The 264,307-nt window shown below is 45.4% G+C and overlaps 34 protein-coding genes across 40 annotated transcripts; 18 read left to right on the top strand and 16 right to left on the bottom strand.

Annotated features, from left to right (window-relative positions):
* The first annotated feature begins 19,577 nt into the window (after nt 1–19,577).
* Nucleotides 19,578–21,777, top strand: LOC131286129 (uncharacterized). Its single transcript, XM_058315019.1, has 4 exons — nt 19,578–19,927; nt 20,005–20,431; nt 20,504–20,978; nt 21,047–21,777. Exons 1-4 carry the CDS (start codon nt 19,698–19,700, stop codon nt 21,460–21,462), a joined length of 1,548 nt encoding a protein of 515 aa, XP_058171002.1. The 5' UTR covers nt 19,578–19,697; the 3' UTR covers nt 21,463–21,777.
* Nucleotides 21,778–25,368: 3,591 nt separating this feature from the next.
* LOC131288713 (dynein light chain 1, cytoplasmic) lies at nt 25,369–43,911 on the bottom strand. 2 transcript variants are annotated; one of them, XM_058317885.1, is made up of 3 exons: nt 43,856–43,911; nt 39,706–39,874; nt 25,369–25,845 (listed from the first exon to the last, which is right to left on the bottom strand). In XM_058317885.1, exons 1-3 carry the CDS (start codon nt 43,909–43,911, stop codon nt 25,684–25,686), a joined length of 387 nt encoding a protein of 128 aa, XP_058173868.1. In that variant the 3' UTR covers nt 25,369–25,683. The 2 variants fall into 2 exon arrangements, with proteins under 2 accessions (XP_058173868.1, XP_058173869.1); XM_058317886.1 differs by lacking the exon at nt 43,856–43,911 and adding an exon at nt 43,012–43,155.
* A 1,678-nt stretch (nt 43,912–45,589) lies between these two features.
* Nucleotides 45,590–46,682, bottom strand: LOC131283961 (large ribosomal subunit protein uL22). Its single transcript, XM_058312808.1, has 3 exons — nt 46,659–46,682; nt 46,231–46,324; nt 45,590–46,161 (listed from the first exon to the last, which is right to left on the bottom strand). The coding sequence occupies exons 2-3, from the start codon at nt 46,309–46,311 to the stop codon at nt 45,679–45,681; spliced, it is 564 nt and encodes a 187-aa protein (XP_058168791.1). The 5' UTR covers nt 46,312–46,324; nt 46,659–46,682; the 3' UTR covers nt 45,590–45,678.
* A 208-nt stretch (nt 46,683–46,890) lies between these two features.
* LOC131289415 (NAD-dependent protein deacetylase Sirt6) lies at nt 46,891–48,117 on the bottom strand. The gene is made up of 3 exons (XM_058318664.1): nt 48,008–48,117; nt 47,275–47,943; nt 46,891–47,208 (listed from the first exon to the last, which is right to left on the bottom strand). The coding sequence occupies exons 1-3, from the start codon at nt 48,071–48,073 to the stop codon at nt 46,891–46,893; spliced, it is 1,053 nt and encodes a 350-aa protein (XP_058174647.1). The 5' UTR covers nt 48,074–48,117.
* Nucleotides 48,118–49,657: 1,540 nt separating this feature from the next.
* LOC131289411 (mucin-19) lies at nt 49,658–60,744 on the top strand. Its single transcript, XM_058318659.1, has 8 exons — nt 49,658–49,845; nt 49,920–49,996; nt 50,080–50,256; nt 50,332–50,682; nt 50,750–55,729; nt 59,104–59,241; nt 59,322–59,465; nt 59,532–60,744. The coding sequence occupies exons 1-8, from the start codon at nt 49,688–49,690 to the stop codon at nt 60,596–60,598; spliced, it is 7,092 nt and encodes a 2,363-aa protein (XP_058174642.1). The 5' UTR covers nt 49,658–49,687; the 3' UTR covers nt 60,599–60,744.
* A 1,490-nt stretch (nt 60,745–62,234) lies between these two features.
* LOC131287929 (mitochondrial import inner membrane translocase subunit Tim29) lies at nt 62,235–62,956 on the bottom strand. The gene has a single exon (XM_058317024.1). The coding sequence runs from the start codon at nt 62,867–62,869 to the stop codon at nt 62,237–62,239; it is 633 nt and encodes a 210-aa protein (XP_058173007.1). The 5' UTR covers nt 62,870–62,956; the 3' UTR covers nt 62,235–62,236.
* A 300-nt stretch (nt 62,957–63,256) lies between these two features.
* Nucleotides 63,257–66,506, top strand: LOC131289406 (uncharacterized). Its single transcript, XM_058318655.1, has 2 exons — nt 63,257–63,292; nt 63,807–66,506. Exons 1-2 carry the CDS (start codon nt 63,257–63,259, stop codon nt 66,504–66,506), a joined length of 2,736 nt encoding a protein of 911 aa, XP_058174638.1.
* Nucleotides 66,507–69,569: 3,063 nt separating this feature from the next.
* Nucleotides 69,570–73,617, bottom strand: LOC131289897 (ubiquitin-conjugating enzyme E2 Q2). Of its 2 annotated transcripts, none has more exons than XM_058319237.1 (7): nt 72,923–73,617; nt 71,618–71,734; nt 71,186–71,527; nt 70,584–70,658; nt 70,225–70,516; nt 70,006–70,154; nt 69,570–69,886 (listed from the first exon to the last, which is right to left on the bottom strand). In XM_058319237.1, the coding sequence occupies exons 1-7, from the start codon at nt 73,082–73,084 to the stop codon at nt 69,776–69,778; spliced, it is 1,248 nt and encodes a 415-aa protein (XP_058175220.1). In that variant the 5' UTR covers nt 73,085–73,617; the 3' UTR covers nt 69,570–69,775. The 2 variants fall into 2 exon arrangements, with proteins under 2 accessions (XP_058175220.1, XP_058175221.1); XM_058319238.1 differs by having other exon boundaries at nt 69,570–69,874.
* Nucleotides 73,618–77,010: 3,393 nt separating this feature from the next.
* Nucleotides 77,011–80,183, top strand: LOC131289019 (cryptochrome-1). Its single transcript, XM_058318211.1, has 5 exons — nt 77,011–77,355; nt 77,435–77,769; nt 77,848–78,509; nt 79,141–79,389; nt 79,457–80,183. Exons 1-5 carry the CDS (start codon nt 77,205–77,207, stop codon nt 79,698–79,700), a joined length of 1,641 nt encoding a protein of 546 aa, XP_058174194.1. The 5' UTR covers nt 77,011–77,204; the 3' UTR covers nt 79,701–80,183.
* A 3,496-nt stretch (nt 80,184–83,679) lies between these two features.
* On the bottom strand, nt 83,680–100,846 carry LOC131286056 (phosphatidylinositol transfer protein alpha isoform). Of its 2 annotated transcripts, none has more exons than XM_058314919.1 (9): nt 100,750–100,846; nt 99,394–99,654; nt 93,403–93,433; nt 88,170–88,281; nt 87,849–88,000; nt 85,223–85,300; nt 84,228–84,337; nt 83,984–84,163; nt 83,680–83,907 (listed from the first exon to the last, which is right to left on the bottom strand). In XM_058314919.1, exons 2-9 carry the CDS (start codon nt 99,408–99,410, stop codon nt 83,769–83,771), a joined length of 819 nt encoding a protein of 272 aa, XP_058170902.1. In that variant the 5' UTR covers nt 99,411–99,654; nt 100,750–100,846; the 3' UTR covers nt 83,680–83,768. The 2 variants fall into 2 exon arrangements, with proteins under 2 accessions (XP_058170902.1, XP_058170903.1); XM_058314920.1 differs by having other exon boundaries at nt 99,394–99,629.
* Nucleotides 100,847–103,004: 2,158 nt separating this feature from the next.
* LOC131288151 (N-acetylglucosaminyl-phosphatidylinositol de-N-acetylase) lies at nt 103,005–108,242 on the bottom strand. The gene is made up of 3 exons (XM_058317263.1): nt 107,281–108,242; nt 107,112–107,205; nt 103,005–103,573 (listed from the first exon to the last, which is right to left on the bottom strand). The coding sequence occupies exons 1-3, from the start codon at nt 108,020–108,022 to the stop codon at nt 103,402–103,404; spliced, it is 1,008 nt and encodes a 335-aa protein (XP_058173246.1). The 5' UTR covers nt 108,023–108,242; the 3' UTR covers nt 103,005–103,401.
* LOC131288153 (mite group 2 allergen-like Ixo r 2) lies at nt 104,183–104,713 on the top strand. The gene is made up of 2 exons (XM_058317266.1): nt 104,183–104,252; nt 104,331–104,713. The coding sequence occupies exons 1-2, from the start codon at nt 104,183–104,185 to the stop codon at nt 104,711–104,713; spliced, it is 453 nt and encodes a 150-aa protein (XP_058173249.1).
* Nucleotides 106,384–106,909, top strand: LOC131288152 (uncharacterized). Its single transcript, XM_058317264.1, has 2 exons — nt 106,384–106,453; nt 106,521–106,909. Exons 1-2 carry the CDS (start codon nt 106,384–106,386, stop codon nt 106,907–106,909), a joined length of 459 nt encoding a protein of 152 aa, XP_058173247.1.
* A 509-nt stretch (nt 108,243–108,751) lies between the features above and the next one.
* On the top strand, nt 108,752–113,344 carry LOC131288150 (phagocyte signaling-impaired protein). The gene is made up of 8 exons (XM_058317262.1): nt 108,752–108,974; nt 109,359–110,076; nt 110,140–110,260; nt 110,334–110,609; nt 110,671–110,866; nt 110,952–112,189; nt 112,263–112,524; nt 112,620–113,344. The coding sequence occupies exons 1-8, from the start codon at nt 108,926–108,928 to the stop codon at nt 112,796–112,798; spliced, it is 3,039 nt and encodes a 1,012-aa protein (XP_058173245.1). The 5' UTR covers nt 108,752–108,925; the 3' UTR covers nt 112,799–113,344.
* A 1,413-nt stretch (nt 113,345–114,757) lies between these two features.
* LOC131286542 (TBC1 domain family member whacked) lies at nt 114,758–123,595 on the bottom strand. 3 transcript variants are annotated; one of them, XM_058315506.1, is made up of 4 exons: nt 123,537–123,595; nt 116,138–116,526; nt 115,697–116,061; nt 114,758–115,623 (listed from the first exon to the last, which is right to left on the bottom strand). In XM_058315506.1, exons 2-4 carry the CDS (start codon nt 116,417–116,419, stop codon nt 115,101–115,103), a joined length of 1,170 nt encoding a protein of 389 aa, XP_058171489.1. In that variant the 5' UTR covers nt 116,420–116,526; nt 123,537–123,595; the 3' UTR covers nt 114,758–115,100. The 3 variants fall into 3 exon arrangements, with proteins under 3 accessions (XP_058171489.1, XP_058171490.1, XP_058171488.1); XM_058315507.1 differs by lacking the exon at nt 123,537–123,595 and adding an exon at nt 123,409–123,489; XM_058315505.1 differs by lacking the exon at nt 123,537–123,595 and adding an exon at nt 122,624–122,799.
* A 469-nt stretch (nt 123,596–124,064) lies between these two features.
* LOC131289402 (cytosol aminopeptidase-like) lies at nt 124,065–125,776 on the top strand. Its single transcript, XM_058318651.1, has 2 exons — nt 124,065–124,271; nt 124,340–125,776. Exons 1-2 carry the CDS (start codon nt 124,065–124,067, stop codon nt 125,774–125,776), a joined length of 1,644 nt encoding a protein of 547 aa, XP_058174634.1.
* Nucleotides 125,777–125,992: 216 nt separating this feature from the next.
* Nucleotides 125,993–127,516, top strand: LOC131288785 (short-chain specific acyl-CoA dehydrogenase, mitochondrial). The gene is made up of 2 exons (XM_058317961.1): nt 125,993–126,114; nt 126,257–127,516. Exons 1-2 carry the CDS (start codon nt 126,084–126,086, stop codon nt 127,447–127,449), a joined length of 1,224 nt encoding a protein of 407 aa, XP_058173944.1. The 5' UTR covers nt 125,993–126,083; the 3' UTR covers nt 127,450–127,516.
* Nucleotides 127,517–128,487: 971 nt separating this feature from the next.
* On the bottom strand, nt 128,488–130,922 carry LOC131288784 (membrane-associated tyrosine- and threonine-specific cdc2-inhibitory kinase). Its single transcript, XM_058317960.1, has 3 exons — nt 130,592–130,922; nt 128,969–130,527; nt 128,488–128,875 (listed from the first exon to the last, which is right to left on the bottom strand). Exons 1-3 carry the CDS (start codon nt 130,646–130,648, stop codon nt 128,536–128,538), a joined length of 1,956 nt encoding a protein of 651 aa, XP_058173943.1. The 5' UTR covers nt 130,649–130,922; the 3' UTR covers nt 128,488–128,535.
* An 893-nt stretch (nt 130,923–131,815) lies between these two features.
* On the top strand, nt 131,816–137,320 carry LOC131289398 (uncharacterized). Its single transcript, XM_058318646.1, has 3 exons — nt 131,816–135,081; nt 135,145–135,357; nt 135,425–137,320. The coding sequence occupies exons 1-3, from the start codon at nt 131,821–131,823 to the stop codon at nt 137,318–137,320; spliced, it is 5,370 nt and encodes a 1,789-aa protein (XP_058174629.1). The 5' UTR covers nt 131,816–131,820.
* Nucleotides 137,321–137,519: 199 nt separating this feature from the next.
* On the bottom strand, nt 137,520–139,097 carry LOC131287489 (suppressor of fused homolog). Its single transcript, XM_058316541.1, has 2 exons — nt 138,955–139,097; nt 137,520–138,890 (listed from the first exon to the last, which is right to left on the bottom strand). The coding sequence occupies exons 1-2, from the start codon at nt 139,095–139,097 to the stop codon at nt 137,630–137,632; spliced, it is 1,404 nt and encodes a 467-aa protein (XP_058172524.1). The 3' UTR covers nt 137,520–137,629.
* A 16,845-nt stretch (nt 139,098–155,942) lies between these two features.
* Nucleotides 155,943–158,055, top strand: LOC131289393 (homeobox protein Hox-A13-like). The gene is made up of 3 exons (XM_058318630.1): nt 155,943–157,458; nt 157,530–157,708; nt 157,786–158,055. Exons 1-3 carry the CDS (start codon nt 155,943–155,945, stop codon nt 158,053–158,055), a joined length of 1,965 nt encoding a protein of 654 aa, XP_058174613.1.
* Nucleotides 158,056–161,069: 3,014 nt separating this feature from the next.
* Nucleotides 161,070–172,133, top strand: LOC131289292 (poly [ADP-ribose] polymerase tankyrase). Its single transcript, XM_058318518.1, has 11 exons — nt 161,070–161,402; nt 168,031–168,813; nt 168,889–169,748; nt 169,814–170,033; nt 170,112–170,344; nt 170,419–170,691; nt 170,839–171,130; nt 171,201–171,358; nt 171,426–171,718; nt 171,791–171,947; nt 172,037–172,133. Exons 1-11 carry the CDS (start codon nt 161,207–161,209, stop codon nt 172,112–172,114), a joined length of 3,543 nt encoding a protein of 1,180 aa, XP_058174501.1. The 5' UTR covers nt 161,070–161,206; the 3' UTR covers nt 172,115–172,133.
* On the top strand, nt 172,114–173,296 carry LOC131289390 (loricrin-like). The gene is made up of 2 exons (XM_058318627.1): nt 172,114–172,133; nt 172,180–173,296. Exons 1-2 carry the CDS (start codon nt 172,114–172,116, stop codon nt 173,294–173,296), a joined length of 1,137 nt encoding a protein of 378 aa, XP_058174610.1.
* A 2,713-nt stretch (nt 173,297–176,009) lies between these two features.
* On the top strand, nt 176,010–177,994 carry LOC131289385 (protein spartin). The gene has a single exon (XM_058318621.1). The coding sequence runs from the start codon at nt 176,010–176,012 to the stop codon at nt 177,870–177,872; it is 1,863 nt and encodes a 620-aa protein (XP_058174604.1). The 3' UTR covers nt 177,873–177,994.
* Nucleotides 177,995–180,299: 2,305 nt separating this feature from the next.
* LOC131289042 (beta-TrCP) lies at nt 180,300–199,474 on the bottom strand. The gene is made up of 9 exons (XM_058318237.1): nt 199,345–199,474; nt 186,739–186,961; nt 183,099–183,285; nt 182,766–183,030; nt 182,495–182,686; nt 181,722–181,984; nt 181,454–181,643; nt 181,230–181,373; nt 180,300–181,121 (listed from the first exon to the last, which is right to left on the bottom strand). The coding sequence occupies exons 1-9, from the start codon at nt 199,396–199,398 to the stop codon at nt 180,906–180,908; spliced, it is 1,734 nt and encodes a 577-aa protein (XP_058174220.1). The 5' UTR covers nt 199,399–199,474; the 3' UTR covers nt 180,300–180,905.
* Nucleotides 199,475–202,950: 3,476 nt separating this feature from the next.
* On the top strand, nt 202,951–206,725 carry LOC131286190 (uncharacterized). The gene is made up of 7 exons (XM_058315112.1): nt 202,951–203,452; nt 204,111–205,006; nt 205,090–205,223; nt 205,317–205,392; nt 205,475–205,569; nt 205,640–205,970; nt 206,045–206,725. The coding sequence occupies exons 1-7, from the start codon at nt 202,953–202,955 to the stop codon at nt 206,632–206,634; spliced, it is 2,622 nt and encodes an 873-aa protein (XP_058171095.1). The 5' UTR covers nt 202,951–202,952; the 3' UTR covers nt 206,635–206,725.
* Nucleotides 206,726–207,743: 1,018 nt separating this feature from the next.
* LOC131290014 (uncharacterized) lies at nt 207,744–209,241 on the top strand. Its single transcript, XM_058319392.1, has 2 exons — nt 207,744–207,805; nt 208,535–209,241. Exons 1-2 carry the CDS (start codon nt 207,744–207,746, stop codon nt 209,151–209,153), a joined length of 681 nt encoding a protein of 226 aa, XP_058175375.1. The 3' UTR covers nt 209,154–209,241.
* On the bottom strand, nt 208,413–210,767 carry LOC131290013 (phospholipid phosphatase 4). Its single transcript, XM_058319391.1, has 3 exons — nt 210,330–210,767; nt 209,858–210,243; nt 208,413–209,788 (listed from the first exon to the last, which is right to left on the bottom strand). Exons 1-3 carry the CDS (start codon nt 210,470–210,472, stop codon nt 209,274–209,276), a joined length of 1,044 nt encoding a protein of 347 aa, XP_058175374.1. The 5' UTR covers nt 210,473–210,767; the 3' UTR covers nt 208,413–209,273.
* Nucleotides 210,768–210,884: 117 nt separating this feature from the next.
* On the bottom strand, nt 210,885–211,428 carry LOC131288195 (uncharacterized). The gene has a single exon (XM_058317307.1). The coding sequence runs from the start codon at nt 211,376–211,378 to the stop codon at nt 210,899–210,901; it is 480 nt and encodes a 159-aa protein (XP_058173290.1). The 5' UTR covers nt 211,379–211,428; the 3' UTR covers nt 210,885–210,898.
* Nucleotides 211,429–211,547: 119 nt separating this feature from the next.
* LOC131286167 (signal recognition particle subunit SRP72) lies at nt 211,548–213,961 on the top strand. Its single transcript, XM_058315063.1, has 3 exons — nt 211,548–211,775; nt 211,838–213,650; nt 213,715–213,961. The coding sequence occupies exons 1-3, from the start codon at nt 211,667–211,669 to the stop codon at nt 213,866–213,868; spliced, it is 2,076 nt and encodes a 691-aa protein (XP_058171046.1). The 5' UTR covers nt 211,548–211,666; the 3' UTR covers nt 213,869–213,961.
* Nucleotides 213,962–214,148: 187 nt separating this feature from the next.
* Nucleotides 214,149–216,895, bottom strand: LOC131289384 (uncharacterized). Its single transcript, XM_058318620.1, has 2 exons — nt 216,003–216,895; nt 214,149–215,934 (listed from the first exon to the last, which is right to left on the bottom strand). Exons 1-2 carry the CDS (start codon nt 216,838–216,840, stop codon nt 214,169–214,171), a joined length of 2,604 nt encoding a protein of 867 aa, XP_058174603.1. The 5' UTR covers nt 216,841–216,895; the 3' UTR covers nt 214,149–214,168.
* A 566-nt stretch (nt 216,896–217,461) lies between these two features.
* Nucleotides 217,462–219,438, bottom strand: LOC131288431 (bifunctional lysine-specific demethylase and histidyl-hydroxylase NO66). Its single transcript, XM_058317563.1, has one exon. It carries the CDS (start codon nt 219,393–219,395, stop codon nt 217,560–217,562), a length of 1,836 nt encoding a protein of 611 aa, XP_058173546.1. The 5' UTR covers nt 219,396–219,438; the 3' UTR covers nt 217,462–217,559.
* Nucleotides 219,439–220,197: 759 nt separating this feature from the next.
* On the top strand, nt 220,198–220,750 carry LOC131288432 (large ribosomal subunit protein bL33m). Its single transcript, XM_058317565.1, has 3 exons — nt 220,198–220,327; nt 220,431–220,534; nt 220,607–220,750. The coding sequence occupies exons 1-3, from the start codon at nt 220,287–220,289 to the stop codon at nt 220,657–220,659; spliced, it is 198 nt and encodes a 65-aa protein (XP_058173548.1). The 5' UTR covers nt 220,198–220,286; the 3' UTR covers nt 220,660–220,750.
* Nucleotides 220,751–223,523: 2,773 nt separating this feature from the next.
* LOC131288430 (1-phosphatidylinositol 4,5-bisphosphate phosphodiesterase) lies at nt 223,524–238,415 on the bottom strand. Of its 2 annotated transcripts, none has more exons than XM_058317561.1 (10): nt 238,178–238,415; nt 237,930–237,989; nt 235,626–235,763; nt 233,503–233,582; nt 228,826–228,902; nt 228,595–228,754; nt 228,350–228,516; nt 226,000–228,269; nt 225,827–225,916; nt 223,524–223,986 (listed from the first exon to the last, which is right to left on the bottom strand). In XM_058317561.1, exons 1-10 carry the CDS (start codon nt 238,346–238,348, stop codon nt 223,918–223,920), a joined length of 3,282 nt encoding a protein of 1,093 aa, XP_058173544.1. In that variant the 5' UTR covers nt 238,349–238,415; the 3' UTR covers nt 223,524–223,917. The 2 variants fall into 2 exon arrangements, with proteins under 2 accessions (XP_058173544.1, XP_058173545.1); XM_058317562.1 differs by lacking the exon at nt 233,503–233,582 and adding an exon at nt 231,370–231,449.
* Nucleotides 238,416–264,307: the final 25,892 nt, after the last annotated feature.

The following is a 264,307-nucleotide window of genomic DNA, read 5'->3' as shown; positions in this document are numbered from 1 at the left end:
CCTCGCAACGGAGGAACCGACAACTCAGTACAACATAATTGAATTGATCGTATACCCAGAAATAGAGCAAATTTCCCTGGACTTCTCCACACTCTACGTCTAGAAATGGCATTAATAGGCTTCCTACGGTTCGGTTGCATCCTAAAATGGATGGAGATTGTCTTTCATGTATAGGGAAAACCTTATACCAGCGTAGAGGTACGGGCTTCCGGCGAGTTGAGTTCTATTAACGCAAGGTGCCACGCGTCAGATTTTACCACCATTTTGACGTTTATAACCAAACTCCGTTATGCTATCCGTTTTGTCTCAGACAGGAAGACTCCTGACGGAGCCACATTTCCGGCAGCTGGTTGCAATCGAGGTGGCATTTGCTATCCTTTTAAACTTGCTCCATGCTAACTCGATTCGAGTCGTTTTATGGAAGCTGAAGCTGAAAATGTGTCTTTTTTTCGTTTTTGCTTCACAAACTAAAAACCATGAGACCTCGCGTCCGGGGAGCTCCATTGCATGTTTTGCAATGAAAGCGGGAGGATACGACAAGCCTTGACGGTGCACCAGTCGCTGGAAACGTCGTTCGCAGCTAAAGTTTTATGAAAGCGAACGACGAAGGTCTTCCGGCACCTGTACCGACACGATTGCAGCACGATTTAGAACGAGATACGACAGAACGTGAAATGGTTTATTCAACCCTTAAAAGAAAATTATTCATTAACCAAATGTTTGTGGTATAATAAAAACAAGTATTCTAATGTTTGTATCGACTCTCAAACATAGAATACTTTAAGAAGGAAATGAATTCATCAACTTTTTATTTTGATGTCTTTTTTAAGTGATTTGAAGTACATTTAAAGTATTAAATAAACAAAGTGAAAGTACAAATGTTAATGCTTCAAAAGTAGATGATTGAAAGGCAAAAACTATGGTCAATATTCTGACTCCTATTTCATTTTAAAAAACATTATATCTTCGAAAGTATCAGGCCAATATGTTGCTTGGAAGCAATAACACACCTCCAAGGGTTTAGCATCCGGATCGTTCCTTGAAACTCGCGCACGCCACACCGGAAACAGCCGACCGGAGACAACCACATCAAGTGGTAGGAAAGTGTCGGTTTCAAATCGCTCCCGTTATTCCCCACATCCTTGTGTTCTTCTCGCTTCAACGTTTCCATCAATCGCTCGAAGAGCAGCCCTGCTTCCCTTTGGGCAACATTTTTTATGTTCCGAAAAAACTTCTGCAACTCCCCCGAAAATCAGGACAATCTCATATATTCGTGCAACTTTCGTTAGGGTATTGATCTTTTTTTTTCCTTCTACTTATTGTTTCACTGCCAAGTTTCGTCCCCTCTTGCGTTGGTTTTGCATTATCAATGAGATTAAAGAAAAGCTTTAGCAAAACCCGAGCTCTTCCTCTATTTTAATAATCCCATCCAGAAACTCACGTGTATCCAACTGGTGGCGACGCCACTGGAAGCTTTAGAATCTCCCCATGGCGAGTGGGAGGATGGTATTGACAACAAAAGGGACGAAACGCAATCAAACACCCCCTCGGGAAACAATGGCCCACCCGTTCCCATGGTTGGGTTTGAAACAGGCACCAGTTTGCATCCGGGTGAAACTAAAATCCATCATTTTCAGTCGCATATTCTGCTGCGGTTGGGCGGTAAAATATGAATCCCACCACACTCCAAACTTCTTCGAAGGACTGTTAGCTTTTTTTACTAAACCAACCTGAAACCTTTTGTTGGCTGCCCGCCACGCCACGAGGAAGCCAACGGCATTCATCTAAATCACCAGTGGCCACAGAAGGAACAAATCACAAAGCCGGCCCACGTGTCCCTGTGTTCCGGTGACAAAAGCAGCCACACGGAGATCCACGGAACGTTTCGTGTCGTTTTCCTGCTCGTTCATGCGTGCAATTTACTTGCAAATTTAAACCGTCCCACCCCCCCCCAAACCCTTTCGACTTTGGCCCACCCGCGGGAAACAATGCACTAACGTGGGTTGCTGCCGGAAGCTACCGTCGGAGATTAGGTCCTCAATTTTATGTGTGTGTGTGTGTGTGTTTTTTTCTCGTTTTTACTGTTGTGCCATTACGTTTGGCACGGGGAAAAAATTGCGGAGCAAAAAAACCCCATATATTTTCTCGCCCATACCCGCCTTTTCATTCACAACCGATTACGTCGTACGGTCACGTTTTCCCTTTCCATCACATCATGCTCTGGTGTGGAAAGTGTGTGTGTGTGTGTCGGCACTCGGCACTTTTCCGATCTTCCTGCCCTTGGGTAACGAGAAGGTAACACCAGATATTTGCCCGCAATGGACCATTTCATTGCGATAATCTGGCGTGATTTGCGAACCCCGAGCGCAGAAATGCGTTTGGCGAGGGCGACGATGGGGGCGCACGGTGTTTTACTCGGCCGGTGGAGCCACCCGGTGATCCGTGCAATCGAAACACACGGACGTCCCACAGGCCCAACCGCAACTTTGTAGCAGAAGATTGCAAAGAGAAGCTCCTCGGATTGAATGCTTCAGCAGTGCGATTCGTTAGCCTCGCCATTTCTTGGGTCAAAAGTCGTAGCGCCGGGAATGGAGGGAAGAAGCGAGCAGGGAATCCATCCACGCACTCTAGAGAGCGTGTCATTAGTTTGCATAAAGGGCAAGAAACGCCGTCGGTCGTTGGCGGGATCGAGATCCCACTCCTCATAGTCTGTCATTACCCTCCAACGCAAGATAAGCAGCATCGTTCCCTCGCTGAGGTGAACTAAAGTGAAAGAAGTGAAAACATCGTACAATGACATTTTTAGTTGTGCATAGCAGCATACCAGATTTTGCCTACATTTCAAGAGTTACCTAAGCTCTATATGTTACTCCACAGATGGGATAAAGTTTATGTTTGGGTCATGGATGGCTGGCGTTTTGGCTCTTTTCGTATTTCGTTTGTTTGTTTTGTGACAACTCTCCGAAGCCTCCGAAGAATTATGAGAAAATAAATCGATGAAATTGAAAATACTTGAGACTTACTTTCAAAAATGTATTTAATTATACTCTTCAAAATTTAAATATGCATAGTTTCATAACATTGTATTGCATAACTAAAAGCTTTGAAAACAAGTAGACTTTTCCGCAAAATAAAACCTCTCGCAAAGAGATGCCGCAGACAAAAAGTAATTCAGTATATTAGTTTCCATTCCAACATTTAATCCTCCCACCATCCTCCCATCGAGCATTATCTCGTACATTGGCGTTTCCTGCAGGAGAGTATTATGCGAAAATTGCCATAGAAATAATTTCCGGAAACAACAAACCGTTATTGGCGCTCCGCTCTCAAGGACAAGAAGACATGCAAAGCTACTTAACTTTGACGATTTCTTCCACCACTCAGAAGAACGCATCCTTCATACAAGGTTTCGCTGAATTTCGATGAAGACATGCCTTCAGCGCTCGAGGTATCATCTTCGCAAGTGGTTTGGGCGTACGGTTTGGCGGGATAGGCCATACCCTCTGGTGGTGATGGCTTCACCAAGAAACGTTACAAGCTCAAGTCAAGTAGCGCCGGAAAGTGAAATTGATAACTGGCACACTCAATTGGCGTAAAGTGGAGCATCTTCGCATCGCTGTACTGCTCTGAGCATCAAATTGGAACATAAAAGCTCATAAAAATTATGTAAAATAATCTAATTATAAATGTTTTACACCGGAAGGCTCGAGATAAATCAAGGGACATTGGAAATGGTATAATTTTGAATGAAAGATAGAAGTCACAATCCGTTGGTTTCATATTGACAACTTATTTTTTTGTTTCATTTGGTAAGAACTTGGTTATTGCTGGTTAGAGTTGATAAAGGCAGATGACACTAGACGAAGGCTAATCATGCTAGTGGAACATGAAGATATGTTTTCTTTTCAACCATTGAAGGGAAAATAATCTTTTCTCAGAACAGCATGCAAAACGCCCATGCCGTTCAAATAGTAAATGCCACCGCCTTCACTTGGGGCGCATAAAATATTTAACCCAAATGAGAAATGAAGCGAGGAATTCATCGTCGAACGAAGGTTTCTGCTAGCGAACGCCAACTCTTTTGCCATTTTACGAACCACTAAATTGTGCCAACAGCAAAATGTGCAAACATTTTCGGTGCAATTATCTAAATTACTGAAAGTGCGCGTGGGTTTTCGGTAACACTCGGTTACCCATTTCCCTGGGGAGGTTTCTTAAGGCAGTCGTCTTTTTGTTTCTTCTCTTCGAAGAAATGATGGGGTCGGTGCTGCATTCACATCCTGCAGCGCTGCAAAGTTTCTTCAATGTTGTTTAATATTAATCTTTTATGCTTATACAACTCCGAGCACGTAGTAAACTCCAAGCATGCACAACAAAATAATGAAACTTCGGAACAAATATATACTTATTTCACAACTTTCCCGGCAACCCACCATCTCGAAGCTAATGAGAAGGTGGGTAATTTTTCCGAAAACTATACCCCAGTATCAAACGCCTTCCAAGGAAGAAAAAAGTATCGCTTCAACATCAGAAGCAGCAGCTAGAAAAGAAGCTAAAAAAAGAATCTTCAAATGAAACATGGAATAAGGCAAATTGGATGCTTCTCCCGCCTAGACAGTATCATTATTTTCCAGTTTGTAGTACATGTTGCTAGCTCGCTGGGCAGAGAAAAGAAAGCTTTATTGCTGGGCAGGAGCAACACCTACCAGACATGAATAATCAATTTACTGGCCGCCAACCCGCGAGGTAGGCAACCTCCAATTTCGCTTCGCATTTTCCGACTTTTACCAACACGAACCTTCGGTTTGGCAGAAACGAACAAAGTAGCAAATTTAAGAAGAGCCAAATTGGGTGTAAATCGAGAGAACCACGTGAATTGATAAATAAAATACACGGGTTCCACGGTGACGGGCATCGGACGCTTTCCCACCTAGAGAGCCTTCGTGCGATATCTTAAGATCAACCGATGGTTATTCTTCCCATGAAAAGAAGCATCTATTATTAACCGTCTCATTCCGGCTTCCGAATCGGAGACGATACATCAACTTTACGATGCAATGGAGCATCTAAACTGAGGTCCCAGCAAGAGCTTTTGGCAGTAAAAATAAATATTAAATAAATGAGATCCTAATGGTGCTACAAAATCGATCGATTTATTTAGTCCGAACGAAATTTCTTCCAAAACCTGAAGTTCCAATAATGTTGTTCGTATAGCCTTGATTTCCTATAGCATTTGTACGACAATCGTGTTCTCAATCGGTTGGTTGAAATCATCACCTGAAACCTCCCATTTTTCTATTGCCTTAAATATCCTTTATTCATCTCTCTCTGCTTCAAGGACACACACTCTTGGTATTTACTCGCAAAAGATTACACATCTTACCTTTTTTTATGTTAACACGGTCCACTGATCCTAGTACTATGCCGCACCACCACCGTACCCGTACGTCTTCTGGCCACTACTTGTCCTTTATTCCAAATCCTTTATGTTTACACAGACGTGTTTGTAAGCGAGTGCCGAGTGCTGCCCGGTGCAGTCGCAGTATCCTTGAAAATGCGACACCCGGAGGGTTTTCCCAGTGCTGGCCAATTGCACGGAAGGCCACTCAACCCACCGCACACCTGAATGACAACAAGCTTTCCCCCTTTCCTCGTACAGCGTTTTTGGTGTGGACTTTAGATTCCTTTCTTCAGTGGATTGCGTTTGTTTGTTGGGTTTTCACGGTGGTCTTTTTCGAGCTGCTCATAAAAACACACGTTTACGTTCATATTTTCGTCGACACACACACACACACACACACACTCACACACACAAGTGGTGGGGCTTACTGCTGTTTGCGGATGACAAGGAGTTTTCCTTTTTATCACATTCTAGCAATAGCTGCTCCAAGAGGTAGTTTTCATCCTTTTTCCAATGTATTCCAGTGGTTGGAATGATAATTGGCACACTTTACTGCGTATTTGGAACCGTAGAATATGGGTTTCCCTTGACGCGTGACGACGGTATGCACTGAAAAAGGACACTAGCTCGGACACGACGCAAATCTGTGCCAGTCGAAGGATGTTTCAGCACTGAGAAACTTTTCATGAACACATGCACTAATATCAAACCAAACCATCCTCTTTCACCTGTGGGTGTTGGGAACTACCTCTACGCTGGGACTGACCAATGGATCGCATCAATCTGCCAGCGTACCGAACGCGGGACAACGCTTTTTTTGCCTCGGAAAGGTCCTGTGACACCATCGACTGTCGCACGCATACTGCGATGGAACATGCTCGATCCCTGCGTCCAACCCATGGCCGAGCAGATGGCGTATCGATGTATTCCCTCCGGTACTCGGATTGCAACATTTTTGACAGCCACGTAAGGACATGCGCCATGGACCATCGGGGGCCGATGGAGCTTTGCCTGGTACGGACGAAGCTTTCGTCGACCGGAAGTATGCTATTCAAAATTTTACTCTCCACGATTTTGATACCATAATTCAAAAGAATATACTTGTTAATTTTATAAATAGAATGATCCGGTCGAATCAAAATTAATAATATTGGCATAAGTAGAAGGAAAAAAAAATTGTACGAAACATGATAAACCTCTCTTTCGAAAAACAACTAATGCCCGCTTCTAGGTAACTTTCCCGTTCGATTGAAAAGTGTAAGCCAACGTTCAAAGCTACCATCAGTTAACATTTTCGCGTTAAATTAATTTACAAAGATCTCCGACAAGTGCCTAATCTAGTTAATGATAATGATGGCCAGTTGATTGTGCTTCTAGACGGAATTAAAAATAGGGTAATGACGTCACATTTTTTATGATACGTTTATTTACAAATATATAATGTTTTTAAAGTGTTTATAAATCCCAAACAGAGCTGATTTTGACAAGAAATGTTGTTGAATTTATTTCCAAGTCCAAGTAAAAATTCTTTATGGTACAATCATCTTTTTTATTAGATAGCGAAAAAACAATTGTTGAGCTACGAACGCAACTTCCGGTAGCTCATTCCGAATTCGAATAATTCAGTCGAGTTCGAATTAATAAGCCTGTCCATTTTACCCTACCTTCCCTTAAATATCAATTCAGCTAAACATTGAACCAGTATCGCCACCTTCCTTTCTACCAGTAACAATTGAATATCAGAACATCAAAGCAGATGCCTATCATGGAGCTCAAAATTGAGCTCAAAAGAAGGCATTTAAGTCGAAGCCATCCTCAAATCAGGTCAAGAAAACTGATAAAAAAAAACAGCATCGCCTCAAGGGAACTCTGCTGTGTTTTCTCCTCGGACGCATTAACGCGTTCAAAACGTTCTGCGAAAGCAAGCTCCCCCTCGTTTAACCGTTTATCTCGAAGATGATTGCTGGAACAATTTCCATAATTAAAAATTAGCCCATACCAGACCGTCAAAGGTTTGGGCGTGAAAATGCTCTCCGCTTCGATTTATATTTCAATTTTTGATCTTAACGACCTCTTCTGCAAAGTAAGTGTGCTCTATCGATGCCTAAACGGCGCAGCCACACCTTCGTACATTATCAAACCGATCTAGAATGTTGAACAAACTGTCTGCACTTTAAATTCGCGTCTTCATAACGCCATGCCTGATCGCAAACGCTGGTCGCAAAAATAAGCCCATAAATAAATTTATTGATTTTTGCGCCAAACTTCTTTTCAGCTGATTTGTCACGCGTTAGGTTCCGTCGTTCTGCTGTGTTGATGCTGCGGCTGAGCCGTGAAGTGGAAAATTGTAACACCCCTGCACCGCAGCCACCACCGTTTCCCGTCGTCCTTCGGTTTTTGGCTTCTTGGTAGGAGACAGCAATTTGAGCCACGGAAGAAACACTTTTCGGTTGAGTTTATTCTTTCGGTAAATAGAAAATGTTACGGTTGTTTGTTGTGCTTGAGGAATAACAAGACTTTTGGCATTGGTACAAAGCGAATAAATTTTATATCCATTAACAACATCTCTTTTAGGAATCTATCATAGCGAAGCGCTTTTGAGTATAAGAGGAAAAGTGGATAATGTAATGAAACAAATAAGTCTCTTATTAATTTATTGCTAAAATTCCAACGAAGTTAAGTTTTGTGAACGAATTGCCATGAAAGCGAAGGTGATCAACAAGAACATCTATGAAACTAGTTACACTTGTACACACAAGTGTTGTCCTCATTAATCCAGCATCCATCCATTTAATTGATGGAATACCCCCTTTGAAGTATAACAAAAAAAAGCAACATCAACGAAACAGTCAGCATCTGCAGCGTGTGGATTAAAACATCTGATCATATTACTCATACTTACGTTGGCATGCAGGCCCCTTAGTCCGCCCCCTCTCACGGAAACACTTTTTTTTTCATTACCACCCAGTTTATTGGGTTCCAATTTTGCTGCCTCATTATCGTTCGACCTCACCGGCTTATGTTAATATCAAGCTGTTCGTCGAAAGCCGCCTTATTGCTTTTACCTTCAAGCATCGAACCCAACGCTTTTCGTAAGGAATTCTTCTCGCAGTTACTTCGACACACCTAAGAACAGGTTCTTGCAAAAAGGGGGCGTTCGAAAAATGAAAACAAATCTCTGCATCGACGTACATGCGTCCGATCGTAAGGAAGATGAAGGATGTCTGAAGAGACTCAAAGGAGGAAAATAAAAACCAAAACCGCAAGTAAAGTGACGCGCCCTTCCTGCACATTGACGGCGCGTTCCAAAACGAACACAGTTTAAACACAAACACACACATACCGCTCCCAAAAGACATCGATCAACGACCATCCCCTACCCCGTCTTGCTTGCAGACGGATCACCCGATATGGCGAATCCGATTCGCCATCGTAAAACCACGGTCCAACCGGTTAATGCTAGTCCGAAGCTAAAAAGCCACTGGGTTTATTGGCGTAAAACGGATATTGACGTAAATAAAGATCGTGGGTTGCCTCCAGCATCCTAAGCCTAAGGTACTAAGTTCTGGGTGGTGGTGGCGTTGGCTTGGAATCAAATGGATACCGTATCTAATAAGCATTAGTTCCACTTTAGCACAGTTTGTACGTCCATGGACGAGAAAGAATTATTTGCTAACAAACGATCAGTTGGTTTTCACTTCAAAGGTGTGTGTCTTTAACGCACACGTGATTCAATCACGTGCAATGTTACACATAAAGATAATTTTCCGAATTATTGTACTAGGAAACAACTACACTTATGAGTTCATTTGAGTCCTTTAGAAATTGATTAGATATGTCTTTTATACTTCGGTTACGTAAACGATCGTGATCCTTTCTAAAACTGTCCCAAGCAGCATCAATCGATGACCGATGACGTAACGCTAATCGTGTTGATAAATGCCTTTCGTGGTTACATAACCCATAGACTACTTTAATCTGTAATCTTCGCCATATCTTTTTGTTTTAGGACCCTTGTTTCTAACAGCAACAGAACCTTCAATACTCAACCAGTCGGGAACGGTCTTGGCGGGAACAATTGTAATTCGCTCCCGCGCTACGATTGCACTCTTGGAATTTATGAAAATGAGAATAAAGCAGACACTTGCAGTATTCCGTATCCAAGCAAAGATTAACAGGTCACTACCTGGCTACCTTCATCAGTGCTCAAGTGAATATATAATAGCACCAATCGCCACCAACGTGTGCCGGTAAAAGATTCAGATAATCGGACGATGAAACCACTCACGATCGCACTGTAGATCATCAAATATGCGCATACGGTAGGCCGCACTGGACAGGTGTGGGATATGCCAAAGCGATGGATCTAGGCAATTCTAGCTTGCAATGGAATGCTATAATAAGTGCGAGTAATTAGAATACATGGGTAACATGGAATTATTCCACTATGATTTTAAGTGTACAAGGTTCAACCGTTCTCAGACAATAAAAAAATCCGAACATCTTCAACGAGGCACGGAATTTTCGTAGTTTATTTAAAACTACTGTAAACGTACTGTCTAGTATCCAATAGTATATTTTTGAAAGCACCTACATCACATTGACACTTTTATTTGTGTTCAGCTAACCAGAGTCCTTCATATCGGACACGTGTAAATCAAGTTCGCACATACTGTGACTTCCTGCTGCCTTGCAATCACTTTCGCACGCGCCACAACCTTAGCTCGATCGTTCAACCAGTGCAACCCGGCAAACACTACCTTCCGACAAAAACCTACCAGACAGCCACGATCCAATCCCTAAGATATGGCCGACAAAATCAGCAAAAAAACAAACCCTACTCTGTTGACCCTTTGGACGCGAGTCACAAGTCTATGGCGTGCGATGGAGCAGACTTGATCGGGTGGAAATAGCCCATGCAGTGGTGCACCGGAACGTGAGACATATGAGATCCCCGAGTGCCACAGCCTTGCCCTTCCCTACAAGCCGAGCAAGAACAGAAGGCTACCCAACCCACCACTTACATTCACTACCACTTTGGGGGCGATTCTGGATCCAGAACACCGCATCCTATTCCACAGTCTCCCGCGATTGGATCCAGAACCTTCGAAAGGTCATAAGGAACGCGAGTTTAGCGTGCGAACTTTCAAGGGAAAATGGACCAACCTGCATGTTATCGCATCGTAACAGTCCCTCGGTATGAACCACGATCGTGTTAGACCGGCCTGCAACCTTCATTGGCCACGGACAAATTGGTGAACCTTGCGAAGCAATAAAACTCGTGAAATCTTTCCCTCCACCGCGGTTTCATTTCTCTCCAACGCCAAACGGTGACACCTGCACACAGGCACGAGGGAATTTTATTGGTTCTATTTATAATCGGACCGAACGACTGCCGCACTCGCATGGTTTTGATGAACGCACCTCCGCAGAGTGCCGGAGAGATACACAACGGACCTGCTGCACATGCAAAATAGTTGCAAAACAGTATTGCCAGCGGTCGATTTGCCAAGCCGGTCCACTTAACGCAGCCGCACAGGTGGACCATTAATTTACGGTTTACTGACGCTTTGGGACCAAGGTTGGCACGCGCATTCGAATGTCGGGGGCTGTTGTATGATTCGGATTTCCAATCACTTTAGCCAGGTCCACCTGAGCATCAAGAATTCTTAATGTCCCTCTCCTTGATACTTTTTTATTTGATTTGCGACAACGGATCAAATATCTATCGTGGAACAAGCATTGTCAAGATCAGGAAACGGTAAAAGGTATTATACTATATTTTTTGCGAAATACTATTGTGATATTTTTACGTGTTTTTATGCTTCATTTCAGTCAAAGTCTCCACTGCCGGGTACAAACAGGTGATGAAATTTTGATTTATTGAGATTATCTACATCCTGGACAGTAGTTCAGCGTTAAACACTTGGTCACCGATTTAAAACAATCTTTCATCCCAAATGTAAACAAGGAAATCAGACGCATTCTGCATGACTCACCAACGCAAGGGGAAACAAAAGAAACAACATTTTTTGGAAATCCCTCCCATTTCGGAAGCACACGAGAGAGGTGTCTCCAAATAGCGGTCATCTGGCTTCCGCCATCCCCGCCCGCCAATTCGAACGAACCACGGTTCAGATACTTGTACAGGAAAATTGGAGGAAACCCCACCATAAATATAGTTCCCTTCCACCCGTCGCTCCGTTGGAACCGGTTCCGTGTTGGTACGCGGTTGGAACATGCTGGTCTTGCTGACTGCTAGCGAAAGTTGCGGTCTATTAAGAGAAGCACAAGAAAAACCCCCAACACACAGTCCAACGCCACTCCCGGAGCTGAAAGCTGGTTTCAACTGGCTTCAACTGCCTGTCTCTCGCATTGAACTTGACCGTGCATCTTGCCGGAGGACGGAAGGCTCTCGCACCCGCCGGTCGAAATGATGCGGATCAGCGACGCTTCATTGAACTTGACGTTACGACCGTGGCTGCTGCGGCGGGTCTGACGTCTTGTTTGGCACTTGTTTGGGTAATCCCAAAGATGTACAGTTGATGGGCTTTTAAATCTCACACTGCGACATGATGTCGATGAGCAAAAGCTTCAGTTTTTAAATTTACATTAGTGCACCTGTTCGACAACAATGTAAATTTAATAGCTTCTATTGCTTGAAATTATTTAAAATAAAACAATATTTCCACAATAACAATTAAAATTGACATAACTATTAATAAATGACAAGCGAAATAAGTTAACAAAATATGACCCCATCAATACATTTCTCATTAACTTTATAATTCATCAAATAAAATTTTCAACAATATGATTCTTCCAATGAATAGTGACGACTGTGAAATCTAATTCAACCAAAAAGGCGAGCTATTTCCACCGGAAATACCAACAAAGAAAATAGATAATTAAACTCATTATTTGTGGCTTTTCGGCGTACTTGAACCCAGCATAAGTTTGCACGTTATTTGGTGTTTATCACCTGAAACTTGTTTCCTGCTTAACTTTCTCAACTAGACCGATCAGTTGTGTTATAAGCCACATACCATGCTTTCTTCTGAAGTATTGGTGTGCGGTTTAATGAGATTCTCAGCGGCGGTAGCGATTGTAAATTGTTTTTGTACCTAAGCGTACATTCGTCCCCTCGACCGCCGCCGGGTGAATAAATGTACTGCTTGAACTCTCATTTAATCTCATCAAACACGTTCCACCTACACACGCCCGCCGGTTGATCCCTTCAGGTGGTCGACAAGACGTTTGATCCCAATGGCCACTGGTGATACATTTCCATCCAGGTACGCGCACAGCGAACGTCCGACATAACATTTCTTAATTGTACCAAAAACAAACGCTACCGTTTGTGCGATGGTGAGAGTTGGCCGGCTGCGACGAGACAGTTAATTGACTTTCCGCTGAAAACTATCAACAAACAAATCGGTCGTCAGCATGGCGGCACGCGATACACCCTTCGACTCTGAGCTATCGGTTGTTATGGAGACGGTGGTGCGAAGAAACCCTGGCGAAGGAGAGTTATGGCCGCTGGTATGATGGCTTGCTTGGTTTCCTTTCCCATTCGGTTTTGTTGCTACCAGTTGTTGTGTATGTCGATTTCAATTTCCCCTAGAATGGAACCCACCTACGACCAATTTTGCTTCTAGTAAACTTCTCCTCCCCCTCCTCACAAGGATGATTTGGCAGGGGTTGCTATGATCCCGGTTGCCTTTTGTTTACTTCAAAGACGTTGTTTTACCTCGAATGGAGGAAAGAGACTGATGGATCAGATCATTGCTCTCTAGTTATCCTCATCCACGCCAGTCCATTCCCGCTATTTCTTGTTCTTAGTTTTCGTCTTCCAGAAAAAACCCCAAGATATTCGCTATAATCCACGACCAAGAGTCCAAGTACCAGCGACTAAAAATACATCCCATAAATGCCCGTCATGTTCTCCCGTAGAACCAGAATCGTTCTGCTCCAAGAATCTAGATCCAGGGTCAACTGGTACAAAGGCAACAGTCCCTCCAAGCCAACGTCGCTACAACATTAAAATCATGATCTTGGCAGCAACTATCGTAGAACTTTTCTGGACTTCCCGGTGGACCATTCTTCGTCTTCGGAAGTCCGATGGAGGGCACCGGACTAGAATTCAAAACCCTGCCCTCTCCCCTTGGAGACAGGGCCTGACTTCTGCCCGTATTTCCACAGTGGCAGCAAGCAACGAACTCATACCTCCCCATATGAAACTGGTTACCTTTACCGCCCCTTGGCGCGTGTTTTCTCTCCTTCTCGCAACCGACGGTGATGGTGGTGGTGGTGGTTGTGGTGGTAGCCACTTGCACGGTTTGTAAACCTTTTCGCATTTTCTTGTGCTTATATTGGCGCGTTCTGAGCCACCGGCAGCTTAGTCAGTGTCCGAATCACGCCGGCGACGGTTGTCCAGCAGCGGACACAGTCTTGTGAACGAACGAACTAGAATCGGGGGTTCGAAACCGATCAGCACACAGAGCAGAACCTGCGAGAAGAAACCGAGAAACGCATCGCTTGAGAAGAGGCGCGCACCGTCTTGTTCTCTGCGGCGCTGTGTGATCGTGTCCGTGTTGATCGAGTGCCAATCAACCAACAAGAAACAAGTGAACCTATATCATATTACAAGGGTGGAGTGCAAATCCAGTGCTTAGAATTCCTCACCAAAAGGCTTTTTGGGGACGAAGCTTAGCATCGAAGTGTGATACAGCAGGGATCCGAGGCATTCTAGCATCTAGCTCCGGACCTGATTCTTGTTCAGCGCAGGCTCAACAACACTGCCAAAGGTGAATGTCAGCAATTGTCTGTAATTATTACGGACTCAATCATCCCTCCATTTCATCCTCCCTCCTCCATTATCGTTTGTCGTAAAGACACTTGGGATTCTAGGAGAGTGCCCTCGAGTCACGTTTCTGGTAGTATCGCTTTGTGCCTCGTTCTTTCAATTTTGTGCCCTTCGTGTGGTTTTTATCTCATCTTCTGCACCCATCATTAGCCGCCCCACGGATGATTGGAGACGCGTCTTTCCAACCTTTTTTCTTGTTTTCTTGCAAAATCATGCTTTTCTTCTGATGACGCCATGTGAGGCCACACGAAATTCAAAAGAACCGTTTTTTCTCTGTTCTCAAGACTTGCCAAGCTAACGTTCATTGAGTTTCCGCTTCAAGCGGAGAAGATCTAACAATACCAAACAGTGAAACCAAACCAGTAAAGGTAGCAAGTTCGGCAAGAGAAGTGTTTTCTTAAGAAATAAAGTCACAAAAACATGTTTAGGATGGTCGAAGTAATGAAACGCAAAAAAACATTAATACTCTCATTATACACTTCTCCTTCATGCAAGCAAACAAAGTTACAACCTTCCTGAGAGGTTCATAAATTGCTCCTTCCGTGTCACCCCGAAATAATATTTTCAACGCCGAAATCGAGGCCTTCAAACAGTTCAAGTTCCGGCAGCTTTAATGCGTAACGGTCTCGTTAAATCTCCCACACTTGACACCTTTTTTTAATCCCGTTGGTGGTTTATGGTTCTTTTTCCGTAATTCAAACAATGTCCGTATCCGAAGCTGACATCAGCATGCGAAATCTGTCAGTTTTTATGCAATGTTTCGATTATAAGGTTCAATAGTGAGCTCAAGTCAAGGTTAAATAATATTTCACGGGTTTGAATTGATGATATCATTAATTCATCGTTGCATTGGAATGTTATGAACAGCCTACAGCTTTGATTATAACCTTTAAAACCACAATCGTCCATAATTACAGTCCCTGATCGCCGAAAAATTTACATTTCATTTACAAAGTGCGAGCTGCAAAGGGCTAATTAAACCGGTTGTGACTTGGTTGGTTGGAATTAAAACGTATCACCAACGACTGCACTTCCGAGGTGCGATCGTCCCAAACCCGCCATTTTCTTTAAGGCCATCGAGATTAAAATATTCATGACAAACTTCCGCCCTCCGTCGGTAACCTACATTTCTTATGCTCGACACCAGCGACAATCGTTATGGTCGACCGATTCCGACCGACCCAGGAATGGTGCTGATCGCCGTTGATCCAAACCGAATGATCAAGGGCCAGAACCGCCTGCACCGGAACCATTTATCATCGCGGTTTTACAGTGTTTGGCAGCGAGCGGATTTTGCTTCGGAGATTCGAGCTGTAGGTGGACGCTTTATTGTTTCACTGTTTCGTTTCGTTCGAACCGACAACAATCACCGCCAGTGTTTCTCATCTTTAATCTGGCTGCCTCTAAACTGGCACGTCGACCTAAAACCTTGGATGAGGAATTTATGAACACGGTACAGATTCCGATCATGCCCGGACATGCAGCGTGTCATAAAACATCATGCGAGTCTTACAGCGACCGTTGTCTAGGGTTTAACTAGAGCCTGGAATCATTTTTACGACGTAAACCTGACGCCAGCGAGGTCTTTTTGCAAAATTCGGATGACGAGAGCCGAATCCGCTCCGAAAATTTAACAAGAATCCCACATTTTGTCTATGTCTAGGATTTCCGATCGTTTTCTTCACCACAGCACGATAATGCGGAAATCAGATGGAAATAGTTTATGTCTCCTGTATCATAGCATTGGTTTTTATTAAACCCCCCCCAAACCACCAACATCCCTTCCGCGAAAGCAAACGGCCATTGCCACGATTTATCATCGGTTTTACCTTGAACTTCCTCCGTTTGAAGAAGGAACCTAACACGCCGCGTTGGTACTGTGTGGGAACCGTCAACCGTCTGCGGCCATCGTTAATGAACCATCGCTAAGACAAAACGTGAGCCAAAAAAAAAAGGCGTAAAACGTTACGTTACTTAACTACCTCGACGCGATTACGAAGCGATGCGTGCTGCCAACACTTTCAATTTCACCATCTTGCGATCGTTCCGTCGCAGTAAGGGGAGAGTTAAGAGACTTAAGCTCTGCGTGAGACGGATCATTATAAAGGTATGTCCATTCCTGCGCTAGCCTGTCTATAATCGCATTCGGACACGGAAGGATGGATGTTTTGTTGCCTTCATATATGCGAGCTAATTGATTTTGGACGCCTCAAGCGATTTGGCGATCTAAAGAAGTGTATTTATGTGACAACATGTTTAGATTATAGAATAGTTAATAGATTAATGTCTAGAAAAACAATAACATCTGTCATTATCTTTTGATTAACTAATATAATCATATGATTTAGTTCTTCAAATCTGCAGTTCGTGTAATAACATATACTTTAAACAAACAAATTATTTACAAAAATGAATAATGGATTTGAACTTATTAAATATTACCGTGAAATTCCACTGCCTTAAACCCCTTTGATGTGCTCGTTGTCGCTCACATTATATCCATGAATAATTTCAATACCTGATGTAATACATGTCTGTCAAAGCAGTATGTTATGGATAAATAACCAATTCCATATGCTTGGGAAAAACAGAAATATGCAGAACTACCTGAATGTACGAAATGAAACATGAACAGAAAAAAGTTAAAGCTCAACCCACCGGGTAACGAACAACCTACGCAAGTCTCTAATTTACATAATAAAAATGTGACATAGAAATGCACATGATAGCCTCGAGCTATTTGTGCATTTTACACTCCATTCGATTTACATTCGTGTATTCTAGGTCCCCGCGAGCCGTGGTGCCCATTTTCCTACCCGGTAGTGGGTACCCGGCTACTCCAAGAACCTTTCAATCCGGTCCACAGCTTGACTGCAGCCATAAATATGCAGCAGGAAAGTGCATCACGCTACCGGACTTGATTGAGCGGCGGTGTTGATTGATAATTAAATCCGCCGTTCGCAAACACCTGCTGGACACCAACCGCCGCAGCGTGAGTGGCGGTCGAACTTGAACTTGAGCGTCCCTTTTTCCGTGCGTGTGTCAACGAACAGGTGGTGATCGTGACGGACGCCGTCGGAGAGTTGGGGGATGTCTGTTTTCCGCCCGGCAATAATGACATATCCGTGTCAGACTCCCCCTCGGGGCTACATATTTATCGTGTTAGAGAGCTGATTTGCTGTTGGTTTTCTAGCTCCTCAAACAACCGGCCGGTTTTAAGCTCGGCTACGTGTGTAGGACTCCTCGCCTCCGTGTGAAAAGGAATGCGCCAGAGAATGGTCGAACTAATCAACCTCGTGGGGATCAAGCAATTAACACTAAACGTTCGAGACACTGTGCACTTTAATGATTCTTACAGTACAAGTGGGTAGTGTGAAGGTATCGGTTATGTAGAATATTTAATCACATTTGAAGCAAGGAATAAAACGCAGTCTTGGGACCCTTTTAATCAAACCCTCTGCTGCCTCCTTCGTCAAAGAGATAATTCCAAGACCGTGTTAAACACGCTGCATGATTTTTGCTTGACAACAGCATCTAGGAAAAGAACTGCAACATCGATCCGGGGTTCCTCATATCAGGATTCGAATCAAACAGGATTCGATTGCTAAATGCGCTCCACACGAGCGACATTCCATTTTTGCTCCACTTCAACGGGTGGCCAAGGAACAGTTTGTTCAATTTGCTTTTGTTTCCTGTATCGATTCATAGGCACACCGGCGGTTTGCCGATTCCGAAAGTGAAAGGATCTGCTGTGTGTAGGCATTATATGTTCGTTTATGTTTCATACACTTAAAATTCCAACTGTCAACTTATTTGTCGCGAAAATAGCGGGCAAACGATAAAGAATTAAAAAATAACAGCCCCACACGACGGCGGCTACCTTGAGGAAAGGCTGGGCTTGAAATTGAACCCAAACATGGAATCATGTGCGTCCACGAGTAAACCGAGGTGGGTGTAATATATTTTTACCGTCGCATGATGGAGGCCGTGTTTCCGGGTTGGAACAAACGATTGCGAATCGAAAACAAACATGCAACAACGAATAAATCCTTCAAGCTGTTTTTTATATGAGCTTCTGTTATAGATGGAATAATCTGTTATGCGTTAAATTTTTTTGCAAAACATGTAAAATGTGATAAATTGAATAAATTATGTTGATACAATAATATTAAAAAAACGGAAAAAAACAAAACAAAAAAATATGAAAAGCATGGAAAATTTGTTAAAAGTATGCAAATAACCGCAAATAAAAAATCGACCAATTAACTTCAATCGAAACATACAATACTGTCAACGCGTTAACCAGCATCCGGCAACAAATAAATCAACCATCCGGACGCGTTCCGTACGCGGTAATCTAATTAACACAATTGACATTCATAGCGTGTAATGTAGATTTCACGTAATAACAGACAATAAAAACTTCCTTCCTCCGACCACGTGCGCCCACTTAACCACTAAGTCGCGTTTGACACTGTGGAATCATCGCAAAACAATCGAACCCTGCACATAGCATCCATAAATCATCAATGACGAACTCCACATCTAGTAATCGCGTGGCGTGGCGTGATTTTGTCATCTTCTTCTGTTTTGTAACAGTTCCCGCCACCAGGTTTTATTGGTTACGCTTCGGAGAGAGACGTGTCGAGTTGATCTCTAGACCTATTACTACTAAAACCGGTTCCAGTGCGACATTGAACTGATCATCTTCGGATAGACCGGCAATTGTACTGCCGGTTCAATTACATCATTTGTTTATATGGTACATAAGTCACGTTGTTTGCATGTCAGTTCTTTTTTCCATATGAGCTGTATGAACAAGGTTCGATTAACGTTATTGACAAAAACCAAACCGGCCGTTCAGGACATGACTGGCGTGTTTGCATATCCACTCGTATTTTAATTGAGAAATAACGATCAATTAGTATCAAACTCACCCGTCCTCACGTATAAACAGCCTAATACAGTAGAGCACATGTCAATTATAGTTGATCAACGATGATTGAGGGCTAATCATCCGGCAAACACACGCACACCCACGGATGGGAGAATCGAACCAATAAATCTGAAAAATATAAGATGACTAATAATCGATTCGAATGGCAAAACGTTTGACAATTTAGCGAGAAAGAATTCAGTTATTCTTACCTTACAAAAATGCGCGGGCAAGCCAAAAAACACACAAAATGCTTTCCATACTCCAAACAGATGAAAACACTAACACAGGTCCCTTTGAAAGGATCATCCATCTTTATCTTCGACCATCTACAATTGAAGCTTATCAGCTTAGTTGGCCTGTTGGATCGGGAACGAGTGTACACGGCAAATTCGTCTATGTAATAGAAGTTTTTATTGTTTCTTCCGTATTTAATCTGCCGGCAGGAACGGTGTATTTATTTGAGAGTGTGAAAAAAACCCCTCCAAACCATCATGCAGTCATCGGTGATGGAAAAGCTGGGCTTTCTGTACAAACCGTACGTGCTGGCCGTGCTGACGATCGGCTACATTGCGGGCGAGCTGGGCCACTACCTCATCGGCGTCACCTCGAAAGCGACCGCCATTGAGCTGATCTACGGTGACCAGGCGTGCCAGCAGAACCACACCGATTACCTACGCCACGAGCTACCGGCCCAGTGTGCCGATTTTGTAATCGAGCATGAGTAAGTACCGAAAAGGTTGCACTTTGCAGACGCACCAATCGTAACGTGTTGGTTTTCCCTTTCTTTTGCGCTCCCAGATGTCATCAGCAGCACATCAACGGCACAGTGTACTGCGAGTGGAACTACAATGGACTCGGTCTGGAGTATCAGCTGCTGGCCGGTCCGAGTTTCATCGCCGTGTTTACGGTGATGGGAGTGGTGCTCGGTGTGGCCGCCGACCGGTACAACCGAGTCCGGATGCTGTTCGTGTGTACGCTCGTGTTCGCCATCGCTATTCTGTTCCAGGGAACGGTCAAAGAGTACTGGCATCTGATCCTGCTGCGTATGGTGATGGCAGCCGGAGAGGCTGGTTGTAATCCACTCGCTACCGGCATTATGTCTGACATCTTCCCCGAGAGCAAACGGGCCCTCGTTATGGCCATCTTCAACTGGGGCATCTACGGAGGGTACGGTATCGCGTTCCCGGTCGGTCGCTACATCACCAAGCTGGACATCGGTGGACTGGTAAGAACGAACGCGAAAGGCTGAACAACAAAACACTCCCTATCAACGCCTGCTTTTGTTCCTTTCCTTTAGGGCTGGCGTGTGTGCTACTACGGAACCGGAGTGCTGGCCCTGATCATGGCGGTCCTCACCGGAACGACCCTGCGCGAACCGGAGCGCAAAAGTATCGGCGAAGATGCGAACGCCAAAGCGAAAATTTCCCTTGTCAAGGTACTGACGCAACCGCGCGTCCTTCTGCTCATGTTTGCCGCCTCCATCCGTCACTCGGGTGGCATGACGTTCGCGTACAATGCCGACCTGTACTACAACATCTACTTCCCGGACGTTGACCTGGGCTGGTGGCTGTTCGCCGTCACCATCGGAATCGGCAGTATCGGCGTGGTCGTCGGTGGCATCGTGTCGGACAAATTTGTCGCTAAGATGGGCATCAAGTCCCGTGTGGCCTGCCTCGCCATTAGCCAGCTCTTTGCCACACCGTTCGCGTTCGGTTCCGTGTACTTCGAACCACTCTGGGCGATGATCACTCTCGGAATTAGCTACTTCTTCGGTGAGTTTCTGGGTTGTTCCGTTACAGAGTAACAAACGATCTTAACTCGTCCTTTCTTCATGTTATAGCCGAAATGTGGTTCGGAATCGTGTTCGCCGTGCTGGTGGAGATTGTCCCGCTGCAGGTCCGTTCGACCACGATCGGAGTGTTCCTGTTCGTGATGAACAACATTGGTGGAAACCTGCCCATCCTCGTCGACCCGCTGGCCAAGGCGATCGGCTACCGCGGCTCGGTGATGTTCTTCTATGCCGGCTTCTACGGTATCAGCACGGTGCTGTTCTTCATCACGATGTTCTTCATGGACGGTCCGAAGCCGGACGCCCCCGCGATCGATCCGACCAGCCACACCAACCACGTCGAGATGGGCCACGAAAACAACACCTTCCAGCCAGACGACTATCTGCCGCCACCGCACACCAACGGCGCAAACGGACACCATCGTAATATCGTCAGCGTACGACCGTCGGAAAGCAGTCGACTTTAAGAAAAACAAGCCGTAGCCAGCCAAGCTCGGGCAAAGCAAACCCCACGCCAACTACGATTGTGGCACTTTGGGGGATGCCTGTCCGACAACCACTCGCAAAGTACCTCTGTGCCTAGACTGTACATGTTTTTTATAATGATTATTAATATTTTTAACACTAACGTTGGTGTAACGTGCAAACGATGCTCCACGGGGGACCCGCGGAAGATCCAACCTAGGATACACAGCCAAAATAGTGGTCTCCCACAGAATCTCTGCGCGCACGGACTATCTATTGATTAAGATGTAAGATATTTATACCCATCGATATCGATGAAGGTCACACACGCTCGACCTAATTACGAATCCCAAGTTCAGACAGACAATGCCACAAGAGAACACTGAACGCTCGAAATGCTTTTGAAGCACATCTCAAGTCACGTGACTCATGAGATATGCTATATCCTGATGTGACGTTCTGCTACGAGAGTAATGACATACAGTAATTGTACATTTTACAGACCGTGTCTTATCGGCACCTATTTATGTAGATACTCTTCTGTTGCGAACAAACAATAAACGAAACCACCCTTTCCGAGATGAATACCATTTTGGAAACATTTTAAAATTCGTCGGTAAGTTTGTTTTTATCAAAAGAAATTACACAAAACGAAACAATTTGAAAGAACAAGACATAAAATTTGGTCAATTTTCGAATCATTTTAAAAACAAATAGACTCAAACAATACTTTGTTGGATTTGATCATGTTTTCGATTTTTTTTTATATTACTTATTTATTTAGTTCTTGTTTTGCGTTACGATCTCCTTCCGACACACATTCTATAATTTTGCTCGAACATTACATTCAATGTTGTTACTGGTTTGTGTTGAGTGTGTAATTTGCTGTGCAATTCTGCCGACGACTTATTCCCCACAACAGTACCCCTTTCTGCCTGAAGAGTGGAGGAGCCTGCATTTGTCTAAGAAGTAGTAGAGTGACCCGAAAAAAGTGTGTGTACACCGTTGTCTACGGAATGAAAGCATTGTAAGGTGACACAATTCTTCATCCTTCCGGCAATTGTTCTAGTTTAAATTCTTCACCTTCTTGGCTACATAACTATCAAGAAACAGCTTTTTTTTCACAGATTTTAGTATAACCTAACCAGCGATCGATAAAATTGTAAAATCTGCTCAAACAAATAGAAAGAACGAACTGATGTATGCCATATCCTTGCGACTAATATATGGAGGAAGTAATTGAATGACATACAGCAAGACACAGCAACATGCACGGATAGGAACACACCAAAAAATACATTCCACTCGCATAATTACACACCCATAAAATCCGATTTCAACCGATGTTGCGACGAATGATGAAGTTCATATGTTCCGATGTACGGGAATCGTTTCGGAAGATTTGAGTTTGTACAGAATACAACCCAAAGAAAAGGGCTTCCAAAAAGACGTTAATTTACACCAATTTTACGACGCACATCTATGACATGGAGAGGGTATGGGGGGGGTAGTGCGGGGAGGGGGTTGATAGTTTTCCTAACGAAGATTTTTAATATTGTGATAAAACAACAACACATACGGAACATTACCAGAACATTGGATCTCTCTGGGAAGACAGTGACGATGCTGGCAACAGGATGAAAAGGAATCGAAACGAGATACAACATTTTCCTGTATTATAAAACATTATCGTATTTGACAATCATTTATGACTGGACATTTTGTCGTCGCCGGGAGAGAATTTGGACGGCTTTTCCATGCAAAACACCGACCAGAACTACCAGAGAAACCATGCAAAAAAATCGACAAACATTACAAAGATAATGTTGCCGGATATGAAAAAGAAACGATGATAAAGAAAAAAGGAAACCCTTTCCGATTTTCGATTTCCTTAAAGAAGAGCAACGAAATAGTCCTCCCACATGTTAAATTCTTTTCGTATATCTTAACAACTATTAGACTCAAGTGCACTAGAAACACCGTTTCCACGTCCTTTTGCTCCACACCACATTGCTATCGCATTGTTTTGTCATACACACTTGCACGCGCGCACACACACACACACACACACATGACATCACATCCATCAACATTTAATTTCAATTTGGTTCGATGATCAGGGGAAGATATGAACACTGAGATATAATAATGGCGTGAACTTTAGTGCTGGTGGATGGATGGTGATGTGGTGAACGTGAGAATTGAATATCAACATACGATGATGGTCACACGTCGGCACCAACCTCAACATTGGGCCATCATCCCTCCCTCTATCTGCATGCGTGCGTGCCTGCCCGTACCTGCCTCGCAACTAGCTCACATAATCACATCCATAGCAACCCAATCCTGACGGAAAGTTCGGAAACTAACTGATTTTGCCTGGGCGTACTGCCGTTTCGTGATTGACTTCTTCTATATACTTTCCGATCCCCACTCCGATGTTCTTCAGGATTATGTGCAGAAGGAGGCATAAGCATGCGCCAATGGCTTCTTCCAAAATTACGATTTTTAGCTTCGCACATGGAGGATTCATGAGTTCGAGTGTAATTCTTTATTCATAATGCTTCATCCATACATACTATAAGTAGTGAACAGAATGGGTTGCAATCAATAAACATAACTTAACCGATGGTTCGAAGGACATCCCGCCCCTTCGAGGTAAATAAGCTTGGTCCTAGGACTATAAAGATTTTTTAGTGCTGTCTCCCAATAATCCCTACTACTCGCAGCCTCCAGTGAAGCTGATCAGCTCGCATATCGACGATGATGATCGTTGGCTACGTGCACAGGACACTTCCTATCGACATTGAGCGGAAAACGGAAAAAATAATGCGCAATATAGAAGGACTTCGGCGTTGATGGTCTATCCATCATTACTTTCTACGTGTGGCGTGTTTCATCGAAATGGAACGATACCAGATGTTCAATCAAAAACTGCATCTTCAGGGATCACTCCTTGCCAGAGCTTTTCCAAAAGGAGCTACTAAGTGTCTCTCTCTGTCTGTTAGTAAGTTTTGACGGTGTTTGGGGCATACTTGTCTCTGTTGTCACATCTAGCTTCTCGTAGGTACACTTAGAAATGACATCGAATCGTACGCGTCCTCTTGTTGTGCGCGTCCTGTGGTACAGTAATGAAAAGGCTTCACATAAGTACTTTGAGAACTACTTTTCGATCTATGGCGTTCAATCTGGACAATCGTGAGCGTTTGAGATCCAACACTATTTTCTTCCGGCAACCTATACTGACCCTTTGTTGATTCTGTTCGTATGAAAGTGTTTCTAAACAAACTTGTAAAAGTTTGCGGCTACTATGATGCAGCCTTCCCTACTCCATACTCCATGTAAAGCAATGTACCGTAGAATCTAGCAGAAGCTGTGCCTCTATTTCAGAATGTCTACCGTTCACTGATGAAGACGCTGGGCGTCATCCTTATGTAAACACCTTCGACCGCGATATGAAATAATAGAAGAAAAATCCGGACACGAAATGATTGTTTAACCAGTTTATCTGTAATTATTGTATACTTAAAGATTTTCTTGGCATAGAAACGAATGTTATTTTGTATCGGTCCATCTCAGCTTATTAGTTCGATCCTTTGTAGTTTTTGTTGTGTTTTTTAACTGGATTCAATGGTATCTCGGGTATAGCTGCCGGTTTTAAAATCAATCGGAATTACGTGAAGTTACTAGTTCATTGTAGTGTGTTTGACTATCTTTCACCACAACCTGCTATACGCCATAGAGCGAGTTGGATCAAGCTCTCACATCCCAAGTTGAACTAATAGCCGGTACTGTTTTGTATGTTACTAATCATAACGAATGGAGAAAAAATATGATAAACCCATATTAATTTCCTCAAGAGACCGCCCTGTTCCGCATTGTACCATCCCATCGAAGATCTTTTCTCGCTCTCTCTCTCTCTTTCTCCAGAAGCTGGTCGTTCCGCCGGGGATCCGCATCATCTAATAGAGGCATCAGATTCGTTCCTCAAAATTTCAAACACACGATTTCTAGTTGTACTTCGGGTACCGCGTTCATCCACTTATTCTACTCATCACCACCACACCAAGCAACTGGTTTCAAACGGCATTGTGTTTGTTGTTTGTCCTTTCCGCGCGACCATCCACTCGTCCAGTCCTGTTGTTCCGAAGTGTTTTTTTCCAATACAGCTCCACCATCCGCACAAACGATGAAGCCCGGAGATACTTAGCTAATTTTGTGATCTAACCGCTCTTAAATAATAGGATAGCGACCTGGCCGAGATAGAAGTAAATAAAGTGGCGCGTTTCGTGCGTCACGTACGATCCGAAGTTTCGGCCGACGATGCAGTGCCAGGTGGGGTTGTACTTCTTATCAAACTCTTTCTTTATGTAGGCAGCAATGTCCTAAAATTATATAAGCATAGCGAGGAGGAAGAAAAAGCAAAACGTTAGCAGACATTCGAAACACCGTGACTTATAAGAAATAGAGAGAAGAACTCTTAAAAAGGATGAAACGATGGAAAGCATAAACTTGTTATAAAATAATAATCCTGAAAATCATTTAATCGCAATCGAGAGAAACATGGAGTTCAGTTACCCTCTTCATGTGTGTTTCTTTTTCTTCGATACACAAACACTCCGAAGTGGGCAATAAAAATCCATAAAGGAAATCTGTTGCCTGCGTTGTAAAACACGTTTTTCAAGGATCGTACAGTTTTACGAGCTTTTATTCAGGGTAAGCATCCATCGATCAAACGATTCTGACCGACGTTCCTAGGAAATACAGTCAAGTTGCTTTTTAAAAAACATCTGCATTTCATTAATGTATTCCAAAAAAAAAAAAAAAAACGCAGCATTGGTAAAAACATATACGGAACCCTGTTAGTAATTGAAACATGTGTTTCCCACGTTGAACAGTCTACAATAGTTGGAATTCTCTTCGCTTCCTCCGGTAGAATATTTATAGAACACACCATACCCTCTCGACACATTTATCGGGGAAGAGACAGTTTCTTCGTTGTTTGTTCTTAATTTTTCAACAGTTCCAGCAATCGCCGTAATGGTTGGACAGTAACATAACATAAACCGACGGAATCAGGAGTCGGTGGTGGGTATTCACTTTAATTAAGCGACCCGACCCCCATAGCCGCACCATAAGCGGTTTCATGTATCAATTAGGCTTATGTGAGGTGTGGCGCAGGGTCCTCCACAGTAACCGTTTTAATCAATTCCCGAGCATATCCAACCTGCGGGGAAGGTGTTCAATGAATAGCTTTATTGCTTCATTAAAATTTGAATATCTGCATGCATTGGTATGCAATTTGCATTCTCCCAGAATACAATAAAAGATTTATAAAGTTTACGCTGCGGGACGGAGAAGTTGAACTTTTCAAATCTCAATAACAATTGTTGTCCGACCGAAAGTTCGCGCCATTGCTTTCTGACACAGAGCTGACTTCGTTTGAATCGTTAAAAGAAGTTGTAAAGTGCAGCCGAGATGATACCACTCTTACCATAAAAATTCCAACGTAAAACAAGAAAATAAAGCCCTCAGTCAATGATATTCTGCAGATCGTTAACGAAAAAACACATCTAAGTTGACTTAAGTGAGAACGAAGTTAATAAAGTTTAAGGTGTAGGAAAAACTTAAATTAAAAAATGTCAACTAATCCACCAGTAATTACGTTTGCGATTGAATGTTGCAAACAATACGAAAACAGAAATGTCTGGAATTTAAGGCTTATACTAGTTATTCGTCAGAAATGGAAATGCAATTTCCCCCAACGTAATTAAAAAGGACAAGTAAAACAGAACTATTTTCCTTTTGTTCCAAACAATGACCACTAAGAATCCAGAGGCATAAGGCATATATTTCTTAAATTTATGGAAACCATCATTTTTTGCTGCATTGACTATGTCGGATCTAACACACCTAGCGCTTCCTCTCATCATCAACAGGCATGCAGAGTCTATTGAAGAAAACGGGTCGCATCGGTAAAACTTTTTCTTCCTGAACTCAGTATAAACTCCCACTGGAATCCAACTTTTCCCTGCCCAACCGGCAGGCAACTCCAGACACATATTTATCGCACCCATTTTTATGGAATGTCAGCGTCTGTGTGTGTGTGAGTGTTTGTGGCAACGAAGTGTTGTTTTTGTATGCAACGAGATCCGGTTGCCAGCAACAGCCGCAACCTGCCGAGAAGAGTTCAACACCGCACACTACCGGAAATCGTTTTTCTTGCGCTCAAAAGGGATGCTAACAAAGGACTTCACCATTCCTCTACGATAACGATGGAGCCTGACTATAGAAGGAGGAGGGTTATGCTGGATGCTGCATCACCGGAGAGCGTGAATGCATCTCTCCTTTGTGCAACGATGCATCAGCTCGGTTGCGTTGGAGGGGTCTGTCCATGGTGAACGCGTGTATGACAGTACAGAGTACGAGAAAACGCTTGAGCAGTGGCCGAGCACCAAACGAACAGTTCACATACGACGGCGAGCCTTAGCGAGCCCCCTTGTGTGTACATGAAAGGTAAACATAATCACAACCTTGCCTCCATGGCCAGAGTTGGGCCCCTCAGCAAAAGCACAGCAGACTCAGGACATTCGATCGGTCGCAGCATTCCACGAGCAAGGATATTCCACCGTCTCTCGTTTCACAGATTCAGCTTCGTTGGGGTCATGTTTGTCTAGCAAATAGTGGAGATGAGCGACATAATCAGCAGCACTCGTCTGCAGAAAGTTTTAGGTCACTTTTGGTCTGTTCATCATCAGTGGACGAGAACTAAGGTTATGATAATAATGATGATGATGATGCACCCTCGCCCTTGTTCGTATCTAATTCCGCCTGCATCGCACCAAGAAGAATGTTGTTCCAATGCACAACCAATAGCAATATATGTAAAAAAAAACTCAATAGACGTCACTTGCACGTCGATCATTAATGCCATTTATCATACTTTATGTTCAGAATATGTTTTATCAAAAGAGCTCTATCATATGCATAATTCACTTTGCCCCGTAGAAAGTCATCCTGTCTGCGTTGAGTTGGCTTAACATTGAGAGTGATGCTGTTATGCAAACATGATTAAGAAAAAATCAATTAATGGAATATAAAAAAAATCCCTATACCAATGCAGATAAACGAAGGCAGATACCGGCAGAAAGATGAATAAAAAATCCCCTGTGCAACACAGCCCACTCTACCAAATGCGCTGCTCTTTGGACGAAAAATCCGCTGGACATGTACACGTTGGACACGTCAATGACTAACAAATGAAAAAATCTATTTATAAATTTAATTTTAAATTTGGTGTGCTGGGCATTACCGGGAGTTTCCCATTGTTAAACGTCAGTAATTTAATAAAGCCATTAAAACCATGAAATTCGAGACTATCTACTCCTCTTTGGTATATGGAAGAGAAATACATGAATTTAACTAAGCTTCATGCACTACATATTATCGTGTTCCCAACAGCAGTTGCCGTTGAACAGCAGTATTAGACCAAGAACTCAATCTACTTCCCAAACTCCGTAATCGATTACGCGACTAAAGATACTAGAACATTCAAATCCAAGTAGCACACGCCGAAGAAGTATTACCAGCCTACTTTGATGTTTTTTTTTTTTTCGGAAGGACCACCAAAACCCACACAATTGCATCAACCTTTTTCTTGCCAGGACACGGACACTCTTTGAAAATGTTAAGGTTGGCTGCTTCGTAACATTCTAGTAATAAACCTACCTCTCTTAGTATACGAAGTCGTAGGCGTCGGGTGCTCCTGTTCCCAATTATAGTGAACTTGGGTTTGTTTATTGGGCTCTTTCTGGCTCGTTCTCTTTCTCTCATGTACCTCACCCCAACTCTCTTTGACCTCCGGAAGCACAACCAGGTCATCGACTAAATCCCGGTCACCTCGAAAGTTTGAGGTGAAAACAACGCATACCAGAGAACCATTTCGTGGAAACGCGTGAAAAGGCTAGTCCGAGTGGTGTGGTGGTGGTGGTGGTGGTGCAAAAGGATAATGGTAAGAAAACGCGCAATGGTGGTAGACATTTACGAATTTGCTGCTGGATGCATTTTCTCCTAGTTTTTGCTTCTTCAGCGTAATAGCCAAATAAAAATGAAACCTCGCTAAACAAAGCAGTGGAAAATTAGAAACTTTTACTTGTCGCATATCTGAGCGCGTTGTTTCATTCTTGTCAATCCCTACCTTACGTACAACTTTCCGCGCTGTCCCCAAATGAGTAGTGAAGCTCATAATTCACCCTAAATGCTTCCAAAAAGACTCGTCCCCATCGCCCTACGCCTTCGTCTTGGAAGGCACCGGGCATCTATTTTTCTTTCAACTCTTACTTCTGCGTTGATAGGTTCTTAAAGCGAAATTTATTTGTTTACCGCACACAAACAGCAGCAACCGGAACAACCGGAACGGCTCCCTCGATGAGTAACGAGGAAAACGGAAAACACCCGATGGTGGAGACGATGCTTTATAATGCGCATACCACATTTCCACCAACCCCGGGGAGGACACACCGGGACATAGTTAAAACTATTTTATATATCGATCCGTTCCGCTCACGCTTCTCACATTTAGGTAGGAATATTGTGGAGAACTTCTTTCCTAAAGGATTTTTTCCGCAATGGGGTTCATCGTCAACCCTAGGTAAATGGTACCTCTAATGTCGTTGGGGAATTGCTTGCTAGTATACGCGCAACTTCCTTCAAACGACTAATAATTTTTAGAACCAAAAGAGCACGCAACACAATTTCCCCAGTGTTTAACGCATCCTGCACACACCTGTTCCGTGCGTAATCCATTTCATTGAATTAAAGTTATATCAATTATTACCTCATTGAATCTATATCTCAAATTGCTTCCATCTAGTTTAACTTACATTTTTTTCAAAACAGTACAATATTTACGATGCCATTGTGGCAAAGAAAATGACATCATCGCACTTGGGTTGCCAGAGACAACCATATCAACAGTGTACAATTTGCTCATTAAACACTTTCCTAATAGTATTTTCTCCCATCCACAGCGTGTTACCTGCACCCATCGTACTACCATATTCGCGCAAAAGATCGGAGCAAAACCTTATTCCAAGGAAAATTTGTTTTTCCCCGAGGCAGTAAATACAACTTTTCAAACAGTCATTTTCTTACACCCTCCTATTTCTTGGAAAACCAAACGCGAGTTCACACACCTAACCCAGCGATAGGCAAAACGAGAGAAAATGGCAAAGACTTTCCATCAACGTCATCTCACAGCCGCCACCGCGCCTTTTACCCGACGCCCATCCAATACCTCGTGTCTCGGGGTTCGGAGGATAATCGCGATGGCAGCCTCCTCTAATCTTGACATTAAATGGATTTATTATTTCACTTTTCCTCCATCGATGCTCTTGACGGTGGTGCAGGCAACAAGAGCGTGTCGTGTGGAAGAACAGTAAGCGGCGATAATGGGGGTGGCGGAGGAAAAGAAGTGTGCAACAAAAAGCTTGTCGCATAGAAGAAGGTGGCCGACGGTCGGCTGCCTCCGTCGTAGAGTTGAAAGCAAATAAAAGTTAATTCCAAAATTGAATCAGAGATGCCGAAGGAGCAGGACAAGAGAAATGGTACACCATTCAAATACCACCACACCCAAACCTCTGCTGGCAGGGATGTCCATCCGGTCTTCCTGCTCCGGTCGTCCAGCATGGTTGACCGGGAACCAAAAAAAAAAAAAGGAAAAAGGAGTGCACGCAAAACAGGACCTCCTTTTCCGGTCGGTCATACAAGAAAAAAGGGAAAACCAGGTGATGAGCACTCTTACAGGTATCATTTCTACAGAGGCGAAAAGAAAAACCACCCGGGAAGAAAATCAGTCGCTTGTTGAATTGGCCATCATATTCGTGTTATTTTTGTTTTGTAGGTTATGGCTGCCAGCGTTTAGTGCTCCTTTATCCATTAAATGTTTCGCCAGTAGTAAAAAGCAACAAGATGGTTTGTCTCTCTATCGCTTCTTTCTCTCTTGCTGCTGGAACCTACCAATACCTCACATCGCAGTCTAGCTCTGCGAGTTGATCTGACTCTCTTTTGACTACCCGCTCAGTTTCCCACAACCGGATGAAAGCCACCCACACACTAAAACCCAACGGATGGTACGCAAAAGCGTAGCATCACCGTTTGGTGATGCTGGCGGCGTAGGGTTGGTGGTGACCTGCTATAATTACCACTTCCTCTTGTGTAGAGCGCAGCAGTGGCCAGCTACCACATCTGGCTTTTCCGCCGGTGCTCGCATTCCTGGGTGGAAATCCGTTCGCCATGATGCTGTGTCTTTTTTGACGCTAAATTTAGCAACGACGCGTCCGTCGATCATAAAATGGAAAATTCCAGTCCACTCTACCCCGGCCCCGAAGGGTGCGTGCGGGGGTTGTGAAGAGAAAACGGGGGCGATAAATAAAAAAAGCGATGGGAATTAAATTTAAAAGGATTCTCTCTCCGGTTGCGTATTTTTCCAATTCGTCCTCCCCACCGTTGGTCTACTCCGATGATGGGGACATCAGTTTCGAAAAACTGTTCAACTATTTATATACCCCGCCAACACACCGATGATGCCAGAAAAGTGGACGAATGGCCAGCATTAGATCTTAATACCAACTTTTCCGGCCGTCACCTTTGGAGCGGTATCCATATTTCAATCATCTAACGTCTTTATAACGACGGGAAACTCTCTCTCTCTTTCTCTCTATCTCAACACTCACCCTTTTTTTCATAAAGGTTTCATAAATATGTATTTCGAGGGAACCACCAACTTTTCATCTGTTGCTCTCGATTCTCGATCGATCTAAAACACTTATTGCCAATCTTCCTTTTTTCCGGGGTGAAAGAAGAGGAGGAAAGCTTTCCGCCGGTCCCTTTCCGGTCCCATTCAATAACTCGACGCTCTCTCAAAATCTTCACTTATGGTGTCCCTCGTGGCGGGAGTTTAATTCCATTAGGAGAAAATAAATCAATCAATTTATGAATTAGTTAGCCCTGCCTTGTAGGCGGCTAACGATTTGTGTTTGGCGTGATACAAAACAAAGCTAAAGCCGTTTGCTTTCCTCGGAAGGAAAACGGAACGCTCAAACGAGGGGAGGGAAATAATAGACGTGCGGAAATTTCAACTTCCGCATCCGGAAAAGGATCTCAAGTGGCGGTAGCCGAGACTCGTTCGTCTTCGTAAAGCAAGAAATATTCATGACAATACGACATCCGTGGCAGTTTCCACAAAATGTGACATCAAGAGAGTGACTTCCCACGACATACAACAAACACACTGAAATGTGGTTTGTACTTCTTGAAAAGCTTGCAAAAAGGGTGGGTATCGAGGTGTACCATTAAAATAAAGCATATTTTAGCATCAACTGATGGCTGCTGCTTGTGAAACTGTCAATTCAATTAAGGAAAGGAGGAGTATTGTGGGGGGGGTAATTAGTTGGAAAATTTGATAGCAGAATTTTCATCTCCCTCATTTGTCTCAACCAGACCGGCTGTAGGCTGTAAGTTATTCGCTCTACAGGTAAGCGAACTTCTGACCCATATTCTGACGAGTGCTGCTGCGCTGTTTATCTAAGCGCTCAAGTGACTTTCCGAAACACCTTGAATCGCCTAGAAATTCATCTCGCGTAGGAAACTTACAGTTACTACCCAATAACATCGAGCACGGAGTGGACCGTAGTGAAATATGATTCGAGATATGACAACATGGCCTTCCATTTCTTCTTGGGGATCTGGCTAAATACCGTTTTATCTACCTCTTTCAACGTGCCTGTTAGCCAACGCCGTGCAAGCTAGCTTTGAGAAGGTGAGATATCATACGCAGCAAACCATCCATCCCACCTGACAGAACGGACCATAAATCAGCACCGTTTTGTAAACTGTGTTTTTGTATTGTGTTCTGTATCGAGATAAAATGCTCTGAATGTCAACATACGCACCACCAGGACCATGTACAACCGTGTTCAAACCCATTGGAGATGGGGGGGTGAACCCTTACTAATGAAAGGGAAATTAAACGATAATGTAGTTCAAACGGATAAGTGTCATCAAAAGCGATCAAAAGCTTCATTAATGGCGTTACATTTACCCTTTCCCTTTCTCGCAATGAAACGGGATAAATAGAGGTGGAGTTAATAACTGCTCATCGCAAGTACGTTTAACCAAGCACTCGAAATCTCTCCAGCTCTTCTGGGCTACTTGCCTACCCCACTTTAAATGAGCCCTTACCTTCTTAGTACGGTGATAATACACACCATTTCCCTTTTAAGTTTTACATCCTGTCGATTATAGGTCTCTCAACCGTAGAGAAGTGATCACTTATAAAAAAAAAACCTGTGTAGAATCTTCACGAAGACATTTCGATACACAGCAAAGTATACCTGGCTCGGGAGGTGCTGTTTTAAATTCTAGGCCTCTAACATCAGAGTTCCCCATTTCAACGGTCTACCATAGTGTACCTTAAACCTTCTTTTTCTGCAAAAGTGTTGATAATTATACAGTGGCTTTTACACTGAAGTTGTCTCTCATTTCACAAAGCTTTGGCAGTGAACTGTTCCGAGCAAAGGCGCATCGCGTAGAACGCAAAAAGCCAAAATGTGTCGTGTGTCTCTGGAATGAAGGTTCAAATGTACTTGCCATCTGTTTTTTAGGTCAAGCAATCCGCTTTTGACGCCGTTCCATTCGGGATGAGAGGCATTTCGCTTCGTTCGTATTCCCTCACTATAGCGCAGTTTGCGTTGAGGGAATACGTACCAAACATCAAAGAATTTTGGAGTGGAATAAAACTTACGAGCAAAACTAGGGCACAGGCAGTATGATATGGCATGGCGACGTTTATTTCCATCGGATGAATTCAGAAGGTCAATCAAACGGAAAGTATACCATTCGATAGCGATTGGAGGACAAGAGAAAACTCAACTTTATTGCAGTTGTTAACTAATCCGTTGCAGTTCGTGGTTTAGTTTTTTTTATCTATATCTTGCCTCTGGACATATCTTATACTGGACATAACAAGAACAGTCAAGTTATAACAACGCCTTCTGCTAGAAACGTCTGCCGAAAATAAACCAAACCTAAGTAAATAGCCAGTCAGAAGCGACTAGTTAATATGTGTGCCCTACAAATATGGATATTTTGAAATCATTAATCCTACCACGTGCAACTGTGAAGTTTGAACTACAATATTTCACATTCTTTAACAATGTATCGATATTTTGATATTGAAGGATCCTATCAAGTAGAGCAGTCAGGTCAAGTAGAAAAACCGATACTCAAATGAACGATAAACTCGGATGCAGGACTACAGAGAATATGCTATGGTGCACCAGCAGGAACCAATTTTCCCGAACCTGTTGTTGATGGTTGCTTCCAGCAAATTGCTGGACCATCGATTTGCAATACACTTTACTCCGACGACGCCGAATGGCGAGAAAGATGATGCATGGCAGGCGGGAAGCGGTCGCCGGTTGGTTGGCTGGCTAGCTGGCTGGCCTCAGTCGGTCACCATCATTAGTGTGTGTTGCCCTGCATAGGTGAAATAGTTCTACCCCTCACGGTGACGGTCACAGGTCGGTCGTCAGGGAGCTCTAACACAACAAATGCAAGCCCTTGGCCGTCGTGCCGATATGCCGTGGTCTGGTGGCGCGAGCAAAAACTCATTAAACGTTGGCCGTCCCTTTTCGGAATTAGATCGATATGGTGGTGGTTTTGTGCTGGTGTGAAGCGCGGCGGCGATTTGGCTCGGGGTGAATTTTAGTCCTAATGGGGCCTTTGTCTGCTTTGTTGCTCGATTGCATACCCTTGACGAATGTATTCCAAAGGTTCTTCTGCGGCTTTATAAAGCCATTGAGGACTTTGGAAAACGTAACTGCATTGAGTACTGTTTTGCACAACGAGTAGGACGCCACGCGTATTTTACGGGATTATATCATGATGTGATTTAACCACCACCTACCAAAACTGCAATATGGAAACGAACAACATGCTAAACAAACTACCATTTTCACTTTCCGTATATAGCTTTCCCCGGTTCAAATAACCCACCCACCGCACAAACACTGATCTAACAATACGCCACCTGTTTTATGCCCCCGTCAACCAATTCATTATGTCGTGACCTAACCTAGAACACATCAGGTGACTAAGAAACCCCTACTGACTCGTATCAGCACACTAAACTAGGGTAAGTTTAATTATCCCAAGACAAATCTAGTCCACCAGCCAGCGCATTGGAAGGGTGAATTTAAGTGGATGAGTCAAAAATTCGGTCAATTCCGGCAAAAGTAGATGACTGCGCGTAAGCTAGCAAAAAAGCTATCCTTACCCCGTCACACTACGCGATTCGGTTGCCCCAATCGAAATCGACAGACAATTCGAAGAACCACGCGATAGGTTGTCAAAGTCAGTGGTAGTGTTCTCATTCTATCTAAACGATAGCAATGAATATAGATTAGTTACCCCGATGCTATCGCCTGATAGGAAAAGGATTCGGCATAGCCTGAACCTTTTTGTTTCTAAAAATATGCACGATTGAAGTGATTCAAATAAAAACTAAACTAACTTGTATATACGATGAACGATCCAAATTCTAAAAAACTTTACAAACTTGTATTACATAATTTGCCGAAGTAAACACCCTAAACAGGATCATCTTATCATTAGGGAAATATGTGGGAACTTAACCGCACTCTACTGATACAAGAAGGTCAACAAGGATTTCAAGCAACACAACACCTATTTTTTAGTTATTTTTCTTCCACACCATTGTAAAGGTGGAATAGGTCCTTGAAATATCTAAACCTAGTAATGACCTCACAAAGTTTCATTGAAGGGTTAAGAAACTCAACTGACATCAAGTGAAAAGCCAGTCCTTAGCCTTCGGAAAAATAGCTATTCAAAGGCTCCAAATGGTTTTGGCACCATCAAGGATTCCGCAATCCCGGAAACAGTTCTCCTCAATTGGATGCCGGGCTGGTATTCGTGTCGCCCGGCTGCTTTGGAGAAATTCAAAGACCACTCTATGAGGACAGAGTATTGCTTGGCCGCTTATGGTACTAATCCAAATGACCCCCGAATCAACATCTCGATAGGATTTTACACCCAAAGGAACGCTTCAACTGAAGGTGATTTTATACAAGGACATAGGTGTTGTTTTGGTATTCTCATACCAGCCATTGCTATCGAAAAACAGATCAGAAGTTCTATATTTATTGGCCGTAACCAACATGAAGAAAACAATAAACAAACTTCCTTCTATCTTCAATTTTTCCATTTCAAAACCATGAAAATAAACTCATCGTACTGAAACGCACAGGATTGAAAGACAATAAAAAACTAAAGATGTAAAAAGAGAAACTAGCATCTGCATATAAAATGGGAGTATTATTGCGAAAATTTATAGACTTCTCCCCGCCGGCCTTTACTTTTGCTATCAAATCGATACCAAATTCGCACGACCTCTCGCATCGAATGGCCAGGGAGATTAGCTACCTAAACCTCGAGTTGTGATGTTATGCCAATTTTTATGGGACAATCGGCTCCAATGGTAGGCGGCGCTACAATACGGTTACTTCGATCGACTTGTGGGTAGAATTGCGAACTATGTTTTGCTTTTCCTGCCAAAGGATACACGATATCGTTGCTGCTTCCCAACCCAAGCAGGCACCGCAAGTACAGTAGAACAAGACTACCGTGCCGCCTGGTGAGGCGGAAGCATCCGTAGGGGAAAAAATGATAATTTGGTTCTACCAATGCCAGGAAGGGAAGGCATTGCCTTTGCACTTGACATAAATCAGTACCACTTGAGTGGCCCCGCTACTCTCACCCGCATCGAAACGACTCCGCTTTCATCGGCTTCGTACGTTGTTCCTGTGAAGTTTCCTTTCCACTTCCGGCGACCGGCCATTTATAAGAACGCGAATGTGCCCACGAATCCAAAATGTGTGCGCTGAGGCTAACACTTCGAGAACATCGACCACTTGTGATCAAGTGCCGAACTCTGAAAGCGGAACTTACCAGCTTCCTGTCTTCTCTTTCCGTACACCTTGTTGTCTGTCTCCTCCTTCTTCCTTACTATAACGTGACACACACGCGAATTTATTCTGCGATTGTGCGACCGTTGTTTCATGTATGGCGTTTCCGCTTTTATCGTTTGACCATCGATTTTTGTTTCCCCATTTACTACTAACATTGCAACTCACGAAGAAAGTTTTCCCAGTACCTTTCAATGTGCATTTTGCCCACGGCCATTAGTGGTTCTTCCTGTGGAAATCCCATTCCTGTGGAATGGGATTACTGTATACCGTTTCAATTCATCGGCATCCATTGCTCGATGATGATAACACGCTCTCGATGATGCTCAATTTCCGCAGCGCATGTGAAAACGGTAAGGAAAACGAAAACTTCCATTACCAAAAAGTACACTTAACATGTCCCTCCTTCTACAGCAAACTCAAATGCGTTGTATTGTGCACGCATTTCTCTTTTTCCGCAATCGATTGCATTTAAAATTGGGGTTTAAGGGCGGGGAAATCCTGCTCTATGTTTTTCCTCTATACGGGTTTGAATCGTTCAACGCGATTCGTTCAGCACACTCCGGCAAGGACCATACAGGAAACAAGCCAGCATTTTGGGCAAACTTTCGTCAGCGATGAAATTGGTACTGGAGCATTGGAAGGCAGTACGTACTTTGGGGGGCCTTATATATACGAAACGTGGCCAAGCGCACATTATACCGCGATACCCTCTCCTTGATGCAGGAAAAAATTCAGCAAATGTTCTCGAGAGTGGAACGCCTCTCTTTCGCCAATCCCCAACTTTACCCCATGTTGCCTACCTCCAGCTCTTCGCTGCAGCATATTGATTTTCCGTGTTTATTTTAGGGGGATTGATATGCGTGTCCGTTCCTTAACGACTATTTTTCCATCGGCCGATTCCTTCGTCCGTAGAAAAAAGAACATTTCTAAGCACCCATAAACTTCTACAGCGAAAGCATGAAGAATTGCTTTTCAAAAAGGTTGCAAGAATAAGTCCATGTTATGTTTTCATCCGATACTACGGATGTTTATCTACAAATGATTCGTAGAATGAATCAAACTTTCAAGTTCAACACAGCGTAAACGATTCCACAACTATTCAAAGGTAAAGGAAACAGATCTGCGAACACAATTTCAATTATGTTGTTTCATGAACATCCTTGTAGACGTCCCTACTGTTCCTGCCAACATTAATCGTTTTTGCTGCACAGCTACAACACTGCAAGTAAAACTTGGGCCAAAGCTAAAAATAATACAAATTTATTACAGACGCATCTTGTCGGACTTTTCTAGCGCGACCCAAGCGATACTGCCTCGCAAGAAAAACAGCTGTTTCACACTCCACTCAACGACCACCGCCGTGCGCACTCCGCCGGAAAATCATTTACCATTGGTGACATCATCATAACTCACCAACCCCCGGCTACTACTGATGCTTTTAGTCACCATTCATTCGCTGCACCAAAAGCAAATGCGGTCATGGTCGGGTCGTGTGTGGATGAAACGGAAAAAATAGGGTGGGAGAAGGGCGCAGTTTGCAAGAGTTCACACAATGATCCCTTGGTTACTGTGGACCAGTAAGAGTTAAATGTCTTTCAACCCGTCTCTTGCGGGTAGGTTGAAGTAGATAAACTTGAAGCTGTTCCTTCCGACAAATGAGAACACTTCCTGCTGACGTAAGACAATCGTCAAGGGAAACGTAAGAAGAATGTAAAAGCGACGATAAATGTGTCGTAACGGCTGAAGGCAACAGGGCAGGGAAGGAGAAAATTAACTTAAACCCATGTTCACACGTGATCTAACACGGTGCAGCATCGTCACTATTCAGACGCCATGCTGTCTATGAACTTCAGCCGGGTTGAGGTTGGTTCTGTCTATTAAGAACCAACACCCAACGGTACGGAACTCTCGCCCCACACACGTCTGGTACAATTAACATCGACATCAAGGCACGAGAAGGTCGTTCGTGAATAAAGTTTACCAAGCGATATGGGCTTATTACATTATCCTTTCGATAGTTGGAGGCACGAGCAGCCACTTATTGCGAGCGATACCGCGCACCGAACGTCCTTGACTGACAAGGCCTTGCTCTGTCCGCGCCCGTGTATCCTTGTAAGCTCGTGCATTTTCCCGGGATGTTTTTCCGACGCGAGAAAGAGAGCACACCCTTAGCCGTTGGAGGTTCCCTTTACCACATACCTTTTCTATGTTATATTTTTCCAGCGCTTGTGTTGCACAATCCACCGCATCCTGCTGCATTTCCTCGCCCATGTCGGCATTCTTGATCACGGCTTTGCGGTCACCCATTTTTTTAGAGCTATTGGTTCTGTTTGTTCTGGATGGCGACGAAGGTGAAGAAGACGAAGACCTGTGTGGTGAGAGGGAGAAAACAATGTGAAAACTTGATTAGATTCCGTGTCCATAAAACTCCCGATGAACCCATTTCCACCAGCAACCGCATCATTTCCCAATTACAATGCCTTTGTGATCGCAAACTGAGCATCTTTTGAGCAAAATGATACAGTGTAATTAAAGCTTTTCACAGAAATAATGGGTTGTGGGATCTATGATCAGATTTTTTTAAAGCACGCTATAATTTCTTTTTTTCTGGATTATTAGATGGATCACCACTATTTATTGGGGAGGGAAAACCCTTTTACTATCCCACCCGTCAATAAGATCCCTAGCGAAAAACCTTCGATGCGGATGTGATTTTTTTAGGAATTCTAGTGTTTGACGAACCCTTTCTACGATGTAAAACTTCTGTCGACTCTTAACCGATCTTTCCAAAATGATATGCTTGGCTTCGCAATGGTTGCTTCGGTTTGAGCAGTTATTGTTCGCACAACTCAAAATCATTTGGTATATGCCTCCTGAGATGGTGAAAAACATAACAACGAAAGTCTGATCGAAACATTATTCAATTTAGTCTTTAGTAAATTGTTTTGGAAAATGAAATCACCCTAACTTTCCCTTAGCACTGCATCAAAAGCAGCGTTGTTCGCTCTTACTTTTTTCTCTCACTTTTACTTTAATGTCCCAGTCAACAAAACGAATAGGGCGCAAAGAAATGGTTGTGGAAAATCGCATCGTGGCGAGCGCTGTTTCGCATGTTCATGTACAATTATGAGAGTGTCGGAATCAACCGCCGTCCATAATTTATATCCAGGTCATAGACGTTCATAGCGGCAGCAGGGTGAAATAGCAAAGTATTCCTCCATGGGCGCTTCTTCTTTCGCATTACCAAAAAGTAAGTCAATGATTAGGTTTAGCTTCGTGATGTTGAACGTGTCAACTCATGTGATCATCGTGTTGCTGAAAATCGCAATAGAAGATTTTGAGGTGAAAAATTAAATTTCCAATACACAAGCACCATCGCGTGTAAAAATCCTTTAGCGGCGAATAACGGGACAGCGTTTTTAACAGCAGCACCTTCCGAAATCGACAAAAACACGAACAACGGGGCGGGATGGATGCTTGCCTTGCTAAGTAGGAAGGTGTCACGATGCATAAATAGCGGCAACACATAATTCATTATAAGTGGCTTTTTTGCGTTTACCCAGCCAAGCGATCAGTTCGTTTGCTGCCATTACGTACCGCACGGGAAACATGAATAAAAGAGTCCAAGGCCAGTTGAGGCCACAACAGAAAAGGTACGGCGGCGCACATCCACTACACCCGGAGATGGCATAAATAGCGACCTTGAACAATGCCTATCCAAGACGAGCGAGGCGGGCTTGGTAAGTCAACCCATATCACCCGTTGTCATCACGCTCCTACCGCCCCGCCCTTCCTTCTCTTACAGCTTTATTTTGATTCGTTGAAGCATGCTTAGAGGCTAAAATTTCTTTTATCCTTCGTACTCGTCAAAGTCCTGGAAGGATACTCTACTAATACTTTAACGATACACTGCGAAACCAACATCTACAGTGCCTGGATCCTAGTAAGCTGGGGAACCATGTTCGACACGAGCTCCGAAGAAACGAACAGAAAATTCAGCTCCACCTTTCGCCTTCTCGGAAAAACAGGACACCCCAAATAGGTATAGCGCCCAGCAAAGGAGGCCATAGGGTAAAAATGGAAAAAGGACTGTAAGCATCTACCTACCTAGCGAACAGAAATGGTTTAAGGGTTAGTGCATACTTTTTTTTCGCATCCCAGAGATTTGCAACAGTTCCATAATTTGCAGTCAACAACGTGGAGCCTGCTCTCTCGGGCCATGCACGTGCAACAACATACGAACATTCCACAGCCAGGACGACGCGCATGTATGGACGATGTTTCCCGACTGAGCAAGAGGAACGTCATAAAACGACATCGTATGCTCGACGATACTTTACAAGACCATACCCTTGGCGCTCCGATTATGCGCTGGGTGATAAAAACGGTGAAAAAAGAAACTGCAAGTTTGTTCCCTTCCTTTGAGCGGGGCAGCAGTACACCATCCGTATATTGCAGTATAAAGTCAGAGAAAAGTTATGGCATGAAACAAGGCCCAAAAATGCACCGTTCCTCCAGATAAACGCGCGCGTTGTTGTGGTAGCGTGGACGGTTTTGTGCGCCACGACGAAGCTTCTAGTAGGTTCGATGACAACTTCCACCACGTTGGCGGGTAGGGGGCTAGGTCCAACGGATTCCCATACAACCAGACCAATGCGGTCCGTCCGGGGCGTCCGGGGCATCCGGGATCCGGGGATCCTTGGGCTGCAGAATGATGTGTCAACTGTCACGCGAACGCTTGCGTACTTTTCCTGTCGCTTTCTTTCTCCCGCTAGAAGACGAGCGTTTGCGCTCCCACGAGTCCGAAACTCAATATCCGTTGGCTCGCCCGTCCCGAGGCTTCCGGCATCGGCGGCCAATTGGAGGAAGAAGAGAGTAGATGCACAGGAAATTTCATCAGCTACGTCACAAGCCGTCGCTTACTTCTTCAAGCCCTCGCCTTGCTCCAACAAGCAACGATTTGACGGCAGTTAACCATTTACAGACAGATCACGTCCTACGGTAGAGAAAATTTTGGTGGTATACGAATAAACCGGCTTCTCGGCAGCAAACGAAATACGCAACCAGGAGCGAGTTAGAGGCATTGGGATGGACGAAATAGGATCGACGAAGTCGAAAAACGTATACCCACACACGTTATTTGAGTAGCAGTGTCCCTGCACCCGCCAGCCGATTGTCCTACACCGTTGTGTACCGAAAAAAAAAGCCGCTCAACACTTTTGCCCTTTTCTAGCCACGGTGATGGGGCGACGAGCGCACGCACATGCACTACACGAACAAATTCCAATGAAGACACCCTTCCTCTCAAGAAGAACCTTTCTTTTGTAGAACACACTTTTGAAAACGCCGCACCAGGTCCCGCGAACCGATAAAATGTGGTTCTTGTTTGATTGCGCTTGCTTTTTTGCAGCCGCCCTTTTCGTTCGCAAATTCCCACACGTCGTTCTGCAACCTGGCGTTCTTTTGCAAACTGCTTCGTTCTAACACACCAGAAAAGATGCTCACCGTCTAGTATTTGTACTCCGTTTCGACTACTTTAAATGATTATCACCAATGTTTCGTGGAAACACGAGATCACACTTCGTACGCAGGTTACGTTCTCGCTACTCGCGCTGCTGCTTTCCGTACTCTGACTGCTTGCGGAACGCGACGTACTTCGCACAAAACCGCCAGTTAAAATCGTGGAGGTTTCTACCAGGCGGTTTCTAGCAGCCGAAAGCATGCAAAACCGTTTGTAACCGGTTGACGTGACGTTTCGAAAACAGTATCGTATGCTACGGGGAAGAAAGAGAAGGCCTCGCGCTGTAGAGATGCGAAGTCGGAGCTGGAGCGAATGGTTTCACCAAATCCCTACTGGGAGCTTGTGAAATGAATCTTCTTTGCATGATTTACAAGCAAGAAATAGCGTTGGTAGATAAATTAGTCGATCTACCGAGCCCAGATCTAATGAATTGTTGGTCACTCCTTTGCCGCATTGGAGTTAAAAGATTTGATCCCTTGCGTTAATTACCATCACTAGCTCGTTAGATTTGTATTACCGGTAAAAGGGCTTCACGTAGAACAGCTCACTAAAATGCTCGAAGAGTCATTTATATGACTCGCAAGCAGATCGATTTATACACCACAAAATTACACTCTCAAACTTGAACCGGTTGGCGGTTTTTTCCCAGCCAATGTGCTCTAAACTAATGAAACGCATCTAATTTAAAAAAGCCTCGTGAAATGTTTTTGCAACCGTTGCGTACCAATAATAAATCTACTATGTTGCTAAAATAATAAATTAACTCATAGGTATATTTTACAGCAAACAAGCTTTCACATTGAATATATCAAAGTATTGAACATTTACCAACGTATCTTGATTTTGATGTGTTCCGAAAAGGTTGCTTTAACTGATTTGCTCATGTAGTCATAGTTTACCGGCAGTGAAACCAGATCGATTATTTAGCCTTCGGTATCGAATGGGATGCAGAGTACAAATGCCAGCATTCTTTATTGCTCCTTTCACCGAGAAATGAATGGAAAGGCTTGCATGCCAAAACCTGTGGAAGAGAGAGTTTGAAGAAAATGTTCTTTTAACGAGCGAGTGTTTAATGGACTGGAGGTGCTTGAGAAACGAATACATTGGTTCTATCAGGAATAAGAAATTCAAAATTAAATCAAATTGAAGCTAAACATGTTTCAATGCTAGTAACAATGTTCATTATTAAATTAAACTATTGCTATTTCAACTCAATACAATATGATTCAGTTTAAAGATTGGAAACCCCATGTCACCGTTTCGTGCACGAATTCTGGAACCAGCGAACCAAAGTGACAAGGACATCAGGGCGCAAAAAACAAACACCACACAATTTGGTTTTAAATTGGTATCAACAATCACAGTTTTCTATACGCTGTGATTTAGATGGGGCCGACAATTTTTATCGACTATCGATAAAATCGCAATAAAATGTGGTGGTCTACTTGCCGAAGGACGAAAGAAAGTTGCTGCAAAACCATATACTTAATCATGCACGCACACCACCGCATACACCAAGGAACATGTTTTCGCAAAATTTTCTCTCGCAATTTTCCTCTCGACGTACGTTGTTTTGAAGCCTTTCTGAACTCGGTCGAACAGCATTGAGGCACGAATACGGTATCGCAGGTAATATTTATCATTTTTGTCTAAAACTGAATAATTTTCGTATGGGGACCTTAGTGAAGTGAAGCGAAATGATAGTGCGGCGAGACAATTGAAAGGCATGTTTTTAATTTTACTATTAATAGTTGCCCGAAAAATGTAGTAAAAGGCAGCAATTGAACTGTTTTCTACAGCACAATATACGATACCACTTCACTTTTGAAACAATTCAACTTTACCAAAATCGGCTTTCTTCTTGTTACCTGCTCAAAATACCTTCGAAGAAACACTCGCTCCACACTTTGAGATGACCTTTTTCCTCCACTTAACCGCAAACGCTAACGTATCCTTGCGGTCGATCGTTCCGGTAAATGGCAAAATATTTCTGACCTTATCAGCGCTCACAACCCGTGTCAGCTGGCGACAATGTTTCTCATTGAACCATCCCCCAGCCATGTGAAGTAGTGAAGCTCGAATTTCGATTGCCTCAGGTTTGTCCATGTGATCGGCAAGTAGAGTGAGAGAATCCTTTCAAACGACGAGAGTCCTTGTGGAAGTGACAATGCTCTCAATTGCTCTGGTGGTGTGTGATAAGTTCAACTACGTCTTGTAAAAAGAAGATAAAAATGCTTGCTTTTCGCACCGCACTTGGAGATAGAAGAGATGTAAACTCTCCGACCACGAGAATGCATATGATTTGTTGTTGCTGGGTCGATCCTTTGAGGAGAACAATTTGTCCATGAACTTTAACCGAGGTCTATCTCCTTTAAAGACTGTGTAATTCCAATGTCGAGTTGTATATACTCACCAGGTCAGCATACTGTTTAAATTCCTATAATCAGAACAACTAACCCTTTCTGACAGGGTCCAAATCTACACCTTAAATAAAAATGAACTGATTCGTTGGATATCTTCTCTATGTTCGCAAAAAGTGAAAATAAACTAAACGGGTTTTTTCTCACCAATCTTTGCACTTTCCATGGAGGTTTTTGTTTGTGTGACGGTTTTATTCACCACCTTAAATGAACAATTAGCACAACGAAAAATTACTCGTTGCGCATCATTTTCTCCTTCTGCCTCTGCATCTTCTTCTTGGACAGCTTCTTCTTCGCTGGCTCTCCGTTGTCGGTGGCCTTGGTCACGACATCCTCCTTCTCCGTGAGGGACAGTTCGATGTGACACGGCGACGACATGTACGGGTTGATACGACCGTGGGCACGATACGTACGGCGGCGCAAGCAGGGAGCGCGGTTCACCTGGATGTGATCGATCACTAGGCGGTCCACGTCAAGACCCTTGTAGTCCGCGTTAGCTTCAGCGTTCTTCAACAACTGTAGCAAGAACTCGGCGGACTTCTTCGGCCAGCGACCGACCGACGTATTCCAGTGCTTAGCCTGAGCGCAACGTCCAACGCCACCGTTGAATCGACGGAATGGAACGCACTCCTTCTTGTCGATGACATTCTTCAAGAAACGCTGAGCACGACGGAGCGGCATGCGCTTGATGGCTAGTGCCGTTTCGCGGGTGTTCTGTAAGTGAATAAACGATTGATGTCAATTTTCGCGTTCGCTAGATGCTCCTCCACAGGCCATGCTTACCTTGAAATGTACCCGAAGGTTCGACCCGCGAGATTTGCAGGATTTGGAAGGATTATCAGGTTCCTTAGCGTAACGACCCATCTTGATCCGAAGTCTATGAAATGGAAAACCCTTGATTAATGATCAACCCACAATTCGCAACACAAAACTGCTTTAACTAATGTATCGGAAAAGTATCACTCGATATGCTACACTCCGTGACAGCACCACACTTCGATGGTCAGGAAGCCAATGTTGATGTTACTTCAACGTAGTGAACTGTTCGATTTCACGGTAATATCTTGGACATTTCTTCAATATTCCACCACAGCACCGAATTGAACACTTTTCCGATACAAGTTCTACACATTTCATTGGGTTTTTGGTCAAAATCCATCTAATATTGACCATTTTTGCCGACAACAATTTCAATGCGCTCCGTCACTAACCTTGCAAGATGCCGGAAAGAGAGACTTTCGGCCCTTTGACAGCTAAGCTGTTGAGGAGTTTCCGCTTTGCTGGTTGTCAAACATAGCAGTCTAATGCATAAAATACAACAATTTTTCAAGCAAATGTCATGCACTTTTAATTCAGCTTGTTGTATTACAGTAATGGTCATATTTATAAAAACAGTCAAAATTATTTTAGACACTACTCGGATGTTGGATTTACATAAAAATATTAACAGATCTTATTATCTTTATTATCAATCTCTTGGGTTTGTGCTTCTGATTTAAGCTTCTTTGCGTTATACTTCACTTCCGCTTTGTCGTCATTTTGCATGCGCTTTAGTTTTCCTTTTTCCTTAATCATTTTATCGTAAAGTTTATCCATGGTTTTTACTACACTGTCTGGGATATTCCACCTCACGCTATACGGTATGCTTTTCGTAGGATCTTCAGCTGCTTGATAGTCCGGTATTTCGATTCCCAAACGTTTGACAACTTTTTCCATTACTAGATCAACATATGAGGAAATTTTCATGTCTGCTTTTTTGTCCTGCATCAAGAAAACAACCTGTTAGTGAAACTTAATAGACTAACTAATCAAATGTTAATTACTTACATGTTTGGTCGGTTGAAGATTGCATATAACTAGCCGTCCATCATACTTTTTATTTTTCAATGGTAGATCCCCGCTTGGGACAATTTGTAGAGTCGTTCCAAGGCATATGTTAAGTTCTGCCATGGCAGAGTGCATAAAGGCTAGTTGAAGATCGTTCTCTGGAAGATCGTGTTCCCAGTCCAAGATGTTATCGATAAGGTTGCCTCCTCGACAACCAAGCTGCTTTCCAGACCCCCGACAAATATTACCGGTCAGCTTTTTACCAACCGTTGGTGCTGGAGTACTTCTAACATATTGTTTCCGACATTTGAGGCACACTTCCACAAACATGTTGCCGTGTAGCTCGGACAGATATTCCCTGGCAAGTCCTGAGCGGAGGTGCAACCCGTCGATGTTTTGGCTCACAATATACTGAACATGCCCAGCGGCAACCAGAGCCTTCAAAGCCATATGCGTTTTCGTTGGAATGGCTTCATCGAACGAAATATTCACCGAAGGCTTCTCTCCCTTTTCCTCAAGTGTCCAAACTCCTTTCGGGCCACGGAAGTCTGGTATACCCGCACTTGTACTGATGCCAGCTCCGGTGTGGACGACGGTGTGCTTGGACGCTAGAATCATTTTTGCCAGTTGGTCACACTTTGATTCTATCAACTCGGGAGGGTCGAATATCTAAGGAACATGCATATGATTAATAGACTGTTAGAGGAAGTTGCTAAATTTCGATAAGCAATACTTCTGGGACACCGAGAACTCCTTTGTTTTCATATTTAGATAAACCTTCAGCGTAATTACAAGACATCAAGTGAATACGATTTCGGCGTTCAGCGAGTGACTTTATTTGTGCACAGCGATTACAAATATTTGTATTTTTTTTTTTGCGATGTTGTTTACGCATGTCGATGCAGCCGCCAAACATGTTTATGATAGGGAGTTCATCTCTCTCTCAAATTGTTGATATTGATAAACTTTTACATCTTTTCTAGATCCAGTGTAATTAAGGGTGCAAGAAGTATCTTTGGCAATTACATTTGAACACCAAGAATTATGGAAATAAATGCCCAAACATGCTGAAAATGTTTCTCTTTCGTTCTACCATTTCAATCACCGCAGCGAAACCTGCGCTGTCGATGCAAGGATCGGCGTAATTATGAGGTTCTTAGGTAGGGTAGGCGTAACATGACAATACCCACTAGTGATGGCAAAATCGAGTTTATCGATTCAAATCCATTCTCAGCTCCGGAACTCCAAATCCGAATCTTTGTCCGTCAAACAATCGCGAGACTAATACCATTTATTCCGAACGAAGTCGTCCAAACTAACCGATCGTTATCAAACAAATGACTAAAAAAGCATCACGAACAAATTTCATGAAAGATCGTTAATTTGCTATACGATCGATAACACATCAAGCACTAGCAGTTTGAATTCCCCTCAATTCTCACACATTAATTTTTGCAACTACCCGGTTGACAAAAGTTCAAATTTTTGTCAACCGGGAAGGTCATTACGTGACTAATTTGGTGTCTGAATCGAGTTCCAAATCTGATCCGAATATGTCAAATGGGATCCAATCCTTTAGAATCCTCCAAGGGATCGACTCTAAGAGTCTTTCCGATCCCGATTCTGCCAACACTAATACCCACCCGCCGTCAAAATGGCGAAGACAGAAAATTAAGAGTGCTGGAGTTTGATCAACAAAAGTGCTGTGCAAAAGGCTAAGAGAAAAGGTAAGTTTCAACTAAAGCGCAGTTATAACCTTCATAATTATAATTACCAGAAGTATGGATGAATTCTCGGGACTCACAATGGTACAATTTGATGCTCAGTATTGCAGAGAGTCACCTTTAGCGACATAAACCGCGTCCCTTGCGCGGGTCACACAACGGTATACCTTAACGACAACGATAGAAACGTAAGCTTCATCAGCATTGGACAATGATGAAATCTATTGAGAACGTTGTTGAAAAAAGGATAACGAAAACCATTCTCAAAAGGGATTGTTTTTCTATTCCAGAGCCGTTTGGCCGCCAAGAAGCGTAACTTTTTTGCAATTGGTAGGAAAAGATAGAAGTTTTCTCAACACTAGTTTAGGAAATGTTTGCAAAGCGACACTGTTGCAGTAAGAATATGATTGCCTTTCGTCTAGCGATATGTACGCAGATATGAAGCTATGTTTCCATACCGCACATCGCGTGCTATTTGATAAACGACATCGAAAAAGGTATCCTCAAAGATACCAACATTTCTTTAATTCTTGTTCTTCATGTTTATTCTAGCGAAGTACAACTGCCAACAGTACGCAACAAAGACACCATTGGACGGAAGTAGAGCAAGATCGAGACATCCGTCGTTTAGGCTAACCTAGCAAGCTAAACATACAAATCGCTGCTCTTGCGAAGCAAACGGATCCGTAATGGAGGAGCTGAGCGACGGAGAAATAGTATGGGTGAAGGTCAGCAACAGCTGGTGGCCGGGCGAAGTAATGGGCGAGGAACGGTTAACGGAAGATTTTCTATCCTCGCTCCGGAAGAAGCCACTGGCGGTGGTGAAATTTTTTCAAGAGGATACCTAGTAAGTAATTCTGGTGGGCAAATTATGTCCAAAACGAGAGTGAAATAGGTACTAATTTCTCTCTTCTGCTCTAGCGAATACGTAAAAAATCCAAGTTTCATTTTCAAATACAACTGTCCAAGAAAAGGAGAATTCTTGCGCAAAGGTTTGGGTAAGTGCACTGCAATAATGGTTACTAAGGAACAGCAACTCGATATTTTTTTTTTAATATGTCTTTAAATACTTCCTTTGTAGAACAATGTCGGGCCAAAAAGAAACATATGGAAACGTTTCCGGCGGATGTAATGCACGCCGAACGCATGACGGGTGGCGACCCGAACATAGTAAACTCAACCGATTTTCTGCCACAGAAAAAGGAACGTTACTCGGGTTTGTTCCAGGATGCTGCGAAAGGGAAAGGTAATCAGAAAGGTGCGTGTCGAGAGCCGTTTTGTTAAAACCAAATTCTATATAACTGCCCAATTCATTTTATTTTGCCGACTGCAGGAAAGCCCGTGAACTTGACCACACCAACCACACCAGTCCCTGTTCGAAAACCAACACACGCTGTCCGCATCCTACCACAGACATCGGGGGGTACTGGGAATACAGCACTGTACGAAAGCGAGGCTGGTACATCATCCAACACTTCCCTTTCGGAAAGTGTTTCTTCGGTCGTCGGTTTACCGTCACCGATGGCTTCTTCGGCGCAATTGTATCACTGTTACAAGTGTAACTACAGCGCCAACCGGCAGAATTTGATCGTTTTACATATGAAACATTGTCGAGCTACAGGAGTTGCTGTAGGGGCAACACCAACATCTAGTGCAACAGTAACACCGTCGCCTAGACCAAAAGGTATGTTGTATTTCTGTTGCAATTAAGGAGTAAAGTCCACATGATAAATTTGTATCTTTCTTCGCAGTTGTACCCGCAGTTGAAATACGGCAACCATTGGACGATACTACCGATGATGAAGAATCCGGACAGCAGGAAGTTGGCACAACGAGCGTAGGTCGCATGAAGCGTTCGTTAATTCTATCCAAGGAACAGAAAGAGCAGCCCATTATTGCTAAACAGACGGGTAGAACGCGATCCGGTGAAACAGTGGCACGGAACCGTGCCGGTCGGACACCGAAGCAAACAGGATCGGTTGGCCAACGAAAGAACAGGCGTACTCAACTGGTGAAAAAAGATGACGAAGAAGATTTACTTGTGGATGATGGGCCATCAGCAGAAATTTCCGATCCATCGGAGGTACATGCTACTGACCAGCATCGTGTAAAAGAGGAAAAGGAGGAACCTTCGGGCAAGCTCGAACAGAAACCTTTAGACGAAGGTGTGGGAAAGAAAGCTAAAACAGACGTGAAGCTCAAGAACGAACTGCTGGCGGATTGGAGTGAAGATGACCAGGAAGATGTTCCCGATGGCGGTGACAAGGGTGAGGTAGAGAAGAAAGCAGAATCGATCGTGTCGCTAGAGACAAGTGTTCCTGCAAAGAACGTTTCCGAATCAGTGCAGCAAGAACTGAGCAGCAAAAGCAAAACTTCCAGGAATGAAAGAGAAGAATCAATCAAAGCCGCCGCCCCGTTGGCTCAAAACCACGTATCAAAAAAGGATACTGCAGCGAGCGAGGAGCTTGGTAAGGATAACAAAAGGAATTCTGTAGAGGGCAAGGAAAAGGCAACTGAACATGGTTCCTGCTCATCGGTGGTCGTTGCTTCGGCTGCACTGCCCTTTGCCAGTGTTGCCGTAACTACACTCATCACCGCACCTCCAGTGATTTCGCCGTGTACTACCATCAAGTATCGGAATATTCCGAAGAAGCAGAAGCGTGAATATATCGAAGTCACAAACGACGATGCGTCTTCCGCACCATCGCGAGAAGGTAGCACGGCAAGCAGCACCTCGTCGACGGCCGGATCGAGTGAAATGCTTGGTGGCGGAGGAACGGCGGTACCGTCAGCAACGACCGTTCCCACGTCCTCGGCTTCAGAGCGTCCGATCAGTGCCAAGCAGTTAATTTTGAATCGTGCGACACGAGAATCGAGTGGGGAAGGAGGAATAGAGGAGCCAGTTGTGCCCAAGGCAGAAGAGACCAGCGCAGTAACAGTTTCCCAGCAGGAACCGAATAACGAAGCGACAAAATCCCCAGCGGAAGAAGCTGTATCCTGCTTCGATTTCGAGGAAGATGAGGAAGGCAAACAGGGAACGAAGAAGTTCAGCTCTATCTCACCACCATCGCGCCGGTCCGGATCGCTGCTTGATCGGAAACGACATGACAGTGAACGGAAAAAGTCCGCCAACAACGAGGACGTGTTGATGGCACCTGCAAAGCCTACCGACGAGAATGAAGTTGAAACGGTGGCAAAGCCAACCGATGACGAAGATCTAAGACTCCGCCAAGAAATTGATTCACTACTGATGGAGACAAACGTACCGAAGCTATCGGATGATTTAAACGAAGTTGTGGCCTCAGGCCCCGTAACCTCCGACAAGGTTGACTGCAATCGTACCCTTCCGCCTAAAGAAAGAGGCAAGCGAATTTTTAAAACTCGCAACAAAACCAACACCACTTTATTAACAACCTCTTCATCGGTTGCCCCAGTTGATGACAGTGGAGTAGGCGACGAAACACATCCGACGGTTGACGCTTCCCCTTCATCAGAAGAGAGCAGTAAAATGCCGGACGTCGAGCAACCCGAAATGGTGTCTCCCGAGCCGAAGCACATCGAAGAATTCGATGACAGCGTTGCTATGCCGACGAGTGCGTCGAAAGATAAAAAGAAACCGATGGCCCAGAAAGAAGAGGACTCTGCTGCTGGTACGCGTGGAAGACGGTTCGAGAATTCCGACTTCGCAACGATCAAATCGAAGCGCACCAAGTACTCCAAGAAAGAGCAGCAGCAGCACGAAGAAGAAAATCAAATTCCGTCAGTAACTTCGTCGGAAGCGGCAGCTGCTGATGTGAACGAAATGAAGGAAGCGGATGATAAAAAACGGAAAGATGAGTGCACCCCAGTAGTAACAACGACAGATGCCACATCGTCGTCGCTTGCAAAAAATAGTGGTGCGAAGGGACGTCGGGGAAAACAGAAGAAAACTATCCCCACCTTGGCAAACCAGCCTGAGCAGCCTGCACCAGCCGAACCGAAAGTAGCCGTCATGGAAGAAAAGGCAAACGTCGGCGGAAATCATCATGATGTTGGTGTTGATGAGAAACAGCCACGTAAAGTCGTTGCGGATGCTGTCGGAATGTCGTCTGCGAAGAAAAAACGGAAATCGAGCGAACCACATCTTCCGGACAGTAGTGATGGTGCGATGGACGCCACCGCTCCACAGGCAGTACCTACGTCGGAACGTAAGAAAGGAAAAAAACGAAAGGAAGCTTCCTCGTCCGATGAGGTGGCCTCTGAAAGTAATGCAAGCGGCAAAACAGATGCGCCAGCGAAAACACCGAACGAGAGCGAGAATGACGTGGGGGAGCAGGTGACTGACCGTAGTGTCGAGAAAATGATCGTAAAAGAAGAAAAAAATGTTTCCGTGGATCCGGTATCAACACAACCATCACCTGCAGAAGCAGCAGATGATATCGGAAAGGTCGCTAACACCAAACCCGCGAGTATAACCTCAAAGAGTATTAATCCGCGGAAGCGACATCTTCACTCGATGCTTCAGTCGTCCGAAGCCGTCAGCACACAACAGAAGCGCAACGATGCTAAAGTGTTGATCAACCCGGTTGACACTTCTACCGATGTGGTTCCGGCGGTTTCAACGGTTCCCGGTTCGGTGGAAGCCGTCGTCGAGTCCGAAACTCCATCCATTCCAGAGAAGCGGAAGCGTGAATTGAAATCAGAACCGTCGGTGTCCGAACCTTCAACAACCGAAGAGCCACAGGTGCAACCGGTGGTCGCTCCGGCGGCGGTGGAAGATAAATTCGATATTGATAACATGCCAATCGTTATTGGCGACAACGGGGTTCTGGTAAATGAGGTTGTGATGGTAGAGCCACCGAAATCGTTGGCCACCGATGGTGCCTCCTCTATCCTTCCAAACGCCATCGCCGTCGTAAAGAGTATCAATGGTGGTGGAGGTGGAGACAACGCAACGTCATCATCGTCGACCAAGATGGCGGAAGGACTGCTACCGAAGGCACCGACGATGAAAGAAAAGCGACCAACGATTGTGACTACTGTAAAGGGTGGCACGGCGGGGCAGGAACAGATTATTATCACGAGCAAAGGAACGGTGCTAACCACTTCCACCTCGTCCTCGGTCAGCTCGAAAATGGCTGCAAAATCTACGGTAACTGTCACTAGTGCTTTTAGCATCGTTAGCGGAGGCCGTAACACTGCCTGTATGACAAGTGCGACCACCACCGCCTCTACACCAATGGCTCATCGTCGAAGCAACAATCTCTTGGAGCAGCCCGAATCGTCAACTTCCTCGTCGTCGTCGTCATCGTCGTCATCGTCATCGTCAACATCGTCATCGGCCAATGGGCAACAAGCGACAAGGCTACCCTTAGAAGATGGGAACTTATCGGCCACAACAAAAGCAGTCTCCGTTGCCAAGCCATCCTCCTCGTCCTCCACTGCGTTGTCTTCGTCCAGTGCTGCACCAAAGAAAGTCATTACTAAAAAAGCCCTGCACCCGGGTGATACCACGAGCTCCGCAAGCAGCAGTAAGCAGCATACAACCGAACCCGTAAGCGATGGCGCGTCGTCTTCCGTGTCGTCTTCGTCCTCGTCCGTCGGCGGTGGGGTCAGCAACGTCGGTGAAGGTGGCAAGAAGATTCTCCGAGTATCCCCACAGAAGCTGAAGGAGTTCAGCCGCCTGGGATACATCGAGGACCGTGGCAATGGTAAAGTGCTCACACCGAGCGGAATGCGTAAGTTCAAGCAAGAACTTCAACAGCAGCAACAACAGCAACAACAGCAACAGCATGAGGAGGCTCAGGGAAAAAAGAAAGCCAAGCCTACTGCTCCAGCAGTCACAAAAACGCTTCCGTCGACCAACGTAGCAATTGCATCGAGCAGCAGCAGCAGCAGCAGCAGCAGTGCCGCGCGACAATCGGTGACGGAGGTGGCCTCATCGGGTAACGTGGTGGTTGCGGCAGCAGCTGACTCATCCGTGCAGGAAGGATTCACCGGCGCCAGCGAAGAACTGCCACAAGAAGCGGCTCACGGTGAGCCGGCAGCGGGTGGTGCAGTGATCATTGCGAATGCTGGAGAAATTCCCGTGGTATCGCCGGTAGAACCATCGGCTTCCGGAACAACGACTGCGGTGTTGATCGAAAATTCACCGACCAGTAGCGCCACCGAGGTGATACTTGGTACCGCCGATCAGACGGTGGAAGCGAGTAGTAGCAATGGCAACGGCGGTAGCGCAGGTGGATCGACGTCCGGCGTACAAGAGTCCTCGCAGCTGATCGCCGTGCCGGCCGAGAACTTTGGTGGTCCTCCGAATCTATTCTACCTGTGCTCGGTTCGTGATGAAAGTCTTGTGCCCGTCAATAACGAGCTGCTATATTTGGACCCTTCGAACCAGCTCGTTGCCCTTCCCGAGCAACAGCAGCAAGGGCAGATGCAACCAGGCCAGGTGGGGGGAGCTAGTGCAGAAGACATCATCAATCAGGCGGAAGTGATCATTCCGGCCGGAAGCCATGGGGCCGAAGTGGTGGGTGTAGGAAGTACCGTAGCTGTGGCGGCTGCGGTCGGAGGTAGCGAAGCGGGTAGTATCGTTGATGCCGGTGCCGTTGGTGATGGTACGCAACAGAGCTTCCTGCTCAACACTCAGGACGGCCAGCAGATCATTCTCGACCAGCAGAGCCTAATGGCGCTGGCAGCCGGTGGCGAAGCACCACACCTTCTAACGGCTGATGGACAGCAGATACTGCTTCAAGGTACGTAAACGATTGCCTTTCCTTATTTGCTCCATGTTTTCAAATTTATATGCGCTTCGAAGATCGATCAGATGAGTGATGAAAATATGCTCAGTGTCAGCCGAATGTGTTTAGCGGCGATTCATAAACTTTTTTAACTTTAAACTTATCCATAACTCATGGTTAATTACCTCTGCTTAATTGCAATGTTAGTTTGGTATACGATGTAATTTTAACCACTAAAATAGATTAATGATTCAGGTGTAACAACAGGGCATAAGACAAATTATCTTCGGCTAAAGCTAGGAGAAACTTGGGAAACATTATTTTATGCTTAAGAATGTAGGTAAAATCACACTCTTCTGAAACCTTTTACAAGATAGAATCAACATTTATTTAAGCGTGTATATGGTTTTTTGCCTTTTATTATTTGGTTAGTATATGTTGGCATGGATAGACGATAAAATGGTGAGGCATGGAATGCTAGGCTTTTCTTATAATTTTAATTCGCTTTCAATTCGCGCAACACCTATGTGTAGAATAGTAGAAACAATTTACTACCTCCTCAATGTCACACGATTAAATGGCAAATTAAAGCACATTATAGGAAATGCATCGATCATAACACTAGCACCCATTCATTCATATATTATTTGACTGTCCATGTAATGCTTAATGGCCAATAAAGTATTCACTCCATTTTTTTTTTTCAACCCAGAAAACAGAATTTCAATAAATGGAAGTCCTACTTGAGGTCCTCGCGGTAGCAATATGCGTAGATTATAAATTAATCAGCATCCCTTTTAATTTTTCTTTTTTTGTGAAGTAAACATTCGGTTTACTAGTATTAGATGAGGGTTGTTTATTTATTATTTTCCCTTTGGTTCTTCTCGGAGGTTAGTTTGTTTGTCCCCTCAGAGGGAGTTGACTCCCGTAATGCAACACAATAGGAATATTTTTAACGTTTCGTAGTCCAAGATAAAACGGCCATATGGGCCTATATGCCCAAACGTATATATTAGATGGTCCTACGTGTGCATCTTTGCCACGTTTTATGCCGTTTGTATGTTACGTTCGCACGGTATAGTTTTCCGACTCTGTTTTCTCATTTCTTTCTATTTTCTATTCGAAAATTTCGCAATCAAAAAAAACAGACAAAATTTCCACCCACTTCTTTCACGTTTCTGTTTTTTCCTGTAGGTAGCCTTTTCACCAGTTCCGTATCGGTCGATGATCCCGAGTATGTTTGAATCCCGAGTCCGAACTGCGCGAGTGCAAACTACAGCGAAAGAAAGAATGCGCGAGAAAAGCGAGTGAAACGAAGCAGGCGGGAAATGAAAGGAAATATGCAAATAATGCGAAAATTAGAAAGGAAAAGAAAGGAAACAATCTTATGACTATGGTTGCGCCCTGCACATTTATAGGAGCGAGGTGTTGCAAACTGCAACGGTTATACAATTCTATGCAATATCTATTTCAAAAATCACTTACACATACACACACACACACACACTCTGTATCAATTTCCGCCATCTGATCTACATCTAGTAGACCTGCAACTACGATGACCTGTATGCACGGGAATGGCTGGCAAACGAGGATTCTTCTGACTGCACCACGCCTGCTCATTTCGTCACTTCTTCTGGAGTCAGTAGATCATCGCTATAGTTACTTGATAAAAATTCGTACTATCTGTGCCCAACACACTCGAACACAACTACACTACACACTTTCTATCACATTCCTATGGCTACTGAGCTTTTTCGATGGGCTAGTGTTACTTGTACTAAGGTGTAGCTTTTATTAAATTGACTGCTTGTGTGGAACGTCCTCTCTTCATCCACTACAATACTGTCCTATTCCAACAGCTTTATTTACCCCCATTTGTGCAGAAATGTATTGTACTAGCTTTTAGTTTTACCTCTATTACCCGTGTTTAATTTCTCAAAAGCGTAGAATTGCTCCGGGCGTGTTGTAGGTTGGCCCCGCAAAGTTAGGGCAGTTTGAATAATACACTTTTCCTGTATATTTATTGTTTATCATTTTGGAGGTAAACGTTTTAGGAACTAAACGAAACTTGCTGTAAACACACAGATGCATGTGTTGAATAACGGCTTTGGATGATAAGGTATGCCAATCGAATAATGCAAGAAGCTGCGCGCCCTTAGAAATGGTTATGCACTTACAAGATTATCAATCTATTTATAGCACGCGGACTCAGATTGCGGATATACGCAATTTAGAATCGGTTGTCCGCAGTTGGATCTGCGACGGCCGAGCGGTAGCGCCGGTTATAAAATCGGCCCATGAGCGCCAGGGCTTTTCAGTACGACGGCGTGGGTTCGAATCCCCGACCGGACCGTCTACCCTGTACGAGAGGACTGACTATCCACGTACTCAAAGGGAAAAAAGTCTTGTTAGGCCCTCCATGGCCGCCAAACAAGGTTGTTACGCCAAGAAGAAGAAGAAGAAGAAGAAGAATCGCTTGTGCATAAACTTTCTTTTAGCAAAACGGAACTTGCATTCTCGAAAAACCAGGACACTCAAAGGAATAGCAGAACACAAATAGAGTAAATTAGGATTTTCTTTGTTACAAGAGAAAATAAGATACACGAGACCACGTTGGTGAACATTTGGTAAAAGATTTTGTCAAGAAGAAACAAAATTAGTTATGCGCACGTTGTCGTCGTGTAAGCGAAAGTAATTTTATTAGATGTTAAAGCCCGCAAATATTTTAAACTGTTTGTCTTAGACAGACTTTGAAAAAAAAATACATATATACATATAGATATATCTATAATAACCGCTTTATATGCATGATGTGTGTGGGTGAATGACGCTAATTGTGCTGTTGAGATCTTTTTTTCAATCTGACTTTGGACTTGTAAAATCAGACAAACTATTGTAACGTGTACGTTCATGAATCTTTCGATTTGGATATAAACGAAACAATAAAACTGTAACGGTAAAATATGTCGATGGCGTAAAATGGCGTCTGCAAAATAAATCATGCACGTAAACGATATTGTTTGGCTGTTCAGTTTAAGAAGATACATTTAGAAAAAAAGAAAAATAATTAGGCTTCACGAGAGGGGATTTTATGTACAGATAATGGTGAAAAATATTGTTTTTCAAACGATAGTTATTAAAAATGTAACAAACATATTGCCAACACAATATTTAACAAACGATGATGATAATGCAAAAGAAGAGGTTTGTGTTTAATTTATTCAGGTTGGTGTGTTGCATGAATGTTGGATCCAGCTCTAATGATTCTTTCAGCTGGCTTTAGTGGGCCCCATCGAGCGGGCCATTATCATTGAGGAGAAATTGTGTGAAAATGTTATACGTTATCTTTCTCTGTCGTGGTTCCTTTTTCAAATGCCGTGTTGCAGAATCTGCACAAGAGTGGTTGGCAGCTCTCTCCGCCAGTCAACAGGGGGGTCAGCAGTCAACGCTCGGTACTCTAGTGACACCCGAAGGCACGCAGATCATCGTGGCACACGAACACGCTGGTTTGATCGAGCTGCAAGGTAGGTTGTTGGCTTTGAGGTTCCAAATGAGGTTCATTCAAATGATGCAAACGGTTTCTGCTGTACTATTCGATTTTTAGAGCATCCAGTCCTTTTGCCGACAGATACCATTCAAGTCAATCCAAACACGACGGTGGAAACGAATGCCGTGTTGACAAAGCCGCCCATCATGTCGACGGTTGAAGTGCCAACCAAAAATGGCATCGAGATTCCGTCCGCGGTCGGTGCTGGGCGCATGGAACGAAAAGGGTACTCCATTTCATCCACCTCCAGAGTGACGGGGGCGGAAGGGCCGCCCGGTGCGCCATCGGTTGCGATCCTGGGAGGAGGAGGAGTAGGAGCAACCAGCAATCTCGACGAATCGCTGGCGGCCGTCATCGGGCACGTTCCGAGCAATCCGCACGTACCGACCTCACTCGAACTGCCGATCACCGTGACGAATCCGGCGATCGCAAAGACAACCACCACGAGCAGCAGGTTGAATCCTCCGCTGTTTCCCGTAACGACCATCGCGACGACGGTTCCCTCGCCCTCCGACATGTTATCGTCCTCTGCCCCGACGGTTGTGTTGATAGCAGCAGACCAGGCGACGATAGCCGTAGCAGGTACGATCGATCGTGTTCCCTCTCCTTCGAATCCTTCTCCTCTTCCTCCTTCTTCTCCCCCGTCTCTCGTCAACCCACTTTCAGCAGCGAAAAGGAAGCAATCGTACGATGATACCGAGCCGAACGAGGGAATCATATTAACAGCGACTCTCGAGAAACCACGCAAATGTTCGTCTCAACTGCAAGAACCGATAGTAGCGGATGAAGACGTGGACGATATACAAATTCCCAACACTCCCGAGTCGCAACAGAACAGTGAACGGCAGATGGAGTACAGCTTCAGTGACAACGACTGCGTAGACGATCCGGAAGATAGAAATCGTCCCGAGAGGGAGCTAGACCACGGAGACTTTCCGACCCCAGAAGATCCGGACATGGAGAATAGCAACTCGAACTGTAGCGAAGTGATTCCGTTGCAACCGAATGTAGTCATTCTGGGCGCCGAGGATGACGGTATTGATGAGGAAATTGACAACGAAAATGACACCGACGAGGACAGTAGTGCAGAGGTGCAGGTGCACAATAGTCAACGTCGTGCTAACAGCAACAGTTCTGGTCCACCGAATCGAAATGCGAATGGATCGGCCACTGCTGGGTCGAGTGATGGCAACATTACTGAACGCCATCAAGGAGGTAGTAGCAATAATGACAGTGGGATCGACGCTAGTACACACACCCCACAGGTGCACGATGAACAGGCAGGAGGATACGCAACAGAGCGGATCGCCCGTAGGACGATCGTTGAAAGATAAATGATCCAAATGTTGGAGATTGTGTCTATTGCACTCCATCACGCAGATTGCAGGGATTCGAGTCAAAGGTGGAGAGAAACGGAAAACTGAAGCAGGAGACAATTAATATAACGGCCACGAGCTATGATTAACAAGAACACATAATGAAACGAATATATAGGTATCTATACTTTCCATGTAACTTGGTATTTGTTATTGACCTGTGACGAAACAAATCTAGCCTTACACGTGTACATAATTACTTCTAACTGTGTAGAGCTTTTCTTGCTATTTTCTGCTCAGTAAAATCCAACTTTTTGTTTACAAACGATTAAAATTAGCTACCTGATCCTTTAGTAGATTGTTATATTTATTTTCCTGCTTCTTTTGTTGCAATAGTAGAGGATGGAAAGCAACCGTTACGATTTTAATGTAATGATCTAAATCACTTTAATGATGCGGTTTCTATGATACCTTACATTTGAATGACACCTCGTATATGCTCGTTTTTCCTTGGGATGTATTTTTTTCCTATCAACTTCTTTTTACCTCTTCTTATTTATTGCTTTAGATTAATGTATGTTCATATTTTTTTCAAATTTCTTACTACGTGGATTTTTTTTAATGCTTCACATTTTTCTCTCTCACTCTTTTCTCTTTTAGATTCTCTCTTCTGCTAACAAACCATTTATTTGGAAGCATCCACTACGGAAGATTGTGGGGCACATAGTGCTCGTCTTCTTTAATTGACACTGTAACGGCATTCAACCTAATCATACCAGTGGCCTCAGAGTATCTGGAAGCGTGTACACTGTGTAAAATAGAGCTACCATGCAAAAGTAACTAATTTAATGTGGAATGACACATTCAGCTGACCTTCCTACCTTTCTTGGTAAACCAGTAAATGCAGACGAGGAAGTTTAGAAGAGTTATGATAGTAAACTGAATAGAAACACTTTTAATCACAGTACACTTCGCAAGGCTTAGAAACTCCACCGGAAATGATGATATTTCGTGCTGCGAATCCTAAGCATACACGTGGTCAGTACTGAAGCAAAGATTTCATATTTCCCGCTATCCGTTGCAATGTTCAGTATGATAATTAGAAAAGATAAATATCGATTGATTGGTACATTTATCAAGTGAAAAATCAAACGATGCTCAAATTGTTTGAAAATTTGTGCACACAGTGTTACCAAAAGAAACCGATTGCTAGATGGTATGGAGCCGAGTGGGTTACAATTAACATTTTTAAAAGTGTCTCATACCCGTCTGAACTCTTAAAGATACGATGATCTTATTCAAGGGCTACTAATAGGGCTTCGCAAAAAAAAACAATTCGGATAACATAGTGCGAAGAAATACCTATTTTACAGGTCAAACTAGAAGCAGCGTTAAGGTTGATTGAATAAACGATTAAAATTAAGTAGTGGGGGTAGTTTGGCAATGTAAGCAACTAAGTAGCATGCAGCTACAACTGAGTAGTAGGCTTTGTAAAATATAGCGCAAACAGTACAATTAAGATTTTTTCCAAGTCGAATAAATTGGCATATATTGCAGAAACATGCAAATAACATGTCGTGTGTCATTATGCACGAAAGAATAGAAACACGTGCAGCATTGAACAACAAAAGTGGTTTTATATTTGTCCTACTAATTTTATAAGTTTTCTTCATTGATGTCGTAGTCAACCATTTTCCGCTCGAGTGTCCAAAATTTGCCATTGAAGCCAACGTCGACAATGCGTTGGTGGAAGGTTAGATAGCGTGGTTGGAGGTATGGACATACTGCTTTATAGATTGCTAGTCCTCGGTCGTAGTTATCCAGCCACATGAACGACACCACACCCAACGATAGCCGCCTTATGATGCCTTCGTTGTGGCAACGCTCCAGAAAGGTGATGTGTTGGGATGCAACTGGATTCTGGCAAGTTGGATGTACGAGGGAAAGCTCATTGTACGCCCGCCGGTATTGGTCGTAGAAGTCGGTCTCAGAGGGATTTTTCGCACCGGCGTAGGTGGCCGATGCTAGTAGTGAAAGGTACACGCCACTCCGTACCGGGCGATCGCGCATCGTTCGCCCTGTGTCGATGACCATCTCCTTGTAGTCTATTACGAGGTTCTTCCAATAAGTGGCCCATTTTTCCAGTATCGTCCCTTTGTACCGCTCGGGGATAGTGATCGAATCGATGCGAGACTGAAAACCGGCGTACCGGGTCTTGATCTGATCGAAGCTGTTTCGAATTAACGATGGTGCTCTGCGGAATCCTCGGGCGCCTGAGTTGATCGACATTGCTTCGTGTAATCGATGTTAAACTTAAACTATACTTATCGGCAGCAAACGTGAGCAATAGTGTACGAGAACGTATTTTTATGTAACTTCAACAGACAGTTGTTTGTTTACATTGGATACGTTCCGAAAATTTAGCAGTGTTGCCATTGGAATTATTATGCAAATTATTTTAAGTTACGCATTTTCAGCTCTTATGCTCTATGAAATAACATTTTCATTATTCTTTTTAAAAGAATCTACATTCTCTGAGAATTTATTGGGACTGTTGTAAGAAACTATAAACAAAAAACAACTAAACACATTTTCCAACTTCTTCGTACTTTGGCAGCACTGCATTAAGCCAGTCCTCTCAACATGTGTAATTGTGTTTGTTTCTTCACCCCAATGATGGGGTGGTACACAGTGGTGATGAAAAGTTTCAAGGTAACTCGCTCCGATTGATTCGTTGTTTTGAATCCGACCTAGAGTTCAATAATTATAATACAACAGTGGAGATCACAACTTTAAAGGATGGTAAATAAAAAGAACCATCGAGCAACATTCTGCCTGCATTAACATGTTCAGACATTTGATAAAAACATTGGCGCCGTTGGCAAAGACTTCCTCTCCGGAATCCGATCCGAAATTAAACTGCCAACACTTCAAAACACAACACGTGCGCGTTTTTGGTTTGTTTATGAATTTCGATGAAGTATAACGATGGAAAAACGCGAATCCAATGAACTGCTTCGTTTTTTAACGAAAATTGTCAACGATTACGGAATAAGTGACTCAAAAGGGGAAGCAGAAGGAAGCAGGAAATCAACGGAATCCCGAAAGAGAAAAAATACCACCGACGAGAACCAAGCCGATGGTAAAAGGTTCCGCCCGGTAGAGGTAAGCTCAGAATTTTTGTGCCTTAATCAATCACACATAATGAATGGCTTTCTTTTTACAGTGGGTTAATCCTGTACTTAGACCACTGGTGCAAAGCCTGATCAGTAATCCGAACAAAACCTACCAGCAGTTCCACCTACATCACAATGTGCTCCAGGTTCCACTGCAGCCGAACGTACTTCGAAATGAAACTCTTTTTAGCCATTTTGAAATCAAAACACCGTGGACGGTAGGCCTGCCGGTGCCACTGTACTGCACACCTGGTCCAGGTCCGACGTCACCCGATCTTATGGTGCGGCAAGTTCTCGCAAAGTACAACTATAAGCGCGAGCTGACCAGCGTACATCGGTCATACAAGCTCATCGAGACGCACCGGACGCGGCCGGACCTGGATCTACGGGAGGTTGAGGAAGACCCTACCGTCAAGAATAGCGCCGCTGTCATTTATGCAGGCCTTCTCGATCGAGACCCCGATCCGTACCTTTTGCTCGAATCCGGCTATGACTATCACTTTACTGGTGGTTCCATGGCCACCATCGTTGCACCGGAAGGCAGCAGGACGCTCGCCACCGTATTCGCAGCGTGTGGAGGAAATCTCGAAGAGGTGAACATCATTCAGCTCGACCACCTCGGCTCGGAAGTGCCAAACAAAATTGAGGCCAAAAAGTCAGCCAACTACCTATCGGAAGATGCTGGTCCGGTACTGGAGATAACTGCCGACCCCGGAGGGCGTTGTGTTCTCATCCGGAAGCGTCATACTATTGTTGTTCTTCGTAACGTACCCAGTGGTAGACAGGAAAACGATGAAGAACTGAGCACTATGTCGTCCGACGATACGGAATGGCGTGCAACTCAACGTATCCGTTCGAAGGTGCCCTTCGCTAGCGTTTGCATGGTCAATTTCGGTTTCCTAGTTAGACGTACGATCAGCATTTGTACGGTAGACTACAGGAGACATATACGGTTATGGCAAATCGATCGTAAAGCAGATCCTGTCGAAAAATGTACCAAGAAACTGCCAAGGAATGAAGGCCGCTTGGAAAAGAAGACGGAAGAAATTCGAAAGGAAGACAACTGGGCGGCGGTGAGGTGTGTAGACGGACGTTCTTTGGTTGCCTGCTTGAACCGTCATCAGATTCACCTTTACTCAATCCGAGAGGAAACCGACAGTTGCGTTGATTGTAGCGATTCGGATGAGGAAGTGGAAAGCCCTAACGCCACGTTCGTGTTACGGGGAAGTTCCAGCATATCTCAATGGACTATGGCATGTGAAAGAGCGAGCGCCCTCGAAGTAGCGCCGTCTGAGAGACTTATCTTTATAGCCACGTGCCATAAGATTATTGTTGCAAACGTGGAAAGTCTCGAATGCGACAAAGCGAGTAGCTCATCATCCAGCTCGATCAACGATGAAAGCATGTTACGAGTCAACGTTTTGATAGTGTTTGCACACAACCTTCAACAGCGGCCAGCGTTCATGAGTCACGTTGCATACGCTGGGAGCGATGAAACGGATGAGGAGAGTGGACATCAACATTTCCTTTTGGTCGGTAGCCATTTGCCGATGAGTTACGGTGTGTGTTCGTTCACGAAATCATGCATCAAGGGTTCGGCCTCCGAAAAACCACAATACTACACCCGGCACCTTCCACTGCATCCACCGACGTTCCATGACGCTTACAGGAAAGCTCAGGCGAGTGGCCACTGCCTCAGTACCCACGAGCCACTGAAGCGGCGTTTCTATGCCTGCCAGTCCGGAATGGTGCTGCTTCCGGCGAATGGAAATGGCGGCGAAGAAGAAGATGGCTACCCTCATATTATTTTACTAACATCGGGTGGAGATTTATTGCATCAAAAAATAGTCACAAAGCGACCGGAGCAAGACTCATCATCGGCGAGCGATCTTACACGATCCCGGATAGGACATTCGAACGTTACGGAAGAGCTGCACCATTGGCACGAGAAGCTGCTGCTGGATGAATCGATAAAACCCAAACCGTACAAGGCAACCGATTTTAGAACGTTAAAAAGGTTTCGCGACATCTTTAACTGCACGCACGACCCAAACGAGCTAAAGGACATCGTATTTCGCCCTCCAACCAAAAAATGGTCTAGAGGGCAGCGCGAAAAGCAGGCCGATTTGAGTGCGCAAATGTGCAGGGAGCCAAGTCCCACGAGGTCCATTTCATCCGTCTCCGATACATCCTTGTCGGCTTCAGCTGCGGGTGATTATGTCTCTGCCCGGGCGACAGTTTCCAACGGTCCTCGGCAACGACCAGAGCCTCTAGCCTGGCGTCAAACAATCGAGGAACTGCAGGAATACAAGGATGTCCTAGCGCCCGGAATGCTAGCCGTTTGGGGCTACGGTGGACCAGTTGGTGGAACGTTTGCCCAAGGCTTCCCGGAGCAAATTCCTACCAAGCTGCCACCCTACCAGAACGTGAACGAGCGAGTTGGTAGCTGGGTTGCGAAGACGACTTCTGCCGAACAGTTTGGATTGGGTAGGGCCGATGAACACATGAGTGAGATTCAGGACGAAATACCGTACGACGAATTTGGGCTACAACCGTGGCAAGAACCGAAAAACGCCAATAAGGTTGAACTACCAAACCAATTCCAACGGTTGCGCGATGAACAACTGATGGAAGTAATCTCGCAGAATGACACGGCATCACTTTCTCGAGCAGTTTTCGAAGTCCAAGCGGAACCGAAACCTTCCACCACTACCCGTCCGGCGAAGAAAAAGTATGTGAAAGGTTTCTGATCACAAACTCTGGCGGCCATCGATGGACCGTCAAGTGCATGGTGACGCATTTATGTGTGTATGAAAAAAGTTTTTAAAATATAAAATATATTTTAACCTTTAAACGAATCAGTAATTATTTGGAAAACTCCATTTCATAATATTTATAACTCGCAATAAACCGTCTGTTTCGTTTCTGTTCTGAAAGGGTTTGAATTTATTACTTCATTATTTATTAATATATATATATATGTGTGTAATATATATATATTTTATATATATGTATTTATTTATAATTTTATATAAACTATTGTTTTCTTGTTCTTAATCTTAATATTTTCCCCTTACTTTAATATACGCCCATCCGTGTTCTCTCACAAGTGCAACATTGCTTGCAAGTTGCTTCTTTCTCTGTTTTTTGTTTGAATTCGCCTCCCGATCTGCAGTTTTTCGCTCCTTTTGGATTTCGTATTATTTCGTTAATCCTTTTTTTTCATCCTTCGTAAATTTTATCCTCGCCTGCTCTAGTAATCGATCTATTTTACATATTTCACAGTCTGATGCAATTAAACATAAAAATACAAAGAAAGACGAACGTTTTTATTTTCATCTCATTTCCCATGTAAAAGTTCTAACGCCTACTGTTTTTGTTTTTGCTGGGTGGAACACAATCCACCACAAGAGCGCGCGATCGCAGCGCGAACTTCGCTTCCCCTTGTTCCATCGTCTAATTCCTATCATACATTTATTACGCATTTTCGTTATGATATATCGTGTCATCTTACTTAACTCTTTTGCTGTGCGCTTCTACCACGCTAATTCAGCATTAATAAGTGTGACAAAAAGCGCAAACTACATACACGCATCATCATCATCATCATGCACACACCAATTTCCGTGTTCTTCACTTTTCTTTTTTTTTTTTCCCCACACGCTCCATAGTCCGAGTCACAAAAATGTGCAATTTCGAATGTTGGCAATCTTCCCATGGAAACACAGTCCACTGTGAGGATGGATTTCTCCTGCTGGTAGTACTTAGGTCCTATCGACTCCAGTTTTTCCCGATGTTCTTTCAGTAAGGTGAACGTAAAAAGCATTAAAACATTTGGTTATTTTAATGAACCGTCCCGCAGCGATGGCCAGCCGAGGGATCTAGTAGTCATTGTTTTAATACCTGTTGTTTTAAACATATAACGCAGTAGAACCTGGATAGCGTAGAACAGAAGAAACCGGGACTTTATTCTAGCTCTTCGAGTTTACTTTTAACAGGTTTGGTAAAACCCCAGGCCTTCGCACTAATGAGGTTCTTCTCACGTCCAAAGACGTCGTACGTTGTGAAGACTGCAAAAATGGTGTTCCGATATTCATATGAAAGCAAACACTTGTGCTTATATCTACATCTGGTTCATATCTTCGTTTCGACAATATTCAGGTTTTACTGTTTTTGTGGTTTGAAAAGGTAGTTTCAAATAATCAAACTTTTACGGTTACCAGTTCTAGTTTGGTATAAACAGAAAAGACCAGAAACAGATTTCTATCCTTCTGTTGTCCTCTTTCATCTATCCTTGGAAGAATCGTCGGTTGCGATGGAAATTATTGCAACAATTATACATTGTCCAAAACACCACTTTCTCCTTTGCCGTTAAACGTAGAAAGCTGTTTTCTTCCTCGATTCACCCATTGCTACCGCAAATCCATTGGTTTACTCCGACTTCCAAATTCTTGCTTCGAAGGACAAATCTTTGCGGGACCAGGTTGTATGCGTGTTTGGGGTGGAAAAAAGCTCAATATTCTTCTATATTACCTATCAGTCTAATGATGACAGTGAAAGGACAGGTCAGAATCTAAACGTAGGGATTAGATTATACCACACAAAAGATTGCCACACGAAGCTGCCAGCCACTGCCCTCTTCCCACACACACCACCCTCGAACAAACCCTTATCGCCTTCTCTCCTTTCGATCTTCCTCTGCACTCCTGATTTTGTTTTTTGTTTGTTTTTGTGTTACTTCTTTATTGCCTACCCTACAACATATATCACTTGCACATTTGCCTTGTGCTACGGGGTTCGGATTCCGCTCGATCGTAATTTGGAAGTGGCCGCATCGTCGGCAGGGCAGAAAGCGAGGGCTGGTTTAAGAAATAACCGGTATGGGGGTGTGGTATGGTGTGGTGGCAGAACCACATCCCAAACGGGAAGGAGGACTGAAATGGTGGGAATTTAAACTAATGTTAATCAATTAATTGCTAAACCTCTTACGTTGCCCAACACAAACCCCCCAACTCTATGTACTCCTCTGGGTGGTTTCCTTTTTGTCGATCGTTTATATTTTAAGCAAATCATTAAAGAGGATGAATGTAATACAACGACCAGCTACAGGAGAATGTAAAATGTTTATAGATTGCGTCCATCGTTAGCGGCTTACTATTAATTAATGATGTTTACTTTTCCATTAAGCCAACTGACCTCCTAGTTTTCCGCTGGAACTGTCCTTCAATAGTGGATTGAACATAACTTTAAGACCCACGAAATTAGCACAGACATGATGGACCACGAGTTTCGGTGCCCGTTAGAACGTTTCCACCCTCGCAGAACCCGAATCGGCGCGTATGCGTTCTCTGGACACACAGGAAATTCGGGACCGATAATAGTGGGTAGTGGTTTCAATAGTGGGTGTATGTGTGCTAAACGTTTTCCACGGGTTTGTGTGTATGTGTGAATCTGTAATTCTATGTTTCCTACTACCTATCGTCACTTGTCGCTGACGGTTTCCATTCATTGCTCTTTGCTTATTCTTTTTCACTTGTCTCTACATTTTATGCCGGTACTTTGTCCATTTCGAGAAACTCCTAATCGTTCATACTTCGGTCAACCCGATAATTCACAAACAAACACACTACATACGTTCCCTCCCATGGGAGGAGGAGGGTCTGGGATTTTTCCTAGCCTCCTCGCCGGAGGGAGGCTATTTGCCATTCGTTCGCTTTCACACACTCGCACACACGCAAAGACACATCTTATTTCTACCAACATAAGCACGATTAAAAGAACTTATGTTATAAGGAGTAGTTTTTTCTCGTTTGTTTGTTTTTGTTTGTTTACTGTTTGATCGTCATCGGATCTTGATGATGCTGCTTCGTCTTCGTTCGCCGTTACACTCACTCCACCGCCATCGTCTCAACGTCGGGAGATCACACCGAGTGGAGCGCAGCAGCTGCCGTTATGCCTGAAAACTTGCCGCTGCAGCATCGCCACGGACGCACGGTACCTCCACAACCCGCCACCGTCCTTAACCGTCCTCTTTCGGCGGCGTAAACCAGCCATTCTTTTCGTGGATTTGCACGAGCGATTTGAAACTCTGCTGCGCTCTAGCTAAGCTGTACTGACCCTGCGAAACAGACTGAACCTCGATTAGAGTTTGTGTCGGCAAACGGGGACATCAAGTTTTTCAGCTTCACATTCGTTAATCAAAGGGCATAGTTTCAAGTTGATTGAGGATTCGTGTATAAAATGTCTCACCTTTGTCGGACCGAACTGTATCCTCGCCTTGCCCTTGACTAGTGTTGCCGCTATTTGCATGATAACGGCCTCCACCGTGTAGGCCGAGCTCCAGCCCTGCTTGGTGAGAAGTTCCATGCATATTGCACCACCCACCAGTACGTAGCCACCTGCAGTGGAAGGTAAAAATTAGTCTACGCAAATGCCACGCAAATCTATGGATGGCCATCGGATACGCACCGGATATGATCGGATGTACGACGCGTACGAACGGTGGCTCGAAGGGGTACGATTCTTTGAACATAATGTTGAGCAGTATGCTGTCCTTGCCCTCGCGCTCCTTCAGCAGGATCAGATCGTTGTGCAGTGGGCTGTCCGGGTCAACTGACATCAGTCGAATATTCCACTCGTAGATCGAATCGTTCACCAGCTCGATAGAGTACATGTTATTCTTGAACGAGTCTGACCGATAAATGTCTCGCAGTTCCTTCATCAGTCGATCCGTCGCTTGCACCGAGCCGGAAACTGACCCCTGAAGGGCGTAGAAAAACGAAATTTATACTTTTTCTTAGAGGCGAAGGGAAAAATCGTATACTTACCTTCAAATAGTCTTGCCGTTGTGTTTGTCTTAATCTTTCTAGTGTGGCTAAATGTTCCACTTCCATTTCGTCTTTCTGCAATGAAATAAGGATCAACACTTTAATTACAAGGAAAAATCATTTTTATAAGCTTAAAAGAGAATAGTTAACTTGGAATCGAAACAGGCCTCACGATCAAAGACTCTACCGGAACCGGGTGAGATCACCCTGCACCGGATTGTGTATATGGGTCATCTTGATAAGCAACATTAAGTGTGTGTTCCACAAAAGGAATGTAATGCGAATTGGCAAGAATAACACAACACACCAAAGAAATACTTCTTTCTCAAATGAAATGGGGAAATTAAAAATTGTGACGAGAAAAGATCCTGTTGTGAACATTGGTTCTTATTAGAAATTATTCACACCTAGTTTAATAGCGCGTTGTACGGTCAATTGTATGTTTTGCAGTACACCTTTCTTCCTTTCTGAGACTCAGAAGATCGATCATAGCAGGCATCACACACTCTTTTGCACATGGCACCAGCCTACTATGATAAACAATTCATTGGGCTGACTTGTTATAGCCTACTACAACACGCAACCCATTTCGCCCACCATACCTTAGCTGTACTGCGACCATCGTCCATTTCGAGGGGAAGATCCTCTTCGCCTTCGCTCTCCTGATCACTCTCGCCCACGACATCCTCTATATCATCACAGTCGGAGTCGATCTCTTCGATCGGCTGTTGTTGCTGCATCTGCAGCTCCTGGTGTTGTTGCTGCTGGAGCGCCGGAAGGAGCTGCTGAGGTGACATGCCGTGCTGCTGCTGGTGGTGGGCGGCCGGATGTTGGAGCTGGCCGGCGGCACCACCATTAGGTTGGAAGGCCTTTTTGAGCGTCTCCAGATCGGGAGGTAGTGGAACCGTATGCTGCCGGCAGAGCTCCCGTAGCAGTATATGAACCTATGATGGGATGGAGAAGAAAAAACAGCATGTTTTGTCATTTCATGCGTAGAGCTCTAACCGTGGAAATGCGAATTGTACGCTACTCACCTGATTTATAACATGATTATCTAGTCCGTTCGTATTCGTAAGTATTTGCACGGCGTTACTGATGCTCGTGTCCTCACTCTCGGCGAACCATACTGGTGGTGTGGATGGGTATGTTTCCTGTAAAGAATAATGAAAAATGTTGTTAAATGGACATGTTTAAGGCTGGTAATTCCAGAAAAAAAAATCGTTAAATCAAAACCGTAGTGCGGACAAGCTTTTTGACGAATTATTTCCATTTTGTTGTTTCGCATCAAAGAAAAAAATGTTCATTTTATGTTTGTAAATGTTTTTCATTTGTATTCAATTTATAAAACAAATCGGAAAGTCAATAACCTCTTCTGTTATGTTTCGGCCTTGATGACGGTCAATGGTCAATGGATAAAGTTAAAATTTATCTTGCGCAAGAAAAACAAGACAGGAATATTCTCTTGCAAACCAAATGCAGTTGCGCATTACTTTTGCTACTGAAATAATAGCATCAAATAACATTGAGCAACGAATCAATCGAAGGATTGTCAACAAGAACTAGAACGAGGATGACGAAAACCTAGGAATGCAACTGCTAAACAGCTGGTGCATTCGGTGACAGTGCAGTGCAGGTGTATCGGAATAATTTTATGTCGTCAACAATGGCGCGTCTGAAACAAGAGCCAACCCCTTTAACTCAATATAATAAATTAAATTGCGTTTTTTAAATATGAATGGTGTGAACAAAATTACAATAGATACACTTTTAGATGACATTAAATCATTAATATTTGTTATTAAATGCTACGTTATCAGAAATCTATAATGATGCTAAGAAACCAAAATTGACCTGTCGTTTGTAGAACTTTGCACATAATGCAATGTCTTTGTTATCTAGGATGAATCAAGCAAAATAACTTTCTTGAAGGTTTTTGAGAAGGCTAACAAAAATGTTTATGGGATTCCTGCACCGATTGCACTTTGATATGTGCCATATGCAAAACAAAAACATATGCATGTACGTGTCGGAAATACATTATGTAGACTACGACAGAAACTATAGCAAGTTCTTCGACCAAAGCAATTCAATACTCTACAACGTCATATCTATGATTTTCCCAGGCTTGATCGGCTTCGTAAGTGTCCTGATTCCATAAGGATGTCTGATAGCTATCGGAGGGCATTTTTTAATCAATGGATCCGTTTTAATTAACCTTTAGAGGATTTCCGCTAGCATCTCCAAAAGGACCTGTCTCCATATTTGCTTATCCCAAGAAGGTAAGACGTAAAACAAAACAAAAAAGGGCATAAAGCACGGAGCATGAAACCGTTACGTACCGTAATGTTGGCATGGATTACGTATTGTTTGCCGTTGCGGCCGATGAAGCGGCAGCTCAGTTCGTCCACCGTGGCGCTAAGGATCTGGAACCGTTCATGGTTCTTCGGGAAGACCTGCTCGAGCGTTTTGATTTCCAGCTTCAGCGTATTCAGGCACGCCATCACGCCGAATGTTGGTGCAGTGCCTCCTCACCACACCTGCGGAGGGCTGGGGAGGGGCACACAACGCCGCGGGAATGGATGAGGGAGGGTAGGCTGGGGAAAGGCAACTAATAATAATTCCGGTTCCTGTTTGGATCCGACGTCTGCGATGATGGAGATGATGGTTCCTTGGTGTTGGCTGCTGCTGCTGCTGCTTGTTTGTTGTGGCGCTGATGGCTTGCGGGATACCCTAAAAACGCACTGGGAGGAGATGGAGTGTGTTTGCACTCGTACAAACGACTTTCAAATCAACTTTCACAACACTTTGCACTTAGTTTTATGTTTAGAATCGGCAATCACAAGCTAAAATCACTAGAGAATTTTTTCGCTTGAAACAGAGGTAATCGTCGAGCTTTGACAGATCCGTCCGTCACACTTCTACCTGGTATACTAACACATTCACACCAGGACGAATGACGTTTGGCTTCGTGCGCACAACAGCCTTCTTCGCTACTGCTATCGAGTGGAATTATGTTTATGTTTATGCCTCCAATACGTAGAACCAGCTAAAACAGAGAAATTGTAAATCCAGGGCAGGACACGGAAAAGAAAAAAAATTGTTTTATAATACCACGATTTTATCAGAACAGCAGTTACATGTATTTTGTGTTTTCTATGAATTTTAAAAAGAGGAATTCTCATTTAAAGTTATGCAGCCTCTTCTTGACCCGAACATTTTTTGTCCTAAATTATTGTGTCCTGCTGCTGGTACAGTTCTCAAAATACATTTACCCAGTGGAGCTATGTTTATTAGGACTTTGCACGAAGAAGGACCCTATTACACACGCTTCTTTCCTGACGACAGATCAATGAAACTCCGTGGCCTAAGTATAGACACTGTAGCTTGTTCCTTAACCCCTAACTCGTATATCCTGGAGGAAAGGCAGGCAGGGACTGCAGGGATGTAATGAAGTCCTTTGTCGATGATTTCCACACAAATACGTTGTTGGCCCTTTCTCCGTAGCAAAAGTTTGCATTCCACTAAACATGAACTTCATCAATTTATGAGAAACATATACACACACGTATAATTACACGCACAGGGCACACAACATATCGAAAATCGCTTGGCTACACACATCACAAACTGAATGTACTGAAAAACATCGGAAACTTCAACATTACGTCCCGACCGTACACACTTCCGGGTTTTGCGCAGCTCGGCTGTTTTCCACTCTTGTTGTTTAGTTTATATCACTTCGCTGTACGTTTCCATTCGAAAGATTCTCACCAGATCAGTGCCAGTGCAATAATACAGTCCATTCGGACGTAACGCACAAACATGTCCGCGGTTTAACTGTTCTGCTGAATTTTCATTTTGAGCTTTACCCAACCAGTTCTCGCCCCATGCTAACCCTCTACCACACCACCACACCACGCCCACCCCACGCACACATCGGGTGACAAGAAAAGTAAGAAAGTTATTTTGTAGTGCCAAAGATTGCTACCGACTGAAATCATTGAAGTCAAACAAATGTGCAATATACGCTTGAGTTTAGCATGCACGGGAACTTTCCGAAAAGGAATGCTTTTTCAAAACGGTACTGCCGATCATGATTGAAAAACATCCGACGATGCGTATTAGGGGAAGGGTTAATAATTTATCTTAATGTTGGATTTTCACTTCATCACTCGTTTTCACTCACATTATTGTTTGCCAATAGCAAAAGCTAAAAACGGGGGAATGAAGGAAGTTTAAAACAAAAAGGAGGACTACTTGATGGGAATTCGCAGGCTGTCTTCCGTAATGCCAGTAAGCCCCAATGCCACACAGTTCATGGTATAATCTACGGGCATTTCAAGAACACCGCGGCCAATACGGCGATATATTACATTAGCACATAATTAGGAAGAATATTTCAGGTATCCTAAATACAAAAGCGTTTGGCTTTACGATGTTCATACTGCTGGTGTTTTCCTGAACATGCCATTCAACAATAACTGCACAATCTTCGCAAGGTAGCCATGTATAAAATAATCCAAATATAATTGCAGTGACGCAGTGCAATTGTGAAAGGAAAGTCTTTTACTTTGATCAATCAGCTCACTGTGACTCACTCGAAAACATACATTCGACAAAGAATTTTGTCTCACGGATTCACACGAGTGGAAATTGGTCTGGATTCGCGATCGCAGACTAAATTATACACGCGGAATGAAATAGGACTTCACGATGAAGATTTGCCATCGATATTGAAGCACGTAGGGAAAAGCTAGGGTGTCCCAGAGGGCTGCAGAGGTGATACACTAAAAAGTTTACTTGATTGAAATGGCGGCTGTTTTGACAATTGCATTTCGTTTTCGCAGAGTTTAATGATCTTGATTGTGTTTTTACCAATTTTGAAATATCAATAAAAATCCACGTAAATCAATCCTTTTTTCAAAAATAGAATGCTATCTTAAAACATATGAGAAATTTTAAAAATGCCTAAATAAAATCAAATTACAACTCGTAACACCTTGCAAAGACATGAACCCTTGGTCAACATTTCTGTCAAATTACATTTTGGAACGCGACTACGATATTCCTCCAAAATGAGATTTCAAATTCACAAAATGCTCCAAAATACCTACAGAGATAGACGTTAAGATTTTTTTTCTGGAAGATCACCACAATTTCACCAACCATTTGCATAGCGATCGCTGTGCATCGATGCACCAAAAGAACATCAGATAACCTTTTTTCTGCAAAATAGAATACAATTATCTAAAATACCAAATTTGTTGATCCTAAAACGTCTATAGTAGATTTCAAATTGTAAGATTAGGAATTCCTAATGCGCATGTGCTTTCTATCAACAAGGATTCGGGTTTTGTCGGAATTTGTGCTTGGGAAGTTCTGGCCGTATTGGTCTCTTGTGGGGGATGTTTGGAAACAGTTATGTTTCTGATTTTCAAGCTGCAAAACGTAAGTACGTAGACGTCGCTTAGGTACTGGAGAGAGTCCGTACAAGTGCTGTAACCGGAAGAAAAAATGGTTCCTCAGTAAAAGGTTGGCAACCGAGGAATAGATAATGGATCGAATTATGTTTCTTGTGTTCACAGTTTGTGCATACTATATAGCGTTTTTTCTCTAGTAGAAATTGGAACTGGCTGAACTTATTTCTGTGTTCGTTGTCTAACAATTCTTAACATTAACATTCGTCTTATCCCGTGTATGGTGGGTTCAAATTCTGGTAGCCCAATCCAGACAACACATCTTTAATATCAAAGCATTAACGATTGTCTGAACTTCTTATAGCTAACAGCTAATTTAATATCGTTGATATACGGATAGCACATGCCGCAAACAATCCTTTACTTTTGTCGTCCACCAACAATTGCAGCTATTCCTGGTTGGTAATTATGCTCGAAGAAAGCTCAGCATAAAACCACTCCGTGGTTGTACTCCTTGTAAAGTCGATAACCCTTTTTCCGAGAAAATCAGGGTGGCATTACGAACGTCATGATGCGTCTGCCAACAAGTTACCAAGTGCTTACCTAACCACTATACCATCTTTTAAAGTATAATTGACCTCAATGATTGAAATTGGTATACTTACTAACTAGTTCTTTCGATAGTTAAATATCTGGGAGATCCGTGGGGTGATTTTCACGTGTCGTCGAGCTCCCCCAACGGCTATGCTAGAGCAACAGGTGCTAAGATGTTGTCCTCCACTGTACCCCCTTGTTTTGTTCATTATCAGCTGTCAGTAGCAGGCTGACAGAAGTACAACATCGTTTGCTGCGCGGTTGCTAGCAACACAAACAGCAACAACACCACGAACACATAAGTTTTCGGCGATAAAACCAGTTCGCGGGGAACACTACCCGCAAATTGTGACGCACGGTTTGTTCCTTTAGCTAATCCGCTTCAAAACGAAAATTTTTCCCATAACACACGGAAGCGCAGGTAACACCTAAACGCGTTCGCTAGAAACGAGTTCTACCAGTGCCAACAGGAGGAGTGCGAGGTTTGCGGTTGGTCGGGAAAGTTGTGTCCTATCACGCAATAGGAAACATCGTACGTACTCTTGAGCGAGGTCGTCTTTGACAGCTGCAAAGAGTACGGTGAGCGCATCTTGCGCACTTCCTCGTAAAAATGACGATCAATAATATACTCTGGTTCCGCCACGGACTCCGATTGCACGATAATCCGAGCCTCCTGGAAGCGCTGAAAAATGACTGCGCAAATCATTCGAGCGAAACGGTGAAGCTGTTCCCAGTGTTTATATTCGATGGGGAAAGTGCAGGTATGTTTCAACAATAATTGCCCAGATCCAGATGATCAGCAAGTGACCCGGTTGCTACGTTTCTTCCCCCCCGCAAAAGGTACCAAAATCGTCGGTTACAATCGGATGAAGTTTTTGCTGGAATCGCTGACTGACCTTGACCGCCAATTCCGTGAGCTCGGCGGGCAACTGCTCGTATTCCGTGGGGATAGTGTGACCGTGCTGCGACGCTTGTTCGAGGAGCTGAACGTTAAAAAAGTATGCTTCGAGCAGGATTGTGAACCGATTTGGAAGGAGCGCGATGATCGGGTGGCGAAACTGTGCCAGTCCATGGATGTCCGTTGCGTCGAGCATGTCTCACATACGCTTTGGAATCCGCTGGAGGTGATCCAGACGAATGGAGATATTCCACCGCTGACATATCAGATGTTTTTGGTAGGTCAAATGCTTGACGATGCTCGATCGGTCCCAGGCCATATAAAAGGATTTATTTGTTTTCTCTCCCCTCTATAGCATACGGTGAATATTATAGGAGAACCACCGCGTCCCGTTGGAGCCCCCAACTTTGAGTATATCGAATTTGGCCGCATTCCGGCCATTCTGTCCTCGGAGCTGAAGTTATTCACGAAGATTCCAACGCCCGAAGATTTTGGGATACGCTACGATGGACAGGCGGACATCGCGTACCAAAAATGGATCGGTGGTGAGACGCGAGCCCTTTCCGCTCTTGGCTCACGGCTCAAGCAGGAGGAGGAAGCATTCCGTGAAGGATACTACCTTCCAACGCAGGCCAACCCGGAGATACTGGGCCCTGCGACGTCGATGAGTGCCGCCCTTCGCTTCGGATGCCTGTCCGTGCGCCTGTTCTACTGGTGCGTTCACGATCTGTTCGCCAAGGTGCAGTCGGACAGCCAGTTCAAGTACCCGGGTGGGCAGCACATCACCGGACAGCTGGTATGGCGCGAGTACTTCTACACCATGTCGGTGCAGAATCCTTACTACGGCGAAATGGAGCGCAATCCGATCTGTCTGAACATCCCTTGGTACGAGCCGATGGACGATTCGCTCGCCCGTTGGAAGGAGGGTCGGACGGGTTTCCCGATGATCGATGCGGCCATGCGTCAACTGCTGGCCGAAGGCTGGCTGCATCACATTCTGCGCAACATTACCGCGACGTAAGTAGCTAGTATTCTCGCAAATTGTTTAATAATTTGGGCGCCTTATCAGATTATTCAAATCGTTTGCAAAAACAGATAGAGGCGTGTATCGAAATCAAAAAGTTGTTAGCACAAGTAATCTTGTTGTCAAATTGCAGTCATGTGTCCTACAGCTGTTATCTCTGTGCTTGAGAAGCATAATCAGCCTTTTTTTTGGCTAAATATAGGAAAAAAAAACATTGGGTCCACTACATTCATTCCTGCTGTAAAATTGTATTAATACGTGCTAAATAGCCGTTACATTGATTCCTGCTATAGCATTGTTATGGATTAACATATTTAGAGCGAATGTTAAATTTGCAAATGTTCCCCATGTATCCAGTCCCTTCGTTCTGTTATGCAAATGATGCCATGAAGATGATGATACGAAGGTGAAGGTGAAAAGAAAACGCAATAAGATGAAACGATCCTCGTGCGATCTTCGCCCGGTTGCTGGTAATGTATTCGTCTTTCTTTCCCTTTATGCCCTCTAGTTCGCATTTGTTGCGTGATGAACGGGTTTGCTTCTGGGTAATCCCAGAGCAACGGGACTGTTCGTTAAAGAATCATATCCGTGTGACAAAATAAATCGTTTAACATCGTCTTCCAGCTTTCTCACTCGAGGCGGCCTGTGGATCAGCTGGGAGGCGGGCCTGCAGCACTTCCTGAAGTATCTACTCGATGCGGATTGGTCCGTTTGCGCTGGCAACTGGATGTGGGTGTCCTCATCCGCGTTTGAGCGGCTACTCGACTCGTCCAAGTGCACCGACCCGATCTCTCTCGGACGGCGCCTCGACCCCAAGGGAAGCTACGTGAAGCGCTATGTGCCCGAGTTGGCCAACTATCCACCGGAGCTTATGTAGGTTCTCGCCAGCGATCATTATAAGCAACATATTTTTTATCCTTTTTCTTTTCGTTCCCACTAGCCATGAGCCGTGGAAAGCGAACCGGGAGCAGCAAACCGAGTACGGGTGCGTCATCGGTGAACACTATCCAGCTCCGATGGTCGATCTTGCCGTAGTCGGTAAGCGCAACGCGCAGACAATGGCCTCATTACGAGAGAACCTGGTAGCTGACGGCAGCTCGACGCCGCCCCATTGTCGTCCGTCCGACATTGACGAGATCCGGCAGTTCTTCTGGCTGTCGGATGATGTCGTCCCGGAAGCCTAAAAGGCCACATCCGCCCCACACGATATACAGGGATACAAGTGTACACTACCAGGCTGCAACAGCACTAAAGCTAAAGGGTAAAGTTACCGATGGTTCCAATCTCGCCCTGTAAGGGTGAAGAGTTTATTTTTGTTATTTCTTATTTTCTTCTACGCGGGATTTTGCTAGGTCTGTGCAATGTATCTACACATTTTCTGTTGTTGGTGGCAATCTATAAGTTGGGGTTGCCGCTTATCGTCGTTATAATCACGTTTGAGAAGATTTACTTCTAGTTTTTAGTGGTATACGTTTTGATATGCATTTTATAATGAGAACAAGACGCGCGAAAATACGTTCCACAGATGCAAGAACGTGAACACAGTTAACGAAGGGTCAATGGATGAAGGGTGGACAAGATTGGTCTCAGAAATGTATAATCCTAGATGTATACTAATTGTATAATCAATGTGCAACACAAAAAAAATGTCAATAAACTTACCATAAAATCAGAGAGTATCTACTTGTTATCAATTTGTTCTCACTCCACAAGAAGTTGTGCACAGAAACAATGATTGGTTTGGAATTTAATGTTTTCTTTTGTCGCTTAGTTTTGTTTTCATTTGCTGTTGTTTTCTTTTTAAATATTTTACACACATACTGAACAAGAACATCAGTGTTTGTTGTATTAGTATTGTTTTTTCTGCACTGTTTTTTTTATTCTACTACACTTTTTCTTCCTATTCGTTTCGATCGTTTTCGCTGCATTCTGCCGTTTTTCCAAGTGTTCTCTTCTGCTCTGTACTAATGCAATTCATATTAGAATCAACAATGTGAGTTTCCTCACTGCTACCAGGATGCTTTTATATATGAGCTTAGGTTCGCTTTTCTCGATAATTTTGTATTTTACTGTAAGTGTTAAATATTCTTCGCTTCGAGTGTTTGCTTTCTAATTTGTATAGGATTTTATCCCAGTTCCCTACATCTTCAGGACGTTCTTCATCGCTTCGTCTTTTTGCAACGAATGGGTGCACAATGGTTTTGCATTTACGATGGTTCGTACTTCGTTACCATGTTCCCAAGGAGCAGTTTTGCCCAGCCAGCTTTGATTAGGAGTAATTATTTGAAGAGAGATTCGATGTTGGCCAATACACATGTACAATGTTTCAAACAACATTTAGACATTAGAAAATCCATCCTCAATTAGTCCTTCCAGGTGTGCGTATCACATGGTGATGGAAGTAGAATTGATAATAACAACAGTTTGCATCGCTCCCATCGACAACTTTTTAACCGGCGTAAGTAGTGGTTGGATTATGTTCCGGAGTTCATCCCATCATAATCGCAAATTTCATCCAGAAAACCCCTCTTCCTAACCGATATCATCACAAACGCAAGGTGGTTTTTCTGATTTTTTTTCATGTACTAATCACTTCATCATTGTTGAACTACGTGTATGGCGTACAGGCTAAAGGGTTCTCGTGGTGTGTTAGATAAGAGCTCTTGTGTTCGTACAATTTTTCCATTTGGTTCCCCAATTTATACGGTTGTTGTCTAGTTTGAAAGTACGAGTAAATATATTTGTTAAATATATGTTTATAGGGTGTGTTGGCATGTGCTACATGCTTTCTCACATGTGGCCATTCTCTACTACTCGGTACTGGTTACTTTTTTGAGTCTGCCATAGAAAGGTTCTTTTGGTGCCGCTGTGTGTTCTTAGATATTTGTGTTCCCTTTTCTTCTACTATTACTTGCACCACCAAGTTTAAACAGTAATGTTTATGTTTTTCGGGTTTTTTTCAATTTCTTCAAACATTTGAAACCCATTCTCGGTAAGATTCTACAGCGCCGATTGATGGAAAGAAAGAAGACTCAAATGACCGATCGGTTGAAGTAAAAACCTGTGTATATAGCGCTACTAAGGACGGCTTCGGCATCGGGATAATGGAGCAGAAATAAAACTTTGTCGGAAAGTATTCCCCAAAATGGCATGGGACAAAGCTTGTTCTAATCATAAAAATGAGTGGCAACCGTTGGTTTTAAATATTGCAGAGCGCTTAAAACTTATTGCTTCTACTGTTCTGTTTTTTATGTTTGGCTTGTAGGTAAAGTTGTTTATTTTGCGTTCTATTTTTCCACGTTTTGTCAGCTTCGTTTGTAAATATTGTCAATTACTTTTGCGCCAACTACGATTTACGATCTTCTGTTTTGACTTACAATATATTTCTTTGCTTTTTTGTTGGCATTGCATGCACGAGGGTCGAATGTTTGCATAATTGCCATTTTAAATGGTACAATTTTGTATTTGGTTTGATAGGTTGCATCGAGCAACAAGTTCTGATGTTCTTTACATTGAACACATGTATGAGCTTGAAACGTTTGCATTTGACTTAGGTGATCATATTTAGGATGCCAACCAAGTTGATTTTTCATCACCCTGCTTGTGTAATTAACTAAAAATGTGTCAAGAAATAAAATCTACCATTGAAAATAAAACATATTAAACTTAAATTATTTCAATACTCACCTTTAAAAAACAAACAGTTGAAAGTGGGAAACCTGAATTTGTGGTCTTCCTAAAACGCTGATAGAAAAAAATAAAAATGGATAATGCAAAAGAATAACGTGATAAATGTGCTGCTGTGTTGGAAATAAAAACGTGATCGTTCATGAACGAGCTAAACCGCCACAACAATAAAATGTGGTAAATGCACTTGTGCAAATACTTGTTTTCCAGAGAGTCTTCTATTCACTGCTGAACCAGATACTGTCCGGTGGATTGGAAGATTGGCTATAACGGGTATGTAAGCTTCCTGCTTAACATTAACGTGTTTCTACCCCTCATCTGAAGAGGGCTTTCTGACTTTTCTTTCAAACATTTTGCAGCATCTAACCGTAACGCAAGAGAAAAGTTCTTCCGGTATGCTTTCCCAATCAGGCTTATGTGAATGAAAAGCAACTGGTGTTTTATTGAACTAATAATCCTTTCTCGCGTTTTTCTTTCTCACTGGCTCCTCATCCCCTTTCCTCCATACTTGTGTGTTTTAAAAACCAATGGCATTGTCAGGCAAAAATCGACACGAAACAAATAATAGGCCCTAAGCAAAAGATAAGCAAATTGCTAGCTGTTTGTCGGCAGGTAACCTTCTTCCACCCGTCGTCCTTTAAACCTTTCCTTGATTAGCGTTTTGCGTTTGGATTTTGTTTACTCTGTATCACTAAAGTACCGGGTGCCATGCATACCGCGTTTCTGTTCGCGAATAAGATCCTACCAGTTTTAATGCTGTTCGGTTTCACGTTGGAACGTTGCGTTTGTGTTACACGTTTGTCCTGCTCATTTCGGTTTACGGTGTGTGCGAGTGATCCCGAGCAGTGCACTCCCGCCCGACCGTATTGTGGGGTTTTCTATTAGAAGAATTGGAATTGTGTCCCTATTTAATGCTTCGCCTATGATTTTACCCTTTTTCCGCGCTCCCGCACATTCAAACATCACATTTTATCGTTTGTTTGCTCTCCATCATACTTGGACAATGTTTTCCCGCTTTTTTTTATTGGTTATTGCAAATGTTTTTTCCTTTTATTTCCTTCGTTAGTATTACCATTGCTATTGCGAATGTTAGTTCTTCCCTTCCTTTTTCTGCACACACATTTAATGTTCTCGCTACATTTCACCTTACATGTTAATACACTTTGCGCCTCGTCCTTTGACTGCCGCCCGGTTGTCTTGCGATCGTCATCTTGCTCTTGTTTGTCCCACTATTAGTTCTGTTTTGTTTTGTTTTGCCTCTTACACCACACCACACACATAACCTTTCCAGTTGTCGCTTGCGGTTAAATCACCTTAGATGAAAAAAAAAAATAAAGTAACTTACGAGGAAAACCAAGAAAAAAAACATATAAACAAACGACCGCCTCCTTCACGCAAAACACCTCCTCCCATATTTTTCCATTTATTCCGGAGACGAAATGAGAACGGTTGGTCGGGTTGTTGAACCACCCATCCGTCTCACTTGCAGCCCCAAACAACTCATCCCTGGCGCTCGTTGCTTTCTCACAGCTGTCTACTTGATACAGGGTGGCCGGCTGGTAAGCTTAGTCGGTTTCAGCCCGCATTCCGCGCACTTCACCGAGGTGGCGCTGCTTGTCCAGCTCCTCTTTGGTTTTGTCTTCCAGCTCACGGATGTCCTGCATTGTTAGCCCGTGCCAGCTATCCATCCAACAGAAGACTTGTCTGCAAAGTCACCAAATAAACAACAGGGGTGCGTTTAGGGCGACAAACTACTGACCAGACAAACCCTTCCCCTTACCGGTGGAATATGGTGAACAGCCTCCGTTCCGACTTCTGGATGAAGCTTTCTATTCTCGACTGTAGCCCGAACCATTTGAACTCACACGTGACCAGCTTGTAGCAGGTCATGACCGGCGATACCTTCTTCTTCCATTCTGGGCCGACCAGCGGACCGCGACCAGTTTTCTTCGACTTGAACCTGAAGAAGGTCGGGAAACTTTTAGTATTGTTGCACAGTTGTTGCGGATGGGGTTGGAACTTACTTCGTAGGATCCTCCGTTTCTTTGTAGTCCGCCTGCGTGACGGGATCGTTGGCGATGTCGATGTGGACCACATCACGCTGCTTCAGCTTCTCCGGGGTCAGCTCGTGGGCCTTTCGTATTCGCATATTCGAAGCAACAAAAAAGGTGTACACGAATGGCAGATTTACAGCAATATTACGGGGGTGTTTTTGTTTGTTTCGGTTGATAGCGACACCAACGGAGAACAGCATAGTGTACAAGAAGAAGTAAAACAGAAAACTGTTAATAATTGAAACCACGTGGAGGAGAGGTTCCGGTTCTATTTCGTAAATGGGTTTAAATGTTGTTTTATTAATTTTGCTAACGACGATATGTTGTTATGACGATAAAGCAACCGGATGGGAATGCACCGCATCAAAGCAAGCAATAAACTATGAGTTGGAGAGGCTCGAGTAAGTGTGAACAATAAAATGGTCAAAGCAGATACGGGGGATAAAAAAAAAAAAGATATATAAAATGACGTCACAACGTTGAAGGAGCAATTTAAGTATTAGCAAGGGAATGACGCATGTTTGCTAGGTGAGATTTTTTGTTGATCTCTAGAATTGTTAAGATTAAAATTTAAAAGATTTGATTGTCTCGTACAATTACACCAAGAAGATTATTTTAAAGAATAACAGATTTTCTGAGTCCCAGGACCTGATTTCAGTTCTTAAAATAATATATGCAAGCATAAGGTGAAATATAAACATCTCATATAGACAAAAAGTTCTAAAGAAATACCCACATTACCGAATGTCTTACATAAGGATTTAATAAAACTGTTCATCTCGAATGCTAGTGTTTCTAGTGCTAGGTGAGGCAGTTTCGTGAAATATATAGCAAAAGCGTTTCCCCCGATTAGAATTACACTTAGAATATTCCCCACTTAAAACTATACTCCTGACTGGGTTTTCTCGGGATGGTTTCGATTTTTGGTGCGAAAACACCATATGCGGGGCCGAAAATACACTCACATTAGGCTGATCGCCGGCATCGGCGACGTGTAATGATTCGATGCAGATGATGAAATTATCCTTCATGTAGCCGGGATTCTGCAGCCATTGGGAAGTGGTAAGCGCGCGCGCGGTAGTGATGTTGGCAGTGTTGGCGACCCCAGTGTTGGGGCATGTTGTGGAGTGGAGTGAGCGAAGGGAAAAAGGAAGTGGTTGGCATGTACAGAAGGAGTTTGCGGTGGCGTGATATACCCGTGGTTTGATATTCCACAGCAAGGATGAACGAAAGCGGCCACGCAAACGTAGGTTGACGATGGGTTGTCGTTTGTGGTTGCAATATTCGAAGCGAATCCATCAGTGTGCCAGCGATGGACGGTTGGTGGCGGGTTGCGTGGAAGGTGGGTGTGTATGTTGGAGGACCGGTTGGAGGCATGCCGGTAATTCGATTGGCATCGAAGAACCACCAAGTGCCATTGTGAGAGGTTGTGTGAGCCGTTTAATGATCAACGTTTAGGGATCGATTTGAAAGGATTCCGTGTGCCAGCGGGAAGGGGGGTGCAGGCAAATCCAGCAGCGAGAGCAGGTTCCGGTGTCGATTCACAGGGCATATACAACAGGACATATACACACAAGTAGGTTTGTTTTGTTTTACATGTAACCATTAACCGCCGAAGGAGTGTCGAAGAACATTACGTTGTGTTCGTTGGACATTTTCCGGGATGTGTTGTTTTTTGTTCGTTCGTTCGTGGATTGGTTTAAAAGTTAGGATTAATTTTTCAGCGCAGTGTGTTTCCAGCAATTAGAGCAAGGTTCCGCCAGGTAGCAGCATGGAAAGAGATTGTTTAACGGGAGCGGAACGGAAACAAAATCCCAGAAATGGGAATATGGAGAGGAATGTGGAATTGGGAGGGTAACACAAAATGAAAAAAAAACGAACCAAACAAGCAAACCAAATAACAACAATCCAAAAATCATATCCAAAATCGTCCAACGGGACAGGGAGTGAACGTGGGGGGGGGGGGGGGGGGGGGAAGAAAGTGGAATAGGGGATACATTTTGGTAGGCATACATAGAAAAAAAGAGCAGAGAAAAAAAACGAAACAAACATACATTAGTTCCACACCACATCCTTTGCCACTTACGTTCTCGAGATCGTCGTCACCATCGATACTGTACGTCTCGATCATGATGGTCATCTTTTCCTTCATCCAATTCGGGTTCTACGGGGAGGCGATGGTTTAATTATTCACTATTCAATATAAGGATCGTTGACTGACGACGACGCTGGAAAACCCTCCCATGGGTTGTCGCAATGGGTCATGCAAAGTTACGATGGAGTCAAGTTGGATCTATTTTCTGCACGGACACACAAACACAGTTCATTCGCCCTTTCGACGTGTGTTGCACGGGTTACGAATTAAAAATAGCCCAAACGTAAAGGACGGGGCATGATAACGGAGGTAGTCCTTGGAGAAGGAACGTCCATTGGTGGTAATAATAGGCCCGAAAGGTGTTCCATCCAAAGCGAAATCGTAACCGACACACAAAGGCACACAATCATTTTATCAATTTCCGGAACATCCGGAACCTGCTAAAAAAAAGGTACTAATCCAGGACGAGGACAACGTTGATCGGAATTACCATCATCATCGTCGTCATCATCATCATCTCTATTGCTGCACGCGCATTTGGGTTGAAGATGGTATCAAAAATTAATTTCGGTGATTCGTTAGGAATCGGAACGCTTCCACTTGACCGTTATTAAAGTGTCCTGGTGGTGTGGAAAGATCAATAAAAATGTCCACATATGGCATTCATATGTTTGTGTTTGTGTGTTTACCAATGTTATATCTCGCATGACAAAATAAACAAAATGCTGCTCCTTTGAAATTAGCTGTTATGGCCTTATCACACTGGTCACCAATGGTGGCATGGAAAAAGCACTGGATTGTCAAACGACCATCGGAAACGAATGACATTGGAGTGGCTGGGGGTCCGTTGGTGAATGAGCTTGCCCGTATCACCGAGCTGTCATTGTGTGGAGTTTGGTGTATCTGGCATGTTAAGCTTGATTTGAAAGTGATTCATGTTTTTTAATTTTGTTAATAATCAATTATAAGCATAATAAGATTATAAAATTTCGGTATTTTGATCTTAAACTGCCGAAAACCGCATGAACCGAAAGTGAATTATATAAACTCCCACTCCCAGGTGGCCTGCCTTATCACACTACCAAGAGGCACCATTGTGTCAAACTGGATGCCAAAACTAAATTTTGATAGTTAGGTGGCTTTGCAAAGCCACCATTGGTGACCAGTGTGATAAGGCCATTACAGTTTGAATTTCGGTAGTTTTGACAAGCTCCCGCCTGCTTTGTTAAATTATCTTTTTAGTTGTCAAAAAAAGTTTCCCTAAAAATGGTTTAAAAAGGTCAACCCAGTAAAGTTTGTGCCTGAATGTATGTTTCCCATGAGTTTCGCTCTTCACGCATGTGTCCACGCAATGAAGACACGTGTTGGGAATTCGTTGGAATTTGGAAATGAGACGCTCACGAACCGTGCACGATCGACGGCACAACAACTTCGTTTTCAGTTTGTCGCTAGGCCGGGACATCGGGCGGCACCGAACGATCGAACGAATGACTTACGGTGATGACTGTCCGGCAGTACGGATATGCGTTCCAGGCTTCCTCGTGCACCTCCAGCGATCCCTTTGGGGCGAGCAGCCGGATGAAGGCCGGTACCTTCGAGGCCAGATGGTAAATTTTGTACGTATACTGGCCAGAGTTGTACTTTCCTCCTGCGGATGTTTGTGGCGATGGTCAGTTGTCGCGGAGGGTTGTGAAGATTTCATGATGAACGGAAGCCACGAACGGAACCGCCGGATTTGTGCGATGGAACGAGAGAAAAACATCATAATTATATTGCACACGGTTCGTGCGTCAGGTTGGGCCTCGCCGGGTTCTTACCCAGCAGTGGGTAGTTGTCGAAAGGTTCATTTTTCAGCACCTCGATGCCTTCACCGCCTCCGGTTTCATTTTTGGAAACTTCCGCCACGCAGTACAACTGTGCAACTTGGTACTACGGTAGAGAAAAGTGAGAAAGAAACAAAGAATTTTGTTAGAAAACTTACTAAATACACTCCTCCCGATACCGCTGTTTTGAAACCAGCACACATCAAACACAAAAAAAAACCTCTCCAACGCGCAAAACATCTCCTCTTGAAAGTCTTCTCGCCCGGAAGGCCTACAATTGCAATTCAGACACTTCTTCCGGCGCGCCTTAGTTTTTCGAGGGGTAGGACAAAAAAAGAACCCACCATAAATCACCCACCGCATGATCCTTCCATTCCATCCCTATAACAACGCCCACCGACACCCTCATCTATCACGAAACACTTGATTTACGAAAAATTATCAAATGAAGTGTGAATATCGTCCGCCAACCTCCGGTCGGATTCCTATTAAAAAGGAAAACTTTCCTGCGGCCGTGGGTTGGTCGAACGGGAAGGGAAACGCAACGAAAAAACGAGGACGAGGATCCACCTAACTAAGTGCAAACCGAAAGGGGGACACGACACGTCTATGAAAGAGAATACTTTATACTCGTACCTTGGGTTGTTGTTTCATACTTTTTCCAAAGGTCAACGTTAAGTTTTTCTTTTGCAACAGTGGACTTGCTTTTTAAGTGTTTCTTGTTTGCTTTATTGGAAGGACATTTGGCAAACAGAACACTTGCGGCCCGTTCTTTGGGGAAAGACGAAAGGGCCAATCGAGCTGTTTTATTTTAGCGTTTAAAAAGGGTTTTAAAAGAGATCATTTTATCCTTCACGTCCTTTTTTGTGTTTAGAAAATTGTTCTAAAATTCCTGACGGAGATACTGAGATAAAAACAAGCTTAAAATTAACATCCGCATAGCTTTAGCGGAAGTGCACAATCTCACAGGAAAAATGAAATATTATGAATGCTACCCGTATGATTTTTCCTACGAACATTGCCATCTTCAACCATCCATGGGTTGCTGTGTGTGACATCCTCCTCCGAGATTGATTTCAATGGAGCCAAAGTTCAGCATTAGTTACGTCTCTCCAACCTATGGTGCTTTGGGAAAAGCGCAACGATCAACTTTACATTCATTATTTGCATGCACGGGTTCGACCAACGTGAAAGGGAAAGGATAGTTGAGGAATGTGCTTTTTCCGGAACGAAACGTTAGTTAAAAACCCCAACTCCCAGCTCTTCCAGCTCAACCAGCTGTTTATAGTTTTTCCTTTTCAATTTCACCCTATCAACTGCAGGCCAGCGGGAAGCGAATAGATTGCCCAGCAGGTGGAACAAAGTTTGATTTGTTTTTTAAGATGGAAAAAACAACTTGTGAATTCTGCTGTTGCGAGTTTGCGTACATCCAAAGGGCGCCACTTCCGTTACAACTTGTTTCATTTTTCTCTCCCTTCGGGAAAACTCACTCACCACCCGCCAGGGCAGAACGGTAGTCCCATGCAAGATCGAATGTGAAACGTGACAAGCGCAAAGGTGGTCTCAAGCAGAGCAAAAGGTAAAGGTCGGATTTCAAATTTAAATTAAACAGATTTAACTTCCTTCCATCGCAGGGCATGGTGAGATGAAGAATAATACACCATAGTCTTCGTGCTGACGTGACGAAAAACTTTCCGAGTGCACTTATTTTGGGGAAAGATTACGTAGGAGTGCGAAAGAAATATAGCCCATCGAGCGACTTCAGGAACGTACAGCTTATAATCTTTTTGGACTCGATAAAACGAGCCTTTAAAATCAATCCCCAACCACCGGGTAGTTCTGCACGAGGAGCGAAGATAAAAACACTGTCCATTAAATTTTGCACAATATTGGCAAACGTCAATTTCATCCAATTGGAATTGGAAATTGGAGAACGGTGTCGCCGTCACGGTGGCCGCGTTATTGGCAACCGCTTCTGCGTGTCCTCGTGTCGGTGCAAGGTAATGGGATCTTTTTCTCCACCCAATTTCCGGCCCCCGCCGATGGATGCTTCCCTTCGGTAGCAATTGGTTTTTCGACGCGGTTAGTCGGCTGGGGGGGACTGGGAAAAGGCCCGAATTCGGGGTTGGAAAAGAAATTATAGGTGTGCGTAGTTTTGTTTTTTTCATAGAAACAAACCCAATCTTCTTTCTATTTAGATTTTTGTTCGGTAAACAGCACATGATAACTGCCTTCAAGGTGTTAGTTAAGTCGTACAGTTAATACGCTTTCTAAAAATAAAACTATGCGCCAAAGGTTGAGGTGAAATAATCGATACAGCCATCATCATCATCATCATAGTTGTATGACGAACGGAGGAACAGATTATGCTTCCTTGCTCAACAATCGCGATCTCGGAATCATTTACTTCATCTTCACCCACGAGACTCGATTACGATGCGGTTCCCATGAATGTTAGGCAGCGGAAAAGTCCACGACGTACGGTGTTTACTTTTTATTATTTCTGGCCATTCCTCGAGCCTTTCGTTCCGTTTCAGTGACGTAAGAGAGAACACGATCGGGCGAGCGGGCGATGGTTCATTTCCAACACGTTTTCCATACCTACACCAACGTCAAGTGCCGCATCGTGGTTGGTTTGGGGTTCGATGGCGACACACGGCCAACAAACTGACCACCAACATCAACAACCACGAAACCAAGCAGAGCATAAAAGACCCCCCCGACCATGATTTACACCCATCCTGAAGCCATCCTGGAAACGTGGTATTTATAGACAAATCACAACTACAACTAACCGGGTCGGGTCGGGTCGGCTGAGCAGTCGTCTCACACGCGACAACATTTCCACGACTGGAAGGAGAGGTTATCCTGTGTGTGGGTTTTTTAAATTTGCCACACCGTTTTGCTTTAGCCGTGAGAAGGCCATCGGGACCCAAACATGCATTGGGCGGACGAGCAAACGTGATTCCTAAAGGACTTTATTATTGGAAATCCAAAATGTACGTTCCAGGGCGAATTAGTGTTGTGGTCAATTACAGATGGCAAAAGGTTGGCCAGGTAGAGTACGAATGATTTTATTCAACTGGCAAAAAATACACAAGCACAGTCACACTACTTATTTCAATAAGCTAATCGCAATTTCTTGCGAAAATGGGGAGAATTTGGCGAGTGTTATTGATTTTTCTATGCAAATGATGATGACCATTCAAACCAAATGGAAATCGTTATATACCGGCGTTCTTTTTACTTCCAAGGATTCGTGCTTTCCAAACCGACCTTTATCGGCGTTGGAGTGTCCTTTAGCGAACCGCTTCTTGAGAGGTTGGCAATAAAAAGAAAATCTGTGTTTCTATATCAACACAGACTCAAGCGAAGAGCAATTATTCATCATTCTATTTGAAGAGAATATCGCTTTCAACCTCGCCTCCCCCCTCCAGCAAAGGATTTACGACTTACCGAGCCTTACGGTAGCTCACCCCATTTTTCCTCATGGCTCCAATGCTGCGAAAGAGATTTCCAGCAAACGAATGATGCTACCGTAACCGTGGAATCCACGTGAATCTCCTGCGTCACCGATCCCCGGCATTCATTCATGGTTTTGCACGGGTTACCGTGGTTCAGTTTGTTGCCCGTTGTAGGTGCGAGATTGCTTTCTGGTTTTTGCTTTCGCCTTGCCCGCCCTTCTTGTTCATTGCATGTAACAAATTTCTCGATGTTGAATATTTAATGTTTATCGTGCAACGAAGGAAAGTGATCTGCGACGAGAAGTCCTTCGTATTCTTGCTAAACCAACTTCCAGATAAGCACCGAACCGAGAAGTTTTCCCGGCTTGCAAAAAACCACCACAGTGTGGGTGTGTGTGAATGATCCGATTTGAATCCTGTTAATATTGGTAGCTCCCACCCAGTACCGATATCAGTTACCCCGAAGTTACGTTTTTTTATTCTTTGCAGCTCTCCAAGATCGTCACAGACGTATGGAAACAGTAGTTTCATTGTTTTTTTTTCTTCGTTTTTCTATACTTTTCCCCCCATTTTCATCCATAAACAGAATGGTTGCCCCCACGCAGAGGGAGAAAACGACAATGAATGATGGTGAGTAATAAAGTTTCCGAAATGAGAGGAACCTTGAGCCCGATCAGAAACAGTGCTGACGGAGCGGTTGATTAAAAAAACATGCACACAAACACACGGTTTCTTTTATCGAATACTTTCACTACAAGTGTGCCAAAATGGGTATGGCTTTTGGAAGAAACATTATTTTGCATATTCATTCTTCCCCCGTAAGGGTGATTTTCATTTCCACCTAAAGGCATCTTTTCTAAACTGTCAAAAAGCGTGATTACATAAGTATCATTTTTCCTATTTCTACCCACACCAAATGTGTGCCTGCCAAAGAGAAGAGCTAGGACTAACTTCTAGGATTAAGTGCTCACGAGGTGTGTGGAGGGTTTCCCGATGAATATTTGCGCCTTTACCATGAATTCTAAAAGGTGAATTTATGGAAAATGTTCGATCCGATGGTCTTTCGCCGCAACACGTTGGCATTTTCTTCTTCATTACATGAGACAATATAATAATTACCGACCGGAGGCGTTCGAATAAAAACGATCCTAACGATCGCCCAGTTCTCTGGAGGTGGTGGTTGAAGGCAATCCTTTTTTGAAGAATTTGTTTCATTGCAACGCAATTTGGACTAGCATCAAACCAAACGAAGATATTCGTTCGTATTCAAGAACTTTGCAGCAGTTAAACTTGGTCACGTTGTTACCATAAACCCCTGGCGCGTAACTGGTTTACGTATGTATCTTCAATTCCATTGAACTTTTAACCATAAACCCTTAATTGGGTTGCAACAAAAAGCTCCAACATGTCATCGGCATGCTACGAAAACAAATCCCTCCCTTCAGGCTTTTTTTTTGGACGTGGGACAAACAGTGTGGCGACGTCTTCTGTGGCTCCACCGCTGGAGCTCCACCAAGGAGCTAACGAACCAGCGTGTAAGGATACTCTTTTTCGGCATGGGGTCCCTTCCTAAACCGGAACGTGTTACAACGATCCGGTGATCCGAGCTGGTGCGTGGGTTGGAAGAATGCGTGCTTCTGTGCGAAGTGCCCCCCTACTCTTGCGGTTGGCAGATGTGGCCCGGGGATTCGTGAGGATTTTTGTGTTTAAATCGGGCGCTTTCATGTCTATCGGCTGGAAAAACGATGTTAAGTGACGCTTACCTCCTCGACCGTCAGTGGCAGGGTAACTCGACTGTAACGAGAAGGGAAAAGATAACACAAATCGGTAATTAGTGTCGGTGTCGGCTGGGCGGTAGGTAGCAGCAAGCAGCGGGGCAAACGTTTCGCCGTGGACAAGTTCTTGGTTTGCTTGTTTAAATAATTAGGTTGGAGGGAAGCAAACCAAATGTCTGTCATACAAAATCAAATCAAAAAGAGTTGATTTGCATGATGGAGGAATATGGGTGTTGAAGAAATGGAATGAATTATCGCAAGGCATGCTTTGAGATATTTTTAAATCCTTTTTTTCCCATAAGTAACCTTCCCAACATCGAACGAAAATGGTTTATTTATTTGTTTGGATCTCCATTAAAAGCTGCGATAAAATGCATAAATGACGACAGTGTTTGATGATGAGAGGGCAGGGAAGAATAAGAAAGCAAAAGCGTAGCAAAGTTTGAAGCATTACATAACACAACACACAGCGGCGGTTCTCCAGAACCATTCTGAGCGCGGTAAGAATTTTATGCTGGAACGCTTAAACACGTGGAGCGAGACGAAAGAGAGAGAGAGAGAGAGAGAGAGAGAGAGAGAGCTACTAAAGTTACACTACTAACAGTCAGAGAAGAGTGTGAACAATTCCGCCGGCCCTCGCATCCTTTTTGACACTGGCGTTGGCATCCTTTCTGGCACTATCCTGTGACTGTGAGAATTGTTGCTCACTGGCTAGGAGTGAACATTTGCCACGAAGTGAGCGAGTGAGCGGTGAACTGCTTGAACGAGACGATTATCTCACAAAGCCGGCAGTCTCGAGCCTTCCTTGCGAAGAGGAAGAATAAACATCAGCCCAGCACGTGCTTGTGACGCGATGATGATGCTGAAGGAAGAGCTTGTAAGGACGATGGAAAGGAATGAAAAATCAAGAGACAGCATCAGACGGTTTGGTAATACCTCTCCCCTTCTCACCAAACGACCAACTAGTAGTTGGTTTTAATTGTATTAGCTGTCGATTTTCTGCTACTAAATGTTCCCACTTCCTCTTCCGGGTACCGATCGCTTGGCACTCATGTTTTAAGGGCGGTGGAAAGTAGGTTAAGTATCAGAATCGAATTAAGGACATGATTGGGGCGAACCCTTTTCGCGTTCGCTGCGAAATCAATAAAGAGCTTCATTGAAAAGAGGGAGCAGCAGGAGGTATAGCTTGCAGCGGTTTACAACACGCCATTATTTACGCAGATGTGATAACAACAGCGGACAATTACCTCGACTTCAAGGGCGCCGGTTCAACCGATACGACTGTGCAACGTGTCGGAGTGTCAATAATGAGTTGCGATTATTGGTGGTTCGAAAAGTTGGCCCGAAGAAGCCATTTTCGTTTCCGAACGCCAACTATCCGCCAACTGTGAAACCGAAAGTCATCGAGGCCGGGCGCGCGTTCGGCCAAGCATAAAGATAACATTCTTTCGCTGAGCGCGCTGATAAGGTTTCGGTGCCGAGAAACGAGAGCTACAAGGGATTCACTACTTTATGGTGCGATATGTTCGCGTTATCGCATTTTATCGTTTCTATCTGATAGCTTTACGGAAGGGCTGCTCGTTGCGCAACACTACATCGTCCAGAGCTTCCGGGGCAAGTATGTTGAAAACTTGTGACTGACTTGTGTAAACAGCAATGCTTCGATTTAGGAAAAATTGTGAATAACCAAAAGATAATATAAATAAAATGATAAAACCTAACTTATTGCGCGCAAACAACCAAATCATGTAAAACCTATCGAAATGCCCATAGCTAGACACAAGAGGAACATGTTTCGAAAAACTACTCAACGGTCCATGGGAACTAAACTAAGAGGGTTTGTAATTAGTTGATTGTGTTTTGGTTTTCCTGTGCGTTTGATCATATCGTCCGGATAGTAATTGCATTCACACGCTGGCCCCTACAGCCACAAAAGCTTAATATAGGGATTTCCTATGTAGAACTACTTGCGGGTGTTCGACTCATTACTTTGTTTTTTCTTTTCATTCAACCTTCGTAAACCACTTTGCGTTGCTGTATTTCGCCATCGCAAGTCTCAAAAAGAAACTAATGCTTCCAAATGCAGCAATTTCATCTAAGGCAGTAAAGTAAGTCCACACTAATAGTTAAAAATAAAAGACTGGCGGAGAGTTTTTGCACCTTTCTCTCTCGCCACTCGTGACGTCCTTCGCACTTTATTGCCGACCGTTTTCCATCATGGAAATGTTGATGTTATTCGCACTTTGAATGTATGCCAAAGCCAAACGGCCGAATGGTTGGTTCATCTTATTCGCCGAGAATGATTGCCCGTTGCTCGTCTAAAGAAGTGTTTCACATACGCAGGTTGTTGTTGTCAGGGCCTTTTGGTCTATTCAACTACCATAGGATACGTAGGCCTGCGAATGTATCATTGCACTATACGGGGAAACGTTAAATGTAATTAAAGACATGTGGACACACGACTTACAAGGTCATTTTAAACCAGTCAACCTTCAATGATGGCGGTTCAAATGTTAAACGAGATGAATAGGTTCTCAGTTTGGTTTAATTTCTATTAGAAAATGCCAACAAAGAGGGACATAACAGTACTAAATCATAAAATTTAAATTTTGGCAAAAGCACCTACAAAAATGAAACATTGTTTTGTTTTCTTTAGTTGTCAAAATATATTCATCATTTGGAAAACTTAAAAAAATGGTCAAACTGCCATTTGCTTCACTTTTGGCACGGTTCACCAACACTGTTATAAAACGATGATTAATCGGTGCCACGACCAAGTATCTGGCCGGCATAGATCCATCATTCGCTCAGCAGTTCAAAGACGTAACGTCTATCATTGAATAAGTGATATCCGGTCATGGAACGATCGTCTTGGAGGGAGTCTCGCACGCCAATGATTAGTAGTAGGTAGGTTCTATATGCAAATAAGGGGCCTCGGAGGCAACCGAACCCATTAACCTTCTCAGAACCAGCCAGCCACGGTTCGAGTATCCGATCTCGCACGCTGACTCTGGTTAGCGATTCTTAACTCATGCATGATTAAACAGAACACGGATACTGTTTGCAGTTCACCCTCTCTTTCTTCTGACTAAGAGTGGAGGAACAAAATGGACCAAAAATGATTAGTGGTAGAATGATAAGATCTCGATCATGGAGGGGTATAATAATGTTATTTGAAATATTGATGATATTAAAAACCGCGTGCAGGCATTCATCAATACAAACCACCATCGATGAGACCATTCGCATCCAGTATCCCGGCGAGTTATGAAGTGATATTCCCAGCCCATGATTAATGTCTAATGAGGGTCATTTAGTTCTATTCCACCAGCGGGCGCCAATTACATTCCCGACCGTCAACAGGGAAAGGGAATTTTCGATTCTTGAATCTCCCGCCCCGAAACGAAACTCGACCGCTTATTTTTGTCAGCTGACGGAAGCGTGAAAGACGGATCCGGCTTATCAACCACCGACCGACGATTCCATTTTCTTCTTCCTTCTAATCAGGCGACAAATGAGCATGTGGGCGCGTCTGAACAACCACTCCTCTATCCAACGAATCTAAATCGAAAATCGAACTGCCGCCTTCAGTTGGCCAGTTTATTGTTTGATATTTACTTGCGAAGCATTCGATGGCGGTGCCTTACATACGATTACATTGTTTAATTAAGATCTGTACACGTGGAACATAAGCCCAACCGCATTGAACAGCGTCGGCAACAGCTAGAGAAAATCGCTTTCAAACGACATTTTAGTAACACATTCAATTTTAATATTTGTTATAGTGTTATGAGTCGAAAACGTTTAACGTTGCTCGTTTCACTCTTTCGGAACTAGCTTTCCTTACGTTTTAGTTCAAATCAAGCACTTATCAACGATGGATTCCCTAAGGAAGATAAGCCCTTCCATCGTTGAGCCACGCAACCGGAACGAACTGAGCTCCTCCGATCGATTTGGTTCAAGAGTTATCGCGAATGACGGTAAAAATTTGCTGGTCTGTTGAACCTGTTTGATAAGAAGCACCTATGATTGCCCCTTTTCCTTAAATAGTAACATAAATTCGTACTGGACTATTCGTGTTGTGTTATTGATCACAAAAATCATATGCCGCAGGTTCATAGTTGTTTAATAAAATTTATAAAATTCTTAAACACATAATCGAGGCTATTTGGAGAAAACGCAAAGTAGGACTTGGAATTGGTGTCTGCTGAGTCATTTTATGCTTTTCTTATGTCTGTTTCGCTTTCACACATGTGCTACACGTTGGCAAACGTACTAACGACCATATTTGGACGAAAGATAACAGAAGCTCACATCACTCAATAATCTACTGGGGTCGATAACGTTTCGCAAGAGATTGTAAGTACCAAAATGAAACCTGTAATCTAACCTGTTTGCTTCATACGAGTCGGAAAGCTTTTTTAAACTATTCTTGTAAAAATGGCAAAAATGTACAAAAAAATTTTGTTAGAGGTCAATTTGAACAAAACAGATAGAAAGGGACAATGCACTTGCAACTACATACAATTACGATAAAAAATCAATCAAATTAATTGGTGCCATAGTTCGTGCATAAAATTGAACGGAGAAAAATTGTCTCCTTGCCAAAAAATGCTCCAACACGGGATAAACAATCCCACAGTCTCGTTCTTCACCATCATCCGTCCTTGCGATGGTATACCCTTCTGAGGCCGGCGTGTTGCAAAATTGCATTTGCTTGTGAATCAATGATAACGTCAACCTTGACACCGATACCGTGCAAGTGTGTGCGGGATTATTGGTTCGATTACTCGTGTCACCAATTAATGTCTATTATGCGCCTTCCAACGGGATCAGTCATCAAAACCCCGTGAGCAATCAGAAACTTTTTATGTTTCTTTATAATTGTCGAAACTATGGCATTGTTAAAACTATGCCACCCACTCCAGTGCAAAAATTGCAAAAAAGTTCCCCTCTTCAGGACATGAATAAGAAATGAAAGTAAATCACAACTGCCAAGACTTTCGATCAGGAATTAACCATTCATTCACCCACTGTGCAATCGACCATGCCAATCAATGGGCACCGTAAAAAGAGGCCACAATAATGTGCGGTCGAACGGATGATTAGCGTGAGAAGGGGCCGTTTTCTTGTGACCGGTTTAACATTGAAGGCATACGCGGAATGTGCGCAAAAACATGATACAGATCTTAAGGTTCGATACATTTCATAGAAAAGCCCCAAACTTAGCCTTGGAGCACTTTTTGGGACAACTCCTCATGGAAACAGGAAAAAAAGAGAACAAAACAAAAATTAAAGTAATGTCTCCTCTGCTAGTAAATATTAATTTAATACAACAATAGAAAATCAACCAATTTCCACCAAAACCAATCAACAAAACAGATTGAATTTTTAAAACCTCTAGCAAACTGCAAAAATCAACAAAACAATTAACAATATCTCATTCTCACTTATAGTGAGAAAATTTGAGGAGGTTGCGGCGTGTCGCTCTCGCCCGAGAAGACTCTCTCTCTCTTTCACTCACCAGCTCCAAGCTGATCTGTCAAGTTACAATTGCAAGAATTGTACGTCACCAATTCTTTCGTAGGATAATTTTCGTTCTTGACAATGGGGAGTTTTCCAGGATTCCTTTCCCGTCCTGTCCATTAAACCCAATGTTTCGCTTCACCAAACACTTTACCGCTTTAGCTCCTGTAAACTCTCTGCTGTTCTCCCAGCAGTCATGTGTCAAACTATTGGCGGTGAAAAATCAATTTTTGTTTTGTTGCCTAAGGAACTTCCAACTAGTAAGAACGGCTAGGAGTTTAAGCGAACAGTGGAAATAAGGGAGTATTTTTTCAGCCTTAGTTGAAATAATACATGGGAACAACACGCTTGGTATTTTTAAATGGCTCCACATTGATCATTAACTGTGAATATTATGAGTTGCAAGGGTGTATTTTAACTGGCTATTATATATATAAAAAATTAAATACTTACAATTCTTTGATCAACATTATGCACTTCACTCGCAGTCAAAGCGTTGTCACTGTTGTTGTTTTGCTACTTTTTGTTTAACACTGAACCCAAAAATCAGCTATCCTTCCGGCCGATACTGATACAAGGTGTTGGGTATCCTTGCAGAAATGCTGTTCACTTATTCTTTTGACACTTTCGTTCACTATCGAATGGAGCAGATTGGTGGAAGCAGCACGATGCGACGCAACGGAAGCTCACTGATCGTGAAAAGGAATGCAGATGCTATAAATCAATATTTGCAATTAAGGTACGTAAAAATGTGAAGCCAGGGCCGCATAAGCTGAGACTACAATCTTGAATCACACACTAGATTCTGTTGTATTAAAAAGATAATTCTAAGCAATTGAACCAATCTATAATGAAACTAAACAAAGAATCAACAATGTTATGGCATGGTAGAACGCCAAAGCGTTTTATCAGGATGCTTCATGAACGGAGGCCACGGTGCGGCCCCCCCCCCCCACGGCAGGTGGGGAAACTAAATCCTTGAAACATATCCCTACGTTATCCCTTGGTGTTCACATGCACACTTTCTCTTTTCGCGCTGCATGAGTGTGCTGCTCTTACGAGATTAACCGGATGTCTCGTTGCCCCGCGGTGCACCATTTGGGCATCCATTTCAAGGTCCATTTGGCCTACTAAGAACGGCGACTCCGTGAAAATCTGCACGACGAGTGGGTGGGAGATGTTGGATTACACAAGCTTTCGGCAAACTCGTTTACAGAACAGATGGCCTTCTTTCTTTGACTGTTTTTGATGATGCTGCTGCCTGACTCATCTCTTCAACCCCGCTACATACCACTCGGAATCTCTCTTTTCTATCTATCTTGACTTTGCGAAACGTGCGAAGAGGTTAGCGCACACAGTGTACTTGAGAATGCCGTCGTTTCTGTGTGCTTTTATTGCTAAAATTGATGTTGGCAAGGCATGCTGCTGTCGTCAGCAGTTAGTACACGTCGCCTTGATGTTGACGCTCCGTGCACCCGCGGAGACACTTCCGATGGATAGTGGAACAGGAGACGCACCCGGAACAGTGATAAACATCCGAACCAAGCTGCCGGAAAGGTACTTCACATAAGCCTCGTGGACACTAATGCGTGACTCACGCTCTACACACGGGATTTCGAAGGATATTCGGTTGTGTCGGCTAGTGTTGGAGTGGGTGGTTCCTTTTACAAGAAGTAACCCTTCTTTTCGCTATGACAATGTGAATCCGCCCTAGGCGGGGGGCGAGCGCCAATGCGACCAAGACACGCGTTCAACTGCGAGACAGAGGAAAGAACGGGGCGAAGAAATGTCCAATACCGCATAAATCACCTTCTCTATCGACAAAATGTCCGAACAATTCACACCAAATTGTGCGGAACCGACGACCGAGCTGCACGCCACCGAAATCGAACCGACCAGAATCGTTGAACCAATAGAACTGATTGTGTCAGATTTTCAGAGATGTCAAAAACTCGCGGAGTCTCAAAATTCCATCTTGTGACTCACATACCGTTCTACTGCGAGCGTCAGATATAACGCAATTCTCTGAATTCGCAAACAAAATGGATCAAATCGGATGGTGCTATTTAATGTCGTTATACATAACAAGAACATTTAAATTAGGCAAAAATAAAAATTACAGAAAACGAAAGATACAGGCATATCCAGCACCATTTTAGAGAACTTCAATAGTGTCCCACCTGCAACGCTGAACCACTTTGGGCTGTCATTTGTGCGATATACGTTTACACTCGCTAGTTCCGTACGCCGCTCAAGCTGCTATACCGGCTTTACAGGGTTTCTTTCACCTTTCTTGAAACTTGTAAGAAGCTGTGAGATACAGCCCACTAGGCAAAAACTTGCATGCTAACTCCTAATTTTGTGTCACCTCGATTTTGCCCATACAAAATTGAGGAGTTTTGAGCAGTTTTGAGGAGTTTGAGCCCCGGGCTTATGAGCGTGTGTGAGTGAGAACGTGCAGTCCAGATCTATGCATGTGTTGGTGAGGACCATGGGATTTATGTATGTAGTAGTGATAGATATTTTCTTTCGGTTGGCGCCACAAAACACGAATGTCAAAATTAAAATTCCATCGAATTTTTATTTATTTATAACGCAATCGCAATTTGCTTACGTTCAGTTTTAGCTCCTACTGAAGAAAGGTAAGATTTCCTCACTTTGCATAAGTTAACCATTAAAAATAATACAATGTAATGTTTACAATTATACATACCCAAACTTCAGATGGCTTCACCAAAAAAAGAGATCATTCCGAATAATCCGGTGCCAGACTTTGCAAAAGAATTTCTTTCGATACGCAGGAGCATGGCGCAGCTAAAACTACAATCGGACATTGTTACTACGAAGGTTGAAGAGCTACATGAAAAAATGGATAAGCTTACCGAAATGATGGATAAACTCATGGTAATCCATAACGCCAGTGCATCCGTAACTGCTAGTGATTCAATGCCAGAGGTTACCTTATTTTCAACGTTGGAGAGCTTCGAGGCGATGAATTGCCTGGGAGTGCGGTTGGAGGACGAGACAGTCCATATTAGTTTTAAAAAATGGGTGAACCGCAATATTCGCGGAGGCAGTGCGAAACAGCGAGCCTGCGACGCACTAACTTTAATAAACTGCCTGCGACTGCGGATTCTCGAACTTGTCATTTGCTCACTGGCTTTTTTTCCACGCACGGTTCCACTAACACAGACAAATTTTTGAATCGCTGTGTCCAGACACGGGAAGTTATGTTTATACCACCCGTGTTGGATCCGACAGAACGTTGATTTATACAGATGAGCGGGACAGACGATGACGAGCTACACGCTAAAAAGAGATAGCATACTCGACAACTTGTGTGCAAAGACCGAAGTATGGGCCAAGAGGGATCGGGGGTGGGAAAACTTGTATGGTAACGGCTAAATTGACTAGTGGGAGGATGATTTGTTTGGTCAGTTAGAACGAGATGTTAAGTGTTAATACATTCTAAGGCGTTTCGCAAGACGTCTAATACCGATGATCTAGAAGTCACCAAATGTAGTCTGGACGATGGTGTGGAAGAATATCCACTTCTCGAAATTATCATCGGAGCCCCGGTTCGTTGCGAATGGCAAGGTGCCGCACGGCGTGCTGCGGATGGGACGCACGCCTTCGGTTTCCTGCATGTTCTGTGTTAAGTGTGACACCCTGGAACACATGTTCACCTCCTGCACTCGCTTTATTGCCGCCTTGGACCTGCTGCAGCAGTGCATCAAAAATGAAGCTCCAGGGGTCAGTCGTCATTCCAGTGTCTCCGATTTCCAGTGCTTGGAGACATAAGCATACATAACACATGTCCTTAAGTGTGAACTGTATATGTGATGCTAGAGTATAAGAGAGTTTATGGTTTAACTTTCACCATTTTATAATTTATAAAAAAATACATACAAAATGATCATGTTTATTTTTTCTTTGAAAAAGAATTTCATTTGCCATTTATTTGCCGAACGAAAGTAAAAAGGAAAAGTAAATGCTATGCAAATTGTTCGTGAAGTATTTTCGAACGAAGTTTCGTACCGGAATTTACGCGGATGGCGGCTTAATATGCATCTTTGCATCTTTAATACTTTTTAGTTTTAAGCATCGAAGCATTGCTCACGTATTTCAACAACTAATTGGAGTAATTTAACTAATCATTACAAATTCACCGTCATACAGCCCTCTCATCAATACAACTACCTGGCACTGAATCGCATTTCAAATTTCAACTACTTAATGGATAACGAGCAGACTAGCGAAAGCGCATTACAATTTTTGTATTTTTTGTTCGACGCTATTGTCGATCGTTCGTTCGCTTGTACGTCGCCAAACCTCCCTGGAGATATCACGTACGCTGTGCCTCAATGGATGGTCCCGCGGTCCGATGAACGAAGCATGGTAGCATTTACAATCTAATTTGGTGGTTGGCTATCGAAATAAGATGCTGCCTGTGTGCCATCATTAGGTGTCTAGTATCTCGAATTCAACGTCCGATTTGTTGATCTCGCGCAATGAATTGATCACCATGTAGCGGGAGAATACTATATACAGCTTCCGGAACCATACCATCTGGGAGTTGTGCAGGCGCATTGCATTTTGCACAGCGCGGCGCGCCCGCCAGCTGAGAATGACCCTGGGAATAGAAAAATATAAAGTGCATCAGACTTTCATATTTAAGGAAATATTAAATGCGCATTCACATATTATTTTTCACATTATGCAACAAATGAATATATTTATTGCATACCGATTGCATCCAATCGGTATGCGATACCCTTCCAGAATGTCATAGCAGCTGCCCCTGCATCTTATCGACTAATCCTTGACCGATAGGAGATCGAACCCGAAAGCCAGTGTGCGTTTGTTCGACGTCATTGCAATTTCATCGGATGGTCGATTAGCAGGCATCATTAAACGATAATTCCGTTATCGTTATTTTCACCAGACCCCGTTGGGAAGCAAGGTAGACCTGGGCTCACACTATGCCTAAATCGGACGATAAGGATTTAACTATGTTTTTGGACAGCTGCGAAGATAATGCCTAAAAAGTGCGTATATACTACTATTTTAGTAACACCTAGACTAATAAATCACGCGTTTGTCAAGCGGATTTATTTTGAACCGATAAGAAATATCAGCAAAACCTCCAGACACGCACTAGTTAAGGTTTGGTAAAAAGACTATTTAAGGGTTCTCGACTAACGGAGCTCACCACAGTAGCTCAGCGCCTCCCGAATCCAAAATGATCAAGTTCCTGCTGATTGCCGCGATCCTGCCGGCTGTTGTCTTCGGACAAACACCCTTCCGTCCATGTAAGTTTATTCGCTTGCTGACTAATAAAATTGATCTATACTAAGCACTCGTACAAACTACTCCTTCTCTTGGCACAGGCTCCGGTCGGCCCGCTCCTGTCTCAGTTAACATCGAAGGCTGCACTGCGCTTCCCTGTGACATCGTCTCAGGTGTTCCACTAAGAGCTCATGCTACAATCACCACACCAGTGGCCACTCCCACCGTAACCGCATACCTACGCGCTACTCTGTTCGGTCTAGACCTTGGATTTAACATCCCTGAAGATCTCCAGGATGCTTGTGCCGTGGGCATCACAGGAGCATCGTGTCCTCTCACTGCCGGACAGACTTTTGACTACACGCTAGAGTATGCCATGGTACTTCCGATTGTCGGTATTACCGCGCAAGTGGAAGTCGGTCTGAGAGCAGCGGACGGTACATATATTACCTGTATCGACATTGATGCCCGTATTAGCGGATAAATGATATGTAACTTACAAATAAAATTGTTTAAAAATAGCTACATGAATTGAACCCTTCTTCCGATGAAAAATGAAGTAATGAACTGCGCCCTTGGGTTCCCCTTTGATTCTCGAAATTTAGACGATAAGTAACTTTATAGGATTTCTTATCGATAAAACTTATATCGTACACAAACGAATGCTGGGAGTGTCTTCTAGCAATATTTTTCGTTTGCGATAAACTGCGTAAGGCTCTCGTTGATAACAAAATATAACCATGGATCGTTCAAACAAAATATAACCATGGATGGAGGTAAATGGTAAATTGCAACATTACGCTCAAATGAAGTCAGTCTCGAAGGAGACAATCTGTTAAACATGAATTCATATAAACTTACAATAGAAATAAAGGAACAATGGATAAAAATGACCTTCTCTGGTATAGTAACTTCTCACTGCTCACAAGAATCTTCTTCTTCTTCTTCTTCTTGGTGTCACGACCTCTTGGTCATGCCTGCCCGTTAAGGGCTTACGAGACTTGTTTCCCTGTTGTACGTGGATAGTCAGTCCTCTCGTACAGGAGGGAGGGTCCGGTCTCGGTTGGGATTCGAACCCACGCCGTCGAGGTGGTGAGCCCCGGCGATCATGGGCCTATTTTCTAACCAGTGCTAACGCTCGGCTGTCGCGGACCCCCACAAGAATCATTTTGCTTATTATTAAAACATCTACCGCTCCACCTGAGTATGTAACTTCAAGCCGGTCTTCACGTATTAAAAACTGATCCTTAGCGTAAGATCTGGTTATTACGCAATAAAACATCGATAAGAAATCCTCACAGGTGAAAAGATAGAAATGCTGTACCCTTGATGCCTTGACGTAACAAAGTTCCCCACAGTAAGGTGTTATTTTTCTGCCAAATTTTTCTATCTTATCGTGCGCTTTTTGTTTTAATTGTTCACCCAACCGATGGAACAAACAATTTACCCCCCACAGTGGGTGAATTATTCACACACAAGAAGAAGAAAAAAGGAACAATAAGTATCCTTAGAGGTAAAGTGCAGCTAATCCTTCTTTCCGTTCCGATTATCGGCTACGAGTATTCAATCGATAATACCTCAATACGTTTTACCGATTGATTGCATATACTGTACAATGCAGTTTAAACATTAAATGAAAACGATCAAATAATTTAATTAATTTTACAAACTCCTCGAGGACTAAAGATGAATAAACAAGAAACTTAGTAAAAAAGAAACTTACAATAAAAAGGAATTGATTCCAATTATTTAGTAAAAACGATAAATGTATCGGATACCAATCGATCTTGGGACTCAACGATACAGGAAATAAACTTTGTAAGTAGAACCAAGGCGATCCAATAATCAGGAAAAATAAATATTATGCTGCTTTTTTTACATCGTATTTTTTCCAATCGTGGGTTTTTTAGGTAATGCAAAGATAAAGTCGAAACAAACACATACGCGACAATTAATGGCTCCCTTTTGTGGCTACCATTATTTTGGCGATCGATAAGAAACAACGATAGAAGAATTTGGCTAATCTGCTTGATTGCAAAGCGTCCGCAGATTCGAACCCCCAGCAGCAAACATCGTGCTTCCAGTATTTAAGCGGTGTCTATAAGCAACATCAGTCAGTTCCACTGGAAAGCACACAAACCACAGCCAAGCGAAATGTACAAGTTCCTGCTGATCGCGGCCCTGCTGCCGGCCATCGTCTTCGGACAGACCCCGTTCCGAGCATGTAAGTACAGCACCGTCGTTGACTAGGACTAAAATGGTAATCTAAAAATGATTCCTACACGGTCTAGGCGGCGGTGGAAGGCCAACCCCGGCAAGCCTCAGCATTGAGGGATGCACTGCTCTGCCGTGCACCATCACTTCTGGTGCACCACTGATTGCCCGTGGCTTTGGCATCGTGTCTCCTGTTGCCACGCCCACCCTGACTGCCTACCTCAACGCCTTCCTGCTCGGACTGGATGTTGGCTTTGAAATTCCGGCGGATCTTGAAGACGCCTGCGCTGTCGGCATTGTTGGCGCTTCCTGCCCGATTGCTGCCGGACAGTCGTTCGACTACGAGCTCAACTACTCCATGGAACTCCCGCTTACCGGTATCACTGTGCAGGTTCAGGTTGGCCTGACCGCCGCCGATGGAACTCCAGTCACCTGCGTGGAGATTGATGCTACCATCCTCGCCTAAAAACCGCCCTCATCCTGCCCTAATAAACTGAATACCCACTAATCAAAAAACCGTTTTTAACTCGTGTTTGCAAGATTCGTTGGAATTGATTCGCATCGTAACGTTTCAAATGTCTCTTATGAAAAAGTATTCAGCTTTACGTTTCTTACTATTGCTTCAAACGGTTATGGAATCATATTTGCTACTTGTGTTAAGAACTTACCAATTAGTAGAAAGCAGCAGTGTTATCGGCAGATCAAATATTGATAGATATTTTCTGCAAAGGTTTACCGTTTCTAACGTTAATACTTTACAATCTGCAATTGATGAATATAAAAAAGGATTCTGGTTAGGTCAAATGTGCTCGCCAACTAATCTAGGACGGAACATACTGCTAGGGATCATTCCGGAAAGGCATAGCGATGCGGTGGCATAGTAAATTGCACAATGATTCGGATGGCCGCTTACACCATCCTTGTCGAACGTAATGACCAGATCCACATCGAGCGATTCGACTTGGCGCAGTAACTGGTTCGCAATCGTCACCGTCTTCCACTCGATCGTCGGATCATCCTGCAGGTGGGTGGCGTTAAACAGCGTAATGTCCTCCGGCCGGACACCGAGACTTTCGCAAGCGTCCCACAGCTCCTGTCGGCGGATGGGCCCCTTGCGGTCGTGATTTCCTTCCGAGAGACAAAGCACAAACACGCGACACTGGCGTCGGCGTAGTTCCAGTATCGTGGGCCCGAAGAACATGACTTCGTCATCGGGGTGGGCGGTCACGAGAAGTGCTCGCGTGCATGGCGGCAGATGACTTTTGCGTACCAGCCATCGGCGATATCCGGGACCGAGCCGACGAAAGAGTAGTTTGTATAAAATTATGCATAGTATGCTGTAGGCCAACAGCACCAGAATAATATGATCCAGTGTTTCGTTTAGGTAATGTATCACGATACTGTAAAATGCGTTTAAGTAGTTTTCCTGACTTCGCCCCTCCTGTTGCTGATTCTCTGTATCCTCCTTGTGGTATACCGCTGGTTCTGTTAGCAACACCGGATCGTAAAACTCTTCTGAAGAGACTGTGGGAATATTCACTACACTTCCGTTCGCGTCGACCGGTGATGAATGAAACATTGCCTCATCACATCACATGGACCAAGGTGTCACAAATCGCTCTAACAAATGAGAGAAATAAATACGCGGGCAAATGGTCCATCTAAGTGTGCGCTGCTTCTGCTCAGTTACAGCTAAAATTAGTTTCTTCAAAATATGGTGCGTTGCCGATTTTGGTAGAATCCAATTTTTGGTTTTTCCAATCGAAAGGGGTCCGGCTGCAGTGCACTCCCAAGTCAAGTCTTGCAACGATCTGGGAGGAAATTAAAACGAATTAAATGGCAAAAATAGCATGCCAGGATGTTCTTAATATAGGATCTCTTTTTTTAGAGCTTCACTTTTCTTTTCTTACCGATATGATACGTTTTGTTTACCTTTTTGCAAATCTTTCTGAGGTCCGACATGCCAATTTACGAAGTGACACATCAAACGGCTGTTTTCTGTTTTCTTCTTCTTCGTGAACATAAAAAGGAGAATTTCGAATCAGCCCTGATCTAGAATTCGAATAATTGTTTACTGGTCTTTTACTTAAAACCTACATATATTAGTAGTTTAATGGATTTCGGAGAAGTAATATTCGTTCTTATAACTGCATCATAGTAATTTATTGAAAATTCTTTTCAAAGAAAAGGAAAACACGTTTCTGACATATCTCTCCGCGGTGACAAGTGCAAGTTTGACAGTTCGCAAACGAAGGAAAGGAAAATGTCGAAAGACAAGTGTGTTCTGCCCATCACTCTTGACGGATGCTGATCCACACGGAATTGGCCTCAAAAAGCCGTGGAGATCGTTCTACTATCGTGCGGTGGTCAGCATAGCAGTACAATTGGTTGGACAGTGAATTAAAACAGCACGCAACGAAAACTACAATCATCGACGGTCGACGACGACGACGAGCTGCTGAATTCGCAGATCGCCAGCACGATGCAGAACGACGACTTTGTGTACGAGCGCAAACTGCGGCCAATATGGGGTAAGTCGTGGGGAGCCCACACTGTAGCATGCTTTTCTTTTTGCACATTGGTACACAATCGTGAATGGAAAGTGTTACTTTGGTGGGATAGTCGTGCTCGATTCTTCACAATATTTTACATATGGTATCCTATTTGAAGACGTGTTCTAATCTACGTCACCTTTCTGCTGTTTACTTAGCGGAAGGTTGGTGGAAGTAAAGGATTCGTGTGGGAGAAGAACTGCCTTGTAGATGGAGGTATTGAGTTTTTCGATGAAACCGGTTCCAACAGCCGGCCGGCCGGCCGGCATCGTTCGCTTCTTCTATAGGACCTTTCGCTGCTTTGCTTTGCTCATCCCGTCGTTTTCTTCCGAGCGATTGAACGTATTGTTTCCCTATTTTTAGAATCGATCGAAATTGGCAACTACAAAAAGGCCCTGCAGGATGCCGAGAAAATGCTGAAGAAAAAACCCACCATGCAGTGCGCACGGGCACTGAAAGCCTGGGCATTTTTGCGGCTCGGACGGGAAGAGGAAAGTAACGCTATCATCGCTACCCTCGAGAAGGAGGAACCAGTGGAGGCGCCAACCCTGCATGCCCTCACGCTGTGCTATAAGGAAACGCACCGGCTGGACAAAATCTGTACGCTATTCAGCAACGCCGTACGGCAGGTGCCGGGAAGCGAGGAACTGCTATCGCAGCTCTTCATCGCCTACATGCGCGTGGACGACTTTAAGGCCCAGCAGTCGGTCGCGTTGCAGCTTTACAAATTGCGGCCGCGCAATTCGTACTACTTCTGGGCCGTCATGAGCATAGTGTTGCAGGCATTGCGTGGCCCCGATGCGGACAACGCGCAGAAAGTGCAACTACTGTTGGCCCTTTCCCAGCGCATGGTTGATAAGTTCATTGCGGAGAACAAGCTGGAGGGGGCACAGGAAGCCCAGCTCTATCTTCAGATCCTGCAGGAGCAGCACAAGTACGGCGAGGCGTACGATTTTCTCCACGGTGCCTTATGTCAGAAGCTGTACCCGGGTGCGCCGGTATACGGTAAGATAGATCTTCTCAAGAAGCTCAACAAATGGGGCGAACTGAATCGGTTGCTGAAGGAACTGCTGCTTCAAGAGTAAGTAGTTGTAATTGCACCTCACGCAGGAATACAAAACCGATGTCCATTTTCCACCCACAGTCAGGACCGTTGGGATTACTATCAGGATTACATTAACTCGACATTCGAACTGATAAAGGTCGGAGAAACCCCAGACGGAACGGATCACACGGTTGAGATGTGTCACGAATTTTTATGCGACGTAAGTTTGTCGGGAACATAAAGGCCAAATTTGTCTAAGGTAGTAAGTTTGGCTCATGTCTTGTGAATTGCAGATAATCGAAGCCCAAGCGAAAAAGTGTCGTGGACCGTATTTGGCTCGATTGGAACTGAATAGACGCATGTTGGAACAGCGGTACGATGAAGAGCAACTGTTTGGCAAAATGTCCGACATGCTAGCGGAGTATTTTGAATTGTTTGGCGATAAGCCTTGTTGTGCGCTAGACATGAAGCTCTTCCTCGAGTACGTCCGGCCAGCATCGGAGCGGCGTGTGCTTGCTGCGAAGTTATTGAATGGCCTTGGGCTTAGTTCTGCCACTCTACCAGCGAGTGTAAGTACAGGACACGAAGATTAGGGATATGGGAATATGACAGTTCTTTCCGGTTTCACAGAAAGCGCAAATGCAACGACACATCTGTACGCTACAGCTTGCGCGATACAGTGGGGCACATGCGGTCGTGAGCGAGGAACTGCTGCATGCCATCTACACCTCATTGAGTCTACACTATGAGCACGGTTTCAATGCACACGGCCAGGGCCTTCTCGTTACCGATATGGGACCATCGGATCCGTATGCAATCCTAGCAGGTATGTACGGTGGGAAATGGCTGGGAATGCCATGTTTTGTGGCCACATTGCGTTGACCATGTTATTGTTATTCAATTCAACACAGCTCAAATCATGTATGAACGCGCATGGCGCATTCAACGTTCCGAGCCGGCCATCGAAGCGCTCTGCCTGCTGGCCCACCTGCTGTCGAACAGTGTGAACAATTTCCACGCCAAATTGCTTGTATTGCAGCTGTACCACCGATTAGGGCTGACCCTGGCAGCCCAGGAAGCCTACGAGGCGCTCGACATCAAGCACATTCAGCTCGACTCGCTCGGGTATCTGCACTGCGCACACCTGGCGAACGGCGGATTCCCTGCCTTCGCCAAAACTATCTACGAACGTACGTTAAACTTTTTCGAGAACGACAACGAAGCGGCAGCCGAGTTTCCGAAGGCATCGTACAACTTTGGCACCTATTCGAAGCTGGTGGAAATTATCGACTTCCGGAATCGGCTCACGAATAGCTTTCACTTTACGCTCGTCTCGGTGGAAGCGCAGCTGCTGATGGTGGTCGGTTTCGTCGGTACCTTACCGCAGCTGCTATCGCTGTATAGACAGACGCGCCCCAAGCCTGGCGACGATCGCATTCGGTGGAACAAGCTGGCGGACAATCGTGATCTAACGATATTCGTTTGCTGGGATCCGACGAGCAATGACGAGGAGGGTGACGCAACGAAGACATCCCATCCCATGGCCAATGGTAACGAACGTGAGCAACCGTTTGCTCCGGCCAACTCCAAACCGGTCGGAGCTTTGCTGGAAGAGCGCCGGGAGGCACTGCAGAAGGTCAGCTATGAGCAGGATTACGATCTTCTTCGGTTGCGATCCGGTCTGCAACGGATAGTCTTCTCGCTGGTCGAGCTAAGTCTCGTGCGTCCATCGGGTCAAGAAGAAACCAGCGGTGCTACATCCGAATATGCCGTGTCGCTTAAGTTGCGCGATCATTGGGTCACGCTGATGGAAGAAATTCGACGCAAGCAGCACGTCCCAATCAGTGGGCGGTATCTAGTCAACCTGTTGCCCTCGCGGTTGCATCTGTACCTGCGCCTACCGTACGAGGCCGTGTTCACTCACTTGGCCGACTTTGTGCTTTCCCTGTGGCGAGGTTATAGCAGCGAACACAAGCAGAACCCCAACACTACCAGCCTCGAAGCGCTTTCTCAGCAGGCGGAACGGTGCGCAAACGATGTAACGAACCTGTCCGAAACGTTGAAACGTGCTATCGATACGTACCACGAGTCGGTTGATCTACTCTGGCACTGGAAAGCCACGCACGAGCTCGTCAATGGTTGCATCGAGGTAAGCAACGCTTTGCAAGCCTACTCTGATTTAGTACTAATTGATTATCGTTCTTTCTCTCCTATTCCGGTAGATGATCTCACTTATGGTCTTCGTGCTAGCGGTATGCTACGATAAGTATGTGCACGCTTCCGCCACACCAACGGTTACACCAGCGTCGGGGAAACGGTCCAAAAAGCAGACGACAAATGATGCCGCCGCTAACAGCGACACTGCCACCAACGGTGCCTCCGGACCTACACCCGCTTGTGTGCCCGAGAAGGATCGACTTGCACTGGTAACGAAAGTCCTGCGAGAGCTGAAGCAACGAATCAACGAGGTGGACCTGGCGTTAGGTACGAACCTCTTACCCAATGACATCCAAGTACAAACTTATAAGGCAAACTTTATGAGGCGGTTGCTTTAATGTTATTCACAAACCTTTTTGCAGCCTCCTGGAAGGCGCCCGTCGTCGAGGATACCCTGTCCGCTGCCGTCGAGCGAATGTCGCTAAACCCCAAGTGTGCGACGAACGTGGAGGCGGCGATTGTTGTAAACACCCAGTCCGAGGTGAAGGAACTTCGCAAACTAGTAAAGGATAAGCTGAAGCTGATGAGCAAAGCCATTTAATTGTTCGCGCCAGAGACATTTTTCGCATCTAGTGTATGACGTTCCATTTCAACACCACGTGCCCAGTGTCTCGACTCCACCGCCAACCGCCACGTCACGTCAGTAGTACCTTTTTTTCCTCTCCCGCTGATCGGTGAGAAATGCGCCCTGTAGGGATTCGCATTGGTCAAGTCTTGTTAGTAGGCGATTTAAAGTTTAAGTACGACCATGCCGATGTTTCCGATTTCTAGTTTCTGCGACTATAATAATGCTTTGGCAACCGAATGTTCTAGTTTCCCCTTTTGTTGCAATAAAAATTCGTCTGTTCTCATCTCAAGCGCGGATGCACAGCATTCGATCGCAAAAACGTCGTGTTTGGATTGTTCCTTCATGTTTGCGCTGAAAAAAGAATCTGCCTAGAATAGACATTGGAGGGAATGTTCAATAAATATTCATTTCAAATACTAAAGAACATGAACGACTGATTGCGACGAGTTTTGGTGCATTTCTTGGTGCATCTGTGTTACAAGCGGAAAACAATACTAACTGTTGAATCAAAATGGCATAAAGACTTCTCTCCGAAGGAGCTGACCGGGAACTGAAATAAACAGATTGAGTAAATGATTATTGTAACTAGAATAAAAAAACGCATCAGTTATCCGAAAAATCCAATTCTTGTGACGACAAAGTTATTGAATAATTTGACTTTATTATCTCTTTGAAACGCATTTTTATAAGAATTTTTTTAAACATGTGCGCATTAGAGGCTTTCGCTGCGTTCTACATGTGCATGCAGTTACTTCTGCTCCTTTTCCGCTAGGTTGTTACAGTTATTTGTAATAAATAATAATAAGACGGGTACGGATGGAACACTAAATTAAACTACCTAGCTTTCCTATGACATTTTTCTTGCGTTTATAACTCGCCAGACCATTGCACATCAATCCAATAATTGTGTTTTTGTATATAATGCTTCATTGATTTCATTTAACATATATGATTAAATAGATGTTTCATGCACCCGCAACACAATTTTGATCTTGCACGAAGGTGAAAGAAAACAGGAAATTAACGTACATATTAAATACTAGAGACGAGCGCAGACCGTTAGCCACAGCACAATCTCGTGGGGAGAAGGATGATTATTCTAAGGAAAGAAAGGCACCAGTGAAATTGTTCTCTTGTTCTCGATTTCTTCCTCCTTTTCAACTGCCCTTTTTGCCAAGGGAGTACTACTTCGTGCCACGTCGTTTTATCGATGACTTAAACATCTAAAAAAATTACATCGAAAAACAGCTACAAGCAAAAATGAACGCTTTTTTCTCTGATTTATACGTAGCTTTTCAAATAAAACTACAGATAATGTGGGTTTCAAAACAGAGATATCATACGTTATGTACTAAATATGCGAATGGGTACACATACAGTTTTCTCTGTGTCATCTATGCCGTAAATTTCATTCAAAATTAAACGACAGGATTTTGTAATAACATTAATTCTCTGTTCGAAAATTTACGATAAAAATGATTTTACATTTTTTGCTGACGTGGTGTTTGAGACGATGGAATGAAAGGTAAGGAAATAACTGTTCTATGGATCAAAGATTATTCATGCAACATTGCTTCCCTTTACTTCACATGCATTTTAGTTTAAGTTTCAAAAAGTGTATATTTCCTACATCTATCACACGAAACTCATCGAAAAGATTCGATCGAAAAAGGATGTAATGCAAGAAAAGAATATCGAGATCGGAATAATGTTTTCGAATGAAATCGCCTTCCTAATAACGATCTCCCTAAGTTCAATGATGGATGGGATCTGATTGATGTTCCTCGTAGAATAGACGCAATATTGTACTATAAACCATTCGCACCAAAACAATGGCAAATGGAACGGACGTAGCGCTGTGGTTCGTTTTGTCTGATATTGTTAACCGTTGCAGTGTCTCCATCCTTATAGCTACTAATTTTGCTAAAGAAGTTCTTCCAGTGACTTCTTATGGTGCTTAAACTACCAACGTTCCACTCTCTACACTTGTTGTCGAATTTCATGCGTACATTGTCAAACCAATTTATATATCTTAACACTATTTATCCCAACAAGAGAAAATATTGAAAGAAGTTTGGGGAAAGCAAAAGCTTATCTTTTCGATTATTTTTGCTTGGAAAGAAAAAGGTTGCTGATATTTTTAAACTTGAACAACGAGCAGTGGTGTTTGTAATTCACTTCTTAGTCAGCTTCCGGTTAATGTAGCGCACTTGAACGTATTTCCCCCCGGACTAGTTCTCCCGTCAACTCCCTGCTTCTAGGGCGTGTCTTCGGGCTACGTACTCCTACCTGGTAACGCGGCACCACCGGTCCCGTTGGTAGACCCATTTTTCTGCTGCTCTAGCTTTGCCTTCCGGTGCAGCATTTCGATCTTTTTGTGCTCCCGGTGGAAATCGTCGATAGTGATATTCAATCGGAAGATATGGTGCATGATAAAGTCCTCCTCGAGGAACTTTTTCGGTGGCGATCGGAGCACTGCCAGCGTCTCGCACAGGCCGTTGCACTGTGAACGAACCTTCTGCGGGCCAAGCGTCGCTCCGATGATGACGAGCGCGACTTTGAAGAATATCCGAACACCCTCGCACAGGAAACAGTCCCACACGCGCAATAAAGTGTCCCAGGGAAGAGTACGCGTCATGGCGCACAGAAACCAGTCGGTCATGTACAGCAGTGGGTCGACGTTGTGCTTTTGCAGATGCCGGTACGCTGAGGGAGATGTTTTCTTGAGTAGCCGGTTCAGCATGCCCGCGTCCCGCTGTAGCATTTCGAGCCCGGGTGTGAAGTAGTTTTCCAGGTATCTGTAATGAGACGAATCGAAAGCATGATAAAGCATGTCTCTACGGAAGCGCCACGGCAAGCTTATCATCTTACTTATCGCAGATTGCGACGAAACACCAGAACGCCTGTTCGGCAGGGAGCTGCATGAGCAGAAAGGCCGCGATCGGAGCTTGCGCCTGACAATAGCCCACGGTCGGATTGTACACCGAATACGCCTTCAAGACGTTGAACAGCTCCTTCTGGCCCGGCTTATCATCGTCGATGAACATCTCGTGATGTGGAAACTGTCGATGTTGGTCCTTGCGTATCTCGTCGATAATCTGTGGATTGCCCGGCTGCTCCAACAGCTGCTCGTACCAGTTGGGAAATTTCTCCATCAGATGGTTCTCTCCGGTCAGCAGAAACCAAGCCTTCTGTCGAAGTGCATCGGGGATACCTTTGCGACAACGTTCCCTAACCTAATGAAGACAAAAGCGTAGCGACATTAACATAATCCCCGATCACCAGGTTTGAAGTTGGACGTAGGTTAGGTACCTTTTTGTAGTTCGTGTTCATATACTCCGACCAGTGCGTCGTCATGTGGATCCATTTCTTCTCACGAGCGAGGATCTGTTCGCGTGTCAGAGTTTCCTTTTTTGGCTTCTCCGAGAACTGGTGCCCACCGTAGAATCCGTGCCGGTCCGGACAGTGCGAGAAGGTGCTGGCCGTCGAGCTGAGGGAAACGGTGTCGGCGTTCTTGCTCGACTGTCGATGCAGCGACACGGACGTCGCCGACGCGCTGCTCGTGGACGTTGGTGACGTTGCCATGGCGATCATACTATCCTACGATCCCTGGTTTTGTTCGACATCCGCTGTATTCTTCGCCAAAAAATTCACTAACAAGAAGTCACTGATATGTTGTGATGTGATAAACTGACCTCAAACTGCAAATGACAAAATAAAACAAAACAAGTATCGTAACTGTAATCTAGGTTCAGTTCATCTTACTTTCTTTTACTTCCAAAAACATCCGACCAACAGCCATTGGCTCAAGATTTAAAATCACATAAATTATCGCTTAGTTTTTGCTTTCGACGTTCGTTGTCTATTTGTTCATCGTCCTACTGTTGCTAGCGCTATGGTTAACACGAAAAATACTACCCAGAGACGACAGCTTCAACCACAGCAATACGGCATTCTCATGATTGGTATGCATTTATTCTTTTGAGCAAAAGTGAAAGTAAAACACTGCGTTGGCTCCATCGGACACTTTTGAAACAGCTAGCGATGAACAGAATAGAGCTAACGCATATTTTTCCACAAATCAGTCAACTATTTCCGCTCCATCCGATACAAAACTTTTTACTAACCGATGGAGAAGGAAGATTGCCCCACAAACAATTTATAATCCCGACAGTTGCTAGTTGGACAATGTGTACGTTTTGCTTTTACGATTCAGAAGAAAGCATAAGTGTTCAACCAAAATCAAAGAACGACACGATGTAGTAGTTCGATCGTTCGTTCTAGAAGGAATGAGATCTGTTATCCCCCGTTGGCTGCAGCGTATCACTTACTTCCGTATAATTCAGCGCAAACGGACGATTTATTTTTGTCCGAAAGTCCCTTCCGTTGTGGTAGGTTATGGTTTTAAGTACGGACTGCCAGCGATCGAGTTGGAGCGGTGTTAGGATGCTGCTATATCCGGATCACCGGTTGATTGGATGTTAGCTCCAATGGTTGGGCGTTGGAAGTTTCACACACTTTCCTACAGGAATGTAACACCGTAACGGCGTACTCCCGATGGCTAGGGGTTGGCAAAATCTAATTCGTGAAGGGAGAGGGATCGACACTAGCGATCGGGGATGCATTCGGCGGAGGCTAAATTTAAACCCCAACCTTATTGCTGTCGCGGCAACTACCACAGCATTCGACTGAGGGATTCCAAGTAGGGAGCATGTAATGTTCCATGCGGTTCGACGAGGTATTGATTGATGACTCGCTTTCGGTGAGGCGAGGGGAGAAACATATAGCCCTAAAATAACACGATCGTATGCAATTGATTTTCCGATGGGTTTTCGTCTCGGGTATCTTGGGTGTTGAAATTGTTAATACAACACAAACGACGAGAAGAACCACTTCTTTTAAGATAAGCTGAAATGCATACTACTTGCATTCAATAGACACACGAAATCGATTTTTGTAGCTCACCAGTAGAATAAAAACCGATCCCGATATGTTGTATATGAGGAGGCCGGCCTTCCGTCCTGTACCACACTGCAGAAGATTCATTTATTTCAATTGAACCTAACCGGTTGCACACCATTAAGATTGATCTTCCGCAGAGGAGACGGGAGGGAACTAAAACAACGCAAACTTGGCCCGGAAAAGAAGAGCACCTAGCGTAGACGTTTGCTTTGCTAAAACCGTTGATTGGTTTAGTGGCCACTCGGGATGTGTGTGCATAGCGAATGGCTTCATATGTGAAGAAAACGGGATCTTGGGTTGGAGCCAGTAGAAACAGAAGAAGATACTTCGGCTTACAAGGGTTCAAAGACTAGCGGAGTCGGATCAATGTTGATAAATTATGTTCCATAGTATTGCATCCGTCGTTTTAGCAGATCAAAAGCCGGAATATTTTAACAAGGTTCTGAAATCAGATAGTAGGTATTTCATAAGTTCAAAAGACATCTGGAAGATTCGTTTGAAAAACAAAAAAGCGATTCTGTATGGCTAACTACGTTGCCAACAGGCTGGCACACACTGTAGTATGATACTCGCTCAATCGATTTAACACACCGCTGAGTTCACGCTGTGCCCTAATTGTTCGCGCAAAATAACGGATGGCTTCTTCAGCACCTCCATCGCACGCTCTCTTCCCCATAAAGCGAATCGGAACCACTCCAATCCCTCCGCCGGGCACCACATTGTTGACTGCGCCGTATACTCCCGTTCGGTACTCCCGGCCAGTGAAGCGCAAATGTCTAAGTGGGTGAGCGCATTTCGGTTGAATCTGGGCGAATTTGGCCAGCGAAGAGAAACGATGTACCATGTAGATGGACAGGAAAAGTCGATGGTTTTGTAAAACCAACCTGGAAATTTAAGAGCGTTATGCGAAGGCTTTCAAATATACATTCAATACAGATTGAAGGTGTAACCCTTTAACCTCAAATTGTGTGACTGCTAACGAGCTCGGTCTTTCAAATAAGCATGCCAATCCGCTGCACGTGTTAATGCGAGATCTACGATGGCGCGCGCGCGCGGACAGACACTTTCCAACTTGCACTTGTTGAAGTAGAAGACTAGGGAGCCACAGGGTTCCGCGGCAGGGTGCCAATCGTGTAAAATTAGCATAACCTACCTCCCTCCAATATTTGTCGCAATAAACAAGACCCCTCCGAGGAAGGAAGACGGCCGCTACGATGGCCACCATCGCCAACTAACTTTGCGTAAGCAGCAACAAGTAGACAAGTGAACCCTCCCCGTCTAATGTGTCTCGCGCGTCCGGTTAGAAATTGAGGAGTAACGCGAAGCAAAACTGGCGAATAAAAAACGAACTCATAAAAATAAAACAATCGCGCACGGGCGATCACGATCATCCATCGACGGTTTGGTTTCGCCTTCTGTTTACCGAGTGTTGGTACCTTAATTAACAAAATGAAAGCCAATCGCAACCGCCCACCCCCAACGGACGTTAGAAGGGAATGGTCCGAATTGCGTTTCTAATTGGAGGATCAGAAGTGTAACGTATACGAAGGTTATTTCAATTGCTGTCAAAGCGGAAAAATTGCTATCAAATTCAACTGTTATTCTGGATTTTTTTCATGCTATCGGTCCATGCTTCCCAACTGAATTGGGTTTGTAATGTGCGTAATGTTTTGGGTACATTACTAAAACTTGTAAATTCATTTGTTCAAGTCCAACAGTTATCATTAACACCAAATTGGGTTCGAAAGTTTAGTAATTGTTGATTTCCTTAAATAGAATAGTTCTTATCGCGAAAAAACTATACAAATTAGCCACAAGCTACCTTTATCAAAAACTGTTACTGAAGTGAATGGAAAAATTGGTTCTAGAACTGGACAATGTTCCGACAAGGTTCCACACCTTTTTTGTGATTTTAGAATACATACACCCTACACGACGAACTCCTTAAGTTTTATCATTCATTCATTATCATGCTAGAAAAACGGGGTTAGCCTCAATAGTGTGCATGACTCTTATCTTTCCCGTGATAAACACTATACATGGCGATGGTAGGCATGGGCAAATTGAATCAGAACTGTATGATTCACTCTGATCTTTCTACTGAGCGAACGAGTACCGCACATTCAAATCAACCAAAATGATTCTTCCGCACGCCGATGGTCCCGACTATGCATACATAGGAAAAATCACGACTCGCCAGCTGTGTGACGATGCCCTAGTGGCAAAATCAGCATGCTTTCTCGTTCTGCCCAATTGACAATTGATACCGACAGAACGAGAAAGCATGATCATTTTGCCACCGGGTTCCTTACCGTCTATAGCCGTACGCCAGCGGTGCGATATTGATTCGTTCTACGGTTGATCATGAATGTGTAAGACAATACGTCACCCGCTGGCGGTGTGGTATAGGTTCTACGTACGATCGTTCACTGTGCTCCCTAGCCCTGCTCAACCGCACGCCAGACGTGCGGTATTGATTCCTCGTGCGGTCACCTACCGTGCCGGCTATAGCCGCACGCCAGCGGTGCGATATTGATTCGTTCTACGGTTGATCAAGAATGGATAAGACAATACGCTACCCGCTGGCGGAGTGGTATTGGTTCTACCCACGACGATCGTTCTCCGTGCTCCTTAGCCCTGCTCAATCGCACGCCAGACGTGCGGTATTGATTCCTCGTGCGGTCACCTACCGTGCAGGCTATAGCCGCACGCCAGCGGTGCGATATTGATTCGTTCTACGGTTGATCATGAATGGATAAGACAATACGCTACCCGCTGGCGGAGTGGTATTGGTTTTACCCACGACGATCGTTCTCCGTGCTCCTTAGCCCTGCTCAATCGCACGCCAGACGTGCGGTATTGATTCTTCGTGCGGTCACCTACCGTGCAGGCTATAGCCGCACGCCAGCGGTGCGATATTGATTCGTTCTACGGTTGATCATGAATGTGTACGACAACACTCCACCAACCGGCGGTGTGGTATTGGTTTATTCATTGATCAACGAGCTGGCTAGCCCTGCTCAATCGCACGCCAGAGGTGCGGTTATGATTCTTCGTATGGTTGATCAACTTTCCTACTATGTAAGTGTGGGGCAAATCTTTACACCATTCTTTCTTTCGTTCGTACATAAACGATAGCAAAAAAAAGCGGTTATTGTATCAACCGCTATAATTTTGAATGAATTACTGTTTTAGGTGGGCAACGATATTAATTATGGTTGTTAAAATCACATCCAGAAATATCATGAATAAATATTCTAATATCGAATATTTATGTAAAAAATATTCTGAATGTATGTGATATCTTACAATATATCCCATTTTTCACGGTGTTATAATGACCAGGCCAATATTTGTCGTTTAATCTATAACCCATTCGACGAAAAATCGCTCTTGGGACGTGCGGAAGAATCACCGCACGCGTTCAGTTCATCTCACTGAGCGAACTGCACCGCACCTGATCTTTTTAAAGAATCATCTTTCCCATCTCTAGGCGATGGACGTGATTCACGGGATGTTGCTCTTCATGTCGGCTGGTCAACGGCGCACCTCGGCAACTCCTGATATTGCAAAATTCATCGGGGTGTGAGATGTTCGTTTAGAATGAGGTAGTAAAGACTGTGGTTCTTCACACCAGCCAGACGAATATAGAACAAGAGTGTCTCTTCAAGTATACAATCCTAGTCTTTATAAGCGAGAAATAGCACACTAAATCCCATCAGCCCTTTGAGTATCATACATATGGATTTCTACCTACAGTCAAGAGTTACAACTTTAGTTAAAATGACAACATCAAATTTATTTTACCAATACACGAATTATTTAAAGTGGCAGGCAGTCGAAACGAACAGAACGGGAGAGAAAAGCAGAACCGTGGCAATTGATCCCAACAACTCCACCAGATGTCCACAGTCGTGGATCACGTAAACGCATTGTTTTAGGAGCTCTATGCTAATTTTCGGTTCATCAAATTGTGCTCGATGCGAAGTAGGCAATGTTTCAGTCTGCTGTCCATTTCGGCCATGGTATATGGTAAGCCAAACCGAAAAGTAAACATGTTTGGCCACGGACATTGGCATCGCATATCGTCATCATCTCAGGTTGAACTCAGGGGTCGTAAATCTCCGTTTGCCGGATCGGACTAGGGGGAGCCGCAGGGTATTTACATTTGATGTCCCTGGAACCGCAGAAAGTTAGACCGTGTCACTCATACTCATTGTTTGCACACAACAATTTCACGCATACACGAATCGCTCCCTGGGCGGTCGGAGTCACGTTTCGTGTCGCCGCCACAACACCACGAACGACGGTGATGTTTGAGCTAGCTGAGGCTTCTTCTGCGATTTCACGCTTCCATGTTGCTCAACACATTCTACGGGCAATAGTGGCGTGGTCGCTTTTAAAGAAATGTTTAAACTAAAAGACCTTGGCCGAAGGAAATAATGTCTGGTAATGCACGGCCTGCAGGTGCGAGTTTCGATCGAAGCGCTAACCCCTGCTCACGTTCGTAATTTGTTTCCGTTTTTATTTTAATCACGCGCGACATAAACGAGAACAAATTCCGACCGAGAGATTTCGATCAAGACTGATGTCATCGAAGTGAAATTAATCACTGCGGTTGTCTTTTTTGTTGTTGTACGATTAGAACTGAGGCGGAAAGTTTTGAACAATTTCTCCGTTCACCGTCATTTCAAAAGCATACATCAGCGTTATCAGAAGAATGCAACCCTCTTTTACAAGCATGTGGAAAAGGAAAGGAGAATCGAAGGGTATTCGCGGTGTTGTGTAAACTGGCAATATTTCCAGTTGCATTTCTGTACCTTTTTTCTTACTTACATTATCATACACAAACAGTGTTATCAGCTCATCTCGTTCCAGGGGAGTATTAGCTGCTACGGCTTGGACAAATGGATACTAAGCATCACCACCGAACGCGAATATTAAACTCTACACCACCAGGGTATCGACACAGGGGATAATAAATGATAACAATGCTACTTGACTCGGTTGCCTTTTCTTCACGTACAGGAACAAAACTTCCGCAGTATGACGAACTTTATCAGTGCAGATATCAAATTAGCAATATAGAAACTGGAATTTCCGAAGTACGTGCTTGCCCTTTTGATAGTAAGATTCATGCACTATTTTCAAACATTCCCCATAACAGGAGGGAAAAAAAACACTATGTATTACATACGCGTTTTGGATACTTGCGGGCGGAATGTGCGCTCGTGGTGACGAACGTATTTTCTTCTTTGCCTTTGCACGACAAAGCTTTATTCAAGGCTCCACGGTATCCAGCGGAATGTGAATGTTGCTCCGAGCCGATTTCACTGCACCTGGTTATGATTTCACCGACAGCTCGTCGTACTGCTGCACTGTCGATAGATTATAAATTTTATTGCCTTCCACCGTACTCGTCCGTCAATTTCGTCACTAGTCAACAGCGAACGGAACCATTTACGGGAAATGGTATTTTCGCTCGAGATTGGTTGTTTCGCTGAACATTTGAGCAGCACACAGAGCGCCCTACATCGTACCACTGCTGCGGGGGAGGTCTACATTATTTTTGTCAACACGTACGCCTGCACATCCGTTTGTTGCTGATATTGTGTATTTACAAATAAGTTTATCGATTTTGTAATGGTTTCTCTAGCGCATCACTGAGCATGATCACGAAAACATTTCGCGGCAATGACCACAATATCACCCGAAGGCTCGCTGGGCCAGCAAATGGTTCTACGCGTACACGAATAATGTCAATCTGCTAAGTACGCCGTTTTACTACCAGTGCTGCTGGGTTTTCGTAAGCGAAGCAGTGTGCTGTGGGAGGAGGCTAGCAATACTGACATGCTAGTTCGTGCCATGCGAACGTGGGAGGTAAAAACTCGAATAAATGACAGTTCAAGTGACAGAACTGGCCTGCAAGCTGTCAAGTACTAACTTTGTGTGTACCGTTGGTTGGAAATCGTTTCTCCAAATTAAAATGTTTTCTTTTTAATGACTTCTAGAGAAATTTATTTGTCTTTCTAAACGGAAGGTGAGTGGGTAAATACAAAATCGCAGTTGTGCAAAAGCTATCGGGCACGATAAAATAGACACAATTTATTTAACAATTTATCCATTGTTAAACTCATCGAAGTAGACTTGCCTTCGTACAAACGTATTCTATTTTAGTCATTCGGTTAGAGCCTATGAGCAAGATCAGATAGGATTTTTCGAACTTTTTTCCGAAGACATTTTGGCCAGATCCAGATCAAACGAATCAAATAGAAAAATGTCGTTTAGAGCATTGCAGAAAATTGTTCGATCGTCTTTAAAATCTTTTCATTATTTGCCCATCCGAAACATTCAACACAATGTGAAAATAAAAGAACAGTGCTCGAATCCAGCGTCTCGAGGGTTAGTGCTCGGAGTATACGCGGACGAAAGTGATCGACTGGATATCGGGGTACTTACTCCGACGGCAGCTAAGTATAATGAGGTATTTTTTCACATCATTAAAATTGTTAATCCACGTAAACTAGACCCTTTTGCATGGCATTTTTCTAGGCGTATACCAGTGGACGACTGCTTGAGCTTCTTCGACTGGCCGGACCGATGCCGAAACGTGGTGAGGTGAGAATTTTATACAATCTCGAACCAACCTATTCCGCCGTGGCAGTTTGTGGTCTTGGTAGCGAATGTCTCGGTTACGATGATGTAGAAAAGATGGACGTATCGAAGGAAGCAATCCGTATCGCAGCAGCACGCGGTTGTCAGGAGTTGCAGAATTTGGAAGCCAGCCGCATCTACGTGGAAGACTTTGGTCATGCGGAATCCGCCGCGGAAGGAGCCCACATGGGGCTTTGGGTCAATCAGGAGCTACGCAGCGTGGATCAGCGGAAGTTTGTTCCCCAGCTTCAGTTGTACTACGAACCGGAACTACCCTGTGATTCCAATGGATGGCGCATTGGACTGGCGAAGGCCGAAGCCCAGAACCTTGCTCGGCAACTACAAGAGACACCATCGAATCTGATGACACCTACAACATTCGCCCAAAACGTCGTTCAAATTCTCTGCAACTCGGGCGTCAATGTGGAGGTGAAGGTACGCGGTTGGGCTGAGAATCAAGGAATGACATCCTTCCTGACGGTAGCTAAGGGTTCCTGTGAACCTCCGATCTTTCTCGAGCTAAGCTATTACGGTGCAAAAAGTAACGAACGACCGATTGTACTTATCGGCCAGGGTAATACCTTCGACAGCGGCGGCCTTTGCCTAAAACCACTCGAAGCATTAACGGACATGCGAGCAGATATGACGGGAGCAGCATGCGTTGTAGCAACCTGCAGGGCGATTGCCGCCCTCAAGCTGCCCGTAAACATTCGCGCACTAATTCCACTTTGCGAGAACATGATCGGATGTAATGCAATGAAACCGGGCGATGTGATTACGGTCAAGAATGGCAAGAGTATCGAGATTGTGAAAACCAGCAATGAAGGACCTCTGACACTGGTGGATGCATTGCTGTATGCGGAACACTTTGGCCCCAAGTACATCGTGGACGTTTCGACTATCTCGAAATCCGTGCTGGAAAGCTTCGGAAAAGTTTGTAGCGCCGTCTTCACCAACTCCGAGGACCTTTGGCAACGAATGCAAAATGCCAGCATTCACACGGGCGATCGAGTATGGCGGTTGCCATTGTGGGATTATTATACGCAGCAAATTTGTTCTGCAGACCACGTGGATGTGCAGAATATTGGTTTGGGTGAGGGGGCGAACAGCTGCAAGTCTGCTGCGCTTCTTCGCGAGTTTCTCCCTTGTGGGCCGTGGCTCCACATTGACGCGTTGAATGTAATGAAGACCAAGGGAACCGACTTTCCGTACATTCGCCGTGGAATGGCTGGTCGACCAACGCGCACACTGATCGAATTTATTGCTCAAAGCGTTGTCCAACGCCCGGACTGTGGCAAAGGGAGTTCTACCAAAGAGGTTCAACCATACCGATAGAAAATTACGTAAGGGCTAAGCAAATAAATCCATAACCGTCTAAATTTGAATGGTGAGCGTTCATGTTATTTTTCTGACATGTCGGAGCAACAGGCAGTTTTACTGTAGTTTTGTAAGAAACACAAACAACAGAAAGAGGGAGTAAGAGAGATAGACAGAGAGAGTGGAGAAAGCAAAACAACAATCACTCGATCGCACACAGTTTCATCTCTTTCGGGTTATTTGTCGTGACCGGTGTCTCGGGCAAAGTCCCTTCGAACAGTGTACAGTGAATTTGCATTTAATAAACTTTACGATAAGATTCAACATGTTTGCTCTTCGTTCGGCTATCCGCATGGGTAAGAAAATTGCCGTTAAGATTGGAAAGCTCCGATCATTTCGACAATCAAAACAGTTGCACCTTGTGTTGATTTACACACACGCCATCGGCCGTTGAACTTTGGTCCTTCGTTTCTTGATTTCCGGTTACCGCTCTTTCAGGACATCGTCTTCGATATTCCAATGCACCTCGTACGATTGCGAGTTTAGCCGCACTTCCAGAGACTCATCAAATGCTGCAGAGAACCTGCCGCGATTTCGCAGATAACGAGCTTGTTCCGAATGCGGCCAGGTTCGATCGGGAGCATCTCTACCCGGCGGAACAGATCCGTAAAATGGGTGAACTGGGCCTGATGGCGGTGTCGGTGAAGGAGGACTACGGTGGCACCGGATTGGATTACCTCGCCTACGCCATCGCGATGGAGGAGATTTCGCGCGGATGTGCCTCGGCTGGGGTTATAATGTCGGTAAACAACTCCCTCTACCTTGGACCACTGACGCACTTTGGCAATGAGGAGCAACTGCAAAAGTTCGTAGTGGGTTACACGGATGGATCGAAGGTGGGATGTTTTGCCCTGTCTGAACCGGGCAATGGATCCGACGCCGGTGCGGCATCAACAACAGCAACACTAAAGGGCGACCGATGGGTCCTGAACGGTACGAAATGCTGGATTACGAACGGATACGAGGCTGGTGCGGCGGTTGTATTTGCCACCACCGATAAGTCGCTCAAACACAAGGGCATTTCCGCATTCATTGTGGCGAAGGAAACGGCCGGCTTTTCACTCGGAAAGAAGGAGGACAAACTGGGCATTCGCGGCTCATCCACTTGCTCCCTGATTTTCGAAGATTGCTCGATTCCGAAAGAAAACCTGCTTGGCGAACCGGGCTTTGGCTTCAAGATTGCGATGCAAACGCTCGATGCGGGTAGAATCGGAATTGCCAGTCAGGCGCTGGGGATTGCTCAGGCCTCATTGGAATGTGCGGTGGATTACGCCAACAAGCGAATTGCTTTCGGCAAACCCATCGCAAAGCTGCAAGCAATTCAGACGAAAATTGCCGACATGGCTACGCGCGTCGAGTCGGCCCGCCTACTTACCTGGCGGGCAGCCTGGCTTAAGGATAACAAGAAGCCGTTCACCAAGGAAGCTGCGCAGGCTAAGCTGGCCGCATCAGAAGCGGCGACCTACTGTGCCCATCAATCGATTCAAGTGCTCGGTGGCATGGGGTATGTGTCTGATATGCCGGCGGAGCGGCACTATCGGGATGCAAGGATAACGGAAATCTACGAGGGAACGTCTGAGATTCAACGGCTCGTCATTGCCGGGGCAGTCCTTAAGGAACTGTCGGCATAATACGGTAGAAGGGTTGGTTTATGTTTGGAAATTCATCTTAGTTCAATTTTCTGTTATATGGTACATTTACGGATGAAAAGATACATTAAATATTATATTTTGCAAATAATATTCTACTATAGAAAATACATGAAACATATTTATTTGTGACTATATGATGATATCCACTGATATACCTTCTTCCATTTGCCAATTATTAATACATTATTTACTATTGTAAAGTTCAACAGCAGATGAGGATCCTCTTTCGAAAAGGATCATGGTGGCATTTGTTAACCATAGTTTAGTAGACTAAAACTATCTGCTAACGAAACGGTGTTACTTCAAAAGTTTGTTCATCGAGGTTATTCTCTAGCTTCACTAGAAGTTGGGTACACACTTTGTAAAGGGTTCTGCTATCTTTTCTTAAATATCGTTAGAAATGTAAAGACCGTTATCTACATAACGGTGTGCAAAAACAGTTGACGTTATTATCTGGAAATATGTTTTTTTTCTACACTAATCACACACCTTGCTTTGAGACCATATCTTTAGCGTGAGTGAAAAACTAGCAACTTCAACCGTGTCCATTTTCCGCGAAGGAAGGCAGAAGGATTTGTAAATAGAGAACAGAAACTACGTGGTAGAAAATTATCACAATACTTGTTAAATAAACCCTGCTGCTTCATCTCTATTCCTACTGCTTGCGTGTAACGGCAACGAATTTTAAATTATGTTTTCTGCGTTGTCCCAATCCCATACCCTATTGGTCGCAAAACATGTTCGCGATGTGCGATACACTAAATACTACTCTTCCTTGCTTTTTCGTTTAAACACAGCTTTTTCTTGACTCTTTGATTTGATTAAATCCTGTTTAAACTGCATTGCGGGACTACTAGTATGTTTAGCATTTGAGATCTAATGCTCTTTGAACTTCCGCCGAAAAAATATCGTTGTATACGGGTACAACTTCTGAAAACAAAGGTTAAAGATTTATTAATCACCACGTATAAATCAGACAGCACGCAGCATTTCTGTCTTAAGGTTACTTACCTTCTTTGCGTTATAGGCAATCATTTTCAGTGCCAATTGCGAGGACCTATTGTATCATTCTGAATCGTCGTCCTCATTGAAACACAACTTTTTCTTTATTAAAAAAGACGAAAAGCCGGTGGATGGAGTATCACAGGCCGAGGCACCGGCACTACGGAGTAAGGAACAGTTTGGTGTACTGGAGATGGACAGTTCGCGCACCGTGGCGGACGGTGATAGGAGGTCATTGGATGCATCGCCGCATATGGATGCGTTAAGGTTTGGCGGGGAAGGCCCAAGGGGACGAATATCACTGTCGCTATCATTTAGCCGAGGAACTTGACACGGTGTTGAATGGACTCGACGCGATGGACCATTATCCGATGCCGATGGAACATCGAAGTCTTCGTCGAAACTGTGTGGGAGAAAACAGGTTTTAAGTATTCCTATTTTTTTTTAAATCCCTACTTCAGTTGCTGCTATAATATCATGTTCCACCAATACGTACCACAGGAGCCGCGAAGGCGACCATAAAACTCTACTCGAGTGCCGAGAATCATTTCGACTATGCTGCAACGGCAGCTGACCGTTTTGCAGATGATGCTGTAGATGATGATGATTCAGCGGGGTTGAGTTGACAATACGGATCGTCGGAGTGTGAACGGGGATGGAGTTGTTCAATGTCGGCGTTACTTCCACGCTGTTCTTATCATTGTCAGAGGAGTCGTCCTGGAAACTTTCGCGTAAGAAGTGAGCACGGATATTCCGAGTATTCCCACTGCAAGGACTGCTTTCGAACGAGGACAAATCATCGAACATGTCATCCTCTGCCAGCAAACTAGAGACGTGATCCTGGAAAGACCGCGACACTCCAAAAGATACTCCATTTCGGTGTCCACTTGACGCGTTGGAAATATTCATTGCGCTCCCACAACAGCTACTCGCTTCATGATTGGTCCGCATGCTCTGCTCTTTCACGCTGTGTTCGGCAACGGTTTCCGTCTTGTCCGCGGGAAACTTTCGATGCTGCAGGCGTAGGCAAGCCGCAAACCACATGACGGCGGTAACCACAAATCGCCAAAGAGAAGACAGCTTGCGGCGAAAGTACGATCTTCGTTTTCTTGACTGGTGCAACTTCCGGATTATCGGATGATTCAGCAGCGCATCCACCGTTGGTCGGTCCTCCGGCAGTGGCTTCATCATGCGAACAATAATCTCCCTCAACGATGGCGAGATTTTCCGCGCCAGATTCTCCGGCAACGGTTGTCCACTGCGCAGTCGCTGCCACATGCGTCCATTCCGGGGCAATTCTAGGTTGCACGTTAGCTCGAGCGTCGCGATTCCTAAGCTGAATATATCGGCCGCCTTCGTGTACCGACCGGCCATCAACTCCGGTGCCAGATAGCGTGAATCACCTTCCATAGCGTCCTCCGTTTTGCCTTTGGTGAGGTCGAAAACGAGCCCAAAATCGGCCAACTTACACGTTCCATCGTCCGTGACGAGAATGTTGTCCAGCTTTATGTCTAGATGAATTAGGTTGCGATCGTGTAGGCTTTTTAGGGCCAGTAGTAGATCCAACAGTATCGACCATATTCGTTCGTCGGAAAGCTGCTGCTGTTCGCGTGCATACACCTCCAGGTTTTCCCGGCACAGCTCCATTTGCATGTACAACCGATCGTCCTGTTCCCAGGCTTGGTAGAGTTTCACACAGTTTTCGTGATCGGAAAATTGCTCGTACTGTCGTACCTCTTCCAAGCAGTTGCTGCGGCAATACGAGCTGCGGAAGTAGGTTTTCGATTTTTTCACGGCATACAGGCGACCGTCGGTACGGCTACGTACTTTGAACACTTCCCCGAACGATCCCTCGCCCACCTTTTTCAGCTGCTCGAAGCATTGTTCGTAGTAGGTCTCCGGACGAGAACGATTGTACAATGAGCTTAATTCGGCCCGGCTATCGTTCAATCGGAACGAGATTGCGTTCGCTACGGATGCGTTAAGGCTGCGATTGTACGGATGCTGTATCTTCGGTGGCCGACGCATATGAAAGGAATCATGATTTCCTCGAGGCTAAAGAAAAAAAAGCAAATCAAAGTTAGCAAGACTACGTGGCATCCTATGATCAACTAAATACCTGTTTGAACGAAAAGTCTTCTTCAAAAATTTCTGGGACAGGCAAGGGAGATTTCATGGCTGCTGTTTTTTTTACGAGCCCGCACTCTGGATAACTATAGACCGGTTTTAGGATGTATCCTATTTCAGTTGATTTCGTTCTGGATGATTCACATCAACGCATGTTTCAGCATATGGTTTCGAATAACTGCGAAAGCACACACTATTTGCAGGATCGTGTATTAAACGGCTCAAAACCTAGCATGAACAACAAACTTTGCTTTGTTTTCAATGTTTAGCTTATAAACAGCATCCACGCACGATACAAAAATCCTATTGGATTCGCTTCAGCTTGAAGCACAACAAGATCCCTGGATGGAAATCTCTTCGGAGACTGATCGCTCAACTTTTCGCAATACTGCCGTTGTGAGGTTAGGACGTTCTAACGTTTACACCACTTTTTGGGGATTTACCCTACACTTCGGTTCGTTGATTCTCTAGAATGAATATCCTCAATAGCTGCCACTTTTATACATCATTCTGATGCAAACGCATTTCACGACGAACGAAATAAACTGCAACAGGTTTACGCTTCGGACATTCTGCCTCGCTACGAGTGTGATTTGTTGTGATGTTGTGATTTGAAGTAACACTTGGTCGTTGCAATTTCAAATGAAACTCGGAGGGCTCTCAGCTGTCACTTTAGGTACAGAGCCCTGTTGGCTACGCATTGGTTATCAATCAGTGGAAAAATAAATGTTTCCTCAAACGTTTGAGGTACCTTTACCAAATTCCTTCGAAAAAGTTAAAAATATATCAGTAAACGAAAAACGTTGACTATAATTCTCTTAAATTAAGCAAGAATATTTTATTTCTTATTGTCAACAGGGCACTCACCGGATTTGGTTTTTTGAATCAAAACCTACGCCTATGAAAAAGCGAGAGAAGAAGAAACCTGGTAACTGACAAACATACGAAGCGGCAAACGCAAGCTGGTTTTAGTTCAGCTGTTCGTAGAGCATGACGCTCCGGCCTAACATTTGTAATAAACTTCAATCTATGGCGGTCTTTTTAATATTATTTTGAGGCTTTCTTTTTACCAGAAGGCAAAGTGATCGAATAACAAACGAGATTATTAGTATTGTATGTATAAATCGTAAGTTGATCATGTATGAAATGTGGCCCGCATCAATACACTCTTCTTTTCACTTTCGTTCCACAGCAAATCGTTAAAGCTGCCATTAAACCAACATGGCTTCTGAGATATCCTTCAAGGAAAAGGTTGCAAAATATCGTCGACAGCTGGGATCATCCAGTGTACCAGAGATGTTGCTTCGCACGCTCAAGGAAATGGAATGTTACGTCGACGGCTTTCCAGACGATTCAAACAGGCAAATATGCGCCGCACATCTGGGAAAGGAACTGGTGGATTGGATCTCTCAGAAACAGGATGATGTGTTACAAATGGAACTCGGTCAATCGTTGTTCGTCGTGCTCGAGCGTTTCCTAGCCATTTGCCACAAGGCACAGAGTGCAATAAGGTGTTTTTGTGTAGCCCGATTGTATAATGCGGGCATTGCGCTCAACACGAAAAACACCAGCCAACGTCTGCGGTTGCGTGTTTGCGCACTGATATATCAATTTCCGATCGAAGATGAACAAGCGGAACTGTTCGATCGGATAAAGCGAATCGTGCTGAAGACGGTACAGGATTGGGGCTCAAAAGATGGGACAGGAAAATCGCTGGAGGAAGGCATCGATCTGGTGATTGAACTGCACCGCAAGTTGCTCGTTCATGCAGCGGGCAAATCAGCCGCCACCAATGGAACACGTTCCGGAGCATTGACTTTATTCCGCGAACTTTTCGACACAAATTTGGCACTGCTGTATCGAATTTTTACACTCAGCCGACCTAAAGCACACCATCTTTTCAATGTCGTCATGGAAACTATGAAAACGGTGATGCGACCGAATGAGATAGAACTGGAAAGTTTGCTAAACGAGAGTGTCGGCTTTGTGGAAAATATTATCACCTTCAGCGGAGAGGGAGGAGAATACCTGAAGTTTACAAAGTTCATATCCATGTTCGCCGGACTCAGTCGGGAACCGTACGCCAGCTGCCTCTACCTGCTTGACCAACAGCTACAACTTCAACAGCAGCCCAAACCGACGATCAGAGATATAGATCAACTCACCAATCAGTTGAAAAAGCTGCACAGAGAATATGTATCGAACCCGTTGGTGGTGAAGGTGGCCATCTTTCTCGCCTGCCAAGGAACCGTCTACTACTATCGATTACCACAGGATATAACACTGGCGATTTCGGGGAGTGTAATTGAGTTATTCCAATCACTAATGCCTTTCGTACGCCACTGTCCGGCGGAGACGGTGCCTGAGCTATGCCGAAAGTGCACCAGCTCTCGCCGTCACTTCGCTGAACGATTGCTTACCATGCTGGTGCAACAGTGCATCTCGCAGGTGAAAGATGCTGTCGAACGGAAAGCAACCGGTGGAGTTCCGCTAAACCCTTCCTGCACCGTTGACCGGGTCTGTGAGCTGATTACGAAAAAGTTGGCCCTACTTGACTCGCTCGGCTGTGAGCGTAAACGTCTACTGATCGATAGTACGATTCGACAGAGCGTTACGTGGATAAAGTACGCCCTGACGACTTTACGCGATGACCCGAAGAACGCCGATGATACTGCGGAAGTGCTTAAACTACTGAAGCTATTGATCACCACACAAAACACTCATAAATTCGATTTCCTGACCGATTTGCATCTGGTGCGACTGCTGGAAAACTGCTACATCGAACGTCCCGATTCCACGCCTGCACAAGCGAGTGTCTTCTGCTGGGGAAGCGTCAGTGTCCGTATGCTGAAGTTACTCCTCACTCTACGCGAAGGTAGAACTGGTGCTGAGAAAGAAGAGGATCAATCGACGTCGACAGTCATCCCCATTATTCGATCAATCATGTTCAACCAGGTAAACGCACCGGATGGTGATCCGATTCGATCGCTCAGCACGGTTCAGCTGTACGAGCATCCTTCGTTCGATCGTCACGGATTCACGTTCAGTTGTGTGCTATCTAGGGAGGAGAAGTTTACGATACTGGCCAAGGAAATGGCCCTAGCGGTGAAGTACAAAACGACGCTTTCGTTCACACCATTGGACTACTTTATCCAGCTGCAAAAGTTGGGTGATCTGCGCGAAAACTGTCTCACCTTCGGTATGGCACTGTACGGTTTCAGTGATACCGATGCGGAAAGTATACCGGCGGAAACGATGGACAAGCTTCGTGCTAGTTTAGCCGCGTACGAACCGACGAACATTCAGGAGCGCGTACAGCGCTCGGCATCGTTGGCGATAGGAAGCTACCTTTCCTTCAGCCTGCTTAGTCGCGAGACGTTAAGCCGGGTGCGAGACGTACCGTTCAAGATCGAGCACTTCCGAAACGACCAGATCGACGGACTGCTTACCGAGAGTCAGCTCGATCGGGAAATTCGGCTGATCGACCAAATGGAAGCGATTCGGGCGCACTACGGTGAAATGCTTACGGCGCTGGTGGAGGACAACTTCCAGTCGATCGGAGTGTTGCTATCGGTGGTGCAGATTGCGAGCATCCTGGACAACGTGGCTAGATACTGTCAGCTGAATTACTATCCACACCGGGCGGTCGAGCTACAGCTGCAGAATTTACTACTCGTAAGCCAGGGCCGGGAAGAGCGTCCACTGGAGCAGTGCGCACCGTTGGGATTTCTGTTGGAACAACACCGTGAAACGGAGGAACTGTTGGACCAATGCGCTACAAGCGAGACTGCATGCTGGCAAAAGTATGCCGGTACAAAGTTGGGCCCACTGGCGAATCTTGCGAAACGTGCTGCAGAACTTCTGAAGTCTTTCTCCAGTCCAGCGCAACAATTCACCGATGATGTGCCCGATAATAGAAAATATCAGTTTCTCAATCTCTACCTAAGCCTGGCCGTGTATTATGCTTCACTGGGAAACCTTGCGAAATCGCTTGAACTTATACGCCGAACCCTGGCACATCTTCCTCCAACCGAGCCTTCGTCCGTTTTCGGGGAAGGAACAGACGGCGTGAAGTTACTGTCTCCAATCGAAACCATTGGTCTGCTTGTTAGGGGTCGGACGGCGCAGATCATTTTTCGCCTAGTGGTCGAGTACGGACTTCCCTGGCCAGGAACCACGGACGACACGGCTGAGGCGCCTCCCGCTATGTGCACCTTCCTCAAATCGATGCTCAGCAACTTTAACGAACTGCAAAAGCTCCCCAACAAGCACACGTTCGTCTTTTCGCTAGCTACGGTCGAGATGACGGTTTCCGTACTGCAGTACTCGATCGTCCGGTATGACACGGGTGCACTGGTGGAACCGTACGTTGATCAGCTATTAAAGTTTGTCCTTCGTCGAGGAGCTGGACTGCGCGTGATGCAAGTATTGCTACTGTACGGACACATGAGTGCCGATATGCAGAAGCTTGACCGGGGCGAGGTGAGTGGGCAAAGACCATCAATCTTTGTGAAGATATTATTCCAATTGTTTGATTTTTTACAGATCTCCCTACGTTATCTCTACCGTGTGCTAATGCTACGACCCATTGGCAGCAGTCCAAGTCGCAAGGAATTTGGGAAGAAGATCCAAGAACCTCCCGTACTGTCCGACCGACATGATAGTCGCCATCGTGTGCCATTGGTGTCCCCAAATGGTACTGATAACGATTGCGACCGTTTGCGAAAAGTAGTGCCAAAACATTTGGAGAATTCGATCGTAAGTTTGCTGGTTGCTTATTGTGCCAACTGATTTCCAGCTCTCTAACGTTTAAAATGCATTCCAGACACCCGCCAAAAAGTGGACGCATTTGGACCCGAGCGAGTCGGCAGAGCCGACGATCGAGCAGTATTTAATGTTTCGACATGCGACCACTTGTGACTGTTCCTACTGTCGCTATCCCCAGTACAAGTGTATGTCGTTTCAGGCGGCCGCTCTATCTGCCCGACTTTCCGCTCTCCAGCGATCCCCTGTGAGCACGAACCGGGCCGAACTCGCCTACGAGGCTATTGTCGACCATTGGATCACCGCGGTGGAACCCGAGCTGGATCGATCTTCCGAGACGGCCTCCGGTTGGTTCGGCGCTGGCTATAGGACGGATGTCGTTACGAGTGTAATCCGGACGCTTGTGCAGTGGGGACAATTTCTAGGTGCATTGCATAGGTTTGGTCCCGCGTTGAACGCATTAGATCGAGCGGTTCGGTTCAGCGAAAGGGTGAAACAAATTGCTCCGATTGATCCGGCATTGCTCGAGGATGTCAATTTCAACAGAATAACGATGGCTTACGCACAAAAACGACACGACAGTCAGCCATCGCTGCGACATAAAAGAAGTCGCTCGATGATAGAGAAAAACTTTCTCCAGACGGTGGTGCCAGGAAGGATTGATGGTGGTGACCCAACGGATGGTGAAATAGTGACGCTGAGCACGGAGCTGAATAAACTCTTGCTGACACCACAACAGCAACCTCCTTCAAAGATGTCGGAAAGTAGAGGTCGGGGCCCATCGAGGACTGTCGATGGTGTGAACGAGTTGATTCGGCAAGCGGCCTCCCGGCGTCATCAGCTGAAGAAGAAAGCTCAGCATGAGCCGGCGGTTCCAACGATCACCCCGCTTTTTTCCCGATCCTACTCTGCTTCGGCCCGCAAACCAAAGACGGTGAACATTTTCGTGGATTCGCCACCGGGACCTCCTGCTGGCAAGCACAGATCCGCGGTTCCCGCTACGGTAGCGAAAATGAAGCTCTCTTCTACGGCACAATCGGCGAGTGCGCCAAATAGTGCCATCTCCGGGGATGACGTTGATGTAATCAACGAGCACATACCACACACTGCTCCGACTACTGAACGAAAACGCCGTGTCTATGGAAAAAGAGCATTGCTGCAGGATGATTCCCTCACGCCCACCAAAAGCAAGATTAAGTCGTACAAAGAAGCATTAGAGGCACCCGGAAAGGGCGAAAACAACCGAAAACAAACCAATGTGCATCGTTTCGAAATGAACGGTTTCCCCAACCTTGGCCAGTCGACGAGTGGTTCTGAGGTCTCGCCCCCGAAAACTCCCCAAAGGAGCAAAACAGCTGGTACGCAAGCGAGAGAAGATGTTGCTGCCAGTCCCGGATTGAACGGTTCGTTTCGGGATGTGCTGGTGCTGGGCGGGGCAAAGAAAACCAATGATTCTTCGTGTGTCATCGTGCTGGACGATTCTGCCGATAGTCATCAGTCGGAGGAAGCGGTCGAGGCAAGTTTCGTCCACCATGCAGCCACCATGTCGACGGGTAAAAATTCCGCCCTCTCACTTAAATCCTACTCCGATCGGAAGCGGCTAGCACAGGCGGCCAGTGGATCGAACCTGACACCCTCGACACAAGCATCCACAAATCGTAGGGCACCCTTTGTGGCAAGTAAAACCAAACTACGTTTTGACGATCCCAGTCCGGAGCACAAAGAAGATAATGTACCCTCACCGGATGCCACCAAACCTTCGGTGGTAGCGGCGGAGTCATTGCAATCGAAAGGCTTTGTTAGCGTCGCGCGCAACACTACACGAAAACGAACATGCCAACCAACGATGGACGATGCGCCAGAGACGACCGGACCAAATGTTTCGCCAAATAAAATGCCCGCCTCAGGTGTGGATACCATCGCCACAAGGACAAGGCAACGCAGAAAACGAATATGAGAGATTGTCGCGGATTTCACGCTTTTAAATCTACCTGAATTACCGAGAATGTTTTTAATTATGTTTTGGACTGAATAGATAATAGAAATAAACCAATTGAACTGTAAGGCAACATATTTGTGTAAATCGTTATATTAACTAAACATGGTACTACTTTCGATACGAAGTAAAATTGAGATTTATTTTAAAAAAAAGGCATCCTTTGTCTAATCAGAGCTAGTTCTCACACCATGCGCTGTGTGTGTCAAGGCACTTTTAAAATCTAATACGAAAGAGAAACACTTGGCACGTGCGGCGATTGGACATTGGTCACGCCAGTATCGGCCCTTGTTGGTTGAGCAGCTCCGGTGGAGGGTTGTCGATGATAAATCGGATGTTATATTCCGGCCATTCGTACGTGAGAGGTATCTTGAGATTGTCCGAACTCTTGGTGCCCAGCTCGGCAAAGCTGTCCACCATTCGCGGCACGAGCCGGTTCGGGATGAGTATTTGCACCCAGCAGCCGAGCACGGCGTAGGGCGTTTGACGGTTCACGATCGACCCGGTCACCGATTCGGCTACAAACGTGACCGCCATATTCTGCGCCTTGAAGGTAAAGTGGCGACCGTGACGAATGCGGTCCTTAACGGCGAGGATGAGAAATTTGGCGGCATACGGTGCCAACGTGAGCTCGATCCCGGTCAGTGGGAACACCCGCGACGGGATGTTCGGATTATCGAACGGGTTAACCATGTCGGAGGAAGTGGACCCAATGGACGAATGCTCGATGCCATCGTTCGGTTCCTGCTTGACGGCAATGTTGCACGACGAAATGGAGCGCGTGAGATCTTCTTCCGGATCGAGCAATTCGCTTTTCACCTCCACAGCGAGGGTCCCTTTGGCGAGCTCTTTGAAAGTAAAGTCCGCATTTACGCCAGCCAGATCGGATCCTTCCTTCTCGAGATCGAGCTCTAGCTGACGGAGAGTTTCGGGAAACTGTTCAAATACGCTTCCGGAGCGTGCCATATCCGTGATGAGCCATGGTCCACCCGTAGCCGGATCTTTACGCAGCAAATTGAGCACGCCTTTTCCGTTCCACCGTGACGCCTGTTCGAGCTCTTCACCCGTCACACCTACAATCTGCAGAAAATCAACCCAACCGAAGGGAGTTTCCGTCCGCGGAAGCTGCGGATCCTCGGCTATCAGCATGTGCTGAATGTCGGCAGCGGTGGCGTTGTTCGCCTTGCTTCCATCGAGCGGACGACGCCATGGTATGTTATCGCCCGAACAAAGACGGTTGCCCGATTGGAAGACGTACTTTGCTAGCGATTGGAGTAGGTTCGCGGGCCACGTTGGAGGACGTTCATCTGGCGGAGCGTCGGGCGATTTCACCAATCGAAACGTTAGCTCGAAACCCATTCCGGACCGTGGTTCAAGTCCACCTGAGGTGTCCGCTAAGTGAACTCGCCCATCCCCATGGAGATCCGACAATCCGAAGCTTACGTAGTGCCAGTGCGGGGGAATGTTTTGCTCGGGATCGCCTGGATTGTGGTACATGCTGATGTAATCCAGCGGATCTTGTCCACCAAGCCTGTAATGTTCAAATATTTTAAGAAGCAAAGCAAACTCCTTCCAGTGGATGTCTGATATCTTACCAGTACTTAAGGACGGTGGTCACTTGCAAGGGATTCGTTTGATCGGGATAAATTTTCAAACACTGTTCGATCAGTTTTTGCAGCCCTCGAGGAAGAATGCGTCGTTTGAGACCATCGTCTTTTTCAGTCTTGTTTGTTGCCATCGTTTGGGATTGGGCAATACAGCAGCAACTAAAATTCGGTAAAACAAGGCGCTGTAAACAAAAAACTGACGCTAGGTATGGGGTATCACTTTTGTAAACAAGCGAACCAATTTCACATATGACGGATTAGGACTCGGATTTGAAGATCCGGAATGGATTCAGTTTTCCCATCACTACAAGGGTTGCAAAATGTAAACAAGTTACTAAAAATCAAAGCCGTTCCTAAAGGGAATCGTAAAATATGAAAAGCAACTGTGGTAACAGACTATTTAAGAAACAACCGTTAAAGTTCGAATTCGTTTTGCAATGTTTTTAACAAATTTAGCACTCTATTTCGGAATAAATATTTGAATAAACATACAGAAGCGTGTTTTTAAAAAATAAAGGTGCAATATGATTAGATGTTGTAATAAATAACTTATTTTCACATGCTCATATTCAGCTCAACAAAAAAAGAGCGATGATTGTGATAGCAAAAAGTTCTTCTTTGTGTGTTTCGTTGTCGAATTCCACTGCATAAATTTCATTAAAAAGTTTTCAAAATGGCCACATATTTCTATCGCCCTATTATGAGTCAGCTTTCAATACGAAGCAGTTTTTGCTTAAATCAAACAATTTTATCTTTTATGGACCAGGCTTGGTTGAGGATTGTATTTTTGTTCAAGAAAGAGATATTGTTGTGCAACATCTACCATATTGTAAGCGAAAAAGGACGAAATGGTTTGCCACATTCCTTCTCTAGAACAAAACCGGGGAGCAAGGTAATCATGCCACCAACAAAATAATTAAATCTGCTTGTAATGAACAAAAGTTTGCCGCTACTTCTGTGGTATAAGCGTTCCACAACCACCACCCAACAATTTTCTCTTTATCTTTTGCCTTGCTACATCAAGCGACCAATATAAAAAAAAACACGCGAACGATGGGCAAATTAGACGAAGAACTTTCTTCGTTTCGAGTGGATTAAAATCAGATAAGATGAAAAAAAAATGTTTGAAAAAGAGATGTATAAAAACAAATCCTCCCGCTTTGCGCTACCAAGGTAGAAAGGAAGGAAAAAAGTTCAGGTTCTGTTGCTTGAGATAACCACTGTACGTGGTCCATGCACACTATACGTGTGGAACTACGGAAAAAAGCTCAAAAATATACGAACAAGTGAAAAGGGAGAGTTAGAATCATGATATGTTACTACAGGCAGAATTAATTGAATTAAATACGTAAAAGATTGCTCAAAACATTAAGCTACATAACAGAATTAAGATAACATTAAAATACTTTTTTCGAAAGAATGCCATTGTAAAAACAAACTAAAAAGCCAACATATTAAAGATAGCAAATCGAATCGGAGAATTATCGTGGAATATTTCATAGATCTGTGCTAGCATCGAAACTCTGGTGGAACAATGCTCGTCCTCGACGTGGAAAAAGTAAAATCCAGCCATCATTTCAGAAGGAAAAACAGCGAAGGGAAACCGATCCGTACAAAACGTTCATGTGCCAGTTCAAAGATGAAAGGCATTCCGGAGGCGACTCGGGGGCGAAATCTATTAACGATTCGACCAGAGTAGTGCCCTCCCTCCAGGATCCTGTACAGGCTGGACGGCAGGACGAAGGATGAACCGCAGCCCATCAACCGTCCCGGAAACGGCTATTTAACTTCCTCGCACGGCCACGGGCCTTCCAAACGTTTTCCCTCTATTTTCGTACCTTTTTTACTGCGGTCTGCACGGGGATCCGGGTTTCCCCACGGATAAACGCGCTCCGTGGATGTTTATCGTTATGAGATTTGCAGCTCGGTGAAAAGTGAAATTCCGCCCTTCCGTCCCGGGGACGGGAATGCATGAAGAAGAGCATGTAAAACCGTACCGGTCAGAGGGTGAGGAGGGACAAGGTAGAATTGAAAAATGGCCGCAACGGAAAAGCACGCGTACCTTGGAAGGAAAACTCTATCAAAGCGAGTCCGTTTCCGAAACGAGCATCCGAAATACTTTCACTTGATTTTTCTCTCTTTCTAATGATGTCGATATATTTTTTCGCTTAGTTTGAAATTGTTAAATTTTTCTACTTACAAGAGCTATAATGGTTTTCATGTTTATCCTTGCAAACAATATTTGCCGAATATAATATTTACTTTATAGGATTTCGCTGCCATTGATTTTACAATCCTTTTTGTTTTCGGTTATTGTTTGACTTGTTTTTTTCTGAGAAGTTTCTAGACTTCATTCGAAAAACTTTCCCTATAACTCAATTGCGGTCGCATCAGGGCAACCTCTTTGTAAATTTAATAAATGTCTTCATAAACATCATCGTGCCCGGAACGGTTATTATAAATTGCAACGCAATCGAGCGTCCAAAAGATTTTCCAAGGCCCTCAATGTGTATTTGCATTGGCGTCGCCTTACCGAATCAGCGTAAAGCTCGGTGATTTATGGAAGTCGATAATGAATAAATTTACCAACAATTTGTTCCCGCACTTCTTTCCAACAGCCGTATTCTACGTGCTAGCTGAAAAGCGGCCTCTAGACAAAGACAGTGCTTTCCCAGGTGGCAGCATAAGATGGCCACTGCTGGAGAGCATTGTACCAAGGAAGTTCGAGGAGAAGAGAATATTAAAGCATCGAAAGTACAAGGAAATCCGTATCCAGCCGCAAAAACGGCTGTCGCGATTTGTTTTCCTTCGCCCGCTTTGTGCTGGGAAAAAGACGCTTAGCACAATTAGCACTTGATGGATGGTTGCTTCCCTTGTAAGAAAGAAGTCTCAACCAGCGGGAAGAGGAGATCAATAACGGGTTGTCACGAAGAGGTACGGAAAGGGAAGAGATTTATTTATTTTCCTTTCGATAACGCCGGGGTTTATATACAGCTGGAAGTTTTCTTCGTTTTAATCGCCTCGGAAGTGTCAACCTTGGTAATAATGATTATGTAAAGAGGACGGGAAACGAAGCGTAATCGCTAGCGTAATCGTGGTATTCTGCTGGTCAATCTGTCAAAAAGAATTTTGGCTCACCTACCCTATAATCGCATGCGTAATCTTGTCAGAACGTAAACAAACCAATCAATAGTTCATTCATCCGTGACTAGTTATCAAATTTCTATGATTATTTAGCGTAGTTTTTGTATTTATTACAATAAACAACAAAATAATAGCAGTAGCTTCAACAAATGTTGCCATTTTTACCAAATCGCAAAACATAAACAAAGCAAAGATGACGCTTGGCCTGAATATCGACGATACACGAGAGACCAGCGATTACGCTTCGTTTACCGTGCCCTTAAGGATAATATAAAGCTGCAGATAGACGGATGCAATATTTCACTGCAATGAAATAAAATTTGACATTCCTACCAAAAATGACAGTGAAAGCAATATTTCGATGCTTAACCTCCCCGTTTGGATCTTTGCAATGTTGCAATGAAATACGCATAGAAATATTGCAATGACTGTCATTTTGGGTAGAAATGTCAAATTTTATTTCATTGCATTGAAATATTGCATCCGTCTATCCGCAGCTTAACTAATAAGTGGATTTATATAACAAAGAGTGGTGGAAAACAAAACTGGTTTTCTGTCGAAATTTAAAAAAAATGTAGCCTCTTTAATTCTTCCTGACAACATAAATGTGCGTAGTTTAATTTCGCTACAAAATATTATATTTAAACAAAGAATCACATGATAACAATACTTTTCTTCGGAAGTTACCCGGAAAACGGCGTCGTTCTCACAAAGAATAACGTGACCATCGACTCTTAAGCGAGTAAGCCACTTGTTCCTTCGTGTTTCAATTGGCCGGGCGTTCGGCATGCGCCAACCCGCCATCGGGAGGTATTTGGGCATGTAAATTTAATCTAAATCTATTTAATGATCATGATGATGACAATATTTGCTACCGTGGCCACACAGAAGAGGGAGCAGACCTTTCGCTCCATATAAAAGACAAGAAAAAACGAAACCATGAGGGAGAGATGGAAAATTCGTATCGCGCGGAGATAAATTTAATATGACGTAAAAAAGAAGGGAACTAGCAGTTAAGGGAAAAAGAGCTACAACGATTATTTTCGGTGGCGGATGAACGAAATGTTTATGGATAAGAGTGATCGGCTTTTTTTTTTTGTCAAACAGGGCCTACGAAGAATTGTCCACCAGTCATTCCCTCCATGAATGGCCTTCAAATGGAGGGGAAAATGCTTGTTTAATGTTTGAATCACGCTTTTCCTTCAAACATTCACACCAACCGGTGGGGTGCGGAAACTTCCACCCGCGGAAAAGGACAGATCCTCGAGAGGTCGACTGTACAGAAGTGGAAAAGTTACGTCAGGGGGGGAGGATGTAGAAGCAGGTGCCATCGGAAGAACGAACACGTGTTCGGACGCGTGACAATTCGGAGAGAAAAGCAATAAATTTCATATTAAACACCACCGAAGACCCGCAATGAACCATGCGACAAATCTCTGTCGTTGTTTTCGGAAGCAAAGGTGACTTGATTCCGCGGAAGGAACATAAACACGTGCTTTTTTCGTTGGCGCAAAAGGGAAAACCACGTGCCACCGCTTAACGTACGAGCGGCTCGACACGTTAAACTAGGTGATGTGTTCTTTTGATGTTGACTATCTTGTGTCCATCGGCAGCTCATGATATTGATATGGCATCAATACGTAGATGATGATGTCTCATAAAAGTTTGCCCTCTTAAGGTAGCACGTGCATTGGGACTTTTCTCAGATAAAGTTATTTAGCATGCATAAGACAAATGTAACATAAATATGGAGTTGGTAGGAAAGAATAAGAGCCACAAAGTGTAAATATATTTTCCCCCGGGAATACAATACTTTTGATCAATCGTATATGTTCAAGCAGAAAATATTTTAATGAAAATCTCTACCAACAACTAGTGATCAACAAGTTGACATTTATAATAGCTAAATAGTGAAAAATTGGGAGGGGCTTTCTTAGTTCAAATAGGCCAAAATGACCTCCGCTAAAAACTATTTATTGAATGCTTAAGAATCAATGTACAATTTGTCACCCTTACCGCCTGGAAATTAGCATCCATCCCTCCTAATTTGTCCGTCCATCAGGCATGAAGGAAAGCTAGCTGTCAAATGAAAATTTTCCATTCGGCTCGCTTAATGCTTTACGGTACGGATTGCAATGTTCAAGCTTTGGTAAACAGTATTCACGGCACATTAACTTTTACCATCCAGTCAAGTCAGCTATCATTTGGTGCTGGAGGGACAAACGGGGACATTTTCTAGAAAACGAGGAAATGGTGGCCACCGTTTGGTTAAGGCACCTGTTTTGTATTTATTCCCCTTAGCAGTCCTTTTTCCATCCTCGGATGGCTATGCCTTGACTTGAGGACTCCCTTGAATCGGCTACTGGTGAAAGCAATTTCGTATTATTATAGGAAAACGATGAAAATATCCTTTTGGAGGAGGAAAAGCGTAGCTGGTATGTATAATGTCCCCTAGTGATATCAGTCACGATTTACGGCTTATTACGGCAAATTAGTCGTATCATCATTATTGGATTTGCTACAATCGTTTGACAAATATTTTAATAACGCACATTCCAACCTCAACCGTCGCGTCCCGTCCCGTCTAAAAGGCCTTCCTTCGTTCCGGAGGGGTTGCAAACCCGAGGGAACCACGCTGCCACTCCTTGACTGAATGAGCTCGTTCGGGTCCCGAAAACCCTCCCGACTTCAAAGGTAGCTTCCCAATGTTCCGTTACCCAACTCAAACCAACTCTCGTCTTTGATGCATTTTCCGTGCAGAGCTAGGGGGAAAACCTAGCGAAAGCATTTGTGTTGTTCTTTTTCCCTCTGTTTGTCGGGGTTTCCCGGAAGGTGAGGGTTCCGGAAAAAGGTGGCAATAATCACAGACAAACATATTGCCCGAGCTCATTCATCTTCATTCGCGTGACACCCCGTTATCCACCCGGTCGATTGTTGGCATTATTAGATCGAGAAGTCGACAGCCCCTTCAAGTAGCCATTTCGGAAAAACATTTGCCCTTTTCCCGATCACTTGCATGCTTTGTTTATTTTTTATTCTTTTTGCAACATGCTTTTGCAGATTGGTAAATGTTTGCGGAATTGATCATCTTCGTTTTCCCACTTTACTCTTCCACGACGTTCATTAATGGTTCGTTGCGGGAATCTTCGAATCCACCCCGCTTCGGGGTAATGAAATTATCTACAAAATTTTAATTAAACTTTCGATATTATTTATCCTCAAAATAACAACATCATCCCATTAGCGGCTGCAGTTGAACAACCACCGGATCCATCGTTGTTGTTTTTCATCTGAAAAGGATAATCACTGGCCGGCGTAATATCACGACGGCGAAAAGCGAACGATTATTAGCCGCAGCGCCGAGGCAAGGACATTCTTCCTTCATCAGCCACTCCCGGCATTGCTCCTCCGGCATGGCAATGGCGGCTGGATAATTTTGCGCCAGATTATCGCCATAACAATAATAATCACCGAGGAGAACGGAGGCGAATTTTAATTAATGCGTTAATTAATTACCATTCCTTCCTGCCGCTTCTGAGCCCTTGTTTTCCCTTTCGAAGCGAACATAATGTCACCATCAATGGGTAATTTATGTGTCTTTTGGCGGGCCAAAAACGTCCCGATGCCGTGATGTTCGGCGGAAAAGCGTCACCGGAAGCTACGGTAGCTCTCCACCTTCCATCGCTAATGGGATGGACTCGCGTCGGGTCGGTTCGGGACATAATAATAAGCTGATGTTTCGTGGTTTCCGGGGTCCGGGGTTCGGCTTGGGAGCGGTTTTATTATATCATAATTCGAGTGATAATAATGACGCCCAGGGCCGATCTTCAGGGTGATGATGGCGCATGCTAGTACCGTCTCATCGGATTCGTTGAGAGGAAACGCGATGACGATACGTTGGCTATTTGGAAAATGGCCTGGATTTACAAGAAGCTCTAAGTAATGAAGATTCCAGAAAAGAGTTTTCCATACCAAAGATGGTTGCAAAACGTGTAGTTTTAGCTTAAATTACTCAAAAGAAAACATTTTTAATGATAAAAGGTTTTTACACGCTCAAAAACTCCTTGTCATATTTTCGGTTAAGTTGGGGATGTCAAAAAAATGAACACTCGATTTCTATTTGTTGCTTGTTAATGTGCAAGCATGTGATCATTTCATCTGCGCATCAAGCTTTGTGGTCAGTTCAACTGTGTTCAAAAATATTTCTTACCAGTTATTTTATGAAATTTATATTATTTATATTATTTAATTACCCTTTGGACGTTTAATTGTGTCAAAAAAACACAAAAACTATCTAGCCCTCTCGTGTGGAAATGGATTAAAGAGGTAATTTCCAAAGTTCAAAGAAGTCTCAGATGCCTGATAAACCAGGGTATATCCAAATGGGGCTCCAGGGCTCGAGCTGGAGTAAAAATGTATTCTCCACTCGGTGTTTTTCCTCCGCTCCTGCTCCAGTGGAACTACCATAACTAGCTTCCGGGTCCATGTCGATCGTGTGCCCCACGGTACACTGTTATCAAAGAGAAAAATTAGCAAATGAATCAAAACAGGCGAGGGCGCTTTTCCTATTTTCCACCGACCTCAGGCTGGCCTGTGGTAATTGCAATCAAATCTGAATGCAAAACCATCATGGCCCTTTGCTCATGGCAGCCATCATTCGGTTGTGGTTTACCTTTTATTTATCTCTTCCTCCTCAGGAGAGCTACCGCTTTTCCCGCTTTTCGCCGGTAAACGGACGCCATCGAGAATTGTCTGGGGCCCATCGTGATGATCATCATAATTTTGGTACGATATAATGGCCTTTTTCAAATCCCCATTTCCCAAGCGATGTTTGCTCCCTACCGGAACCGGAAAAGTTTTCATTTTTCTGCCCCCCCTTCGTTGTTTCTCCTTTTTCTCTCACACGTACAACCTCCCACTACAATTTTCCACTTCAACAAAATGGACGGCTTGGTAGAGGGATGGGATGAAATAGCAAAACACACAGATATTCCACTCGAGCTTACTCGATGGATGCGTTTGCAGTTCAAGCAGATATTGGACGAATAAATGGATGGAGTGACTGATAGCAGGGTTCGCTCAGAATAAATAGTCTCCCGGGAAACGAAAAGGGCAAACGGGCAATTTTGTGGCCACCAGAGAGAAAGAGAAGCCGGATAAACGAATGCACGAATAATATTGTTTTACAGTGTTGATGAAAGCCAGCGGCCGAGGCTTCAATCATAGTCGAAGAAAAAACAAACAAATGTGCATTGCAACAATGGAGAAGTGGGGATACGACTACCCTCCCCCGGAGGGTGGAGATCAAAAATGGCAATTTTATTAATAATTTTGTAGCCATATCATTGCGAATTACTCCTCTTCCGTTCGGCTCTCCTGGCGACGAGGCAAACAATCGTCGATGGTAACCAAAGGATCAAATTAATATGGATTTCCCGGCTACCGGGCGGGCTTGACCGGGGTCCCCCCTTCTAGAAGGCTCAGCGCAAGGTTGGGTGCAAGGGGAAAATATTCTCATCAAAATTTGTTTTTGCGTTCCGAGCAATTATTCGTTTACTCGTACTATTCGGATCGGCAACCATCCTGGGTTGAAGTTGGTTTTACAATTTTGAATTTATTCCCGTGGTGAAGCTTTTCCAACAGGGGCGGGAAATGTGCGGGTGGAATGGTTGCACTAATTGTATGTTATTAGATTTTCAACGCAAAAGGTAAATTTTCTAGCGGTTTGCTTCTCTAACCGACCTTTTGTTTTTGATGGAGGCCTTTTTTCTGGTCAAAGGCTTTCCACTGAATTTGTTTTACTTAGCTCAAACATTATTTGGTAGTTGTCTCGTTTAATTATTCTACATCTACTGTTTACTCTTTCACAACACGTTGCCTTTGACTCTCGAAGATATTGGATTGAATTACTTTATTTCGAACATAAATATTCTCGTATTCCTTTGATTATCGAGCATTCCGTTCGGTTGCATTTCACCGAACAAAATTGTTTTCGAACGAAGCGGCGTGACTCGAGTGGGAATTCGCTTGAAGCTTAAAAAATACGGGATAATCAATCGAAATAACTTCGAAAATTTCAATCTATTTAATTACACCAAAGTAAGGATACACTGGACACATATATAAAAAAGATGTTGTTTGCTAACACAAATTTATTTGATTTGTAGAACAAAAATACAGCAATGTATACTGAAAATAAATTGTTCAAATACTAGTCCCTGTATGGACCAGCTTGTAAAGCAACATTTACATACCTTAAGGATAATCTCTGTACAAGCTGTAATTAAAATATGAGCTAGTTCAACGATGCAGCAGCTATGCATCTAGCATAAACGAAAATTTCTAACGAGCGAGTTTCAATGGATTAATTAAAAAGTTCATTTGGATTGCAGCAAATATGGCAACCCATATGCCCAAGTCTGTCCTTACTGATGGGCAGCTTGAAAGGGTGCTGGCTAGCAAATGTCCTGCTAAAAGGGATTAGATTTTATCGGAATCATAGTCCGGCTGGACAAACGCTAGCTCGTTACGACAGAGTAATACCGGGAAAAAAAACTTCCATAGCAACGACTGCAAAACTGTAGCTGAGCTGAACGTTTAATGGGCACCAGGGATACTGAATTTATAATAAGATTAGCCGACCACTGAGTGGATCCACATTTGTAACGTTTTGTCTGGATGGTGAAATTTGATTTTTTATCAGTGTTTTGAATTGCATTTCAGCAGTTTCAACGAATTATTTTCAAAAGAAAATTGTTTAGTACATCAACCACAACCCACAAGACCACAGAGTGTACTCAAAACCAAATGAAATTTTGATGAATAATCCACATTTATTGTTACACAATTATGAAACAAACACTCGGAAAGTTAATCGGTATGAACTAATAATGATGTCGAAGCAAATTAACAAGAAACGGAGAAAATCCATGCTACCACATTTTCCACCCCAGCGTGCATCCTTCCCTCCATCGTAAACATTCTACTGAATTATTACGAGCCGGTCGGGTTTTCCGCTTCGAGGCGGATGGAAGTAAATACGTGGGCGGAGCCTAAAACCAACAGCCACCGGCAAACGAATGGGGGAGAAAAGCGTTTCCACGTGGTAGAGGGAGGTAGGAAAAATGGTTGCACAAACTACCCCACCAACCAAGCGGCCACCCATCGCCAACGTAGTGTCTATGGTTTTACTTTACGGGAGACCGTCACCGTTGTCATCATTAGCATCGTCGGAGGTTGCCATAAAACAAACCGTGCCGTGCGTCGTCATAAACATGGCCCCATGGACATTGGACTTTGATGGCAGTTTTAGCCTTCCGGATGGTTTTTTTACCGGAAGCTTTGAGGTGAAGTTAGAACACAAAGATCCAGACAAAAATTACTCTTTCATCTTTTTCTGTACGTTTTCGCACAAGGGTAAGAGAATTAACCAAGAGATGCAAATTAAGTCTTTAACATACCTTCGGAAGCTTCGATGCACAATAGATCTTGATGGTAAACTCCAAAATGATGGCCTTTAATTTCAAACACTCTCTTTTCTCCTTCCTTCACTCAGTTCTACTCCTCCTCGAGGAAGGCAATTGAATGTGTGAAGTCTTAATTAACTCAATGCTGGCGTAATCTAATTAAGGTCTGGAGGGCAAACCTCGACGGCTATCGATCGATTTGGGGTTGAGAAATGTATAGCCGAAGTATCTTTGCTTCTAGTAAACTGCTAAAGACGAATGTTTGGTGATATTTAAAGCCTCCACTGATTGATCCAATGGCGCGCCAAATGTAGCTCAGCCTCGCTAATTGCCTATCGTATTTGAGAACTCCTCTCACGACGGCATTCCCGACATTGGTACATTTCCTCCGCGTCTGGACGTCTGGTCCCGAACCACGGTCTCGGAATGTCACCATTTTCGTGGAATTCTACTTGATGCTGGGCCTCTCTCAATCCCATGCCTACCGCCAGCCTGCCTTTTCCCAATCGCGATGGAGTCAGAAAGTGTCGAAGACGCGCAATAATGCAATTAACGTTCATTTCCAGTTCATTTGCCCTCCTCCGCAATGGGGAAGAGCTTTTCCGAGCTACGCCAGACCCAATTTTCCGGCCATCGCTTCAATTGGGCGTTTACCCCGTCCTTCACTCCATTGGCACAACTCAATTACAGTCCGTGCGTGCTACAGAAATTGGCTCTCATTTAAGGCTCATGATAAAATCCGTTCAGCTTCTCTCCGGTTTCCGCTTTCGAAAGCAAGCGCGTACGCCGGAAACTCCTTTCCGGACAAGATTGCACTGGTCTCGGTTTTCACTTTCGCTGAAAACATCCGTTCCATTTCAACCCATAAATACCCCAATCGCAAATCGGCGTCCTGCAGACGCTGTCTGGACTTCCGGGGCATCCATGTTGGGTGCCTTCAGTATTATATTCTTCTACCCCGAAAACCCGTCGGCAACGAGAGTAACCGATTCTGGTACTCCTTTATCGTGTCTTTCGTGTCGGCTACAACATTTACCTCCTTTTCCTGCGGGGTCAGTTTTTAGTTTTACGTTCGTCCGACGGAAGAAATTTGCTCGAGAAAGGATACGTAAATGGCGTTTTCGGGAGGAACATTCTTACTCGGAAGGACGTTTTTGATATGGCCTCCCGCGATAGGGACGATGATGGAAACTCGGGGACGTCAACGTAAGACGACGGCGCAGTACGAAAAGTATTTCAATTAGAATTCCTTTCCCCGCTATGTCGGGCGAATTGTTGTTTATTTTGTGCCAAAAATCCATGCAATTTTCGTGTGATATTTTTTCACTTTCAAAACGCGGCTCCTTGATATAAGAATATGAGTATATTACAAAATAAGAATCTAGTATAGTAAATAAAAAAACCCAAATGAATATGACAAGTGAAAACGAAATACTTAAATAATCTTATACATTAAACATAAAAAAGACTCACAAAAAGATACTAGATCCATTTTAAGTAAAAACTAACGTTTCAAACATTTTCTGATGAGTTACATAACTTCTGAACGTCACATAACTATTTCTAATGGTCATGTTTGTTTTATGTTAGCTTATTGATTTGCCGGTGGTTTACTATTCCAATATACACCTTTCAAACCGCTAGTTGCTTTACAAAACCAACCACTTTTGGGTTTTGCCAACGAGCGTTCGTTTACGCTTCATTTAATTTGCTCCCCATTGCTGCTCATTTGATCTCACGACGATAGCTACGGAACATTCCTTGCATCCACAGACAGTCTTCAAAGCCCCATACTTCACTTTTCCTCTCTTTTCCCCATCCTGGGAGCTCCACCGAGCCACATCCTTCAAACCTTGCCAAAGCAATCTTACTGTCAATTAAATTTCCGTTAAGAAAATGAGCCCGAAAATTCACAGCAACTTAATCAGACCCGGGGCGGGGTCCCTCCCTTCACCAGATCGGTCGGTGGTCGGGTTTTTCCACATCCTTTCCCGGGGCCCGGAAATTTCCATCGGCTCGGCTTCGTGCTTCATTTTCCGCTCGTAACAATTACCCCCCGGGGCTGGGAGTTTTTCTACGTGCGTGAGTGAGATCGCCAACGAAACGAAACGAGAAGGGGAATGAAAATGTGCACCGGGAAAATATAGGAAAATAAGTCGGAGGTGATGCGTTTTTCACTGGCGTGGAAACGAGACAACAGTTCGCATTGGTTTACACACGTTTTATCTTCCGAGTTGGAGTTTTTCCTCACGCGAAGAAAAATGGCCGATCCAGAAAACTTCCCCTGCTCGTGGACGGAAATGGCAAAGGCAGTTTTCCGGAAACCCATTTCAGTACGCATGACCAAATCCCCTCCATGGGACGGAAAGCCGACAACATAGCTATCCTTTTTCCATCCCAGAAGAAAATAGTACCTTACGAGAGAGTCCTTTTCACTCCTTTAGAGGTGTTCCTCCTCTTACCACCATTCCTTTATCATGCTCAGGGTAACAAATTGTGGTGAAAATATTCCACATTCTCTCGCTAATATTGTTGTCAAGTGTTATGATTTTATTTTAGCCCATCCTTTTCCCATCGCTAGGCTCCCCAGAACCTAGCTCTCGGTTGGGCTCCTAGGGTTTTCCACATGTATATTTTCCCTCCTACTCCTTCTCCTATTTTGAGCGGTCCTTGTGTTCATTTCGCTTTCCTTTTCCTACTGTACGGTGGAGGTCGAGCGACTGAGGACGGATTACACAATGAACATTGAGAGATCACAGATTTGTTGGGTTGGTTAGACCTTCTTCCACCCATCCCTCCACCCCACTAGCTCATGCTTCGTACCCGTTGCACGTGTGCTTCCCATTCATGACTTTATGGTATTTTTATTAGTCCTTCCGGGAAAACGGGGAAGTTCCCTACCGGAACCGAATCGGGTGCGAAGGGAGGAGGTGGTTTTGATTGTCTGGTCAAATTAACGAACCTTCCGCTGCAGCCACAGCCGTTTCCCTTCCTCTCGTTGCGTGCACCTGCAAAAACAACATCATCACCATCAGGATCATCATCCTCCTCGTCGTTGTCGTTTTTCCTACCCTAATGGAAGTGAAATGGTGGTCGGGATGATGGTGGCTAATCGGTTGCATCGGGGAGGGCGATATCATTCCGAGACGAGAGCCTGACTGCATTGTCCTGATGTCCGGCACCGATGCTGCCAGGATGCCAGTCCGTTGTTGACGTTCGACCGCGCGGTATCGTCACCAGTTCACAGGAACTCCTTGCTCAACTCCAAGGAGCAATGGACAGTACCTGTGTCTATTAACCTAATAGTGGTGTGTTGTTCATTAAGCTGTTTGATTATGCAGTTGTTTCCTAATATCCGAAGTGTACAAAGGATGGTAAAAGTTTCTCCAACGCTTGTGACAATCTATCCTCAGCTCATCAAGTACTTAGCGAAACATAAAGATTGTGATTCCTCCGACGGTGTTTTGATTTCTTGCAATACCAGCTGTGGGGGAGCTCAGAAGTATTAGACGCCCGGTGACTCGGGAAAACCCCCTTGGTTCTCTTCGGTCATTGACAGGGGTCCATCGACATTAGCCTCACTTATCCCCACCACAAAAGGGGCAATTACAGTGGACAAATCAAATCCAACTTCACCATGCCATAGGCCAGGCCTACCATCCTTTCATTTGTGCACAGTGGATCAGGTTACACCCAACGCCCTCAGTTCAGGTGGTCAGCCAGGTGAAACCAAGTGGCCAGTTCGGTGTGTTTGGGAGGTGAACTACTCGTGAAATCACAGTAAGGTTCCACTTTTCGTCGGTTGCAGACCATAGTCAAGCACTTACTCCGAGGTTCGATGGCTCTACATTTTTCGTCAGTGAGTTTGGAAAAGTGGTTTAAAGTGATACAGTGAGATTAGTTGGGAAAGTTCTCGTATTTGTTTATTAGAGTTTTTCCTTCAGAGAACGAATGAGACTAATTAGAATTGGGAAAACTATGAATGTGTGCTGTATAGAAATAAAGTGACAATTAGACACCTCCTTCGGCCAACGGTAGTTTTGAACTGAAATATAATTCTAGTGATACGAAAAGGAAGCCTGTTGATGATTTATGTTTGAAATTAAATAATAATGAAACATTGTTCGAATAAATAAGTGTGGTCTCCCATTCTGTCGAAATATACTTTAAATACCGACGAGATACGACGATACCAGACGAGATACAGAGTGTGCATGTTGCGAAGTGCTCTGAAATGAATTAATTGATGATGATAAATTGAAAAACAAGTGATTCTCCGCCGCACTCTCAGATACTTATGTATGAATGTTCAATGGAGTGTGATTGAATAACCACTACTATTTTCGTTTCGAAAAGTAAAAAGCTGTGGCTGTCGAGAACGCAACAATTGGTAGGTAGCTTTCGTTTGAAACACTGCGGTCGAATTAAAATTGATCATTTTTCTGGTATCATCACTGGTATTTTTCGAAAGCTTTGTCCCATTTAGACGGTCTGTTTGCTCTTCTCCGTTCGACTCAGGATGAACCAAAATTGTAACGTTATCTTGCGTCACTTATGCAAACCGGTACGGTACAGGGAAGGGATTGAATTTCCAGTTGAAGCTACAGTTTATGCCAAATTGTTTCGCATCTTCCGTCTCGCCGGTGGCGCAAAAGGAAGGGTTAATCTTAAATATCACCCACTAGGGCTTCATTGGAATGGAAATGGATCGGTACTTATGGGTGTCGCCAGAAAAGGAAACACCAGAACGTAAACCAACTGTGCGGCGAGATTCTCACTTTACTAACCGCTATAAACTCGTTGTTCGTCTCCGGTGAACAATAGAGTCGGCCCTACACTTATGCTGCCATTGCCATTGTTCAAGCATGATCATGTTTCCGACAGCGGTCTGTATGAGGCCCAAAACATACCATATTTGTATGCTTTCTTTGCAGTCAGCCCCGTAGAGACTCATAAGAGCATGTTTGAGCTGTCCATCGAAGTAAATCCGGAAGTTTGATACTCGGTTGGATGATCCCTTTTTCAACAATGATGATTTCCATCAAGCATGGTAAAGTGACCTCATAAAAAAGGACATGCGATACGCACTGTTGAGCATATTTATGCAAATGTAATAACCCCTTGCCAGTGTTTTGCATTTGTTGCGTGTATCCATCCCTTTTGCGGTTTCTCATTCAACAAGCTGCCCAAACGTTATACTTTAAACCAATTAAGTTCGGTTTTCTTGGGGCGAATGATTTCCTCAATAGTTTATTACGTCTTTGACATGTGTATAGACAAATTTTCAAAAGTTGTTTAGGTTTTGACATAAAATATACCCGCATTAAATCAAAATTTACCTCAGAAATGACTATCTCTGAAGATTCCAACTAACCTTCTCCGGTGGTAATCTACAACGCCTTATACGAATCACTTTAAGTATTCATTACATTGTTCAATTCAATCCATTCGATCGTATATTGCAATATTATTTGATTTACATTTCTGATTGAAAAATGTATTTTATTTCTCTTTAACTTGTAACTTATTTACAACGTTTGTTGTTTTTCTGAGTAGACAAGCCTTTGGCTAAAAAGTGGAATTTAAGTTTAGTTAATGCTGTTGGCAGCACTTTTTTGCGTTGTTATACATTTGTGATCTCTTCTTTTTTATAGTTGTAACTACAGCGGTACTTACATTTTCGTAATAAAAGTCTTTTCGAAAATAACATTAAAACAGTATAGTTGTTTAACAAGACACTTAAATATTCTTCAAAAACTATACTTTATTGGTTTAATTCAAACAGTTAGAGCTTCATTTTTACAGCAAATCAACATTTTGAAAACCTATAACATACTTTTACTTTGTCTAGCAAATCAATATTTTGATAACCTGTAACATACTCTTACTTTGTCTTTTTAAACTCAATTTTAAATATTTATAGCTGTCAGAACCCAAGAATAATGGACAATTTCTCTGAGTTATGGAGTTCACGTGGCGTACTATGGAAACCCATGAAAGACTACAGAAAAGATTCACTCTCAACAAAGCTTATCGTTCACGTCTTTCGGTTGGACATAAACTTGTCTTTTTTTCTACTTTGGGTCAAGCTTGGTTAATTAGCGGTTAAAGTACCTGCTGGTTCGTGCGGTTTTCGGATAGTTCGATGGCAAACGATAAAGTTTCGGTTTCCCTTGTCGCTTGTATGGTTAATATGGGTTAATTAATAGAGTAAGAGTAGGGGGTTTTGCAAGTTATAGCCACCGTAGCAACACCATAAATCACCAGCGAACATTAATCTCCTTTTTTTGTATTGTTTTCTCAACTATTCCCATCAGATCGAAGTGGTACTTGTGGGGTAACTTCTACAACACATAGTTTTCAAAAATGATCCATCATCAGCCCACAAAGTATCACCATGCGAACCCGTTGACACACTTCCTCAATCTGCATACTTCCCACGCAACGGCCGCTGCTGCTGCAGCCCTCGCTCTCGCCTCCGACGCTGGGCTGGGACAACACCATCATGGCCATCACTCCCACCATGGACATCCGGTGACCGGAACCAACACCCATCAGCATCACCATCTATCCAGCAGTTCACAGCAGCACTACCAACAGCAAATGGAAGGTCAGCGTCAACACCGAGAGGATATTAACGCAGGTGTTGGGTACCGGGGAAAAACCTGTAAATTTGAGACACAAACAGATGAGGACGAGGAAGGACAGGACGATAGTAGCAACGAGCGAACCTGTGCCGGAGACCGGAAACGTCCGTTCGATAGGGGGAGCGAGCAGGAGAGACAAGAAGAGTTGAGTGAATCGGAGAACAACGTTGATATCGATGTAGATGATCGTGAGACTGGGGAAAGTGAAGGCAGAGGGATTGTTGAGTATGATCACCAGGAGAACGGCAGAGAAGGTTGTAGAACATCAAACAGTCTACGTGAGCAACCGCGATGTAGTAAAGAAATGGTTAGCTCTAGTGACGTTGAGGAGGAAGACGAAGAAGATGACGAGGAGATTATCATAGATGGGAAAGGATCAAAGGGCGAAGGCGGCTTCAGGGATGGGGACGAAAACATGCATAGAAACAACCATGCTGGGTGTGCCAGTCCATGTACCAACGAAGCAAACACCGCCGTACTTGAAACGGATGGATTTGTCGGAAAATCGTTCACAATAGCGGCCATTTTGGGGCTCAAAAAGAAGCAAGACGAGGCGGCTGCAGCGGCGGCTGCCAACGAGTACAGTGATGGCGCTATGAATCTCTCCACGGGAGCCACCTTCCAGCCACAACAGCATCAACAAAGGGCAGCTGCTGCAGTGGCTGTTGCTGCGGCGGCCATGGGTCGTTTACCGCTCGTAATGGCGGCAATGGAAAAGCGGGAGCGTGCCGACAGTGTGGACAGTGCGGATACTTGCGGTGGACCGCTAGGGTACGGACCGCTACGTCCTCTAAGTGCTGGCCATCATCAACCTGGTGCTACAGGAGGAGGAGCTTTAACGGCCCTGCAAAGCCTACACCAACTACCGGGTCTTCACGGCACTGGAGGAGGCTTTTCAGCTTTTCATCCATCCACTGGTGGCGTTGGGGTTCATCCAAATCTTCATCAGCAACATCAGCATCATCCCGGGAACCACCATCACCCCCATCACCATCATCCTGGATTCGGAGGCCATCACCATTTTCATCACAATCAGGGGCAACCAACTCCACAACACCCCCAACAGCAGCAGCAACAACAACAGCACCAGAATCAACACCAACAACTACATCTTCAGCAACATTCCACGCATCAACAACAACAGCAGCAGCAGCAACAGCACACTACTGGTGGACATCATATGGCATTGGGGCCACATCATCATAGTCAAAATCATAACAGGGATAAGTTTAAAGGTAAAACTCCTATTGACCATAGTCGAACATGGATGTGTCTTAATTATAAAATTTTTTCATCTCTCCCTCAGATCTTGCCAAAAAGTCCAATCTTTCATCATCAGCCGCATCGCTCAAGAGCAAAAGAGTTCGTACAATTTTCACCCCAGAACAGCTGGAACGTCTTGAGGCAGAATTCGAACGGCAGCAGTACATGGTTGGTCCGGAGCGACTCTATCTGGCACACACGCTTCAGCTGACGGAGGCGCAGGTAAGGATCCTTGAAAACGCGGCGATCCTTGAAAATGTTTCCTTGAAAAGCCATTTCCGAATTGGATCCCATTGTAGGTTAAAGTGTGGTTCCAGAATCGTCGAATTAAATGGCGCAAGCATCATCTAGAAATCACACAGCAACGGTTAGCAATGATACGGCAACGGCAGATAGCGAACGGATTACCGATCGGGACTACACCAGGTCCACAGGCTCATCTCGCCCAACCGGCGCAGGCACAAGGAGGCATGAGTGGAGGCCGGATGGTTAACCAGATCGACTCGCCGGATCTGACTATTTGTACCGATTCCATGGATGCACGCAGTGCTAGTGAAGGTGACGACTAAGTCGGCGATTATTGGCGCTAGTGAGGGTGATCTACACCAGAAGCTCGGACTTTATACAGGGAGAGATAGGTTAAATATATCGTATTGGGTTCGCTGTTAATTACCAGCAAGTAGCTTAAGCTTCGTAGAGCTTTAATCATACATAAAAGAGATGATGCAGATGAGATAAACACAAGATTTGATTGGAGTTAGAAAGCAGCCTGCAATAGATGTAAATTTGTTGTAAATATGTATGGGTATAAATAAATCTACATTGGACATATCAAAACAAAATTGGGAAATCACTACCGAAATTAAACCGATTTTTATAATTTAACTGTTTTAATCTAAGGTGGTTTGAAGGAGTAGACTTTCAAATATTACTGAACAGTTTATGAATTGAAATTTTGAATTTTCGATTAGTACTCCCACATTCAAATTATTACCACAGCAGTCATGAACATACGATTTGACATTTTTGAAAGTCACAAATTGGTTGTAATAAGTTTAGTACCGTTTTTTTGTTCTAAAATTCAATTGTTTTGAAGCCAAGATTATTATATAGTGTAGACGTGTATAGTGACCTTGTTGTGGAATTCTACAAAACTAAAAACAATGCAAAAACTTTTCTTAGAGCAATGTAACTTGCCTTCAAAAGACCTTTCATTTGTGGGGTCTGTTGCTGAAATTGACCAAGGCACTAACAAGTTATTAACAAATTAGCTATTGCAGACATTATTTCAAGCAGTGACCAAGGTTTTTAAGCTTGTCGACACGCTGCTGCTTCGTTCTAGTGGTGGGTACATCGGATCCCCAAATCCGAATCCCAATCCATAAATCAATCGCGAGACGATGTAACCAATCAATGCCAGTTTGGAAACCGTTTATCCTAATCTGAATCCCCATCGAATCACAACTGATAAATCGATTTTTCCGTAATAAAAACATGCCACACATTTCCGACGTTCGCCGCTGTAAGTAGTTCTGTTGATCATGAAAATAAACTAACGTAAGGAAATGTATGATCTTCGCAGGCATTGAAAAACCGGGCACAGTAATTTTTTTACCCCACCCTCAGACCGTACCATTAGGTTGATAGCTTGGCCGAATATTAACGGTCCACACAACGTTTCAAATAATTGTAGATCGAAATTAATCGATGTTCTACTGTCAAATCAAGTCCCAAACAAATCAAATCTTAATCGAGGATTGGGAATCAATTGGATTCGAATCTTTGGAATCCGTGTAGGGATCGAATCTTCAAATCTTCCGAATTCCCATTCTGCCAACACTAATAGTTTCCAGAGTCGTCCGAGCATTCGAGGCAGACGTACGCGAAACTGTAGAAAAAGGTACTAGCAACAAACACAATTTTGCTGACCGTTTTATTGCATTGGTGGCGAGCCCATTGTGTGATTATTACAAATTCTAGCCCTTTTGCTACTCTGCTCCACCGTTGCAGTATTATTTGCAAGTTAAAACCGACATAAACGCAGTGCTACGTGGTGATAAATACTCCTGCGGGGGGTGAAATACAGTGACCAAGAATGTACTCCCTAAAAATATGGAAAAATAATAGTTTTCCAATGTTTCAGTGTGAATAAATGCATTTAGTTGTTTGGAAAAGTTCTTGTCATGATGGATGGTCGCCCGTGCTCGAAGGGAAAGTTCTCAAGTGCTGCGAATGCCCTTCTGTTTCATCGTCACGATTTACCTTTCTGCGTGTTGCGTTATTTATGTGTGGTGCCCGTGTGTTTATCGGTTTCCCAAGCCTTCACCAACCACTCCGCGTGCGATAATATTCTCCGCGACCTGTTTCTAGTGTTCCCGTCAAGTCGAGTGTCGAGCGACGTTAAAAACGAACGGGACTCTTTCGGGACAACTTTTCGCGGTGGCCTGTTTCTGTTTTTTAGCAATCTGCGAACTACCTCGCCCCTCTTTTCCTCGCTCCCTTTGCAAAGTTTAACGTTGGAAAATCTCGCACCTGCACTTGCTCTTAGCTACTGATACTACGCCTGACGGGTGTAGGTCTTTTTTCTTTCTTGGCATGTGAGTCCTCTTCTTTGTTGCTTGGACTACTTGTGTTTCTTCCCTTCGCTTTGATCTGTTGTGCCAGAAAAGAACAAGGTGGATGGGAAAAACTGTCTTCCTCAGCATCGACCTGTCATAACCTCCGTCTTCTATGGCAACCAACATAGCAGCATAAAAATCTTGTCCATGATTTTATTTGTTTTATGCTAACACTGGACAAAAAAGAAGGGGTTTACTAGCTGCCAAAACAACAGAGAGATGTTGCGAATGTTTTAATTTTCATCAACAAAACTTCTCCCGTTTTTTTATTTGTTTGTCATCTTGGTTTTCTCATTTTCCATATGTCACTTCTCGCACACACAACAAAGTTTGGCTCAACTTTCCCCCGAAGAGGCTTCATCCACGGAAAACACTTGATTTTCTGTTCATCAAATAAGTTGCGAAGTCATTATTTTGAGGAGGAAACGTCCCGGTCCGCTATCGGAGAAAAATCAACGCAGGAACATAGTGGAGAGGAAGTATGCAGCTGGCATTTCCTGCCCGTGCGCGTTACCAGAATATTTGATGCGTTGTTTTTGTGTGATGCAGGAAAGCGAATAACCAACCATTCCCGCAAGGAAACACTACCATCATTCGACGCATCGGACCTTCAAACGAAAAACCGAATAAAAATCAAGTGTAACGGGAAAGGCGCAACCCTTTTACAACATCGGCTGTGCTTTCAGTGCTCAAATCGTCCAATCAAACATTTCGCTGCCCAAAAACGTTTCCCTGCTGGACTCTTCTCTAACTCCGCGAGGAAGAAAATTGATCTATTACGGCTCCAATCATTTCCGTGGCATACCGTTTATAATTCCATCTGGCCCTTTGCCAATCGATGTAAGGCGATTAATGGTTGATTTCGTTTCTTTGTAGTGTGCGGTGTGTTGTACGTGTGTGTGTAGTGTAGAATAGTGTTTGTCCAACGGGGGTTCCGAAGGGGGTGAACCGAGTGAAACGGAGGAGGGAGTGCATTGGCTGCAATCAAACACACCGGAAGCGAGCGGAAGCCGGGCGGCGGGAGTCGGGAATCTAGCCACAACGCAAGCGACAACGGAAACGGCCAAAGAAGCTGGATGCGTGCGAGATCGGTCTGAGGGAAATGTCGGCCAACCGTAGCCGCTCGATGCTGTCGGTAAACCTCGAGGCGGCCGCCATGGCCAACGATCCGCTGCGCGACCTGTTCGAGGCCTGCAAGACGGGCGATCTCGTGAAGGTGAAAAAGCTCATCACACCACAGACGGTCAATGCGCGGGACACGGCGGGAAGGAAGTCGACGCCGTTGCACTTTGCTGCTGGTAAGTGTAGGCTTTTGTTGCCTTCTTTCGAAACGTTTCGATCTAAGCATCCTTTCTCCTAAGTGTTGTTTGTTAATTGGCGCAACAACCGCTGGGCGGACTAGGCCTGGCGAAGCTCCATCCGAAACCACTTTCTTCTACGTGGGAGAAGGACAAGTTTAACAGAAAATGGGACACAGTTAACAATCATGTACATGAAAACCCCCCAATGTGAACACATCGTGGACCCCAAGAGTTAGGAGCCAATTTATGCCATCAGCTTAAAGAATTGAATTGTGAAATTCTTTTCCCCTTTTCTTGCTTGGATCGATTGAGAGTCAGAAAAAGTCAGTATAGCGACAAACAAGAATCCCACATAAGAAACGGAACAAAATTTCCATCTAGTGACACTTGAACTTTTACTTCCGGTGTGTGGATCAGTATTAGCTCAAACTGCACAAAAAGCCTCCCACGATTGACCCACTCTCTTTTTTTCATTTCAACTTTCTCCGTCCTTCCATTAGTCCTTGGACACACACACAAACATACAGAGCATCCTTTTGCCATTCTCGAGATGGAAAGAAGGGGAGCACATCATTACTGGTGTCCTTCACGAATGCAAAAATAGTGCAGCAGCGACGATGCTAGAGTGCAGTGCAAAAAAATGCACGTGTGTGTTGTACAAGGGGAGAAAGGTTGACAACTCGTTGAGCGTTATCAACCCGATGGGAGCATGCACCCGTAAAACGACAAATATTTTCCGAGACCACATGACTGTGTTTCATACCATTTGCGATGAACGAGCTTTAGAAAGCTTCAAGTGGGGCAAATGGATATTACCATTGCCAAGGATACCACTCCATCGGCTACCTGTCTTTATTCTTCGACTTCCGGTTGTTCGGCAGTGGTTCGCAGGAGATGAGAACGTGCATAATATATGACGAAATTGCTTTCGACCCGATAGCCAAGATACATGAAGGCCAGAAGCTCAAGGATATGCCACTATTGAACAAAAAGCAGCAGTAGTATTAGACGCTTTTAAACATCCGACAGCTTACCCAATCTCATCGGAGTCCTTTTGTTATCCGATAGATTTAAGCAGCATTGACAAAAGTGAATGCAGAGAGAGCATTTCTACCTGTTGACGTGATGTAGCGTTGAAATTGAATTCAGAAGTGAGGATTGTGGACTTCAACGATAGTATGCAAAAACTGTACGTGACTGTAATGCCAACAACTTCGTGGGCCATCGTCATAGAGTTTCACTACAGACGCGTCGACGCCCTCCCCATACCAGGGAAACCGAAGTGCGTCTGTATACTTTTGCATTCAATCGGTGCAGACCTAGATCTCGGGGGTATAAAAAGAATTTTCAATGTTAATCAAGGGTTGCCCAAAAGACCAAAGTGTGGAGTTTCACATGGCAACGTAGCTTCGACACTCGCATTATGTACGATTATTTCCTACGAGCTACTTGCAAAAAGTGGAAGGAAACGGAAAGTGAAACCTCTATGAGGTTAAACTCAATACGCAAAGAGAAACCTTAAGTGAAGTAGGGTGCAGGTCGTTGTGAGGTCCACCCTCAAGACAACAACGAAACAACACAAGCACCAACAGCTTGGTTGGTTGGCGGGGAAACAAAATGCAAACAATACTTGTAATAAAGCAGCATCTCAGTCATTCACGGAAAATACAAATGTAGTCCGCAGCCGGAACCAGTGTTGTCGAGGAACTTTGGAGACACTCTCGGAAGATCATCTAACATAACATACAAATGTATCGAGGTTTTAATAAATTGAACCCGATGAAAAATATCGGCAACTGTCCGCCAAGGAAAAGGAATAATCTCGTCAACAACGTGTAGGCTAGGCTCATCTTCTGTTCGTTTCTTTTGCCCACTTACTTCTTCTTCCCAATGACGACGATAGGCTCTTGAAAGGTTGTGTTGCGAGATACACCTTATGATTCATTCGCCCCCGTGTGTGTACACAACTTCTCCGGCGTCTGTAGATTGTGGCGTGCGTGATCCACGGAGCGATGATTCACGAACAGACCGATCACAATGCAGACACGCAACAACGATCATCGCAAAAATAAAGGCCCGAACGTGAAGCTGCCTCCAACATCCGACAATGTGTAATGATGAGTTTACACATGCTTCTCTATGCATGTTTTACCGTTGCTGCTTGCATTGTAAATCCCAAATATTTCCAACTGCTTAACCAACGCGTCAACGCGTTAGTGGTTATTTTGTGTCCGTTTGCCCTTTCTTCGGCAAGTGAAGTTGTTAATGTAATGATAATCAAAAACAAGTTGTGGTACCATGTTTGTCGATCACAAATGGAAGCAAACCCCCCACGCCACGGCCTCGCCTTTTCTCTTCTGCAACTGCAGATACTTTGCCGGATTGCCATTTGGAGCTGCTTATCATCGGACCACTTCGGTCACACCTCATTGCATCAAATTATTCTCTGATAAGCAATCAAAAACACACCTTGTTATTTCGAAACACCAATAAACGATGATGTGACGGTATTAGATATTGATAAGATGCATTTCGGAAGATAGCAGAATCTCGTTTGCCTTGTAGGAAAAAATCACACATTAGAGCACAATTTAACGACATTTACGACGTTCATAAAAATGAAACGGATGACCTGTTTTTCCCCTACGATCGTTATGGTGGTGTGTCCGTGGCAATGAAAGTAAGCACCCGCTGTGCGTTGGTGCTTCAAACGATCGCACAGCTTTCTTCCTCCGGAACCGGAACGAGCTTCCGTTCGATTTCGTTTCGAACGGAATGAGTTTGTGTTAATTACTAACAGCACCACCTTCACTGCCCGAGCGAAAACTACCATTTCTCTTTCGTTTTCATTTGTATTACCAATTCCCCAGCGAATTGATTTCAATTCGATATCCAAGTTTGAATTCATTGAAAAGTATCCACTTTTCATTGGTTCCAAACTTTGCAGATTTTAATTAAACTTTTCCGGGAGCCGATGTGATCAGTCGAAATGGGCGATCGTGAAGAAAAGATATTTCAAGAAACGTTGTGTTTCAATGATTCTTCTATCAAATGAGCATTCATAGTATGAACTTCCCTTTGGAGCCCCACTTGTAGACCTACAAGAAATAGGACTTCCCAAACCCAAACCTCTTTCGGCATATGTTTGATCAGATGTTGCCCGTATGTAAGCTTCCCTTCCCATCACCGAACGGTACGAAAACAACTTTTGTAGTAATCAACCATCTGCGAATCGAATCGATTCACGTTGAAGGTGCCTACCTTCTGACCTCCATCGAGTTTCTCTCCAATAGACGGCCTCTTTGTTGTAACTTCCTTTGCCGCTGCAAAGCTTTGGAGCTGTTCAGACAACAGATGCTGCTTTTCCCTGTCAGTGAATGGAAAAATTAATATCTAGTAAATGGGCCAAACGATGATGGACAGTTTGCGGCGTACCGGGACAAAGAAACTAATTTCTGCCCGTTCTTCGCTTCTATTCGTTTTTACTCGACAAAACGTGGATTTTGGTTGTAAATCTGGCGTAATTCATGCTTAAGCACAAGCAATGTTCCTCCGTTGGCCTATGTTGAGGTCAAAAACGATAATTATTTTCTTTCAACAATGTTGAAACGAGGCTTCGGTCGGGTTTGGAATGGAAAAGGCTTGGCGAGGTTGAACGTGGTTTGAAGCGACTACATGTATGTTGTGGTCTATTGTGTTTGTGTTTCTTTTTTAGACTGTTCATGGACACGCCGTCGGATCTGTCGAATGCCGCCTGTAAATGCTTTCTCAATGCAAGCCGACTGGAGCTTCCGTGTAAAAGTGTTTAACTTTGAGCTCAAAATAGCATCAATAAAAACTATTTCTGCATATTGACGGTATAAGATTATCTTGCTAACCCTAACCTCGGATGCTGAGTAAGACGGAGGTTTGTTTGGCTTCCTCTAGAGCCTTTCACTATCAACCCACAATACTGTGAAGAAAATGAGTTGAAAACCAACACAAGCCCTTTTGTGGGGGTTTGTGCAAGAAGCGGGGGAATGAAATGGAACGATGCGAACTTGAATTATGGAACCGCCGACGAAGGAAATGTGTGTATGTATGCAGCCAATGTAAAGCGTGTGCCCAGTGGGTTTTCACAATAGAGATGTCAAGAAGGAAAATCGTTCACAAATGATAGGAGGAGGAGAAGAAAATCATAAATGGACCTTGTTCAAAAGGAATGAAAAGCGTTGTTTGAAAGCGAATGTTTCATCTTTAAAAGCATCACGTATTGTTGTGTTAGGAGTAGAAATCCAATCGAAATAGTTCAAACTTTCATATCATAGTTTCAATCATATTTCATTCGGATTGTCTCCTGTTCATCAGGAAACTACTGCATCAAAATTGAGACCACCGGACGACTCTGACACTATGCTCTATGCTCTATGCGTCCTCGCCTACTACCAACTTGTTATGGTGCATAAGCAAAGCTTTTGGTAAGGAACCGAACTGCTGCAGCTCTGTTGTAACCATCCGTGTTGTTGCCGACTCTACCAATACTACTCCGGTGGTGGTTGTTACCGAAAGACAGCATATCGAAACCACAAACAGTGCACTGCTGCACACGAACACTGGCACAAGAATGGAGCGCCACGAAAGACGGCTCCGACGACTCTGACGGCGGCACGCCGTGACCTGGTTTCGCACGACGTAAGCCACCCCAATCGTTGTCTGCAGGGATTCGTTAACCAGCAGCACCATGAAGGAGGATAGATTCGCAACATGGCTATGGCTATGGCTATGGCGTGGAGAAGCTGGAGTGATGGTGCGGGATTATCATCTCATGTTCGTGTGGACAGCGACACTGCTTCGTGTTGTGGAAATTTTCATCAGGCGAGAGTCATCTAGTAGCTCCTTCTCCTACTGGGAGGGATGTTGGTTGCTAGACATGTGGGCTACTTAGTTGTTCCCGGGGGAGTATAGCCATGTTTTTAAATGTCGTTACTCCTAAACCTAAACGAGGTGAGGTCAGCCATGACTGCAGCCATTGGAAGGATTATGCTATAACTCTACCCTTATTAGTCGCTATGGAAACCGAGCTCGCGGTTCACTCCACGCAAAACCTGCTTCAGTTTAGACTGAAATGACTTTTTACCAGCATTGGAACGTCGCGGACCCTTGTGTTTACGATCCATGAGCTCTAACTTTCGCATTGCATTTTAATTTTTATCATGCACATCCCGTATGCTTATGCTCCCTACGTGTTCTGTGTAGATGAGCCTCAAGCGAGTGTCGTCGAGGTCGACGGCGCGGTGTTTTTTCCCATCCATCCTCGCTGGACATTTGCCAACAAACCATACGTCTCGACCTTGGTGTCACGGGTTGGTAGCGCTCCTGCAGAACGCCCTTTTCGAATGGAGAGTCCCCGGTTTTGTGGAAGTTAGTTTTGTATCCAAACGAGCCCCGAAGCATAACCTTCACTTTTCTAGTTCGCCTGGGTAGGGATAATTTTTAACCCCAAAGCGAAAGAAAAAAAAAGTGTTACTCAGGGATGGGGAAATTCTGTCCGATGGAAGTTTGTATTTTATTTCACGACACATACGGGGACATTTTAAATCGAAAGTATTTTTAAACAATCTACTACACTTTTCATCCATATTTTGTTTGCCATGAAACAAACAGATTTTAAAGTAGGTCGTGATAAACATGATGGCACAAGAGATATTATACCTTTCTTGTTTAACGACGTTATAAACCATAATGCTTAAACCAGGCATCACCTCTTTTGCTTTTTAATTTGATGATTAAATCTGTCGCACTCCGAACACTCTTGGCATGGAGTCTCCGTTGGGAGTCGCCCCATGCCAAGCAGGCCAACAAAAGCGTTATGTTTAATGGTGATGAGTGCAGTAGCATAACGCAACAACGCCAGTAATCAGCTTTCCGATTGCGAATGATAATGCAGGCCAAACGTTGACGCACGCTGCGTTATAAAATCGTACAAATGGTGGTTGCTTTTAATAAAAAAAAAATCACCACCAACCGACGTGCGACGATGGAGTTTCGGCGTGTGTGCCTTACGAAAGCCATGGCCTGTTGGCACGGAGTGAAAAAGGGGGTTCTACATGGGAAAGTGGAAATGGGGTGCGTTTTTATGTTTGCCACCTCGCAAGAGTGGCGCTTTTTAGCGAACACCGGGGCAAGCCAGCGATAGACGGGGAGGCTATGCTCCAAAACCAACCAACAGGGGGCTTAGATCTGACCGCGCTGCCGTGTAGAAATGCAACCCCGACCCGATGGTGAATATGACAGCACCTTAAATTGACCGTAATAAATCATTAACGCCATCGACGGGGAAACGAACCGGACGAGGTGTAGTAAAGAACCAAGCGGACCGTGAAATCGAACCTGCGGTACTCAGGCGTGTGGTACATAATCCTTTGGTGTTGCTAGACTTCCTGTTGTTGAATGGGTCAAGAAATAGCGTTAACACTAACTCTGATGAAGTAGGCCTTGTATCATGAATGTTCACGGTTTAATACCCATTTGAAGCTTTTGGTATATTTTGTTGTTTTGAAGCTTTTGGTATAATGTTCAAGCGACGAAAACTGGATCTCTCTTCTTCTCTGCTAATGACCATCCGTTGGTTTTTCTTTCTTTTTAGGTTATGGACGAAGAGACGTGGTTGAGTTCCTGCTCGCGAACGGAGCCTCCATTCAGGCGCGGGATGACGGTGGGCTGCATCCGCTGCACAACGCCTGCTCCTTTGGACACGCGGATGTTGTCCGCTTGTTGCTGGAGGCCGGCGCTAATCCGAACACGCGTGACAACTGGAACTATACACCGCTGCACGAGGCTGCCAGCAAGGGCAAGATCGATGTGTGCATCGCCCTACTCCAGCACGGTGCCGACCCAAACATCCGCAACTCGGAGAACAAGATCCCGCTCGATCTGGCCGATCCTTGCACGCGCCCCGTGCTCACCGGAGAGTATCGCAAGGATGAGCTGCTAGAGGCGGCCCGCTCGGGCTCGGAAGAGCGGCTGCTGGAGCTGCTGACGCCCCTGAACGTCAACTGTCACGCCAGCGATGGGCGAAAGTCGACCCCGTTGCATCTGGCCGCGGGCTACAATCGCATTCGGGTGGTGCAAATCCTGCTGCAGCATGGGGCTGATGTTCACGCGAAGGACAAGGGTGGTCTAGTGCCGCTGCACAACGCTTGCTCTTACGGACACTTCGAGGTGACGGAGCTGCTCATCAAACACGGTGGCAACGTGAACGCAAATGATCTGTGGGCGTTTACGCCGCTGCACGAGGCCGCTTCGAAAAGCCGGGTCGAGGTGTGCAGCCTGTTGCTGAGCGAGGGTGCTGATCCGACGCTCCTGAACTGCCATAACAAGTCTGCGATCGATTCTGCGCCGACCCGGGAGCTGCAGGAGAAAATTGCATGTAAGTCAACACGTAAAGACTACGACGAAGACCATCCTTTATCTTGTTGTTTTGGTTTCCTATCCTCCTGTGTAGATGAATATAAAGGCCACTGCGTGCTGGACGCATGCCGGCAGGCGGATATTCAGCGACTGAAGAAGAACCTCACGACCGAGACGGTCAACTTCATCCACCCCTACTCTGGCGATACGCCGGTGCACGCGGTCGCACAGTCCGTCTATCCGAAGCGCAAGCAGGTGCTCGAAGTGTTGATCCGCAAGGGCGCCCTGCTAAACGAAAAGAATAAAGACTTCCTCACGCCGCTGCACATCTCGGCGGACAACTCGCACAACGAACTGATGGATGTGCTGCTGCGGCACGGTGCCAAGGTGGACGCACTGGATGGACTCGGCCAGACGGCACTTCATCGGTGCGCCCGGGAGGACAACATCCAGGCTTGCCGACTACTGCTCTCCTACGGCATCGACACGGGCATCGTTTCGCTGCAGGGCTACACGGCCGCCCAGCTGGCCACGGAGAACGTACTGAAGATCCTCCAGGACCCACCATCCGACACGGTGGACCTTGAGTGTCAGCTGCTGGAGGCGGCTAAGACCGGCGATATCGACTCGGTCCGGCGGATCATACTCTCCAGCCCGATGACGGTCAACTGCCGAGATCTGGACGGACGTCACTCGACACCGTTGCACTTTGCCGCCGGCTACAACCGCGTGCCGGTGGTGGAGTTTCTGCTCGAGCACGGCGCGGAGGTGCATGCGTCCGATAAGGGCGGCCTGGTGCCGCTGCACAACGCTTGCTCGTACGGCCACTACGAGGTGACGGAGCTGCTGGTCAAGCACGGGGCCAACGTGAACGTGGCGGACTTGTGGAAGTTCACACCGCTACATGAAGCGGCCGCCAAGGGCAAGTACGAGATTGTCAAGCTCTTGATAAAGGTAGGTTGCAAACACAAATCCTGTGACGGCAAATGTATGTTCTTACGCTCTCTTTGGCATTGCAGCATGGAGCTGACGTGACGAAAAAGAATCGAGATGGCGCAACACCACTCGATCTGGTCCGGGAGGGAGATCAGGATGTAGCCGATTTGCTACGTGGAAATGCAGCGTTGTTGGACGCGGCTAAGAAAGGTAACCTGGCACGGGTGCAGCGGCTTGTCACGGCCGATAACATCAACTGCCGGGATGCACAGGGTCGTAATTCCACTCCTTTACACCTAGCTGGTAGGTTTCGGTGAATTCGTACGAAGTTTATTCCATTTTTCTCTATTCAAACACATCTTTCACTCGCTTTTATTCTAGCTGGTTATAATAACCTAGAGGTTGCGGAATACCTTCTGGAGCACGGTGCCGACGTGAATGCCCAGGACAAGGGTGGTTTGATACCTCTGCACAATGCCTCCTCGTATGGCCATCTCGACATTGCCGCTCTGCTCATTAAGCACAACACGGTGGTGAACGCCACGGACAAATGGGGCTACACACCATTGCACGAGGCCGCTCAGAAAGGGCGTACCCAGCTGTGTTCACTTCTTGTGAGTTTTTTTTTTCAAAAAGTTACTTTCGGTTCCTAAAGATGATTTACGAAATCATATTCCCCATCTTTTAGCTCGCACACGGAGCCGATCCATTTATGAAAAACCAGGAAGGTCAAACCAGTCTCGATCTCGCCACCGCCGAAGATGTCAAGTGTTTGCTGCAGGATGCCATGGTCGCCTCGCAGGGTACGGCCGGTGCTTCCGGCGGCACGCTCACCGGCGCCACAGGAACTGCCATCCTTTCCTCGAACGGAACGCTCCTTGCGACGACCTGCTCACCGACCACGGAAACGGTCACCTTGCCGACGGGCGCATCAATGACGCTATCTGTTCCCGTGCCACAGGTTGGAGGCTTAATTATTTCCTCCCTATAAATCGTAACTTATTGGCGCAGCAACCATTCTTTTCACCTCTAAGTTGAGCCCACGATGGATACAATTGCACCTCATATTCACCATACGTTTGTTCTTTTTCCCTCGGTCAATTTACAGCTCCCAATCCGTAGCTGCCTCAGCCCGGCGCAGGGCGCCGAAGCGAACGTCGACGGTATCGTGGTGGATCACGACGACAAGATGTCCTCGGTGCCGTCGATCGAATCGTCCGTTTCGGTGTTCCTCACCAGCCTGCAGCTGGAGCATCTGATCGACCTGTTCGAGCGGGAGCAGATCACGATGGATATCCTGGCCGAGATGGGCCACGAGGATCTGAAGCAGGTCGGTGTTTCGGCGTACGGCTTCCGGCACAAAATTCTTAAGGGCATTGCTACGCTTCGAGCGACCACAGGTACGATGAGAGGGTACGAAATGATTGCATTTTGAATGGGGATGATCAATGCGGTTGGAACTGCTTACAGGACTAGGACTTACGCCGAACCCTGGGACGCTGCTGGTGGATCTTCTTCCCGACGACAAGGAGTTTCTTGCGGTCGAGGAGGAAATGCAAGCCACCATCAGGGAGCATCGCGATAACGGCCACTCTGGTGGCTATTTCACTCGCTACAATATTGTACGGGTAAGTAAGCAATACCCTTCTCCCCCCTGAAGGAAGACATAACACGATCTTTTTGCTTGCCACACAGATACAAAAGGTACAGAACCGAAAGCTCTGGGAGCGGTACGTCCATCGACGGCAGGAGATTTCCGAGGAGAATGGTCACCAGGCGAGCGAGCGGATGCTCTTCCACGGGTCACCGTTTATCAACGCCATCGTGCAGAAGGGTTTCGACGAGCGGCATGCGTACATCGGTGGCATGTTTGGAGCCGGAATCTACTTTGCCGAGCACAGCTCCAAGTCGAACCAGTACGTGTACGGTATTGGCGGTGGCATCGGATGCCCAACGCACAAGGATAAATCGTGTTATCAGTGCCATCGGTAAGAGCTGCTTCCTGAGTGTTTAGTGCATTAGTTTGCAATGTAGTTAATCTGTTACTTCTTGTTGCACAGACAATTGCTACTCTGCCGTGTAGCGCTTGGCAAATCGTTCCTGCAGTTTAGTGCGATGAAAATGGCACATGCTCCCCCGGGGCACCATTCAGTGATCGGACGTCCATCGGCAGGTGGATTGCATTTTCCCGAGTACGTTGTCTACCGAGGTGAACAGGTACGTGTGTGTGTGTGTGTGGTAACGAAAATGCAGGACAATTGCACGGATATCCTGACCGTTTTGTTTCTTTACCTTGCTTCTTTCAGGCTTACCCGGAGTATTTAATAACGTACCAGATCGCCAAGCCGGACGATTGTGCCAGTGGCGAAGAGCCGGCAAGATGATGGACAATATCGGCCGCTAGTAACATCAGCCAAAACAACAACATTCTCGTCTCCGTCGTCGGTAGTAGCGGTGGTGGTAGTAGTGCTGGTGGTGGGAACGGTGGAACTGGTGATGGTACTAATGGAAGTGGCGCCTCGAATGGAAGCAACAATGCAATTGTCGGTGTATGCAGCAACGTGGGAGGATTATTTACTGGAGGCGGAGCAGGTGTCGTGGGAGGTGCCGATGGAAGTGGTTCCGGGTCGAATTTTACGCGCATTCGCTCGACGACACGCTCAACGATGGCTAAAGCGACGGCAGTCCGTGTTTCGACGGGAAAAAAGTTTAGCCAACTATTGATCATTACGCCGGCGGTCGCGATCGATAGCAACGAACACGATGACTACAATGGTCCGTTTAATTCGTCCTCGCTGGATAGCGGGTGTGGAGGAAGTAGCGAGGGTAGTCTTTCCGATGACCCGATCGTCGACGAGGCAGGGCAAAGCCAGGGTGGCGGTGATCGTCGCAACAACAACAATGGCACGCGACTGTTGCCTTTATTCGCCGGAGGAAGGGCATCGTCATCCCAGACGGCTTCGGCATCATCGTCGACTCCCGGATGGCGCTGGTGTGGATTGATCTGTTCGGCGGTGAAATGTTTCCGTGCGGCTGCAGCCACAACTACCGGAAGGCAATCAAGCGCCTCGGTTAGGGAACCGCTAGCCGGAACGACTGTCCGTTACACAACGTCGGAAGCTGGTGCTGCACCCTCGGGAAGATCCCGTGCGGGTGGCCGTCGTCCTGGTGCTCCCCGGTTTAGCCGCAATCATGTGTACGAATACACGATCAAAAGCTATCACCATCCGCAGCGTGAGCGACGTTCGAATGGCCATGCCGCTGGAAGCCGATCTGCATCGATATCATCCGAGTCGTCTTCGCTGTCCGGCGGTGGAGCGGTAGCACCAATTGTCACGGCCGATCATGATCATATCAACAATAACAACGGCCACTGCCCCAACAGCAGCGCCAATGGCAATGGGAATATTATAATGAGCTCAACGTTGCTGCCAAGAACGGGATCGGGTGCGGTTGTAGTTACGACTACGCAGATGCTCACGGACACCGAAAGGACACCTTCACCCTTGATGGATACGGGCACAGCTAGGGCCAATGAACGGAACAACATTATGTACAAGTTGTGACCGGGCAGTGTTAACATTGAGCGAGGAGTTAATCGACAGGAGCGAAGGATCGACGTTACTTTCACGGTGATCCTTGGTTTTACCCTCTATGCATGAACTTTCAAAACCGACCAGCTTTCGATTCATGTTGTTGAAGCTTTTTTCGAAGAGGGAAACCACAAGCATCGTGCTTTAGCTGCCACAATATCGTCTATATATATCAGCATCTCTCTTTATTCTTAAAAACAATACCCTTCCAGCCGCAGGGGAAAGTATTAATCGAAAGCCCATCTTGTACTGAGCCGATACCAGGACGGAAATGTCGTAGGGCAAGGGAGTGTGTGAAAGCATGTGAACGCCCGTCCGCCCGGGATCAGTTAGTTAAATAATCGTAATTATTCATGCATCATATTTAAAGGCATTTTTGCATCGACATTGCTAGCTACAACGCCATCACCGGCAGACCACGTGTACCCAGTGGTTTATTTCCTTTTTTTACCGATTATCCACCTACCATCGAAGCGAACCACATACACCGCCATTGCATATTCAGCCGGACGTAAACGCGAACGAACATGGCTACGAAAAGACAGAACCCCCGATTAGTTAAGCGCCAAATAGCGGGCAAAAAGAAGACCAACGAAGCGACGAAACGAACAGATCCTGTCACGAAGGATACACCCCACGTAAAGACAGGCCAGGCAACTCGCTCCTTCGCATAATTAGTTAAGAGGCTGAAGGAGTAATGCGTACGTTATTACTCCTGCAGGAAGAAGTTATATTTCATATACGAATCCACGCAATCGTAAATTACCAAGCCAATAACGTGATTCTACACAGCAAAAAGGGAAAAGTAAGAGCGATAAAATGAAAAAAAATCATTAAACCGACGGGAGGAGGCTCGATCATATGCAAATGGAATGCAATTTCTGTAAGTGACCGACTATGGCGACGCTCTTATTATGTTGAGCGAGGAAAACAAATGTGCGGAAAACCCGTGGTAAATATTTCGAATTTATGCGTGATGAAACGTGTGCGAGTGTGATGATTCAGAATAATGACAAGACGAGAGGTAGCAGGAATGCAAGCAGACACATTATACATCCTACATTTTTTACTATAAATAAATAAAACCAACATACGAAAAAGTAACTCAAGATGGTTCGCAAGTTAATACACAATGATGACGATTAAATAGGGTGATTCCATGGTGTTATATTATCCCCAGCATCCCCTACAACAAGATAAAAATGTCAGTGGCGTTGTTATGAAAAGGTTGACAGCTGTTTTCTGTGAAAAAAGAAAACATAACTTCCCCCCCTCATCGCTCTACCTTACGATTGCGCGAAGGGCAAATAAAAACAAAGCAATCTCCGCCTGCAAACTGCGGTCAGTCGCGGATTGAAGCTTGTCGTGGACTATTCGCTCTCGTAGGGATTGCCGAAAAATAGAATCTCATCATATTCTAACTCAACGCTGAAGAATTCTTCCATGTGATTCATCAGTTATCGAAATAAGTTTTCCACGTCGAAGCTTCCGGAAGGAGTAGAAAACATTCATCCAATAAAGTGTTGCTTTACCAAACCGCTTCGGAATAGTTGGGCCACATTAGTCAAAGTGCTATAATTATTGGTATCGTCATGACCGTTTCGTTGTAAAGTGTTGTTTCGTGGTTGTGCTAAAATTTTCCCCGGAATCTCAAGTACACGTCACCGTTTGCTGCGTGGTTTTTCTATTTTCCAACTCAATAAACGGGACGGTTTTCAAGTGGTTGACGAAATATCACATCATCCGGCAAACGCTGTGCACTATCGCGTGGTTAATTTGGCGTAAAACAGTCCGTGAGCTGGTGGTGTTCATTCGTGGAGCGTGCAGCTGATAACAAACTATCTACAGCAGCGGGCGCAAATTGACTGCAAGGTAATAAAAAAAGAAAATGGGACCGTTTTATAAACCTGTTATATTTTTGGCATCGGTTGTGTAAGTTTCTGGTTTTTAGAAGTGGCAAAGACATGTTTGCATTGCATTTTCAGAATGGTGCAACGTGAAGAAGTAGAAGAAAGATTGATCTCGAAACTTGTCAAATAAAGCCATTCACTTTCCGTTTCTTTGAATGCCAACTAATCGAAGTAGCACTTGAAAGGTGTCGTAACCAGGAAGAAACCACTTTACGGAGGCTTGGATTACAGAAAAACCACCTCAAACATACAGAAGAACCTTCTCAAGAAAAGACCAAGAAGGAAAACGCCGTCGTCATTGGGTTTTAATCAACAATTCTAATCGCATGCGCATCGCGTACGTATTGGGAGAGTGCCAAATTTCCACTTGTTGCATGCGCTGGATTACTTGTATTTATTTCCAAATAAAGCACCCACGAAACATTTTCATCTTTAAAAAGTTCGATATTCGATGCAATGAATGATATTTGGCAATCAATCACAGGTCAGTTGGTGACGTCGAATCTTGTAGGTGCTAGACGATTTCAAATGTATTGGAATGATTTACAATAACTTACTCTAGACTCCCTTTAGTCGTGTATTTTGTTGTAAAGTATGGCTTCTTTTTCTTCCACGCACAACCAGAAAGCATCAGCACCTCGCACTAGATGTAGTTTTTATTATGCCTATAATGTTGTTAATTGCTCTATGCTAAACACACATTTTAGATGACAAAATGACCTCTTACTTACCCCCCATTTGCTTCCTCAGAGACGGCAGATTTCGCCTGGAGAACGATGTTTCCATCGGATTCGACGACGACGCTGACCGCCAGCGCCAAAGAATGGCGCCGTACATTCGACGCGATTAAAGCAGGCCATGACGAAGCGTACCGGACGATCGAGCGCGCGATAAAGTTTGAAGAACACGAACGCCCCGATCTGGCACTTCAGACGTACAAGGATGGTATCCAGCGGATCGACGAAACACTTGCCCTTCCGGTGGAAGTACCGGATCTGGGCGTGCAGGGCCAGGCGGACGATAGCTGGCAGCAGGCCATCGGGATGATTCACAAGCTGAAACGGACGCGTGGCGAGGTGCTGCAACGTGTTGGGCAGCTTGGTGGAGGGGCAGCAGGTGATGGTGGTCAGTCGGAAAAGAATGATAAAACTGGTCAACGTCCGTGGACGTACACCGAGCTGGCGAGGGCACTGCAGGAAATGTCCGACGAGCAAAGCAGCGAATCAAAGGAGGCCGCTTCGACGCCGACGACGACGACGAGGTTGGAGTTGCTTTTCTCCTGCGACGGAGTACAGATGTATTACATCGAGCCGGACGGTGTCGTTAGCAGGACGATGGCCGATTCGACTTTGCGCGTCGTCCGGATCGAAGGAGACGAGCAGAGGATGCTTCAGTCGACCGTTTTTCTGCAAGTCATCGAAACACGTGCTGCTATTCGAATTGAAAACGCCGAGGAACCGCTGGCGGAAATTCCCGAGGCCATGGAGGCCACGATGGAGCAGGAACCACCATCGGTTTCCATTCCAGAAGACCAGGCCAAGGAAGAAACAACCGAATTCCTTCTGTATCCACTCATCCCGGGCGTTTCTCCTTGCTATCGGACCGAATTCGGCGCGTTTATTCTGCCGGATCTTTCCACAGACGCTGGTGTGGATGGACGTGCCATAGGGCTTATCATTCCGCCAGGTGCGGACGAGGTGGTGCTAGAGATTCTGGTCGCCTTTCTCCACGGTGTGGTGACGCAACCCGCGTCGGATGTGCCCGTAGGTCGTGCCGATCGTAAACGTTCCCTCCTGCCCGATTCGACGACCGTTTCTGCCGGAATTATCCGCGGTGCGTTCTACTTATCGCAAGGATTAGTACGGGGCGCCGAGAAAACGGGCCAGCTTATAGCGACCGGAACGCCGTACGTCATCTCGAAGATGGGTCCGAAACCGGAACCTCAGCCGGACGCAGCGCAATCCGCGGGAGGAGGAGGAGTTCAGGTGCCAAAAAACGTCCGCACCGGCATCGAAATCGCCCGGAGTGTCACCGGAACGGCGGCCGGTGTGACGAGCTACGTGGCGGGGAAAGTCGGATCGGCCACGATGGCTCTCGGGCGCTTCCTGGCACCGCACATTCAGCGTCACGGTAGCGCCCTGCTCTCCTACGGCACTGGTATGAGCGCGGAGGACGCCTCGGAACGGATGAACGGTGCGCTTACGATCTGCGCCGGTGCCGTCGAGGGTTTCGGAACGGTTTACGAAGGGCTCGAACGATCTGCGTCCATTCTCGGCCAAAGCCTAAGCAGCAGCACGGTGAAGATCGTGGAGCATCGGTACGGCGAGGAGGCGAGTCGCGTCGTCGGCAGCTCGCTCGATACGGTCGGCAACGTGATCAACGTGACGCACAACGTGAACTGCATCACGCCGAAAGGGTTTGCCAAGCGGACGGCCAAAAATGCCGGCAAAGCGCTCGTTGCGGGCTATCGACCAATGGTGCCGGAAGTGGACGCTATTGCTGGTTCCAACGGGACAACGCTTGGAGAACCAGGATCCACCATTGGAACCATCGGAACCGTGGCAAGCACCAGTAGAATCGTACCAGCCTCTGTACTCTATCCGGATCTGGGAGGTTTGGCTAAGCAACTGCAACAGTAAAAACAGCCCAACAGACTCCAAATGGAACATAGAGGGACCGATCCAGCAAACCAGGGAACGTTGTGTTAAGGTTATGGTTATTTAGATACTCATCCGTCAAAGGCAGCAATCTCCAAACGAAGGCACTAGAGTTTACCCACATTAAGGGAACTTTTTTTTGTAAAACGCTTTAGGTATATCTTGCCATTTTTGCATTTCATGTTTTTACTTCGGAATGGTTTTAAAAGTAAGAACAGGGTTTTAAATAATAGGATGTAAAGTGAGATTTTACGCGGGACAATTATTGTGAAATCAAAAATGATCTGAGATGAATCTTATATAAATGTTAACTCAATGAAACAATAAATTAGTACAAGTGTTTACCCAATCAAATCAAGTTTTTCTCTCAATGTTGTTCAGAGATTGATATCGTCTTTCTCTTAAATCATTTTTGTTTAGTTTGTTCATTCTATTGTTTATTATTTGTCTCCCTTTTTTCCCTTATCTTGTTTTTTTGTTTGTAATGCAAATTTCTTCACAATTCTCCCTTTCGGTCTATTCTTTTAGTGCTACTCTCTTTTGTTCCACTTAACTGCTCCACTACTATACCTACACTTGTTACACTCTTATCACCTCTTCTTCCATAACTGCAGAAATGTATCCTTCGTCGGGAACTACTCTCTACACAAGAACAGGTATTTCCGGATCACGCTCTGGTTACCATTATCGTTTCCATATTTCGTAATAATTTTTCATTAACTGTGTGTGTGTTTCTTCTTGCAGGGGAGAAGGGCGTTTGTTCAAGATACTTTAGGCTGTTGGTTTTAAATGTTGTTGCCCCCGTTTTTGTCTTCAACCCTTCTGTCGATTCATTGAACTATTTATATCGTTTTCCTCTTTGTTCTTGTTAAAATGCTGCCGTCAATCGCTTACGCTGCGGTATTATGCGCATAACTTTTCCTTCCTTTCTTTAGTTTTGGGAGGAATTTTGTGGGTTTTCGTTCCATCGTTTCCCGGCATTTGACTTGTGTAGCGGAATGGTTTTTATCTAGATTTCATGTTTTCCCCTGTTGTCGATGTTGTGTTTTAGAGATTTTCTGTTTAAATTATTTTGTTTTTTCCTTTGCCCGCTCGATTCACACATGTATTTTGCTTCCATCCTCTAGATTGGCTATTTTCGTAGAAGCATTTCTTGTGTATGTGTGGCAATATGTGTGTCCGTCCCAGCCTTCCGGATACAGTACCAGCAGCCCCCATTCGTAATCATAATCATAATAGTAAATCGTGCTAAAAACAGAGTAAGAAAATCATCATACAATAATAATATTCGTGTTCACTACAATAACAGTCGAAAAACACTACTTCCGCCGTCCGCCCCTGTTTGGAATTCGATTCTTTTCCGTTTTGCTCCAGTTTTTTATTGGGTGAAACTCTATCCATAACAATATCCAACCAGTGTGGCTCCCGCCTCGGTTAATTTTCTTCTAGAGATACTCTTTCCTTTACTTGAATCCTCGCCGAACAGCCAATGTATTTCTTGTTTTGTTTTTGTTTATTTTTTAATTTAAATAGTTACTCTATGATCCTAGGTTTATCTTTTTATTTTTTTTCCTTTTGAGACTTGTTGGAGAAGTTTATGCAGTGTAAGCAAAATTAGAATAAGAGAGTAAAAAAAAACATAAGAGCTTCAATTGTTTGTTGAGACCATAAAGCATTTCCTTCCTCAATGTTGCCTTTATTGCATATTTTTATACGCTTTCACTACGAGGAATCTGTTACCATATCCTTGTATTTATCATTTTGTTAATGTTAACTAACTATATCTTCCATTGACGATCCATTTATCAGGAAAAGACAGCGGGTTGGACAGCTTTAAAAACTGTTAAATTGTTCGTCAATTTCATTCACTCTCGACACGTACACGGATTGTTGCTTACTTTCTGCCAAAATTGCCACGAAAGAAGACACAAACAACGTGCGGCGCCTCGCCAACGTCCTCGGCTTTCCTTGCGAACCATCTCATCTAATGAACACGTTCGGTTATTAGTTGCTGCTAAGGGGTTTTTCAATCGATTCCATAAATTGTAGGTGAGAATCGACCCATCAACGGTTTCTCGATTTTGAGTTGACATCGTCATCGAGGCATCGGTGTTGCTAAGGAACGAAGCGTTCGAAAGCACGAATGCCTACTTGATTTGGAATAGAACATGTTTTTACAAATAGTTTAATAAAATCACAATCCTAAAGGTCAAAAAAACAAAAATCCAAAAAGAATCGAGTTGGTGGAAGGTGAACTGATAAATTCGTCCTATCATCATGCCGGATCCCGGGTTCCCCAGGATCGACCGGCTCCGCCCGATGATTAGCTTGTCATCTCAGCCTCTCCCGCGTACACCTTTGAATGTGCCTTTAAATTGCTCTGCAACAGGAAGGTTTGTGTTTGTGTGTGTTATAATTATTCCTTTATTATCATCGCTGCATCTTGCTACACTTTTGCTCCGTTTAGTCTGAATCAGTTCTGAGTTTTTTTTCCGGGGGGGTGGTATTTATGTATATGTTCGTGTTTTTAACTTTCTCCTACTCCGTGCCTTTCTGTTGTTTACAATCCCGTTAAAAACTGTACCGCTCCAGAAATTGTTATAGAAGTAACATATAAAAAAATGTGTTGCGAAAAAAGAAAAACAACATGAATGTCCCAAGCAATTCGTAAGATTTAATTTTGAGAAACGTTGTTTTTTTACAATAAGTGGCGCCAATGGTCTTGGGAGTCTCCTGTTATGAAAAAAGGGAACCAAAGTACCCCCCCAGTCCGGGGAGCCAGCGTTCACCGGAGAACCAGAAGGGAAACGGAACGGAACGCAACGGAGGAGGTACACGGCGTCAGAGAGATTGGAACAGGATGGGGCTTTTGATGGAAAGTGATGATGATGATGATACATTCACGCGATTCCTCTCGGCCAAGCAGGAGTGTTTTCCGTCTTTCTTTCACCCCCCCGCCGCTTTCTCGCTGACAGAAGTGGAAAAAGGTAAGGATGGGAGGGGACCTTTCCTCTTTTAGTCGCTCAGTTCGTCGTTCTGGTTGTTCGTCCTATTGTTGTGTAGCAGATGGTTGACACCGTTGTTCTGGTTGTTGCTACCGTTGCCACCACCACCTTCAGCGCCCCCATTCGGACCGAGGGCACCACCGCCAGCTCCCCCGAGACCGCCGCCAACGGCACCCACACTGGAGCCACTGCCGCTACTGCTTCCGCTGTTGTTGTGAAGGTTCATCTGCGGGGGGAAGAAAACGTAACACGCGGTTAAACTCGTTCTTGCACCATTTTGGATGGAGCCAATGTTGGGCACAATCTGTTAGGCGCGCTCACTTTAGGCACATACCATGCTGGTATTGGGCACCACCACCGACGGCTCCTCCTTGGGCGAGCAGTTGAGGAAGTCCCATATCAGAATCGTGTCATCGTGCGAACTGCTCACGATCTGGAATTCATCGAATTGCAACCGGAATACGCGACCGGTATGTTCCTGTAACGGGATGAACAATGCACCATTAGCCCTTAGAACTTCCTCCGACGTCCGACTTGCGTTTGGCAAGGGCAACTTACCACCAACGTTTTCAAGCACAGCGTGTTAGTCTGTGCTCGAATGTCTAAGGCAGCTTGGAGATCCCATACTTTGATTTTGCCATCGTACGCCCCGCTGACGATGCGCTTCGAATCGAACCGGATGCAGCGAACGAGCTCCTCGTGGCCCTCGAGAATTCGCAGGCAGGTCCCGCACTCGATGTCCCACAGTCTGTTGACAAAAGAAAAGAAACGTTTTTTTACGATATTTGCGATGCATTCAAACGTTTGTCCATGAATACACACGTACCTTATCGAATTGTCGGAGCTGCCACTAACCACCAGCCGGTCGCGGTACTGTAGGCAAGCGATGCCCCGTTTGTGGCCGTTCAGCGTGCGCAGAAACTCGCAGGTCGTCGAGTTCCACACCTTAATCGTGCGATCGCCGGACGCCGACACGATGTACTTTTCGTCAAAGTCGACCACGTTGACTGCCGCCCGGTGCCCGACCAGGACGCGCCTTAGGCCGATCTCCGTCGGCGACACCATGTCCCATACGGCAATTGAGCGGTCCTACGTAACGACGAAATTCGATGAGAATAAAATTAAATAAAATATCTACAACATTTTTAAACAATAACAACTTTTACTAAACGATAACTGTCAAAAGCTTGTTGAACCTCAAACTACCTTTTGTAAACGCAACAATTCCATGGCAACGTGAGATGTTTCATCATTGCAACGACACTTAACACTTCGGTTTGGCAAAGGAATGTGTTGCTTGGTAACTTGTGGTTTCCAAGCTCCACAAATCAATGTATGAGATAGCACTCTCCTTTGCGCTTATCTTGGTTGCTTTGTTATATTTTGAAGTATTTGGAGTTAAATTGACGAGTAACATAGTATTTTGCAATTTTAATGATGCAAATAGTTTAAGCCTATCCTGTTGCCTTCCGTTAGAAAGTTTACGTGGCAAAACTGTGTTAAGAAACTGTCTATCCACCATGAACGTTGAAAGTTAGCACTCGATGAAAGTTGCTATCATTTCGCCAGCGAAAGACACAAAAAGTTTGGCCATTTTACCTTTGAACAGGTCACCATCATGCCGTTGTTGAAGCGTAGATGTAATACCGCCTCGCAGTGATGTATCAGTGTGTTGACCATTTCGCCTGTCTTGACGTCCCACACGCGCACCGTCGAATCGCTGGACCCGCTGATGATGACCTTATCGTCGTACTGCAGGCACAGCACCGATCCGGTGTGTCCCGTGAGGATCTGCGGAAAGTGAGAAAACCATACGCAGCCGATTAGAACACCGGAGCCCGTTCCAGGCAGCAGGTCTCGCGCGCCGTACCATGCAACACTGAAGCGATGAGCGGTTCCAGATCTTGATGGTGTTGTCCCGCAGGCCGGACACAATCTTGTCGTCGTCGTACTGCAGACAGTAGACGCCCTTCGAATTCTCTGACCGGCAGTTTATCCGCTGAAGATTGTGATTGCCCGTGCGCCAGTTGTTCTCGATCGCTTCGATGTCCTTCATGATCTTCGGGAAGAGCTCGCGGTAGAATTTGTGCTGCCGCAGCGTCACGCCCGGTCGTGGGATGAAGAGATATTTGATCCTGTTGAGGGAAAACGAGCGGGCATTAGCAAAGGGAGACGTTATCCAGTGAAAGGCCGATGAACTCACCATCCTTTGCGATCTGCTAACCCCCGCCAGAGGGTATCGGTGCGGACGTTTCGTTCGATCAACTTCTTCCACAGCATGCCCTCGGAGATGACGCGGGACCATTCCTTGCAGACGCGTTCCGCCCGGCACAGCGACTTTGCGTCCAGATAGGAGAGAATGTTTTCCGCCACGTGATCCAATCCTTTTGCTGCAAAACAAATGACAATCAATATTAAGCCAACGTTATGGAACTATTTTGGTTGAGAAGGTATCCTTTCTTTTGCTCAAGGATATCGGGAATGTTAAAACCCAAACCCGAGTAAAGTATTGCGTACAACAAATAACATTTTGGGAAAATTGTCCTTCCAGTTTTTGCCTTCGATCCACACGGACATTTGGTATTTTATCCTTCCTTTGGATGGTCATGCTGAGTTCCTTAGAAGCTTTTTCCTATTTCCAACATTCATTGACGATGAAAAACAGTATGATGTCAAGGTTACTCTCCCAAACCTTTCTTCCCTTTTTTGCCTTTCTTTCTTTTGGATTCCGCAGGGTGTGAAATTAACGGGACTAGCCTTCATATGGACACCATATGGCAGGCAATAGGGAAACGAGATGTACTGTACTTTTCACTATAACTCAGTGAAACATTGTGTGTTACTTCGCTGAAATGGCTTCCATGGGGCGACGACGGCGACGCTGAACGAGGAACCACCAAATCCCTATCGATCGATTTCGTGATTCATTGCTGGACACAACGGCACGAACCCGGAACGCCGCAGATTTATACGTTTTCTCGCTGCCTCAATGCAAAGTGTGTGCCGTGGCGGCGCCGTCGGCCAGTTAAAACAATATGGTTCTCTTCACACCACTCCGCGGCCGAGGCTGATTTGCAAAATCACTGACCGCACCAGCTCCATCGTTCCCTTGCGTTTTGGGTTTCGTTTGGCCGGTTTGTTGCGCGTAAAACAATCATGCAGAACAAACACGCGACGACGGGTTTGAGGTGCCCCATGGTTATTAAATGCCGCCCAGGGGTTCAATGAACGCGTGAGTAGTGGTAGCGAACCTTCCGCACGTATATACATTTTTTCCGTAATTAAAGCCCTTTTTCGCACGCAAAATGCCCCGAACCTGGGGACCCGTGCGGACGTGCCACCCGAGGGTCAATCACAAACAGGCGATGGGACCGGTAGTGAATAACCACAAAGGGAATGGGGATAGGTTTGAGACCGAAAATGAAACGAAAATAGACCTAACGTCAAGATGACGATGGGGTAAGCGACGGCGGACTCAACCGATCCTTTTAATGGCGAGGATTGGCCAACATATACTCTTTGATGGTAATCTTTAGCCATTAGCCTTGCGTAACCCTTCCAAAGCGAGGAGCATTTCGGGATGCCAAGTCCTGCGAAACCCCGAAAAAGGAGCACCAAACAAAGGTGAAAACTGTGACCAATCTACTTCCCGAGAGGGATGATCTTAAAATAATCTTCTATCATATAACGTTTAAATTGGGTTTAAAAGGATCGTGTCGGTTGGAAGCAGCCTACAAGGAGGGTAGACCTTTGGAGTTTCTAAGCACGCTCCACGGGAGGATAACGATCCTAACGATAAACAGTTTTGATGGACGGACAAAACGTTGGGATGTTTTTAAACCATCATTTCATCTTGCTGTTTGTGCAAGTTTGTTGTTAATGCATTTTTAGTGACCGAATAGTCAATGAAACTTTCCTAAGTCAGTATCTTTTGTTGCAGTTGGAACTAAAAATCTTGATGGAAAACTGTCAGAACTTGTCAAACTCCTAATCAGAAATTACTTTAAGTTCCGTGTTCATCTCCCGTGGGGGAAACTATTTCCAAACCTAGAACATGTTGTCCCGGTGTCTCAAACCTTCTACGGGACATCATCCGTCCGTCCTTTATGGTTACCCTAATGTGTTCTACGTTGATTCTCTGTTTGCTGAACATCGACACCATGATGATGTCGCGACAATGTATATTTTCTTGCGAGGTTTAACGAGTTTCTTAGTGTCTAAGGACTCCAGCAACTGACTCCCGCGATTTGTCATTCTGCCACCCCTTGCGACAGTGGGTGGAAAACGGTCAAAAAAAAAATTCGAAGGAGCTTTTTCAGAACACACACACACACAAACCCCCCAATTAAGGGCATGTGGCGAATGTTTTATGTTTTCTCCCTCCCTCACTCTCTCTCTCTCTGGTTGGCTGTCGATTTTACCGAATGGTGTCTTTATAGCTTCTACCTGATACTCTCTATTAGTTCCGGTCTTCTCATACCACCTTCTCCACCTCAGGAAAGCCGCAAAAGAGATGATTATGGCGCTGGGGCATCAACAACGCCAGACGCCAGACCCGGCCCGTCGCCATCGGCTTTTATAGCTTTCGTCGGCTCAAATGGGTCAAATTTGTCCCACCCCTCGTGGTAGTGACCAAGGGGCATGTGTTGGGCACCGACCGACGCCGTGAATGGGCTCTTCTAGTTTTATCCACACCGTAGAACCCGAACACACCCAACCCGGGGAGGAGAGCTCTAAGGCAAACCTCTAAGGCTAGGAGGCGCTGGTTCTGACAGTAAAATGTAGGTTTATTGAGTATTAAACCGTTCCCCTAAAGGAACGGAGATCCGCGCCGTCCACAACAACGGTGAAACCAATCGAATGTTCCGAGGTTTTCGGACCGGAAATTACACCCCATCTAGGGAAGGCATATGGGGAACAAATGTGTTAGCCGCCGTCGATAACGAACGCCGGGGGGTGCTCATCGGATAATTTGGGTAGCCATTTGGCGCGCTTAGCAATGAGTGATGTGCGAAAAGTGATTTCTAAACGTTTACCACCCTCCTCAAACCTCGAACACTCCGAGAAACCGATCGGCGAACGGTGGTGGGAGGATATTATTTTTCCTCCAGCGAAAGCTCGTGCACCAACACATGTGTTTTAGTCCATTTTTCCATCCCTGCCATTTCCGTTCCCACGCCAAACGATTCCTTGGTGTGGTGAACTTGAATCGGCCCTTAACCTTCCGAACCATCCTACTATCCATCCGCTGACCTTTTTCCTCCTTTCTTTTTGAGTTTCTCAGTTTGGGTCCGGGATTGCCTTTCCTACAGAATCTCCCGAGCAAACATGCGGAAGCAAACAAACTTTAGCAAACTCTCCCATCATCGTTCTGCCTCTTTCTAAGCCTCCATTCTTTTGCCCATTGTTGGCGAGGAAAAGAAAGGCCCCCGGGCCGGCTCTTCCTAAACAGGTCGGTCGGTGAAAGATCTGCGACGAGTTGGGAACCTGCGTTTCCTGCAAACTACCTGACCATCATCGGGGACATGCCCGACCGAGAGATGATGGTGTGCCCGTGTCTGCGAGCAGACCTGGAGAACGGCGGCAATCGAGAGCAAGCGCGGGTTTGACCTACTTTCGCGTGTGACCTGGCGTACGAAGGCCCGCCGGGAGAACGCACCCAAAACCGGTGGGCTCTCTTTGCTGGAGTTGGTGGTTGGAAAAAAGGGCAACTCATCATCGGCCGCATGCCGCGCCCCACTCTCGCATGCATTAGAAGGGAAGGTGGTGGTGCTCCTTTGGAGGAACAAGTTTCCCCCCTCGGCCGTTGCCACGAAGGGCTCCCGCGGAAGGGATGTACTTACTGGGTAGCAGTGTGATGAAGTCCCGCTGGAGCATCGGTTTCAGGTAAGCGTTGATGTGTCCGTGCTGGTAATGGCACATGCGGGAGAGAAGCTGCTCGACGAACTCCACCTGGTTGGCCTCGTTCCATTTGGTGAACAACGTCAGACAGGTGTCGAGCTCGGTCTGGAACGCCGGTGACGGTTCTTTCTTCCGCGCCGGATCGTACAGTATCTGGGTGGTGTACTGGAACGGAAACGGGGTGAAAGGAGCAGAGAACAGAACGGAACACAATTAGCACAACAACAACAACAACAAAAAACACACACACGTTTGCGTACAAAGAAGACGGGGCCCTGTCAAACAAGAGGCTGTGAGAGAGCGAAGAGCGTACATCGGTCGTCGTAATCGCACAAAAATGCGCTCGTTAACGGAACCGGAACCGGTTCCCTCCCTTTCCCCCCTCCGCTGCGCGGTCGGGAAATCCCGCTTTCCAAACAAATTCCACCCCGAGGCCAAGGGGAAAACTAGGAAAACAGTTTAATGAATGAAGCCGAATTTGGCGGAGAACAAACAAACATCTGTGGTTATCGCCTTTAATTAAAGCCTTCGAACAACTGAGCGAGTACAGTTAAACGTTGAAGAAACGTGCAATCAAAAAAGACCACACTTTACGGTTTTCGAACGTTCCGCAACTAGACGATGGCCAGCGTTTGGTTGAGGTATCGAATTTGTGTTTTGGGGAGGAACAACAAACCTGATTTATATCTTTCCGAGAGGAGAGTAACCGCGGCAGTGTATGTAGAACATCAACATTGCTAGCCTACTGTAAAGTAATTGATGTTGAATCGACAAACCTTCAAATGGCAACACAAACGGGTAAGTAGAAAATTCGTCGTTTCCTAGGATCACGACCAAGTCGAGAGGTGCAGGTAAAAGTAGGCGAAAATCGCATTCCGGTCGAAACATACTTTTGCGAGGATTGTTGTGATTCGCGCTCGTTTTCTGATGCGAAAAAGCGATCATAGCCTACCTTATCCTGTATCTTTCAACTGGTCGTCTCTACTTCATGCGACAACTTTCATTCTGGTAGATCCCAGAAAGTGACGAATTGTCTATTTACCCGATTGTGTTGCCTGTTGAGGATCCGATCCGAGACTCGATCCTCAGAATCCGATCCGACAACTTACAGTTGGTTGATCCAGATTCCAATCTGTGGAATTGGAATTCTTCCTAAAGCTAAAATCTAGAGCTGGAAGAAAAGCTGGTTTCTTCATCTGGGGGACTCTGTCCTGGCACCGGTTTCCTAGGTCTTGGATTTAGCATCCATTTCGAATCGATCGAGCCAAGGATCGAGTCTGTGAATCAGATTGAGCTCCATTTGTAAATCTTAGATTGTGTAAAAGAGAAGAACTAAGGCAGTATCGGGTGCAACATCCAAAATAATCCTTGATTAGGTGGACCAATCAATAAGAAGCACAGCAGCATTAAATCATTACAGGGTTCACCAAACATTTGGAATATTTGATCTCAATCCAGATTAATCTTTGATCAGTCCTGGGAACTGATCTTTAGGATGCTGCCAGATTAGAAACCCGATTCGTGTGTAACCAACATCCGGATCCCACTTCCCAATAAACATTCGTTTGAAACACCGACCATAAGTAAACGTTATTCAATTGTAGAATGAGACGGCCCAAAAAACTTTCTTTTACTCGCCATGACTCACCGAAGTCCACCCGGGGTAAAATTCGAGTTGTAAGTAACGTTACATTCGGCTATCGGAAAAGAGACAACGACAACGACAACTACAACATTTCCCCACGTGTTTGCTTACTGCTGCTGACAAGCGCTGTAAAACAGTTTCAAACAGCTCCAAATATTTGCCTCGCATACACGAGCAGTGATTTGGTTATGTTATTTTTAAGACGATATAAAAAAACCACTCCCGGAGGTGTCAAAAACTCCAGCACCGAGCCCGCAGGTTGGTTCCCACCCAGGCCGTTTTCCCACCATCAATTGTGCATTACATACGGGGTGGTTTTGGGTGATGGCCATTAGCACCGTTTTCTATGTCACCATGCCCCCGCCGGTACCGTTAGTGCAGCACTCACACTGGGGCGGCTTTTTGGTTTTTGTGGGACACAGGGGCGAGGCTTCCAAACTCTCCGTTGCATTGCACGTATTGTTGGGATCCGCAACGTAACCACCGTTTCGGAGCAGGCTCCCAGCGTTAAGGGCGCAGTTTATTGTTTAAAAAAAAAACCTGCGACTCATCAAACATTTGGAATACATTTGCATACACTTTGCGCATCGATAGACGACGCGTGAGTCGGCTTCAAGTGGTTTTTGGGAGGTTTTGTTTTTTAATGAAAAAAAGGTAACAAATATTTGCCCAAAAATAGCACCACATTTTAAAAAGGGATTACGAACCACCAGGTGGGCTTAATTAAATCAGGCAGGTTTTCGACATTTTATGCCCACTTGGTATCGGGGGCTAAATGCAACCTGAAAACACTGACAAGGGGAAGAGGGTTGAAAGTTTGGTTTTCTCATCTAATCAATGGATGATGAGATAACCGAACCCCGGCTTCGGCCTGTGGCCACTTTTCTCTTTCGTTTTCGGTAACACCAATTGCTCCTATCAAAAAACAAAAAACAAACTGTGTCGTAAAGCGACGTCGTGTCTGGAAAATTCACCCCAAAATTCCGTGTGTGTGTATGACGAGACGAGGCGACAAGGCCAACAACGGTGTGTGCTAGCCCAAAATGGTGCGTTCCACGATGCCTTCCATTTTCCATCTGGGTCAACCGGAGGAAGAGGGAGGAGACTGTCACGTGGTTGCATGCAGTACAGGGGAACGGGAGGGAGCCGGGTTGGCTAAAACCCATCACCTCCGTGGACAGTGCATTCGGCGCTGCATGCGATGAACCTCTGGCCTCTATTTGTTCCGAGCCATCATTTTTCGATCCGACGCTCATCGAATGGCTCCGTTTTGCAGCAGAAGCCAACGCATAGTACGTTAGCGATGGCAACGAGCGATCGATCGGGGGGTGGAGATTGCCAAATTATCACGCCACACGAAAAGCGATCGCCGCAATCGTCGGTCGAACGGATACGCGATTTTCCCACCTCCTACCCCGCGGCTACAATCGAATTTGAGAGATCTAGATCGAGAAATCGGTACCGATCGTGCGCGAAAACGCTGTGCCTTGCCAAATTTTGCCAAGGGGCACACTCGAATTCGATCTCGATTGGAACACGAAAGAGGCCTGTTTTCGCCGGGTGTTTCGCTTTTTTTTCCCCTCCCAAGCCGAGCATAGCTAAAGAGAACCCAATTTAAACCTGAGCACCGGAAATCACATGACGAGCATGGCCTACAAAAAAAGTAAAACAAGGTGCACCACCCCGTGTAGCTAATCAACATTTGTGCGAACAGTAATTTTATGATCTCCACCACCGATCGTGCACATCGAACATCGAACGCTTTCCTAGCGCGTGTAAACGAAAGGAGTGAAAGTGTTACAAGAAAACAAGTGAGGAAAATTGGGGTTAGGATAAAAAAGAAAGAAAACAAGATTCACACCAAATAAAAGCACGATGCATCGGACCAAATAAATTTCGTGACTCAATTTTGAAACCAACCCGTGGACTTCGAAGTTGCCAATTTCAAACCGTCTTTTTTCTGTCCTGCGATGGATGATTAAGTGTTGAAAAATGAACAAAACCTCCACCTTGAGAGGGTGGTTTGCTTGAGATGACAGATTTGTTCTTAAATCAAACTCGGCAACAGTATTGAACATATCTTGATTTTCAGCTCAAGTATCGGCGAACCCGGCATGTTTGCCATGGTCGTGGTTAGCTTCAACTTACTCATCCTGCTAGTGTCGTACGAAGATTTCACCCATTCAACTATTCCGAACCGCTGATCGATAGGAAGAGCGCGTGGAATAGATTTGTCAACCGAAAACGAACGGCAGATGGTGGCGATTTTTCGAACCGAAAACATGAGTTCTATTTTAGTTTTCTGTTGTGTTCAATTTTTTTCGCTCTAAAAAATGAGAAGGAAGAGTTTTCTTGTGACTTACGATTGATCCATTGCCAAAAACAAAAAGATGTTTCCTTTCGCATTCTTTCAAACTTCTCGTAGTCTTTTTTCTTCGTCTTGGATGTGGATTTCCTCCAGTACGGCTTTTGAATTCAGCTTCCTGGACCTCCGCAAGCTAACCTGGAGACATAGACCTCTATAGTGTTAAGGCCATATGTCCTTTCGGTAGACATTTCCTGTGCTGGATCATTGCCTTTTCTTCTCTTCAAGAGTTGTAGATGAGAGCTGCGGCTATGTTTTGAACCTGAAACCTTAACTGAATAACTTTGTCGAAAACAGTGCAAGCAAAAAGCGGGCAGAAGTACAGGAAACCTTGACTCACTTACTCTTTTTGCCAGGAACGGTCAGTTCAAATCTGCAACGATCGGACAACAAAAGTGCACACGTTTGACTGTTTCCCTTCCAGCTTGTGTCGGAGGCATTTTTTTTTTCGTTCGCCATTCCTTCCACTTGTGGCTACACTGTGTTGAAGGTTTTCGTGGTCATAACCATGCGTCTGCGAATTTTACGTTTATTTGGAGCAACAAAAAAAAAAGTGTGTGTGTTAAATGAAATGTTACTATACAATACAGCGTGTCGTGTCTCCCTTCGCAGCGGCTTGTCGTCGTCCGTAGTATCGAGGGCGCGAAATGCAACTCCCTTGTAACCGAAAAACAAGGCCAATGTCACAGACACACACACACACACACACACCGACAAGGCGGAGAAATCACGGCGAAGACGGACGACTTTGGAATTACAATTTCGTCGCGACATGTGCGAAGTTCTTACACATTCTCGCCAAGGGAGGGTGGTAAGATGGCGGTTTCGAGTATCAATGGACAACAAAGAACGCGAGTTGCATTTTTCGATGTAGTTGAAAGAAAGAAGAAAATTGTTTATTTTGCAAAGGGACAAGGGAGGAAAGTCGTCAAACTGCACCTTCTTGCACTCATTCATTTGCATGCCACGACGACGACGACGATGATGATAAAGCGGCGGGCAATGTACCAAACCCGAAGAAAGAAGGAGGGAAAGAGGGAGGACTTTGTGGTACAAAGGGCATGGAAGATTATTTTATTTCTTTACTTCCAGAATAGCAAACGCTTGAGCAATGCTGCGATGTCATTACAATTAAAAGACAATATTCAAACATAGATAAAATACCCGGTGGAACTTGGTTTTGACAGCGAAATTTGAACCCGTGCTTATGAAATATTCGAAATAAATTATCACGCTACCTTTTCCTTCATCCTGATGTGGAAACGATGCTTTACCACAACAGAGAGGTTAAAACATGGCGTGAAGAAACTAATTGTTTCCGACAGCTGTCGTTCGTTACGGCAACATGCATTCATAAAAATACCGAAAAATAAACATACCACACAGGGGGTCGGTCGGGTGAGCGGCTTTCACAGTGAATTACATCAAAACCATCAACATCACGCATTTCCCTTAAAACACGCACATTCGTATTCGAAACGGTGCCAGGTTTTCACTGTCGAGGCGATGCCACTGGTGGATGGAATTGATAAATCATTTAACGTAACACCGATTGACGCCGGTGGTAGTGGTGGTGGTGATCCTTTGTGGCGAATGAGGAAGGTGTTAGCAAGTAAATAGGATGAAAAATTCATAAATCCACCCACCACCACGGACTATCTTCTCTCGATATGATGAATAAATTATCCGAAGCAATGTTGTGATAGTCTGATGATTATCCGGAGTGATCGAAAGTAATTTAGGCGTCATTTATCATTTGGAAGACATTCAATGGGAAATAGTAAGTAACAAACTAAGGTCTATATTGTATCAACGGCCTTTTTATATAACTTCGCACCCTCGCCCAGAATTCATCTGGGTCCACCTAACGATCTGTGGGATGCACCTCTAGCGAACCCCTTCAATATCTCAACGCTTAAAAACCTACGTCGGGTATCATTGACTCACCAAAGCTGCACCTCCAACGTGTAATCTCGCAATCGAAGAAGGTGTACTCCATTCACCAGCCATGTGACTCTCTTTTAAGCAACGAAGAAGAACTATCTGGTTGCCAACTCCAAGTGGTCTTCTCTTCCCATATCCACCTCTTCGTGGGTTGGCGCCTCTCGTTCATTGTTCGTTGGCTTCGTAATCGAAACATTACCACCAGAAGGTACGCCGCCCCCGGGGGGTGGGGGCTGCCATTCGACACGCACCTCTCTCTCCTTCTCGAACATAACCCCACCGGCAACAAAGCCGTTTGTCTTGGCGCCTTCAGCTTCACAACAGCAAAAGCGCGCTTGCAATTCCACGTTTTGCACAATCGCACCACACGGGCTGCGTGGCTGATCTTTTGCAGCATCACCTTCGTACGGGTGGTGCAGAGTACTAGGCTTTACAACGGGGAGGCTTTGCATAGACATCTTCGGAGGTTGCGAGTGTCGAAACGAAGACTGAAACAAGGCCATATGCCAACCAGCGGATGGCATCATCCATGGAAGACCAAGGGGCACCCCCTCGTGGTTTGAAGAAACCGATTACGATTGTGTTTGCCTCATAGGAACTCCTCTTTTGCGTCAGAAGTACCAATGGAGTTTGTAATGCGAGTTGCAGGAAGTACAGAATAATCGATTATTGATATTCTTAATGCAAGTTGTTGCTTCGAATGGATGTACTAGTCGGCAATATCTGAGTCATATAGAGCTTCCAAGTAAGTCCCAGTTCAACCATGACTAGTGGGAGAATGGAAAAATGGAATGTAGTTACCAAGAATCATAAACATGCAAATTCGCCGATTATATTACTTTCCTAATTGCTCTAACTTTCAACAGTCTTCTTCCGAGAGAGAATAAATCAGAAGCTAATAAGAACCATCGAAGGACAACGAATCCGCTCTAACGGAAATTATGCCTTGGTTGTTCTAGGTCCAAAAATCTCCTTCAATGTTTCATCCTTGAGCAAAGACCAAAACCTACGACCGACAAGCACACACGGTCAATTTCCGCTAATTCAGGTTTGAACTCACACGCGCCTGTCCTTTCTCATATGTGCAGGTATCACTTTTTTTTTCTACCGGATGTGACTTCGTTTGTGGTCCCTGTCGTTGCCTTCCTAAGTTGCCGCTCAACTTTATTACACTTCGCCTTCACCGGACCTTTAGCTTACTCGCACGAGAGTTTTGATCGGGGAGCATGGAGTGATTTCTTCGTCATGTTATTTGTCGTTTTCGTTCCAGTCCACTCCAGAGCATCGGCAGGTTTAGAGCGTGATGCGTCGAGCGAACGAGGCCGCATCCCATCTCCGCTGGAAACTGGTTCCACACCACCCCGTCGTGGTTAGCGACTCGTTTTATGTCTCTACCTCAACCTGTAATCGATACCTTGCGCTGCTGCCTTGCTGCCGATTTAAACCCGACGACCGGATGCTTAGAAGCGCGAATAAGGGTTTGTGTATCGGAGGGGTCTTCTGCGTGTGCGGTCACTTCGGGCAACCTAAGAACTCACACGCATCAAACTTGCCCGAGGAACGTTGTTTTTGGTGTCAAGGTTTTTTCTACCAAATGAGGCACATTAAAAGGCTATCATAAGCCCGCTTCAGAAACCGGGCGGATTATGTTTAAGGGAAAGTTCCCGAACACGAACCGAAAGGTTGGCCTGGAGTTTGGAGTCGGAGGAGAAAGTTTCCAGGAACTTGCGGGATCGTGTCAGATAACCCTTTTGTGAATGAAGTGTCTAACATTGGACAGGGGGAACTGAAACTCCGTGGAATAAAAACATAAATGTTTATTTATTTTACGTATCTTAAGTATGAACACTAGACGAAACATGAATGTAAGCAACTGTTCAGGAATTTTTACTTCAAGACATTTACCTCATCACTTCTACGGCTGATTAATAAGTTAATCATTTTCACGGCACACAAATTATCTTAAATGATCCCAATTTCATCTGCTTTCCCGCTGCTCTTCTAACACTCCTCCTCTTTTCTACAATATGTTTCTCCTTCTCTGATGCTCTTGCCAAGAAAGTGAAACATACTGAAACGTCTTCTAGATTGCTTTTTTGTGTCAGTTTCAGCACAAAGTATGAAGATGCAAAAATCGGAACGAAGAAGAAGGATAGATTAATAATTCCGCGACACATCTTTACCTATTCCTCCGCTTGATTCACCTTCCACATTTCCACAGCCACACACATGCGGAGAGGAGCTCTGGTTTTGTGTGTAGGTTTTCACCCCAACCCGGGTGCATTCGCGTGGCCTAGTTTTCCATTCCCGGAGCTGGCAACATGGAATGGAACATGGGATGAGAGACTGGAGACTGGCTGTGCGTCGTCTTTGATGCGAAAGGCACGCTTCAGAACACGTGTGACAAATTTAATCTAGCAAGGGACATTTGAGTGGAAATCAGCGAACCAAGGTAACGAGGAAACATTTCCTAGCATGATGACAGATTTGATGGATGCGCTGAAGAATGTTCCGATTGTAATTCCAAAGGCTAGCCATGGGACATTTGTTTGTTGGACCATATTATTATCCAAACGGAACTAGGTAGGTAATCCGGGAGAGATCGTAAACATTCACTCCACAATTAATCGCATTGCAAACTAGCAGTTCTACCGTTATTCCGTTATCAAAAGCGAACTCGTCATACCGTTGGCGTGAAGTGGCTTTGGGTAAAAGCCTCGCAACAAAGTTTGTGCCAGGTAACGATTAATAGATAATGTATCCGGGGATCATTTTTCTAACACCTTTTGTTCCCGAAGCAATACATATTTGATGTGATTAGCTTTCACAAATGACTACAAGAGAAAGCTGATCATATTTTCTGAAAAAGATACATAAAAATGACTCCCAGAACGCCGATTTTTTCTAGCAATCGGGAAAACCGCTATTGTGCGCCACGATGCATCGTTAGTTTCCCGGACGGAAACCGCAATGAAACAGTATCTCTCATCGGTTGCATCCATCATCCATCCCATGCACCGTTGACTCACCGACTCACACCCCCAGAACCGTCTCCCCCTTTCGCCGCCTCTCGCGGGAGTTGGGTTCGTTCACACACATTCAACCGATTGCTTGCAAGCAACAACAAGACGCACACGGGCACGACCGATGCATGTACTGCACTCCCTTGACCCTCGACGAGCACGGATCGGGTGGGTTTGGGGAAGGAAAGGGAATCGATCCTCGGTTGTACGGAGGAGTGGAGGCTCGTGCGCTTCACAAGAAACACGCGGGACGACTTCCTCGACAGCCGGTTATTCGTTGTGTAGATGTCGTTTACACCTTCACAACCCGACAACCCACAGCCGCCTCCGGTTCTCCCTCGCCTTCGCCATCAGCCCGCAGCAGCAGCAGCAGCCTCTGTCGCGGATGACCTCGATTTCTTGTGCCGCCGGACGAGCCTCAGATTCAGGTCGGCCCCGGTGCGACTGTAAAAGGGCACACACTACCTCCTTCCGGAGCAGAGAACGGGGGGGTAGTGGAGGTGATTTTTTGCTCAGTTTTAAAGCCGCCAGCTTTATTAGAGACCACGGGTACAGCAGCAGCAGCCTCGAAGTGTGCCACTCACACACAGGTGAACGGTTGAAGGTGGTTTCCGCCATCAAATGGAAGAAGGTAAAGTTTAGCTACACCTTTCCTTTATCTTTTGATAAGTTAAATACATTCTCAAAAGTCTTCTTACAACATCAAGCTTTAATTATTCTCTTGACAATTGCAGAACTTCAAAAACTTTTCTGGATGTTCCCTTTTTCTTCTCGATTCTTTCTATTTCATTTGTTATTCTAATGGGCTGAGTTCTTTTCTATTTTCACTTCAGAAGTCTCTTTCGTCATTTATCTTTCTTTCCTTGCAATTTCACTAGTACTTTCATTCGCATCCCATGTTTTTTTCTTATGTACCGTCTAAATTGCACATGCCCCCCACCAATGATGCACTACGATCCTCTCTACCCCTCTTATTCTATCTTATTTCTCGAATCAAACTCGAATCGTACGCAATACCGGCAATTTTCCTCTTTCCGTTCAGGCTTTGTGAGTTTTTTTTTCTTCTGCTCTTAGTTTCTCTCGAGCGTAAATTGATTTATTTTTGGACCACGAGGTCAGTAGGTCCCGATGCGTCTGCTGCGAGAAGGGAAAAGTGCAATGATCGTGAGCGTTGGCTGCACTGCACTGCCGACATGCGGTTGATGAGCATGCACTTTCATGTTGGTGAACATTATTTTCTGCACAATTCGTTGACAAAGAAAGTGTCGCATGCAGAAAGTAGCCCCTATCTAGATGAACTGCAAAGTTGAAAAAAGAAACGATAGCTGATAAGATAACGAACGCATCAGCAGCAGTCGTAGATGAATTAGAACAAATTCATACTTCATTGCATGCACTTCAATTTAATTTAGTTTTCTTTTTACTCATCTCTTTTTCCTCAACATATTGTTCAAAAGTTCGAGTCCTGTTACAAGTTATCGAAGATACAGTAAATTACAAAAGAAAAGAATATTGAACATAAAATTAAGCAAACCAAGCAACGGCATCCCGAGGAGTCGTTTGTATCCCGGCGCATCCGGACCTATCTCAACCAAAATTACAATGTGCAGTGTGCAATTGCATCATCGTCTCAACGCTGCATCGCTGCATCTTTCCTGTCGCTTCGGTCACGCACGCGTTTATACTTGTTTTGGCATGTTTCTCTTTGAGTGTGAGTAACGTGGTGTCGGTCACTTTCATGAGGAATATTCTTACCGGATACGAAACAGTATTTATTGATCCTTTGTTTGTTACTGAAGCGAGAACGGATAACCATTATCCAGTCAAAGGTCAATAACGTACAATAATCTTTCCAATCCGTTTCGACCTACTCATTGCAGATCAAGATCAAACATCTTAACCATCGTCTTAACCATAAGACGCGGAATGGACCGCCTGATAAATGACAAAAATAGGATAACATTTATTTAAACTTCGTTACGTGAACCGACGCAATGTTTTATCTTCTGTTTCTGTCCCAACGTTCCCACGAGGTCACTTCCGGTTCGTTTGCCTAGACACACACGGTGCGAAGGAATACAAACCTAACCGACGACATGAGCATTAAAGGAGGCAAAATAACGTTCACGATATGCATTTGAAGAGAACGTATAAAAAAATCCTCATCTTATTTGAAGCTGTTGGCCTCTGTGCGCTTGATTTTGCAAAGCGTGTTAACCTTGCACCGCACCACACAGCTCTCCCCCACCAAGCCGGATCCGGATCTCGACTCCGATTTGTTTCCTTTCCCTTCGTGGAAGTGTAATAAAGTTGGTCGGAACTTCGTCGCAGCGTATGGTAGAATTTAAAATCAGAGTAATTTATCATGTCTAAACGAATAAAATTGTAATTATTGGTCACCATAAGGATTTGAAACGTGCGTCAAATGGAAATTGAATTACTTCCCAAAAGGAAGCACCAGAAGTATCACTTCCTTGTCCTGAATACTCAAGGCTAAGAGTTTGAAATCCCCAAATCGTAACAGTTGTGATAGCTTAGGCACAAATCGAATCATCAAACGGCGATTTCCTCTATCCCCTTCCTTCCATTCGGAACGTTCAACCCGCGGCCGGAAAGAAATGCAAATGAAGAACTTTCTCTTTTTCGTTCCTTTCACTCACTCGTCCATGGAAGGTTTGTTGTTTGCTGAGCCACACAGAGTCGTTCGCGCGACGGTTTTACTTCAGATGGAAAGTGTACTTTTCCACCGTGCAAAATTATGATTTTTCATTTACGCTCATTGATGAACCGTTGCACTGCAATTTGGTTGTTTATGGAAATAAAAGTACATTTGCCCACTCCATAGCGAATCATGCGGTTCGAAGGAAAACGCATCCAGAGCGGACAGCCAATGTCCAATTTTTCCAACCGTTGGAAAGGAACTTTTCCTGCGGCGCGTGAAAGTGCATGTCGCTTAACAGCGATTCGACGCATCCGGAAAACAGCGGCGGTAAACGGAAATGTAGCCACCGATCGGACACAAGCCGATCGGTATGTGGAGAAATGGAACAGAGAAAGGAAATCGATTCCGTGTGCGCCAACAAACCAAAACCGCGTGGGCGTGAAAATAGCCCAATTTTCTTTCCCTTGAATGTTTTTCCGCTGAAAGTGAAACTCATTGCTCTGCGGTGTCTTCCGCGCCCCGCCGAGTGTTCCGACACACGGCCTTTGGTGTGCAGCGATGCGAGGTGCATGGTTTTGTAACCGAAGCAAGCTCCCCAGGGGTGGGAGGAAAAACAACGACAATATGCACATATTTATATAAACATTTGAAAGGAAAACCGCCTTGGCGCTTTCGCTCTCCGGTGAGGGGCTTGAGTTATGTGGATTTATTCTTCCTGTAGCAAACAACAAGCGCGAAGTTTGCCATACACATATCAGCCGAAGAAACGATGCGAAAAGTTGTGTTTCGGGCCGTAATATCTCACAACGAATGTACTTCTTCATCGGCATAAACTTTTACCTTAAAAATTCAAACCATTAAATGAGATAGTTTTGAAAGAGGGTGGCCTACTAAACATAACAAACTCACCTGTGAGTTGCTGATCCCATCGTCCATGATTTTATCCGTATCCATTTTCATCATTTCGGTGTCCAGGATTCCTTGCTAGCGTTTCCTGTGGCGATCACCAGAAACGCGACGGTCTAAAGACCTATGTAAGTTGCTTTTGACGACAAACTCCACTGAGAAACCGGCCCGGGAAACTGATCCTGCAGGAGAAGCGTCACCCGGGAGAGATTTTCTTGTTTTGTGTTTTCAAACGATCACAGACACGGTCAAGTGCGTTGGGATTTCCTTCGGGACGTATCCTTGCCACCGGTGGTGCAACATTAATGGAGGTTGCTTGTATCTTAAACGAACACTTTAAGGATAATGCTGATCACGTTCAACCTATATATTAGAAATAAACACTGTGGACAAAAAGGTAAGAAGCTTTCATTAAACATCGCTCCGCGGGTTTCGCACAAACATAAAACGCAAACGCTGGCTGTCTATCGAATCACTGTCGATAAAGGAATTTCCACCGAGCAAGCAAGTTGTTAGCTAGCAAGTTACGGTGAGTAGATGAATCTAGATGGAAAAGATAACAAATAAAAAAAAACTCCCGTAGGCATAATCGATCGTGAAGTGCAGCTTCTTCCGTACACCGACAGAGCGATAGAGCGAGAAGTGCCTATCTGCAGCACACGAAAGAGATGGAGAAAAGAAAAGGCAGCACAAAAAGAGGAACCCTCTCTGAATCACTCTCTTTGGAGAAACTTTTTACTCTCCACTTTTGTGCGAACGACATTCACATAAGCATTTCCACGATTTTTTCCTTTCTTTCTTTTCGTGCCTCCATTCCCAATTCCACACGGGCATATTGTGTGCTATCTTCCGCGCTAGGGCTGCTGTTCTGTGGCGGAAATTTCGCTGGTCAGCATTTTGCTGAGGAAACTGTACAACAACACGCGGGCTTAATGGGGATCACTCTTTTTTCGAGACACACGAAAACTAAATTCACTCCAGCACCACACAACAACGCACGCTTCCTTCGCTGAACGTCGCATAACAACGCGTTGATTTCGTTTGCAGAACGCACCTCTCTTTAACAAACGTCAACACTGACGGAAGGCTGCCAAATGCATGGTAAAATAGCGTTGTGCTGCGAGGAATGACCCAGCAGCAAACGTGTACCAGGCACCAGCCAGACGGAGGCCTATCCGCCGTAATCAATATTTAAACTCCGCTCGAACGAAACACGGGTTCGAAAACAGGCACACCACACACAAGCGGGCGACAATGGCGGCGAATGCCTTTTCCGAGCGTTGAGTGGAGAGGAGGCTCGGGCTGCGAAAGTCACCTTTCAGGCACACTGGGCGCGCACCTCTGAGTCGGGGATGTTTTCCGCTTTACCCGTAAGATGCAGCGACCGCGAACAACTTCTCGGCCGTTCTCGATGGGCAATGATTAGCGATATTCAGGCAACCGTGGGTCGCAGAAAGATATGAAAAAAACACTTACGATTCGTTCGTCCAGCATCGAACCGCGGAGACGAGACGAAATAGTCCGAACCGAACGAGTGACGTCAACTAACTGAAAAAGGTCGAACAACAAGAAAACTGACAAAAGGAACCCCTAGGACGGTGCCGTACGAAACGAAGCACATTCGCTGTCGGCTGACGTCACGATAGCAGCAAAGAAGCGGGCCTTCAGTGGTAGATAGAATGAGCGCAAAACACTCTGCTACTGCAGGACAAAACAACATGTTATGACTATGCAGAATGTAAACGCTCAATCGAATATTGAGCTACTGTGTGAGCGAAACGGCTAGCTACTTGACGTGGGATGGAATGAGAACAGCTTTTCAAATCAATCTGGCAGCACTGCTCTCAGCAAAGTTGCTGAATTCCGTGCGTTTTGACACAACTGCACTATGGGATTTCAAAAGTGTTTAACGTTTTCAGGCGATGCTGTGCTTCCGTAATTATTTTTGTACACTTTCAAACGCACGTTCTTGTTATGGCGAATGAGCCAGTCATATTTTAGTTCAGTATTCAGTCCATAAACACTATCTGAATTCGTTTCGGCTGTGGACCTCAGTGTTTGTTGATAACGAGCGCCAAAAATTTACCGCAAGCCGCCCCGGGCAAACAGAGCAAAATCAGTTGGTGATGTGCATTCTAAGTAAGATTGAGCTAACTGGTGTATTCCGATAAACATTGATGGACTTAAATAGCAGTTTTTGCAACTCTTTTGTGATTGAAAGATTATTTCCATCGCTAAAACCAATACATTCGATTGATTTAGTTTACGGTTGTTTTACGGCTAGAGCTGCTGCGTGTGATCTTCTTATCATCTTCCCCGAGATCCACAATGGCACAATCCATCAGGTTGCGCGGAAGACAACCGCACGGGTGATGCAAATGTGGCGGAAAAGAGGACGTTGGGAAAGATTGGAGGGTGTCTGGTGTCTGTGATTATTCTAAAAAAAAGTACTGGTCTCTGCCACGGGTGGCCCATTATTATCAGTGCGCGGTTTGTCAGTTCGCATCGGGAATTTGGTCGATTCGTTAACCTATTTATTTCACCTACATCGTGGCTGGCGGAGCGTGGTGTGGTTGGCTGGTCACTAAATTCTAGCTAGTATTTATGTTTCGTTGAAAAATGAGTGCAGCTCCCCCGTAGTGCGCTGAGTCGTGTCGTTTCTACTGCGAAGATTGAGAAAAGAAGCTACGGCTAGCTCGGAAAGAGAAAGGGAGAGAGAGAGCGCACGAGTGTGATTAGTGCTTGGCCGAGAAAGTGATAGAACGAGCGAGGAGCGTTTGCGCCGCTGGGCGAGTGGAGAGTGTGGCACTACTATTAGTAGGCGAGATAATCATAAAAGGATACGATCGTTACACGGCTGATAAACCAACAGGAAGGAAAAGTACCGTGCTAGGGTTCACAGCAGCAGCTGTAATCAGTGCTCGTGCTGGTGTGCCGGCCATCCGGAGGGTCGCGCTGCCTCCCTGCGTGGGTAAGGAATTTGTGTCATCGGAGAGGCCATCCCTGAGCGACCCGTTGTGGTCTTTTGGGGCCAAGGACCGATACAGTGCGAGATTACCTGCGCGCCCAAAAGAACGAGTGAAGGTCGTCGCCGTCGCCAACGGTGCCGTTGACGTCGTCGTCGTCGTTGTCGTCTGCTCTTTCGAACGGCGCAGCGTTGGGTGGACCATTATCTGCGGAGGAAGAAGTATTGCAGGGCAAGTGCCGCCACTGCAAGAAAAACCAAATACGACATCGCAGAGGAACGTGACTTTTTGGCCATCAATAATAACGCGCCCTCCGCCCTCGCGTCCAAGATCCGCGAGTATTCGCGCTTTGACAGTTGATGTGCGAAAGAAAAACAAACCAAAACAAAAAGTAAATAACAGCCGCAGAAGCCGCAGTTTGGTTTCCCCATCGAAACAGCTGTTGCTTCACAGGAGGAAGCTTCTGCTCGTGTGGCGCCCGGTCAATCCACTCACCGTCGTGCAGACGGGCGCTAATCGCATCAGCGTGTCGCCACGTTCCTGCTGTCTGACCGAGGGAAGAAGTGGACGGTAAACCTGTGCTACCATATTGTGTTGGAGCTCGACGGTACCGTGCCGTTTACTCGTGTCACCGTTGCTCCACACATGCCACACCGGTGTGTGGAACTACAGACTTCGCTAGACCGGAAACCAAAGGTAACAATGTCGGCAGCATCATCGTCGGTCGACGAGGAATCGAGACGGGCGGCGTGTGCGAGGGGTGACAAAAAGATGCGCGTCGTGGCACTGGTCAGCGGAGGGAAGGATAGCACGTACAACATGATGCAGGTGGCGGCCGAGGGCCACGAGGTGGTCGCCCTGGCCAATCTCCATCCGAAAGATCGGGACGAGCTGGACAGCTACATGTACCAGACGGTCGGACATCAGGGCATCGAGAAGCTGGCCCAGGCCATGGAGCTACCGCTCTACCGGCGGATGACGCGTGGCCATTCGATCAACACTAAGGGCCACTACGAGCCGACCGAGGACGACGAGGTGGAGGACCTGTACGAGCTGCTCGGTCAGGTGCAACGGGAGCAGCAGATCGAAGCCGTTGCCGTCGGCGCCATCCTCTCCGACTATCAGCGTGTGCGCGTCGAAAATGTGTAAGTTTAGGAAAAACAGATCATCCGTCGTCAATCGCAACGCTCCTCGTGATGCAATTGCGTTCGGCACACACCGAGTCATAATAAGCTGATGCTGATGAGCTTCCCTTATCTTATCGTGCCGGCGGACGACAATCAAATGCATTTCTATTGCATCTTTTGCAACCCCAACCAAGCACCGCATTGCAGTGTCTTGTGTCGTTGCGCTGTGTTTGTTTTTCTTTGATTCCCTCCCTTGATACGTTCAGTCAAGTAACGCGCGTCAACACGTGTTTTACATTGTTGTTTCGTTTGTTCCTGTTTGCTTGTTTGCTCGCACTTGTGACGTCATGCCGAGTGGTTGTCAATTAATTTTGTAACTGCATATTTTTTCTTTTCTGTTCGATCGATTTTGATTTATTTCCTACGGAGAACTCCTCAAATAAGGATAAATTTGCTTAGAGTTTTTAATTTACCATTTTTTTTTTACACTTTCCTAGACACAGTCGGCAACATTGTATATGCGACCGCACGATGGACGATAAGGTTAATTTATGAGCCATGCTTGACGAACAGCCCGGGCGGAGATTTTTGTAATCCATCCCGTGGGCATACATTTTAGCAAAGTTCTGATAGGCCAGCGTCTAATGAGGGGTTTTTTTCTTTCTACATTTTCCAGCTGCGCCCGACTGAACCTTATCTCGCTGGCCTATCTGTGGCGCCGGGACCAAACGGAGCTGCTGCAGGAGATGATCGACTGTCAGGTGCACGCGATCATCATCAAGGTGGCGGCGTTGGGCCTGATGCCCGACCGCCACCTCGGCAAGTCGCTCAAGGAGATGCAACCGCACCTGCTGCTGATGCGGGACAAGTACGGACTGAACGTGTGCGGCGAGGGTGGCGAGTACGAGACGTTTACGCTCGACTGCCCACTGTTCCGACGGCGCATCGTCGTGGACGACGTGCAGACGGTGATCAGCTCGGCCGATCCCGTCTGCCCGGTGGGCTATCTGAACTTCACTAAGCTACGGTTGGTACCGAAGGAGCATCGGGGTGAGCCGGTGGTGATTAAAAACTCGCTCGACTTCATCCACGACCTGAACGAGTCGAGCTATAGCGACCTGAGCGATCCGGACCTGAGCGAGACCGAGCTGGAGCTGATCGAGCGCAGCAGCAGCGGAATCGTGGCGGCCGTTTCGCGCGGTGCCGCCATGCGCAACTCCTTCAGCAAGGACGACCTCAGTGGGGGGCTGAGCTCGGCCGTGCTTTCGCGGAGCAACAGCATCACGAAGGAGCTGGACGCGACGACACCGACGAGTACGGCCACCAGCACGGCCACCACGACGCCGGTGCGCATCATCACCAAGGCACGCGCCAGCATACCCTCCGACAACGGTGAAGCGCTCGCGCTGCCCACCGAGCTGGCCATGTTTCAGTACGCCCGCGAAAGCCGTCCGCTGTGCAACAAACCGAGGGCAATCGTTAACTCGAAGGGTTGGATGTGGGTGGCTGGAGTGCAGGGCGTCGGTGACGATTCCCGGGAAGCGATGGCCAGTGCACTGTCGACGCTAGAAGGTGCGATTCAAAGGGCAAAGAAACGAATTACCAAGTCGTTAAACTCTTGAAACATTTCTTCCAAATAATTTTTTTTTTTCTAGAAATGGTCCAATCACGTTCATTCACGCTCAGACAAATCTGCTACATTACGCTGTACGTGCGCAATATGGCCGAGTACAGCTTCATCAATGCGATCTACTCGAAGGTGTTCAACTTTCCCAATCCTCCCACGCGGGTAAGTACGAATATGTAGTTTCTGAAAAGGTTTAAGCCAGAAGGATTTAAAATGTTTGAACGTTATCTACTACTAATTTATTTTCTTTCCCAGGTGTGTGTTGAATGTCCGTTGCCAGCGGAATGTGCCGTTGTCCTGGAAGCTGTCGCTTTTAATCCAGTTTCCAGTGGTAAGAAACAGTTTCCCAGCGGAGTAGAATTTTTGTGATACATGCGCCTAATTGTTGCTTTCATTATTACTTTCTTACGTAGCATCAGAACTAGAACACAGACGACAAACGATGCACGTACAGGGCATTTCCCACTGGGCCCCGGCTAACATCGGCACCTATAGTCAGTCGACGAAGGTACGCGGACGCAATGGCAAGGAAGGCCGTACGAAGTGTTCATTGAATAAACCACCCGTTTTCGTTGTAGGTCGGCCACATAACGTACATCTCGGGACAAATTGCGCTCGTTCCGGGTAGCATGACGATCATCGAGGGTGGTATCAAACAGCAGTGTAAGTTGACTCTACGCCATCTCAGCCGGATAGCGAAAGCAATGAACGCACAGGGCGGCCAGCTGCGGGATGTGGTGCAGGGTATCTGCTTCGTGACGCACCCGAGCTACATCTATGAGGCCCGGCGGCAGTGGGAACGACGGACGGCCAACGCCATCATCGATTACATCGTCGTGCCGGCGCTGCCTAGGGGTGCCCTGGTCGAGTGGCAGGTGTGGGCTCACTCGCATAACGACAAATTCGACTGTAAGTACCCGTTGGTTACATTGAGGCAAGGGATGTATTAAGTTATCTAAATAATTTCATTACTCTTTCGGTAGATGAAGAAACTGGCTGCGCCATCGGTGAATACTCAATCTCGATCCGGCGACGTTGGAACTATGAGAACAATTGCTCCTCGATCGTGTGCTACGTCTCGACCGGTCTCGCCACCTCCACCACCAAGCTGACCGAGCTTACGGACGACTATCTCCAGCGGCATCATCAGTTGGCGCAGCGTGTCACGCCCCACCAGATCCACGAAACGATCGCGTATGTCCTGCGCAAGTTACTCCAGGACTGTCCCGGTCTGCTCGGTCCCACCAGTACCAGTCCCACCTCCGGTTGTTCATCGTCCTCCTCGTTCTCCAGTGCTGTACCAGCGGCCGAAGTAGAAACCGAGCACCAAGTAAACCACCACCACCACCACCACCAGCAACCGCTGGCCGTTCCAACGAAACCGGCCGTCCATCTACGCGTGTTCTACCAGGTCGATGCCGTTCCGTCCGTGCAGTTTCTGATCGATGCGCTCGAGAGCTTCCTGGTGTCGCCGGCCAATGTGGCCCGCATCGCCTACACCGTTATCCCGGCCTGCCATCTGCAGAACTTCAGCACCTTCATCTCTATCTGCGGTCTGCGCCACCACGAGTAAGCTAGAGACTACTCCGCCACGCGCTTGTTTTTTAATAAGTGGTCATACAATTTCACTCTAAGGTAGCTTTTTAAGGGCATCAAAAAAAAAAAAAAGATCAAAGAAGAGAACAGTCGTGAGCAGTCGTGATAAGGGCACTAACAAAATATGGGATAAAAGCTTTCCGTTTTGCGACATAGTGTTGTAAGGGCAGACAGTACAGTTGAGCAGGTTCGACTTCCGGAGGAAAGGACTAGGAAAGACATAGGCATTATTGTAGAATCGCGAATAGTACGGAGCGTGTGAATGTGTGTTTGCGTGTGTAAGTGCGATTTAGAGTGAGCAAGAACAAACCCTGGGTGAGAGAACGCAATGCCGCTGCCACCGTGTGGGAGGGGGAGGCAGGCGAGTATGATAATCTAAGTCCGAAAAGTTCAAGTCCGTGTGTAACACGCCGAGGAAACGATAAAAAGTATGAATAATATATGAAATTGTTGATCTTACGCCATGTGAAGTTTTTGTTTTGTTTAAGAAAGAATGAAATGAATTTTAATGAAATAATTAAAAATCGATAGACGATTTTCATTCAGAAACAAACTTATGAATGGGTTTAAGTTTGCAAAAAATAAATCCGTCACGTGACGCAAACCACCAACATTCGCGCACTGCTTATTACACGTGCACCTTCGTGGTCGTTTGGTTAACATAAAAATCTTCGTTCGACCGGTCCGGTCAGTATCTGGAGGGCATCGAGTTTGCCATCGCCACTTATGTTAATCGTCTCTCCGTGACTTTGTGTGTGTTTGTGCTTCTTTCCCTTCAATCAAACGCAATCGGGGGTATCTCGCGCCATCCCCCTTATCAATGACGGGGCGCAATTAAGACTTTACAAAATAGTACGAGGAGTGAAAGAGAAACCAGCCCTGGGCAAAACAACACCCTTAAGAAGCGGCCGGGCACAAGTACGACGGGGTGCAATTGCATCGAAGGTTCTCTGGAGGGTAGGCTCGTAGTAACAGCTGACCGTTTCTAGCGAGTGGAGTTTGCAAAGCGAGCCTTGGTTCCGCTTCCCGTTATTGCACAGGTCACAGGAGCCCGGGTTTAAAGGAAACATTTCTTTGACGTTGAAGATGCCGTCGACCAAGTTCTTCCATTCTACGCGTAAAATAATCGGTGCAGGCGTTAACTACAAGTAAGTAGCTGTGTTGGTCTTTGAAGTCAAGTGTTTTGCTCAGTATGACCTCCTTCTGGTTGGATTTATGCGTAGAAAACATTGCATATTCCGTAAAAACTTTGGCAAAAGCTCTGTGAGTGATGAATTGGTTTAGAAACAATTTCGGTGTATTGTCACGGTCTAGGTTGCCTTGGAAAAATGGTTTCTTTTTAATGCCGATCATATTTTTGTTCATGATCAAATATATAATACAAATAAATATACTCTAGGACAAATGCGTTACAACATTCCGTCTAATCGTACACTTTATTATCGGGTCTTGTTTAAACTAGCATAAAATAATTGGGTTACGTAAAACTATTTTTCTCTTGACCGGTTAAAACAATGCAATGAACCATAGGACGGTATGACTTTGTTGCTTTATTTAAGGAATTTGAAAATAAGGACGATAAATCAACAGCCTCTGGATATCTTTCCTTTGGGTTTTAAAAAGTAGTTACAGTATTTGCCCTAGTTCAATAGATGAAGCTATGATCAATATTTTTTCTCTTATCACTCTTAACACATACAGATAGGTACATCTTTATAGCATTCAGTAGGGAATCCTTGCTCCCACATGCTGTGATACTTTTTGCGTAATGTTTTCGGTCGGATTTCGCTAATATTTTATCTCACTATCGAGTGCCTCGCATCAATTGTTTCTAACCTTGCTTTGGATTTGACGGTTTTGTTTTATCGTCGCTGCAGAGAAATTCTGCGCCTCACCAACGCCCCGAAACCGGACGCACCCGTCATATTCTTCAAGCCCATCTCGTCACTGCTCGATGCGGAACTATCAGCGAGTGCTTCCACATCCGTACCCACGATTCGGGTACCGCGCGTCTTTGGTGGTGTGATCAACTTTGAGGCCGAGCTGGGTGTGATTATTGGGCAACGGTGTGCCAACGTGACGCCCGACCAGGCCATGGCGTTCGTTGGTGGCTACTGTCTGGCACTGGACATGACCGGCATGGACTTTATCATCAATGCTCGCCCAAGAGGGCTACCCTGGTGTTTGGGCAAAGGGTTCGACACCTCGACTCCGGTTAGTCGATTCATCGCCGTCAAGGAACTGCCCAATCCGGACGATGTGCGCGTGTGGTGCGATGTTAACGGCGTGCGCAAACAAGATGACAGCACGAGCAATCTGATCTTCCCGATCGCTGAACTAATCGCGTACGTGTCGCGGTTTATGACCCTCGAGGAGAACGATCTGTTGCTCACGGGAACACCAGCGGGGGCGGGTCCAGTGCGCCCAGGGGACGTTATTGAATGTGGGCTCGGCGATGGTTTGGTACAGATGAGGTGCAGCGTCGTCGATGAGTAGTGTAGAGACTGAATGATGTTTGTTTGGTTGTTAAAAAATCCACAATAAATTCGTGCTTCGTTCGTAGCAGGCGGATCATATCCTTTGGGTAACGGACACCTGTCAGCCAACTGTGATGGATTATATCCACTTAGCTTCCTTTTGCTCGATGGCGGAAGAAAGAAGGCTTCTCGTTTCCCCCTCCGAGTCGTCGGCCCCATTGCCTTCGATCGTTCGACCGTCGTAGTTTGATTTTGTGACCAGTGGCGATCCGGACGGGGGAGGCGGCGCCCCAGCTTGGAGCCTTTTGCCACGGTTTGGACTGTGCTGGTTCTTTATGGCTGATGGTGACGAGCCCAAGCACGACTCCTGATACTGCAGGGGCAAGTACGGCAGATGGCAGTTGCGTTCAGCAAACGCCGGATAATACTGACGGTAGCATATGTAGGAAAGGACTAGTCCAATCAACGACCCAATAGTCACGTCCTGCCAGTGATGATGGTAGTCACAGGTTCGACTGATCGCAATCATTGTTGCTGCGAACAGAGGCAGTCCTGCCAATATTACTCGCACCGAGCGACCTCGACCACGTTCGTTCATCAGGTGCAGCTTTCCGATCAAGTACCAGGTAAGAAATCCGAGACCAACAAACGCAACTACACAGAAACAAGTAAGAACCATTAGGAACATGTCGATGTGAGGGACTAATCTTACCGTATACTTACAGGAGGAGTGTCCGGATGGGAAACTTTTCCGCCCATCCATGAGAGCCCGCATGTCTGTTCCGGTGCAACGCAGATCTTCGTTCATCACCCCATCGGGGAAGCAGCGCCAGAAAAAGTCGGGCCGTGGGCGACCGACGGCAATTTTTATCGTGTTCGTAATGACCCCGTTCAGACCGAGGCCAAGGGTGAACGCCAGCACGGCGGAACGTAGGTCGTGGCGGTCTTGCGTTCGCAGATAGTGCAGTGTGAAAAACAGCCCCGGCACACCGAGCACCACTGGCCAGAGCATGGTGAGGGGGACGTAGCTATCGGACCTTGGGTTCCGGTACAGCCATAATTCTTCCGGTTGAATTTTACGCACAAACGGTGCTTTGAACTCGAGCGCTCTAGATAAAAGAGGGTCAAAGGTCGGTCGGGGATTATCACAATTGAGAGGGATTTTGTAGCAGAGTGGCGATCCGGTTATCCTTACATGTATATACAGGTCAGTATAATCCTCACGGTTGTCTCCAGGGGTAGATTAAGCTCCAGTCCGGTGCGAAGATGTTTCTTTTGTGATGACTCAACCGAGCCTCCACAGGGATATGCTGGTTCCAGCGAATTCGTGGACGTCATTCTATTGCCCGTTGGTGCGCGAGGAAATATGTTTGACCGCCTGTTTTACCACGAAACCACTTGGAAACAGGGTATTCACGTCTTACCCGGTCGAGGGCATCGAGCACATAATGACGGGATGGTCCAACGCGGTCGAATGCTGGAAATCGTACGATCCAGCTGCAAATGCCACAACGCAGTCGACTGACAGTTGTGGAGGAAAGACAACGGGCATGTTTGCGAAAAGTGAAACGAATGTAAACATCAACGGCATGTAAATAAAGCAACCTTGCAGGTTTCCTGCATGATGATGAATCCTTTTGTTTCTCATCCAAGCAACAGATGGTAAAGGCAAACTTTAATAGGAATTCGAATGATTAAAGAAGATGTACTTAGTTGGAATGAAAATACTACGAAGTTTTGATTGATATTGCGTCAGCTAGTAGCTCAATTTTCACTATTGTGTTTATTAAGTGCCGCAAACAAGCCCAGATAGTGACCAAGGGTTACGCGGACGTTCGCTCGCTCGACGATCGACTCCAGGGAACGAGTAAATTTGTCTTTCGCACTGTTTAGCGTCGGTGGGCGGAGAATACCGAACCAAGAGGCCGGATCGATGCGGTCTTCCTCCGCATCGACCGGGTGACTTTCGAGGGTCATGTGTGGCAAGGCACCGGCGGACTCGTCCGGGGCAACTGCGACGGTGTGTAGGGCCCGGAACGGTTTGTAATCTTCGGCCGGGAGCTGAATGGCACTAACGGCATTCGGGCCTTTGGTGAAGCGCGTGTGGGCAAGGTCTATTTGACCCTCGGTCATTAGCCGATCGATATCCTGGCTCAGCTGGACGTCTCGCTCCACCAGCTCGAGCGAATTGATCAGGAGTTTGTCCATCAGTTCACATAACTCCTCCCGGTCGGTGTTTTCCATGGTGATTTTTAAGATTTCTCCACACAACAGGAATGTTTTTCCTCACAAATTCGTTGGTATTTCGATACTGTCATGTGACTTTGACAGAGCTGTTATGTTTGTGTGTTTGTCTGCCCCGAACGTCAGCGAATGCCATGTCGACCGAAAACTGTCATAAACAGTGGACAGCCTCTTGCTCAAGCTGATACGCGTGGAAAACTGTTTTCCTAATTCCGAATCAAATTTAAAGGTAATCTTCTGAATTACAACGTGTAAGAAGTCAGCTGTACCGGAAATCCGGACGCCACCATGTCAAAGGCCGAGGCCAAGGAAGCCACCATTAGGCAGCTGTACACGGAGCTCAACAAGTACTGTGGCAGCGCCGAATACGACAAGGCCCTGAAAGTGGCCAACAAGAGTAAGTTACGATCGGACACAGCCACCAGCAATACTTACCTTTTCATCCACCGTTTTTTGCAGTCATTACGTTGGATGGCTCGGAATGGAAAGCAGCCAAGTGTAAGTTGGTCTGCCTGCTACAGAACGGGAAGTTCGAGGAGGTGCTCAAGTTTCTTGACCGCGGTACATCCATCCCGGACACCACCTTCGAGAAGGCGTACAGCGAGTATCGGCTGAATCGGGCCGAGGATGCCTTCCGTACGATTCAGGCGGTGGCGGGTTCACCTGGCGCATCGGTGGAGCAGTGGGCCGCTCTGGCACCGAATCTAAAGGAACTGCTGGCGCAGGTCCTGTACCGCCTCGAGCGCTACGATGAGTGTTTCGAGCTGTATCGCAGCATTATTAAAAACACTCACGACGACTACGACGATGAGCGGAGGACGAACATGAGCGCGGTGGCAGCGAATCGGTGCATCGTGGCGGGAGCTAACGGCGACCAGACGCAGCTACCCGAGAACTCGTACGAGCTTGCGTACAATGCCGGCTGTGCATTGGCTGGCCGCCAGCAGTACGGCGAGGCGGAGCGAAAGCTGCGCACGAGCGAGAAGATGTGCCGGGAGGCGCTGGAGGAGGACGGTGCGACTGAGGAGGACATTATCGATGAGATCACGATCATTAAGGTGCAGCTGGCCTACTGCCTGCAGATGCAGGGGCGCGTGAAGGAAGCGTCGGCACTGTATGCGGACGCACTGCGCCATAAGACGAATGATGCCGCGTTGACGGCGGTGGTAAGCAACAATCTGGTGGTGATCAACCGGGACCAGAACGTGTTCGACTCGCGGAAGAAGATGAAGGTAGCCACCTCGGAGCAGGCGGAACAGAAGCTAACCTCGTGCCAGCGCAAGACGATCGCCTTCAACAATTGCCTGCTGGCGTACTTTGCCAGTCCGGCCGAGTGTGGTCTGCTGGCGACCAGGCTGGCGGTGGCTCATCCGGAGCTGGAGTTTCAATCGCTGCTGATCCGTGTGGCCCAGCTGGCTCGGGACAAGAAGTATCGGGAGGCGATCGAGTTGCTGGAGGCGTACGCGCAAAAGTTGCCACGCGAGCGCACGGTTGAGTTGTTGCAGGTACGCTTCGCCATCGTTCAGCTGCAGCTAGTGGCCGGTAACCGTAAGGCGGCCATCGAGACGCTCGAGGCGCTCGGTGATGCACGCTATCGGCCGGGAGTCGTATCGGCCCTGGTAACGCTGCACCTCGGGCTGGACAACAAGCAGGCCGCCTCGGAGATTCTCAAGAGTGCGGTCGATTGGTACAAGCGGCAGAAGGGCGGTATCAGCGACGCGGATCTGAGCGACATGTGGCGCCAGGCTGCCAGCTTCCACCTGCGGGGTGGCGAGCCTGCGACGGCTGCCAAGAGCCTCGAGGAGTTGCTCCGGACGCACCCGAACGATATGAAGCTACTTGCCCAGCTCGTCATCGCGTACGCCCAGTTCGACCCGGCCAAGGCGCAACAGGCCAGCAAGCGACTGCCGGCTCTGGAGACGCTCACGACCGTGTCGGAGATCGATGCACTCGAGGCAACCAACTGGATGATGATCGCGAAGGCCGTAAAGCGCAAGCAACCACTGCCAGGTGGCGGTGCTTCAGGCGGTGGTGCACGTGGTACGGGTGCGGATCAGTCACCGGGTGCCGGAACGCCTGCCGAGCAGCGCAGGCAGAAGCGCAAGAAGCGTAAGGGCAAGCTGCCGAAGAACTACGATGCCAGCGCTCAGCCGGATCCGGAACGGTGGCTTCCACGCTACGAACGTACCGGCTACCGGAAGAAGCGCGACCGTCGTGTGAAGGAGGTCATCAAGGGCAGCCAGGGAACCGCCTCCGGGCAGGCTGACCAATAGTAAGTCTAAAAGCGTCGTCACGATTTTCGCATCGCAGAAACTAACTTTCTTTCTTCTCTACAGCGACATGAGCAAGGTGTACAACCAGGCGAAACAGTCCCCGGCCACGCCGGGTGCTGGAGGCTCGGCGCAGCACGAGCAGACGGCTGCAGCTGCCGCTGCCACCCGCCAGTTGCCACGTAAGAATCAGCACAAGAAAAAAAAGGGCAAACACTAAAACATTTCCAATAAAGTGTGCATTGCATATAACGTCAATCAATTAAACCTTGTAATGCGCTGGTTCAAAAACACATCAAATATACACCGAAGAACAGCTTTGGCGAAGGATATTGTAGTTATAAATGTGTAATGATGTGGAGCCAATCATTTTGTCCGTACATCTTCTGCATTTTGTGTAAATGATACGCGTTTTTATTCAAATTAAATAATAATAGATAAAAATTCTAATATCTTCTTTTAATGCATGTTCAAATATGACGCTCTGCAGACTGTTGGGTTATCTTTGTGTTAAGGCACTTCAATCATTACTCACCGACGTTGAGGCGTTTGTTCTGATTTTGAAAGAAAAGCTACACAATTGGATGGAAGCTAACCAAAGGTAGTTGCTACAGGTGGGAATCAGCTCAAGCACAATTCTATTCTTTCCACTATAGAACATGACATGATGTGTACCTTCCGTCTTGCCAGTATCGTCGCCGTCGTCTTCGTTAAGGAGCACCTTGGCCTCGCCGTTCTTCAGCAGATAACGTACGGTGCTGTTAAATTGCTCTCGACCTGCCTTGTGACGCAGGGCCGGCAACAGGTGAAGCCAGCAGGCAGCCCGTTCCCGCGAACCGAAGTAGAGATCTTCCGTATTCGTGTACTTTTCACCATATTTAATGAACTTCACCGCCAGACGTCCAATCTCTATCAGTTGCTTTTCCATATCCGCTTCAGTCTGAAGCGAATGCGAGACTTGCAGGCTCATGGTTTGATCCATTTTGAGCGCGGCCGCATCGCACTGAAGTTGACAAAAGCATGCCATTATGGCGGCCCAATCATGTGCACCACTGCTTTTCTCCTTGGCCAGTACGCTCCAGGCGAACAGCACACTGTAGTACACCGTTCCGACGGTGGGTGATTCGTGGTTCAGCGCGTAATCAAGCGCTTCGGCCAGCGTCAGCGGCGGCTTTTGGGCCTGCGAACGAGTGAACATTTTCTCCAGCAGCGAAAGTGTTTCGAGATGTTGACTTTTGTGTGGAAGAGTGAACGTATTTATCCAGGCCCTTTTGGCGCGCCCAAGGAGGACAAGCTTTTGAGCGGTCGTTTGTTGGTCTTCGATACGTTTGCAAAGCTGCACAAATTGAGCATTAAAAAACACCTCATCTTTCGTTCTAATATGATCCCAGTCGTGCGCGTCAAGCGACAGTAGGTGGTTGTACACGATGCGGGAGCCGTCGAAAACGATCGGTTTGTTTGCAGTCCTTTGGGCCATATCAAGTAAGAAGCGTAAGGCGCGTGAATAGCAATAGCTATTATCAGTGTGTCCGTTAATTAACCAATGGAAAAATATTGTATCGCCATCCGGCCCGAGTCTAGTAGAGCGGATCGTGTTCAACTGCTTCGTTTCCTCCTTCTTGAGCTCAACAAGTGCTTTCAGTAGCTCTAGCCGGTTGTGGCTCGGCGCATTCCACCAAGCCAGCAGTGTACCGAACGTGAGTAGATGTCCTTTGCCAATGGTGATGTACTCACCCAATTCGCAGGGCACATTGTTGAGCTTTCCAACCAATATCATAAGGGTAATCAACCCATCAATGATCTCCTGCGTAAAGACTCCATTTTTCAGTGAGCATATCTTCTTGATCGGATCAAAGTAGCTTCCCACGTAGTTCAGAAGTTTTCGAATTGCAGTTATCTGGAGCTTAAACAGAGTTTCAAATTTAAACTCGTATCCGAACAGCCGGAGCGTGATAAACTGGTCGTCTACGCTAAACTTCACATCCTTTAGCGAAGGAAAGTAGTTAACCGCTAAATCCAGCAATTGAGGAAACCAATTAGGAAGCTTGCTCCTAATGGTGTCACGTGCCAAGTTGGTGCAATAAGTGAGGAAAAATCGTTCTACTCCGTGCTTTTGCATTCCTATAAACAGTGCGGCCGCATTCGCCGCTGTAATTATTTCGCGGAACGCAAAGCAAAGGTTTGTCGCGACTGCCACCCATTCCTTGGCATCCAGTTGCTGCCAGCCGTTCACGCAACTGATGATTGAGTATACGGTGTTTGCGGTGGAAGTGACCTTAGCCGTTACTGTTTGGATGATATAAATTGTAATTAAATTGAAATCCTAGTAACCATGCAGTGTGTTTATTACCTACCCTTCATGAAGGCTTCCGCTTGTTCAAGCAGCAGCAGCTTCTCCGGCGACAGGGCGTTCCGCAGGCGGGTTACCTTACTGGCCGCCGTCAAACCGACGCTCGAAAAAGCTACCAGGTTTACCACCAGGGCAGCACTGCGACCGAAAACCACCGTCCCTCGCTCATGTTTGCACCCGTCCACCAGGTCCGCAATGGAAAACCCGAGCAAGGGTACGTTAGCCAGCACAGCTAGCGGCATGGCTACCACTGGAGCGATCGGTGCCAACAGCAGCCCCGACGCAGCGGCACCACCCACGGCTGCGATTGTTTTCAATGTCTCAATTTTTCGCTTTTCGATAGTGCAACTGGACACGAGCAGTTCGTGACACTCGTTAAACTGTATCACTCCATCGGTTGGAAACCACAGCTGGCACGGGGGCATTCTGTTCGACTCCAGGAACTTGGGAAAGTCATCGTAAAGCCGCAGGTTGAAGTCCAGGTACGAGACAGATCGTGTTTTCGGCTTACGAACACGCAACAGTGGCACGAGGGAAAGACCTTCCGCTTCACGGACAAGCACCAGTGGAATAATCATAAACTCGAAAGACGGCATACGCTCGACGATGGGAAGCAGCGCTTTGCGGGCTTTTTCATCCAGCAGATCCTTGCTTTCGAACTTGGCCAAATCATCCAGGTTCTTATCTACATAACCCATCACAAATCCGAGTATGTTTATCACTTGCATTTGCGATTCTGCAACAACGAACTTGTCCGCCTGTTCGCTTTGCGTTTCCGGTTCGGTATTAACGTTCCGGTAGATGAACTCCATCATCAGTTTGGTGATATGTTTTTGAGCCATGTTTCCCACACAGTAGTTTGGTACACTTTTAGCCTAAATTTGTTACTTGCTCCTTGCTAAGACTCTGCAGCGCTTATGCACCAATGCAACTTCGGTAGCAGAGTGTGTGATCGATAAGTGTACAATGCCAGGGGTTGGCACAATTTTTTTTATTGCGTGCCAGGTTAAAAAGAAAGCAGAAAATGTCCCCAGTTTCGGGGTACTTTTAGTGCAGGATTTTTTAATTTAAACTACAATTTCAAAAAGCACAACACTGCGACATCGCGTTCACTTTTGTTCTTGAGCACGTAATCTGCGAGGCACAATTTAACGACCCCTGTGATAAATAATTGGAAGGTGGTTATAAGGGTGGGTTGAAAGTGTGGCAAAGAAACAAGATTGCATTAATCCAGACGAATACCGTTGTTAAAAGAATCGTTAATTCGATCTACTGCGATAGCAAGCGAGTAGAGTTGAAAAACCTGATAGCCAAAATCGCGATCGTGATCGTGTACAAAATGTTCTTCATTTGATTCCAACACAAATTCTTCTGAGCTCCATTTCAACGCTACATGTCATCAAGTACTTGATCTACACAGACTTGAGTCTACAACTGTAAACGTAAAACGAACTCTTACTACGGCCTACTAATTTGTTTTGTTTTGTGTCTTTCCTTGGAATATCTTCGGTTCACAATTGAAAGAGAACGGACAATTGAATTGACGGATCTTAACGGGTTACTATGGCGAAGAAACTTCATCAGTTGCCGCTGCAGTCGCTGCCGGCCTCCGGCACACGATCAAGCCCTTCTCCCACAGGCTACGGATGAACTCGAGCCGATCTTCGACTGGTAGGCTGGCCACGGGAATGTACCGCGGGTACATCTTGATTAGCAGCTCCACCCCGAGCGCCGTTTCGTGGTCGAGCTCGAGAAAATTCGCCTCGTACTGGTGGTACTCGCGCGAATTGTCCGTGTGGTAGTAGATACGCAGCTTGTCCTCCTCGCTCACCAGCCGCAGGATGTTGCGACGCAGCAGCCGCACCGACGACTGCTCCTCGATCGGCCGCACGCACTCCACCGTTCCGTCCGGACGGAACTCGTAGTTTCCTGCGCCGTAAACCGTGTCGTTCCACTCGGTGTAGTCGACCAGCGGTGGCAGGGCATCGTGCTGGAAACGCTTGGCCAGCTGATCGACGGCCGCATCAATCGCCGTATCGGAGAACAGCTTGTCGAACATGGCCCGAATGCGCACGATCAGTCGACGTCGCTCGGTGGTCACCTCGTCCGAGTGAACGATACCGAAGTGGTGATGCAGATCGAGCGGTAATCCTTCGCGCAGCTGCTGGTTCTCCTCGGCGGCGCTGGCCAGCGCCAGCGGGAGCATCTGCTCGAATAGGTCCGCCCAGCAGTTGCGCTGGTACACGCTTAGCGTCACGTGCAGCGAGTGAGCGCCCGGAACGGTGGCCGCCTGGTGGATGCAGCCACGCGGAAAGTACAGCAAATCGCCCGCCTCAAGCACCACGTCCAGCAGTGGCGTAGCCAGTTCCTCCTCGCTCAGGTTTTCCGACGATACGCGCGCCAACGTTTCTTGCGGCTGGCGGGCCGGGTACAAGCGCCATCGCTTGCGACCCTCAACCTGTAGTACGAACGCCTCGATGTCGTCGTAGTGTGGCGCGAAGCCCTGACTGTTTGGTGGCGTTAGGTAGAAGTTGGCCCCGGTCATGCAGTGGAAGTACTCCTGCAGCTTCACGTTCAGCTCGTAGATCGAGCGCAGGTAGGTCTGCGGGTTGAGCATGCGCACGCTGCAGCCTTCGCCGTAGAAGTGCCACATGTCGGGCGGGAGGACGCGCCCATCCGGGTTGTGCGTCTCGCGCTGCCCGCCCACGTACGACGTGATGTCGATGTTCTTCGTGTACTCGACGTTGTTGGTGCGCAGCATCTCGTCGATCATGGCGCGCGACAGCAGGCCGGCGTAGTATTGCCGGTCGTTGCGCTGAACCAGCAGCGGCTTCCGCTCCCAGTAGCTACCCATGAACTCCTCTACAGTGATCGGTCCGATGAGCCAGCCGAACGTATGCCGGCCGATCGTCACACTGTCTAGCTCATTTGGCATTCCCGCCGGCAGGACCGGTGTCGAGGCGGCTGGCCGTTGCAGCTTGCCTTGGGGTGTTTTTGGCTCCTGCTTAATTTTGATGGGCGTGAAATTGCTCGTTGGCGGAGGCAACACATACTCTCCTCCTGCTTGCGCAGCACCGTTCGAGGCCGGTGTGGCCGGTTTTGAGGCGTTCGCTTTGGAGCGGTTTCGCTTAGTAGGAGGTTTCTTAGCGTCCGTTGCACCATTCTGCTGCTGCCTCTGCCCTTTGGTACCACCGCTTTGCTCGCCCTTTGGTTGCGCCTTGGGAGTCGTCTGTTGTTTGGCCTTCTTTTTCTTTGCTATCGCGGCCGCTGAGGTGGCCTGCGGTTGTGACGTCTTCGTTGGATACAGTTTGATCTGAAAGCGCACCTGCTTGGCGGGTTTCTTCTGCTTCTTTCCACCATCGCTAACACCACTTCCGGCGGGAGAAGTAACCACCATGTCCGTAGCGTTGGTGGTATGTTTATTCTTTTGTTTCTTCTTGGCAGGCTGATCGGTTTTGCCATCTTCTTCTGTACCCAGTTTTTCATTCATTTCCTCCATGATCTTCGGGGGGGAAAAGAATGGCAAATCGAACGTTTTATAAACGTGAAAATACAAAAAAAGACGCCCAAAACGGTCACTAACTCACCTCGTTGATCATTTGCGCTTTCATTTTCGTAGAGGCTGGTGTGGGCGTTCCAGGCGGCTGACCAGCGACCGGGGATGAGGCCGGCTTTTTTCTCTTCTGCGGCGGTTTTTTACTGCTCGCGCCTTCCATGCCTTCGACGGCGGCGGACTCGGCCACAACGACCGGCACCACGGTTTCCATCGCCCTGCAGGACCGATCACAAATTTACACGATAATAGCACGAACCCCAACACGCGCTTTCACGCAATGTTTACTATGATGTTGCTCGTGCGCCCTCTCCCGCCGCCCTTCCCAAACATCCGTCAAACGGTGAGCGCCGTTTTTTGTTATGACTTTTCCGTTACACGTCCCAGTGACAACGCGTGGAGAAGGGGCCCGCTTAGTAGCGATAAAATCCAAACGAGTTAGAAATATTCTGGCTGGTAATTGTAGTAATGGTTTTACACAACCTAGGCAATGTTATAATTTTCAAACTCATAAATCACCAGCACCAATATGGTAGAATTAGCAACTGAAGATTCATCCGGTTCGATCTGAGGGCTGTCAAAATACTCCATATTATGCAACCTTCTACATGTAGATTGTTTTGCAGCAACATTGGTACATTTCGGCAACTAAAAGAACGTAACCGGATCCGGTGGTCTCGTTTTAGCTGATAATTTTACGTTATTTTCCACCTTATGGTGCGTAACTAGAGTGCAATGTTTCTCACTAATATTCTACTGAAGAAAGCAAAGAGCAAGTAAGCCTAAGACCATGTTTTTCTATCATGTAGCCTAAGACACATGGTGTCCGTAACTTCATGACTGTTTTCATGTACTATTCCTTTCGTGTTCGTTGTGCAGGAACATCCTTGTTCTCATGGAAAGTGCGGTCAGCGGCCATCAGTTTACGACCATACGGGAACGGCTTGCCGATAAGCTGGAGCTGCAACGGTTCGACCCATACAGTAGGTTTTACGGTGCTTTTACACTTTTGGGTTCCATTGTAATTCAGTATCCCCTTTCCAAACCATTTCTAGTTCAAAGGATGTCTCTCTATCGGGAACGGAAGCGAATTCGAAGCTTAAACTGATTGCCAGCAGAAGGAAAGCGTAGCATTTCATTCGTAGAATGTACTGTAAATGAGTAGAATAAGTTCACTACACGTGGAATAAACCTATGTCTTGCACACCCTTTAAACTCTCATAGGGCTCACGCCAGAAACAAACACATTGTTGCTGAATTCAACAAAAGATCACATATTATGTCTTATGCTCTATCGATTCAGAGAAAAATGTGATACCAATATCAAACATAAGAAATTGTCAACATGGATACCATAGACATGCATGTATCCATGGATACGTTACAGTGGAAACTTACCACACGTGGTGTTAGAATATCTCGAAAAACACCCAGTAGCTTGCCAATATATTGCTTGACTAAATGTAAATTACATATGTTTAGTTTGATTCTTGTATATCTTACTTCGTTCAATGCTTTCGGATGGTTAACGTATACGTAAAGAAAACATCCCACATTACATAGTACATTTGTTTTTCATTTGAATTCATCATCATTGTTGCATTCCCTAAGGAGAATTGTTGATAACGGAACGGTGATTTGAACAATGCTATAATCATTTCACTCGCATCGGGCTTCCTTGGTCAGCCAAGTTGCCATCATGCCGACCGACCGATACCGTATTTCCTTAGTTCGTGTGCCCAAGCTCTTGCATGTTTCTTCGTTTCTCTATAAAATCAACTACGAGTTTGGCTACGTGCTCAAACAGTGGGCTGGATGGGTTTTTAATTTAAAAAACAAACTGAACTGGTACAAACTGGTCCGAGAGCGAAAGAGAGAACACACACACCGAAAGTATTCGTCCTTTCTACTAACGCTATAGTTATTAATTGTATTATTATATAACAGTATCGTTTCACTAGTTTATGGTTGATAGTTATTTATTATGCTCTTGTCTGTATTCATTGTTTTATTCATATATTATTGACGACTGGAAACGAGCGGCGTCCAAAAGAAGAAAAAGGCTGGCGAATACACTCCACAGCTGACCGATTTGACCGGGGCCATTGGGCCAAGAAAAAGGGGTCCCTCGCCTTCCGGTACTCGGAACCGGGCGAAGAGAAGCACTTCTTGTTTCCATTTAATAGATAATCTCCTTCTTCTCGGGATGTATGTCCCGTGTGTCCCATGTTCACTGCTCCTGTCTCTCTTCAGAGGGACACATAGTTAGGAATGATATTTTTGTATGTGCGTGCCTTTCCCTTCTCTCCTGCTCTGCTGGTGTTTCCTTAACGTCCCATATTACACCACCGACGTCGAGGGTTTTGGAGGCCGACAATTGTGTCCCGCTTCCGGTGGCGCTTATGATAGTAACCTGCTTAAAACATAAACGACTAGAGTGTTTCTTTTTTTTATCTGTCAACGCTGGATTTTGAATAGCTGTATGTCCCGGGACCTCACTGCGCACCACTGCAGCAAGAGTTAACGGAAAAAAATGTTTCACAACAAATCTAGGCAAGTGCAATATGATGTGGTTGAATAAAAAGGGACCTTCCTTTCATCCTTTCGCAACCCCCCTTTTTCGTCTGCCGATTTTCGATAGCGCCCAGGAAGGAAGGAACGAGAGGAATGATCAAGAAGGACACTGAGACGACGAGATCAACCTCCCAGATCCAGTTCCGTGGCATTGGAGAGGAATTCCGGTTCGGTTGTCTCGAAATAGGCACTAATATGACTCTCATTCGCATTGCGTTCGTTTGCGCACACAGGATTGCACGTTCATTCGTTAGATTTGGGTGTACGTGTTTTAAATGTTGCTAATTTGCTTACGAACATTGAAAAGTGCTAGTTATATAGCATTCAACGCCGGAAAGGTTGAAACACGCACGTTTAACGGATTTCTAAACAACAGAGTAAGTTAATCAGGTCTCACCATGGCAATGGACGCATATAGAAAGAGTGCTTGGATTCGAAACAATCTCTAGGAAAAGTTTCTTCCCTTTGCAATAACTAAATCAGCAGACATTTCCTCCATGATTCGTTTTTTTTCAGCGGGCGCGCGATTCTGTCGAAAAGACAAGAGAACTCAACTTTTTACTACTTAATAATTTTGATTAGAACATAATACAAGTATTGTTTGACAAGTTAACAGCGTGTTTCATACCTTCATACTGCTACTTTGGGTGTAATTTGGTATCAATTGCCTCATCTTTGTTCCGTGGCTCTTACTAAAAGGTAACTGGTCAATGATTTTCAATCGGTTTCCTAATGTTTCTTGCTTTTTTCACATGCAACAAGTTCACTGGTCCTTCTAACAAATGAAAATCAATCAATCAAAGAGATTGTACAATTTGGATATCTGTTTCTGTTTCATTCGCGTTGTTTTCGAGCGATGTTTGATTTCTTTTCCTTTTTATTGTTTATTGGATTTCTCTAGGATTGATTTTATCAAGTGCATGGCCTGTCCTTGGTATAGAATAAAATTGCTAGCGACAATCAATTTGTCCTTTCACAAAATCGGAAACTCAAGCGAATGGTATAGAAGGAACGATTCCTCTAGAAAATGTTCATTCTCAATTGACTTTTTTTCGATAATGCCCGATCGCAAATAAATTAAACTGATCTACTAACACTAAAGAGCTACAGCCAATCAAAGTGTTTTTAGACATATTCTCATTAACAAAGTAATTTAGCAAACAGCAAAAAGAACTATAACATTCAGGCAAATGGAAAACATGTGACTATAAAAAAGGCAAGAAAATGTGTTCTCGCTGATCGCTATAATTGTTCTTTCGCTTTGGTTTTCTCTTCCTTAGACCTCTTAGATTATGTGTATATGTTTGTATGGATTTTAAGTTTACATATGTATGTGATTTGGACAAATGCATTGCACATCGCTATTGTTCACCCACGTGGCGCGTGGACAGTTTTCCCTGCTGCGATAGGACCTTTCAGCCATGAACAACCATGAACGAAGGTAACTGTTGGGTTGCCGGTATCGGTATTATCGGTTCATAAACTGTATAGGGTGGATACTGGACGTAAATACACTCTCCTTGATGCCTTCCTTCCCGGTAGTTACAACAATCCGGTACGATAACTAGTTGGTTCTTTAACATAAACTAAATAAAAACAAAATAGCTAGCTGGAGATCCGTGGCGGCTTGCCACGACGCACAACATCACAAACGATTCTTTAGGTCCTTCAGGTCCACAACCCCGCCGAAACTCTCAAGCCGTTATCCTTATTTCTGTATGACCACCGTTCAGCCTTCGATCTACGATCCAGGATATGATTGGAGGATTGAGATCCGGACGTTCCGGTCGGTTTAGGCGAAAAACTCGTACTTCGATGCCAGCTTGTATTCCTCTTCGTCCACTTTGTACATTTCGATGAGCTGCGTTTTATGGAGAGGAAAAGAAAAGATTTTAATTTTGATTGTTCCTTTCCGTTCGATCGGTTTGGGCGGATGATAGTGGTTAGTAAAGCAGCTTATTTTCCCGGTTGCTAGGATAGAACTCGATTTTTGTGGTGGCGGCTTTTTCCACATTTCAGCTAGTATGGTAGTTGGTCACTTTTTCCGACTGGAGTATCGAATTAAACCGTCTTAAGAGCCCCCCAGGGAGCAGACAAACTAATTATTAAAGGTTAAATACAAAAGAATCTATTTTGAAACATAGAGAAGATGTTTAAACGTTTCAGGAGGATTGGAAATAAACAGTTTAAAATATATATTGATATAAGCGTGATTTCCTACCGTTGATACTGTGCGTATGCAAATCCATAAAACATGGCCATATTACTTAAAAGAAGATGCTGAACAAGCAGTATGACATTATAGAAAGAGACAAACTTGTTTATCCTTTAAAAAATTAAAACAACAAAGTGAGTCGAAGCAAGAATGAAAGAAAGCGATTAGTAGAGAGTAGAAACAACAAAAGTACAACATAAAAATAGAAAAATATAGCTTACATTGACTAAATAATACTTTTTTGCATTCAGCACGAATCAGAAAGCGTCCACTAAAGGCGCGCTGCTTTATGCATTTTCCTTTGGAGCGGCATCAATGCGAAGGTGGGTTCTCAGGAGCAAATGCAGGGACAGTCGGCCCTCTGTTTGGCGTTCTCTCGTTTCGCCTCTTCGATGGTGTTCAGTCGGAGCAGATGCTGCGCCGATGGCGGAGGAATGGTTGACACGCTCCGGAACGCAGCAACGGGTGGTGCCGGGGCTGGGGCTGCCTTGTTGTTCGATCCCGCGACGGCGTTCGGGCCGGTGAGTGATGCCGTGCTTGCCGACGACTTGGCCATCAGCTGCTCGGCATCAATACTAGCGCTACTATCACTACCTATAAGCCTACTTCCGTTTTCCGACAGCTGATGTGGAAAGTTTGTGCGGTTTTGTGCGTGAGTTTTTTTTGGTAACGCATTCGACAAAAAAAAAATCGATTGAAATGGTACAAAAGAAAAAAACAAAATTAACGATGCTCGTTTTTTTGAAACTGTATCAATGGAATCACAAACACATAGAAAAATATATGTAAACGAAAAAGGCAACAAGCCACAAAACAGGCAAAGTAGTAACAACAAATATGGGAAATAAAATTAGACTAATGCAAAGTAATACTAAAATGAGTAAATTACAACTAATAAAACATAAAAAGAAGAGGAACCGAAAAGCACAAAACAAAACAAACAAACTTATGAATAAATACAACGTACGAGGGAACGTTTCGAATTGGAAGCTAATGGGGCAAACATCTGCTCTCACTATTTGGGTCCTGGAAAATTCGAACTACACATGCACTACACAGGCGCAGCCTACTACGCAACTACTATCACTCTGTCTATAATGCCTACTCGATGACTCGAATGCAAACGAATCTGGTAACCACTGAAACGTTATACCACGGAACAGAAATTCACTTTTCCGCGCCACGGCAGCGAGCGGCACGGGTCACGGTTGGTTTTGATTTTGGTGAAAACGTTATTATTGCGCTTTTTGAAAGGAAGATGAAAGAGGATGGACGTGGAAACACGAGGAGCATACAACAGCACGATTTACATAGCGAAGATCCGAGGGGGGGTGGATTGGCCGGCAAAAGATGGTGAAGGAATTTGTTTCAACACGAACTGAACAGAACGAACGATGCGCTATACAACGGTTTCGATCGTCACGATCTCCCGGCCAGCGCCACCAACCACCAAACCACCCATCAGACCGTTGGGGGACTGGGATACCTTTTGCACATCGTTCGCCAGCTCCTCCAGCTGCTTGTCGTGGGTGACCTTTAGCTTTTCCTTCTCCCGGTTCTGCTTGATGGTGGCAGTCTGGAAAAGGAAGAAATGGCCCGTGAGATTCACCGTTGGGTCTTTCAAAGCACAGACGTGTAGTGTGTACTGTGCAAAGTTACCTTTTTCTCGTCCATGAACCGCTTGATATTGTTTTGCTTTTTCTCGCGCAACCGTCGATCCTTCTCGCCCTTGGTCTTGAGTGTTTTGTCGTTCGCCACCTCCTTCGAAGTCTCGACCGAGATCTTCGCCTGGCGGCTGTTTAGCTCTTTGATTTCGCGCTCGTGCTTCGCCTCGAGCTGCTTCATTTGGGCGGCCTGTGTCGTCTCCATCAGCTTGCGAAGGATGTCCTGCTGGTCGGCGAGCTGCTGCTTGAGTAGGTCCCATTCCTCCTTCTTGTGCCGCTCGGCCATCTCCGTCCACTGGGCGTTCTGCTCCTGGATCAGCTTGCGCACGGCCGGATCCGCCTTGATCTCCTCCTTGCTCTTGCCTTTGATCAGCCGCTCGATCGCAGCGTTCTGTTGCTTCTGCACGCCCGCCCGCTCCTTCGCGTGCTTCTTCTTGACCGCGTCGAGTTCCTTCTGCTGCTTCTTGGCCGTCTTCTGGAAGCCCTTCTCCTGGCGCAGCGAGTCGACCGTGATCGGATCGAACACGAGCGGCGGCTCCGTTACCTTCTGCTCGTCGCGCTTCGCCTGATCGTCCTTGTCCTTCTTGCCCGTCTCCTCGATGCCCATCGCCTTCATGTTGTCGGAGCGCTCCTTGGCTGCGCCCATGAACGCTCGCGGATCGGATAGCGCGTCCATAAAGTCCTCGAACCCGTCCGGCACGTAGATCTTTAGCTCGATGTTACAGAACAGCATCGGCAGCGACATCGGGAAGTTGGCCTCGGTACGCAGCGAAATGTGCCGGTAGCCGCCTTGCAACCCATCCAGCGGCAGGATACGCTGTCCTAGCAGCTTACCGTTCTCGTCGTACACGCCGAATCGCAGCACGGCCAGATCGGGCAGCACCACCTTACGGAACAGGAATGGTTCCTCGTTGTACACCGGATTGAGACCGTTCGCCGGCACCATACGCGTCCGGAACTCCTTGCGCACCGTATCCGACGGCAGTCCGTACATGTCCACCTCGACGTACGTGCCCACCTTCTTGTCGGACAAGAACTGGCCGGCGATGACCTGCACGGCACAGGAAGCCGCAATCACCCCATCGACCGGTGCGTCCGCGAACGGATCGAAGCTACGGTCCGCGCGTCGCATGAAGTCCGGCTTCAGCAGATACCCGCAGTTCCCGTTGTACTCGAACTTGCCCTGGTTCAGCTGCATCGGCAGATCGGACGTCTGGAAGTTGAGCGACACCATCTGGCAGCCGGCGTTCCAGAACACCTGCGGCATGTAGTTGGACGAGTCGGCCCGCGTGCCCTTCGGGTAGATGCGCGACATCTGGCGCTTGTTGTAGTTCACGAACTCGATCGCCTGCGACTTCAGCAGGTTCATGCCGGTCGTCTCGGCGAACGACGACATGTTGTGGTGCACGTTCTTCTTCTCCGCGTAGTCGAACGACTGGAACTTGACCGGCTGCGCGTAGTTCACCATCGACGACAGCCACGGGTGCACGTTGGTCGTCGAGCCGGTGTACTGGATTGGTGGGGCCTCTGGATCGCCCCCGTCCTGCGAGGCAGCTGCCGCCGCCACCGGAGCCACCGCGGCCGCCGTCGGAGCGCCCCCCGCCGCCGCCAGCTCTTCGATCTTCTTCACATCGACCGCACTGGCGTCCTCCTTGTCCTCGTCCTCGATCACGAACTCGCCCTGCAGGAACAGCTCCAGCTCCTTCTTCTCCACCTCCGTCTTCAGCCGTTTGTTCTTGATGAGAATCTTGCGCTTGAGTAACGAGGGCGGCGGTAGCGGTGCGCCCGGCTCGAGCGGGTAGTCCGGCAACTGCTCCTTCAGCAGCAGATCGCCCAGAATCTCGTCGCAGTACTTGGCCAGCTTGTACTGCTGCGACTTGCAGCAGTGGTTCTCGAACGACAGGATCACCGGGTAGTCCGAGGTAACGAAGGCCGTGTCGCGCAGCGCGTAGATCACGTCCTTGAACAGGATGTCCGTGCACATCGCCATACCGTGCGTGATGATCGGCTCCTCGTCCTCACCCTTGCCGTCCCAGCAGTCCAGCTCGACGCACCGACATCCGGCCAGCAGCGTCTGGCGGTACATCTCCACCGAGCTCTTGCCACCGAACTGCCGCCCGGACAGGTACGTGTTGTGGGACGAGTTGATGTAGTAATGCGACAGCGGCTGGTCCATGTCCATATAGATGTCGAGCCGATCGAGAAACACCGGCGCATTCTCGTCCGACATCAGGTACCGAATGAGTCCATCTTTGGTGAGTGTTTCTATATTGAGGGTTTGGAGGATAAAAACATGAGTCATGAGGGTTCACTGCCACTTCCAGAAAAAAAGACCCAGCACATACTTGCTTCACGCGCCTCATCGTTCTGCTCGTACATGTTGATGATTTCCAGTGCTCGCTTCTCGTCGTACAGCGGGTAGAGGATTTCGTTCAGGCGCGGATCGCGCTGCTTCTCGTTCAGGAAGTTAATAAATTGGTCCAGGTTGATCGAATTCGCCTTTCCCTGCGTTCTGTTTCGGGCGGGGGGTCGGGAAAAGGGGTAGATAAATACACAGTTCTTTACGCCAAAACTCCCTAGCTCTACTCACATCGAGCGGAACAGCTCTTCGATGTCGTTGCGGGGACAGATTTTGTGGTACAGCTCGTAGAACTTTTCGAACGTAAAGTCAGCCTTCTCGATCGAGTCGTTCTTACCGCTCGGCAGCCCCAGGTCGGCCAGGATCTGATAGATAAGCTTTTCCGTTTTTCCTACGGAAGATACGGAGAATCGTTTTGAGAGCACTGCACTTGAGGTGGACGATTTCAACAACGATGCTTACCGGAAGCGAATGTACGGGCGACCACTTTGACCGGAACTTTTCCCCGCGGATCGACTAGAAATCCGAGCCGCATCCAACTGGAGGATCGAGGTGAATGTGTTGTAAAAGAAAAGAGATGTAGGTGAGCGAGTTTATATTTCCTGTTTACAGTAGGATGTTTCAATAAGGTGAAATCAAGCAAGAAACAACTTTAAAACTTACTAACTATTAATTATTACTGTTAACAAACACTAACATAAGCATCAAATGATAATCATGCATGAAAATAAGAAGTAGTTAGTACCAGGATAAAAAAATTAAAAAGAGGAATCAAAATGTTACAGGAATTTTGAAGCCTGAATAATCAATAGACTGAGAATAAAGTGGCAATGAAAGCGAGAACATAGATTGAGCGAATAGCAAATTATAACTTCTTGATTTCAAATCAAAGAATCTAAGTATAACAATAAATAAAATGCGTACAGAAAATCTCGGAACAGGAACATGGTTGCTACTTATAAATAACTTATATTTTTTACACCAACTTTTATGATGAAACGCATCAATTTAATCGTAAGGATCAATCTAATAAATATTATGTAACGTTACACGTTGACAATCTCGTGTTGGAACCGTCCCGGGTGGGCGATATGTTTGTTCAATGTCCGCCGGCAACACTCGACACCCGCCGATAATAATACACATCTCCGGGGGCCGGGTGTTGGCACAATGTTGGCCGCCCAATCGCTATGATAGCCTCCTACCACCCTCCTCACCCCATCCTTAGCCTACGACACTGTCGTCGATGTTGCGCCTGCAATCAACGCTTGTACAACACAATGGGTTGAATTAGGGCGTGCTCGGTGTTTGGCCACTCCGGCCCGACGGTCAGTCAGCTGCAGCCACTTTGCATCGTGTAGAAGGGTAGTTTCGGGATAATCGGGTCGTGCTTCCCGGCCCGAGTGAAACGCCTTTTTGTGCTCCACTTGAGGTGCTCTGACCTTGTGGAGCAGTTTGTGCCGGGGTAATGGTATGGTTCGCTTTCTCGTTTTATTAGTAGATAATTTATGGTTCATCTTTATTGTATGCCTTTGGTTCCATCCGGTGGATGAATATTTCAATGCAGGGATTAGGTTCTTCATTACAGTCACGTGTTTGGTTACTCCAGTAGATGTAATATTAACCTCCTTATTTATTGATCACCATGTCTAAGCTGCAACGATCTTATACAAACTACACACTTTCTAATTGATTCTACTGGAGTTAACGTGCCTGTTCGTAAGAAAACGATTTAATCGAGTGACAATTGAAATCTCCGTTCGTTAAGCACGCGTTCGATTGCCTTCGATCAATTCACACCTGACACAATATGTGCACACAGCTCGGCTCAGGTTCGTGCCACGTGTGGAGGTGAGAACAAACAAAAAATTATCATACATAAATATTGCAAGAAACAACCACCGTGTGTTCGCACCATGAGATGTAAGCGGGGCGCGGTTTAATTGAGTAGTCAAACAGGGCATAATAGTTATATTAGCCCCAGGGAATGTTCAACAAGTTCTTGCGTGTCCAGATAAATGATAATCCGAACGATTCTGAGTCGTATTTACATCAGTAAATCACTAGCACGAGAACGATGATTAATAAATAAAAGTATCGCAGAAGATAAGGTTGTCGTGGTGAGCTGTTCTGGAGAAAGCAACGGCAACAACGTCAAGTGCATAACGCCGGCTCATGCCGTCGATGGAGGCGCATGGTGGACGGTGGTATCGGAAGCGCATTTAACGTAACGCTGCTCGCAAACAAGACGCGTCTAAATTGCTTAAGTGCGCCATATCAAACGTGGTGCAGCGGCACACATTCGCGTTCTGCTGGTCCCCCGGGACGAGTAATTTAATTCGATTCCCACCCAGCGGGCCGCCTTCCCCTCCCCCTTCGCGCCCCCACACGGTCGGTGCAGTCCGTGAAAGAAGGTGCAAATTCAATTAAGTCCATCCGCACCGATTCCGTCCGTCCGTCCGTCCGTCCGTGCGATGCGCTGTGGTCAGGATGCCGCCACGATCCGGGCCCGGGTCGAGATGAAATGGATATATTTGTGGCTTTGCGAGTTCGAGGTTTCGATGGGGTTCCACTCCCATTCCCTCCCGTACTTGAAAGTCAATTTACGCAATATGCATGATTGCCTCCAAACCCTGGATGGAGCTTCGATGGGGGTTTCTTCTGCGATGCATCCGTACCACTCGAGAGATTCAGCTAAATATGTGCCAGCAGTGCCTAAATGGACTAGTATAGCCTGTTTTTGCTGTGCAATACAACTGACAACGGAAGATACGGGATGATGAACGATGCGATGAGCGATATTCTAATGAACAAAAGCGAGTCTTTTAAAGGTACGAAACGAGTTTATCGAAGTCAAATCTACAAAAAAGTTACTTTCTGGCATACCTCGGTAACAAAGTTCTAAACATAACGTCGAACGAATAAACTAGTGTCTACTACTCAACGGGGATTTAAGTAAACATCAGATAAATATGTCTCATGTACTTTCCGGTCATTGGAACTTACTGCTTCATCAAGTTCGTCCTTGGGCAAACATTGTTCATTTTACTGTTGTGTGTGATGTCACGAAGTCCTTGTTGCCAAAGCTACAACCGAGGGTAACAGAAGCATAAAAATAAACAATGGAAATAGAGGAAACTATATGAACCATGAAAAGATACACGAAATCGAACTAAATTAAAATAAGGTTGTGTACATTTGCTCGAACCAAAAGTCCATACGTCACAGAACATCGGCCGAAGTCCCCTGTTTCTCGGTGCAATGGCGGCACGGAGAGTGTGTTATTTTCCGACTTTCCGAGAAATTGTGCAATTACAACATGAACCCCCGGGTTCGGGTTCATTTACTGCCGCCTTCGTCGGCGTGCGATTCGGGTGGCCTTATCTTCCGCTCGCACGCCACATTTAGGTCAAGGCCTGTGGGAAATGAAGTGAATTACGGGACGACGACGACGGGCTGGAGCGACGTTCTCCGGGGGGTGCTGTGCTGCCAAAATAACTTCCCCGGGAAGGCGAAACGAAGGAGTGAACGACACCGAGACCAGCATCAGGCAACTGACGCATCCTTCCTTTCCTACCGGGGGAGGAGGATGGTAAATTCAACCAGACGATGACCTTACGCTGGCTAGAAGTATCCTTTTGCAGTTGAAAAGGAAATTATGTCGCAAACTTAATTACGACTGCGTTTGCTGGGTGGTTATTTTTCCTCATGGTTCAACAACATGCAAGATATGCTATAATTAATTGAGGTCTTTCTGAGTTGTTCGAAATAGAAGGTATTTATAAAGTGCAACCGAGGTGTTTACATGTTTTTGAACTTTTCTGAGCTATTTTGCAAAAAAAAAAAAATCAAAGCAATCCTTGGTGAATGCCAAGATCAATAGGGCACAGATAAGCCAAGATTTATAGGGCACAGTCCTTTACTGAGAATGTGCTCAAATGAACATCGTGGAGGCAAAGGTTTTGATTATTTTTCGTTTTCGTGTACATTGTGTTGTGTTGTCACTGTTATATTCACAAGGGTTGCGTCAAGATAGAGCCGGCAGATAGTAGATTTATCGTGATCCACCGATCGATTGCTTTACTATTGTTTGCCGCCGATTATCAGAAACCAAACATTTGCATAGTTCTGCTTCCTGCTCCGCTGTGTATTGGAAGTCGTCGCGCAAAAACAAGCGTTTGAAAACGGGCCATTAAAAAAGTATGGCGCGTATTGGACGGCACGGTTGCGTACAATTTAATTTACAACACACTCCTTCCGGCAACCCGATAGTGGACGGTCTCCGTATACGGCATTGTTTTTCGTGCCTTGCAAGAGTTTCCCAGCACGTCGCCGACGATGGGAGTGGCGGCAGATGTAGTTGAATTTTTCCCATTAAAAACCGGCACCGGCGAGTGTTGTGTGACAGATGACACACAAGCGAAAAAGAACTGCTACGGACGGATTATCGAATAATTTATTGAACACTCCCGGCAACTCTCCATTGCCATAGCCATTGTTTCAATTAAGTTCCATAAGGTCCGTCCCTCCCCGCCACAACCCGGGAGTGTGGGAAATGGGGATCGTAAATACTTCCCGTGGTCCGTGTTTATGGCGAACTAGTGGAAAATTACCACCGGGGTAAAGTGTTCTTCCCCGTGCGGCACTATTTCTCGGGCGGATTTAAGTAATAAGCAAAAAAGTAGATGCGGCGCCGCACCAACGTCGGGGCGGTTCAGTTTTCCGAACTATGATTGACGCAATAAATCTTGAAAAGTGTTTTAAAACCCACTGCGTTTATCCCAGTTGCAGTTGCAATTAACGATTAAATGTGTTTTTCCTTTTATGTGTTCCCCGAGCGGAACTGCAACAAATGGATTAAGTGGGGTGTAAAGTCGAAGGAAAAGTATGTTAATCGCGGAAATGAGCTGGAGCGTTTACAACCCGGATTAGTATAGTTTTACTAGATGTGACAGAAAAAAGGCATTAGTGTGTTGGAATCGAAGCACCGTTGGATAGGAAAAACCGAATGAAAAAAGCATGCACAAAAGCATATCCCATGCACCATTGAAAATAACAAACAAATTGAAAACATGCAGAGCAAAAGAGTGGGAGAGAGAGAAAGTAGAGGAATAACGTCATCAAGACACAGGAACTTACTGCTTCTTGAGGGCGGTCATGGGGCAGAAATTGTTGGCCTTGCCGTTGTGGGTGATTTTCCGCAAACCGTCAACCCAGATCTGTGAAGCGGGAGAGAGTTGAAGAATAAGTGGAAGTCGCGGACGGTTTCAAAACGGAGCCAACATATTGACGTGAAATAGCAGGTCCACGTTTGACCCACGCGGCTGACTCATGGGCTCGGGAACTGTGACAAGGAACGCAAACTCAATTTAAATTTTCCCGGCCTGCCACGGCTCGTTTTGTAATGGGAAAACTTCCCCCCGAGGGCGACGCTTTACATGGGCTAATTAAATAGAAAAGCAGGTCTCGTCGTGCCGCACAACTTCCACTAGGCCGCACTAAGAACAAATAATTGGTTGGAAATAGTTTGTCCAACCCGTTTTGTCGCCAACATTGACAATCGTCTATAGAGCGTGGTGTGACAACGAAACTTTAATGAGTTTGAAATTCTTCCCGAAAATATGCTGTCGCAGGAGGCTTTTGCTCATCCACCTGTCAACCATTGCGCTCGAACAATTCATTCGGGACGGGGGTGTGAACTCACATACGGAAGACGAACGGGAAAAGTTTTCCCGCCTGCCAAGACCGAGGAATAATATCGTATTTTCATTGCGTTTGGAGGAAACTTTGGAGCACACTATGAAGTTTCCAACACTCCCAAAATTCGTTGTAATATTCTTGTCTGCAGCCGTTGATGACAGTTGAACGGATCGCGACATCATGTTCCGTGGGTTTCTAAAACGCCTTCAACGTCTACGTCGCAATCGTTTCCTGGAGTCGATGTCGGGACCGAAGATTGATCCGGAATTCCGGATGAATGGTTGCGCCCTCCCGTCCTCGCACCTTTCCTTCCTTCGGTCGTTATTATCGCCCGCGGGCTGGATAAAGCCGACCCCAGAGCAGAGGTTAGGTTGGAAGCCAAAGGTCACAACAACAGGGAGGGGCCCGGCCGATTACGGTCGTCGAGACGATCGGTGCGGAACGAGTTGGCCCTAGGGTCGACCACCGGAAGGCTTGGGGGCGTTCGGTTGACTGCGCAAATTATCTGCCAGTGGGTATTAATAACAGCGAGCGCCGCACGTATGATGGCAGAACGATGATGCTGATGATGATGATGATGATGGCGGCAACAAACGGGCGATGGTGGCGATGGGGCGCAATATAATATATAACAATGTTATCACTCGGAAGGCATCCTCCGCCAACACGCAGGACGGTAGCCCCCCTCCCCCCGTCGTTGGTGTTGAGCGGGAAAACCGGAAGGGGCCACAGGGTTTTCCTTCGCTTACTTTCCCTTCCGAGTGTTCGGGGCAGAGTTTCGTTACCGTAGCCGTATGTCTTGGAGTTCCGAGTTTGGTATGAAGTTCCTAGCTGTTTGCCTTCGGGCGGCGGGAAAGGTAATATTGTCGGAGTATTTAACCCCCGATGTTTGCTCTGCACATGGGTAGTGGCCAGTGCACGCTTTCCTTCCGTTGGGTCCACGAAGGTTGGTTCCAAGTCCAGGGAATTGTTATCCCCATCACGGGAGGTACAACGTGTTATAGTTCGCTTCCTTCGTCCACCATCGGTCCTGCCCCTCCCGTTGAGGTTGTTGTTCACTAATGAGCGAAACTGGAAAGTGAAGTGAACTTAATTCCCGACTCTTGGGCACGCCGGGTCCTCTCTTTCGGTGTCGCAAATTGCGTTTAATGATGGCGCACAACATTCAATCAGGTGACGCGCCGGTTGGCGCCTCGTATGTGTTGTTGCGCCACTCAATTATGGGGCTCGATCGATTTCCACCCCCGGTTTCTCATCGTAAGACGAGCCGATAATTGCACAGAGCTTGCTCCCGGGGTCCGTGGTCCCGTTTGCAACAAGTGTCCGGCAACAGGTTGGCTCCTCCTGTTGGCTTGCTGTCAAATCGGACGATCCTAACCTCCACAATTCGTCGCAGCGGGTGATTGTAGGTTTCGTCTAGCGTCTAGGCCTAAATGCAGCACCATCCAGAAAATCCCGCAGTTTCCTCTTCCAATTCCACGTGGGGAGGGTTTCCCTTGCTTTGGTGCAGCTGAAAAAGGAAACCCGGATGGTCCGGTTCGGTTCGGTTAGGGTCGACTTACCTTCGCCGTGGCCGCATCCGGACAGACGACATGCTGGTAGTTGATGTTGATGTAGTCCGTGCCCGAGCAGATGGTGAGTGATTTTTCCTCCACATTTTCACCATGCTTGTTGCACAGTTGATTGTACAGCTTCATGTCCTGTTGGAATGGTGGAGGAGGTGAAGAAACGGAAAGCTATTAGAATGTTTGGCACTGAAGGAACGGTCCGTTTCGGACACCCGGTAGCAGACAGCTCGGGACACTCTCTGGACAACATGTTGCTCACATCGTGGGGGGGTGTTTCTTATGACGTACGTTTTCAATCAACAACTGTGAGCTGTTGTATTTAAAATAAACGCTTTGAAATGAGTACACAAGATTACTCAATTTCGTGATACCAAAGGGCGTAATTGTTTTATATCACTGAAAATTTATACTACCATCAAAATTACACATTCTTTAGAACTTGCTTGAAGAGACATCATTTAAATTCATCTCATTCAGCATACAGAAAGAAAGCATCCACTGAAAACATATGAAAGGTGAAAGCAAGTAGCACTTCGGTAGCGTTGTAGTTTCACTGAAGTACAGTTTCAGCACGCTTCAAACGACATGTAAAGCGTTTTGGATGGCACTTCCGTGTTGTTTCGAGGGTTTACTTCTCCGCCCCGTGTGTGGGCCCCGGGGGTGGAGCCGGAAAAAACACCCCTCGGTTACATCAAAGAGGTGCGCGAAGGTGCACATAAATGGTAGAAGCTGCAGAAAAGCACATCTCGAGTAGCGGCACCGTACAAAAGCTCCGGTAGAGGTGGCTCCACACGAATTAAAAAAGGAAAGAAAAGGAGAGTTAGGTTACCCGCCGGGGGAAAATCCGTCCTAGAGCCGCAGTTGTTTATTTACAGTAGCTTTCTGCAATTTGGTGACGATGACTTACGCTCGATCGGATATGCTTGAGTTGTTAGTTAAAGCAGGAAGGATTCATTTCCACAGTTAAACTAACTAAATTGCCTTATGTGCTATGTTGAAATATGAAATCGTCTAAGAACTGGTTAAATCAATGTAAATTTAAATTATATTTCGATTCAAAACGATTTCCAAGTTGCTAGGCAAACAGTAAAACATGGTATGCAACGAAAGGAATATCGAATTTAGTAAAATAAAGTACATGTTAGATTGCCTCTTTGTTCATTTACTTTCTGAATTCGTTGAACGGGTTTGAAGATGGAAGGATTGTTTACAATAATTTGACTTCATTAATTGCCTTTTGTGTTATGTTTTCATGTTAAATTGGTTAAAAACTGCCCAAATAAATATAACAATGTAATCATTCTGATCGAACACTATTCGTAATCGTTCTACAAATAATTTTAAACTGGCAGATATTCTCGGCTTCCAATCCTCTTTAACGACGATGCAATTTAATTCATGTGATTTGGTCCATCGCTGGCAAAAAAAAGAGATACATACATTTGCATCAGATGAAGTGACGAACATGACTGTTTACCGTTCTAGCCATTTTGCTTTCTCATCGAACTGTTTTGCTTTATGTTTTCATCCATCCGAGGGATGGAACATCAATCTTCGTATTGCTACCGTTTAGGGTGCATTTAAAAATAAATATCGACAATACAAAAAAAAAGAACCAGCGGGAAAACAGACACAGATCGTTCGCAAATCGAACCCAGACCACCGTCATCGCATCGATTGTGGATTCGAATTGACGAACGGCTTTTAGCCCGCTGCAAAGAGAGTTCGCTTCGAAAAGCGGTTGCAATTAATACTTCCTCTCCATTCATGTCAAGTGGTTTCATTGCAGGAAAATTTAACCGAAGCAGGCCGCGGCCAGTCCCCGACACGCGGCAAATGGACCGAGGCACGTGTTTGACGTGCTTAATCCGATCTGGAGAGCGGGCCGCTTAATGGCGCGCGCCGTGGAACTAAATTAAAATATGTACGACGAGGCCCGGGCGCGGTAATGAGTTGATTTTACTCAACGTCAATTAAAATTCATATTGTTTGGCGCGGGAAAGCGTTCGGGGCCCGGGTTGAAGAGCAACGGGATATATAATACAATTATGTTACAGTTTATAGGATTACTTTGGCGCGAGATGCAAACATTGGCGGACAACAACAACTAAGCGAAGCAGGACGTTCAATCGGAGCGTTGTGAATATTTTTAACCACCATTCTACCGGATTTCCTCATCCTACGCTCTGGCGCTCCAAAAAGGATGCAGTGTATAGGTCAGTTAATTTCTTCCCTCCGCCTCACACTTCGGCCCAGAAGCATCCCACGTCAATAAGACGTCGACGACAGAACACTCACCTTTGGCATTCCGCCCGCTCTGATATCGCTGACTTGGCATAATTCAATAACGTCACCTTCCTGCGGGGGCGTGATGGGAAAAGAAAAAGAAAAAGAGAGGAAGTTGAGTTGAAGAACGAGAAACTTGACGGCCCGGGGCCACGTGCACCAGGGCACGTGGGCACGTGGAGCTCGTGGCGAAAACTGGCGAAAAAGGAAAAGCGAAGTGAAAATGGCAAATGGCAGGAAAAGGGGAACCTGGAACTTACCCGGCCCTCGCTTTTCCAGTAGATGAAGAACCCGTACTCGTCCACCTTGAACGTGCAGTTCGGCTCGAGCTCGTTGTTGTCCTTCTCCTCCGTCCACCGGTCGAACACGCATCCTGTCAGCAGCGGCTCCGGCACCGAAATTTGCCAGTTGAACTCGAACTTCTTCGTCATCGTGCGGCGGGCGGGCGGGCGGTTGGGTTCAGAACGGAAATGCACACACTCCTACACAGCCCGCACAGGCGAGAGAGGACGGGAAACACTTTCCTTGCGTGGCCGCTCGCGGGAGGAGCTCCGATGGCGCTGCTCACGTTACGTTTGTTTATCTGCAAGCGTGCAAGTGGAAGGAAGAAGAAAGTAAGCATTTAGAGAAAGCATTACCCGGAAGTGGCGGGGGAAATCTTGAGTGAGAGTGAAAACCGGGAAAACAACAGACTAATGGAAGAGAATGGGAGGACAATTTTCTGCCCGAAGAAAGCAACGAAAGGAGTAAACAGCAGAAGTATAATTTAATTTCGCCACTATCCTTCGAGCTCGCGCGGTTGATGAAAATAGTTCCACAATTGTCCCCGTCGCATCCGAGAGTTGGAAAAACGTGATGCTTTGTAGATGTAACGAAAGAGTGATGGTGGAGTGGAGAGGCAAAACGAACGAAACGAAAAAAAGGCATGTAACAACCTGCTCGACGAGCGAGCGAACACGCGACTTTATGCGTCCCCCCCCATCATGGGGTGGTACGTACGTATATGCCACCCGCCGTGGTGGTGCCGCCCTTGAGTTTCCCTCCTCCCTGCCCCACCATCCCCTACCATTCTCCTCCACCCGCCCCGTCCTTGCCTTCAGCACGATGGCAGTAATTAAATAAATCAAACAACATTTATTAAATTAAGTGTTACTACGACAGCCGTCGTGCCATTCGCGGCACATGCCATTCGATTAGTGGTGACATGCACATGCACCACCACCACCACCTCTCACAGCTTTTCCCACCCCACTTGGGAGCATTACCGATCGTGAGTCTCGTGCATCGCGCGCCTCGGATGCAGAGACCGGGTTTGGTTTTTTTTTGTTTTTTGCCAAGGTGCCATCGGGTTCGGTTCCCTTAACGGGCGCGCTTGACTGGAATGACACCAAAGTGTCTGACTTTTGGCCGTGGCAGCAAAGCAAGAGATAAATACAACTTCACCAGCTAATGAGATGACCGATAAATTGCTTAGAGACTTCGGTTAAGTAAGAGTGGTTTGCATCTTCATTCTGTAGCGCTCTGCAAAATGGCGAAGCGAAGACGAACCGGCCCAGCCGTTTCGGTGTCCTTCCAAACCAGATGGTCACCCCGTTATGACGTTAGAGTCGCCGTCGTCGAGTGATGCCTTAAGTGCGTTGAATGGTTTCGCTTTGGACACAGACACACACACACGCACCATGTAGGCGTGCGATTGTAAGTAATCAAAGCAAATTATCCCCCGCGACTCTGAGGGGGGAAAGGGCTGGCGTGTGTGCGAGTGTGGAAAGAAAGGTAATCTTGTTACGGCTGACATGTCCATCGACCGAAGCAGAGGAGGGTGGGGTTCGGGGGGTTCTGGCCGACCGGAACACGCGCGCACACACCCTTTGGTGGCGGTAGCCGGTTTGTTGCTTTCAATTAACAGTTTATCCATCATGTTCACTTCGTTCCAATTACATCCGAGTGCTGCAAACGACACACGGGCGAGGAAAATGCTACGGTGATCTCAGTAGAACAAAACGAAGAAAAAAAAAACAACGTTGCTCCCACAAAGGGCTGTGAATTGATTGACTTTTTCACTCGGAATCGTACGGTGATTAACAAAAAAACAAAACTGTCACTATTTTTCATCCTTCATCCGAGCTTCTAGCTGTAACAAGCTATGCGGGAATATTTAAAAAGCAATTTATATGTCCCATTAATTCAAAATTTAGATTTATTAACTAACAATTTGCTTGTTATGTTTTGATCGAGTTCATGAACAAATACACTACACAAAAGGCCAATTACTTACAATTTCTCCATTTTCTTTTTTCTACAAACGTTTGATCTGTTTAGATAAACTTATGGTTCCAAATAATGAGCAGTAAAACGAGAGGTCGGGTTAAAGTTTTTTTCTACTCCGCCATTTTTGTGACAGTTGGTTGAAAAAGTGTTTACAAACATACGTGCAGTATGTGGGAGTTCTTCGCTAAAAACTCTTTAACGAAATAGGTAATTGGAAATTTTGGATCAGAGTACCCATGGTTTCGCGGATAGAAACTGTTCTTCTGTGTGAAATCACGGGATATGGATCCTGTTGGTTGCCATGATTAGCGAATTAAGTGTGGTGGTCTTCCTCACGTGCAGGCCGCTCCAAAACATATTCCGAACGCCTCAATTGCCCCTCTGTTGATGAAACATACCAAATTTGCAGTTTTACCTCACTTTCCTGGCTGCTCGTAAGAGGTAAACAAAATTTCAAACAACTGTCAAAAATTTTCCCACGGTTTTTCTCTCGTTACATGGCATACTTCGACCTCTTTTCCATTGGCTTTGAGCGGGATGGTTGATTTTGGTGTTGCTCTGGTAATTTTTTTTCTTTTGTGCTGTTCACAAAAATACATGCAAAAGCATTTGTTTGCACTTCTCGAGGAAAGAAATCTTAGAAGATTGAGTTTTTAAAAAACGTTTTCTGGTTTATCATATTACCTTTTGATATATTTTAGTACATGCCGTGCATAAAGCGTTAGGAAACTTGTAGGCCTGTGCAATTAAACAGATTGAAAGTAATTAATCGATGAAAGTGTTGCCCGAAATGTTGTGTTCAGGAGAAAATCATGTCCTGTATCCAGTCTTTTATTGTTGTAAAAAGCAAAACTAAATCAATTAAAAGAGAAGCATCGGTGTACCGGTTTATAAAAAAAAAAACAACATTGAGTTTACTGAAGGGGAAAGTGTCTGTTCAAAATCAGAAATCCCTCAACCGAACGTACAAAGGACGTCCATTGTATAGTTACCTTACTCGGAAAATCCTCACCCTCGTACTGCACTCGTTTAACATTCGTTTCGTGGTTACTTTGAAGGGTTTTACACCCGGATCAAAGTAAAAACTATAACGTTCCATGAGCTCGCCAGAGCCTGTATGTTTGTGTGCAGCAGCAACAAACACTATGCCAGTGTGGTGTGAGGGCTCAATCGACTGGAAAAACACTGGTTCAATCCCACTCCAAGGTCAGTGCGGCCCTGGTTTGCCCAGCTTCCGAGCGCTCGGGATGATGAGGGGAGAGAGAGAGAGAGAGGCGGCAAGGGAAAACTAAAACTGTAATCCTACCGAAACTACCCTCCCCATCCACCCGCTTCTTCGTCTGTGTGGCGAACGAGTGGCGACCCATTTCCGGCCGACAAAAGCGGGGAGGTGGCCCAGCCAGCACAGGATGGATGTCATCAATTATTCACAATCCGTAGTGTGTCCTTTTGGGGACACCACGTATCCTGGACGTTCACTTCAAACACAAACGTCCTGTGACCCTGTGCAGACTTGGCGAAGGGTAGGTTCGGAGGTGGGAAAAGGTAATTTCATGGGGACACATTTCCACCGCCCCGCGCGGCTGGTGGAAAAGCGCGGGATCGCACCGAAGGTACGGCGAGGCCGTTTTTGGGCTATAAATAGCCGCCTCTTATTAACACTTATTATTCGGCGTGGGGGCGGACACCATCCAGCAAAAGAGTGTGTGTGTGTGCGAACATCATTGCCGCTGGAAGAATGGAAGAAGGATGTGTCCAAATTTCTTATTTCCGCCTCCAATGTCGACCCGCAGCGGGTGGCAGAAAGGAAGAGGTGTGGCATAAATTTGCAAATCTTCGTACTGTTTTGGATATAAATTTAGGATTTCCTTGCCTCGCAAAGCGATGGAAGCGTGACCGAACCGGTGGAATGTCTCGGAGCCAACAGAGAAGTGGTGTTAAATGGCAATGCAAAATGGAATCGGTTGGATTTCCTTAAACGAACACGATGGAACATTCCAATCGACAGCAATGACCAGGGGTGTGTTGGTTGATGGACAGAAGGCAAGTGACGCTCCTAACCTTCTGTTTCCGATCTTTACACGGAGAAGGACAAAATGTGAAAGATGAAAGGAAAAGCGCGTGCCCTCAAGAAGATACGATGCAACTGGAAAATCGAACGCAAAAGAAGGGATGATGAACAAACAAGATGAAAAGTAAAATTATAAACTGCTCGTACAAGAGTTCCGTAGATTTCTTAGGAGGAGAACAGTGTGTTCAAAGATAAGTGAAGCCAAGTTGGAAGTAAATCTGTTCTGGAACCGGGTGGAACAGATATCTTCTCATTCCTATTTCCCTTTTTCCTCCTCGGGGAGATACTTGTTCACCCCGTTGAGTGATTCGCCATTTGTGCATTGAAGATGTGGCCTAACAAGCGACTGGTTGAATAAAGAAGAAATTTAAAGTAGATCAAAGTTGAGCACACCAGACCGCTTCCACGCTTGCTTCTGCACTTTACATCGCGCGTCCCTCTTTTCGATTGAACGCACAAGAGGCCGTTCCCCGTTCCACACTCTCCTTTAGTGGCTCCAGGACTCTTTGCATGCCATAGTTCCATCGGGGTCAGTCGATTCGGATCGAGAAAGCCGTAAAATCGCCCCAAGGAAGGCTGAATATCGAGGAAAACCTCGCTCCCAGCCATATAGTATACATCACAGCCGCAATCGCTTAACTCGCAATCCGCAACTCGATCGTTGAAGTTCGTTCCTTCGCGGAGTGGAACGGAGGCAAGTAGGGGGAGATTTTTATCATCCCTACTAATCTTTCGCCCCACCCGCGAACTCCCCAAAAACCCCCATTTTGACTTGACGGGTCAGCCATGGTGAACTACTTCAGCAAAGCTGAAAATAGAATCTAACTGGACATGAAGTGAGGCCTCGTTTGCGCGAACAAATATTCTGATGTTTCCATCGACACCCCCACCCCCTGGCATTCCAACATGATGGAAAACACTTTTCCTGATGCCCCTCCCCCCAGCAGCTTTCGACCACTCTGTGTCGACCGAGTTTCATTCCATGGGTTTGATGTTTTACATCGCATCAAAAACAATTGTATGTCGCTAAAGTTTACAACCGCTCCACTGCTCCATATCAACGATTTAGTATATTTTATTCATTTGGCTCCAATAAGAGACAAAATCGAACCGTGGTTACCTAACCGAAGCAAGGCGGGGAAGAAGTTTTGCATGCGTGATACAATATCCCTCGAACGCCACTCCGGAGGAGCAATATTAATATTGATAGGTCCCCCGAGACGGGACTATGTTTTCATAAGCAAATGTGTTTGAATTCACACAATCCCACGAGGTGCACGGGTGCGGGGGGAAAGGAATAAAAGTTACCAAAGAGCAAATAGATTTGTATCGATCCGGTCCGGACCATACAAGTGCTGTTCAATGAACACCGCTATGGTTTAATGATTTTTGAAGATGAAGTTACAGTTACATTGCTTTTTGTCTCTAAGAACCATTTTTCTTCGAACATTTTTGTCGCTTGCCTAAAACAAGAAAATGGAAAACTTTAATAATAACTAATAAAATTATGCCTCATGCTTAACGTTTTATCTATTTTTGTGTACTCTTTTCTACCAATTCCGTTTAGCCAAAATTGCCAAAATTCGCTTGATTCGTTTATTATTATTTATTTCGATCGTATAATCGATCGTTTTTTGATTATGCCGAATGTATTTAACCCTGCGTAATAACGTTTTTTTTTAAAAAGGGACAAATTTTTAATGTTAGAGACCGAAAATTCGTGCCTTAGAGACAAATATTGGTTGGCTGATGGACAGAGCCCAATTAACACGTTGACTGCCATGGCTATCATTTTTGATAGTGAGCTGTCATTAGTTCTAAAAAGGTTTCGTCCCATAAATACATGAGAATGCAACGCAACGATTATAGTAATGTTCAAAACTTATTCTTTGGGAAGCTTTGGGAAGGAAGATTCTTTGTTTAGCTTTCGAAAACCGTCGGTTTTATGAAAAAAAAGTGTGCCAAAAACGCTTAGCAGTCAACGTGTTAAAGGAAAATATAAGCAAGTTTAGTGAAAGTACGATATATTAGTTGACCAACAAGACAATATTGATTAGAAAAAACATCTTTAATATTTAATAAACTGTGATGTAGAATTCTACATTTTTTTTAGAAAAGATCACAGATTTAAAAACAATTGAACAACGTGCTGTTTAAAAAGCGTATCCTAAGTGTTCCTTTGAAACCTTTCACCGTCTCGGGCGGTGGCGGGCCTTTTTGCCACCAGTTCTGTGGCAATAGTTTTGTGACAAAAGACACCGCAACAAACACGGAAACAATAGCAGCTCACAAGTGCGGTTTTGTGCTCTTTGTGACAAACACAATTTAAAAGACGCGGCCACCTTCTACGGGCAAGTACCTGTGAATGGGCAGGACCGGTTTTCCGACCCACCAGCGGTAGAGAAAAGCGAGCAAAAGCGCGATGGCGACGTACACCAGAAACCACTGCATAAAACCTCCGACACACTACACGCCCTCCCCCACCCTTCTCCTTCTCTTGCACTTGCCTCGCGAAACAATGGAGACACTCGGAGATTAAGACACAACACGACGGCTCTTCCCGGTGTTGTGATTCAGGAAGATTTTTAGAGCCACTTCTAGACAGGGGCCTCGAACTGTCGCACACAAACACTCACACATACACCCACCCACTCGATTTTCCACCGGCACTGAAGTTCTACTATGTTCCGGACACGGTTTTTGCTCGATGGCCGCGGACCGTCTGCGAGCGGCTCGGCTGGCCGACAATGGTTTTGTGCGACAGGCGCTGGAGCCCGTTTTCCTTTGGTGGGCTTCTCCCATCGCCTCCCGCCCTTTCGCCCCCGCCCGACCCGGGTCCAATGGCCCCATGGGGAAAACGGGAACCTTCGTCCCGCAGGGGGGGGCGAAAACCCATCGGTCTAAAGTGTGTGGAAGAATAAATGCGTCCGATGGGAACCTTCAAATTTGATTGCACACTCGGAGCCATTACAGCGGAGTTGACATTCAAGCTGGGGGATGATGTGGTGGGATTTCTGCACGTGAAAAACTATTCCCCATAATGTGCGGCAGTTTTCCCGAAAAGGAACAATGGGCAAGAACTAGAAGGCGAAACAGGATTAAAGGTTGGGAGGTTTCATACGACGGTGCCTGGGACGTGTAGCGTTCGGATTAGGGAAGCCATTCAGCGTACCAAGGCTGAACACCTGGTGCTGTTGGACATCCGTAGACATTGCTTCAGTAGGCAGTTGGGTTGGTTAGTAGGATGTCCTAGAATGTGTCTATATTTTACAGAACACACATTGAAGGCTCCAAAACGGTGACATTCTACAAAAGAGGATTTAAAGTTGAGTAAAAACACCACCAAAGAATTCTGGTTTGTGGAATAGAAAGTGGAACTTCAGAGCCAGGCAATATATATTTCATAAAACATTTGCTATTTAAGAGATGTCAAACACGGTTTCTCCAATGTGTCCGCTTGAGTTCCAACACCTTTTCCACACCATATTTGTGGTCGAACCGTTTCGTTCTCTTCAGTTCAAAGACAGGAAAAAGAAAAGAAGCTTCCCAGATCCCTTGCGGGTTTATACACGGTGAAATCATTTTCGTGCATGTTACATATTTTAAACCTACCGGTTTGGTCGGTAGAACTGGGTTGACTGGGTCTCGGGATCGAGAGGACTAGAGCTGTTCCTTTTTTTTTCGCCTCTTGTTCTTCTGGTACTTGTAATCACTTTCCGCAGGCAACAAACAAACATTGCTATCGATTTAGAGTGGCGTATGTAGGGCTTGGTGGAGTCCATAGGAAGACATTCACCAAAGGCTTCCTCCTGGCAAATCCATTTACTGGGAGTAGAATCCCAGCACCATGTGGTGTTCTCCTTGTGCTGCTGCCTTCCGTTTGTTTGCTTTCTGCTTTTCTATATCGATTTTTGTCAAGACTGCCACTCCCCCCTCCCTTGGGTGGCCTGGGGGCTTGGTTTTGTATTTATGAAGTTTTCCTTTTGGGGTGAAATTGTGTTTTTCTATTGCGCCGCTAGAGGGGGCTCGCAGAAAAATGTCACCACAGCTTTGACAGCTTCGTTGGCCTGTTCCGTAGAATCGTTCCGTAGGTGACATTCAGGCTTGGTGAAAGCGCTATTCTTTCCCCCCGCCCCCGGGGCCGTCACCATCAACTGCCATGAAGTAAATGCAGCGTTTTCTTTTCGGTCGCAGCCCATGGAAAATCTAAAAATGGCCAACGATTGATCGATCGTTCGCACCGGTTCTCGCGGGTTTTTGGACGCTCGTCGTAACGGTTATGCAAGCTGATAAGAGCTGGGACAAGTTTTCAACTTTTGCAAACATTGATTTACCATCTGTTTTGATTTCCCTGATGAATTCCAATAGAGTCTGGGCCATTGATAGTTGATGGCAAAAATTGGCAAAGTGACTTAATGAAAGTGATAAGTAATAAGATATGAGTTTTCGGTTGTGTCATTGAAGAAATAGTAGTATTCGTCTTTAAAAATTATGCGAAATTGCAGACACGGATTTGTTTGTTGGCGCTGTGTCCATTACAGTTTGAAATATGTAATTCCTTTAAAACTCGTAATTTAGGAACAAGGAAGCAGAATCCACACTCCACTGGAACACACACACTCCCTTACGGATGTGCGATCTTTCTCGTTTGGCGTCGGACAGAGAAAACAACTGCACCGGCAAAACGATGAGCGAACGATGTTTCCATCTGAACTGGGATTTCACGTTTTCCTCGACAGCCCAGAATTTTCCCCCATTTCTTCTTCTTCTTCCCGACGATCGTGCCCCAGTGCGAATGACAGAGGAATTTGCTTCGGTGAAATGATTTATTTATGCTACACCATTACCGCCATCTACAGCTTCACCACCACCCCCCGGTTGAAACGCGGGCACACACACACACACACAGTCCCTTTCACCTGCCCCTACCCTTGTTATCATGAAAATAATCATCGTCAGTGTGTGATCTACTCCCGGCCGACATATGCAACAGTATGCATGGGTCCTGTGGTTTGTCTGTTCGAAGGATTTCCTCCCCGAAAAGTAATTACAGTGAAGGTATCAGGATTGGCAAGTTGAATTATTCAATCTCACAAAGTGGAATTCAATTGAGGAACGCGCACTATGTTTAAAAAATACCGATTGTCAACTCATTTGAGTAAGAGATCAATAATTGTGTCGAAAAGAAAACCTGGAAAGCAGAACGGTGAACCAAACCTTGGTCCAACACTGTACACATTTGGGTTGGGAGGAAATTCGGCCGAATTTTCATTTCGTGTCCCCGCGAGCCACGGGCACACGATTACCGTTTGTTTATTTTCCTGTCCCGCATCCATCGTCGTTTCGGCCAGCTTTTCCCCGTCGGCCTTTCCACCCGCATGCATCAGTGGTGCTGGCGGAAAGTCATGATCATTGCCAATGGCTGCCGGGATGGAATGCTGGGGGATCGTGGGAGCGTCAGGAAATCATATTTTTGATCAACCACCTCCACCAACCCCCCGCCCGATGTAACCCGCTTTTCCCGATTCACCGATTATCGGCACACACACACTCACTCCCTCTCGCTCTCTTTTTCTAACGATGTGCGAGATGCGGTTTTGGATTGGGAAGGCATCGGCATGTTTTTGGCACTTTTGCACCGATTTTTTGCCGCTTGCTCTTTTGAATTGCCCCTAGATTTAGATACTTGAATGTTTTATCATGACAGCGGGAATGTGGTGCAAAAAACCAGAATTGCTGCTGATAATAAATAGTATCTGGGGGGGGGGGGGGGGGGGGGGGGGGGGGGGTGGAGTTTTCAAACTTGTTTCCCATGAGGGAAACAGTTTATAGAATTCGTGTCGTGGAGGTAACATATTCAACTTAACTTAAGCAGCTGAATTGTGATATTTTAATTTTTTTAAATTGTTTATTTCACAAAAAAAACATTTCCAGTATGAATAAGGAAGTACAGGCCGGCCTCGGTTTTCATCACCAAACGGGACGGTCTAACGTTCTTAAGCAAGCCGTAGACGTTACATATTAATCTGCACAGATGTTTGACGTCTACAGCCTTTCCTTAGCTATTTCCAACATCCCTCGAGATATTCGAGATATCTGGAGGGATGTTTGACAGACGATGGGTACGAGAGAACAAAGGAAATCTGTAGACGTCAAAGATCTGCACAGATTAATATGTGACGTCTACAGCCAGCTTTACGATTATAATACCTACTTAAGACTTGACGGACACAAAACAATCGTTGTTTGTGTACATTCTTCTCGTCTGAATTTGCAGTGGTTGATATGAAGGAGTTCTTCAAACTTTAACAAAGTTCATGTGTTTGATCATCAAATCAATGGCCATCAATCGTTTTATACTCCGTTTTACTTCCTGGGTTTCCATGCCGTGTAGGTTTACAATAATACATACAGTGCTTCAATTGAAAGACCTTTTTGATTGAGCAAAGTAGGCTCTGAAGCAGAAAACCTGCACCACTCGTTTATGAGTCCATGTTCGGCTCTTCTTTCATACAAAATGCATTGCATCGTATGAGTAAAGAACAAAGCACGCTACTATAAACCAACTTCGAACGATTTGTCAAACGACGAAAACCGAGGCCGACGAAAACCGGGGCCAGCCTGTATAGGAAACTGATTTGAACAACCTCAAGTCTCAAACTTTGAAGTTTGTAGGTCAGATATAGTCAAGAAAACAAATTTAACCGACCTCTACGAGTTCAGCTTCGGTTTTCAACAATTATCGGTTGTCGACTTAATGACCTAAACTACAAAATAGTTTGCTCTTTATTTTGATTATTTTTAATGTGATTGAATAGTGGCGTTTAGACATTATGGATCAAATAATAAATTGAGAAATTAAACCCATCGGTAGTAGTTTATCATTCTCTGAACCTTTACTCACCAGGAGTGAATGTACTTGAGGACCTCTAAAGACACCTTGCAATGTGAACTCCCTGACATCGGCCCAGGTATTAATCGGGTGCACTCGTCTCCTAAGCATCGATGGATGGCGTCGTCACCGGTGATGATGTCAAACGGGTCGAGGATTAACTTTTCCCCCGGGTGCCACCAGGTGGACACCTGGAGCACCCGGGATTGATGGATTTATTTATACCGCTTAACCTCAGAAGCGACGAGAAGCCTATGGATTGATATCCGATTCCGTCGTGCTAAGTGCCCATAATGGATCCTCTTTGATTCCATTTGAACCGAAGGTGACCGGCGGAAATCGAATGACGGATAGATGGATACCCATCCCGTACCTTCCTTGACCAGGTGTGTGATAGTTCGTGGCACGTTTGAGTGAATTACAGGCGGTTCAATACCACGAGATAGATGGGAGGTGTAGTGGATGGAATTTAATCAACGAAGCGATCCATTCATATCGTCGTCGAGATTGTACCCGAACAATGCAATGCAATGTTCAGCTGAAAGGATGTTCATGCGCCCGCGGTAATTGTGCAACTTTCAAGGCCTACATTTTAATAACTTTTCCGACCTTGACTGGCACATGTTATATTCTGGCACAATGCATCCACGTCCTGGTAAACTGAAGGTAAGCGATTCTAGCTAGGACTACGGTCCACGAATCGATGTACTTCTTGGAATCGGTTCAAGTAACATCGGTCCGCCTTTTCTCCGTTGACCTTCAGGTTCTTCGCAAGGCACGGTACGAAAACGCTGCTCCAACCCGTTGGGCCCGTGTTGGAAAGCCGACAATCCCAGTCCGGGCCTCGAGAGCGCCCATATTTTCCAGCACACGTACGTACAGCACACCACCAAGTTGGAGTCAAGTTATCGTCAGCAAATTATCCAACGTTTATCACGTTTGACGTCAGAGCGATCGGCCACACTTTGGGGCTTCTCCTTTCCTTCCTTGGCTCGGAAAAGTTAGGCACCCTGAAGTCTTCTCCATTTTCCTGCCGATGTCCCGCCGACTGTAAAAGTCGGGGAAGGGAGGAGGGTGGCCAACATGTTAAGTGTTCCGATGTACGTACGTCAGTTCCAAGCCCTTCCACAAACCGTGCGGCGCTTCGGGGTGCTTTCAATATGTCGGATTATATTTTTAGCGAACAAGCAGCGCGGCCTCCGATTTGATTGCATTTCTCAGCCGGGCTAAGTCAGCTCCATATCCCTTGATCCATTCCGCGCGGGAACCTCACCTTGTTGGGAAACGAGGCGTCAGGCGGTTGAGGCGTCAACCACACCAGATGTACGACGTTCACTGTTCGCTTCCCGCACCACGACATTATTGACATCATCGAGAAGCAATCAGCATGCAGGCGGACATGGGTTCGACTCTGAGGAATTAGTCCACAAGTCTAGTACGATTTGGAAGCAGGAGTTCCGAGGCGACTCCCTTGTGGCGAGAGACCGCACAACCGCAACCACGTTCAGGGTCTCTCGAACTGGATGAGCTGAGACTTCCGCGATTCACGATTGCCGGTTGGATCGGGTGTTGAGTTGTATAATCGATTTTTACATACCCCACATTTCATCCTTGATCGATCCCTTCCCAAAAGGGAAGGTATGGAACTATGGTAGGACCGGAGAGGCTCTAAAAAGGAGCTTCATTTCTGTGGCATCTCCAAGCGAGTCACGATGACTACAATTGGAACTTAAATGCCCCGTGGGGAAATACTCTTTTCTTCCCCCTCACCTCTATGATCCGGAGAGTTTCCCAGATTGTCACAAAAGGGGCTCATCAACGATTCTAGACCTCCCCGCCGCCGCTCATCAGCCTCTCGAAGGTCGACCGTTTTATGATGGTTCGGCTAACAAAGGAGTAAAAGACCCGGGTACGTCTGAACGGCGGAAGGAGGCTTGGCATGGTTACCCTGTCAGCCGCAGGCATTGTGAGCCCCGGCAGGAAGTCCATGGAAAACCGGGCACGTAAAGTGGGCCAGGATCAATGGCGGTGCATCTGCAGTGAAATTTTCCATCGCTGTCGTTGAAGGTTGAAGGAGCAAAAAAAAAAAGGGAAACAAAAGGAGTGCAATTTTTATCGTTTTTTACTTGCTTCCAATTTGAAATAAAGGTTAGATAGTAACAGTGAGGCCGTTTTGTAGATGCAGTTGTCTTGCATGGGCTTTTTGGAAAGTCTAGCAAATAGTTTCCTTGACCTATATTTCAGCTTATAAAATATGAAACTGCAAACGTTGTCCATGAAGATAGCCTCCAATCTGTTGGAAAACATTTCTTTTCGTTACCTTTCGAGGCGATTTGAGTGAAGTGAACCGTTCCACATATCAAAAGGCTTATCATACAACGTGCTTCCGTTTTTACCCCTTTCACTCTTCGGTGATCTTCGCTTTTCATAGAGCCACACCTCCAAAATCCGCCCTATTACGGTGTGCTGATAAAGTGAAAATGCCACGAAAAGTTGATATCGAAAAGATGTAAAAACAACTTCTCGTCCTTTCACGGCACCACGTGCCAAACGTGCAAAAGATCTATCCAATCTCTCTCTGGCGCTCCATTTCCGCAACTACATAAAGTAAACAGACGCCATACACTTTTTCTCCGGTTTTCCCACCTGGCCTCCGGAAAGCGGGGATGGAGCGAGGGGGGGCGGAATACTCAAGCTGCTGGCAGTGGATTTATTAAAAAAGTTTTTTCACACCACAAACGGCAACCAAACTACTTATACACACACACACCCACACATAGAAGGGAAGATAGAAAACTAAAGGCCACCGCCCGCAGAAGGTTAGACGAGCTGTTTATTGCGAAGAATGTTGCAAGAACTGTTACAGCGACGGACGGAACGAGGGGTTTGGTAGTAACTGTTTACCGAGGTGCCACTCGTGTTCACGCTTTATTTTCCCGGCATTTTCCGCCGGGACGAGCGAGTGTGTGTTTGCAATGCGAAATAAAATCGCGAAATCCGGAAGGGTGTTTGGGCTTCCCGTTGGTCACCGAAAGGGAAAAGTGTGACCAAAGGGCGGGAAAAAGGGAAGAATAAATGGGGTGAACCGCTTGGGGAAAAGGTCAACTGGTGCGGTTTTGCCACTTTCGAACGGCTTCGCTGGGGAAACTGTCAAAATAGTAAAACCTTAAAAACGATAATGGCGACAGCTATTTGATGTTACCGACCTCGGGAGAGTGGTATATGAAAGGGGACAACTTTTCGTGGAAATGGTTCAAGACTTAACAAACAAAGGCACTAAGAATGTTTCGGTTTGATATAGTTTGTTCACAAGTGAATAATAGACAGTTGTGAAAAAATTACCCAAATGTGACAAAATAACCCTTTAAGTAACAGTGTACAGGAAACCGTGCTATCGATTAGGCCATGTGTCGCCGTTAGAAAAAGAAAACGATCCAAAACCCGCTTGTACCAACTACGCAGAAAATATGGAAGTAGATTTTATCAGGAAAGGGACATCATGGCCGCCAGACCCCGGCCTTTCTTAGCATAAAAACAACTTTCTCCTCGAGCTCTATTTTTACTCCTTCTTACCGTGGAGTGCGAATGGGAGAAGAAGCAGAAGAAGAAGAAGAAAGGTAAGGCCCGAGGAGTGATCACCTTCATCATCGGCGTCATTATCGGCACGGAAGGCAAGAAAGTTGGACCCCGGTGCTAATGCGCGACCATCGTGGATGGAGTGTCCTTGGAGTGGAGGGCTCGTGCGTATCCTCTGGTGCTGACGACATACAGCTCGTGCCTTGAAACCTGGACAAAGGGCGTGACACGGAGGGGGGAGAAAGAATTTGAGCGGCCGGATGGATTGATTTTTGAACTGCTGTGCGTGTGAGTGACTTCAGATACGAAAGCGATCACTGTCAAATGTGCTCCAGATTACGAGCCTCCGGAAGCATAAAGAGGGAAGCATCGTGAAAGACTAGAAAAGGAACTGCCTGCCTAAAGCACATGAACATGATTTACTTTTCGCAATGGGAGCGAGTTTTCATAACTTTGTTTCGATACAAAGCAGCGTGGCGAAGTTAGGAACTCATAACTTTGGGCCAATTATCGATACTTTTTGAAAGTACTAATATCATATCCAGATATCTTCTGACACAAGCTTCGATTACTTGGCGATAATGAAAACTTCCATTCGTTTTCAAGAATTTGCAAAAGGAAAAAGATGAGTAGGCTGTATGCTAGACGTTTGATTCAAAAACTTTCTTCGCGTATTTTTAAAAGGCACAGGGTTTCGATCCATATAATGGAATGTTTCAATAGGTAGAGAGAGCATTTTAAACACACAGGAGATATTTTTAACCGGTTGAGAGAACTTTGCAGTCATATAGGGAAATGTTTCAGACAGCTAGGGGTGGCAATGCTCCCCGGTGAGTTTGCACTATTCCCCTAGCTGTCTGACACATTCCCCTATATGATTGCAAAGTTCTCTCAACCGGTTGAAAACATCCCCTGTGTGTTTAAAATGTTCTCTCTACTCTCTAAATGTATCGAAAAAATGGAACAAGAGGAAAATTGTTAGTAAAAAAACGATTGATCCATAGATTTTGGTCTAATATAAGCAAGACGAACATGAAAAATATATAAAAAAGAAAAGCACACTGACAATAAATACAAACACATACCTAGAACTAACAGAGAGCATCATAGAACAACACAAAACCTTAAGCAAAATAAATGTTGCCTAGCAACGAAATGGCAGCCATCGTTGGTTATTCTTTGTTGCCTCCTTGGCGAGGCAAACGTTTGGCGAGGTTGATGAGGGCTCGAAATTGCAAAGTCGAATGGAAGAAAAAAAACTGTACCGGCCCATAAAACATTTCCCCGTGCATTACACAAAATCGAGCAATAAAATGCGCTCAATTAGAAATGCAGAACCACACATCGCCAGGTTTCTCCCCCGGGGATGTACAGATACGAATCGGCTAACTCTCCGATACCAGTTCCCCTACAGCATTTGGCTGGCGGCCAACGCACGGTCGGATAAATGAATGAAACCAGGCACGGGAAAAAGGGCAAAGGAAAATTCGACATTAGATAGTTTAAACACGAGAGCGCGCGACGTCCGCGTTCCATTGGCAACCACGAGCCGCAGAAGAGCTCGGTCGGCCAGGGGGTTTTTCATGGTCACATTTAAGTGCGATCAGGCCATCTGTTCCCTGCTTTGGCGGTTCGCGGAAGCGGACGTTTAAAGCTAGATGAACTACAAACCGTTTCGGTTGGGATCAATAAAAGATTGATTGTATCATAAAATCATCTTCCAGCCTCTATATTCGTTTACATCTCAGATGTTGGTGTAACGTAACTTTTGCAACGTAGAGATATATGAACTCAATTAGAGATTTGAATAATCCTTTACTCTCATACTTGAGTAGTGTGAGTAGTGCTTCGTGGAGTAAATCTCCAATTAGAAATCAGAGCTACCTTAGAGGACCCTCTTCAAACTCAGAGCATTCGCAGGGAGGGAACAGAAGGACCTTTTGCATACATTTGTCCGACATTCCGTTTCATTTAAATTAATAAACACCACCGTACGTGGCGGAGGGATTGCGAAAGGTTCCACTTTCGATCCACTAGTTCAGGAGGCTGGATCTCAGTTTCTCCCACTTGGCCTGGAACCGTATCCTCTCCCTCCATTCGATGCGAAACGATGGTCCAGTCCCGGCAAAACTTGAAGTTTCATCTTCCCAAGTACAAAACGACTCCGCAATGAACTCCCGGGTGCAAAGGGCGAGGAGGTTAAAGACGTGGTGGCGTCCGGTGTAGCCCCCGGGTGAAGTTGCCGTGAACTCGTTAAATCCAACACCTTTCACCCGAGGACAGCACCCTGGGAGTTAGGGTAGACTCAAGAGGAATAGTCAAAGTCCAGAAGGAAGGTAGTCCAAGTGAGACGAAACAACTCGGGACGGACAAGGACTCGACTCCGCTGGACGGAAATGAACCGGTGGCAGATCTCGTTAGAGGCATCGTGTATGCAGTCCGGGGACTCGGGTGAACAAGAGCTTCCAGGTGGTACCCGGGCGGGAGGATTAGTAGTACTCTTCCCGAAGGATCTCTCCAACTATGCCTCTTCTCGCAATCACCGTTCCAACTTGGTAATTTATCTCTTTTACGCGATGAGGATTTCATGGATATTCATGGAGGAGTGTTGAGGCAGTACTTCATGCCTTGAAATTGCAATATAAATTTGCTTTTCCGGGAAATTCCAGCCCTCTCTATCTGCTATCCATTACGCCAGCTACGAGGCAAGGTACGGATGCCAGCACAGGTGAGCACTTGCAGAAGAGTGTCGCTGACACGAGCTGCAACGTACCGGGGCCAATTACGGAACCCTTGTTCCGAAGGACCATGTGCGCCCGAGGGTGTGTGAAGTGGAAAAAGGGCTTGAAATAACACCATCGAAATTGAGCCGTCCAGTGAGAGAAGTAGTACCAGAGACCCGGTTCTACATATCGATGCCCGGAGATCGTTTGTAAATTAAAGTTATTCCATCCGGGGTTTTCCCATCACGAATTCCTACCCCGAGGGGGGGACGAGATGTTAATGACGAGATCGGAAAATCACATTTTTATTTGCTCACCACCACCGCCGAAAATTAACACGATTTTCCAAAACCACAGACGGAACAGACTTTTCGGGTTTCGTTGTGATGTTTTCCGTTGACCGCAGGGTTTCTTTTTTGGGAACGCCAAGGTTTTAACAAGGGAGGGCAAAGAAGCTGGGGGAGGGAGGGGGGGGGGGACTGAATGGAAAGGTTCGGAACCGAGCTTCTGCTGCATGCGGGAAATAGTGGGTTGGGAAAACTTTGACACAACGTGTGAACCAACCCACCTGTTACTGGGTTGGGTTTGGAAAATCTGTCTTCTCTTTTCTCTCTTTCTCTCTTTTCTCTCTCTTTCTATCTTCTCTCTCTCTTTCTCTTTTTCTCCATTTTATGTACTGCTGTTTTTCAAAGTTTTCACTGGACTGGTCAGCAGTTCTTCTTCGTCAACATTCCTTTGAATTCCGCCAACATTTTGCCATCGACTCATTTGAAAATCGGAAACAGAAGATGGAAAAGAAAAATTCTAACGTAAATAAACCGATTTAATACTGTTTTTTATGGATAAAATTTGATGCTAATACATTCCTTTTTTTATAAAGTGCGTTTCAAATGTTATTAGATTGAAGGTTAGAGATATAACTTAGAAAGTTCAACCAAAATATTGTGTGTTAAGTTCAGCAACACTTTACCTTCCAAGCAGGAAGAAGTAGTAAATCGCACAGAAAAAAAGGTCAAAAAGTTTATTTTTAAGTTCACCTCAGTTTATTGTCCAAATTTGTCGAATCAATTTACGCCTTTGACTTCATTAGCATCAATCAAGATGTTTTGCACGACTTCGATTCATTGTCGTGGTGCTGATTAAGGCGCGAGAAATGTGGCCAGAAGAGAATATCTGGTCCAAAGCCGAACCTGGAATGTGTTATTACCCTAACTTTTACTACAAACACGACGGTTTCAGTATTTTCCCCCAGAACGTTTGACTTATGGTAAAAGTAAACAAACGTTGGGGAAAACGAAGAATGAATTGATTGAATTCGAAAATCGCTTCTTTTTTATTGAGGGGGGAGAAGACATCGATCAGATTCAGACGCACAGACAGAAGCAGCTTCCTCTGGGGCAACGCGTGTCTGGTTGTTTTTCCCTTCCCCTCCCTTGGCCAGCTTCCGGTTTGGTTTCCGATGGTCGGAATGGCGAGGATGCAATTTAATTACCGTATATAAAATCGCTCCCAATGGTGGGAAACCGTTCGTCGATGGCGTTCGGGGTCCCCATCCCTTCCTGCTACTACCCGCGTCAACCGTTCGGCCCGTGATTGTTTACAGCAATTGCCCTTTGGCGGAGGTCACGCGAAGCAACAGCACGGCTCTGGCGCGAAAAAAAACCGCAAACCGCTGGAATGCCACGCTGGGGCGATTTATTGAGCGTGATTCTTTACGACAGGCCGACCCGAAAGCTGCCGTTTCGCCGCTACTTTGTGCATATGTTTTGCGAGCGAAATATTAACGATTAAGCGCAGCTAAAGTATTAACTCAAAACGCGACGGTGGAAAATATCTCCTAGCGCTTCGGGGGGACCTTGGAATGCAATCGGTTCGCCGATAAGGGGTGAGGGGTTGATTACGTCATATCTTGTACCCGATCTTATCTGTATATTGGAGTCGGTGGATAACGTGGTATTTGATAGCGTGAACCAGCTCATTGTTTGTGGTAAAATAAGAACGATTGCTCCACCGTAGATTGTTTTGGAACTCGTCGTGAGCACATTCAATACGACACTGTTTCTTAACCGACCCATTCCTCTGCCCATCGGGGCCAAGAAGAGTTGTGTCGAAGGAAGGCACGACAGCAAGGCACGGGAACGGAGGATAATTGGATCGAATTACTTAATTCGATAGTGACTATAAACGCATCGCTCGAGCAACGGGCAGCGATAAAAACCGGCTTCTTTCCCGAGTCCGCGAAACGTTATCTCGCCTACTTCGATGGGATGGGAGGTTTGGCAGAGAGCAAATCGTGTCAATTCCATCGCGTCCGTGATGATTGGCGATAATCGGGCGTAATTTTGGGGTCGTTTAAAACTGAAAATGAACTCTCCACGCCACGGTCTCCAACACCGGGAATGGTGGGGTCGAAAGTTTGGCAGATTTCGGTAAAGGTGACACAATGACATTTGAATAGGAATGTCGAACATGGAACAAAATGACTTTGGTAGCCATTTTGGCATAAAGTCTTTGGTATATTTTTATTTTCTCTGCTGAAGTCTTTGGAATCTAACTATTGCTGGGTCGAATAAATCTATTCTAACTTTACAAGAAGAGGGATTGGGATTCTGGGATTGTGGTTCAAAAACCAAACCAAAAGTTTATGTTTGCCTTAATGTTCAGAACGGAACGGCTGGTTTGAATTGTGTAAATTTGTAACAAGTAAATTCGAGTAGGCGTTTCTTGACTGCGTTTTGGGGGTGAAATTTTTTACTAACGCAGTAGGCTAGATTAAGTTTTTTCTGTATTGTAATAATATTGCGTTGTAGATAGTTTGCACGAGAAGCACGCGTTTACCATTTTTTAAAATAAAACACAACGTAGGGACGTTAAAGGAAACTAGGAGTGATAGTTTCAAGAGGTAGTTTCGAACAAAACACCTTAGAAACGAAGTTGATATCAATGTAATTATGGTGGCTTATAGCCAAACATGAGCGGCAACGGTTGTATCTTGCAGATTTTTTCATTAATTCTCCCTTTTTGATACAAATAAGGAACCATTCTTACGTTCATATATACTTTAGCTTGATTTGAAGGTTTGTGTGGATGTGTTATTGCTCTAAATTTATCCACAATCGTTAGTTCTACAATATTTTCCCCCCTCTTTTAGTGGATCACCATCTTATCTTTCTCGGCCGTTTCGTGATTCACCAAAGTAGTACAAATAAACTAACTTCTGGCGAAACCATTCCATGAGAAAAATAAACTCCAAACGAGTTGCTAAATCCCGGAACTAAATTAGGAAGCACAAACCTAGGAATGAAGCATTTTCCTTAAGCAAGAAGAATAAAAAAAATAGTACACCCCATAAGGCACAATGCCTTCCACTGTTCTCTTCCCTTTTGGCGGCGGATCCGGCCCGGGCCGGCTTTCCATTGAAGTAGCTGTGTCCCACAGCCCTTTTCCCAGCCACCCACCCCTTCATCCCGTGGTATGGTAAGAAAGTGTTATCATCGCCGTTGGCAAACACCTGCGCATCTTTCGGACGCACCGTTTTTTTGCGGTTGGTGTTTTGGTTGTTGAGTAAACACACATTTTTACTCGAGTACAGCCGATGTGTGTTTGTTTAGCGGAGGGGTGGTTTTGCTGGCTTTTGGGGTGGGATTGGGAGCTGCTTCCGGTGAACTAAACCAAGGCGGGGTTTTTGGAACTGTTGTAACTTTTGGGCTTTTTAGCGTACTCGTTTAAATAACGTTACCTTCTTTTATCCTCTCGACAAGAGAGTTTGATAACAAAAAAAAAACCCGGAATGTATGTAACGAATGTGTTTTTTAGCAAATAATATTGGCACACTAGAGAACGTGTTTTGTTGATTCTATCGGTGGTAAGAAAAACAACACGGAACAATATACGAAATAAAGATTGGTCGTGCTATTTTCGGCGTTCGATATACGGTTTTTACGATGCCTTTTAAGAATGAGCCAAACTTAAGTAAAGTGTGCTACTGTTTTCACATCCTTGCGCTCGGGGATGTGTATATGTGTATTCTGTAAACTCACCTTGAACTCCTCGTGCACGTTAACGATGTGATGCTGATGGTGCAGCGCGCATTAGTTTCACGAGCTTCACGTGGCGCAAAATTGGGGGGTGATGGTGATAAAATAGGCCGAATGGGCCCGGGTGCTCTGCGCTGGGTGCTCCGTGTTCGGAAAATTCGATTCTTCACCGAACGCCTACCATACGCACACACACGCACACGCACCGCCTGACGAGTGATGTTTTCCACAAATCAACAATTTCCGCTCATTTTCCCTCGCGGGGCACGTGCTTGCACGGTGATGACGATGGGAAAAAAATCCAACACAAATTTCGATCACGGCCACCGTGCGGCCATTTCCCGCACCACACACTTCACACACCGCCTCTTCGCCCCCGCACCGAGGGTAGGGAGGGGGAGATGGGTTTGTTTTCCGTGTTGCACAGCCGGCTGCACAAAATCACCACCACAACTGCACGCGCGCGGGTGGGAAAATCGAACTCGCATACCCACGCATACACACTCAGCCACACACGTACACCCGCGCACACACACACTCGCACACACACACATACACACACCACACCGCACCACACCACACACTGCTTCGTTTGTGGGCTGCTGTTGCTGGCCGAGGAAGAAACAAGTTGTTGTTATTAACACTTCACTACACGGGATCCGAGTGTGCCGTGGAAATGATCTACGTGAGTCAGCGCGGGGAGGAAAACTGTGTACCTTTGTACACTGGGAGTGTGTCCCCCCGCCCCGAAGAGAAAGAAAAACCGATTCAAAGCCCGGGGAAAATTCGCCAATCCGCCAGCGCGAGGCAGAGGATGATGACCGATCTGTCAAAAATCCGTCGACTGAGTATCGGCCGTTCGCGAATTTCCACCGACAGCTGTCGGTGAGCTCCACGGAGTGAGAAGTGCGTACTCGGCGCTGTCGGGCCAGGAAAACGCTGACACTGCCTGTGTCCTTTAGTTTTTTTTTTCTATTGTTGCGTCCCCACTTCGCCAGGGATTCAGGGAAAATCGGCGAGCACACGGGACGGGAACAAAGTATCACTGATGGCAAACCATTTTTGCTGCCACTGCTACTGCTCTTGGGATGCAGGTACTCATTTTCGCGAACAACGGTTACTGCGACGATGGGGGTTGTTTTTCTCTCCGGGGATTCGGGTTTTCCATCGCGAACGCGCGTTCGCGTCGCTCTCGCGGAAAATGAGTGACCACCTTGGGCCGCGTGGGTTACTGAATGGGCAAGAGATAAATGCGCACGATTCTCGCGAAAAACGAGATTGTGTCCCCAAAAAACCCCCCAAACGGAAATAGAGGATGGGGGAGAGTGAGAGAAAGTCAGGGAAAATACACAAAACATCCAAGGGGTAGATTTATGCCAAGGGGGGTGGGAAAAGGAAGGATATCTCCGAAGCACGCACGGGAAAATGGAAAAGCAAATTTTTCCTCCGTACTGTACTGACGGTTATTAGAATGGAAGTTTAATCGACTATTACTAAAGTGACGTTCTTTCCGGCTTTTCACCCATCCCCGACACTGGAGTGTCATTCACTCGCACACGCCCTTTTTGAGGTTTTCCGACCGAAAATGGCATAGGAAAAAAATTGGGGGGAAAATTTCCTCCCGTTCAGTTTTCCACACAACGTGTACAATAGAGCATTTCGGGCGTCTTATCTTTCGCCCTTGATGTCGCGAGGGTTCACGGACCGTTTTTGACAGATCCCCAAATCTTACAATCGAACACCTTCGGCGAGAGCCTGATGATAACACACGAAAACGCTCTCAGAAATGCTAAATTTGGGGGTTCAACGTTTCCAAAGGACACCCTTCACGCAGACGATGCTGTTTTAAAAGTCAGGAAATTGTTTAGAAAAATGTCTGTTGTAGTCAGCGCCGAAAATTTTATGGGAGAGCTCTCGGTGTGATTCCATAGCAAAGTCTCTGCTACTGGGGTTTTCCTCAAACCCGTCGACGGTGGAGACTTTTAAGGTTTTTCTTTTTGCCAAAGTTTACTTTTTGTTCCTTCATTCACCCTTATTCCGCGCCCTTTAATAGTTATCATTTTACGTTGCCTGTGATAAAGCGGAGCTGATCGAATTCTACTAAGCTATCGGGCGACCCCCAAGGGGGTTTGATAAGAGCGCGATGCTAGTTGTCGCCAAGCCGATTTAGTAGGTGGTAGTTACAAAAAGTATTACAACCAAGTAAACCATGGATCCCTCTAATCATGCACCCATGCAGGAAACATGCACCCAAAATTATGCTTTAAAAAATCACAAGGACATTAATCAAGTTAGGCAAACGCATGACCTAACCTAACCTAAGATCTCGATCCCGTGGTTTGTTCCGGTCAGAAAGGAGGGGGACCATCCGCTTAATCGGCGACCTGGCCTTTTCGGGGGGGCTCTCTGAGCAAGGTCGTTCCGGTGCTGTGAAGTCCAAGGCGCGTCAGATGCATTCTGCTTTTGCTTTTTCACACTGCCACTATCTGCGAGTGTGAAGTTTTATTTGAAGACGTCTTTGCTTTGCGACGGATTTGTCACGGGACTTTCGCAAGAAGAAAAGAAAATTACGATTGGCGCCCGGTTCTCTGTGTGTCCCAAAACGAAAAAGGCATCTAACGACGACCGACGACCGTGAGTCTTTACGGCACTGCGGGGTTATCTGCTCACCGTTTCACATGGCGTATTCACAACGCAGCTCGGTCTGGGTAAGCTTTTAGGCTATCACACTCGACACCACCGCAATGGCCACTCTGCGAAGCTGGCCAATTTGTTGTTGATGTTGCGAGTCGCGGTGCTGTACACTTCACAAAGTACACCGGGTGATTGAAAACGGAGGATGGTCGTCGAACGAACGGACGAACGACGCTAACCGTGCGACTTCACCAACGACTTTGACAGAACTGACGCTCGAACTGACTTTGACAGAATTTACTCGGCTGGCCGAGTAATGCCGGGCATTTCTGCTGAAATAACAAATTTGTTAATAACTTCATGATCGCTTAACCGATTGGTACATGTGACCCCTCAAATGAATAGTCTTTTCAGGACACACAACTTGTGATACAAAAGATCTTTCTGTTTTTCCTAGTTTTTGAGAAAATTAATTGTGGGAAAAAGTGACAGCACTCTACCGGGAACAAGGTTGATAAACCTCGATTACTGTTTAAGTAATTTTGGCAAAAATTTGCCAAATTGTTGAAAACTATTGATTCTTTCAACCGATATTCACAATTGACCCCTTAAATGAAAGGTCTTTTCATAACGTGCAACTTTGTCGAAGGTAGATTTTCGCGTAGTTTTTTGTTTTTGATAAAAAAAACCACAGGTGGGAACGCGTTCGCCCGAGGGGGCGAAAAGGTAAAGCAACCTTGATTTCCAATTTAGGTTACAAAAGCCAATTCTCACATTACTTTTTAGTTCCTTGACCGATTTCCACAAATGACCCCTCAAACGAAAGGTCTTTTTATGACACGTAACTTTGTCGCGAGTAACATTTTACATTTTGACCAACCTTTCTAGTTTTTCTACCAGCTCTCGACGAGCGAAGAGCGGACAATTTCCTCTCCGCGAGAACGAAACTTCGGTTCGGTTTACCGGTTCGTAGAACAGATCTTTTTGTTTCATATGTTCAAAAATGGACTAAATTTGACGGTTTTCGTTTCTCGACTAGTTGGCAGTTGATGAAAAAAAAGAAGTGATTCAACCCCGCCACAGTCCTACCAAGTCGAGGCAAAGCAGTACAAATCTCATCCGGTTGCACGAGTCAGGTTTGGGCAAAACTGGGAAGGTGTTAACTAACAATTTAACAAAGTACAGTTATTCACATTTTTAAATTTTAAACACCTGTTGTTTGATATTGGATAAACGGCGAAACAAATTGTCTGCAAGCAAGGAATACTTACCATTTTAGAAAAAAATCATAATTGTAATAAAGCATATATTATTCAATAAACAACACGTCACGTTAATATTTCAGTATCGGTTAAATATTTCATTTCGTTTTCGTCTTATTTTCACCTTTTTGTTTGTTTTCCATCCAGAATGGTTCGATTTTGCAACCATCTCCTGCTTTAGTGTCATCACCTTATGTTCTTATCGCAATTGATAAAATTTTGTTACACAAATTTTTATTCTCCGTGATGATTGATGGATTTCGAAAACTTATATTGCCAGAAAAAACTTACTGCATCGTCTGCCTCCTCTTTTGGGATGGATAGTGAACTGAAATGGATGCCGGAACAATAAGTTCTTCAGACATTCTGTGCGTTTTCATGGTGAAGGAAGTAAGGAAGCCGAATGGCGGTTGTGGTAAAACACGCTTGGCTGGGAGGACCTACAAGGGATTCACTAAGTGACTACCGTGCCACATTGTGGCACATACTGGTTCCTGGACTAGTGTGTTGAGGCCTTTTTTTCCAGAGCGGACGCTATCTGCACATGCTATGCTACTGTTAACGTTTTCTTCTCTCACACTATAAAGAACTCACGCACGCATAAACACACGCAAACTAGCACTATGGTGGTCTACTATCCTGAGATACTTGACGATAAAGGATGTCAAAAGAAGGAAAACTGTTTAAAAGCTCCAAAAGTGTGCAAAAAGAAACCAAAAACCATCCACCAAAAAGTGGAGTCTTCGAAAGGTTGTCCCTAAGATTTTTTTTCTCTATCCTTCACACCTTCTGTAATGTTCAATCCCCATTACAAAGCTTTGACTTGATGGGATACTCCACCTGAAGAGACTTTCGATTCTAATTGCAACCTAAATTCGCTTCCCTATGTATTCCTATCGCTATACAAACTGGCTTTCTCTATCGGCT

Source organism: Anopheles ziemanni, chromosome 3 (genome assembly GCF_943734765.1).
Source record: "Anopheles ziemanni chromosome 3, idAnoZiCoDA_A2_x.2, whole genome shotgun sequence".
NCBI classification, from domain to species: domain Eukaryota; kingdom Metazoa; phylum Arthropoda; class Insecta; order Diptera; family Culicidae; genus Anopheles; species Anopheles ziemanni.
This window is presented reverse-complemented; position numbering and strand designations above follow the sequence as displayed.

Bases quoted from the DNA above. Each gene is read 5' to 3' on its own strand.
- LOC131289402 (XM_058318651.1), top strand. From the start codon at position 124,065: ATGTCGTTTAGAGCATTGCAGAAAATTGTTCGATCGTCTTTAAAATCT. The intron at 124,272-124,339 runs GTATTTTTTCAC...GCATTTTTCTAG, and splicing joins CGGCAGCTAAGTATAATGAG to GCGTATACCAGTGGACGACT.
- LOC131289385 (XM_058318621.1), top strand. From the start codon at position 176,010: ATGTTTCCATCGGATTCGACGACGACGCTGACCGCCAGCGCCAAAGAA.
- LOC131288153 (XM_058317266.1), top strand. From the start codon at position 104,183: ATGATCAAGTTCCTGCTGATTGCCGCGATCCTGCCGGCTGTTGTCTTC. The intron at 104,253-104,330 runs GTAAGTTTATTC...CTCTTGGCACAG, and splicing joins ACAAACACCCTTCCGTCCAT to GCTCCGGTCGGCCCGCTCCT.
- LOC131286056 (XM_058314919.1), bottom strand. The intron at 88,001-88,169 runs GTAAGAACCCGG...AAACATCCGCAG, and splicing joins CGACAACTACCCACTGCTGG to GAGGAAAGTACAACTCTGGC. The intron at 84,164-84,227 runs GTAAGTTCCAAC...GACCTTCTTCAG, and splicing joins GAAACGGAGGATCCTACGAA to GTTCAAGTCGAAGAAAACTG.
- LOC131288784 (XM_058317960.1), bottom strand. From the start codon at position 130,648: ATGAAATCTCCCTTGCCTGTCCCAGAAATTTTTGAAGAAGACTTTTCG. The intron at 130,528-130,591 runs GTATTTAGTTGA...TTTTTTCTTTAG, and splicing joins AAGACTTTTCGTTCAAACAG to CCTCGAGGAAATCATGATTC. The intron at 128,876-128,968 runs GTACGTATTGGT...TCTCCCACACAG, and splicing joins TCGCCTTCGCGGCTCCTGTG to TTTCGACGAAGACTTCGATG.
- LOC131289384 (XM_058318620.1), bottom strand. From the start codon at position 216,840: ATGGCTCAAAAACATATCACCAAACTGATGATGGAGTTCATCTACCGG. The intron at 215,935-216,002 runs GTAGGTAATAAA...TCATCCAAACAG, and splicing joins AGCGGAAGCCTTCATGAAGG to TAACGGCTAAGGTCACTTCC.
- LOC131288150 (XM_058317262.1), top strand. From the start codon at position 108,926: ATGCAGAACGACGACTTTGTGTACGAGCGCAAACTGCGGCCAATATGG. The intron at 108,975-109,358 runs GTAAGTCGTGGG...CCCTATTTTTAG, and splicing joins CAAACTGCGGCCAATATGGG to AATCGATCGAAATTGGCAAC. The intron at 110,261-110,333 runs GTAAGTTTGTCG...TGTGAATTGCAG, and splicing joins GTCACGAATTTTTATGCGAC to ATAATCGAAGCCCAAGCGAA.
- LOC131288785 (XM_058317961.1), top strand. From the start codon at position 126,084: ATGTTTGCTCTTCGTTCGGCTATCCGCATGG. The intron at 126,115-126,256 runs GTAAGAAAATTG...CCGCTCTTTCAG, and splicing joins TCGTTCGGCTATCCGCATGG to GACATCGTCTTCGATATTCC.
- LOC131287489 (XM_058316541.1), bottom strand. From the start codon at position 139,097: ATGGCAACAAACAAGACTGAAAAAGACGATGGTCTCAAACGACGCATT. The intron at 138,891-138,954 runs GTAAGATATCAG...TGAACATTACAG, and splicing joins ACCACCGTCCTTAAGTACTG to GCTTGGTGGACAAGATCCGC.
- LOC131283961 (XM_058312808.1), bottom strand. From the start codon at position 46,311: ATGGGTCGTTACGCTAAGGAACCTGATAATCCTTCCAAATCCTGCAAA. The intron at 46,162-46,230 runs GTAAGCATGGCC...ATTCACTTACAG, and splicing joins ACCTTCGGGTACATTTCAAG to AACACCCGCGAAACGGCACT.
- LOC131288152 (XM_058317264.1), top strand. From the start codon at position 106,384: ATGTACAAGTTCCTGCTGATCGCGGCCCTGCTGCCGGCCATCGTCTTC. The intron at 106,454-106,520 runs GTAAGTACAGCA...TACACGGTCTAG, and splicing joins ACAGACCCCGTTCCGAGCAT to GCGGCGGTGGAAGGCCAACC.
- LOC131289398 (XM_058318646.1), top strand. From the start codon at position 131,821: ATGGCTTCTGAGATATCCTTCAAGGAAAAGGTTGCAAAATATCGTCGA. The intron at 135,082-135,144 runs GTGAGTGGGCAA...GATTTTTTACAG, and splicing joins AGAAGCTTGACCGGGGCGAG to ATCTCCCTACGTTATCTCTA. The intron at 135,358-135,424 runs GTAAGTTTGCTG...AATGCATTCCAG, and splicing joins AACATTTGGAGAATTCGATC to ACACCCGCCAAAAAGTGGAC.
- LOC131289390 (XM_058318627.1), top strand. From the start codon at position 172,114: ATGGACAATATCGGCCGCTA. The intron at 172,134-172,179 runs GTAACATCAGCC...CGTCGTCGGTAG, and splicing joins ATGGACAATATCGGCCGCTA to TAGCGGTGGTGGTAGTAGTG.
- LOC131289411 (XM_058318659.1), top strand. From the start codon at position 49,688: ATGGAGGAGCTGAGCGACGGAGAAATAGTATGGGTGAAGGTCAGCAAC. The intron at 49,846-49,919 runs GTAAGTAATTCT...CTTCTGCTCTAG, and splicing joins TTTTTTCAAGAGGATACCTA to CGAATACGTAAAAAATCCAA. The intron at 49,997-50,079 runs GTAAGTGCACTG...CTTCCTTTGTAG, and splicing joins ATTCTTGCGCAAAGGTTTGG to AACAATGTCGGGCCAAAAAG.
- LOC131290014 (XM_058319392.1), top strand. From the start codon at position 207,744: ATGCCGTCGACCAAGTTCTTCCATTCTACGCGTAAAATAATCGGTGCA. The intron at 207,806-208,534 runs GTAAGTAGCTGT...TCGTCGCTGCAG, and splicing joins GGTGCAGGCGTTAACTACAA to AGAAATTCTGCGCCTCACCA.
- LOC131286129 (XM_058315019.1), top strand. From the start codon at position 19,698: ATGCAGTCATCGGTGATGGAAAAGCTGGGCTTTCTGTACAAACCGTAC. The intron at 19,928-20,004 runs GTAAGTACCGAA...TTGCGCTCCCAG, and splicing joins GATTTTGTAATCGAGCATGA to ATGTCATCAGCAGCACATCA. The intron at 20,979-21,046 runs GTGAGTTTCTGG...TTCATGTTATAG, and splicing joins CGGAATTAGCTACTTCTTCG to CCGAAATGTGGTTCGGAATC.
- LOC131288430 (XM_058317561.1), bottom strand. From the start codon at position 238,348: ATGACGAAGAAGTTCGAGTTCAACTGGCAAATTTCGGTGCCGGAGCCG. The intron at 228,755-228,825 runs GTAAGCATCGTT...TATCTTCCGTAG, and splicing joins CGCCCGTACATTCGCTTCCG to GAAAAACGGAAAAGCTTATC. The intron at 225,917-225,999 runs GTAACTTTGCAC...TTCCTTTTCCAG, and splicing joins GGTTCATGGACGAGAAAAAG to ACTGCCACCATCAAGCAGAA.
- LOC131288432 (XM_058317565.1), top strand. From the start codon at position 220,287: ATGTTTCTCACTAATATTCTACTGAAGAAAGCAAAGAGCAA. The intron at 220,328-220,430 runs GTAAGCCTAAGA...TTCGTTGTGCAG, and splicing joins CTGAAGAAAGCAAAGAGCAA to GAACATCCTTGTTCTCATGG. The intron at 220,535-220,606 runs GTAGGTTTTACG...AACCATTTCTAG, and splicing joins GCAACGGTTCGACCCATACA to TTCAAAGGATGTCTCTCTAT.
- LOC131288431 (XM_058317563.1), bottom strand. From the start codon at position 219,395: ATGGTGGTTACTTCTCCCGCCGGAAGTGGTGTTAGCGATGGTGGAAAG.
- LOC131286190 (XM_058315112.1), top strand. From the start codon at position 202,953: ATGCCACACCGGTGTGTGGAACTACAGACTTCGCTAGACCGGAAACCA. The intron at 205,007-205,089 runs GTGCGATTCAAA...TTTTTTTTCTAG, and splicing joins TGCACTGTCGACGCTAGAAG to AAATGGTCCAATCACGTTCA. The intron at 205,570-205,639 runs GTACGCGGACGC...TTTTCGTTGTAG, and splicing joins CCTATAGTCAGTCGACGAAG to GTCGGCCACATAACGTACAT.
- LOC131288713 (XM_058317885.1), bottom strand. From the start codon at position 43,911: ATGAGCAAATCAGTTAAAGCAACCTTTTCGGAACACATCAAAATCAAG. The intron at 39,875-43,855 runs GTAAATGTTCAA...CTCACCACACAG, and splicing joins ATCAAAATCAAGATACGTTG to GTCTTCGTCTTCTTCACCTT. The intron at 25,846-39,705 runs GTATGTGGTAAA...ATATAATTTTAG, and splicing joins AAAAATATAACATAGAAAAG to GACATTGCTGCCTACATAAA.
- LOC131289897 (XM_058319237.1), bottom strand. From the start codon at position 73,084: ATGGCGTGCCTGAATACGCTGAAGCTGGAAATCAAAACGCTCGAGCAG. The intron at 71,735-72,922 runs GTACGTAACGGT...TATTCTTTACAG, and splicing joins TAATCCATGCCAACATTACG to GAAACATACCCATCCACACC. The intron at 69,887-70,005 runs GTGAGACATTTT...ATCGAGGTTCAG, and splicing joins TACAGTTCGGTCCGACAAAG to TCTGTTTCGCAGGGTCAGTA.
- LOC131289393 (XM_058318630.1), top strand. From the start codon at position 155,943: ATGATCCATCATCAGCCCACAAAGTATCACCATGCGAACCCGTTGACA. The intron at 157,459-157,529 runs GTAAAACTCCTA...TCTCTCCCTCAG, and splicing joins TAACAGGGATAAGTTTAAAG to ATCTTGCCAAAAAGTCCAAT. The intron at 157,709-157,785 runs GTAAGGATCCTT...ATCCCATTGTAG, and splicing joins TTCAGCTGACGGAGGCGCAG to GTTAAAGTGTGGTTCCAGAA.
- LOC131290013 (XM_058319391.1), bottom strand. From the start codon at position 210,472: ATGACGTCCACGAATTCGCTGGAACCAGCATATCCCTGTGGAGGCTCG. The intron at 210,244-210,329 runs GTAAGGATAACC...TCTTTTATCTAG, and splicing joins ATACTGACCTGTATATACAT to AGCGCTCGAGTTCAAAGCAC. The intron at 209,789-209,857 runs GTAAGTATACGG...GTTTCTGTGTAG, and splicing joins CCCATCCGGACACTCCTCCT to TTGCGTTTGTTGGTCTCGGA.
- LOC131289042 (XM_058318237.1), bottom strand. From the start codon at position 199,398: ATGATGAAAATGGATACGGATAAAATCATGGACGATGGGATCAGCAAC. The intron at 183,031-183,098 runs GTGAGTTCATCG...TTCCCTCAACAG, and splicing joins TTAGCAGATCGCAAAGGATG to GATCAAATATCTCTTCATCC. The intron at 181,122-181,229 runs GTATGTGCCTAA...TTCCCCCCGCAG, and splicing joins TGGTGCCCAATACCAGCATG to ATGAACCTTCACAACAACAG.
- LOC131289406 (XM_058318655.1), top strand. From the start codon at position 63,257: ATGGGGTGGTACACAGTGGTGATGAAAAGTTTCAAG. The intron at 63,293-63,806 runs GTAACTCGCTCC...TTCTTTTTACAG, and splicing joins TGGTGATGAAAAGTTTCAAG to TGGGTTAATCCTGTACTTAG.
- LOC131288151 (XM_058317263.1), bottom strand. From the start codon at position 108,022: ATGTTTCATTCATCACCGGTCGACGCGAACGGAAGTGTAGTGAATATT. The intron at 107,206-107,280 runs GTATGTTCCGTC...CATCAATTGCAG, and splicing joins TTCCGGAATGATCCCTAGCA to ATTGTAAAGTATTAACGTTA. The intron at 103,574-107,111 runs GTAAGTTCTTAA...TTCTATTCCCAG, and splicing joins CTGCTGCTTTCTACTAATTG to GGTCATTCTCAGCTGGCGGG.
- LOC131289292 (XM_058318518.1), top strand. From the start codon at position 161,207: ATGTCGGCCAACCGTAGCCGCTCGATGCTGTCGGTAAACCTCGAGGCG. The intron at 169,749-169,813 runs GTAGGTTGCAAA...TTGGCATTGCAG, and splicing joins TTGTCAAGCTCTTGATAAAG to CATGGAGCTGACGTGACGAA. The intron at 171,719-171,790 runs GTAAGAGCTGCT...CTTGTTGCACAG, and splicing joins TCGTGTTATCAGTGCCATCG to ACAATTGCTACTCTGCCGTG.
- LOC131286542 (XM_058315506.1), bottom strand. From the start codon at position 116,419: ATGATCGCCATGGCAACGTCACCAACGTCCACGAGCAGCGCGTCGGCG. The intron at 116,062-116,137 runs GTACCTAACCTA...TGTCTTCATTAG, and splicing joins TGAACACGAACTACAAAAAG to GTTAGGGAACGTTGTCGCAA. The intron at 115,624-115,696 runs GTAAGATGATAA...GTCTCATTACAG, and splicing joins TTCGTCGCAATCTGCGATAA to ATACCTGGAAAACTACTTCA.
- LOC131289415 (XM_058318664.1), bottom strand. From the start codon at position 48,073: ATGTCTTGTAATTACGCTGAAGGTTTATCTAAATATGAAAACAAAGGA. The intron at 47,944-48,007 runs GTATTGCTTATC...CATGTTCCTTAG, and splicing joins GAGTTCTCGGTGTCCCAGAA to ATATTCGACCCTCCCGAGTT. The intron at 47,209-47,274 runs GTAAGTAATTAA...TTCTTGATGCAG, and splicing joins ATCTTCAACCGACCAAACAT to GACAAAAAAGCAGACATGAA.
- LOC131286167 (XM_058315063.1), top strand. From the start codon at position 211,667: ATGTCAAAGGCCGAGGCCAAGGAAGCCACCATTAGGCAGCTGTACACG. The intron at 211,776-211,837 runs GTAAGTTACGAT...CGTTTTTTGCAG, and splicing joins CCTGAAAGTGGCCAACAAGA to TCATTACGTTGGATGGCTCG. The intron at 213,651-213,714 runs GTAAGTCTAAAA...TCTTCTCTACAG, and splicing joins TCCGGGCAGGCTGACCAATA to CGACATGAGCAAGGTGTACA.
- LOC131287929 (XM_058317024.1), bottom strand. From the start codon at position 62,869: ATGTCGATCAACTCAGGCGCCCGAGGATTCCGCAGAGCACCATCGTTA.
- LOC131288195 (XM_058317307.1), bottom strand. From the start codon at position 211,378: ATGGAAAACACCGACCGGGAGGAGTTATGTGAACTGATGGACAAACTC.
- LOC131289019 (XM_058318211.1), top strand. From the start codon at position 77,205: ATGACGATCAATAATATACTCTGGTTCCGCCACGGACTCCGATTGCAC. The intron at 77,770-77,847 runs GTAGGTCAAATG...TCCCCTCTATAG, and splicing joins TGACATATCAGATGTTTTTG to CATACGGTGAATATTATAGG. The intron at 78,510-79,140 runs GTAAGTAGCTAG...ATCGTCTTCCAG, and splicing joins CTGCGCAACATTACCGCGAC to CTTTCTCACTCGAGGCGGCC.